Consider the following 231,316-nt stretch of genomic DNA (forward strand, 5'->3'; position numbering starts at 1 on the left):
ATCAACTAGAGGGTGGATGGCGAGCTGTTCAACCTGCAGAAGCCTCAAGCCGTTACCAAGGTCAAAGAGACGGTGCTGAGAGACTTCCTATTCACTGACGACAGCTCTCAATGCAAGCTCTGAGTCCGACATGTAGGACATCATTGATAAACTTTCCACCGCATGCAACAGCTTCAGTCTCACCATCAGCACCAGGAAGATGGAAGTCATGCACCAAGCAGCCCCAGATCAACCCTATGTGGAGCCATCCATCTCAGTGAATGGCCGGCAGCTCCAGGCAGCCGACAAGTTCCCGTATCTTGGCAGCACCCTCACAAGAGCAGCTCACATTGACAGTCATGTCAACTTCAGAATCACCAAGGCTAATGCAAAGTTTGGGCAATTGCATGACACGATCTGGGTCAAAGGGGAATTACTCTGAAGACCAAGCTGAAAATCGAACGTGCTGTCATCCTACCCACCCCGCTCTACGTGTACAAAGCATGTACTGTGTACATGAGACTTGCACATAGACTGAACCACTTACACCTGTCATGCCTACAGAAGATCAGGAAAATGAATTGGCAAGACAGAATTCCTGACACGGAGGTGCTGTCTGCAGCAGACATGCCCACCATCCACACATTGCTGAGGAAACATCAAGTCCGATGGGCAGGCCATGTCGTCAGGATGTCAGACAACCGCATCCCCATGGAGTTGTTCTTCGGGGAACTGCCCACAGGGAAGGACTCTTGTGGTGGTCAGTGAAAACAATTCAAGGCTTCCCTCAGGGCCCTTGAGATTGATCACACTCCTTGGGAACACGCAGGCTTGAATCGCTTATCCTGGTGCAACCTTCTCAATAAAGGTGTAAAGAATCACAACAAGAGGGAACAACAGAGGAAAGAACAAGCAGCAGGCACCTCAGCTACAGAACCTTCACACAATTGCCCCATGTGTGGAAGGTTCTTCCCAGCCCAGACTGGACTCATCAGTCATGCCCAGACACAAATAATAAACACACCCACCCAAGGATGGCAGTGGTCCTCATCACTCACGATGGACACACACGCACACACGATCTAGACCTCAATGCTTGATTTCTATGTAACATGCGCAACACGCTGGAGGAACCCAGCAGGTCGGGCAGCACCCGCGGAAACGAACAGTCAACGTTTCGGGCCAGAACCCTTCGTCAGGACTGTAGAGGGAAGGGGCAGAGGCCCTATAAAGAAGGTGGGGGGAGGGTGGGAAGGAGAAGGCTGGTAGGTTCCAGGTGAAAAACCAGTAAGGGGAAAGATAAAGGGGTGGGGGAGGGGTAGCAGGAAGGGGATAGGCAGGAACGGTGAAGAAGGAATAGGGGAAAACACAATGGGTAGTAGAAGGATGCGGAACCATGAGGAAGGTGACAGGCAGCTGGGGGAAAGGGCAGAGTGAAACAGGAAGGGAGAAGGGAGTGGGAGAGAATTACCGAAAGTTGGAGAATTCAATGTTCATGCCAAGGAGCTGGAAACTACCCAGACGGTATATGACGTGTTGCTCCACCAAATCTATTTCTATGTAAATCCCAATAACTTCAGCTTTCTTTTTGCTATAAACCCATTAAAAAGTCTTAAACCACATCTGAAAAAAGCTATTACCTAGAAACTGCACTGGAGAAAATTCATCACTTGCTTAATAGCATATAAACATATTTCAGGCATGTTTCCACACATTTTTGGTGAAATCCCAATAAATTGAAGAATAACTGAGCACTTCCTGGGGCAGTTCACCCTGACATGATATTATCTCCCTGTTGTACTTTGCACAGTAATGACATCATCAACATACAAGTGCATTTTATTATCAAATGGTAAAAATCAGTAAGAAAATCACTAAAATGTGAAACCTATATGATTTAAAGAGGTATCATGGGATCATAATTTTTGTGTTCAGAAACACTTAAACTGTTATTATAATAAAATTGTCTCCAAATGCATTGATCACAACCCTTGGCTTATCCGGTAGCCCACCAAACCCTATCCAAGCCCTCAGTCCCCAGCCCCACTACGTGGCCAAATATCCCCTCTCCAACCCAGCTCAATAAGCTGCTTCATAGATTTTCCACCCTCTTTGTTTAACATCTCTGATCATTTTCCTGCTATTCCATTCAACTCCACTGCCCCTTGTGCCCAAAATTTCCCTTATATCCATGATATATTAGGTCTACAATGGGTTAAGTTCTCTTTCTCATAAGCAGAGCATGCCTGTCAGTGCTGCTGTCTACCTAACAAGCAGCAGTTTGTGTAAAACACATAGATTAAGTTTTAGTATTTCTTTAAGCATGCAAATCACGCCACTTGTTTTATTAAAGCAAGAATATCTCACGTTTGCGTTTATCTTGGTAAGGTCAAACATGATTGCCAATTTCAGCACACATTTAGCCATCCTATTTTTAAACAAACATCTCCCAATCCATTGTATAAAATTCAATACGTTCAAAGAGTGCATGAAGTTTTACCGAATGTTTCTCTTTCTGTATTAGTCATTTGAGCTGGTCGTTCCATCTATAAGACCTACAGGCACAGAGAGGCTGCCAAGCACATGCAGCGATGCCAAACAGTGCACCACACTCATTTTAACATCACTTGGCACTAACAAAGTTTATGTATTCAAGGCCTGCAAAAGGCACACTGATGCTGGCCATAACCAGCTAGCTAAAGCAAGACTATGAATTGGAATGAGCAATGGGCAACACAACCTCTCCATCTTGCTTTATAATGTATTAAGATCATAACTGATCTGATTGTGACTTCAGCTCTGCATTTCTGTCTTCTTGTGGTAGCCATTTACGTCTTGCTTACCAAGATCCTATCATTCTCAGCCTTAGTAAATTCAAAGTCTGTTTTCACCGTTCTTCATGAAAGAGAGTTCCAAAAGCTCATGACCTTCTGGGAGTAAAAATTTTGCCATATCTCTGTTTTAAATCAGCTCCCTAAGCAGGGCAAACAACATTTTGGATCGAGACCCTGCTTCAGGTCTGAAAGTGGAGAGGAAAGATAGCTGGTATAAAGAGGAAGGGGAAGGGATGTGACAGAAGCTGGTGGGAGGAAGATGGATCGAAGACATGTGAGGAATGTTGGGCAGAAGAAGCCAGTTGGGTTAGAGGAAGGGGTGGGGTTGGGAGACATAAACAAATGGGTGACAGGTGGAGGCAAACAAGTAGGGGTAGGTGCAGGCTAATGGAGACAAATGTTGGGGAGGGAGAGCAGAGGTGTATGAACATGGAGGCTGAGGCGTCAGGGTGATAGGTGAAGGCACAGTGGATAATAGTGCTGGAATCTGATAAGTGAGGAAGGTCATGATGGGAAATATTGAGGGGAGAAAAGGGTAGATGGAATACAATGGGGAGAGATTTCCAGTGAGTGAAATGTGTGAGCAGTAAGTAGTGGTGAATTAAAAATGGGTGATGGGGGTGGCTGGAGGGGGAAAGAGAGGAGAAAGGGAGGAACAATGGGAGGACCAGAGGGAAGGAGGGGCGGAGGGTCGGGGAGGGGGAGAGAGAGAAAAAAAAACAAGAAAAGGATTACATAAAACGGCAAAGTTCAACCTGCATGTCACTGTGTTGTAGACTGCCCAGGTGAAATATAAAGTATTATTCCTCTGGTTTGTATTAAGCCCCACCCTGATAGTGGAGAATGCTGAGGACAGCTGGGTGTGGGAATGGGAATGAGAGTTCAGGATGGTCAGTGTGCAAGGAGTGATGCTGCTCTGCAAACTGGTCGTCAAGTCTGCACTCAGTGTAGGGAATGCTAGGTCAGGAGCACCAACTTCTTCAACCCGAGCTTCCCGCCTGCTTTAAGAAGACCAGTATCATTCCAGTACCGCAGAATAAAAAACAAGGTAAAATGCCTTGATGACTACCTCTCTCTGGCTTTGACATCAATCATCATGAAATGCTTCAAGAGGCTGGTCATGGCCCACATTAATCCCAGCCTACCAAGCAACCTCAATCCACGGCAATTTGACCATCAACAAAACAGGTCTACAGCAGACACCATCTACCTGGTTCTGCACTCAGCTCTGGAGCATCTGGACAGTAAGTATGCCAATTTTTGACTATTGTTTACTGACAATATCTCCGCTTTTAATACTAAAATTTCAAGCAAACTCATCTCAAAGGTCCTAAACCTGGAACTCAACACTTCCCCTTGCAAATGGATCCTGAACCTCCTGACCAATTAACCACAACCAGTAAGGAACACCTCCACCATGACTATTCTCAATTCTGACACCCTACAAGGTTGCATCTTCAGCCCCCTACTCTAGTCTCTATACCCTCATGACTGTATGGCATGATCTTACCCTAATCCCATCTGCAAGCTTGCAGATGATACCACATTGTATCTCAAATAATAATGAGTCAGAGTGCAGGAAGGTGGTAGAAAGCCTAGTCACGTGGTGCTATGATGACAGTAACAACCTTTCCCTCAATCTCAGCAAAACAAAAGAGCTGGCCATTGATTTCAGGAAGACGGGTGGTGGGAACACTCCCATAGACTGTACATTAATGGTACTGAGGTCAAAACAGCTGAGAGTTTCAAGTTTCTGGGAGTGAACATCAACAATAGCCTGAACTGGTTGATACCACAGCCAAGAAAATTCACCAGTTCTTCTACTTCCTCAAGAGGCTGAAGAAATTAAGCATGTCTTCTGTGACCCACATCAACTTTTATCAATGCACCATAGAAAGCATCCTATCTGGATCCATCACAGCTTGGTATGACAACTGCTCTGCCCAAGACCATAATAAATTGCAGAGAGCTGTGAACACAGCTCAGCACATCATCGAAACCAGCCTTCCATCCATGAACTCTGTCTCAATTTCTCACTGTCTCAGGACAGCAACCAGTGCAACCAAAGATCCCACGCACCCTCAATGTTCTCTCCTCGTCTCTCTCCATTGGGCAGCAGATTAAAATAAAACCTGAAAACATGAACCACTAGGCTCAAGACAACTTCTATCCTGCTTTTGTAAGACTATTGCATGGTTTCTTACCACGATAAGATGGACTTTTGACCTCACAATCTACCTTGTTGTGACAGTGTATCTTAAAGTCTACCTTCACTGCACTTTCTCTGTATTGCAACACTTTGTTCTGCGTTCTGTTATTGTTTTACTTTGCACTACCTCAATGCACTGTTGTACTGTATGGTTGGTGTGAATGGCAAGGCTTTCACTGTACCTCAGTGACAATAATAAACCAATTTACCAATTTCCCAAAAGGCTACATTGGAGGAGGTGCAGATGAACTTTTGCTTCAACGCTGCCTAGGTCCCTGGATGGTGTTGAAAGAGTAGGTTTGGGAACCTCCTGTGGTTGCAAATAAAGTGTTAGGGGTCAGAGAAGGATAGGTGGGGAGAGATGAGTGACCTTTGGGACAATTCATCCACACTCGCCCACCAAATTGCCCAGCTAAGCCTTTCCTATCCACGTATCTGTCCAAATATCTTTACAACACTTCTTCTAGCAGTACATTCTATATACAACCCTCGGTGTGAAAAAGCTGCTTCTCAGGTCACTTTTAATTCTTTGCCTTCTCACTTTCAACAATGGCCTCTAGTCACAGAGAGAGTGGGCTCTGAGGAAGGTGAAAAGGGTGGGGAGAGAAAAATGTAACCAGTGTTGGGTTTCCGTTTTAGCTGGCAGACATGAAGAACAATGTGCTGGGTGCGGAGACTAATAGGATGAAAGGTGAAGATGAAGGAAGGACCTTCAGGGTATCATCTCTGGATTACTCCCAGTGCCACGTGCTGGTCAGGGCAGGAAAAGGATGATAGTACAGATAAATGTGTGGCTGAGGATCTGGTGCAGTGGGCAGGGTATCAGATTCCTGAATAAACTGTCTTGAGAGGTCATTAGGATATGGTCAGTGAGGAGTGATATTGGTGCAAGTGAACAAAAAATATGATTTATGTGCAATCAAATAAACAACATAAGTGCTAGCAAAATGGATCAGTTAAGATCAGATCTCCATGAGATTGTGTTCTTCATACAAGCGGTGATTGATAAGCTTGTGGCCTAAGGTAGAAGGAGTCAATTTTAGAAAACCTAGCACATTTATTTTTCATCATAGTCCCCTCCTACACTTACACACTTAGTCCAGCGGTCGTGGAGCATACGGATCCCTTCTTTGTAAAAGTCGACGTCTTGGACCTCCAGAAAGTGGTCCACAGCAGGAGTGATTGATAAGTTTGTGGCCTAAGGTAGAAGGAGATGAGTTATACAGCTCTTGTTACATGCACGTGCAGGTCAACTCTTTGAGTGATTATGCAGAAAGTTTGAAGTTAATAACTCATCTCCTTCTACCTTAGGCCACGAAATTATCAATCACCCCTGCTGCGGACCACTTTCTGGAGGTCCAAGACGCTGACTTCTACAAAGAAGGGATCCGTATGCTCTACGACCGCTGGACTAACCGTGTAAATGTAGGGGGGGACTATGGTGAAAAATAAATGTGCTAGGTTTTCTAAAATTGATTCTTTCTACCTTAAACCACAAACTTATCAATCACCCCTCGTATTCCTCAGCATCTCAAAGCACAGGTTGCCAGACCTTTGCCCCCTAATTCTGTACTGGCAGGGCTAATACTGCCAGTTCCAGGCCCTTGACCTGACTGACAAGGTCAAGAAACTGGAGCCGGAGGTGGATGAAGAGACCTTCCAGGAAGCTGAAAACATCATTCATGAAACTTTTACTGAGGTGGGCTCACCCAGAGTGCAGGGCACCATCAAGAGTGTCCTGATCAGCTGCATCACCATCTGGTATGGAAATTGTAAGGCATATGACTACAAGTCCCTCCAAAGGATTGTAACGACTGATGAGAGGATCGCTGGGGTCTCTCTTCCATCCATCAAAAGATATTTATCACAAACACTGTGTACACAGACCTCTTAGCATTGTCAATGATCCTTCCCATCCATCCAACAATCTCCTTAACCCCCTACCATCAGGCATTAGGTAGCATTAGGACAGGCACAGTTAGGATGGGAAACAGCTTCTTCCCCCAGGCTGTAAGATGGCTGACCAGTGTTAATATTACTTTATGTGTTATGTGCGTGGGTTATATGCCATAGGTTGTGCACCTTGTCTGGAGAACGTTGTTTTGTTTGCAGTATACACGTGTACTGTTGAATGACACTAAACTTGACCTTGAACTTGAACTTGAGATGGGTGCCCACCAGGTGAAATAAGGGGAGTAAGCAGTCAGTGCAGGGTCCCCTTTGGCCCTTCCCCTCAGCAACAAAAGAAAAAGAGACGCCAGGATTTTGTATTCCTTCCCAGGTGCTAAGGTCCAGGATGTCTCAGAGTGGTTGCAGAAGATTCTCAAGAAAGAGGATGAGCAGTCAGAGGTCATGGTGCACATAGGCACCAACGACATACGCAGGCAGAAAGGAAGAAGAGGTCCTGCACAGTGAGTATATGGAGTTAGGAAGAGGCTAAAGAGCAGGATCTTTAGGGTAGTCACCTCTGGATTGCTCCCACTACCACATGCTAGTCAGGGCAGGAAGAGGATGATAGTACAGACGAATGAGTGGATGAGAATCCAATGCAGCAGGCAAGGTTTCCGATTTCTGGATCTTTGGGATCTGCTCTGGGGAAGGTATGACCTGTACAAAAAGGACTGGTTACACCTGAACACAAGATGGACCAATATCTTTGCATGCAGGTTTGCTAGTACTGTTGGGGAGGGTTTAAACTAATTTTTCAAGGGGATGGGAACTGGAGTGATAGGGCTGATAATACAGCAGTTGGTATACAAGTCAATGCGGTCTGTAATGAGACTGTGAGGAAGGACATGCAGATGATAGGGCAAAATTACAGTTGGGTCATCAGTGGCTAGTTGGCTAGGGCTTTGGGTTGAAGGTAGGGGAGAGGTTTGCTGAAAGGACACATCTGTGTTACCTTCACAAAACTGCCTAAAGAATTATTTATTTCACTCACTTTGAAACTTACTCTGAATAATATATATTGTTGCAATTAGATGTTCATTCCAGATAGGTCCTAATTTACAACAATCCCCTACTCTAATTCCAATGTACAAAATAACCAGAAAAGCAAAATGAAATTAGGTGACGAACAAGAGGAAATCTGCAGAAGCTGAAAATCCAAGCAACGCACACAAAATCCTGGAGGAACTCAACAGGCCAGGCAGCATCTATGGAAAAGAGTACAGTCGACATTTCAGGCCAAAACTCTTTGGTGAATTTGATTCAACATGGCCTCCTGCTTAATGTGCTGATAAATGAATTGTCTGATGCATTTAGTAATGGAAATTCAAAGAATCAAAGTGCCAACTATTTTGAATCTCTTGAATTCCTTCACATCTGTCCAGTAGGTGGTGCTCATTGATTGATCTGAAGCTGATGAGCGCAGTACTGTTGGTAGCATTTGGGCCAGGCAGATGTACAAACCAATCACTTCTGAGGACAGCTCACATCTATCATAGTTTAAATCCAGGGATAAGTAGGCAGAGGCATTTTTCCATCACACTAATGGAGATGGAGAAGCAAGAATTTATTACAGTCAAACTTTTGTTTGACCTGCAACAAAAGCAAATAATGAAATTTTTCACATGTAGCTATCACCTCCTGAAATTCCAACTTACACTGCAGTCCACTGGAGCCACCCTGCATTAGAAACAACTCTAACATGTTCCACCAAATGGATCAAAACCTTTCCAACCCATATTAATGATCAAAAGAGCTAGCAATAGAAAAAGTGAATACCTCTCAACATGCAAACACAACAGATTATGCAGATGCTGGAAATCTGGAGCAATGCACATAACATGCTGGAGGACATCTAAGGAAATGAATGACCCAGTCCTGATGAAGGGTCTCGGCCCAAAATGTTGACTCTTCATTCCTTTCCATAGAAGCTGCCCGACCTGCTGAGTTCCTTCAGCATTTTGTGTTTGTACCTCTCAGCATAGTCCACTTTTACCATGCCAGCATCAGTTTAATAAGAACAGGTAGTGCAAATCAGATCAAATTCACCACCATGACTAAATGTTATACTCACGTATATGACAGAGCCAAGCAAGACACTGGGTTATTTTGCTGATCAATGCTAACTACAGATAATCTCAGTCAACTGGTTCTACATTTGGTCTCACCATTCCAAAGCTAAGGAGAGTGTAGAGTGGCCAGTGTTCAACTCCTAGCTGAAGTTCAAGAAGTCCTGCTAGAAAGTTGCTGCACCATTGGATTAGGTGAACAAAGAGCAGAGCTGATCTTGGTTGGATGGTTCCCATGGCTAATTAACTTGATATTCTTGCACAACTGACACATGCACCTAAAGAATGGGAATGGTGGCTGAGAGATCATACATCTGAGAACCTGAACATTAAAATGCCTGTGTCATGTATTGCAGAAGAGAAGGTGATAAAACTGAGAAATTAAACCACTGAATGTTAATGTTACTAGTTACAGTATAACTCTATACCTTGCCTTTATTGCTCCTTGGGTATAAGATGACCATACAATACTCGACTTTTCCCAACATCGTTGGTATTGATTAATGCTTGACTGGACTTTTCTTTTCTTCCCGGGATTTTTATCTGCATCTTAAAAATAAAATACTGTTTTATGATCTTGAAAGTTTTCCATAACTTACTAATAATACATTACTGTGCCTCAATTTTTATCCAGCATGTTTATTAAGCACAATGTTATCTGGGGAACAAAATGGTTAATTGGGCTACCAAATTCACTTTGACGAGGCAAGATTTTTATACAGCCCTTCTAAGACCTTTATTCTCCATCTCAGACTTTTTTTTATCTACAACTATAAACGATCAGATCAATAACCTTGCATCAAAGATATTTTCCTGATTCCAGCAACATGTGCATTTTTAATTGTTTGGTTTGATTATTTTAGATCTACAGACACCAATGTCATTTACAAACACCTATGAAATTTCCATTCCCACTCTTTATTGAGATAGTTGTATTGATAACTCACTTGGGATTATTATGTACTCTTGCACCAAGCTCACTATGAACTAGAAGACACATGAGATGACAATGCTGGAATCTGGAGCAAGAAATAATCTACTGGAAGAATTTACTAGGTCCTGTCCTGACACAGGGTTTTGATCCAAACTACCCATAATTCCTTTCCTCCAGATGTGAGGCTTGACTCAGCAAGTTGTTCCAGCAGATTGTTTGTTGTTCACTATTAAGAATATTGTGACCAACAAAACTGATGACTCAGAATGTGAGGACTCCTTATCTTTTGTTTCAACCTCATATAATTTATATATTTTTTAAAATCCAGATTTGCCCCTCAAATAATGCCTTCTTATTTAAGTTTCATTCCAGAGGTTTCAGTCATCTAGCATAGGACGGCGAGTATGTTCAACTCTGGTAACAGCTGACTTTCCCTTGTAGGTAAATTTTAAAGATTTTATTGCACTTTTCAAAAAGTGTCTGAGTTTCCCTTGGTAGCCTGGCCAATATGCAATCTGGAAGCAATGAAAAACTGTAGCCAAAGAAATCTTCTCAGAACGGATGGTTTTTATACACTTAACTGAGCAGAAGATTGTGAGTCATGAGTCTGGGCTGAGGTCCCACCTTACATTCCAGTTTAGCATCAGCCTCAGAACACCTAGGCTGTTACAGCTGATTTCTTGACTTCCTCAATCTCCTAATTATTCTGCGTTAGATGTACTTGGTTGTTTTTTATTGGCGTATCTGTATGTTTTCACACTTTAATCATTGTAAAAATCCCAAGGTGCTTCATAAGTGTGTTACCTAAGAAAATTTGACACTGAGCCTCATGAGGATATGTTAGGGCAAATTATCATGTCTTAAGGATCATAACTGTGATACCAAAATATTAGATGTTTTCACAAGTGAGTAACCAATGGATCACATAAATTCCATTATACAACTGGAGATACTTCGCTATCATACAGGATAGATTCTGCTTATGTTAATTATGGTACCCCTGAAAGCCAACAATGATAATTTTTGTAGGCCACAGAAATTAATTATTATCTTTGTGTGCCACATTGGTAACAATTTATGACTTCCATCCTACTCCTTCAAATAATTCATGGAATTTAGAGCAAACAAGAAACAATATGCCCTATATACACAAAGGACCCTAGCTTGGGTCCTAATAGAGACCTAACACAATGGCTCTAATCAATACCATTGGCTAATTGATCATTCACGAATGTGCTGTTCATGACAGCTTCCTGGATGTAAGTAGACCCCCATGTTTTATTAATGTACACAATCACCATGCTGCATAGGCATTTAGTTGGCAAAGTGCCCGAGAGCACCAATGAAAAGAAGCAAATTGCATATATGGCTTTGTGAATAATGAACAAAAAGATCTGTTTATTTAGCAAATAGATGAACTTTCTCCAATAGTCAGCACAGTACATGAATTCCTAGAATGAATGAGCTCTGATGCAATATCTACTGTACACTGCAGAAGCAAGTATATGTTCCAACAGCAAGGTTTGCTAACATTGTAATTGCTACATATTACCTTTTAATAAAAATTCACTTAGACAGATACAAGCTCATAAGTAGTTTCACAGATAAAATTCATCTAATTTAAATGCTTAATTTCCTGAAGCAATTTCAATTTAGTAAACAAAATAAAAATTACATAAATTATGTACAAAGTCTAGTGTACAGAGGGTTAATGAACAGAGCTGATATTTGACTACTTAATAATTACCTTTCAAAGTTTCTTTATTGTTCTCATACTCCAAGGAAGAAAAGTTCTGATTTCCAAAGTTTTGTTTCAAAGTAGCACTGTGCAATATATTCTTTGATGTTTCAACATTGCTGTCTTGCTCTAAGTAACTTTTCTCTTGAAAAGTACAATGCAGTATTGAAACTCCTGGTATATTTTCTCCCAAAGGTACAGTTGCTACGTCTGGGTTGGGAATTGGGTTGTCTTCAGAATCCTGCTCATAAACAATGTATTTACTATCTGTTTGCTCACGGAAATGTGTCGACAGTATGAATGAAGTAGTGTTACTATTTTCCTGTTCGTGTTTTCCACAAGAGCTGTTGTTTTCATCTACTGTTTCTGTCTGATTTGTGTTTTCCTTCACTAAAAGAACATCAGTCAGTTGCTGTTCTCTGGTCTGATGTTGGCCTTGTATTTTTTCCAGATGTTCCATGTACAGAAGATATTTTTGATATACACTTAGCTGAGGCTCACACATCTCCAAAGAGAAACAAGTGCTAGTTTCCAGATTGTTCACATCATCTAACTTATATTCTTCAAATTCTGAATTTTCTTTTAATCCACCTACTGCTATTTTCTCCTTATTGGAACTACCTCTGGAATTTGAGAATGCCCTTCCATCAATATTACTGGTAGCATTACAATGTTGTGGTGTTATTGCAATCAGAACACATCCACATTCCGTACACCAGTTAACAGTTGAGCTGTTGTCACTTTTGCACTCAGGGCAACATTTGACCAGATTATTTGCATGGAGGAAAGAGCTTCTATTTTCATTTGGTATTTGGCTTCTAACACTTTCTATAGGCTCCTCCTTTTCTAACCATATACTGGATGATTTTGAATCATTGAAATCATATGATGATAACATAGACAATGGAGACAATTTCAAAGTATTCTGTGCCTTACACTTGGTTGTTTGATATCTTACTTCATTTTCATCATTATTAGAGTTGGTTTTTTTATTTAATATTGCCAGATCTGGCAAATTTTCACTCCATCTGCTGTCCATTATTACGTCATTACAATATTTTGGGGACACTGATGAATGTGAAAGTAATGTTTTATTTGCATTTGTAATATACAAGTTTCTAAACTTTTCAGGGAACTGGTCACTATTTGCTCTTTCCTGGGAAGCTTTATCTACTTCAGCACCTTTGTCTTGTTCGTTCACTGTTATCTTTTCATTTGAACTTTCAATTATACATTTGGGGGCAAACGGTGATTTGAAATTAAAACCAGCATCATCCAGGTTTGCTGAAAGTCCAGGTACATCAGCAATTTTTGAGTGTCCTAGTGAAATTTCATGGTCACCTCCTGAAAAGTATTCCTCAGCTTTTTTGGTTTCCCATGCATAATTACGTTTTCCTTCATCACAAAATCTTGATTTGTAATGTAGTGCACCATTATGCAGATTAACAGGATTTGCAAATATATCTCCGGAACTGTCACTATATGTTACAGGAGATGTTTTAAGTGTTACTGCTCTGTAAGATAATGTAGGCTCCCCATTGTTATTTTGATTGTTACTGCTAATGTGGTGTTGTATCATATAATGCAGATTGACGGGGTTTTCCGATACATCACCTGAATTGTTATATGTTTCTGGGCATTTTCTAAATGTTACTGTTCTGGCTGATAAGGTTGGCTCCCCATTATTGTTATGGTAATTATTGTTACTGCTACACAAAAGTGGAGGGCTATTGCTTTTTACAAAAGGTTCCATGAATACTTCATTCACTTGTCTGTTTTCAGTGATATATTCATCATCTGAACCAGCTTCAAGGGGAATCCAAAAATAATTACCCTTGTTGAGTGCACTCACATTACTAGTCATAGAATGGCAAGTTTCATTTGGTAACTCAGTCACCAGCTCTTTACTTTCCCCTGAATCTTTAAATTTCCATTTGTTATTCGAAGCATTATATGCATGTACTTGCTCAGCATATTTTCTTTCAAAAGTATTCCTGGAATCAAAGTGACAATTGCTTGAAAGGCCAATATTTACTGACGTACGTTGTTCTTGCACATCATTCTGGATGGTCGTAAAGGAAGAAGTTGGAACCAAAGTCTTATGTTGCCTTAATAAGTCAAATGAGTTGAAGCTTTCAGATGAAATATCTGCTGAGCATTTTGCTTCATCAAGTGCACTATTTACAGCAGCTTTGTGGACAAATTTATTTGTATGTGAGGAGCAATTAAAAGTAGTTGTTTGGGAAGCATTAGGATTCAAGTGACTCTCAGCTAATTCTGTCTCATTTATGTTCATCGTGCTTTGATGTGCTTGGGTATGTGAATCGTTCTTATTCTTTTTCAGGATTTCTTGAGCCCAGCACAGGATATGCCTGAGCTTCTGAATTTCTGATACAGAGGGATTCTCCAGGAAATTATAATCTGGCCTTGGCGTGCAAGCATCTTTCCCGTCAATCTCAGAAACGTTCAACAATGTTTCTAGATCTCTAGAGCGCACCTGCCTTGTATTGTCAGCTCTTGCATGTTGAATTAATTCATTGATATGACATTCTTTTTCTACTAAAGGAACATTTTGCTCAGCATTAGGCACATTTTCTCTTTCTGGGTCAGCAACTCTATGATCAGTGTTAACTTGTTTGTCATTAGGTCCCAAACTGCCAACATCTCTGGATAAATCTGTGCAGTTATGGTTACGGTCCACAAAGTAAGCCAAGCGCTTTGCTCGAAGAGTCTTCAGATCACAGGTGCGAGGAGTGTCTGTTTTTAAGATGGTGACAGAATTTAAATCCTTTGACATTCCTGCAGTTGTAAACTTGTTCTGGAAGATATTAGAAATTAATATTATTTTCTGTGAATAATAATGAGTTCACAGTTAGGGAGAAAAGTGCACTCATTTAAATACTTTTATATCATTTGGTTAGGTAAAGACTTCATAATATAATGGTGTTTATCATATAGTTTGCTTCACTACTTGGGGAGTTCATGTCAAATTCAAAATTGAAGGGGCAAGTATCTTCTAATGATACACATGATTGTTATATGTAGTGGTTGTTAAGCAATTGATTTTATCTAAAGCAATGAAATAAGACCAAAACAGGTCTCACCACAGCTTTAGAATTTAATGGCTGAGAACCCTCAGAAGAGCTTGAATATATGACTTTTTTCTGTCGATCTTTCTTTCTGGTTGGATTCACAAGTGCAGCATCGGATTATGAAAATGTTTGATTTATAATATTAATAAACAGAATAAGCAAACAAAGCTTATTATTTCTTAAAAATATGGTATATTAAAAGAACATTACCCCAAGCACTAAAATACAAAACTGGAATCAACTTTTACATATAGATACAGCAAGCCTTACTAAGTGTGAAGTGTTGCAGTCCGCACAATGATTAACACCTAAGAGACTGTCTCATGTATTAACATTTTACTTTTAAAATTATAAAACAGAATTATAAATAGAGAACTATACCAAAGGGTGAAATTCCCATTTAAAATGCTGTGCAATGAGAAACAAAGGCAGAAGAGACCAAAGATGTAGGAATCTGAAGCAAAAAAATACTAACCCCTGGAGGAACACAGTGGATTGAGAAGCACTTGGCCCAAAACATCAACTATCCCTTTACCTCGACAGTACTGCCCAATTTGTTTTTATTTTGCACCATGACAAATAAAAGTGGACTTTTTAAAAATTATTATATGGTGTTACAGCTTGTTAGCTCTCACTCCCTGTCTTTGACCCCCAGCCACGCAATGGATCTGATGGCTTGCTGTACCAGAAACTCTCTCTGCCTTTCTCCAGGCTGCAGTAAACAGATCTACTCCAAGCAGTAAACAAATCCAAGCAGACTTTGGTATAACATGGTATCTACTTATCCTGGTAATAAAGCAACCCTTTTCTGTGGAAATATCCCGGGTTCAATCCATGCCCGTCATATTTCCCTGAAACGTGTATCTTGCTTCTTGTTTGAAGAGTTGTAACTATACCTGAGAAACATGGATGTGGTGGAATTCAAACAGGAATGGTTTATAATAAACACTGAAATCACTGAGTATTTTATATATCTTGTCTGTGTTTCTCCTCGGAAACCGCCCCTTAATTTGCAGGAAGCCTCCAATTTACGTAAAGTGCCTGTGGATCTATGCCATGGCTGCGAACACCATTACTCAGAGCAGACAGGGCTACACAGCACAGGTCTCCACGGCAACTAAACACCACTAAACGCAGACTCACTCGGCTCTTTAAATACTGTATACACCTGTCGCCTGAACGGCCCGGTCTGTGTGAGGGAGATAAATGCAATAAGACTCTCCCTTACTTTTGTGTATTTTTGCAGTACTCGGCCCGTCACAAACGTTGCTTCTAGTCAAAGTTTCTTCAGCCAAGATGCAGCGGATAAATTGAGACGGCGAACCCCTCTGAAGTGAGTGCAAGCGCAAATCGCCGCTCCGCCCCGCCCGGCCTGGCATGCACTGTTGTGTGCTCCCGTTTCCATGGAGACAGCCGAGCAACGCGACCCAGCTTTGTCCCACGCCGGGAAGAATGGCCCGGTGACAATCCTCACCCTCACAAATGCGTGTGAGGTTGTAGGAGATAGAAGCCATGCTCGAAACATGAGGTCAAGAGTTACTATTTCTTTGTTGAAAGGAGTTGGTGGGAAACCGTTTTAGTTTACCTTCCCCTCCCCCCCCTCCCCATAATAAAAGTTAGGAAACCGCGAAGCTTGGAGCGATGAGGTGGAAAGGAGATGGTGTGAAAACCAATAAAAGTCATTAACTGTTCAGTACTCCATAGCAGCATGGAGAGTCAGAGTCAAATGAAGTTAGTTTGAATCCGTAGGGTATATAAAAAACAACGGGGAAAGATGTAAAAATATTACATCTTAAGCGATTTTTTTTTAAGCTTTGCTTTTATTGGTCTTATTTTTACGTCTCGGCTCACGTTTATCACGAGGAAGGTCACGCCCTGGATGGAGATATAAAGTAGCTGATTTATCTAACAAGAGGTATGCGGGATGATAATAAGGGCAAACGTGGAATTCAAGTAAGTAAGTTGGGAAAGGGCGAGGCTGAGGGAAATAAAATTGAGGGTTAATGGCCTGGATGAAGATCAGAAATAGAGCAAGGAAGCGCGGGAGGCGAGTAGTGTGTGTGCAGTGGTTGAGTAATGGAGTGAGACAGCAGTGAAGATAGCAATTGGTGTGAGATAGGGGAGAAACAAATGAGAACGGAGTTAGGTGGCAATAAAGGAGTACTACCGTGGGAGTGGGATGTCAGCCGTAACCCATTTATAAAATGAAGATGAGAAGCTTTAAAGAGTAATATTTGAATCACGTTAGGTGCTGTGATTGAAGGGATGTAGAACTATGCCACCTCCGGTTTAAATTCCCACGCGGAATATTGTGGAGGATCAAATACCCAAAACCCAAACTATGAGTAACGGTTTTAGTTCTGGGACCCTCCCTTACTTGGGCCTATTTTGATGAAGTTTTCAGGGTAATTCTGAGAAGGTACAAGAGAGAGCAGGGGGTACAGATTTCCAGCTTCCTGGCCGTTACAATGGGCTGTAGCACACTGCATTCAAAGGGCCTGTGTCAGCGGCAGTAGTCTGTTGTCCTTGGGCTCACCAGCTGTCACAGCTGCTGCTATCTCTGAACATCTGTGAATGTATCTGACATTCAATAACACTTGGACCTGTTTTACAAAGAATAAAACTATTGTTTAAAAATACACTAAAAGGTGCACTTAGCTGGATAAATACACACGCATACAAAGTACATTAACACCAACATAAATAAAATAAAATTACTGGGAAATCTGTAGAAATTTGTGATGCCTTATTGAGCAGCAGCGGTGGCAAAGGCAGAGAGGTCATAGTGAGCTTAGTACTATACCAGGACTTTCCAACGAAAGATGGCTACTGCCTGGTATCAGTATTGGCATAGTCAGCTTATCTGGGCTGTTACATTCCTAACGTTCAGGTCAAAGGTGGCTCTCTAATGATTAATGCAGGTTTTCCTTATTGAAAACAGGAAATCAAGAGAATATAGTTTTTATAATTCTAGATTGTGGTATAAAGTCATTACTGTTCAAAAATAAATTGCTTATTTTGTTGACTATGACCACCAACAACTGAAAATGATATAATGGGAGCTGGGGGAAAAGCCACAAACCATATGGACCCAATTAATAAATAAATGTATAAACATGAGGCTATAAACAAAAAGAAGCTTTCACCAATGACCCATCTGGATGTTGGAAGGAGGGGATTTCACTCAGGCCCACTGCCCAGGTAGAGAAGCCAGCAGCGGGGTCGCTACAGCGAAAAAGAGCTTTGACCAGTGTCCAAGCAGCATTTGGGATTGATTAGCAAGAGCAAAATAAAGGAAGGCAGGGAGGGGCAAGTGTAGCGGCCATCGTCAGAGCCAGAGTGATGATGTTGAGGCTTCCAGGAAGAGGGGCTTCAGTCAGGGAAAGGAAAACTCCAGATTAATTTTTTTTTTCCTTCTCTTCTTTATATCTGCTCAGCTAGGACAGCAGAGATGTCAGGCAGGATAGTTGAATGCTCCTCTTTGGGATGTAGGAAGGCAGGGTGACCTCCAGTGTCCCTGATGACTACAACTGCGAGGTGCATCCATCTGCACCTTTTAACAATCTGCGTTAAGGAGTTGGAGCTGGAACTGGATGAGCTCCAGATCATTCTGGAGGCTGAGGGTGTGATAGATAGGACATACAGAGAGGTAGTTACACCCAACGTGCAGGACACAGGAGAGCAGGTGCCATTTGACATTTGGAAAGGGTTTAAGGAGACAGTGCAAAGTGCCCCTGTGAACATTGCCCTAACAACAGGTATATCACTTTGGATGCTCTTGGGTGTGTGGGGAGGGGGGTTGCTGCTGGCCTAAGAGAGGGAAGTCACAGTGGCTGGATTTCTGGCACTGAGTCTGCCTCTGTGACTCAGATGGGGAAGGAGGCAAAGAGGCTCGCTGTGGTGATAGGGGATCAGTTAGTTAGGAAAACAGACAGGAGTTTCTGAGGGCAAGAATAAGATTCCTGGATGGTATGTTGCCTCCCAGGTGCCAGGGTCCAAGATATCTCGGATCGAGTCCTCAGCATTCTTAAGTAGAAGGGTGAAAAGCCAGAATTCATAGTCCATGTACAGTAGGTACCAATGACATGGGTAAGATGAGAAATGAGGTTCTGCATAGGGAGTTCAGGGAATTAAATGCTAAGTTAAAGAGCAGGAACTCCAGGGTTGTGATCTCAGGATTGCTACCCATACCCATGTGCTAATGAGGCCAAAACTAGAAAGATTTTACAGTTTAATACGTGGCTAAGGAGTTGGTGTAGGAGGGAGGGCATAAGATTTTTGAATCATTGGGCTCTCTTCCAGGGAAGGTGGGACCTGTGTAGGTGTGTCAGTTTGCACCTGAACTGGGGTGGGGGAGGTTAGATAGAGGTGGGGTTTAAACAAGAGTTGCAGGGGCTGGGAACCAGAATGCCAGAACAGTTAGTAGAGAGGTTGTGGAGGCAGATGATAGTAAGACCTCAGACAATGTTAAGAATCAAAAAGTTGAGCAGGGTGTGTCTGGTGTCCAGAGCTGCATATATTTCAATGCAAGAAGTATTGTAGGAAAGGCAGATAATAGTGCTGAAGATGAGGTAGCTGGTTTACAAACAGAGGCAATGTGTAGTGCGAAGAGGCCACTGAGAACAGGGCAAAATTGCAGTCAACAGGATGAGTTGCAACTTAAAAGGCAGACAAAATCAAAAGGGTGAATACAGGACTGAAGGTATGAAATTAGAGGATTGGGAAGCTTTTAAAAACTAACAGACAGCAACTGGAAAAGCAACACTCACAACACGCTGGAGGAACTCAGCAGGTCGGGCAGCATCCATGGAAAAGATCGGTCGACGTTTCGGGCCGGAACCCTTCATCAGGACAGTTCCGGCCCGAAATGTCGACTGATCTTTTCCACAGATGCTGCCCAACCTGCTGAGTTCCTCCAGCGTGTTGTGGGTGTTGCTTTGACCTCAGCATCTGCAGATTATTTTGTGTTAGCAACTGGAAAAAGTCATTTAGAAGGTAAGGATGGAATATGAAAGTAAGCTAGCCAGCAATACTAGAGGATACTAAAATTTTCCTCAGATACATAAAGTGTAAGAGTGGCAAGTGGATATTGGACTGCTGGAGAATGATGCTGGAGAGGTGATAATGGGAAACAAGGAAATGGTGGACAAACTGAGTAAGTATTTTGCATCAGTCTTCACTGTGGCAGACACTAGCAGTATGGTGGAAGTTCCAGGTGTCAGGGGTCATGAAGTATGTGAAGTTACCATTATTAGAGAGAAGGTTCTTGGGAAACTGAAAGGACTGAAGGTAAATAAGTCACCTGGACCAGATGGTGTACACCCCAGAGTTCTGAAAGACGTGGCTGAAAGAGATTGTGGAGGCATTAGTATCATCTTTCTAGAATCACTAAACCCAGAGGATGGGCAAGGGGTATAGCGGGAGGGACAGAGGGAGAAAAAGGAGAGAGGGAGAAAGATGTGTGCTACACCTGCCATTACACTTCCTCCCTTACCACCATTCAGGGCTCCAGACAGTCCTTCGAGGTGAGGTGACACTTCACCTGTGAGTCGGCTGGGGTGATATACTGCGTCCGGTTCCCGGTGTGGCCTTCTATATATTGGCGAGACCCAACACAGACTGGGAGATCATTTCACTGAACACCTACGCTCTGTCTGCCAGAGAAAGCAGGATCTTCAAATGGCCACACATTTTAATTCCAGATCCTATTCCCATTCTGATATGTCTATCCACGGCCTCCTCTACTGTAAAGATGAAGCCACACTCAGGTTGGAGGAACAACACCTTATATTCTGTCTGGGTAGCCTCCAACCTGATGGCATGAACATTGACTTCTTAAACTTCCGCTAATGCCCCACCTCTCCCTTGTACCCCATCCGTTATTTATTAATATACACACATTCTTTCTCTCTCTCTCTCCTTTTTCTCCCTCTGTCCCTCTCACTATACCCCTTGCCCATTCTCTGGGTTTTCCCTCCCTCCCCCTTTTCTTTCTCCCTGGGCCTCCTGTCCCATGATCCTCTCATATCTCTTTTGCCAATCAACTGTCCAGCTCTTGGCTCCATCCCTCCCCCTCCTGTCTTCTCCTATCATTTTGGATCTCCCCCTCCCCCTCCCACTTTCAAATTGCTTACTAGCTCTTCTTTCAGTTAGTCCTGACGAAGGGTCTGGCCCAAAACGTTGACTGTACCTCTTCCTATAGATGCTGCCTGGTCTGCTGCGTTCACTGGCAACTTTGATGTGTGTTGCATATACTATTACATTTTCTTTGAGAGTTCTGCAGTATTCTGGACCCAGACTTTCCTGTAGAGATTCCAAGGTGCCTCAGAGGACTGATAGTTCCATTTAATATCAGAGAATATATACAATATACAACTTGAAATTCTTGTTCTTGACAGACATCCCCAAAAACAGAAGAATACCCCAGAGAATGAGTGACTGTAAAAATGTTAGAACCCCAAGGCCCCCCCTACTCCCCCTCCCATGCTCAAGCAGCAGCAAAGCAACAACCCTCCTGCCCTGCACTTACTTCAGCAAAAAAGTATCAACACCCTTCACCAAGCTAGCAAGCAATAGCAAAGCCCCCCCAAGAAAGACCATGATCTGCAGTACAACAAAAAACTAAAAATACCCTCAACAATTTGACATACCACAGACTCTCTCTCTCTCTCCCTCCCCCTAATAAAGGAACAGAGAGATGTCACACAGTGAGATGTGAGACTAACAAGATATTTAAAAAAACACTCGCTGATTTACGGTGTTAAAGTCTGCCATGTCGCTTCACCCCCCCTCCCGAGTTCTCCGACTGAAGAATCAGCAGCAAAGTGTCCCCCACCAAATAGAGATCGAGAGAGCCAACCGAGTACAGAGGCCTCTGACAGCTGACCTGCTCCCAATATTACGGGCTACTGGCTTAGAATCAGCTCATCCTCAGTGTCGTAAAGATTCAGAACCCCGAAGGCGCACTTGTCTTCTTTGATTGTCAACAGTACAACTGAGCGAGCCAGAATAGATCTTTGAATAGTATAGAAAATGAGAGATGTGGTGGGACTGACAATGAGCTCTGGATTCAACACCATCATCCCCTCACAACTTATCAATAAGCTCCTAGACCTTCGCCACAAACCTCCTTGTGCAAGTGGATCTTCAATTTCCGCACTTGCAGACCTCAGTCAGTTCAGATTGACAATAACATTTTCTCCACCATCTCCATCAGTACAGGTGCACCACAAGGCTGTGTGCTGAGCCCCCTGCTCTATTCACTTTACACTTATGACTGTGAGGCTAAGCACAGCTCCAATGCCATATTCAAGTTTATTGATGACACCACTGTTGTAGACAGATTCAAAGGTGATGATGAATCAGCATATTGGTCGCTTGAAACTCTGGCAGAATGGTGCCATAATGGCAACCAATGTCAGCAAGACCAAGGAGCAGAGTATTGCCTTCAGGAGAAGGAAACCGGAGGTCCATGAGCCTGCGCTCATCAGAGGATCAGAGGTGGAGAGAGTCAGCAACTTTATATTTCTCAGTGTTAGCATTTCAGAGTATCTGTCCTGGGCTCAGCACTCAAGTGCAATTATGAAGAAAGCACAGCAGCACCTCTACTTCCTTGAGAGTTTACAACGATTCGGCATGACATCTAAAACATTGACAAACTGCGATAGTTATGTGGTGGAGAGTATATTGACTGGCTGCATCACAGCCTGGTATGGAAACACCAATGCCCATATACAGACAATCCCACAAAAAGTAGTGGATATGGCCCTTCCCACCATTGGAGCACATCCACATGAAACACTGTCGCAGGAAAGCATCATCCATCATCAGGGAACTCCACCACCAAGGACATGTTCTCTTCTTGCTGCTGTCACCATTAGGAAGAAGATACAGGAGCCTCAGGACTCACAGCACCAGCTATTATCCCTGAACCATCAGGCTCTTGAACCAAAGGGACAACTTCACTTGCCCCATCATTGAAATGTTCCCACAACCAATGGATTCACTTTCAAGGACTCTTCATCACATGTTCTCAGTATTTATTGCTTATTTATTTATTATTATTTATTTTTGTATTGGTACAGTTTATTGTCTTTTACACTGGCTGAAGTTGGTGCAGTCTTTCTTTGATTTTGTATGGTTATTCTGTGGATTATTCAGCATGCCTGCAAGAAAATTAATCTCAGTATTCTATATGGTGACATATGATCTTTGTTAAATTTAATTTGAACTTTAAATATATTTTTGATTAACTATTTTTTGTTTACATAATTCTTTGCGGGTTATATGTAAAAGAATGTGAACAGCATACATCATCACTCCACCATGTCATATGTGCGCGCCTCATTAAAGTAAAACACTAAGAATAGACAGATTATTCCCAGCTCCGTGTTTTCCTTTTAATTAGTTTTAAGCCTTAGAGTTACAAAATGTAACATCAATCATCAGGGTCTTGAACCAGAGTGGATCACCCCAGCATTGATCCCACAACCTATGGGCTCACTTTCGAGTATTTCATATCTCATGTTCTCAATTTTTATTATTTATTTATTTCCATTTTTAGTATTTGCACAATTTATTCTCTTCTACATTGGCTATTTGTTCGTCTTTGTGTGCAATTTTTCATTGATTCTATTGTGTTTCTTTTTATTACCGTGAATGCCCACAAGAAAATGAACGTTGGGTAGTAAATAGTGACATCTATGTACTTTGATAATAAATTTACTTGAACTTTTAACGCTGAGGAGAGATTTGAATACAAAACTGAGAATCTTAAATCTGTGGCATTGTTTTACTGGGGACCAATGTGACCACAGAAATAATGGATGTCCAGGCTGATGGAAATTAGAATATAGGCAACAGAGTTTAAGACAATCTGTAGTTTACAAAGAATAGAAAATAGCTGACCATTTACAAACTTTATAAAATTCACCGCCATTCTATAGAGGGGAAGTTGAGCATCCTACAATGAAGCTCTGCTTTCCTTGCAGTTGATAACAATCAGTGTAATGTGCTGCTACAATAAAAATGGAACAGAGCAGAAATACTCAGAGTATCAGGACGTATCTGTGAAAAGAGAAATAGAGTTAACATTTCAGTTGAAGACCATCAGAACTGGCATAGAGGGGGGAAAAAAAACAAAAAGGTTTTAAGCTGCAGAGAGGGTGGTGGATGGATAGAGAAACGGACTATCTTTGATAAGGTGCAGCCGGGATTGTTGTTGCTGTCAATTGGCAGCCAACCTGCTATAAACTATTTCTTCATGTTCTTATGGCAGGTAGCTAGATATTTTAAAAAGGATTACTATAAATTGACAGTAATAACAAATTATTTGAAATCGTGGTTCCATTTCCAATGCCATACACTGGAATATTAAAGCAGAAGATAGGACATAATTATTTAAAAGATAAAGTATTAAAGATCAATGAAAATTCTTTTGTTCAAATGCACTTTTATTGTTGATTTGTTATGGTTATAACATATAAAACAATCCAGGCATTATTTAACATTTAAATATGAAATGCCAACCTTTTCAACATTTAATAGCCTAAAGTTACAAGTGATTCCCTGTATGATTGAATTTTTCATGATAATATTCTGATTTTCCCCAAAGTTGTTTACAAAGGTTGGCCAAACAACAATTAGTGAACTATCCTACTTACACAGCATACCACAGCAAGAACACCACAATGTGAATACATACTATATATTCTATCTCTGCTACCCACCTCAATTCTCAACAAAATCATAAAAATTATCCCTATGTATTTCTACATAGTTCATCTAACTTTTATTAATTATGTATGTAAGTCAGTAAATGAAAACAAAGTGAAAATTTGACAAAAGCTTTGATGAAAACAGTTCGTTATGAATACAATAATGCAAAGAGCCTTTTGGGATACTTTATAATTTCATGTTGACAAACGATACAAAGGTAATACAAGGAGCAGAATTCACTGTAAATAACTTTGTTCTGCTCTCTTTAATTGCCCTTCTGCTGTCCAAAAAGATACCATTTTGTTCATTTACAAGCAAGCATCTGATGCTATAGGAAGTATCTTTTGTTAACTCAATTGTTGCAAACAATAATTCACATTTTTATTTATTTGCTTTATTTAACTTAGCCATCTTTTTAATAAAATTTTATTGCAACATTCTGTCAGTAAGAACGAGCATGTTTCAGCAACCTGATTATAAAAAGATCAGTTTAATATTATTAAGAATTCATGTAATACAGTGGAATCTGATAACTGGACCGTATCAGTGGAAAAAGCTTTCTCATTATTTTACTGAATTCAGCACTTATGGTTAACATTTCATTATAATAATTGGCTTCAGTCAGTTCCTACCAGTACATTGGTAAGCAGCCTGACAGTCAAAATAATTAGAATAGTACACAAGGCTTTTTAAGAAAATGATACATACAGTATTTGATCATGCTTTAGTGCTCATTTATTAATTTTAATTTAAATTAACTTTAAGTAATTAATTTCTGATACTTTATTGATAATCATTTAATCATGTTGAATTGTACATTCTTTTAATTTAATTATTTAACTGCTTACTTTCAAAATAGTTTTATAGTTGTGATGTTTATCTATAAAACCAACTTGCCAGTCAATTAAGCAATAGAAAGAATTTTACATTTCAGTACCTCCACTCTCATAATGCACTATACAACTTAGTTCAATATATGTTAGCTCAATTTTGATAATATGATTGAATCCATTTACCAATTAAATGCTGTAATCATGGTTTTGGTCTGTACAGAAAAGTAACTCCTATACTGTGCATCTGAGTACAAAGTACTGTGCTGATTTTGCAGCGGTGCTGAAACACACAATGAAACTACATCGTAAAGGTCTAAAGAACATTTTATAGAAAACTGCTGCATAGAAGCAGAAATTGCCAGAGACTCCAGTGAGTCAGCAGCAAGAGTAGATTTTAAATGATTTGTTTTTACCTACACAGTATAAATTATTTTGATAAAGTTTTCATCCATGACATAAAAGCTTTCATATTTTAACAGTATGACAGAATTATATCAATATGCTTAGTAATTTTATAACCTGATCATGAAGTGAAATAATTATTGAACATATTTAGCATAATGCAAGTTAAATGGATGCAAAATACTATGTTTTACCACTGTAATACAGGTCAGAGATCAATGGAGTTCCTAGAAAATTTGTGGGAATGTTTCATTTTCAATTATTTACTCCCTTTCTCTTGTTTTTCTGGCAGTCTCCTACTGAAGTTATGGCAGTAGATTCAAAGATCATCTATGCAATTTATAGACCATTACCATATAAATTGTTTTCAAAACAAAGGAAGACACTTTGGTTCCATGCACACGACTAATGCAATGAATTAATTCATAGGAAATTGGCATACTTGGAGGTGAAATGCATATGCACAGTATGCAAACTAAGTGGCAATGCATTGATCACCATTTTATTTCAGATGCAACTCCTAATATTCATTTCTGTGAGTTTTCATCAAGCAGAATCAGATGGTGATATAATAGTTGTTAACTGTGCTTCTGCTGGTTTTGTGTCTTGCCCAGGTCCAGTAAGAACCCTATTGTCTAAATACATTGTATAGACAGTGTAATTTTTTCTAAAATTATTAAGTTATTTAAATAAGTTTAAAGAATTTAAATTAAAAAAGTTTATAAACACTGGTTATTGAAGTATATAATGCTTTGTAAGCAACAAATGGAATTTCTATAAAGACCTCTTTAAAAAGGTGGAGTGGTGAAACTTAATGAGATGAATATTGTTTTCTGTTCAACTTGTGAATGATATTCTGGTGGAGCAGATCACCCACTTCATCTGGACAATTTTTAATGAAAGCTTACAAGAGATAGCCGATATCATTTAAAATACAATGTGTTTACTTGCAGACTGAAATGTACCAATATAACAATGATAGCATATTTGAAACAACTTCAGTAATTTGCTACCCCAATCAAAGATTTTTAAATCATTGAAATCCTGGTATCGTAATTAATGACTGATGTAATATAAAATGCTACTTTTTTTGTAAAAAAAAATCAGAAATGTGACTCTATGAAGTATAAACTTTTGATATATGAAAACTAAAAGCCTGAAAACTTGTAGATGGAAATGTATAAGGCACTTAAAAACTTTGAGAAATGAAAATAGAAAAATTGTTGAAATGTGAAGGAATTATCAGTAAGCTGCATCAAGTAAAAGGTTCAGGTAATAATAATTGACCTGGTCATGCAAGGATAAAGCTCTGGCAAGCAAACAAAAGACAAGCAAAACGCGCCACATATAAACAGTTAGGTAAAGGTGAAATTAAGGGTGTTATACTGTAAAAGAGCATCAACAGAGCTAGAATTGTGGTACCATGGTCAATAAAAAAAAATAAGCTTAGCCAGAAAGATTTGAAGAAAAGTAATAAAGATTATTCCAGGAACTCAGTAATTTTAAGGAGGCATGGATTTGGTTCATTAAGAATGAAGAGTTGAAGAAATAGAAAGCTATTTTTTAATGGGAAAAAAATAAGAATGCAGAAGAGCACACTCTCACCTATAACCATAAAGGGAAACTTCATGATATTAATTCCAAAGGCACACCTCAGCAGGAACTGAAAATATTCATAAATTGTTGTAGAGATATGGATCAAAAAGTCAATCAGCTTTTCAAGATATTCTATCCACGATGGTATCTATCAGGATCAGTGCTTGGGCCACAGATATTCATGACTTTTCTCAATGATTTGACCGAGACTAAATGCCACATTTCCAAGTTAACTGATGATGCAAAGCTGGGTGAAGTAGTGTATAATGACAAGAATGTTAAGAGGTTTAATGGAGGATACAGACAAGCTAATTAAACATTAGCAGATATAATATAGACGTGAATTTATACACTTCAGTGCACAACACAGAAATAATGAGAGACTGAGGAATGATGTTTATAGGTATCTGGAAGTCCTTCAACAGAAGTCATGGAAGGCTAACAAGGGCAGCAAGGAGATAGGAAAATAAATAGTAGGTTGTCCTTTAGTACACAAGCTTTTACTCTGTGAACTAAGATGTCTTTCTGTATTATATAGGGCCTTAGTGGAACAACACTTTAATTATTGTCTCATCTTCATCTTAGTCTGTCCCTCAGGGAGCGTATGACTTGTGTGAATTCTGAGGTGACTAAAGAGGCCTATGTAGAAACCTCAGTCTTCTCCATAGATGGGACAGAAAGTGCCTAAAGATGTCTGGCAAGTGGATGGTCTGTGAGGTGGCACGGTCTTTCTCTCATTTACTCTGAGCTTCTCAGTTGTCCAACACATTGAAATCTAGGTTCTCAATATCAAATACTCCTTCTCCACTTAAAGTTGCATAGTTCGGGGATTCTCAAGAGGGTTTCCAGAGAGCTTTGAGCATGCCCTTCAGTTTCTGCTATCTTTCTTCTGAATCCAAAGACTCTAACCATGATGCGAGTACACCTGATTCTGTCCCACAACCATCTACTCAAAACAGTGCTGCTATATCCACACCAACAACAAACTGAAAAGGCCATATTCCAGTTAGAACATAACAAGGCTTCAAGGGCAAATAGTATCCTCACTGAACTAAAACTTTGCAGTAAAGAACAAATTCAGAATCTAATTGTCAATATCTGAGGAGAAGAGGATAGACTGCAGCACCTCAGTGATGCTGTGACCAGATCAACTTCAAGAAGTGAGGCAAGTGCAACCTTGGTAATTACAAAGGCAGACTGCTGCTGACTGCTGTCTAGAAAGGTCATTCCTTGTTCCTCCTCAATCATTGTCTCCTAGTGGCAAAGCTGCACTCTGAGTCACAGTATAATGTTCAGTTCTGGTCTCATTGCCCCCAGGAAAGGATGTACTTCCCAATGAGGGAGTGCAGCAAATCACTTTCATGTATTCATAGTACTGAAATACTAGTGAATACTGAGGTGATTCTATGGATGGCAGGTTTGCTTTATGAAGAAAGATCGAGTAGATGAAGCCTGTATTTTCTAGAGTGTTAGCTTTTAAAATGGAGTCTGAAACCCTTGGAAGGGTCAAAGGAAGCTTAAAATAAGCTTAAAATAAAATAAGGGTGCTCTATCTATTCTTTTACATCAACACCAATTTGCTGATGAGAAAACTTAGTATGATTAGGTTGTATGTGAACTATTTGATTAAAGCAGGCAACCCGAAAATTTGACAGAAAACCTACTCATGCATTTAGAAGAGTAAACCTCACTGAATCTTACAAAATTTTCCTAGGCTCTTCAATCTGGATGAAAGCAGGATGCTTCTCCTGTTGGATCTGGGACTAAGGGAAGATATTTTCATGTAGAGAAGGGGAGTTTTTGAAACTCTCAGACTCAGAGGGCTGAGCAGGGTTGGTCAATTAGCTCATTCCAAGAAAAGATTGATATTAACGGAATCAAGGGATATAGCAACAGAAGTATATAGAGTGGTAAACAAGGCTTGCCTTCGGCAGTAAATGCAAAGGGTAGGAATCAGGAAGTCATCATGCAGAGGTATAAATCTTTGGTTAGGCCACACGTGGGAGTATTTCCCAATCAATCTATGTTTTATTGCATTTTAATATCCTTTTCATTGTTCTGATTGCTGTTTAATGTGGGTACCAAGAGATACTACACATTGATTAAAATAGTCTTGGATTCATTTTCTAAATGCTCTGAATACTATGTAAAACTTTGGAAATATTTCTATTTCTTATTGAATTCCACATTTATGAACCACTTTTATTGGTAGATTAAGATAGGTTTTCATCCAACGCTAAACAGTCTGTATTAAAATATTCAATTACTCAGATTACAGACTAGTCAGGAATAGATTTTGTTTGTCACAATTTTGTCAAACTTAAGCATTTATTTTTGGAATTGACTACTTGCTTTTCACTATTCGTTCTCTCTCAAAAGATGTCAAAATTACACAAGAAAAGTTTTGTCCAACTAACTGCACATCAGTCAAAGGAGCACATGAACTAACGTGTATGTTCTTGAGCTCTGGATTTATCTTTGTATAAATCATCATTTCTCTACATTTCTCCACTTTTAAAAATTGTATTTAAAATTCAGCCGCTATCCTATCATCTCTCATGTAGAGCAATACTGCAGTTTACACAACAATGCTGCAAATGTCATGAGATGATTTTACTGTTTCATAAAATAACTAAGATAAAATTTTCCTTTTTTTGATACTTCAAGCTATTAGGTTAGAATGGAATTAATTATAAGACCATAAGACATAGGAGCAGAAGTAGGCCATTTGGCCCATCGAGTCTGCTCTGCCATTCAATCATGGGCTGATCCAATTCTTCCAATCATCCCCACTCCCCTGCTTTCACCCCATACCCTTTGATACCCTGGCTAATCAAGAACCTATCCATCTCTGCTTTAAATACACCCAGTATCTTGGCCTCCACAGCCGCTCATGGCAACAAATTCCACAGATTTACCACCCTCTAACTAAAGTAATTTCTCCACATCTCAGTTCTAAAAGGATGTCCTTCAATACTGAAGTCGTGCCCTCTGGTCCTAGAATCCCCTACCATGGGAAATAACTTTCCCATATCTAATCTGTTCAGGCCTTTTAACATTCGGAATGCTTCTATGAGATCCCCCCTCATTCTCGTGAACTGCAGGGAATACAGCCCAAGAGCTGTCAGACATTCCTCACATGGTAACCCTTTCATTCCTGGAATCATTCTCGTGAATCTTCTCTGAACCCTTTCCAAGGTCAGTATATCCTTTCTAAAATAAGAAGCATAAAACTGCACACAATACTCCAAGTGTGGTCTCACAAGTGCCTTATAGAGCCTCAACATCACATCCCTGCTCCTATATTCTATACCTCTAGAAATGAATGCCAACATGGTATTCACCTTCTTCACATCCGACTCAACCTGAAGGTTAACCTTCAAGGTATCTTGCACAAGGACTCCTAAGTCCCTTTGCATCTCTGCATTTTGAATTCTCTCCCCATCTAAATAATATTCTGCCCATTTATTTCTTCCACCAAAGTGCATGACCATACACTTTCCAACATTGTATTTCATTTGCCGCCACTTTGCCCATTCCCCTAAACTATCTAAGTCTCTCTGCAGGCTCTCTGTGTCCTCAACACTAACTGCTCCTCCACCTATTTTTATATCATTGGCAAATTTAGCCACAAATCCATTAATACCATAGTCCAAATCATTGACATACATCGTAAAAAGCAGCGGTCCCAACACCGGCCCCTGTGGAACTCCACTGGTAACTGGCAGCCAGCCAGAATAGGATCCCTTCATTCCCACTCTGTTTTCTGCTGACCGGCTCCACCCATGCTAGAAACTTCCCCATAATCCCATGGGCTCTTAATCTTGCTAGGCAGCCTCATGTGCGGCACCTTGTCAAATGCCTTCAGAAAATCCAAGTACACCATGTTTACTACATCTCCTTTGTCTACCCTGCTTGTAATTTCCTCAAAGAATTGCAATAAGTTTGTCAGGCAGGGTTTTCCTTTCAGGAAACCATATTGGCTGCGGCCTATCTTGTCATGTGCCTCTAGGTACTCCATAATCTCATCCCTAACAATTAATTCCAACAACTTCCCAACCATTGATGTCAGGCTAACAGGTCTATAGTTTCCTTTCTGCTGCCTCCCCGTAACTCATCTAGATTAAACCTAAACATTCCAACCGTGTTTGCATTATAAAATTAGATGTCTGCACTGCAATTACTTTATCTGTAGGTAGCTTGTATTTTTTTCTTTACCATATATAATAATTCATGTGCATTAATGTATCATTTCCCAATAAAAGATCTAGTGATAAAAGTGGGAGAGAAGTCATGTATCATATTCTGTGCTGCATGATACAAACTTCATAGAAATGTGCAGTATTTCCAGAGATCAATTATAATGGCCAAAAGAGTCTATTCAAGTGTTTCCTCAATAAATACCTATGAAATTTCTTGTCTGCATTTACTAGCAGCAATATTCAAAGCCAAAGTTAATAGGCAAAGTGACTTTTCTAATCATATTGAAGAACCAGATGTTTGAAAGTCTATGAATAATTTTATGATCCATATTATTTTCACATTATTCTTTTTGACTTTCTAACTTGCAATAGCCATACTGACTGCTGTTTAGTAAATTTTATCATGTATCTGTGCCATTGCAAAAGAAATGTGTATAAAATTTCTTATTTGTGATTGAATTACTGAAACATGATCCTATATATAGAAACAGAATTAATTCTGGCCATATTTCCCATTAAACATTTTCTGCTCTTATGAAGAAAAATGTAGTTTTGTATATTGACCCATCGTTATTGCAAATGTCTGTGGTTGTCTATATATTGTACTTCAGTCTCTTTTATTGATACATTTCAGTTTGCTTAATGAAATGAATAAGTGAATGTATGGAATGAAATGAATGAGTTCAGGCAGTTTCACAATGGTTTTAGATTCCTCATCTCATTTCCTTGGAACACAATAATTTCATGAACTTAGTCCAAAAATGGCAGCATCACCTTGCATTTTCTAAATGCCCCCATCCATCCATTGTACCATATCCCTTTCTACCTGGAAACTTCACAGATTTTGAAGAATATCATTACTTGAGTTAAATTTCAGTGGTTTGAACATAATTTCGCCTCTCAAAGTCCAACCCTGCCTCCCCATCGTGAGAGGTGGAAATGAGTAAGGCTGGCTAACAGGTGAAGCTGTATAGGCCAAGTACAATGTATTGCAGAAACATTGATGAATTCCAACCATACCATCGACTTTGGACGACGGAGACGGGAGGTCATCAACGGTCATCAATGGGAGCTAAGGGCCCAAGAAGAAGAAACAGAATTTCAAATGCCTTTTTGGATTTCTGTCACTCTTCCACCTAAGCTACAGTGGATAAGAAAGAGGATCTCCAAAAACCTTCACTCACAATTTACCTGGTACTTCTTGTTATTACAGTCATAACTGATCATTTCCAGTAAACAGATTATTGACTTCATCACAGCATAATAAAGTACCATTACTAAAGACAATGCCTTTTACAGTGAATACAATTTTGAAGCTGCCTAAACTTAATCAATTTATCAAAACAGTTATTCATCTGCATAGAATCTTTTGAATGTTGTAGTCACCAGTGGGAGAACAGAGACACATAATGTTGTGCACTCACTCAAGAATACAATGATTTTGAACACCAGATAAAACTTGACCATAATTTTAAAAAATTCTTTCATGCCACACCTAATAATGTGGATGTTAAATTCAATCATTTCTTGGAGCAGATTTCACTTAAAAAAACTGAATAAAAGTTCCTGAAATACTTTTAAACCACATTAAAAAGGTACAAAACATAAAAACAGTAAAAACAGCAGGAAGAAGTTTTGCTCAGAGAAGTCGTTGTACCTGCTTGTCCAACTGCACACTGGTGTAGCCTCACGAGCTGCTTAGCTTGTCAAGGATGTAGTGTATTTTATATGTCAGCCACTGTCTAAGCGGACAGTAGTATTCATTGTGAAACTGCTCAAACTCGGGCGTCTGCCGGATTTCTCTCAGGAAAGAAGCATCTATGTCAGATTCCAACAGGACCAAAAGAAGTGGGAAAGCAAACAGCATCAAACCCAGTCCCACCACAAGCAGTTTCACAAAACTCTTTGCCAGTATATTCAGATGTCTGTTGCTTGTCATCAATTCAAAACTCCTAACAAGTACCCAGTTCACTTCCTTCAGCTCCTCCACTTCTGTAATCAAGAGTGTGTTTTCAGGGGCATCTAACTCATTATATGAGCCTCCATCATCCTTCTGGTTCCCCACTGGGTGACTATTAAAAAACAAATCTATCCCACCATCTTCCACAGGAGTAGGCAGGACACTGGCACTTGGATTATATACTAACTCAGATATGGTGAGACAATCTTCGCTCATTTCCTCTTCGTTTTCACATTTGGTTTCTGCCACTTCTCCAGACTCATTATGCGGCTCTTTCAACCCTTCCTCACCCCGCGCTGATTGATCATTTAATTTCAACAGCTCTCCACCTGAAAGACCAGGAAATTCAAAGATATGAATCAGTTCATATTCTTTCCCCTGATAATTGTGTGAGAGGCTGCTGGTAGAAAGCTGCCTCTTGTGTGCTTTTTAAAATTTATGATTTCTTTCTTTTAAAGTGCACTTAAAAACAGTAAGCAACTCCAAGAGTCATTATTAATCAAATTTTTCAATTTGAATTTACAAAAACACATACAACCCATGAAGCATTTGACACTTTCTTTGACAAGCATGGAATCTGTCTGCTCATAGGGTTGTGTATGGGTTTACATTTTTCCTTACAGTGCAGAAAAGTACAGATTGCACATTTGCCAAAGTTTCTAACTAATATTCTGGATATCAGTCCATCTTCTAACTTCTACTTATTAATGCACCTAAACAGCAAGGTGACAAAGTGTGGAATTAGTACTATTCCCCATTTGTAACTAAAATAATTTCTTACTGCAGAAATACACCAGTAACTGTACAATTTTCATTTTTGTTTCTTGTGTCACCACAATGTCACCATTAACTATAAACAACAGCTAGTAATCGCTTTAATAAATTATTCTAACCATTGTACTTGTGCAGATTTTGGCTAATTCTTACATTTCAATCATTTGAAATTTCCATGGGAATTCTCAATGTCTACACCACTGTTTTAAAAATTTTGAGGCTTTCAGCCAAAGTTAAAGCAAGTGAATGGAATAAAAAGCATCAAAATGCAAGACAAATATGTACACAACTACTACATTTTGAGGAAAGCTTAGTCCCCACACATAAATAACTAATATTTGATCACTTTCATAATTTTAAATGCTTGCAATGCACAATATTCATAGAGGAATCAATTGGGGAATTGTGTTTCCTTCTGTGCACCACATTTTAGGGAGGAAGTCGAGACCTGAAAGATGCAGAAGGGATTTAGCAACCATCATAACAAGAAAGTGTGGCTTCACTTATATATAAAGAGTCAGTAACCAAGGGCCCAAACTTTAGGAATTTGACAAAAAAAGTACCATTATTTGAGTAAACCTCTTTTACATAGCAAGTTGTGATTTGGAATGTATTTTTATTCAAGTACATATGACAGGGAAAACATTAGAACATTTGGGGAAAGAGTAAGGAAATAGTATTAACAGGACAATCCTGACAAAGAACCAACACACAGACACAAAACCTTTCTTGATACTACATCATTCTGTGATATTTTACTGGATTCATATATTTTGCAGCATTCTATGGAATATTGGCCGCTATATGTCAGTGCCTACAACTGTAATAAAGAGTTAGAAGCAGCTATAATTGTTTTATAGTAACAGGGGAATTCCACAATGCTTCACTTTCATTCACTTATTCATGAATTTTTGTTAGTGAAAAACTAGATCTGTTAGGTATAACTAACTGTGACCACAACTCATCTATCTTTTCTTGGACAACAGCTCCGGTTGCTATTGTTCATGCCTTTCATGTTCATGTTGATTATGTATTCATTATAATCTTAAGAGGTTTGAAAGGAAAGTCCATCTCTGATACCCAAGACTAAAATTAAACCAAGACAAATTAAAAAATTTTAAATTCAGATCAAAGCACAATTTTACTTCAAATATAGAAATAGGAATCAGCTATTTAAAATATACATCAGCAAATTAACTTAGAATTTTTTCCATCACTTCTACCATTTAACCAAAAGATTGTTCATGCAAGAAGATATTTGTAACAGAAGAAGGATGTTACCAATTCCTCTGACTATAATCTTGGGCCCATGTTTCAATAATCGAATATAGGCATCCTTAGAACAGTGGTTCACCATCTTAAGGTGAATGCTTCTTCTTGTCTGGATCTTCAGCAAGCCTTTCACCATGTTTACTTGTTCTGTTCTACTGAAATAGTAATTTACTCTTCTTGTACTTCTGTGTTTTAACTGTGAACTTCCCAACAGCAGAGCACATCAGACTCTAGGACACCGAGTAAATGTCATTTGTATGAAGGGGTTTAGGAATACAGTCACAAGGGAAATGATGGCTAAAATTACGGTTATTTATAACACTTACCAAACCCTGCTGTAACACTGTACCAAAGAGATTTATGGACTAGAAATACTGCTACGTTTTGCTAAACTGACTACCATGGAATTGTATAACACCCTAATATGCCAGTGAACATAAATCTCACCTTTCCATGCAACATCCCAACGAGTCTTTTCAGCACCACTTTCTAATGCCACCACTTCCTTCCAGATTCCCTAATCAACTTTGTTACGTTTTACAGGAAAATGCTGCCTCTAAATTTTACTATCTCGTTTTTAAACACTCAGCACATCGGATGTTGTTTTCCCTCTAGCAACTGCTTCAAACCTTCTTTCACCATGTCCTGCCTTATGCTATTGCAATCAGCATTCCCCAGTTTAGCAATAGCCTTATCTCCATGATTACATTGAAACTTACTAAAACTATAGTTGTTGTTTCCAAATGTTTCCACCACGTTCCTATATAGCACCTTCTTCAGTAGGGCTCTACGACTGCTTCACGAATTTCACTTGAAATCTTTTTATAAATTCCATCCATCTAAGCCCCTTACACTATGGCCATTCCAATCAATATTTGGGAAATTAAAATCACTTACTACTATGACACTATTGTTTTAACACTTTACTGCGATTTGCCTACATACCCATTCTCCTATTTCATGTTGGAAAGCCTATAATATAACGATCAAAATAAATTCCCCTTTCTTATTTCTAAGCTCTATCCATTGCTTATAGATATCCAGGATATCATACCTGTCTACTGCTGTAATGCCCTCCCCTTTTGGAACACACCTGTCATGCTCAAAATATTTATACCCAGAATTGGGATTTGACATTGGCTTCATGGGAGAAGCCAGAGAGCGGTAGTTGACAGTTACCGCTCTGACTGCAGACCCCTGGCTAGTAGTGTGCCACAGGGTTCGGTGCTGAGGCCATTGTTTTTGGTCATCTATCTCAACGTCCTGATGATGTGCTGAATTGGATCAGCAAATTTGTGTATGACACCAAGTTTGGGGTTGTGGTAGACAGCAAAGAAAGCTTTCAAAGCTTGCAGCAGGTTCTGTACCAGCTTAAGAAATTGGGCTGAAAAATGGCAGATGGAATTTAATGCACCCAAGTGTGAGGTGTTGCATTTTGGGAAGACAAACCAAGGTAGGGTTTACACAGTGAACAGTAGAGCTTTGAGGAGTGCAGCAGAACAGAGGGATCTGGCAACATAGATCCATAATTCCTTGAAAGTGGCATTACAGCTGGAAATGCTCATAAAGAGAACTTTTGGCACATTGGCCATTATACATCAAAGTATTCAGTTCAGGAGTTGGAATGTCACATTGAAGTTGTATAAGGTGTTGGTGAGGCCAGATTTGAAGCATTAAAGTGAATTACATAGGCATGAGAGAGGAGCTGGCCAAAGTTGATTGGAAGGGGACACTACCAGGGACGATGGCAAAACAGTAATGGCTGGAATTTCTGGGGGCATTTTGGAAGGCCCAGGATAGATATATCCTAAATAGATATATGCAACTGTACAGGGTACCGGTGAACCGCACCTGGAATACAACGTGCTGTTCTGGTCTCCTTACTTGAAGGATATACTGGCTTTGGAAACGGTGCAGAGGAGGTTCATCAGGTTGATTCCAGAGATAAGGGGATTAGACTATGAGGAGAGATTGAGTCGCATGGGACTGTACTCACTGGAATTCAGAAGAAAGAGAGGAGATCTTAATAGAAACATATAACATGATGAAAGGGATAGATAAGATAGAGGCAGGAAAGTTGTTTCCACTGGTAGGTAAGACTAGAACTAGGGGACATAGCCTCAAGATTCAGGGGAGTAGATTTAGGACAGTGATGAGGAGGAACTGCTTTTCCCTGGGGGTGGTGAATCTGTGGAATTCTCTGCCCAATGAAGTAGTGGAGGCTACCTCAGTAAATATATTTAAGACAAGGTTGGATTGATTTTTGCATAGTATGGGGATTAAGGGTTACGGGGACAAAGGCAGGAAGGTGGAGATGAGTCCATAGCCATGATCTTACTGAATGGCAAAGCAGGCTCGATCAGCCAGATGGCCTACTCCTGCTCCTGTCTCCTATTTCCCAATTTCAAAGATGAAGAAGTACTCTAAAGACAGGATGAGGCAACTGTAGCTGATAAGGGAAGTCAAATCAGCATAAAGGCAAAAGAGAGGACACATAATTGAGCAAAAATTAGTGGGAAGTTCGGTGATTGAGAAGCTTTTAAAAACCAACAGAAGGCAACTAAAAAGCCAAATGGAGAGAAAATATGAAATATGAATGAAAACTAGCCAATAAAACAAAAGAGGATACCAAAAGTTTTTTTTTCCCCAGATATATACAGAGTAAAAAAGAGGCAAGAGTGGATATTGAACCACCAGAAAATGATGCTGGAGTGATAGTAATGAAGACAAAGAAATGGTGAAGGAGCTTAAAAAGTATTTTTCATCAGTCTTCACTGTAAGACACTAGCATTGTGTCAGAGATTTGTAAGTGTCAGGGGTCAGACATGAGTGTAGTTGATACACTCAACTACACTCAACTAAGGAGAAGGTGCTTGGGAAGCTGAAAGGTATGAAGATATGTAAGTCACCTGGATCAGATGGACTACACCACACGGTTCTGAAAGAGGTAGCTGAAGATATTGTGGGGGCATTAGTAATGAATTTTCAAAAGTCACTAGATTCTGGAATGATTGCAGAGAACTGGAAAATTGCAAATGTCACTCCACTCTTCAAGAAGGGAGGGAGGCAGAAAAAAGGAAATTAAAGGCCAGTTAGCCTGATGTCAGTGGCTAGGAAGATGTTGGAGTCCATTATTAAGTATGAGGTTTTGGGGCATTTGGAAGTGCATGATAAAGTAAGCCAAAGTCAGCATGATTTGTTTTTAAGGGAAAATCTTGCCTGACAAATCTGTTAAAATTCTTCGAGGATAGACAGAGACAGTGGATGTTGGTTACTTGGATTTTCATAAAGCCTTTGACATGGTGACACACATGAGGCTGCCAAACCAGATTAGAGCCCATGCTATACACGGACAGCTGTGGAGGCCAAGTTATTGAGTATATCTAAAGCCGAGTTTGATAGGTTGTTGATTAGCCAGGGCTTCAAACGTTACAGGGAGCAGGCAGGAGAATGGGGTTGAGAGGGATAATAAATCAGCCATGAAGGAGGAATGGTGGAGCAGACACAATGGGCCAAATTCTGCCTTTCTTATGGTGTGCAGTTCTGGTCACCTACCTACAGGACAAATATCAATGAGATTGAATGAGTACAGAGAAAACATTCAAGGATACTGTTGGGACCTGAGGACCTGAGTTCAAGGGAAAGTTCGAGTAGATTAGAATTTTATTCCCTGGAGCAGGAGGGGAGATTTGACAGAGGTATACAGAATTATGAGGGGTATAGATAGGGTAAATGCAAGCAGGCTTTTCACACCGAGTTTGGGTGAGAATAGAAAACGAGGCAATGGGTTAAGGGTGAAAGGTAAAATGTTTAAGGGGAACATGAGGGACAACTTCGTCACTCAGAGAGTGGTGAGAGTGTGGAACAAACTGCCAGTGGTGGATGTGAGTTGGATTTCAATGTTTAAGGGATGTATGGATAAGTACATGGAGGGGAGGGGTGTGGAGGGCTTTGGGATCGATGGGATCAGACAGAATCTTAGTTTAGCACAGGCTAAATGGGCTCCGGATTTCCAGCATCTGCAGATTTTCTCATCTTTGTAATACGAGGAAGCAATATTGTTTCATTCTAATTCCAACTGAGTAATAATAAAAGACAACCTAATTCCAAACACAAGAGGAAATCTTGAGCAACACACACAAAATGCTGGAGGAACTCAACAAGTCAGGCAGCGTCTATGGAAGGGAATAAACAGTTGACGCTTTGACGCGAGACTTTTTATCAGTACTGATCCCACCCAACCTAACATTACTCAGCTAAACAGGAAATTGCCAAGATTGACCCAGCTTTCCAATATATTGGCTTTTTGCCTGATTCAACCCTCCAATTGTATTGGACCCACATGTTCCAGCTGGTTAAATTTTCATCCCATCACTCAAATTGGAAATTATTTCACAAAAACTTTTAAAGTCAAAGCATACAACAGAAAAACATTTGAGGATTATATGTCATTTTAGAATTTATAGAATCTTTCTTTTTAAATCTTTTTATTGAATAAGTATACAAAAAGGTAAGCCATATAAACATTAATACAATGTTAAAGTATAATAAAATTCCAGAAGGTATCAATACCAAAAAAAATACTACAAACAATGTAATTTAAACATAAGAAACCAAGATAACATAATAGTATACTAAATTTTATATATATCAATGGAAAAAAAGAAAAAAAAACCCCCCAAAAAAACCCACCGTGCAACTAACTAAAAGCAAAGCAAAGCAATGGGCTAACTTGAAACCAAACAGAGTTAAACTTAAGATCACGTCCTCAATCCCGACCTCCATTAAAAACAGTGAAAAAAAAACAAGAAGGGTATATATTACATTAAATGAAAATATCGAATAAAAGGTCCCCAAATCTGTTCAAATTTAAATGAAGAATCATAAAGGTTACTTCTAATTTTCTCCAGATTCAAACATAAAATCGTCTGAGAGAACCAAAAAAAGGTAGTTGGAGCATTAAGCTCTTTCCAATGTTGTAAAATACATCTTTTCGCCATTAAAGTAAGAAATGCAATCATTCTATGGGCTGAAGGGGAAAGATTACTAGAAATTTTAGGTAGTCCAAAGATAGCAGTAATAGGGTGAGGAGAGATATCTATATTTAATACCTTAGAAATAATATTAAAAATATCTCTCCAAAAAGTTTCCAAAGTAGGGCAAGACCAAAACATATGAGTTAAAGAGGCTATCTGCCCCGAACATCTATCACAAAAAGGATTAATATGCGAGTAAAAACACGCTAACTTATCTTTGGACATATGTGCTCTATGAACCACTTTAAATTGAATTAGGGAATGTTTAGCACAAATAGAGGAAGTATTAACTAATTGTAAAATCTGCCCCCAATCATCCACAGAAATGGTAAGCCCCAATTCCTGTTCCCAATCTACCCTAATCTTATCAAATGGAGCTTTCCTAAGTTTCATAATAATATTATAAATCATAGCCGATGCACCTTTCTGACATGGATTGAGGTTAATTATCGAATCTAAAATATATGTAGGAGGAAGCATTGGAAAGGAAGAGAGAATAGTACTTAGGAAATTTCTAACTTGTAAATATCTAAAAAAATGTATTCTTGATAAGTTATATTTATTAGATAATTGTTCAAAAGACATAAGGGAACCATCTAAAAATAAATCCAAAAACCGTAAAATACCCTTAGTCTTCCAAGTTTGAAAAGCGCGATCCGTAAAAGAGGGAGGAAAAAATATGTTACCTAAAATAGGAATCGCTAACCCGAATTGATTAAGATCAAAAATCGTTAAATATCGTTTATACTCCCTCACAAAATGTTCCTGAGTGTGTTATTTCTTTAGACGCTGAGAAAGCTTTTGATAGAGTAGAATGGCCTTATTTATTTAAGGTGCTTGAAATGTTTAATTTTAGCTTGAAATTTATATCCTGGATTAAACTGTTATATCATTCCCCTGTAGCCTCAGTCCGTACTAACTCTTTAAGTTCACCTTTTTTTCCTCTCTTTCGAGGTACTCGACAAGGCTGTCCTCTTAGTCCCCTATTATTTGATATTGCATTAGAACCTCTTGCAATTGCCATTCGAGAATCTTCAAATATTACTGGGATAACTCGGGGATTAAAGTCCCATAAATTATCACTCTATGCTGATGATTTACTTTTATATATTTCTAATCCTGAGAAATCCATCCCTGCTGTTTTAGAGTTATTAGCACAATTTGGTTTTTTTTCAGGTTATAAATTAAATCTTAGTAAGAGTGAACTCTTTCCGATTAATAAACATCTTCCCTTATATTATAAATTTCCATTTAAATTGATTGATAATTATTTTTCTTATCTTGGGATTAAAATTACTTGTAAATATAAAGATTTATTTAAGATTAACTTTTTACCATTAATAGACCATATTACTCAACTTTCATCTAAATGGCTTCCCTTATATTTAACTTTGATTGGTCGTATTAATGCAGTTAAGATGTTTTTTTTGCCAAAATTTTTATATGTGTTTCAGGCATTACCAATTTTGGTTCCAAAATCTTTCTTTGATAAAGTTGACTCTAAAATTTCTTCATTTATTTGGCAGAATAAGAATCCGAGACTGGGTAAAATACATTTACAGAAAGCTAAGAGAGATGGAGGTTTAGCATTACCTAACTTTAGATTCTATTATTGGGCTATTAATATTCGACATATGAAATTTTGGTTACTTGATCAGGACATACTATCTATTCCTAAATGGGTAGCATTGGAACTACAATCTGTTCAGGGTTATACACTTGGCTGTATTTTAGGTTCCTCTCTCCCTTTCGATTCGAAACGCCTTAAGCAGGTCTCTAACCCGATAGTTAAATATGCTTTGCGCATTTGGTTTCAATTCAGAAAATTTTTTGAATTTATAGAATCTGTTACAGAAATTCTCATTAATTAACAATTAAAGCATTTAGCCGCAATTACAGGCACGCTGCCGGCCTGTAGTTCTTCTTAGGAGAAGGTGCTACGTGAACATAATTAGATATGTACGAGACAAGGAGTGGCACAGTGGAGCAGCTGGAGGAGCTGCTACCTCACAGCTCAGCCATCTGGATTCAATCCTGACCTCAGCTACCATCTGCACACTCTCTTCCTGTGTCCAAATGGGTTTCCCTCTGGCATTCCAGTTTCCTGGCACATCCAAAAGACATATGGGTTGGTGGACCACCATAAACTGGCCCTAATGGGTAAGTGCAAGTAAAATCTGGGAGGAAGTTGAGGTAAACGAAATGGGATTAATATAGGATTAGTGGGTCGTTTGATAGTTGACACAGACTTGGTGGTCTCAAGGGGCTGCTTCTGGGCGAACTCTGCACTGCAAACCATCACTCTCTCGACTTCAGAGCAAGCTTTGGCTTTCAGTCTATATAGTGTACATTTCCTTCTGAAAAGGTACCTTTTTCAGCGGGTGTGCTGAAAATGACCCTATTTCTGTCCCTACATCTCAGCGTAGCCATTAACTTTTAATCATTTTCTACTGTTTACAGAATGATTTTCCAGTCCACATTCCACAAACTTTTTCCTGCGCATTTCATTATCAGCCACTCACCTGGGCATCAGCGAGTACTTTCCTTTAAAAATCATTCAAAAACAGAAATACAAAGTCGTGAGGTTGTGTTCATGGGTTCAATGTTAGGAATTGGACGGCAGAGCAGAAGAAGCTGTTCCTGAGACACTGAGCGTGTGCCTTCAGAGCATTGCACCTCCTTCCTGACAGTAACAATAAGAAGAGGGCATGCCCTGGGTGATGGGGGTCCTTCATGATGGACCCTACCTTTCTGAGACACTGCTCATTGAAGATGAGTTGTCTTTGGTCTCGGTTGTCTTTTTGTTTCTATGTACAGTACTTCTTTCCGTTTGCCATCCAACTTTTCTAGCCAGGCTTTGGATGGCTGTGCAGTACGTACTTCACTTGCGTTACCTTTGTTTCCCATAATACCTATTCCCTCAGGATGGATCCCTGAATTTCATAAATAATTGAATCGCTTATCTACAAGTCTTTCATATTCGCAGAACTAATTATCTGCTAAAATCATGCTTATATTATGGATGCTAAAAGGGTTCATTCTGCATTTGCTTATGTGGAAAGATATGGCAACAGCCAAATATTCCACTTCTTGGTGGGTTACAAATCTGGCTCATTTCCAGGATCTCCTTTGACAGTGTAGTAAAATGGGAAAGCCCAGAAATGTAAACAACAGGAATACTGCAGATGCTGGAAATTCAAGCAACACACATCAAAGTTGCTGGTGAATGCAGCAGGCCAGGCAGCATCTCTAGGAAGGGTACAGTCAACGTTTCAGGCCGAGACCCTTCGTCAGGACTAAGGTCGACTGCACCTCTTCCTAGAGATGCTGCCTGGCCGTCTGCGTTCACCAGCAACTTTGATGTGTGAAGCCCAGAAATGTGCTGTGCCTGAGGTTCATTTGTTACTTATTTTTACAGCAGCAAATCTACTGTGCACACCATCCTACTAACACACCTGAGCAGTCACTATTGGGAAGCCAGGCATAATTACACTGAAGAAGGTGCAATCTAAGATTCACCGGTAACACCAGAACAGAAAGAATATTCTTTTCAGAAAAAGGTGAATAAGGTGGACTCTTCCTTTCTGTTAAAGAAAACACTGAGGAAAAACTTGAAAGAGTTCCTTAAAATTATTAAGTTTAAAAGAGTATATATTCAGAAAATATTTCCACTGGTAAAGGCATTTGAAATTATAAGTCATAAATGTAGAATAGTGTTTAAATAAATTCATTCTTGTTAGCAGTGATAACTCATTTACCCAAAGAACAGTAAAAACATGGAAGAAGCTGTCAAAGATGTTGATTTAGGTTAACTGCATTAATGTAGTTAATGGAATCCTAAATAAGAAAATAAAGGAGATGGGATAAACAGTATCTGCTCAATTACATGAAAAAGAACAGTAAAATGTTTTCAAGAGACAAACTAGCAACACAGACAAGTGGGGTTAATAGTTTACTTCTCTGCTAAAAACTATGCAACCTTATAACTCACTATATATAACTACTATGTTATAAATGTGGTACCAGTGGACAGCTTCTCAGGGTGAGGCAATTGAATTCATCTGATAGAGATTTGTTACTGTGACCTTTTTGTTTGAATCCCTTAATTGATGAGGCTGAAAACACAGCTGCGTTTCTAAAATTTACTTCCAAATAGCTACAACCCAATTTAAATTAAGGCTGTGCAAGACAAGCAGTCATATGTCTAGGTTTCCATGATGTCATTTACTATCTTAATAATGCTTACAGTACCTTATTACCATTTCCCTGGACAATAATATCATTATGATTGCTATTTAACACATATGGGTCTACTTTGGCAGTATGGGAAAATATCAGCTGTTGGATTTACTTCAAAGAACTCTGACAGTTTCCCTTCACAAACACCTGTTAAGCTGATTTGGAAAATTACACTTGATACACATTTTAAATCTGACACACCTAAAAATTACAATGGTTTTTTAAAAAAATATACTTGTAAATATTTATGTACCATTTGCAGTATGAAATTTCCAAGCAAATTCTAAGAAATTACAACATTTTAGAATCACAGAGATAGTTGCAAGCAGTTAATGAATGTATTTAATCTTATGCTTGTTCAGTAAATTTCATTAATACACTTCAAGAAGACACAGAGATTGCAAATGCTGTATCAACACTCAAAGGTGCTGTAGGGACTCAGCAGTTGGCAGCATCAGTGGAGGGAAAAGGACAGGTGAGGTTTCAGTCAAAATCCTTCACCTAGATTGGAAAGAAAGAGGGAGTCTCCCAGTACTAACAGTGGAGGGAAAGGGTGAGCAAGAACTGGCAGGTGGATCCATCTGGGGGAGTGAGAGAAGTGGGGAGGATGGGATCGATGTCAGAGACTGGGAGTTGGTAGTGGAAGTGACAAAGAGCTGAAGATGATGGAATGGTGGAGCATGGGATAAAAGGAGGGACGTGAGGAGGGGAACTAGTGGGATAAGTGTGCGAGGGATGGGCAGATTGAGGGGTAGGAGGAGGAGAAGGAGATACGGTGATGCGTGTCAGGTGGATTAGGAGGAAAAGGGACAGAAGGGAACAAATACCAGTCCATTTGCAGATTGTTCTAATGACTATTTCACTTTCATTTTACACTTCAATAGTATAAGGAAAGGGATTTTACAGTTAACACTGTCTCCAAGGACCTATGGGCCAGAATCCTAGCGGTTAAGCTTAGATCACACCTATTAGAACCTTTGGAACAGAAACCTCCATTTTTTTTGATTCAGCAAGAAACTGATAAATGGCAATGTCATTACAAATGTATTATAATCAGAGTACTGTCTTCTACAGCTGCTATTGCAAGATCCACTGGCAAATACAGTTTTTACTGTTCTCATTGTCTGACAAGGAATTAAAAAAAACAAAAAAACAATATTGCAAAAAATTGTTTTGTGTATGAAACTTCTTCCACAGATAAACCATAAACTTGGACATATATAAATGCATTTTTACTGCAATGCTGTAGGTAATCCATTTTAGCAGTTCTGTAAGATCGGTCTGTTCTGCTTTCAGCCTGTTTGGGTTTGAGCTGAAATAAGGGGCTATATTGTTCAACTTAAGAATATGGTGGGCGAGACATCCTCATGGGTTTGGCGGGACCAAACTCATTTATGCCCGAGACGTACTGAGCCTGAGAAAGGTGGGTTTCTCGCTGCAGAGTCCAGTGGCTGTTAGCAAGGGGCTAATCAGCCGCATTTCCAGAGATGCCTAGTAACAAGTTTCACTTGTTTGTTACTGCAGGACCTATCCTTACAAATCAATTAAATACAAATCAAGTATTGGATATGTGAGCCAAAACTCCTGCTAGCATGCTCTGTCATCAAATGTGGAATGAAATAAAATTTCATGCATTGCATTGACTCCATATTCCAAGTACTACATCTCTTGCACAAAGTGACCTGATTAAGTATGCTTTTAAAATTCGAGGTTGCATACAAAATCAGGTGGTTTCCAATTTCATCAAAGGCCTGAATGTTGTGGGTGTGCTCTGCCACTGGGGCAAGACATGTTTGTACCGGTGTGTGGCGACACTTGTGATCTGCTCCCGGCTTTTCCTGTTGATTGTAAACACAAAGGACACATTCAGTCTACGCTTCAATGTACACGTGATAAATAAATCTGAATCTTTAATCTTGAATCTTGATTGTGAACCACTGAGGGTGTTGCAATGTGGAAATCAGAAGCTGCAATTGGGCTGGTTCATCTGAGATTCCACTCTGATGCTGATCACAGCACCGGTTCTCAAAGCGCTGTGACACACATTGTCAACCGAGATTGAAAAATTATGTGCAGGTAAGTGTTTTGATCTTCTTCTCTTATTTTAAGTTTGATTAATGCTTTTGAATTATTTTCTAATCAGTATTTTTAAATAAAAAATTATTGTTTTTCACCAGCAAATAATTGCCAAAAAGCCATCAGGACAGTCTAGGGGCTGGGCTTCAGCACCCGCAGTCTGAGGCCTCACCACTACTCACAGATGACTCCATTTCACAGATCAACCATGGCTCAGGACTCCATCAGAGCCACTGAAGGTTATAGCAGGTATAGGAATTAACCAGTGAGTGAATGTGGGGTGCAGCACAGGTCAAGCACAAGTCAAACCAACATACAATCATCATAGATTTGCCCATTAAATCCAATCAATGTGAACAGTGGAAGTCAGAAGAGCCAATAGAATACAGAGGGTTTTAAACTGGTTCCCAACAAAAATGATCGAGGATAACAAAGCTTGATTAGCACAAACCTATTGAACCTTAAATTGGATAATCCTAAATAAATTATTCCAACATTTGTAGATTAAAGCTTTTAAAGGATAAGAATAAAATTAATGCTGGTTTAAAATACATGGTTTAATTAAGGACAGTCAAGTCTAATTGTAAAAAGCAATTCAATTGTCTCTGTTTCTGGAAAGTGAATTTATAGTTGTCTGGTCAGAGATTGCTTAATTAACGATGGTCAATAAGTATTTGTAAAGGACAAGTTCCCTCCAATAAATTTAATTGAATTCTGAGGAAATGTAGGGATATATTAATCAAGGGAATGCAGGGTGTGTTGCATTTATGGATTTTTGAAAGGCATTGATGGATTTTCTCACAGGAAGCTTGTTGGTAAAAGTAAGGCTCATAGTACTTAAACTAATGTAAAATGATGTCATCAAAAGGTTAGAAAACTGCTTAAATGATTCATGAGTGCTCTCCAGGCCAGAGCAGTGATGAAGAGGGGTATTCACCCAGAGTCCACATTAGCACAATGTATGTGCCCACATATTTTTGTACTCTAGTATCATGAAATGTGCTATATGAATGTAATTAACTGTATACATGTGATTAATAGGTTAAACAGGTAGGTGCTGAAAGATGAGACTATTTTTGGAGAAAGAATACAGAGTTAATTTACATCAAGAGTGACAAACAATTTACAGTAATAGTTTGAACGAGTGTTAAAAACAAGTAACCGTGATTTGCATGGGCAAATCCTTAACACACAAAGTTGAAAAAAAGTTGTAAAGCTCGCATCGATTACAAAAAAGGGAAAGGTAAATTGAACATACACAAAATGTTGTTAGTGTGACTTGTGGAGATAATGAAAGAACTAACATGAAGGACAAATTTGACTCCCTCAATCTATCTGTCACAGATGCAACTGATCCTGTAAGTAATGGTAGAAATAAGCACCACAGACTCCTTACAGAAATGAAGTCCCTATTTTACATTTATAAGACTCTGTACCAGATGGGATAGGTTCAGAACAGATCAAGCAGCTCAAAGCTAGGGTTCAATAAGTTGTCGTGGATCATGAGGAGCAACAGAACTACATTCCACCATAAACTGTGAATAAATTTCCCAGCAGGTTCTCACTCTACCATTTTTATTAAGTCAGGGTTCGATAAGGAAAGTAGGGGAGATAGTGTGGAACAGCAGAAGGGTACCCAGGGCAAATTTTGAAGCTCTAATATAGGTCTACATTCATGCAAACAGACAGAACGCAGTGATCCCACAAGCAGAATCAGAATCAGGTTTAACATTGTTGGCATACTTCATGAAATGCGTTATGCACTGCAGTACATTCCAATAATAAAAACTGTAAATTACAGTAAGTATAAAGTGTTACGTACCCCGTAACTGGGTTGCCAAACCAGCAGAAATGGACCACTTAGTTGGAGTCTAGTTTAACAGAACTAATAGAGTTTTATTAAAGAAATAAGTAACACAGTACTCTAACCGTAAGGATATAAATGCACCAGGTTAGCAATGATAAAACACACATGTACACAGAACTAGGGTAATAGGAATCAAACAAGCTCTATCACAGTCTAGGGGTAAAATGATCAGTCTCAAGTGACACAGAGTTCAGTTCAGCTTAGTACAGTTCGCAGTAATTCCTGTTGTGCTGTTGGAGAGAGAGAGAGAGAGAGATAATATGCAAATCTGATTCAGACAGACCTTTAATGTTCTTCGCCGTTAGCTTTTGGGCAAACTCTTTTAACGTCTTCTGTGGTCACTGACTGTGACCCCTCCGTTCTGGATACGACCGTTCTTCCGCGGTGAACCCGGCACCCAGGCAAGGGCGGACACACACACCAGGTTCCTGCCGATCGTACCTTTTCACCCTGTGCATCTATGGTCGGTTCCCGCAACCAGACCTCCAAACTCTCACCAACTTGAGGGGGCACACCGCTCTTCCAGGGTCTCGTTGTCTCGTGATCTCGTGGTGTGTGTCGTGCCTTAGCGAACCTGTTCTTTTTATCCCCCTGCTGGGGTATCGCCTGTCCATCAAATTTCAAACAGTTCAGGTTCAAAGCAACCGGTCTGTCAATATTCTGAAATGTGTTTCTTTCTCGTTAATCTCTCTCTTCTCTCTTATTAGCATTTTGAATGTTTCTCCATTGTCTCTCTTATCTCTCTCATCAGCATCAATCTTCTGATAACTTGGTTTATCATCACAAAAGTATATTAGTAAAGTTAAATTAAGTAAGTAGTGCAAAAAGAGAGAATAAATAGTGAGGTAGTGTTCATGGGTTCTATGTCCATTCAGAAATCTGATAGCAGAGGAAAAGAAGCCATTCCTGAATCATTGATAGTGTGCCTTCAGGCTCCTGTATCTCCCCCCTAATGATAGCAATGAGAAGAGGGCATGTCCTGGTGATAGGGGGTCCTTAATGATGGATGTCACCTTTTTGAGGCATCACTCCGTGAAGATGTCCTGGATCCTGGGGAAGGCCAGTGCCCATGATGGAGCTGACTCAGTTTCCAACTTTCTGTAACTTATTTCAATCCTGTGCAGTGGCAACCTCACACCCCACCCCCCAACCAAACCAGATGGTAATACAGCCAATTAGAATGCTCTCCATGGTACATCTGTATAAATTTGTGAGTGTCTTTGGTGACATACCAAATCTCCTCAATCTCTGAATAAAATAGAGCCACTGTCATGCCTTCTTTGTAACTGCATCACTATGTTGGGCCCAGGATAGATCCTCAGAAATAAAGGCACCCAAGAACTTGAATTTGCTTACCCTTTCCACTTCTGATTCCTCAGTGAGGAATGGTGTGTGTTCCCTCGTCCTACTCTTCTTGATGTCCACAATCAATTCCTTGGTCTTACTGACTTTGAGTGCAAGGTGGTTGCTGGGACACCACTCAACCAGATGAACTACCTCGCTCCTCTACGCTTTCTTGTCACCATCTCAAATTCTGCCAACAATAGTTGTGTCGTTAGCAAATTTATAGATGGCATTTGAGCTGTACCTAGTTATACAGTCGTTTGTTTAGAGAGAGTAGAACTGTGGGCTAAGTACACATCCTTGAGGTGCGCAGTGTCCACCTACAGCAAGGTGGAGATGTTCCTTCCGATCTGCACAGACTATGGACTTCCAGTGAGGAAGTTGAGGATCCAGTTGTAGAGAGAAGTACAAAGACCCAGGTTTTGGAGTATTTTGATTAGAAGTATCGAAATGATTGTGTTAAACACTGAGCTGTAGTCAACAAACAGCAGCCTGATGTAAGTATTAGTATTATCCAGGTGCTCCAAGGCCACATGAAGAGCCAGTGAGATTGCATCCACTATAGACCTACTGTGGCGATAGGAAAATTGGAGTGGGTCCAGATCTTGCTTAGACAGGAGTTAATTCTAGCCGTAACCAATCTCTCAAAGCACTTCATCACCGTAGATGCGAGAGCTACTAGACGATATTCGTTAAGGCAGCTCACTCTGCTCTTCGGCACTGGTATGATTGTTGCCCTTTTGAAGCAGGTGGGAACTTCTAACTGTAGCAATGTGAGATTGAAAAAGTCTTTGAACACACCTGACATCTGGTTGGCACAGGTTTTCGGAGAGTAAACCAGGTACATCATCGGGGCCTGTTGCTTTGCAAGGGTTCACCCCCTTGAAAAACATTATGAGTCAAATCAAATTGAACTTCTGCAAGCTTGCTATATCGAAAAGGAATTCACAGCGGGAAGCCACTACATATCTTCAGTGGTGAGGAAGTTCACAGTATGAATATAAAGCAACCACCTTCAGCCGCATGTGCCAAGTAGATGATTGATTATGCCCTCTCCTAAAGTTTCTATGGAAGAAACCAGCTTTTAGTCAATTCAATGGCCACAGTTCAAATATCAATTACACGGCTAATTTCCAGGAATGTGCTAGAAATGGCTGCCATTGACATTATTGCAGCATTGGACTAAGCGATGTTACAATAAAATTATGTGGGAATCAAGGAAAAATCTTCCAGACGGCACAATGGAATATCATTGGAGAGTACTTACCTTGTGAACTTCACTAGAGACATAACTACACTCAGAGTCCTAAGGTCAGCCATCTTTAATTGCTTTTTCAATGGTGTACCCTTCATCATATTCACAGGTAAGGATGAGGACTGCACACAATTTAGTTCTGTCCATCATTCATCACTCAGCAAAATTTGGATAACATTCATGCTTGTGCTTTTGGGTGGCATTCATACGACACAAGAGCCAAACAATAATTATTTCCAAAAAGCAAAGGTATGTCGCCGCTGCCAATCCCTTTCCATCAAACATCCTGAGATTGTGGTCATGAGTAGCATATTATTATTGAATATTATACAACAAAAAAATCAAATCTTTGCATGGAAATACTTCAATAGTCTCATCCCTCTTTAGAACTGTAATCTTAGTTTTACAGCCCTCCAAGTCAGGCTGTGGGGTGCAAACTATTTTAATCACACCTCCACTGGCTGCCATACCTTCAGCTTCTATTGTCTTTCATTCCAACATTCATCCCTGAACTTTCCTGCATCTTCACCTCAGCTTCACCTTTTAAAGTATTCCTTAAAACCTACTCACAACCTCCTTCAGTAGCAGGGGTGAAAATGTGAATTGTAAATGCTTTTGGGAAGTAACTTTAGATATTTACTTTGTTAAATACATGTTTTTGTAGCTCTTAATGTCCCATGCAAGGAAAGAACATTTTGATTGTTTATTATAGAAAGTGTAAATCAATGATCAGAACCACATTTTTCTCCCTTATGTTCCTGAAGTTCTAATGATGATGAACGGTACACTGATCATCTGCATGGGTAGGTTAGTGTTAGTTCTTCAGTTCTTTTATTCTAGACTAGATTTCCATTAACCGTGCTTCACGAAAATGTTAAATGCTTTGCTCCGTGTATCTTTGCTTTGCTGATATCTTCAACTGAGTTTGAGGAAATGTCACACAAGCTTTGCAGGAAAGAAGCTTTCTCATCTTATTGCTGAGAAAATCATACTAGGAACAAGATGGTAATCAATGAGTAAGCCAAAATGTAGTTCTGGCAATCAATCAGTTAAAGGACACAGAATTAACATCCATATTGGCTCTCAACAGATAAAAAATAATGAAAGGATCAGAATGATTCTTATTCAACTTGGCTTGTAACCTGGAAAGATGCAAAAGCTTTAGAGAGGGTGCAGAAGAGATTTACTGAAATGATTCAAAGGATGAACTAATAGTAACCTAGCCATGCAGATGATCAGTGTACTGTTCATCATCATTGGAACTTCAGGAACATATGGGAGAAAAATGTGGTTCTGATCATTGATTTACACTTTCTATAATAAACAATCAAAATGTTCTTTCCTTGCATGGGACATTAAGAGCCACGAAAAAATGTATTTAACAAAGTAAATATCTAAAGTTACTTCCTAAAAGCATTTACAATTCACATTTTCACCCCTGCCATTAGTTATGTAAATAGATTGGATGTACTCAGTTACCTTGGTCACAAAGGAACTTGCAAAGGGTTATGACAGTGAGTTTTAAAATTTTGAAGGATAGACAAATAGAACCTTGTTTTACTGAGGGATGTAGAACAAAGATGAATGGCAAAATAACTAGAATTAACATGAAGAAACATAGATTACATGGTGAGTTCCCAGAGGTTGGAATGCTTTGCCAGGGGTAATAGTAGAGGCAGATTCAATTGTACCATTCAAAAGAAAGCAGGATAAGTACCTGAAAAGAAAAAAAAATGCAGGGCTACAGGGAAAAGACAGGAGAGGAGGACTAGCTGATTACCCTTATGTAGAGCGGTGCGGAGCTGATGACCTATGGCTTTCTGAATTGCTGTTAGCATTCTATGATTCTGTAATCTGCAGTTCAGCAAATCATTCCATGCTAGTGACATTGCAGAGAGCAGACAAAGCTTTGATAGATGTTACAATTTAAAATGTGGAGTGAAAATCAATCCCCGTAATTTACTGTAGGTTCTCACAGTTGCTCTTTTATGAATTTAGCTTTTCTTCATAATTGGGCTGATTTGTGGCCACTCCAAATGGTATTGAGAATTCATACCAGAAGTAAATTGTGGATGAATGTAATTGTATTCCTCAGCCAGTGTACAGTAAACTAGGTTCCTGTGGATAAATTGTCACACTGATAAAATTTGGTAAGCAGTGCAAGTAAGAGACATCTCAAGGGAATAATTGTTTCATTATTGGGCTGGAGGAATTCTTGTACACCATCCCACAAAAGCGGCTTTGAAAAGGATTAATGAGTGGATGGTTTTCAACTTTTTTTAATGTGATTTTTATCCTCTATTGAATTGAGAAGCAGGTCAAGTGTAAAGTGCAAGTGGATTCTCACCATCCATTGTGGAGTGCTCCTCAGATTCATCAGGGGATGGGAGGCACGATTCCGCCGTTTCCACATTTGTTATCAACTGTTTGGATAGAGAATTGTAACTGCGACTCTGACCAAGTGTGGACCTGGAAAAAGATGGTGGTACTGTTACACAATACAGTTTGGACACCAGTAACATGAATTATGCTGACAATATTTTTCTGCTTCTAATAAAAATCGCCAAATGTTTTAAGTAAGCTCTCATGTTATTTATTTATTCTTCAATGTATATATGCAATTTTATATTTGCAGATTTCTCTATATTTTTTCAGTTTTTTATTTCTGTTTTATTTTCATGAATTCCTATACATTTTAGAGTTTTCAAAATGATTAACCTGAACTTAAGGATGTCAGTGACCATCTCTTGAATCCATTGGAAGTTTGTTTGCCTGAATATTGGATGCAAAGAAATTATATCCGTCTGTACTGTACTATGTTAATAGTCTTTCAATGCTCATTGAATGCTCAAACATAAATGCTAGTCATTTGAACAGAATTCTGTCTTTTGTCCTTCATGAAGAACGATTGAGAAAGAAACTTAAAAAAAGACAAAACCAGCAGTTCAAATTAAAACAGCTTGACAGAAAAGCAAGGATCTCCTTTTGATACCTTTCAATCATTTGTGGTTAAATGCATCACAAAGTATTCACCTACAGAAAATGGTATTAATTAGGTTCTACCCCCTTTCTGGGTAGAGTTATCATATTCCAAGTGGGTTAATAGTTCAAGCACAATTTCCCCTGGGTGGTCGAAAGCAATTATTTCAGCCACAGTTTCTGCTGCCTATGACCACTGCTGGCAAACAAGCATTGCTGAAGTCTAATGTTCACAATATCAGGCTTGGCTGGGAGATCCAACCACTTCAGAATTACTCAGTACATACTGAAGGGTCCCAAGAAATTGGCAATGTGGGCTTGGAAAAGCAAGAGTTACAGATGAACGAAATATTAATCCAGAGAAAAGAAAGAATCCACTTCAGATTTATTACCACTGTCTTACATGATGTGAAATTAGCCTTGCAGCAGCAGTACAAAGACATAAAATACTACAAATTGCAAGATAAATAAATAGTGCAAAAAAAAGGAACAATGGGTTCATGGACCATTCAGAAATCTGATGGAGGGGAGGAAGCTGCTGCTGAACCATAAAGTGTGATGGTTCAGGCTCCTGTACCTACTCTCTTGTGGTAGTAACAAGAAGAGGTCATGGCCTGGACAGTGAGGGTTCTTAATGATTGATGTTGTCTTCTTGAGACACTGCAGAAATCTCATGTTGGAAAACAATGAAAGGCAGAAAAACCTTACACTTGGACATCCCTCTGCATGTGAGCAAGCATTGAGGAACAGTTAAAGAATATTAAATAGTTCTTCAACCAATCCTCTGTGCATGCTGGTACATATATTAAGAATTGGATGATTTGGCAGAATGCCACATGTATTAATAATTCAAATTAATGGATTTGATGATAAAACAGATACTAAAAATTCATCTGCCGACAGCCACACGATATCATAGCAGCTGCACATCCTACTTTTCTTTTGAAATTCAGCTTCAATGAGTTAACAAAGCAGACACCACTATATAGAATGTGTGCAGTTAGTTGTCAGGGATGAATTTGTCATCTGTGACTTCCAGGCTTTCTAATAATACAGCACTAAACAGGAAAGTGAGCTGTCCAGAGGAATCAATAAGTCTACAAAAAACATAGGTCTGCTAAACTAGTGAACAAGACAATGTAATATGGGGAGTGATGTAGAAATGTGTGAGTTTAGTTACTTTGTTCAGAAGTACAGAAATACAATTTTTATATAGGGATTTCAGTGTGAAGATATATGGAAAGCAATAACTGTAAATGTCCACATACAACTCATTAGGAATGTAAATAGTATGTTGGCCTCTATCACAATTGTACAGAGCTTTGGTGTGACCTTCCTTGATGACTAACTGAGATGGAAAAAGTGCTGAACTCTAAGAAAATGAGAAAGAAGACCTTTGGCACAGGATCAGCCATGATCCAAATGAACGGCAGGACAAGTTCACTGGGCTGAATGACTTATTCCTATTTAGATTTCTGGTCTGCTGTCCAATGTTGGGAAATATAAAAGGGATACCTGTGAAATAACTGAGGAACAACAAACCAAATAAAATTCAAGGCAAATCAAACATTTTCTTAGCGATCGTCGAGTGTTTCCTGAGTGACACATTACTCTCTGCACTGGGTTTCTCAGTGATAATAAAGTAAAAGGAATGTTTTGTTTTGGTTACCTGTGAAATTCAGGAGGGGTACACTGGGTTTCTCAGTGATAATAAAGTAAAAGGAATGTTTTGTTCCGGTTACCTGTGAAATTCAGGAGGGGTGCGCTGAATTTTTGTGCTCGCTTCTATTACTTCTTTGGCAACTCTTCCACTAGGATAAAGGTTATATAACATTTAGGTAAATATGTCCAGTGTGTTTTGAAAATGATTATATTTCTGAATAAAACAGTGGATAAGAACTGCCAGCATGGAAAATATATCTAAACAAAGCAGCAAATACTGACCTTCTGCTACTTATTCCAGCATGCCCATAATTTCTTCTTCAGTCATGGTTATTAAAGTAGGTTTATAGATCCCACATACCACCACTTAGTCCATTGCCTTATTCAAATTTTGACTCGAGGCCCTCCATATGCTTTTTTTCTGGTGCCCTTCAAACTGCAGTGGATTCCGGTTAATTTGGCCCTTGGTTAATCAGGGCAGCTGTTTATTTGGGACAACTCTTAAAGCACAAAAACTAATCAAGAAAATTGCTGGGATTTGAAACACTATGCCACTTAATTAGGCGGGAAACTATTGCCGAACAGGTTCTGACTAGTGTCAGTCATGCACACTTGCGTAGGCTTTAGACACTACGCCATGCTTGGAGTGAACAGTTTTTAAATAGCGTCAATTACATGTGTTTGTGCTCAATAAGCAGTGATTTTCGTTAGTGACTGTTGGCAAGAAATAAGCAGTAAGACAATTCAGAACCGTTTTGCTCACTGCAGTTTCAAGCATTAAGGCTAGGAGATGCCAGAAATGGCCAGAAGTGCAAATAAAATGATTTCACTACTTCAAAAAATTAAGAACTACAAAGAATTTGAAGGTCTTGACGACCATCTTGAATATTATGATGAAAATGAAGACCTGGAGGGTGCAAATGTTAATAGCATTGCATGAAGTCAGTCCATTATCCATGCTGACTTTGTTCATTGTGTACACTGCATGAATTCTCCCTTCGACAACTATTAGGAACTAATACACAGTTTTATAGTACTGTAATTCTATTGGTAGTGTTCCAATTTGTTCAGTATTTCATTTAAATACATAATTTGCTACTCAGTTTGTACGTTTTACACCTTTTAAACTATTCCCATCTATTTCCATGAAACTTTGGCTAATTGGGGCAGTCACTTAATTGGGCCAAAATGTAAAGGTCCCGATGTGTCCCGATTAACTGGAATCCACTGTAATTAGCTTCTGTTTCTTATGCTTATTTAAATACTATAGTTTTGGTCTTTTCATTTTTATTTTCTTGCATTAGATAACAATATTTAAAAGCCTACCTGTCTTTCAGGATGACTCGAAATATGGAAAATGTGGTTGGTATGAGGTGGTGATTTTCACCTGTCTGAGAAGTATTTCTGTACCATAGATCATCTCCAGTTCCATTTCCCTCTTGCCCTATATTCTCTGCTTTCACTCTATCTTCATTTTTCTATATTTATTTCTCTACTCATAACATAACTGGAAATTGAAATTGTAAGTATTATATCTACAATTTTTTCATCTCTCTTAACAGGGTCAAACAAGAACTTCCTTCAAAATAAAAACAAGAAGTCCTTACCCTCAATCTGTGATATGAGCCATCCACAATGTGAAGTTATTATAAGTACTCACTATTTTGTACCACTCTCTAGACTCTGTGCCGAAGACTCTGTTGTGTCATATGGACAAAGTAAGAAGATGCGTGGAATGTGTGTCACAGCTGCATCAGCGTATGCTGACGTGTGGAATTATGTGGACCGGCAGACTATAATCAAGAATTAATGACAGATTCTAATCTTGGAGATCTCTGACACATAAACCTACCATCACAGAGATCAAATACCATTGAATGTTGTGATAAAATCGTACGGCACAAGGACAAGGCCCTTCAGCCCACAATGTTGTGCCGAACCAATTAAATTAGTAATCAGATGGCTAATTAACCTCTCCTGCCTACACAATGGACAAATCCCTCCATTTCCCTCACTTTCATGTGCCTATCTAAATGTCTCTTAAACATCCCTAATGTACAATATCTGCCTCTACCTGCACCCCAGTTAGCACGTTCCAGACACTCACCACTCTGTGTGTTTAAAAAAACTTGCCTCTAAAATCTCCTTTAAAATTACCCCTTCTAGCATAAAATGAATACCCTCTGGCATTAGAGATTTCAACCCTGGGAAAATGATACTACCTGTCTACTTTAACTATGTCTCTTATAATCCTAAAAACCTCTATAGTATCTCCCCTCAGACTCTGCCACTCCAGAGAAAACTAAAGTTCGTCCAATCTCTCGTGATAGAACAATCCTTTAATCCCGGCAGCATCTTGGTAAGTCTCTTCTGCACCTTCTCGACATCCTTCCTTTAATCGGGTGATTAGAACTGTATGCAGTACTCCAACAACCTTAGCGCTTAAAAACAAACACTCACCTGAAACGAAATTTTCTGCCTTTGAAAAAGATGTTGCTGCTGGAGACTGTCTTAATTTGACTGGATTTTGCATACCTTTAATATGGTAGAAAGTTATTAGTATTTGGGGTTTCTAGGAAAACCTGTATCTAACAAATTGTTCTGCATTACATCAAAGGCAAGATTCATTGCTAATGCACAGTGGTCCACAATTCTTCAGTTCATTAAAAATTTAGTGAGGAAAATTGTAGACTGATGAGTTCATATATTACCTCAATCTAAAAGCAAAGTGAACTAAATGCTACGCAAATATAAATATTAAAAAAATCTTCTTTCCATTTTCCATACAATTATTACAATTTTTAACACTCAGAAAATATCACCTTTGCAGCAACCTCACAGCGAAACATTCACCAAAATATCTCTAGGTTACAAGCATCGTTGGACTGGATCTAGTGCAGTGCCTCATTCTCAGAGATTTATAGGATTATGTACTGTATACCCTGAGCTCCATGCCAAAGCAGTCAAGTTCCCTGAGACCAATCCAAAGAGTACATATCTCTGTGAGGCTGGAGAATATAGTTTGATCGTTGAGCCTTTAAGTAGCATAGCTTCAGGGGTAACTGAATTTGTAAAACGCTGGTGTTCCAGGAGTCAGTAAACATTCTCCTCTTTTAGCCAGGAAGCCGGAATATCTAATGGCAGACAAAATGTACTAAGTTCATTACTGCTTAAGTCGGTTGGGGAGTTTGATGCCAGAAAAAAATGTTACGAGTGCAAAAAAATAGGATTAAGAGACGAATCTTCTGGCATGCACTAAAACAACTTAGCTGCTGCAAAGTTAACAAATTTCGTGACACATGCCGGTGATACTAAACCTGATTCTGATTCTCATTCTGAACATTAAGGAATTCATTTAAAATTGCTTCACACCTGGCTAAATCAAATTCCAATTGTGTGGCACTATTTCTTGGGAGTAATAAAAATGATCGTCTAATTCAGAATATTAAAGTGAGACCAGGCAATTAAAAACCCAAATCAGGCTTTCTTTACTATCCCCGTGAATATGTGATTTCACAGTCCAAGTGTATCAACCTTTCCTCAAGTCAGAAGCGATGCCAAGCTTTGGCTTCCCTACCCTTCAGAAGGAACACTTTACTGGAATTGCTGTTGATCAAATGAACAAACTGAATCAATTGGCAAACACTACTCGAGGCTGTCAGTACAAATCAAATAAGTTGGACTGCTGTTAAAATCAGCTTACAATCATAACTAGAAATTTATAATGCCTTTGATATAGAAAATTTGTCCAACTATTATTCTAGATTATGGAGTTAGTACTGGGGGAAGAAAGTTTTTGATGAGAGTGAAGATATTTAATTGGAGTAAGTTTTGGCTTGGAATACCAAGTTAACATTTGGGTGCAGAACAGCAGTGGAGAAAAGAGAGGTGTTGAAGAAGTTGTCTGATGTCTTCAAAATAACCACAAGCTGCTGAGCAGTCGCATGAAGATGGAAAAGAGGAGGAACCCACAGGTGAAAGAAAATGTTGAAAGCAAGAACTGCTGGGGGTCCTCAGAGTGACTGCAGCGGAACAGGCTGGGGAAGTTGTTTGAAATTTGGTAAGAGGAGGACATTGGGGATGAATTGTTTGGTCAGCAGCTTCAAAGCTGGGGAAAGGTTAGTGAAGCTGTGAAGGAATAGTGCAGCCAGTTAAATTCACATGAATATTGTCTAAACTCAATCTAGAGTTGTGGAAAGCATAGAAATCTGAACAGAGGAGATGAAACAAAGAATTGTGATACAGATGAATGCTGATCTGCAAAATAGCATAAACACAATACCCTAAAAAAGAACAAGGACATTTAACAGTGCATCATAGCTAGCAAATGCAGAGTACTTTTTGAGAAGAGGGAATATAGCAATGTTCTGGAAAGCTCAGAATGAACCATTTACATTTTCACCCAGAACAATGAAATCCTGTTATTATCATGGAGTAACAGAGGGAAGAAGATACAGCGCCTTTATTGACGTAATCTGTATTTACAGGGATATACGAAGACTGGCATTAAAATTAAACATTGCATAATCATTTACATTACAAAAGTAGAATTTTCAGAAGTTCAGCATAGCTTTAAATTGGGAAACTTGGGTTCAAAGTATCTCACAAGTATCAGTGAGAAAAATTATTGGATTAGTGCAAAAAGTGGATGGATTCATTAATATATTTTTATGGACGACAAATTTTTGCCCTTTATGTAATTCACCATTTTGACTGAACAATAACAACCCTCTGCAGTGATAAAAAAAACTACTTGGTTGTATTAAACCACTACAAAGAAAACAACAAAACTGGATAGGCATAAATAACAATGTTGGTACTGAATCAGGACACAATGAAGAGACATGACCCACTCAGTCCATGAAACAACGACTTACTAATATCTGGATACTAAAAAAGTAGCTCACAGAATCAAACCTATCAGCCAGTGCCCCAGAATTCTATCTCATCATTTCAGGACATGCCACTTATATATTCAAACGGAATCCAAAATATTTAATTTTATACAATGCAATGTTAAAAAGCTTTGATACGTGGTGAATACAGTATATCTCCAGTTCTGTTGATTTACAGAAACATCAATTCTGTTTCTCTTTCTACATTGCTGTCTGACTATTCAAATGCTACTTCCTATTCCTAGTATCAACCTTTTTTTCCTATTTGCATTTGAGATTGATATATCCACAAATTGCAATTCAGTTAAGAACTAAAAATGGTAATAGTTTTCTTTCAGCCAGAAGTATTGGAATGATAGAACATCTGAAACAGGTTTCTGGATGAGTCTGATATCATAGTGCCAGAATTTTTCAACTCGCAAAACAAAGAAAGAAACGTTATACAACAACAAAGGCACTACTGAAATGTCAGTGAACAGTACACAATGCCAGAAAATGATTTAAATCTTTCCCACTGAATGTTAGTGAGTGATATTGGAATTATGTCCTATTGTTATTTCTGTGAGCAGCTCTTGCAGCTAATCTGAAGAGGCTATGAAAATATTCAACTCTAAAGAACACAGCCAATTCCGCACTCTCGCAACTTTCTTACAAAAAGCCCTGCACAAGCCTACTATAGCTACACCTTTCATTCTTCTAATATAGCCCTCAATATTGATCTCAAACTACTAAAATTATCCATAACAATTTTAATGCTAAAAGTAAACACATAAAGTTCTATACATTATTTTAAAAGTATACACAATCATAAAAGAGAGGGGAAAATATGGGATACATCTAAATAGGTTAAGAAAAGTTTCAGTATTGATTAAAACCATTTCACTAATTACAAACTCACTTGTAAAATGCTTGATTCTCCACACCACACTTCCAAAGATGTTTGCAAGCATCTGGTGTTGAGGTATGGTATGTCAGCACAATCTTCTTCTGAACATGTAAAATGAATGATATGATAAATATACATGAAAAAAGTATGATTATAAACGAACAAGATATACACTTGTTTTGAATATGTCTTAGATGAGCAAATCTGTTACCTATCAGTATCATCTTACAATGAGAACACTCATATTAAAAGATGCTGGCACCACCTTCATAAACTGATAATTCTTTTTGTGGATCAGTAGAGATTGAGAGATTATTTTTGTCTGATTATGTAGAGCTACGGGCACCAAAGCCAACATATATCATCCAAACATTTGCACAGCTGCACCCTTCAGAAGGGTCACATGAATAATGACCATACAATGAAGAGGTGGTCACAGCTGGCAGAGGAGAGGCTATGGGATTGCTTCGAGTCAGTGGACTGGGCTGTGTTCAAGGACGCAGAGGATCTGAACGAATACTCCACAGTTGCCACAGACTTTATAAAAGCAGATGGAAATGAGTGTATCCCCCCCAAAATCATTCAGAGTCTTCCCCAACTAGAAACCCTGGATGAACCATGAGATCCGCAATCTGCTGAGGGTCAGATCAGTGGCATTCAGGTCTGGCGACTAAGTAAAATACAAGAAGTCCAGGTACGATCTCCGGGGAGACATATCACATGCAAAGTGGCAATTCCAGACCAAACTTGGATCACTGAAGGACAGTTGTGGAAGGGCCTGAAGGCTATCACCTCCTACAAAATGAAACCAAGCCACATACATTAGGTGACAACAAGGTTTGCTCCCAGATGAGCTCAATGCCATTTATGCTCACTTTGACCATCAAAGTGCTGAAGCACCTACACAAACTCCCACAGACCTAATGACCCTGTGATTTCAGTCTCTGAGGCAATGTGAGAGCATCTTTCAGGAGGGAAACCCACAGAAAGCATCTGGACCAGATGGGGGATCCAGCCAATTGCTAAAGACCTGTAAAGATCAACTGACTGGAGTGTTCACCGATGTGTCAGCAGTCTGGGGTACCCACCTGCCTCAATTATACCAGTGCCTAAGAATAACGTAATGAGCTGCATCAGTGACTATAGTCTGGTAGCACTCACATCCACTGTGATGAAGTGCTTTGAAAGGTTAGTGATGAAACATTAACTCCTGCCTGAGAAGCAGTTTAAATCCACTCTAACTTGCCTGCTGTCATTACAGATCAACAGAAGATGCCATTTTATTGGCTCTTCACTCAACACTGGAACATCTGGACAGTGAAGGTGCATACATCAGGATGCTCCTTATTGGCTATTATTTAGCATTCAATACTATCATCCCCTCAAAACTAATCAATAAGATTCTAGACCTGAGCTTCAATACTTCCATGTGTAACTGATCCTCAATTTCCTCATTTGCAAACTCCAGTCAGTTCAGATTGGCAGCAACATCTCCTCCACAATCTCCATTGGCACAGGTGCACCACAAGGCTGGGTGCTTAGCCCTGATCTACTCGCCTTACACTCATGACTGTATGGCTAAGCACAGCTCCAATACCTTATTTAAGTTTGCTGATGACACCACTGTCATTGGCCGAATCAAAGGGGAAATGAATCAGGAGGGAGATTGAAGATTGGCTGAGTGGTGCCACAAGAACAAACTCTCACAAGACCAAGGAGCTGATTACTGACTTCAGGAGGAGGAAACCGGAGGTCCATGAGCCAGTCCTCATCAGGGGATCAGAGGTGGAGAGGGTCAACAACTTTAAATTCCTCAGTGTTATAATTTCACAGGACCTATCCTGGGTCCAGCACGTAAGTGCCATTATGAAGAAAGCAGTGCAGCACCTCTACTTTCTTATAAGTTTGTGAAGATTCAGCATATCATCAAAAACTTTGACAACTTTCTATAGATGTGCGGTGGAGAGTATATTGACTGGTTACATCATAGCCTGGTATAGAAACACCAATGCCCTTGAATGGAAACTCCCACAAAAAGTAGCAGATATGGCCTAGTCCATCACTGGTAAAGCCCTCCCTACTGCTAGGTACATCTACACAGAGCACTGTCGTAGGAAAGCAGCATCTATCATCAAGAACCCCTACCATCCAGGTCATGCTCCCTTCTCACTGTTGCCATCAAGAACATTGTACAGGAACCTCAGGTCCCACACCACAAGGTTCAGGAACAGCTATTAACCCTCAACCTTGAAGCAGAGGGGATAACTTCACTCAACCCATCACTGAAACATTCCTACAATCTATGGACTCACTTTCAAGGACTCTTCAACTCATGTTCTCAATATTTACTGTTTTTTTTAATTATTATTATTATTATTATTACTTTTTTCTGGTTTTTGTATTTGCACAGTTTGTTGGCTTTTGTATATTGGTTGTTTGTCCTGTTGGGTATGGTCTTTCATTGATTCTATTATATTTCCTGTTTTTACAGTGTATGCCCACAAGAATGAATCTCAGGGTTGTATACGCTGAAATATACACATGTTGTTTGATAATAAATTTACTTTAAACTTTGATCAAATTTGAAATCACTGGTTGTTTTTTACCACTCCTTTTCTGGTCGAAACTGAAGCTAACTCTTTTGTGTACTGTTGTTGCTCAGACCAGCAACTGGATCTAAGACCTTTCCACCCAATATGGCTCTCTGCCAGAAAACACCATTTTCATGAAATGAAATAATGAAGAAACAACACCATGAGACGTTAAGTATTATTTGTTTCCTAACTCACAGTGACTATAACTTCATGCATCTGATTTGTTATTATGTCGTTCATAACATTAAAGTTATTGTATTATTCTGTTTAGATTACAGCAGAATTTTTTCAAAATTAATCAAAAAAACTATTGTGGATCACATAAAACAGAAAATTAAGATCCAATTGAATAACAGGAGATTCTCTTTATTGAACTACCAATCTTCTAGATTCCGAGTTGTATGTAAATTGAGGGTTACCATCTTGCCTCAAAGGTTATTTATTTGTAACTTTAAACCCCAGTTTTGCATGGAGAGTACAGGCTGAAGTCACTATGCTTTACCAATTTAACAAGCCTCCATCTTCTTCCCCATCACAACTTAAATATGTTATGTACTGCCCCGGACAGTACCTGACCCAAATCCTCTGGATATGATCCACTACATAGTTGTGGGAGAAATATTTATTCCTGATCCACTTAAGGCCTCAGCTAGTTCAAATTCATAGCACAACGTAGTATTGTACCTAATTAATGATCCCGTTGTCCTGGTTTAATATAATTCCTTTGAATAATCCAAATGTTTCTTGTCATTAGTTCATTTGCATTTTCTTCCTACATTCAAATCTACTTATTTATGCCACAATGCAGCAAACTAATTTTAAAGCATATTAAAGTTTGAGTACTGTATATCCAAAGAAATATATACCTGCTGTTAGCTGTCGTTGTACTTCAGGTGAAAGATTAAGCTACATTTAACCTAATGAAGGCTGCAGCGGCTGTAGCTCCACTTTTTAGGACTTAATATGTCAACCAGAAAAATAATACATATTTCTAAAATGTTTCAGGATATTTGTGCATCTGGGGTATTACAAGTCATTTACTCTTTCATGCCAGGAACAGCCTGGATGTGAGGCTGATTATAGGACTACTTTTTAGCCAAGTGAAGGTCATTAGGTTTCTGATGTGTTTCATTGAAAAAGGCTGTGTGCAATAATTAAACAGCATCCTGCTTTTCTCATGGCACAGCTGCATCCACAATTCAGTAAGTGCTGATGATTAACCACCACATTAACTTCTTGGAATGTTAAAATGACAATTACTGCATACACACAGCGATAGGTTGCTGCCAATTTCTGCCATTTATATTATCCAAAATATGAGGTAAATAGGACAAAACCCCAATGCACCAACCTGGTTGACAGAAACAGGTGGAGATTTAATAATAATTTGTGGAGGAGGAAAGCATGATCTCATATTTACAGATGTAACCAACAACTCAATATGTTATATTATAAACGGTAAGTGACATGCTAAAGAACTTTACACAGAGGAAGCTGCTCAACCAGTGCTCTATAATGTCTGTTTTTGTCTTTTTCAAATAAAGGTACATGAACAAAAAGTAATGTCTGACTTCTTTCTGAAGGCCATGAACATGGAATGTCTTCCCACTGAACTTCAATTTGCTGACATCAGACCTGGAAAAGGAACAAAAACAAAATAGGAAGAATTGTACTACTAAACCACAAACTCACTACAAAATTCATTAAAATGCATTATTGATTTGCAGATCATAAATATGAAAGACAAAAATATTGAATGCCCATTATCTAAATTAATAGCAGAAGATGCTGAAAGGACTCAAAAGAGCAGGCTGCAAACGTAGAAAGAGAAAGTGAGCTAATCTTTCTGGACAACATCTTTTCATCAAGCTTGTATCAAAAAAAGTAATCGATTGCTTAATTCTATTTTTCTCTAGAGATGCTGTCAAGCCTATTTCCAAAAATTTTAGTATTATTTATCAAGAAAACACTAGTCCTGAAGAAGGGTCTTGGCCTGAAAATGTCGACTGTGTATTCATTTCCATAGATGTTGCCTGAGCTGCTGAATTCTTCCAGCATTTTGTATGCATTGCACTAGACCATATTATGGTTGCCCAGACCACACAATGCATTTGCTTCTCCCTCAATATCCATGGGGATGCAGAGTTCCTAATATCCCAGAGGTCGATCCCGATTCTGGGATCATTCTAAAAGATAGTTTAGTTTGTCAAAAACATTTCCCAGAATCAGATTTAGTATCACGAATGCATACCATGAATTTTGTTGTGTCAGCAATAAAGTGCAAGACATAAAAACTACTAAAAGTTATAAAATAAATATGCAAAGATAAATAATGAGGTTCACAAACTGTTCAGAAACCTGAAGGCTAGTAGATTTTCCTATTTTCCGCTATTTATAAATGTTTCAGAAAATCCATATCATTTAATAACTGAAAGCTAATATATTGAAACACTTTACCTTATGTACATTGCTATTAATGAGTAAGTTAAAAAGTAATCTATAGGTTCACTGAGGGACAAAGCCATATTTGAATGAATAGGGACAAACCAGATCCACTTGCCATGGCTCATGTACAGCCAAGGGGCCAAATGCAAAGTATTCAGCTCTTCATGTTGGAATGAGCAGGAACTGGTGTTTCATTCACTGCTGAGTCAATCAGTGGATAAGGAGCCAAAACGCATCACTATCTGACCTCCAACACTTTCCAGTACAGTATTTCATAATCCACATAAAAGCAGTACAGGCCTTCCCAAGACACTTTCTGCATTTAGTTTGAATACACCTAACTATTATCTTAATTTCATCAGCACTCTTTACATTGTAACAGAACTCTATTGTTGAACAGAAGTTTTGAAATTTGCAATTAATTCAGCATCAACAGCTGTATGGGGAAAGAAATGCAGATTCCCACCAACCTTTTAATAATGGTTTTCTAACTAACCTAGAACAGCTTATTCCTAATGTTACGTACCCCGTAACTGGGTTGCCAAACCAGCAGAAATGGATCACTCAGTTGGAGTCTGGAGTACTAGAACTAAGAAAGTTTTATTAAAGAAACAAGCAACACAGTAATCGAAAGGATAATAAATGCAACAATTCAACAATGATAACCACACATGTGCACAGAATTAAGATAACAGCATCAATCAAGCTCTATCGTTGTCTAGGGGTAAATGACCAATTTCAAAATGACTCAAAGTTCAGTCCAGTTTAGTAGTTCAGTTCGCAGTAATCGTTGTCATGGCGATGGACAAGGTGGGGAAGAGAGACATAGAATAGGAACAACTGATCATTCAGCACAGCTTCACTCACAGACCAGCGAGATGGCTCACAAACAGCATTTGGGCGGGTCCTTGGTGATGTCACCTGAGGTCACCGACTGTGACCCCTCCTCCAGATGCGGTCGATCCTCTGCAGTGAACCCGGCACCCAGGCAAGGGCGGACACACACCGGGTTCCCGCTGATCGTACCTTTCCACCCTTGTCGTTGTCCGGTACTTCTCACCCACTCGTGAGAAGCGCACCGCTTCCAGGGTCTCGTTACCTCGGGTGGCGTGTGTGTCTGTCTTAGCGAACCTGTCCCTTTTTATCCCCCTGCTGGGGTATCGCCTGTCCATCACTTCAAACAGTTCAGGGTTCAAAGGGGGGAGCCACTCCAGACAGCTCTTCCTCCCACATCCCTTCATTACACATCTCCAGACGCTGCTCCATTGTTCCTTATCTCTCCTTCCCCTGAGGGCAGGTGGCAGACCAACTGCTGATGCCACTGATGCTAGCCCAGGCCAGCAAACATCTTAATTTTATGTGTATTCTCGTAACACTTCCCCCCTTTAAGGATTTTTACCGGGAGGTAAAAATTACAAACATGACTACATTATCTGATACATACACAATATACATCTTTAACAGTTATTTAGCTAATACAGAGAATTTGAAGCTGTCAATACCTTGACAGACAGTCATCACATTTTCTGTTCCTTTTACACGTGTTATTAATAATCCCTTAGACCAGGCTCCAACTCAGCAAACTTCATAGTGGCCAAAAACACTGATGAATTGCGACCAATGTAACCTCTCATTTGGTTTTGTCCCGGACCACAACAACAAGGGTCGTCCCATTCCGACTCAATTTTCCCTCGCAAGGGCTTAGTAGGAGGGGGACGGGTATTGACCGCAGAGTTATTGCAAAACTTCCTGCAGTACCCCACCATCTCCAAAAGCCTTCTGAGGGCCCTCTTGTCTGTCGGGGTTGGGAGGTCAGCGATAGCCTGCACTGTAGCTTGCATCACTGCCAGCTGCCCCTGTGTCACCACAATTCCCAGGTAAGTGACATTCGTGTGGCCGAATTCATTTTTTCCAAGGTTCACTATCAAGCTGGCTTCAGACAGCCGTGTTAAATTGCCAATACACACCTCTGTGTTCATCAGCCCTTTAGTCACTGAGTTACTCAAAAAATATGGGTGTTGTTTACTTGGCCGCCCTATTGTAACAGACATAACCCAACGTCCCAGTTCTTTGCATTTCCTCGGGACAATCAAACACATGGGTGCGAGTCGTTTAATTACTCCTTCGGGGATTAAGGGAGAGACCTTATCAGTAGACCTGGCCAAAACAATAGCCTTCTCCCATCTGACCGATCCCATCCTAATCTTTTCAAAATGGTTTTTTCCTCTTAGCAAGGGGCCCCTAGCTTCATTGATTTCCACGCTAACACCGACTAGGTTTGTTAGCATATCAAAAGCCGGTGACCGTCTCAGTTCGCGTCGGTCATGATCAATAACATTTTTCCCCCTGGGCAGCCGGTAACTCTCTTTCATGATTCCACCAACTGTTTCCTCCAGCACCGCAAAATGTCCACCGGGGGGTACCTCGTGGGCCATGTTAAAAACCTCATCCCCATAACTCTTTTGCACCACCCCCCACTCCTCATCTGCGGATGCTGTACTTGATTTCCCTTTCTTCCTTAGCACTTCCTCGTCCGCACAATAGCTTGTCAAGGCTGTGTCAGAGAGAGCGGTCTCGGCCAAAACCATCAGCCCCTCGTCTCGCTCCTGCGTCTGCACAAATTCTTTCCTGGCTACTGCTACGTCCGTCCCAGCTCCCTCACTACCTCTTATCTCACTACACCCTGTCTCATACAAGGTTGGCAGAAATGTTTCAGCCAAGTTCACCATCGCGGGCGGGGCCTCCATGCTGGCAGGCTGACCCGTCAATCTCACGACTGGGAACACGATTCCTCCGGCGATGTCATTACCGAGCAAGACTTCCACGTCTTTCATCGGTAATTCGGACCTCACCCCAATCGTGACTAGTCCAGAGACCAGGTTGCTCTGTAAATGTATCTGGTGCAAAGGGACTGACTCTGTCCCTTCCCCAACACCTTTGACCTCTACCTCCCCAGTCTGGGTCTCTGAGCTAAACTCTAATACACTCTTCAGTATTAGTGACTGACACGCTCCCGTGTCTCTCCAGATCCGCACTGGAACTGGTTTTAACCTTTTTTTCATTGACACCAGTCCGGCCGAGATAAACCTCTCGCGCCCTTCCTGGACTTTTTCAGACCTGTCCTTCCCTAGCGGTTCGCTTAACAGCTCAATACAGCCATTCAAAATTTCCGCTTTTCCTTTCCCCGTCTCCTTCCTTGGGGCAAAGCACCTGGACGCAAAGTGTCCGACTTTCCCACAATTATAACAGACGACCCCAGGAGACTTCCTACCAGGCTGCTCCCGGTCTACCTTATCCTTTTCACTAGTCCCCGGCTTACTTTCTGACTTTTCCGGCGGACTCTCCCCGCCGTCCTGACTACCCTTCTGGTAGCCTTTACTCGGGGCAACCTTCATTTTATGCGTCAACGCATACTCATCCGCTAACTTAGCAGTTGCGGCTAACGTGGCTGCCTCTTTCTCATCGAGGTAGGGTCTCATACCCTCAGGGACACAACCTTTAAACTGCTCAATCAGAATCAGTTGCAGCAGTCTGTCATAATCCCCCTCTACCCCCTTCGAGGCGCACCAACGCTCACAATATGTTTGCATCTCGCGAGCAAACTCCAAATACGTGCGGTCCCACCGCTTCCTCGCATTCCGGAACCTCTGCCGGTATGCCTCCGGGACCAACTCATAAATCCTGAGGATGGCCTCCTTCACCACCTCATACTTCTGGGCATCTTCCGCGGATAAAGCGGAGTAAGCTTGTTGGGCCTTCCCTTTCAGTACACTCTGAAGTAAGACAACCCACTTATCCCTCGGCCAGTCCTGACTTATAGCTACTTTTTCGAAGTGGAGAAAGTACCGATCCACATCGGTATCGTCAAATGGGGGAACCAGCCTAACCTCCTGGGTCGCCCGGAACCCTCCACCTTGGTTCGGCACGAGCCCCTGCTCGGCCCTTATCTTTAACTTCTCCAGCTCAAATTCCCTTTCCCTCTGTTTCTCCTCTCTCTCCAACTGTCTGTCCCTCTCTCTCTCTTCTCTCTCCAACTGTCTGTCCCTCTCCTGCCTTTCTAACTCTCTCTCTTTCTCCTGCCTTTCTAACTCTCTCTCTTTCTCCTGCCTTTCTAACTCTCTCTCTTTCTCCTGCCTTTCTAACTGCTTCTCTTCGTGTTCTAACTGCCGTACCCGGAACTCGTGCTCGAGTCTCAGTTTTTCAAGCTGTACCTGTACCGCGTCTCCAGCAGGTTTTTCAATAGACACCACCCCCAGCTCACCTTGGGGAAACACACCTTTAGATACATAGTGCTCTACAATAGCTCTGTGTATCTCCTCTCTCCTCATTGTCGACTTCACCTTAGCAAGATTCACCCGTTTGGCCACAGCTATCAATTCCGATTTCCTGGCATCCTCTAATGCCTCCAAGGTCGGCGCCTTTATAAATTCCTCAACCTCCATTTCTGCTGTTTGTCTTTTCTTTCTTTCGGGAATTTTAACCCAATCAATTTACTCCGTCCCAAATTTAGCGTTCAAAATCGCGGACGAGAACCCCACTTATGTTACGTACCCCGTAACTGGGTTGCCAAACCAGCAGAAATGGATCACTCAGTTGGAGTCTGGAGTACTAGAACTAAGAAAGTTTTATTAAAGAAACAAGCAACACAGTAATCGAAAGGATAATAAATGCAACAATTCAACAATGATAACCACACATGTGCACAGAATTAAGATAACAGCATCAATCAAGCTCTATCGTTGTCTAGGGGTAAATGACCAATTTCAAAATGACTCAAAGTTCAGTCCAGTTTAGTAGTTCAGTTCGCAGTAATCGTTGTCATGGCGATGGACAAGGTGGGGAAGAGAGACATAGAATAGGAACAACTGATCATTCAGCACAGCTTCACTCACAGACCAGCGAGATGGCTCACAAACAGCATTTGGGCAGGTCCTTGGTGATGTCACCTGAGGTCACCGACTGTGACCCCTCCTCCAGATGCGGTCGATCCTCTGCAGTGAACCCGGCACCCAGGCAAGGGCGGACACACACCGGGTTCCCGCTGATCGTACCTTTCCACCCTTGTCGTTGTCTGGCACTTCTCACCCACTCGTGAGAAGCGCACCGCTTCCAGGGTCTCGTTACCTCGGGTGGCGTGTGTGTCTGTCTTAGCGAACCTGTCCCTTTTTATCCCCCTGCTGGGGTATCGCCTGTCCATCACTTCAAACAGTTCAGGGTTCAAAGGGGGGAGCCGCTCCAGACAGCTCTTCCTCCCACATCCCTTCATTACACATCTCCAGACGCTGCTCCATTGTTCCTTACCTCTCCTTCCCCTGAGGGCAGGTGGCAGACCAACTGCTGATGCCACTGATGCTAGCCCAGGCCAGCAAACATCTTAATTTTATGTGTATTCTCGTAACACTAACTTTAGGATGATGTTCTAAACGTATTCACCAGAGAAAACAGTTGCTTTCTCAGCTGTATCAAACTCTTTATTCACCTTAAACATCTCAATTGTAACTCCACTTATTTCTCATTTTAAAAGAATGATAATCCTTTCACTTGTCCACTCATTGCCAAATGTATTATTTCCTTTGGCAACCACAACGCTGAGATTCAGCTCATTCTTCATCCAACCCAAACGGTACCATAACCTGATCTGAGAGCCTGTGGTTCGATGGTGTCAGGGTAGTCTAATGATGTATCTAAACTGGGAATGCCCTGCAATCAATGACCCTTATGTTTAATATCAATACAAGGAGATATGAAAAAATATTTGCCAATAAAACCACTTATCATGAAGTGGAAAATAAATCCCAGATCCATTTATGTGGGTATAATGCCAACTGAATTCCTTGTACATATAAAAGGTTTTGGCTTCATGACCTGTTACACCACAATTATGCCACAGATAAAACATTTCTTACAATACAAACCCCAGTAGCACAAGGGGATTTTGGTTCACCTTATTGGCAGCAAAATATAAAACAATGTCATACTCAAGTGAAATAGATACAGATATAAATACAGGTATTGCTAATTAAAATGTTCTTCAACCCCCAGATAGAAGCTAGTAATGTTTACCATTTTAGGAGGTGGATCCGTTTATTCCCTTGGAACACGACAAAACCTGTGGCAGTGAACCCTATGAAAGCTGTAGCTCCCGAAGAATCCTTAAAAGGTAAAAGACAAATAGTCACAATCTTTCAAAAGATTATATCCTATAAAGGCTTAAAATTTTCCTCAGTAAGTTATTGTACCCACTGTTTCAAATGTAGGGTTAATCTACATACACCACATAAGTCCGTTCCCCCCTCACTGAACCCAGAGAAGATTGATTGGGTGAATTCAATAATACCCAGTAGCATAAACCTCTGTAGTTATTCTATTGTCAGAAATAGATTCTTGGCAAATTAACAGCGAAATTTTCACAAACTTTCTCTAAATCTGATGTTTTTCCCCACAAACTTTCTCCAAATTTAATTTTTTCACATACTAATAAGTACAAAATTGTTATCAAACTATTCAACTCCAGGACATTTAGATGTTGAATGAATAGAAAATTTCCTGTATTTTTAGTTGGCTTTTTTGACATGAAATCATGAGTCGTCATGAATCAAAATATAATTAGAAACTAGGCAACGTAGTAAAATTCTGATTACCATATTGTCAAACACAGAGAACCTAGAATACTGATATAGAATACTCTTCCCTTCATATGACATCAATATCAAATTCTAAGTTTTGATTAATGTGTAGATTCCATTTGCACTGATTGGCAAATGCAGCTTTTGATTTAAGTCCATTCAACTAAATTAAACTTGCAACATTGATATCAGAACTGAGAAGTAATAATAAATATCATGAATGACTGAATTTGATTCAATACTTTCCTTCTTAAAAAAAACAAGGGTGATATAATGTAAGTTTTTATACAATAAACTAGGTTGAACAGTTACACAGAGAGATGGTGCACTAGACCATGCAGATTTAGCTGGTGGCTCCATAAAAAAAGGTACTTAAGATTTTCCTACATTTCTTGCTCTACTATTTTGAAAGTAGGTTTAATTTATTTATTTTAGCATGTTAACTAGCCATCTTACCACCACTCCCGTGCTCCCCAGAATCAGCTTTAATATCATTGGCATATGTTGCGAAATTTGTTGTTTTCTGGCAGAGTACATTGCACTACATAATAAAAATATAATATAATAAGTATATAAAAAATAAATTACAGAAAAAAGAGGGGGAAAAAAGTTACTGAGGTAGTATTCATGGGTTCCTTGTTCATTCAGAAAACCAATGGGAGAGGGGAAGAAGCTGTTCCTGAAACATCGAGCGTGTGTTATCAGGCTCATGTACCTCCTCCTTGACGGTAGCAATGAGAAGAGGGCATGTTCTGGATGCCACCTTTTTGAGACAAAGCCTTTTGAAGATGTCCTGGATGCTGGAGAGCCTAGTGCCTTTGATACAGCTGGCAGAATTTACAACTTTCTGCAGCTTTTTCTGACCCTGTGCAGTGGCCCCTCCATACCAGACATGTCGCGACAAGTTAGAATGCTCTCCATGGTACATCTGTAGAAATTTGCAAGTGTCTACAGTGACATACCAAATCTCCTCAAACTCCTAGTGAAATACAGCCATTGCTGTGATTTCTCTGTAAATGTATCAATATGTTGGGCCCAGGATAGATCCTCAGAGATGCTATCATTAAGGAATTTGAAATTGCTCACTCTTTCCACTTCCGATCCCTCGATGGGGACTGGTTTCTTCGACTTCTCCTTCCTGAAGTCCACAACCAATTCCTTACTCGTATAACGTTGAGTGCAATGTTGTGCTGCGAATCCACTCAACCAGCTGATGTATCTTGCTCCTGCAGGCCTCCTCATCGCCATCTGAAATTCTGTTAACAATAGTTGTGCCGGCGGCAAATTTACTGTATAGATGGTGATTGAACTGTGCAGAACCGCACAATTGTGGGTGTAGAGAGAGCAGAGCAGTGAGCTAAGCACACTTCCTTGAAGTGTACCACTTCAGTGACTGTCAGTGATGAGGAGATGTTATTCCTGATGCACACTGACTATGGTCTCCCAATGAGGAAGCCAGTTGCAGAGGAAGGTACAAAGGGACAGGCTTTGGAGCTTGTTGATTAGAAATGATTGTGTTAAATGCTAAGCTGTAGTCAATAAACAGCAGCCTGACATAGGTATTGCTGTTGTCCAGGTGACACAAGGCCAAGCGGAAAGCCAGTGAGATTTCATCTGCTGCAGACCTACTGTGGTGATCGGCAAATTGGCGCGGCTCCAGGTCCTTGCTTCAGCAGGAGATGATTCTAGCCATGACTAATCCCTCTAACCACTTCATCACCACAGATGTGAGTGCCACTGAACAATAGTCATAGCTACCAATTAAGCACACCCTGCTCTTCTTGGGCACTGGTATGATTGTCATCCTTTTGAAGCAGGTGGAAACCTCTGACTGTAGCAGTGAGACATTGAAGATGTCCTTGAACACTCCTGTCCTGGACACTACAAAGTCTTGGTTGCAGTGGGAGGGGAATGGGCAAGGTTATTCTATTATATAATAGGCAGTGTGGCCTGACATACTTCATGTCAGGTTCAGCTGCTTCACACTAGTCAAAGCACGTCTAATGTAGCCCTTTTCAACCGGTACATTTAATGTCAGAGAAATGTATACAGTATACATCCTGAAATTCTTTTTCAAGTGAATGGGGTCTCAAAACTTCACAAAATGCAAATTAAGTTTATTTAGTATATTTTAATTAATACCATTGTTTTAATTAATTTGCATAATTTTAATGTGGTTTCAAATTATATTTTTTGTTTCTTTATATTGCTTAATTTTGTAAAAGCTCTATATCGGTCTGGAAATGTCTCTGATCACTAGAGACTTTTAGAAACAATAGAAAAGGCAGAAAGTACAAAAATCGTATCTAAAATAGTCCGAAACAGTTTTATGAGTGAGAGGAATTTAGTGTTACTAAACAAAATGTACATTTGTACAAGGGAAATTACTGAGAATAAAAGCTGATTAAACCCTTGGAGTAGAAGGCTGGCCCGTAATTTTAAAAGAGGGTGCTATGGAGATGATAAATGTTTTAACTGTTGCATTTCCCCATATTTTACGATGGTTCACTGTGGATTGTAAAATTTGAAATGTGAAAGAAATGTTCAAGAAAGGAGAGAGAGAAAAAACAGGCAAAATTCTTGAACTTGTTATTAGGATTCTTGCATCAGGACACAAAATAATAACAATTTGGTTAAAGAAAAAATTTGACAAACTATTACAAATATCTTTAACTAGCCATATAGATAACGATACAGTGCATTTCCTCTTTCAGAAAACACTTAATAATGTGACACATCAGAGATTGTTATGCAAGATTAAAGTATTTTGGATAGGAGATAATATACTAGCATATTCTAAGGATAGGTTAACAAAACAAATAAATTTAGGAATAAATAGTTCACTTTTGTGTTAGCAAAACTGCTGTAAATAACAATACATAAACTTTAGCTGATTACATTCTGTGTCATACAAACTGAAGGTCTTCTCACTGATACATAAGCAATTCGTAGGTTTGGAAGGGCAAATAGTCTGAAGCCAATTTCCCTAGTTCTAAGCTCTGGAACTGGGTTGTTGAGTTTCAAAATTAACAAAATATTTATTTATTTCCAAAAAGAAATGAATTCTACTGTCTTATCATTGTCTGGAGTTATTCAAACCTAGGGCAATAAGCTTAATGTCGTGAGGTTCATGTTTCATGAATAAAAAAGTATTCAGGGATTGAGTAGGCAGGAAGGTCACATTTGATCCATGTTTTATAAAGAGATGAACTGATGTGCCTGTTAGCCTATTTTTGAAAATGCAGAAAAGTCATTGGAAATAATTATCAGAATCAGCATGTACTGCATTTGATAAAATGTGAAACCTAAATTTTAAAGAGTAACTTACGGAATGCTGGAAACACTGGCTGGGGATTTCCTCGGAGCTGGTCCCTCTCCGCCGTACTTCTGGAGAAGTTACGGCGGCCTGTTTGCACGAAAACACTGGCTGGGTTTAGGAGTAAAGGGAAAATGAGTTATGGATGGGAGACTTAAATTTGGTTTTAGGTTGTAATGTATTTAATGATTCTAGGTGAACAGGTTAGTTACTAATTAAGCATCTTCAGTTACTTTTACTGGAATTTATCTAACATTTAAACATTAGGGTGAATAGATTTAGAGATGTAAATGTATTCTAAAGTCTCATGACAATGATTTTAGTTATTTAGTTTAGTAATCCTTAGGACTCACTTGAAAGTATTTTATACAAATGGAACAAGAATAGAAAAAAAACAAGTGATATAATGAAAACAAGGTCAAGACAAACAAAATGGAATGAAGTCTAAAATGTTCAAAATAGTAAACTGTTCAATGTCTGCTAAGGTGTTCAGAAGGTTTCAAAAGGTTCTGCAAAAATCATATGATAGAGCTCCATCTTTGTCACAAAAATAAAAAGTCACTTGAGTCTCTTTTATGGAGCAGTCATTTATGAAAGTTTTATTTCACCATATACCTGCGGATAACATGGAGTTCACGTCCTACAATGACCTCCAGTTTTTTAGATGTCCACTTACAGGCCTATCCAAAAGCATCAAAGAGGCTTCTGACATTCCCCTTCCCAAGTTTTCTTTTCCTATCTTAAAGTGCCCCGGTCCTGCACAGCCCATTCTATCTTTGCCCAAAATCCACAGGCAGAACTGCTTTGGTAGATCCATTGTTCCAGCCTGCTCTTGCCCCACCAGACTTATGTCTTCCTACCTTGACACTGGTGCTCTTTTGTCCAGTCCTTTCACATTAATATCCATAACTCTTTTGATGGTCTCTGTCTCTTTGAACATTTGCATTTGCTTGATCCCAGCAGAATTATCTCTACCATGACTGTACAAACCCTTTACGTATCCATCCTAAATCTTGATGGTTTGAGGGTTCCTCACATCTCACTTTAAACACAGGAACACAGAAAAACTACAGCACAATACAGGCCCTTCGGCCCACAAAGCTGTGCCAAACATGTACTTATTTTAGAAATTACCTCAGGTTACCCATAGTGCTCCATTTTTCTAAGCTCCATGTACCTGTCCAGGAGTCTCTTAAAAGATCCTATTGTATCCATTTCCACCACAGTCGCCAGCATCCCATTTCACGCACTCACCAATCTGCATAAAAAACTTAACCCTGACATCCCCTCTGTACCTACTTCCAAGCACCTTAAAACCATGCCCTCTTGTGTTAGCCATTTCAGCCCTGAGAAAAAGTCTCTGACTATCCACACAATCAATGCCTCTCATCATCTTATACACCTCTATCTGGTCACCTCTCATCCTCCGTCGCTCCAAGGAGAAAAGGCCAAGATCACTCAACCTATTCTCATAAGGCATGATTTAGCAGAGATCCAACCAGTTCCATTCTATCAGCACATCCATTTGCCTGGCTGGATATGTTCTCCTATTGAATAATCTCTCTTACAACTCCACTCACTTTCTCCAGGCCATAGGTGTAGTAGCAATGGGCACTCGTATGGGACCAGGCCATACCAATAATTTTGTGGAGTATGTGAAATGGTCTTTGTTTCAATTCTACCCAGGCCCACTCCTTCAACTGTTTTTCTTGTACATACATGTCTATACTGATGCTGCAACTGAACATGTAGAACTCGACAATTTTATTACTTTAGATATTAGCTTCATCCCTACTCTTGCCTTCACATGATCTATCTCTGATTCTTCTCTACATTCTCTAGATGTCTCTGTTTCCATCTCAGGAGCGAGGCTAGCTACAAGTATCCATTACATAAGACCATACGGTATAGGAGCAGACTTAGGCCATTTTGACCCATCAAGCCTGCTCCGCCATTTCATCATGGCTGATCCATTTTACCTCTCAGCCCCAATCTCTTGCTTTTTCCCCATATCCCTTCATGCTCTGACTAATCAAGAGTCTACCAACCTCTGCCTTAAATGTACATAAAGACTGAGCCTCCACAGTTGCCTGTGGCAAAGAATTCCACAGATTCACCACGCTATGGCTAAGGAAATTCTTCCTCATCTCAGTTCTAAAAGGATACCCCGCTTTTCTGAGGCTGCGTCCTCAGGTCTTAGACTCTACTACCACAGGAAACATTCTCTCCATATCTACTCTATCAAAACCTTTCACCATTCTATAGGTTTCAATGAGGTCAGCCCTCATCCTTCTGAATTCTAGTAAATACAGACCCAGAGCCATCATACGCTCTTCATATGACAAGCCATTCAATCCTAGAATCATTTTCGTGAACCTCCTTTGTACCCTCTCCAGTTTCAGCACATCCTTTCTAAGACAAGGGGCCCAAACCTGCTCACAATACACAAGTAAGGCCTCACCAGTGCCTTATAAAGTTTCAGCATTACCTCCTTGCTTTTTTAATTCTAGTCATCTTGAAATGAATGCTAATATCACATTTGCCTTCCTCATCACAGACTCAATTTGCAAATTAATCTTTAGAGAGTCCTGCACAAGGACTCCCAAGTTTGTATCTCCTCTCCATTTGGAAAATCAGCCCTTTCATTTCTTCTACCAAAGTGCAAGACTATACACTTCCTGTCACTGTATTCCATCTGCCATTTCTTTGCCCTTTCTCCTACGCTGTCTAAGTCCTTCTGTAGTCTCTCTATTTCTTCAAAACTGCCTGCCCCCACTTATCTTCATATCATCTGCAAACTTTGCAACAAAGCCACCAATTCCATCATCCAAATCACTGACAGACAGAATCATTCCCAACACAGACCCCTGTGGAACACCACTAGTCACAGACAGCCAGCCAGAAAGGCTCACTTTATTCCCACTCTTTGCCTCCTGTCAATCAGCCACTGCTTTTTACATGCTAGAATTCTTTCCTGTAATACCATGGGCTCATAGTTTGTTAAGTAGTCTCATATGTGATACCTTGTCAAAGGCCTTCTGAAAATCCAGGTGTACAACATCAACCAATTCTCCTTTGTCTATCTTGCTTGTAATTTCTTCAAAGAATTCCAACAGATTTGTCAGGCAAGCTTTTCCCTTAAGGAAACCATGCTGATTACAGCCTATTTTATCATGTGCCTCCAAGTGCCCTGGCACCTCATCCTTAATAATCGACTTCAATCCTACTAAGTCCCAAAGCTATTATTTTTCTTTCCACCCAGCCTCCTGTAAGGACTCTATTCTTTTCTTCCAATTTCTCTGTCTCCATTTGTATTTGTTTCAAAGATTAAAATTTCCATACATCTGCCTCTGAAATGTGTTCCTTCTCCCTGACCATTGCTTTCCCTCTACCATTGTGAACAAAGCTCCTGTGGGTATCTCATCCATCTCCTGCAACTCTTCTGTCAGCCTGACTCCATTGGTTAAGAATAAGGATATATTTTCTTGGTCCTCACCCTCACCAGCCTCTGCATTCAATAGAATGCTCTCCTCAATTCCTGCCACCTTCAGAGAATTACAGTTATATTACTGAGTGATTTTTGTGTGATTTTCTCACTTATGGACCAAATCGACTGATGTGTGAAAATGGAAGGCCTGTATTGCTTTCCGTGCTCACAGAGTGGTTTCTTCTACGCTGGAGATTTGGTGACCACTTTGCAGTATACCTGTGTTCAATCCACAGGGACGACTTTTCAGAGTTCAAAGTAAAATTTATTATCAGAGTACATACACGTCACCACACACAACCCTGAGATTCTTTTTCAGCGGGCGTACTCAGCAAAAGCTATAGAACAGTAATTATAAACAGAATCACATTTCCTGTTTACTCTCATCCCACTTCCACCCTGAAATATCAGTCTGTGGCCTCCTGTAGCACAACAGCGAAACTCAACACAAGCTCGAGGCACAGCAGCTCATCTTCTGTCTGAGCACTTTGCAATCAACATTGAATTTTACAATTTCAGGTAACCTGTCGTAAATTGTCCATCTGACATTGGCAAGGCAATATCTGTCTCTGAAAGTGGAGGACACAGTGGCCTGACATTAACCAGCTCTACATTTTGCAGGTTCTACATTTTTCACTAGGTTCCTTTGCCTATGCCCTCACTCCCTAACCACTCCCATTCGTGCTGATTTGATAACCTTGTTTACAGTTAATCCCCATGCTTACCATGACTTTACCCCATCAGAGACACCCCCGCCCCAACTGCAGTACCCTCCCTCCAGCCTTGCAAGCTTCTCTTTGCTCCTTCCCAGTTCTGACAAAACTTTAACGCTGTTTTATTTCCCACATATACAGCCTGACCTGCTGAGTATTTCCAGTGTTTTCTACTTTTACTTTGGATTTCCATCATCTGCAGTTTTGTTTTGTTTCCCACTTTCTCCTCTGTTCAACAGTTGCTTATCTAGGAAAGGAAGTGACCAATCTGAATCCATTTTCACTGGATTTATGTTCAAGGTAAGATCAGCATTTACTGCCCATCTCTAACTGCACTTGAGAAGGTGAGTCCACTTACTGAACCACCGCAGTCCTTCTGATGAAAGTACACCCCCTTCCCCTCCCTGTGGAGTACGGATTCTAGAATTTAGACCCAACAATCATGAAGGAACAGCAATCTTACTTCTTTGTCAACATGCAACACGGAGGGAAACCTGCAAGTATTAGCATCATCGTACACTCACTGCCCTTGCTGTTCCTCGTGGTGGAGATACTGAGCTTGGGATATTCCTCTGGAGTAGCCTAGGTAACTACAGTGCAGTTTGCTACAGTTACACTCTAAACACTGAGCGCCAGTAGTGAAGGAAATTAATATTTAGAGCAGTGGGTGGTAATTAGACTTATGGGTTAATAATGGTAGTCCACAATGGTGGCAAGTAAGTGTTATTAACAGAGAAAGCTAAACTGAGGTAAAACATCTATTGCACAACTGAGAAATGCCTACAAAGCAAAATGAAGTTAAGATAAGGTTACTTAAGGCTGACTGCTTTCCCCATGCAGCTCTGCGTAGTGTGAGTAGAAACAAATCAATTGATTCCAAAAATAAGTGATAGTAGAACAAGATGGTATTAAATGCCCAATCAATCATGTAATATAAAATGGGACATTGTAATAAAAATCTCACATATCTTTACAAGGTTCATCAATGAGCACCTTATCATTAGAAACTGTGTGAGCTGCTTTTCTGCAGTACTCTAAAATGCCAAACTGTTCAATCAAAATTACCCAACAAACTGAGCATTTAAATCAACTTAGAAAGATTTAGGCTCAAATACAAATGAACTAAAGATCATCTGCAGACCATAGGAAACATAATCATTTGTTTATAAATTTCTTCACTACAAAACATATTTGCAGTTCCATTTCAAAGAACATTTCAATGGATTTATGATTCAATTTTATATTGTACTTATCCATCGTTTTCTCATCATTTCTAATAAAGATGTTAACCACATACTTCATAGTGGGTGTAAGAGCTCTCAGGCATCACAACAAGCCTGCACTCTAATTTATTTGTAATACAGTGTATTCCAGTTAATTGAGCCATAGATTAATAAGGGCAGCTGCTTATTTTGGACAACTCTTAAAGCACAAAAGCTAATCAAGAAAATTGCCAGGATTCCATTCATTTATTTTGGACACTATGACGCTTAATTGGGGCAGGAGACTTGCTGAACAAGTTCTAGCTTGTGTCAGTTGCGTGCACTCCTGTGGCAGTTAGAGGATACACCGTGCTTAGAGTGAACAGAATTTAGATAGCATAATTTGCATGTGTTTGTGTTCAAACTTGAGTTATCTTTTTTACTGATAGTTGGTGAGAAATAAGTAGAAGGGCAATTCAGAACTGTCTTGCTCACTGTGTTTTCAAGCACTGAGGCATGGAGATGCCAGAAATGGCCAGGAGTGAAAACGAACCAATTTCACTACTTCAACAAGTTAGGAACTACGAAGACTTTCAAGGTATTGACAATCATCTTGAATGTTACCTTTTGTCCCCACTGGACACTTAGCTCTTACCTGTCGCTCCAAGTAGCTGTTTGCATATGATGGTGGCCACACCGCGGTTCGCTGCATCGACAGGCAGGCTAAAACCAGGAGAGGGTTGCTAGGGGTCTCATACCTCAGTAGGATAGGGACATGCCTGTCGCAGCACGCAAAGTCGGCTCCAGCAGACTGCGTGGGTGAGATCTACAGTGAGATCCAACAGCCAGGAAGTCAGTTCTGCAATGTTCCATGGAGAACAAAGTGCATGACGAGGTACAGAAGCAGCCAGGGTCATCCACTGTAACCAGGGAAGACCCCAGTTGTGAATCTACTCATACCAGTGGACCCGAACATCTGAGGTTAAGAGTGGAACTGCCCCAGTGCAATGACTTTAAAAACTCTCCTGCACAGGTTTCCTGTCATCGTCAACCAGCGGTAGTATTCGAAGTGTTCTAATTTGTTCTGTATTTCATTCAAATGCATAATTTGTTACCCAATTAAACAGTAGATTGTCTTCTTATATCTTTCTAACTATTTCTATGAGATTTTGGATAATTGGGGCAGCCGCTTAATTGGGCCAAAATGTAGACGTTTCTATGTGTCCCAGTTAACCGGAATTCACTGTAATTGTATTTACATGCTATATAAATTAAAGTTTACTCCAGCCTAACCTTTAGCTACTAACTTGGTTCCGCCATGAGAACCAAAGTTAGCCAAGTCCTTTGGAGTGCGAGGAACACCATGAACCATATCGATAATGGAGTCAGTGCATGCAACAATGACATCTACTGAAGTATGCAGAGCAAGCATATCGAGACATCAGTTCATCTGGAACACTCTGAATGAGTGTAAAACCAGAATTTAGTGCTCCTTCTCTTAACCCGCACACAACTGAGCATTTACTCAACAACAGGAAGGTCCCTTGCTGGAGCTATTTCACAGGATCAGCAACTACCTTCATGTTACTTGCGGGTTACTTTCTATTGGCTCCTACTGCAAGGGTTTTGTAATTTCTGGGCTAAGTTAAAATTCCTACAGCCCACTGGGGCAGCCTGGTGATACAACAATTGGTCCTGCTGTCTCATAGCTCCAAGGACCAGGCTCGATCTTGATGTTAGGTGCAATAATCCCGTGACTATGAGGATTTTTATCAAGTGCCCAGCTCCACGGTCCCAAAGATATGCTGGTAGTTTAAGTAGCTTCTATAAATTCCATCTTAGTACAGGTAAGTGATAGTAAAATCAAAGGGTAATTGTTGGGGATGTTAGAGAGAACTTAATGCGATGGAATGGGATGTCAGAGATTGCATTGTTCAGAGCTACGATCGCTCCACTGGGCTGAATAGTTTCCTTCTATGTGGACAAAACCCATGAAAATTATCGTGAACCTCATTTGAGGTAAAAATAGCTCCAGGATTGAATGGCTTATCAAGACCATTTGATGGCTCTGGGCCCCTATTCACCAGAATTCAGAAGAATGAGGGGTGACCTAATTGAATCCTATCGAATGCTGAAAAGCCTTGATAGAATGGATGTGGAGAGGACGTTTCCTACGGTGGGAGAGTCTAGGGCCAGAGGACACAACCTCAGAATACAGGGGCATCCTTTTAGAATGGAGATGAGGAGGAATCAAATCACAAATAAGAGAAAATCTACAGATGCTGAAATCCAAGCAACACACACAAAACGCTGGAGGAACTCAGCAGGCCAGGCAGCATCTGTGGAAAAGAGTACAGTCGACGTTTTGGGCCAAAACCCTTCGGCAGGACTGAAGGAGATGAGGAGGAATTTCTTTAGCTACAGAGTGGTGAATCTGTGGAATGCTTTGCTACAGACAACCGTGGAGGCCAAGTCTTTATGTATATTTAAGGCAGAGTTTGCTAGATTCTTGATTAGTCAGGGCATGAAGGGATACAGAGAGGAGGCAGGAGACTGGGGCTGAGAGGGAAATTGGATCAGTCATGACGAAGTAGCAAAGCAGACTTAACAGGCCAAATGGCCTAATCCTGCTCCTATATCTTACGGTCTTATGGTCTAAAATGTGGACTACTTCCTATATCTTGGAAGTATAACTTTCCCAATGAAAGCCAACGTCAATGATGGAAGTTCACCACGGTTTTTAATGCAGCCTTTGGTCATCTGGAGAAAAAATGTTTTAAGTATAGTATCTCAAAACTGTTATAAAATTTATTATCTGATTGTAAGCTCTGAGTTACAGGGAACCTACAGCAGTCACTCAAGGAACTGAGATGGTCCTCAACACTAGTTTTGCAAAATCCTCCAACAGACAGGGCAAATCTGAAATGCTGCCTGCTTCAGGTCAAACTACGGGAAGTTAACGACACCCTGCAATTCCTACAGCCAATTATACTACCCGATCAACCTTTTACAATAATTTAACTACGCTGTTTTCATCAGACTATGCTTTCACAGCAGCTACTTATTAAAGAAAGAGGTCAAGTAGGTTTTAAGGATCCACAAACCTGTTCCCTTTTCTCAATAAGATCATAGCTAACTTGTTCAGGTGTGATATCAAAAGCATTATAACAATGTACAATATGATCTTGGGCTATGAATTTGTCTTACTAGAAATAAAGCTGTAAAATTAAAATCCCCTTGGATTTGAGAATTTTAGTTGTGGGGTTGGAGAATGAATAGATCAGGCTTGTTTCCCCTGGAGCAAAGGAGCCTGAGAGGTGACTAAATAGAAGTAACTAGGGTTACGAGAGAGATAGATATGTTAGGTAGTCAAAATCTCTTCCCATGGTATAGAGTACCAAAAAGAATAGAGACAGGCTCAAGGTGAGAAGAAAAAAAAATCTTTCAAGGGGATGGCACAGAGAGTGGTTGATAGGGTGAAACTTGCTGCTAACGGAGGTGGTGGAATCATATATAATTCCACTAGTCCACTAGCAGCAGATTTAACAGGCATTTAGACAGACACCTATATAGGCAAGACATCGATACAGTCCTAATACAGGCATATGGGGAAGTGCAGACAAGCAAAAATGTTGGCATAGACAAGGTGAGCTTAAGGCCCTTTTTCTGTGCTGTATGACTACACTGATATAAGCATATAGACCCTCTATTGATTCAAAAATAAAAGGTCTGCCAGTTCACTGTCAAATAATACAGTAGAGTTATACAATAGGGCAGATACATATGAACAGACAATAGAAATTTTATGTACAACACTTCATAATAAGTAAAGTTAATCTTTCTCCTCTGATCAGCTCTGTCTTTTTAGCATTTTTTAATTTCAGATTTTCAGCACTTGTCTCTATTCTCTTACTAAAATAAGTATCCGGATTATAGCAGAAGAGCGGTAAACATCTACAATGGTTTATTTGCATACAAACAGCAAATCTGTGTAGTTACCTTGCAAGGATGTGGATCAACACCATAGGTTTCTAATGTGTGAGCTTTTTTCAGTAGGTTCATTTCAGCCACAGCTGCACTCTGCCCTCTAAAATCATAATTAAATTGCAGTTTTATTTTAAAATAACAGATTTATAAACTATGTGGAAAAAAATAACAATTACGTAGCACAGAATAACGAATCTAAAAACTGATGCAGGAGATGAGAGATGAGATGATAAGGTGAGTTGAGAATGGCAACTGAAATCACAAGGCCAATTTGTTGCCGCATTAAGGAACCGGGCTGTGTACCTTTAGAGCAATACAGAAGCAGTGAGGTCTTACTTCAATAGCACCAAATGTTAAATAGTGTCTTCATTTACCAGAAGCAATTATATAAGATATTGGGAGCACACAGCACACCAGGTAGCACCCATGGTGAAAGGCAGAAGTTAAGGCAAGGCCAAGTAGGTTGCCTGTGTAGAATACAGACATGAAGAATGTGTGTGAGGCCGGTTTTCTGTGCTTGGTGTCAGATGTGGGAAGTCTGGGAGACTCCCAGCCTCCTGGACGGCCACATCTGTACCAGATGTGTCGAGCTGCAGCTCCTGAGGGATTGCGTTAGGAAACTGGAGATGCAGCTTGATGACTTTTGTCTGGTCAGGGAAAGTGAGGAGGTGATAGAGAGGAGCTATAGGCAGGTAGTCACACCAGGGCCTCGGGAGACAGTTAAGTGAGAAACAGTCAGGAAAAGGAAGGGCAAGAGTCAGAGGCTACAGAGCACCCCTGTCATTGTACCCCTTGACAATAAGTACTCCTGTTTGAGTACTGTTGTGGGGGACGGCCTACCTGGTGGAAGCAACAGTGGCCCCACCTCTGGCACAGAGTCTGGCTCTGTGGTTCAGAAGGGTCGGGAAAGGAAGAGGATGGCAGCAGTGATGGGGGACTCTATAGTTAGGGGGTCAGACAGGCGATTCTGTGGATGCAGGAAAGCACGGATGGTAGTTTGCCTCCCAGGTGCCAGGGTCTAGGATGTTTCTGATCGCATCCACGATATCCTGAAGTGGGAAGGAGAACAGCCAGAGGTTGTGGTACATATTGGTAGGAGGTCCTGAAAGCAGATTACAGGGAGTTAGGAAGGAATTTGAGAAGCAGGACCACAAAGGTAGTCATCTCGGGATTACTGCCTGTGCCACGTGACAGTGAGTATTGGAATAGAGTGAGGTGGAGGATAAATACGTGGCTGAGGTATTGGAGCAGGGGGCGGGGATTCAGATTTCTGGATCATTGGGACCTCTTTTGGGGCAGGAGTGACCTGTACAAAAAGGACGGGTTGCACTTGAATCCCAAGGGCACCAATATCCTGGCGGGGAGGTTTGCTAAGGCTACTGGGCAGAGTTTAAACTAGGATGGCTGGGGGGTGGGAACCAAACTGAAGAGACAGAGGAAGGGGCAGTTGGCTCACAAATAGAGAAAGCTTGGAGACAATGTGAGAGGATGGATAGGCAGAATGGTCTATTTTAATGCCAGAAGCATCATGAACAAAGCGGATGAGCTTAGAGCATGGATGAGTACTTGGAGCTATGATATTGTGGCCATTACAGAGACTTGGATGGCTCAGGGGCAGAAATGGTTACTTTGAGTGAGAGGCTTTAGATGTTTCAGAAAGGACAGGGAGGGAGGCAAAAGAGGAGGGGGAGTGGCACTGTTGATCAGAGATAGTGTCACGGCTGCAGAAAAGGAGGAAGACATGGAGGGATTGTCTACGGAATCTCCGTGGGTGGAAATTAGGAACAGGAAGGGGTCAATAAGTCTACTGGGTGTTTTTTATAGACCACCCAATCGTAACAGGGACATCGAGGAGCAGATAGGGAGACAGATTCTGGAAAGCTGTAATAACAACATGGTTGTCATGGTGGGAGATTTTAATTTCCCAAATATCAATTGGCATGTCCCTAGAGCAAGGGGTTTAGATGGAGGGGAGTTTGTTTGGTGTGTTCAAGAAGGTCTCTTGACATAATATGTAGATAAGCCTACTAGAGGAGAGCCTGTACTTGATCTGGTATTGGGAAATGAACCTGGTCAGGTGTCAGGTTTCTCAGTGGGACAGCATTTTGGAGATAGTGATCACAATTCTCTCTCCTTTACCAATGGAGAGGGATAGGAACAGACAAGTTAGGAAAGTGTCTAATTGGAGTAAGGGGAAATATGAGGCTATCAGGTAAGAACTTGGAAGCATAAATTGGGAACAGATGTTCTCAGGGAAATGCATGGAAGAAATGTGGCAAATGTTCAGGGGATATTTGTGTGGAGTTCTGCACAGGTACATTCCAATGAGACAGGGAAAGGATGGTAAGGGACCGTGGTGTACAAAGACTGTTGTAAATCTAGTCAAGAAGTAGAGCTTACGAAAGGTTCAAAAAACTAGGTAGTGATAAATATCTAGAAGATTATAAGGCTAGCAGGGAGGAGCTTAAGAAAGAAATTAGGAGAGCCAGAAGGGGCCATGAGGAGGCCTGGCGGACAGGATTAAGGAAAACCCCAAGGCATCCTACAAGTATGTGAAGAGCAAGATGATAATAATTGAGAGAAGAGGACCAATCAAGAGTGACAGTGGAAAAGTGTGTATGGAACTGGAGGAGATAGCAGAGGTACTCAATGAGTACTTTGCTTCAGCATTCACTATGGAAAAGGATCTTGGCGATTGTAAGGATGACTTACACTGGATTGAAAAGCTTGAGCATGTAGATATTAAGAAAGAGGATGTGCTGGCGCTTTTGGAAAGCATCAAGTTGCATAAGTCACTGGGACTGGACGAGAGGTACCCCAGGTTACTGTGGGAGGTGAGGGAGGAGATTGCTGAGCCTCTGGCGATGATCCTTGCATTATCAATGGGGACAGGAGAGGTTCCAGAGGACTGGAGGGTAGCGGATGTTGTTCCAATATTCAAGAAAGGGAGAAAAGATAACCCAGGAAATTATAGACCAGTGAGTCTTACTTCAGTGGTTGGTAAGCTGATGGAGAAGATCCTGAGAGGCAGGATTTATGAACATTTGGAGAGGCATAACATGACTAGGAATAGTCAGCATGGCTTTGTTAAAGGCAGGTCATGCCTTACGAGCTTGATTAAATTTCTTGAGGATGTGACTAAACACAGTGATGAAGGTAGAGCTGTAGAAGTAGTGCATATGGATTTCAGCAAGGCATTTGACAAGGTACCCCATGCAAGGCTTATTGAGAAAGTAAGGAGGCGTGGGATCCAAGGGGACATTGCTTTGTGGATCCAGAACTGGCTTGCCCACAGAAGACAAAGAGTGGTTGTAGACGGGTCATATTCTGCATGGAGGTTGGTCACCAGTGGTGTGCCTCAGGGATCTGTTCTGGGACCCCTACTCTTTGTGATTTTCATAAATGACCTGGATGAGGACATGGAGGCATGGGTTAGTAAATTCACTGATGACACAAAGGTTGGAGGTGTTGTGGATAGTGTGGAAGGCTGTCAGATGTTACAGTGGGACATTGATAGGATGCAAAACTTGGCTGAGAAGTGACAGATGGAGTTCAATCCAGATAAGTGTGAGGTGGTTCATTTTGGTAGGTCAAATATGATGACAGAATGTAGTATTAATGGTAAGACTCTTGGCAGTGTGGAGGATCAGAGGGATCTTGGGGTCCGAGTCCATTGGACACTCAAAGCTGCTGCACAGGTTTACTCTGTGGTTAAGAAAGCATACAGTGCATTGGCCTTCAATCATGGGATTGAGTTTAGGAGCCAAGAGGTAATGTTGTAGCTATACAGGATCCTGGTCAGACCACACTTGGAGTTCTGTGCTCAGTTCTGGTTGCCTCACTACAGGATGGATGTGGAAACCATAGAAAGGATGCAGAGGAGATTTACAAGAATGTTGCCTGGATTGGGGAGCATGCTTTATGAGAATAGGTTGAGTGAACTCGGCCTTTCTCCCCTAGAGCAACGGAGGATGAGAGGTGATCTGATAGAGGTGTATAAACTGATGAGAGGCATTGATCATGTAGATAGTCAGAGGCTTTATCCCAGGGCTGAAATGGCTAGCACGAGAGGGCACAGTTTTAAGGTGCTTGGAAGTAGGTACAGACGAGATGTCAAGGGTAAGTTTTTTTACGCAGAGTGGTGAGTGTGGGGAATGGGCTGCCGGTGACGGTGGTGGAGGTGGATACGATAGGGTCTTTTAAGAGACTCCTGGGCAGGTACATGGACCTCAGAAAAATAGAGGGCTATGGTTAACCCTCAGTAAATTCTAAGGTAAAGACATGTTCAGCACAGTTTTGTGGGCCGAACAGCCTGTATTGTGCAGTAGGTTTTCTATGTTCATATGTTAACATTTCAGGAAAACTGAGGAAACAAGTGTGTTTTAAAAAGTTTGTGGACGTTTGTGAGTGCGTGTGTGTGTGTGTGTGTGTGTGTCCGTGTTGGGGAGGTGACAGGGCAGAAGGGGAAGGAGATGGAAAGAGGTGGGGTTGATTCTGATAGGAAGCAGATCAAAATTATTACTTTTAATTCAATGATTTTAGATAAAGAGATCTTTTTTGCCTGTTTGGTTCAATCTCAGTTTGTCCCTTTCCTTAAACAACAGGAATTCTGCAGATGCTGGAAATTCAAGCAACATACATCAAAGTTGCTGGTGAACGCAGCAGGCCAAGCAGCATCTGTAGGAAGAGGCGCAGTCGACGTTTCAGGCCGAGACCCTTCGTCAGGACCTGAAACGTCGACTGCACCTCTTCCTACAGATGCTGCTTGGTCTGCTGGGTTCACCAGCAACTTTGATGTATGTTGTCCCTTTCCTTCCTTGCTTAACTTCCTGCATTAAAGTAATGGTTACCTTGAAAACTTTGGTGTGCATTCCCTCTAACATTATCACTCCCAAGCCTCTTCCACTAGGCCCCCACCAACCCCCTGAATAAACACAGTAGAGTTGCAGAAACTGTGTAGTTACAAGCCTGCTGATAGAGTCAACCACTGAAATGACTGTGGCACAATGAATTTTGGCTTCTCCTTACTAGTTCTGAAAACAAGTGAACCTTTGATTGCATAATGCTTATAATTACTGTGATGCTGATTGGACACACAAGAACTGCTCAGCATAGTTTCTGTAAATTTTTCTGAAGGTATTAATAAAATTTCATAGCTATTGTATGTACACATATTGTGATAAATGCCATTCATACACTCATCTTTGTGTAATACATTCACTGGACTATTAAACGTTTGAAAGAAGACCTGATGATGTACTCTCCCGTCACTTTTGAAACATGATTAAGAATCAGTATCTGGACATGAGAGAACCATTGAAAGGTTTACTTAACATGCAGCCAGAGACGGCCTCAAGTACAAACAGTACGAGAAGTTAGACTACTGAATTAGTCTAAACTCAGCTACTGAGATATAGGGGATGTATTAAAGAAACAAAGAAATACAGTATGTTGGCTGCATGTCGTCCTACTGAACATCGTGGGCATGCTATGTTGGCGGCACTATAGGTGGTGACGGTTACAGGCTGCCCACAACACATCCTTAGATTGTATTAACTATCAGGGCAAATAATGCATTTCACTCAAGGTTTCAATGTACATGTGATGAATAAGTGAATCCAATCTAAGTTTTAAAAAATACCTTAGTTCATTTTTATGAATCTCTGCCATCTTTCTTTCCAGCTTCTGTGTTTGTTTAGGAAACAGTTTGATTTCACTAACGTAACCATCTGGGTGCTCATCTGGCTCATAATCACCAAGCTCAGCTGTAAAGGCAGAAACATGCGTAACAACAAAGTGAGTATACAGCCACTGAAGTAAACTGGATTTCAATTACTAATGATACTGATTTTTTGAATGTATTTTGCTTTTCAATAAAACTATGCTCATTTCATAATTTCAAATTAACAAAGCATTTGATCCCTAAGGATCATTGGACAGCTTTTATTAATTAGTTATTTTGAAGTATCAGAATCAGAATTAATATCACACCGACACATTGTGAAATTTTTTTGTTTTGCAGCAGCTGTCCATTGAAATACATAGTAATAAAAAAATTAAATTACAGTAAGAAATACTGTATATATAAACAATAAGTAAGTAATGCAAAAAACAAAACACTAGCAAAAACCAGTGAGGTAGCGTTCATGGGTTCATTGTCCATTCAGAAATCTATTGGCGGAGGGGAATGTTGTGTGTGTGTCTTCAGGCTCCTGTACTTTCTCCTTGATGGTGGAAATGCGAAGAGGACATGCCCGGGTGATGGGGGTCCTTAACGATGAATGCTGCCTTCTTCTGGCATCTCCTTTTGAAGGCTTCCTATATGCTGGGGAGGCTCGTGCCCATGATGGAGCTGGCTGAAACTTACAACTTTCTGATCCGGTGCAGTGACCACTCCATATCAGATGGTGATGCAACCAGTTAGAAAGCCTTCACCTGTCTTTGGTGACACACCAATTCTCCTCAAACTCCTTATGAAAAATATAGGTGCTGTCGTGCCTTCTTTGCAATTGCACCAACGTGTTGGACCCAGGATAGATATTCAAAGATGCTGAAACCCAGGAACTTGAAGCTGATCCCTCAATGAGGACTGGTGTGTGATCCCTCGACTTCCCCTTCCCGAAGTCCACAGCTAGTTCCTTGGTCTGACTGAAGTTGAGTGCAAGGTTGTTGCTTTGATACCACTCAACTACCTGATTTATCTCCTCCTGTATGCCTCCTCGTCACTCTGCCAACAATAGTTGTGTGATCAGCAAATTTATAGATGCCATTTGAGCGGTGGGCTCAGCACATATACTTGAGGTGTATTAGTGCTGATTGTCAGTGAGGAAGAGAATTTATTTCCAATCTGCACTGACTGTGGTCTCCTGATGAAGCAGGCAAGGTCCCAGTTGCAGGGGAATGCACAGAGGCTTTGGAGCTTGTTGATTGGAATTGAGGGTACAGTTGTGTTGAAGGCTGAGCTGTAATCAATAACCAGCAGCCTGATGTAGCTATTACTATTGTGCAGGTGATCTAAGGTTGAGTGGAGAGCCAGTGAGATTGTACCTACTGCAGACCTATTGTTGTGATAAGCAAATTGCAGCAGGACTAGTTCCTTGCTTAGGCAGGAGTTGATCCTGGCCATGACCAATCTCTCAAAGTACTGCATCACAGTAGATGTGAGTGCAACTGGACGATAGTCATTGTGGCAGCTCACTCTGCTCTTCTTGGGCACTGGTACGATTGTCACTCTTTTGAAGCAGGTGGGAAATTCTGATTATGGCAGTGAGAGATTGAAGGTGTCCATGAACACTCCGACCAGTTGGTTAGCACAAGTTTTCAATGCCCTACCAGGGACAGCATCAGGGCCTGACCCCTTGTGAGTGTACACCCTCTTGAAAGATGTTCTGACGACGGCCTCCGATACAGAGATCACAGGGTCACCGGGTGCTGCATGGATTCGCACAGGTCTAGTTTTATTCTCCCTTTCAAAGTGTGCATAAAAGGCGATGAGCTCACCTGGGAATGAAGCACCACTGCCACTTATGACGTTAGCTTTCGCCTTGTAGGAAGTAATGGCCTGCAAGCCCTGCCAGAGCTGATGTGCATCTGATTCTGTCTCTAACCTCAATCAGAATCGCTTTTAAAATAGGCTTCCGCAAGTTGTACCTGGACATCTTGTAGAGTTCTGGATCACCACTCTTGAATGCCAAAGATCTAGCCCTCAACAGACTACAAATCTCCTGGTTCATCCATGGCTTTTGGGTTGCATGTGCACTCTATCATTTACCATCATACTATACGCTCTTAAACTATTCCTACAGACCAGTCATTAAGATTATATTGTAATCAATACAATGACTAGTGAGGTTAATGGAAATGTAAATGGGTCAGGTAGCATTTTGATTAGATGACTCATCATCATCCAAAATTTTAGTTACCATCTCCCATGTGAAGAGCATCTAATCTCCATCTTTTATCCTTTCCAGAATTTCCATTGTTCTGAAATCTCCAGGAAACCAAACTTCACTTTGTTCACTCGCCACCATCCCTCACTGCATATCCTGCACTCCATAGGCTCACATAAACCAAAGCAGTATCATTAAGATGAAGTGCCATAGGACAAGTGAGTACCGAATGTTGTTCCATTATTCAAAAAGAGAAGTATGGATAATCCTGGAAACAACAGGTCGGTGGGTTATGTCAGTAGTAAAAAAAAAGCTACTGGAGAGAAGCCATGGAGACAGCATTTGAAAAATGATGGCCTAATTGGGGACAGTCATGTCTCACTAACTTAATTGAGGCTTTTCAAGGAGGTGACAAAAGTAAATGATGAAAATAAATCTGTGGACATCAACCACATGGATTTTAGTACAGTGTTCGACAAGGCGCCTCATGGAAGGCTCATCTGCAAGATTAAGATACATGGGATCCATGGTGAAATGGGCATTTAGATTCAGAATTAGTTTGCCAATAAAAGACAAGGGCAGTGGTTAATGGGACCTTGATGAAAATGTAGATGGATGGATTGCTTAATAAATTCACAAACAATACAAAGATTGGTAGTGCTGTGGATAGTGTAGAGGAAGGCAAAAGAATACAGTGAGATATAGGTCAATTACAGATCTGGGCAGAGAAATAGCAAATGTCATTTAACTCACACAAATATGAGGTGTTGCATTTTGAGAGATTAAATGTCAAAGGATAGTATACGGTTGATGGCAAGACCCATCACAGTGTTGAAGTACAGAGAGATCTTGGAATGCAAGTTCACAGCTCCCTGCAAGTGGCTACACAGGTTGATATGGTGGTAAAGAAGGCATATAGCAAGCTCGCCTTTATTAGTCAAGGAACTGAGTTCAAGAGCAGGCAGTTACAGTATGTTGCAGCTTTATAAAATTATAGTTAGGCTGCATCTGGAATATTGCATTCAATTCTAGTCACACCAGTACTGGATGAATGAACAAAAATGTTGTTATTGTGAAAAAAATAATCAATTAACTGATCAATTTTATTTTGGAATAACTGATCAGTTTTAATACAAATGTGATGCTTTGTTTGTAAATAGTTTCTTACCATTGAAATTTAATCCCAATTTTGAGTTAAACTGGGTACTACCGTTACACCTACCTTGTAGAGTATATGCACCCAAAGACGCAGCATCTGATAAAGAGCAAAGCAGGCGTCCATGAAATATATCCCTTTTAATTTGAAGATACAGTAAGTACCTGTAAAGGAGCAAAATTAAATGGTCAATTGTTTGAAAAAAAGGAATTAAATATACAAAAGGCAAGAATTTAGTGGTTCCATACCTCCTGAACTCATCCCAGATGCTGGTAAAATGGGAGTTGCACTCAAATCATTAGTTTTATTCAGGAAATTGTTCAAATTTAAGAATGGGTGGGCTAAACCAGTACAGACTTGTAGTATAGGACCAAGACTAAGTTGTGTTGGTAATATTGTACTATTGAGAAGAGATTCTCCTAATCAAACTTTCTGCTCATCATATCTAATCCGAGTCTCCCCATCCCCCTAGCATTGTCCGACCATATGATCCACACCAGCACCCACCAGTTCTCCACTACTACATTTCCATTTGTCCTTTTGTAAAACTGACATTATCAACATCACCTTGAAAAAACAGAAACCATCTTTGCCTAACATCAAGTGCAAAAGTATTTACTTCCTAAAATTGAACTGAAAACCCCCTGACACAAACCTTTTGGCCTTGAAATACCTCCACAGAAGAAACAGTGTTATGCAAATGAAAATCAGGTTAATTGGGTTAACTACTAGTTTAACAAAATTGTGAACATTCCTGGGTGTCTTGAAAGCTATCAGCAAATTTGACTCCTGACATTATTAGGATTTTCACTTGCGCTGAAGCCTTTTCTCTGGCATCAGAACTCCCCATGTGAAATCAACAATACAGCAACACCCAAAATGCATCACAATACTAATTTTCAACCTCACTCTTATCAAATTTGACAGTATTTATTTAGTCATTAACAAGGAAGGTTTTACTAACTCTTTGTCCCCTAGGAAAATGCTATCTAAAGAGCCAACACTTTTGTGGGGGGCTGTTGTGCCTCAGGAGCCTGAGTGAGTTTTCTGAGGGTTTAACAAAACAAGTTGATGAAGACAGAGCGGTGGATGTGGTGTGTATGGATTTTAGTAAATGGGGTTCAATCCAGAAAAGTGTGAATTGATACACTTTGGAAGATTGAACTTGAAGATGGAGTACAAGGTTAAAGGCAGGACACTTGGCACTGTGTAGGAACAAGGGCATCTTAGGGTCCAAGTCCATGGATCCCTCAATGTTACCATGCAGATTGATAGGGTGGCTGAGAAGGATTAATGTGTGTTGGCCTTCATTAGTCAGGGGATTGAGTTCAAGAGTCTGTCGATTAAGTTGCAGCTCTATAAAACTCGAGTCACACCACACTTCTGTGATCAGTTCAGGTCACATCATTACAGGAAGAATGTAGGAGCTCTAGACAGGCTATGAGGATGCTGTGAAGATTAGAGAAAATATCTTGTGAGGAAAGCTTGAGCAAGCTAGGACTTTTCTCCTTGGATTGAAACAGGCTGAGTGAGGACTTGCGAGAGATGTATGTATAAGATTATGAAATGCACATACAGAACGGACAGACAGTACCTTTTTGCCAGGGTGGCAATGGTCACTACTGAAGGACGTCAGTTTAGGATGAGTAGGGAAAGGTTTAGGGGAGATGTCAGCGGTAGGGTTATTACATAGAGAGTGGTATGTGTCTGCAACGCACTGCCAGCGATGGTGGTAGAGGCTGATGCAATAGGGACATTTAAGAGACTCTTGGATAGGCACGTATATAAGAAAGATGGAGAGTTATGGAATTTGTAGGAGGGAAGGGCCATGGAGTAGGTTTATATAGGTTGGCATAACATCATTGGCCAAAGGTTTCGTGTTGTCCTATACTGCTCTATGTCCCATGTTCTAGCACTCAAACCACATTGTATTCTTTACCTCCACCATTTTGTGTGTGTTGCTTTGCGTTCTTTATCCTGATGTTTCTTGGATTACTTTGCCCTTGCAAGCCAAGGCCACAGTCACTCACAGATTCCTCGACTTGGTAACCTTCCAGTCTGCTATTGTTGATTTCTGTCACATCTCAGTGTTCAATAAGATCACACAAACTATATAGTTATGGAGATCAGAGTTCATCTGCTCTTCCTTTATCCCGCAGAAACAGGCGCAGTGGGTGCTGGGATCTGTCTGCACTGCAGGCTTCCGTGAAGTGCAAGCACTCACTGACTGAACTCACACACGCAGTGTTACTGCCTGCAGAGACTTCCCGGCGATCTCTTTGTCAGGAGAGCCTTCCTGCAGCCCTGCAGGTTTTCTCTGCACCCCTCCTTCGCAGCAAGAACATGTCTACTACCAGAGCTTGTTATGCACCCAACTATGCACGTCCTCCTGACCGCACACCCAGGAGTACACTCTCACCCAATGAAATTAGTTCAAGTTCACATGCAGGTTCAAATGTATTATTATTAATAGTACACATATACAGCCAAATGAAACAACATACCTCCGGACCGCGGCACACCCACAAAACATACATCACACGCAGCACGTAAACCAATATATTACCATAAATAAGTTAATAAAATATAATTTAAAATGCCCACATCATGCACAGCACAGGGAAGCAGTAAACAGTGATCGTTGCAGTATCCATTTGTTAAGTTGCAATACTCACAACAGTGCTGTTTCAGCTATAGTAGGTCCCTTTTCAGCTGAGGTCACAGCTATCAAACCAAGTGTCAGCAACAACAAAAACTTGCAATTGCTCAATAGCATTGTGTCCACTGAAACTAACCCACTAGGAAACCCAACTATACTGTCTGATGAACATAACGAGAAATTACAAGTTTTAGGAGATGAAAAGAACAGGGATGGAGGTAAAAGATTAGGGAAGTAGCATTGCTAACCAGGCATGGTACACAGCTGCAGAAAGGAGGGACATCATAGAGGGATTGTCTTCTGATTCAGTCGATGTGGGTCGAAGTCAGAAAAGCAGAAGGGAGCAATCTCGCTATGGGGAGTATTCTATAGACCACCCCCCCCCAGCTATGGGGAGAATTCTATAGACCACCCTCCCCCCATAGCAACAGAGACACTGAGGAACAGGTAAGGGGCAAAATAACAGAGTTGTTGTCATGGAGGTCTACAATTTCCCTGATATCAAGGTGGAATTATGCTGCTATTGGGCAGGAACAGGGGAGCATAAATTGGGGACAAATTTACTTGGGGAAATGCACAACAGAAATATGGAGTTTGTTTTGGGAGGACTTGCTGGGGGTTCTAGATAGGCAGAGAAAGGACGGTAAAGTGAAGGAACTAAGGTTGACAAGAGATGTGAGACATCTGGTTAAGAGGAAGGCATGATCTCACTTAAGATTTAGGAAGCAAGGATCAGGCAGGGCTCTAGAAGGTTACAATGAAACTAGGAAGGAGCAAAGAATGGATTTAGGAGAGCAAGAAGGACTATGAGAATGCCTTGGGCAAGTAGGATTGAGGAACATGCCAATACGTTCTACACATATGTGAAGAACAGGAGCCTGGCCAGAGTAAGGGTTGGACCAATCAGAGATAGTAGAGGAAACATCTGCCTGGAGTCAGAGGTCCCTAACGAATACGTACCTTCAGTATTCACCAGTGAGAGGGATGTTAACAATTGTGAGGACAGTGTCAAACAGGCTGATATGCTTGAACATGTTCATGTTAAGAAAGGAGATGCACTGGAACTTTTGAAAAACATTAGGATAGGTAAGTCCCCAGAGCCAGATGAGATATATCACAGGTTACTACAGAAAAGAAATTGCTGCAACCTTGGCAATGATCTTTGTATCCTCACTGGTCACCGGAGTAGTACCAGATAATCGTAGAATGGCAAATGTTATTTCTTTGTTCAAAAAAGGGATTAGGGATAACCCTGGGAAGTGAAGAACAGTGAGCTTCAGTGGTGGGCAAGTTATTGGAGAGGTATTTTAGGATTTTCAAGTATTTGGAGAAGCATGGTCTGATAGGGATACTCAGCATGGCTTTGTGAGGGACGCGTCATGCCTCACGAAACTGATTGAATTCCTTAAGGAAGTGACAAATCAGACAGATGAAGGTAGAACAGTAATGTGGTGTATATGGATTTTAGTAAAGCTTTTGATAAGGTTCCCCATGATAGGCTCATTCACAAAGACAGGAGGCATGGAATCCAAGGAAACTTGGCTGTGTGGGTACAGAATTAGCTTGCCCATAGAAGGCAAGAGGCTGATAGTATATGGAGAGCATTCTGCCTGGAGGTCAGTGACCAGTGGTGTTCTGCAGAGATCTTGTGGGGATGGAACTGGACTCTCTCACGGTGGTGTCTGAAAAGAGGATGCTGTCTAAGTTGCATGCCATCTTGGTCAATGTCTCCCATCCACTACATAATGTACTGGGTGGGCACAGGAGTACGTTCAGCCAGAAACTCATTCCTCCGAGATGCAGCACAGAGCATCATAGGAAGTCATTTCTGCCTGGGGCCATCAAACTTTACAACTCCTCCCTTGGAGGGTCAGACGCCCTGAGCCGATAGGCTGGTCCTGGACTTACTTCGTAATTTACTGGCATCATTTACATATTACTATTTAACTATTTATTACTATTTTTCTATTACTATTCTATTACTATTTATTATTTCCATGACTATTACTATTTACTATTTACTAATAGTCGTATTACTATTACTATTTCTATTACTATTTATTATTTATGGTGCAATTGTAACGAAAACCAATTTCCCCCGGGATCAATAAAGTATGACTATGACCATGACTATCTGTTCTGGGACCCTCTTCTTTATGATTTTATAAATGCCTTGGATAGGAAGTGGAAAGGTGGTTCATAAGTTTGAAGATGACACAAATGTTGGTGGAGTTGTGGATAGTGTGAAGGGTTGTTGTAGGTTGCAACAGGACATTGACAGGGCTGAGAAGTGGCAGGTGGGGTTCAATCGAGAGAAGTGTGAAGTGAACAGGGTTAACAGCAGGATTCTTGGCATTGTGCAAGAACAGAAGGATTTTGGGGTCCATGTCAAAAGATCCTGTGAAGTTGCAGCACTAGTTGATAGGGTTGTTAAGAAAGTATATGGTGAGTTAGGCTTCATTAGTCGGGGGGATTGAGTTCAAGAACTGCGGAGGTTATGCTGCAGCTCTATAAAACCCTGGTTAGAACACACTTGGAATATTGTGTTCAGTCCTGGTCTCATTTTAGGAAGGATATGGAAGCTTTATAGAGGGTGCAGAGGAGATTTATCAGGATGCTGCCTGGACTGGAGGACATGGTTGACGAGGCATTTTTTCCTTTGGAGACGAGGAGGATGAGAAGTAACTTGATAGAGGTGTATAAGATGATAAGAGGCATAGAGGCATAGATTGAGTGGACAGCCTGAGATTTTTCTCCAGGGTGGAAATGGCTAACATAAAGGGGCATAATTTTAGGGTGTTTGGAGTGAAGTATGGGGGGTGGGGGAATGCGTCAGAGGTTAGTTCTTTATATAGAACACACATGGAAACCCCTGCCAGGCATTGGTGGCAGAGGCAGAGACATTAAGGTCTTTTAGGAAACTCTTAAATAGGTACAGTGCATAGATGATAGAAAAATAGAGGGCTATGTAGGAGGGAAGGGTTAGATTGACCTTTGAGTAGGTTAAAATGTCGGCATATCGAAGATCCTGTACTCTGCTATGTTCTTTACATCAGCATTAGGATGACCAACAATGTTGTTATTACAGTAAAGCAATTTCTTGACTTTGGTTTCTTGGCTTCTACTGTATCATTCTACTGTAAATGAGAATACTTCATACTGTGCTCTGGGAAAAAGGAAGATCTGCTAAAATTGGTGAGATTTCCTGGTATAATATTACACATGGCTCCAGTATTCTAATAGACAAACTTCTGGCTAAAAGATGAGAACGTTAAATAAGTGTCAGCTGAGATTTACAGTGAAGTGAGCATGCAGCCAATTAAGAGATGACAAATATTTCACTTTGAAGTGAAAATGTGAATTTTGGCTGAAATGCTGCCAATTGACATTGTGCCCTCAATTTTTAAAAACATGGAAACATTTTCCATCTACTGCAGGTATAAAATCCATGGGGCAGATCTTCTCTGTTAAGAACTACCCATGCATAACATGGAAATCCTGGAATGTGGTGTCATCCACCGTGCTGCCTGTGGTATTGACTGCAATGCTCACTGTAGAAATGGAGCGCACCTTGCCACCATCAGTGTTATTCACTCTGCAATATCTAGACTTGTTAGACATCTGTTTAAACAAATGACAAGCAGTGTTTCACCATTTAAAATTATTTTCTATTGGTCGATGACTTCAATAAAAGTTGTAAAATTAGAATCCAATCTGACAATCAAAACTAAGAAACCACAGATGTTCCTGGGTAAGAACTAATGTAAATTTGTTTATTTTCTACTCAAAGCTATTTATGGAAAATTAATTTATGTTAACTTAATTACATTCTTTGACTTTCCTTTCTATCATTGTCCTACAATAGAAAGGTACCAAGTTATGGGTGTTTTATTAAAAGCCCTACTTGAACTGATGTGACCTCTATTTGTCATCACTGTCTGCAAAAAAAAAGTGATGCCTGCATTTTGATTAATTAGCTGACCTAGCCACTAGCCTCTTTACTTAATGAAACAGAAGATATTCATTGCTTAATTTATTCTTCTGACAAATGAGGATATCTCTTTCCTGCTGGGAGAAAAGAAATTAATCCAGAAATAGGAGGAGGTAGTACATTTTAGATAAATAGGACAAGACATTAAAATCAACAATATCTGGCTATTAAGAGAACTAAGTATCATCCACACCACATGCGTATATATCAGGAACCTGGAGTACTGGTTGCCAGCATGGTATGACGCCCTACTGCCCTCAGCACAACTGTTTAGTAAAATCATTACCACTTACTGATTATTTAATCAAAAATTTCTTTTGATTGTTGCAGTGTTTTCCCATTGTTGTTTTACATATATACAGGGAGTGGTAGAACAGTTACTGAAACAACACTGAGTTTTAAAGAAACATAGGTCAAATGCAGGCAAATGGGAATAGTTCAGCTCGGCCACCTGGTCGGCACGGATCTGTTGATTCTTAAGTTGCATGTCGACAGTCCTCAGGAGCTCCAAGAGTTCTGCTGGTATTGACGTGTGCTCTTCTAAGCATCATTTTCTTAGGTCAAGATTATGAAGATACATGCAAGAAATTCAACTTTCTATTCTTGACCTGGGCAGTGTTACACAAAGGAATCTGACAGTGTTATTTTAAAAACACAAACACTAGGAATTCTGCAGATGCTGGAAATTCAAGCAACACACATCAAAGTTGCTGGTGAACGCAGCAGGCCAGGCAGCATCTCTAGGAAGAGGTACAGTCGACGTTTCAGGCTGAGACCCTTCGTCAGGACTAACTGAAGAAAGAGCTAGTAAGAGATTTGAAAGTGGGAGGGGGAGGGGGAGATCCAAAATGATAGGAGAAGACAGGAGGGGGAGGGATGGAGCCAAGAGCTGGACAGGTGATTGACAAAACGGGTATGAGAGGATCATGGGACAGGAGGCCCAGGGAGAAGGAAGGGGGGGGGAAGCCCAGAGGATGGGCAAGGGGTATAGTCAGAGGGACAGAGGGAGCAAAAGGAGAGTGAGAGAAAGAATGTGTGTATATAAATAACGGATGGGGTACGAGGGGGAGGTGGGGCATTAGCGTAAGTTAGAGAAGTCAATGTTCATGCCATCAGGTTGGAGGCTACAGTACAAAACGATCTCCCAGTCTGCGTTGGGTCTCGCCAATATATAGAAGGCCACATCGGGAGCACCAGACGCTGTATATCACCCCAGCCGACTCACAGGTGAAGTGTCGCCTCACCTGGAAGGACTGTTTGGGGCCCTGAATGGTGGTAGGGGAGGAAGTGTAAGGGCATGTGTAGCACTTGTTCCGCTTACAAGGATAAGTTTGCCAGGAGGGAGATCAGTGGAGACGGATGTGGGGGGACGAATGGACAAGGGAGTCGCGTAGGGAGCGATCCCTGTGAAAAGCAGAGAGGGGGGGGAGGGAAAGATGTGCTTAGTGGTGGGATCCCGTTGGAGGTGGCGGAAATTACGGAGAATAATATGTTGGACCCAGAGGCTGGTGGGGTGGTAGGTGAGGACCAGGGGAACCTTATTCCTAGTGGGGTGGCGGGAGGATGGATAGCAGATGTACGTGAAATGGGGGAGATGCGGTTGAGAGCAGAGTTGATGGTGGAGGAAGGGAAGCCTCTTTCTTTAAAAAAGGAGGACATCTCCCTCGTCCTGGAATGAAAAGCCTCATCCTGAGAGCAGATGCGGCGGAGAGACGGAGGAATTGCAAAAAGGGGGTGGCATTTTTGCAAGAGACAGGGTGAGAAGAGGAATAGTCCAGATAGCTGTGAGAGTCAGTAGGCTTATAGTAGACATTAGTAGATAAGCTGTCTCCAGAGATAGAGACAGAAAGATCTAGAAAGGGGAGGGAGGTGTCGGAAATGGACCAGGTAAACTTGAGGGCAGGGTGAAAGTTGGAGGCAAAGTTAATAAAGTCAACGAGTTCAGCATGCGTGCAGGAAGCAGTGCCAATGCAGTCGTCGATGTAGCGAAGGAAAAGTGGGGGATAGATACCAGAACAGGTACGGAACATAGATTGTTCCACAAAGCCAACAAAAAGGCAGGCATAGCTCGGACCCATGCGGGTGCCCATAGCTATACCTTTAGTTTGGAGGAAGTGGGACGAGCCAAAGGAGAAATTATTAAGAGTAAGGACTAATTCTGCTAGACGGATCAGAGTGGTGGTAGAGGGGAACTGATTAGGTCTGAAATCCAAAAAGAAGCGTAGAGCTTTGAGACCTTCCTGATGGGAGATGGAAGTATATAGGGACTGGACATCCATGGTGAAAATAAAGCGGTGGGGGCCAGGGAACTTAAAATCATCGAAAAGTTTAAGAGCGTGAGAAGTGTCACGAACATAGGTAGGAAGGGATTGAACAAGGGGGGATAAAACCGTGTCGAGGTATGCAGAAATGAGTTCGGTAGGGCAGGAGCAAGCTGAGACAATAGGTCGGCCAGGACAGGCAGGTTTGTGGATCTTGGGTAGGAGGTAGAAACGGGAAGTACGAGGTGTGGGAACTATAAGGTTGGTAGCAGTAGATGGGAGATCCCCTGAGCGGATAAAGTCGGTGATAGTGTGGGAACAATTGCCTGGTGCTCCTTAGTGGGGTCACGATCGAGGGGTAAATAAGAGGAGGTATCCGCGAGTTGTCTCGATCGTACACTTCCTCCCTTATCACCATTCAGGGCCCCAGACAGTCCTTCCAGGTGAGGCAACACTTCACCTGTGAGTCGGCTGGGGTGATATACTGTGTCCGGTGCTCCCGGTGTGGCCTTCTATACATTGGCGAGACCCAACGCAAACTGGGAGATCGTTCTGCTGAACACCTACGCTCTGTCCGCCAGAGAAAGCAGGATCTCCCAGTGGCCACACATTTTAATTCCACATCCCATTCCCATTCTGACTTGTCTATCCACGGCCTCCTCTACTGTCAAGATGAAGCCACACTCAGGTTGGAGGAACAACACCTTATATTTCGTCTGGGTAGCCTCCAACCCTTTGGCATGAACATTGACTTCTCTAACTTACGCTAATGCCCCACCTCCCCCTCGTACCCCATCCGTTATTTATATACACACATTCTTTCTCTCACTCTCTTTTTTCTCCTTCTGTCCCTCTGACTATACCCCTTGCCCATCGTCTGGGCTTCCCTCCCCCCTTTTCCTTCTCCCTAGGCCTCCTGTCCCATGATCCTCTCATATCCCTTTTGCCAATCAACTGTCCAGCTCTTGGCTCCATCCCTCCCCCTCCTGTCTTCTCCTATCATTTTGGATCTCCCCCTTCCCCTCCCACTTTTAAATTTCTTACTAGCTCTTTCTTCAGTTAGTCCTGATGAAGGGTCTTGGCCTGAAACGTCGACTGTACCTCTTCCTAGAGATGCTGCCTGGCCTGCTGCGTTCACCAGCAACTTTGATGTGTGACAGTGTTATTCTTAGTTTTGCTATGTTTTTAAAACTTTGCAAAATAGTGCAAGGCAAGATACTAATAACTATTTTAACCCCAGCACAAATTTCTTGGCACAAATATTTTCTAAGAGATAAATCTTAAAATTATTTTCAAGTATTGCTGCAAATGATATGTTCTGTTTCTGAAGTAAAAATAACATGGATTCTTTTGTAAACAAAATCCAGATTTTTTCCTTCATATTCACAAGTTTAATATCGAGTATTATTTGATATTAAAATAGGAAGTAGAACTAACCTGTCAATCTTTATCAGCAGAACGTACTAAAATGCAGAAAACTACAGTTAATGTACAAACTCCTTACAGGCATTGGCGGGAATCGAACCCCAATCTAAAAGCTGATGCTGTAAAACATTATGATATGTGCTGCGCTACCATGCCACTCCAGGTATAGTCTAAATTAGAGTCTAAAATAAACATGCAGAGAACTAGACATGGGTTTCATATGGTCTCTTTGTTGGTTTACAACAATAAAATGCAGTAAGAGCTCAATGTTCAACTCAATATTCATTGACATAATGTACATAAATTAACTTACTAAACTTGGGTTACTGCTTCAGCAAAGTCATCTGGTGGGGATCAAATTGATTTTGCTTAGAGATTGCAAGTGGTCTGCACTAAATTAAAGAATCATTCTGAGATATTTAATTTAAGGCACAGAATTGTTCTATTTTGAGAAGCCAACAGAAAATAGAAATTTGAAGGAAACATCTTGCTGTGTCAGGCATGTATATCACAGTCCACCTGCAGTGTAAAGTTTCCTCCGACTCACCCCAGTTACACACCTTCAAAAATGAACCAGGAAGTTACTTCCTCCCTGTGAGGATACATCAAGTAAAGTCAACTTGCACTGAATTTCATTGGTTTGCATTTCCTATCCAGAGATTAATAATAAAAATACTTGTGCTGTACTTAAAATTCACATGCCAACCTTATATTGCATCACAGAACAATACAGTAATACAGCACAAAATGTTTGTGCCACCTCTAGGAAAGAGCTTCCCAGGGATTCCCAATCCTCCACTCAAATAGCAGGCTTACATCTTATTTAAATTTTAACTATTTGTTCAATTCCCTTTTCAAAGTTACTATTGAATATATTTCTACCTTGCTATGGGCAATACATATCAAAGTTCAAAGTAAGTTTATTATCAAAGTACATATATGAGACCATATACAACCCTGAGATTCATTTTCTTGTGGGCATACTCAGTAAATCCAAAAATCGTAAGCGAATCAATGAAAGACCGCACCCGATAGAGCCAACAAACAACCAGTGTGTAAAAGACAACATATTGTGCAAATACAAAAGAAAAAGAAAGAAAGAATAATAATAAATAAATAAGCAACAAGTTTCAAGAACAGGTGATGAAGAATCCTTTAAAGTGAGTCAATAGGTTGCGGGAACAGTTCAGTGATGAGGCAAGTGAAGTTATCCCCTCTGGTTCAGGAGCCTGATGGTTGAGGGGTAATAACTGCTCCTGAACCTCCTGTACTTCCTTCCCAATGGCAGCAGTGAGAAGAGGGCATAATCTGGGTGGTAGGAGTCCCTGATGATGGATGCTGCTTTCCTGTGACAGCGCTTTGTGTAGATATGCTCAATGGTGGTGAGGGCTTTAACCAAGATGAACTGGGTCATATCCACAGCTCTTTGTAGGATTTCCATCCAACGACATTAGTGTATCCACACCAGGCTATGATGCAACCAGATTAGAGCAACTTGCTTCATGAAAGTTCCCTATGTAATCACTGGTTCTTTTTCCAATTGAGATAAATCTCTAACCTCTAGTTATTGAGCCAACAGTTTCTCTGACTTATTTTGTCAAAACAATTTAAAATTATGGAGAGAATGAAGAACAATCTCCATCTTTTCTATTTAATCTCTTGTACATCCTCTTGAAATCTTGATACATTTCTTAAGGAAGACTGCCCAAAATTGAATGCAGTATACATGATTAACAAAAATCTATTTAAAAAGATTTAAAATGCTTTTATTTCTTTTGTGTTACATACTTTATTTAAAGGCAATGATCCTGAGAATTTTTAGCAACTTTATTAAGATACTTTCCTATCTTTGAAGATCTAAATAAACTCTGATCCATCCAGCCTTGAGTGTTTTAAGATTCAAAGTATATTTAGCCTCAAAGAATGTGCAAATTATACAACCTTGATATTTCAAAGTTGCTGGTGAATGCAGCAGGCCAGGCAGCATCTCTTGGAAGAGGTACAGTCGATGTTTCGGGCCGAGACCCTTCGTCAGGACGAAGGGTCTCAGCCCGAAACGTCGACTGTACCACTTCCTAGAGATGCTGCCTGGCCTGCTGCGTTCACCAGCAACTTTGATGTGTGTTGCTTGAATTTCCAGCATCTGCAGAATTCCTCGTGTTTGTAACCTTGATATTTGCCTTCTTTCAGGCAGCTACATAGCAAGAAACCTGAAAGAACTCAATTAGATTAGATTATGAGGACACGCAGTCCTTTTTTATTGTCATTTAGTAATGCATGCATTAAGAAATGATACAATTTGTTCCTCCAGAATGATATCACAGAAACACAAGACAAACCAAGACTAAAAAAACTGACAAAAACCACATAATTATAACATATACTGTAGTTACAACAGTGCAAGCAATACCGTAATTTGATAGAAGAACAGACCATGGGCATGGTAAAGAAAGTCTCAAAGTCTCTCGAAAGTCCCATCATCTCACGCAGATGGTTGAAGGAAGAAAACTCTCCCTGCCAAGAGCTTCCAGCGCCGCAAACTTGCTGATGCAGCATCCTGGAAGCACCCGACCACAGTCCGACTCCAAGTCCGTCTGAAAACTTCAAGCCTCCGACCAGCTCTCCGACACCGAGCACAATCTCTACCAAGCGCTTCGACCCCGGCCCTGGCAAAAAGCAATAGACAAAGCCGAGGATTTGGGGCCTTCCCCGCTGGAGATTCTCGATCGCACAGTAGCAGCAGTAAAGCAAGCATTTCAGAAATTTCTCCAGATGTTCCTCCGTGCTTCTCACGTCTGTCTCCATCAAATCAGGATTATGCACGGCATCCTACTTCACAAATACGATATCAATTCAGAGCGGCTGCCCGCGCTGCGTCATGCCGCAATCTTCTCCTCCCTTCCCCAATTAATAAAAAAAGACCACTCCCCCAATGCATGGAGAAAGAGGGAAAAAAACAAATCACGCAAACAATCGAAGCGAGCAATAGCATTCCGAACCAGACTGAGTCCTTAGATCCAAACATCCAGAGCAGTCTGGAGTAGGCCCAAAGCCTCAGTATCAGCTCATCATATTAGCGGGGCACGAAGCACAGCAGCCAGGGGCAGTCCCGCAGCCTCAGCTCCATGAAGAGAGAAGTGAACATCGCCTCCGATCCTGACACCCTGCCTTTCCAATCTATCTGGACCAGCGTTTAAATTGTCCAATTTCCGGATCATACCTCACATTAGGACCTGGGCCCCGGCCCAGCAAAATGCACTGAGCCTAGACCGCGTGACTCAGTGATTCATCCTGGGTCTAGATTTCACCGGCCAGGCTGAAGCTGTTCTCGACCTCACCAAATCAGCTCGGCACTTAGAGCAGTCCTAACTCGCACCCGGGTTAGCTAGATAGACATCTTGATATTTTGACAATAATAACTACAACAATTTGTATTTACATAATACTTTTAAAGGCAGCAAAAGTGTCCAAGGTGTTATTCCTCCAAGCTCAACTTAGCCTGAATGTGACAGTAAAGGAGGCCATAGACAGACATGTCAGAATGGAAGCGGGAAGTCAAATTGAAATAGTTGGCCACAGGGAGATCCTACCTTTTGGAGAGTGAAGGTGCTCAATAAGGCAGTCACTGAATCGTGTTGGGTCTCACGAATGTAGAGGCGGCCACACCAGGAGCACCAGATACAATAGATGACCCTGACAAACGTAGATGATTTCTCTAATTTCTGGTCTTTCCACCCCCCCCCCACCCTGCCTTTTTCCATTCCCTGTTCTGGTTACCTTCTCACCCCTTTTCTTCTCCTTACCTGTCCATTATCGGGGAGAGGGCTGCAGAGTGGGGCTGAGGAGGGGATAAAAGGATCAACCCTGACTGAATGGTGGAGCAGACTCGATGGGCCAGATGGCATTGCTCAAGATTTTCAGCATCTGCAGAATCGCCTGTGTTTATATTTGGTCCTAATAATCAACCCTAGACCCCCAGGCATATACAGTACTGTGCAAAATTCTCAGGCAGAAAACTCTTAGCTAGGGTGCCTAAGATTTTCGCACAGTATCTGTCAACGTGGAGCAGGTAGCGAGTTTGTAAATCTGGTGGGAGGAAAGGATGTTGTGAATGACAAGGGGGGAGCGCTGCAGGAGGAATGTGGGGCAGGTGGCATAGAAGGAGCGCCAGTGGGTGGGGGGAAGTGTTGGCGCGGATGCAGAGACACCCAGCCCTGAGACCAGAAAACATTCGGTTTCTTGATCATTACAGAGTATCCCTCTGGTGCGTCCTGCTCCCTCTTCCTGCCCGCTTTGCACTCTCAGTCCACAATACAGACCCATAACATAATCAGGTTTATCATCATTCACATATATCATGAAATTTGTTTTTTTTTGCAGCATCAGCCACAGTACAGGGCAATATAAAAAACTATTACAGTACTGTGCAAAAGTCTCAGGCACCCTAAGACTTTTGCACAGTATTGTAGCTGTATACTTTCCTCTGAACAATAACCATTCACCACTACTCTCTGCTTTTTGTTTCTCAGTTCATGTTATAACATATCTGTTTCTACTTCGCTATTCCCACAAGCTTTCATTTAGTTAACATGTCTGTTATTTCTATTTTTTCAAACATGTGTAAAGTAGCAATCCTCTCCATTGTTTCACCAACATCAAAGCTTCAGTTAATTTAAAAATCAAAGTTTTAAACTCGCAGTATAGTTTTCACTAGAAAATTAAAAGTACCTGGTGAGTTCTTCCTTGACCTTCATTGGTTCTGCAGGATAAAATTTCACTCTGAAGCACATGGTATACGGAGGCTGAGCTGAAATATTATGGAAAAAAAAGTAAGAGCGATACAAAGTGAACACAAAATGCTGGAGGAACTCAGCAGGTCAGGCAGCATCCATGAAAATGAATACTGTAAACAGCTGACGTTTCTGGCCAAGACCCTTCTTCAACACTGGAAACAAAGAAGGAGGATGCCAGAAAAAAAAGGTACGGGGAGGTGCTGGAGGGCTACCTAGAAGATGACAGGTGGGTGGGAAAGGTAAAGGGCAGGAGCTCCTCCAGCATTTGCTCTGGATTTCCAGCATCTGCAGAATTTTTTTGCTGCTTACAAAATAAATATTTGTGTATGTCTGGGTAGTGGGTAGTGGCTCCATATGTCACTACTACAGGGCGTGACGACCCTGCCTTACACAGTCCTGGGCTCAGCTAGCTCTGGCTGACTGTACCCGGTATGGGCCCCTATCCAGGGTTACGGATCCCACTGCCTTGTGGGTATCTGCGGGAGAAGAGAAGGCTAAGGAGTAAACCCTACACAAATCCAGAATGGAGCCCCTAAGGCGGTTGGATGACATATCACGTCACCTCCCGGCAGCTCCTGCAGCCAAGCTGATGTCAAATGTACTGCTTCGCATTCCTTTGGACCACATCCGCGAGGCCGAGAGGGGGATCTTGATGTCTGGGCAGCCCAGGATATCCATATTTATCGCCCAGGTCTGCGCCCCGGAACAGGCGCATCCATTGTCTACTTAGACAGACAGAGCCATGATGATGTCTGGGAAACTTGTATTTATTCAAGAAATGCTCTGGGCCACAGAATAAATCATGCAAAACAAGCCTTGTATTTTCAGGCATGGCTCTGGGCAAAAAGCTCAGAGCACATCAGGAAAGAAACTGCACAAAATAATATTTCACTTCTCACAATATTCAGCAGCTGCTTTGTGTACCACTTGTGATTATTTCATTTTGCAACACAGATTTTAATATTTGTATTAGTACTTTTGTTGCAAGCATGTGTTCACTTCTGTTAATCTGCTGTAAATAAGTGATTCTAAAATTATATTTGCATATGAAATTGCCTATTCACCAGTGAACCTTCTACATCAACCCACATGACAGAAGTTCTCATCATCACTCCACAGACTTAAAAAGAGTAGAGAGCTGGGCATTTGAAAACAGCCAGGAGATCGGAAGCCCGAAGGGAGTCGGGAACCAAATGAAAGGCAATTTGAGAGGAAAATCATAGTTTCCCCTTCACTGCTATTGATGGAATTTTCACCTCTAGTTCCTCCACTTCTGTACTTCTACTCTTACCATATCCACCCTCCATCCCTCACCCCCCCCCACCCCAGACAGAACAGGGATGAAGTTCTCCTGGTCCTCATTCATCAAGCCCATCAGCCTTCCCATTCAGCATATCAATCTTCACAGCTTCCAACAGCTACAACGTGACCCCACCACTTCCTGCTTTCTGCAGGGATCTGGTCTACCTAATTAAATAAAGATGTACTTGTGATTGAGAGAATGTAGTCAATAGTCATCGTATTGATTACTGAGATGACAGGCTTATGGTGTGTAGTCAGATCAACCAGAGTGAGCCTGTACTCACTTGAGTTCAGATGGTTGAGAGGTGATCTCCTTGAAGCACAGAAAATTCTTAGGGGGCTTGACAGGATAGATGGTAATAAATCCCCTGCAGAGGACACATAAACATTGTAAAGAATCTGCAAACAACAATCTGCTGGAAGGACTCAACAGGTCAAGCAGGATTTCAAACCACTGAGTTCTTCCAGCACACTGTCCGTAGCTGCAGATTCCAGCATCTGAAACCTCTCGTGTTTCTAAAGTATAGGCAGCTACCGAAGTAGAACTAAAGGGATGTTCCTCCCTATATCAAAACTACTTGATCCCTGAATTTACACAGAAAATCTGCTACTTCTTATAAATAACTAATTAAGGAAACTCTAGAAGAATAGATTGAGGGGAAGAAATAGAATTATGTTTCTGGATATGGGAAACCATTATTTTTTCACACAATATTTTGCATCTGAATACTTCCAAAAGCATGCCATCTGCCAAATTTGCTGTAAACAAATTAAGTTTAGAGTTTTAATCTGTATTCCATTTGTCTTTCCACTAGAGGCCTCTGAAGAGCAAGTGTATTTTTACTTCTGTCAATAATAATGTGGGGCATTACACCCCTCCCCTGTTTGTTCACTCCTTCCCTGTCCTCCAATATTTAACTGCATTGAGCAAGGGCTGTGCCCAGCATCAGAACGTCCCATGTGAGCCAAGGCCGATTTTTAACATCCTCTGATCCTCATTCCTACATGTGATATATCTGAGTTATCATCTTGGAAACTAGCTTAAAATATCTCAGAACAAAAAAAAAATTTCTGGCTCAGTGCAGGTTCTCTTAAAACATTCCTGTGATGAATATAAAAAGGACAAACAATTATGGATGCAATTTAAGGATCCTTGGTTGTCTATTATTGATTTTAAAACATTTCGAGATGCTCCACTCTTGGCAGAAAATCAATAACTAACCATATAGGATGTTACTGCAGCAGTAAACTAGCTCAGGAGAAGAGACGATGGTTTCCAAATGGTCTATTATAACCAAGCAGTAGCATAAAAGAATTGCCTGATATAAAACTGTCTGAAATTGGCAGCATTTTTCTCAGTCAGCTGTTAATGCCAGGGTAGAGTGAGGCCTTATTTACATAGAACTGTTGATATTTTTCATCTCCATTTACAGAGGGAGAGTAAAAAAAAGTCAAACTTACATTTCATTTGTTTCACAACTGACTTGTTGGATTCCAGCCAATGCTATGAAATAAAAATAGGAGATTGATCATTAGAAAACAGTGTATCTCTCTTTCTCATTTTTTTATACTAACACAAAGATTACTTTGTGTTGCGTGATGTATTTGCCAATGAATCTCAAAGGTTCACTTGCATTTACTTAAGAATGTGAGCCTACAGGACAAAGAATTATTTGGTCAGCATTTACTGTGCAAATACCAAACAAATGAAAAGCTTCAGTAGCAATTAAGAAATAAATCAAATGTCATATTTCTGGAAGAAGTAAAAGGGTCATTAACTAATCATAGCAGACATCTAAACACAAGTACAGCATGCAAAACATAAAAATTATTTTAATTCTAACTTCATAGTCAAACTAGTGTAGAGCTTGATCAGCATTCAGCTACATGATTGACCAGGATGCCTTTTGGCAAACCTGGGACATGACATTGGATGGCTAAAGCAGAGTGCAGTGGTGGTGAGGAGAGAATGCTTAAATAAAATGAGTGAACATACTTCAAACAGAATCGACGGTCTGATCTTACAATCAGCCTGCAGGGGAAAAAAGGTCAAAGATAACAGCAAAATAAAGAAAAATACCGTCAGATCAGTACCTCCTTCGATGTAATTCAGGAAAAAAAAATCATGAAACATTAAAGAGCAAGGTTTTTATATTTTCAGCAGCAAATCATTACACATTATTGACTTTTGGTTATATTGTACTTTAGAAATTAGAAGGATCAGGTGTTTACTGGAAGGCATTTGTTTCAGAAAACCATCTGCATTGACTTGGAATGGGAACAAGTGAGAAGGTAGAAATGTGACCTGACATTAAAAAGGGTAAGTCTTGCACACAGAGAGTGGTGGGTGTGTGGAATGCATTGCCAACAACGGTGGTGGAGGCGGATACAATAGGGACTTTTGAGACTCTTAGATAGGTACACGGAACTTAGTAAAATAGAGGGCTATGCAGTACGGTAATCCTAGGCAGATTCTAGAGTAGGTTACATGGTCGGCACAACATTGTGGGCCGAAGGGCCTGTAATGTGCTGTAGATTTCTGTGTTCTATGAAACAATTCCAAAAGGGCATTAAGGGGCTAGAATATGCATGAAGAATTTTATACAGTCAGCAGAAGCATTTCACAATCATTCTCTTTAGGAAAATTCCTATAGACCAAAGTATGCAGAATCTAATGTAATATGCTCTTAAATAAGAAAGGGCACATTTGCTTCTGTGTGAGATAAAGGGAGTAATCTTGAACTGCTGGCGTTACTGTAGCTTAATGAACCTATATGGCCCAGTAAATTCCACCAGGTGTGTCACATTATTTTGCTGCTGTGCAGTTCCTGGGGAGTGCAGGAGTCATCCCAGGCACAATGGCAAGTCACTAGTAGCTTAGTCTTATCAGAATGTCAATAAGGAGGGACTTTGAGAAGGGCACCAACACCAATCCATCCCATTATCATCTCAACCACACAGGGGCATAGTTATACTTTGCAAAGTACAAGGCTGAAGGCCAGTTCCCCTGTAAGAATATTCTATCTCTTTAAGAATGGAGAAAGATACTCAAAGAAGTGTTGAAGAAACCTAGGGCTGGGAAATGGCTGCAACTGAAATCCAACAAAATTTCTTCTTGAAACCTTTCCAAGGGACAGACAGTCAAACGGCAAGGTAGAATGGCAGATAACAAAATGCTATTACAGCCCCGGGTTTAATTCCTCTGTTGTCTGTAAGGAGTTGTACATTCTCCAGATGGCCATGTGGGTTTACGCTGGCTCAGGTTTCCTCCCATATTCCAAAGACATACAAGTTAGAGTTAGTAAGTTGTGGGCTTGCTATGTTGGTGCCAGGAGCAAGGCGACACTTGCAGGCTGTTCCCAGTACATCCTCGGACCGTGTTCGTCATTGAAGCAAACAACACATTTCACTGTATGTTTCGATGTACACGTGATAATAAGGCTAATCTCACTCATTCCATTAGCCCGCATGTAGCTTATATTGCTGCATATTCATGAGGCTATGTAAGAGTCTCTTAAATCGCTCTGTCATATCTGCTTCTACTACTGCCCCTGACAGCACATTCCAGGCTCCCACTGCTCTCTGTCTAAACAAAATCCTGCTTCACACATCTTCTTTGATGTTCACCCCCTCTCACTTTAAAGGCACGTTCTTTAGTATTGAATATCTCTACCCTAGGAGAAAGATTTTGGCTGTCTACTCTCGCTATGCCCTCTCATAATTTTATAAACTTTTAACTGGTCTCCCTTCAGCCTTGTCCACTCCAGTGAAAGCAACCTTGGTACCTCAAACCTCTCCTTATAGCACATGTCCTCTCATCCAGACAGCGTCTTGGTAAACATCTTGTGTACCCTCTCCAAAGCCTTGACATCCTTCCTGTAATGGGGTGACCAGAACAGAATGCTGTGTTGGTGCGTGGCCAAGTAGTTAAGGCATCGGTCTAGTGATCTGAAGATTGCTAGTTCGAGTCTCAGCTGAGGTAGCGTGTTGTGTCCTTGCTCTGCAACGACACTGGTGCCAAGCTGTATTGGCCCTAATGCCCTTCCCTTGGACAACATCAGTGGTGTGGAGAGGGGAGACTTGTAGCATGGGCCACTGCCGGTCTTCCATACAACCTTGCCCAGGCCTACGCCCTGGAAACCTTCCAAGGGGCAAATCCATGGTCTCACGAGACTAACAGATGCCTATTATTAAGAATAGAATGCTACACGCCAGATCATCCTAACCAGAATTTTATGAAGCTGTACTTTTCTGATTCTTAAACTCAATGCCCTGACTAATAAAGCAGAGCAAGCCATATGTTTTCTTTAACACCCTATCAACTTGTACAGCTAGAATTTCTTTGCCCATATCTGTAACCGATCTATACCTCACTGCATGCTTTGGTACGGTCTTCTACACCACGGATTTTTGAGTCACCTGCTAACCCACCCATCCACATTTTCATCCAGGTCATTTATATATGTATCACATACAGCAGAGGTTCCAGTGTGGATCCCTCTAGAACGCCACTATTCACAGGCCTCCAGCCACTACACTCAAGTCTTCTATGGGCAAGCCAGTTCTGAAATCAAACAGTAAAGTTACCACGGACCCCATGCATCTTAATCTTCTCGATTAACCAACCACGTGGGACCTTGACGAAAGCCTTACTAAAATCCATGTAGACAACATCCTCTGCTCTACCAGTAGTGGAAAAATTTCACTTTGGCTGGTGGTCAGATCCCTTAATGCTGTACTGAAGATCAAAACAGTTGGTAAATCAGACTTCCCTGACCAAATTCTCCCCAAGCCACCCACCAGCTCTGAACGATCAACTGGAAAAAGTTAGAACTAGTATGCCCAGATGATGCCTTTCCAGAGTTATAAGGTGGGAGGTGAAACTCAAGGAGAGTCAGGTTATCATTAGCCATGCAGAAAAGTGAACCCCACTGTCCAGCAGCTTACTGGAGATGGCAGAGTGCAGTGGGTCGTTGGGATGAAGGGGAAAGTCAAATTAATATGAGGCCTCAAACTAAGCATATCAAATCTTAAGCCTGAAATAAATTAGCCAGTACCAGGAGAAAGGCTTTACGTTAAATAACATGCAGATCTTCCACCAAATGAGGTGGCCAGCATTTCCTGTAGGCAATGAAGGATTTTGAATAGAAGTCAAATGGCATGACTAGTTCTTTGGAAAGCTTTTATGTTTGTCCTCTCAATGTTGTTTCCTCATATCACTACAAATCCATCTGCAAAGGCTCAGATGTTTCTTCTTCTGCTTCTTATAAGCTATAGAGGATGTCTTGCTTCCACTCTAACTCTATAATTTTCAGGGAGACTGATGAGGCTTAGCGGGAACTGCAGACTCTTGCACTGATAGGGTAGCAAGTATCAACTGCGGTGGGTTTTTGAGTGGTTGGGGAAGTAGCGTGCTCCTTCTCCTTCTACCACGATGGGCTTGTCCTGGGGTTCTCTCAACCTGAGCCAACAAGGTGTCATTAGGGACTCAACAGTAGGGATATCAGCCTGAGAAAGGATACTGATGGTCACTTATTGCCCAAAAAAATTTTGAAGCTTGTCCCTGCACACTTCTCACATTCACCTGTAACTTTAAAGCACATCTCCATTCAACCCAAAACAGTTCTAAATTTAAGATACTGTCGTAATTTCTACTTTGAAAAAGGCACACTCGACAACTTCATGCCCAAAGAAACAACTTTATCTCCAACTTCAAAACCGTTATGTATATACAGAGGCTTTCACAACCCATACGGCATGGCAGGAACCCTATATACAAAGCATACTGGAAGTAAAAAGAACGGAAGTAAACCCCCCCCCCATTATCCTAATTAGTATTAACTTATTTTTAATAATGCTCACATAACAACACTTCTCCCCCTTTAAAATCCAACATTCCCCAAATGTAAAAACTAGGAAATAAAAACAGTGGTGTTATTAACTTGCATACCCCTGAAAACTTATACGGGTATCTCAGCAACAGTTTATCAATAGCAAACATCTGGAAAACATGAGAGATTCAACATTCAATCTAACAACAACAAGAAGAAAACTGTCTCATCAAAGATTCAGTCTGTCAGGAGGTTTACAAGTGCACTGTGATCTGCGCACTACCCCTGGTGACCCAGCAGGTACCACTGGTGATGATGTTTTGGGTGGGTCTGGCATTGGGGGCATGAGAGGGGTCTGTGTGTCTGCGTGAGAATGTCCATCCACTTCAGGGAACCCCGACCCCTCTGCCAGCACCTCACCCTCTGGCAAAGTCACTGGTGGACATGCTTTTGCAGTAGTCTGTCACACTTTTGCCTTCATGTCCGGGCGCAGCAGGTCCAATTTTGATTTGGGCCTACGCCCCATCAGCATCTCTGCTAGAGTGCGGGCAGTCGTAGTCTGTGGCGTGAGGCGGTATTTAAACAGGAAACGTGAAAGCCGAATGCAAAGGGAGTCCCCTGTCATCCGCTTCAGGCCTGCCTTCACTGTCTGAACAGCCGGCTCAGCCAAACCATTGGAGGCTGGGTGGAAAGGGGCCGTCCGAATGTGACGAATGCCATTCTGCTGCATGAACTCACTGAACAGCTCACTGGTGAATGTCGGGCCACTATCAGTGGCCAGAGTGTCAGGCAACCCGTGGACTGCAAACACTTGCCTGAGTGCGTCTGTGGTTGAAGGTGCTGTGATGTTGCTCATGATGTGAGCTTCGATTCATTTAGAATGCGCATCTACCATGACAAGAAACATCTGCCCATAAAAGGGCCAGCAAAGTCCAAATGTAGCCTAGACCCAGGTGGTCTAGCCACTCCTATGGGTGCAAAGGAGCTGGTGGTGGCATATTCTGATTAGTCTGACATTGTGTGCATGATTTTACCTTGCTCTCCAGATCCTGATCCATTCTTGGCCACCAAATGTAGGATCTTGCAAGACTTTTCATTCGAGACACCCCTGGATGAGTCTCATGAATTTCCTCCACAATCTGTGAACAGCCAGGGGGAGACATGCTGACCCTTGACCCCCAGAAAATGCAGCCATCCTGCAGACTGAGTTCTGTCTTGCGTTTGGTATAAAGCCTCAGTTCCTCTCCTTCCACGACTCTGGGCCAGCCTTGTAAAAGAAAAGTCTCGATTTGGGACAGGACTGGGTCCCTCTCTGTCTCTGACAGCCTCTGGAGGTGTCTCTGGAGGCACATATGTAGCAACAGGTGTCTCAGGTAAAGGTAGTCAACTCAGTGCATCGGCATTTGCATTATCCCCACCCGCTCTGCACACTATAGTGTACTGGTAGGCTGACAATGTAAGACCCCAACGCTGTATCCTGGCTGAGGCTAGCAGTGGGATTCATCTAGTCTCACTTAACAGGCTTATCAGTGGTTTATGGTCCGTATAAATTGTAAATACACGTCCATAAAGGTACTGATGAAAGTGTTTGACTGCAAAAACAATGGCCAGACCTTCTTTGTCTGGCTGTGAATATCCCTTCTCAGCAGCTGTCAGGGTACATGAAGCAAAACCAATAGGCCTCTCTGAGCGGTCTTCCATTACGTGTGAGAGAACTGCCCCGACTCCACAGGGCGAGGCATCGCATGCAAGGGTGATCTCCTTGTCTGGGTCATAGTGAACAAGCAGCTTTGCTGAGTGGAGGAGTTCTTTCACTTCCCTGAAAGCTTTCTCCTGCTCTTCACCCCACTGCCATTTAGTGTCATTGTGAAGCAGCTTATACAGTGGGGTCAAAACCCTTGAGAGGTCAGGAAGAAACTTGCCACAAAAATTCACCATGCCTAAAAATGATCTGAGTTCCGTGGTGGTCTTCAGGCTTGGGGCTTCCTTAATAGCTCTCACTTTGTCCTCCACAGGTTAGAGCCCCTCAGCTGTGATCTTGTGTCCCAGGTGAGTCATACTCGATGCCAGGAACACACATTTTCCTCATTTCAACCGCAGCCCTGCGTCTGAGAGCCTCTTCAGCACCCGTTCTAAATTAGCCAAATGCTCCACCTCCGTAGCCCCCGGATCAAAATATCATCAAGGTCACTGCTACGTGCAGAATCCCCTGCAGCAAAGTGTCCATTGTCCTTTGGAAAATGGCAGGGCTGGACGCCACTCCAAACACCAGGCGATTGTACTTGAATAATCCCTTGTGCATATTAATTGTGACGTACTCCTTTGAATCCTCGTCGAGCAGCAGCTGTTGGTAGGTGTGGCTCATGTCCAGCTTTGTGAACAGCTTACCCCCTGACAGGGTCGCAAACAGGTCATCCACCCGTGGCAATGGGTACTCCTCCAGCCTAGAGACCTGATTCACTGTAAGTTTATAATCCCCACATATCCTCACCATTTTGTCTGCCTTCAAAACTGGAACAATGGGAGCTGCCCAAGTTGAAAATTGGACGGGCTCAATAATGCCCAGCCTCTGTAGACATTCCAGCTCCTCCTCGACTTTGCCTTTCATGGCATAGGGCACCGACCTGGGCTTAAAAAAACGTGGTGTAGCCTCAGGGTCGACATTGAGTTCCACTGTCACACCCTTCAGTGTTCCTAGCTTGTCCCTGAAAACGTCACTGTACCATTGCAGAATGTCCTCCGTCATGTGTGCATACTTAATTTCATGCCAGTTTCGCCGGATTTTGCGAAGCCAATCGCGACCCAAAAGACTGGGCCCCCTGCGCTTATCACTAGCCTGGCTTCAGCCTTCTGACCCCCGGCTGAAATGTCCACATATAACACCTCTAAATGAGGTATGGGCTGCCCCGTCTAGGTCCTGAGTTTGAGCTTTGACGGTTTAATGGGAGGCAGGTTGGACCCCCATATCCTCCTGTAGGTCTCCTCACTAACGACCGATGCAGTGGCCCCTGAATCAATCTGAAACTTAATGTCCCTTCCCCTGACAGTGACTATGGCATAATATGGTTCAGGTGGTTCCTGATCTGTTTCCACTGCAAACATGTTGTAGGCAAACGCTGCCTCTTCATCTGCATCTTCTAGATGGTGTGTGGCTGCCTGAGCCCGTTGAGCGTTCCCCTGCCCAGGCTTAATCTTACCCTTTGAACTTCTGCACTTATTAGCTAAATATCCCTTTTTGCTACAAGCATGGCAGGCAGTGTCCTTGAATTTGCAATCATTTGCATCGTGCGTCCCTCCACACCGGAAACATTCCACCCGCTTTGCCTGTTTACCAGTCTCCCTCCTGACTTGGTGTACTGCTGCCGACTGCGACCCCCCCATGTCCTTTCTGGATATCCTTGACATTATTAGCAGCCATTTCCATGCCTTGGGCAATCTCTAAGGCTTTCTTGAAAGTCAACAGTGGGGTTTCCCCTAACAGGCAGCATTGTATGCTGTCATTATTAATGCTGCATACCAATCTATCACAGAGCACGTCTTCCAACACCGTTCCGAAATCACAATGCTCCAACAGCTGCCAAAGCTCAGCCACGAAATTGGCCACAGACTGACCTGGCTTCCTGAAACGGCTGTGAGACTTACACTGTTGGACTATCACAGAAGGTTTCAGATTGTAGTGGTTCCTCCCGAGCTTGACCAGTTCGCCATATGGAATGTCCCCCGGTTTCCGCAGTGTGGCTAAATTCCTTATTAGCTTTGTAAGTCTTTGCCCCACGTGCACTCAGGAGAATAGAGCGCTTCTTAGCCTCCTCATTATTCCATAGCACAGAAAAAGTGTCCTAAGTTTCCTCATACTCCGGCCAGTCCTCTGTCAACTCCACAAATTCACCAATAGTCCCAAACGTATCTGAACGTGAGGCCCCTTAACGACGCTGCTACTCCCGTTCGAAATGTGCCAACACGTCCACAAAACCAATTCACCTCATCACCAAAAATATGTGGTAACTTCTACTTTGAAAAAGGCACACTCGACAACTTCATGCCCAAAGAAACAACTTTTATCTCGAACGTCAAAACCGTTACGTATATACAGAGGCTTCCACAACCCGTACGGTATGGCAGGAACACTATAAACAAAGCACACCGGAAGTAAACCCCTCTCCATTATCATAATTAGAATTAACTTACTTTTAATAATGCTTACATTACAACAGATACCACTACAGGCTGACATCAGTTCACTGCAGAAAAAAAACGGTCTATCTGAAATCAGCTGACCCCTGTTATAGGAACGATGTCCAGAGAATATCCCCCGGACAGATATTCATATGTTCATTGGAGTCACTGGCCAATCATCGGGATTTGGTGGATATTTCTGTTAGGTGTGGATTGAATTGGAGTAAGTCAGAATGGTTTTATGATCCATTAGCATGCCGGTAGTCATGGTCTCCACTGATTAAGTGGAGGCATCCAAATATGGCGTCAGATGATCATCATGCATGGGGCACAGCATCTTTGTAGCAATTTATCTCCGAAGATCCAAATGGAAAAAATTTTTAAAAAATAAATAACATTTTTTCTGCCTGATTAAAAAGAACCTTTAATACATACCCTTTGCTTCTCTGGATCAACATATCTAATGCCAAAGTAATCCTTCTCCAATAAGCTGAAGTGGTTGCAGACAAAATCAATGAGGAATTGACCTTTGGCGTCCCTCTGGAAAAGCAAAGAGAATATTATCCCTCTCAAACACACATCAGAGCTGTGTTACCATCATCAATGTTTTATAAACATGAAGATATTTACTTAATTACTGCTAGCTCATTAAATCATAGGTCAGAAATTCTGTTCAAAATTATTCTTCTCTCACTCCATGTTTGAATAAGTAATTTCAGGCCATGTCCACCAAGTTAAAATTAAGTATTTTGAATATTAACTAGGAATGAGAACTACAGAAAGAATGATTATTTGACTTAAATATTAGAAACATAGAAAACCTACAGCACAATACAGGCCCCTCGGCCCACAATGCTGTGCCGAACATGCACTTACTTTAGAAATTACCTAGGGTTACCCATAGCCCCTTTATTTTTCTAAGCTCCACATACCTATCCAGGAGCCTCTTAAAAGACCCTATCGTATCCACTTCCACCACCGTCGCCGGCAGCCCATTCCACGCACACACCACTCTCTGTAAAAAACTTACCCCTGACATCTCCTCTGGACCTACTTCCAAGCACCTTAAAGCTGTGCCCTCTTAAATATTAATTAAATAACAACTTATATTTTTAAATCCACGTTCAGTACCATTTATATAATATCTCTTTAGTGAACAAGGGATGTGCCTCCGTTAGTGGCATTTAGTTTGACATTGTTACAAAAATTAGTATCAGTAGAAAGGAAAATGAACAATTATGGCACATTATATCTACCACAGACAGTGCAAAAAGTCCAATGATATCAAGGGAAAGATTTTGCAATTCCTGTAAAATATTATACTCCAATCAAGCCAAAACTCTGTCCTTAATAATGCACTTTAATCACATGTTAATATAATCAATCCTCAACTCTTTACAGTCCGAAGGCCATGGAAGAAAGAAAAGGGGGGAAGAGCACCAGAGGGAGGCGATGGGCAGGCCAGGAGATAAAACGGGAGGGGGAAAAAGGGATGGGAAATGGTGATGGGGGGTGGACATTACTGGAAGCTCAAGAAATTGATGTTCATGCCATCAGTTTAGAGGCTACCCAAACAGAATATAAGGTGTTGTTCCTCCAACCTAAGTGTGGCTTCATCACGACAGTGGAGGAGGCCATAGATAGATATATCGGATTCGGAAACAGAATGGGTGGCCACTAGGAGATCACACTTTTTCTGGCCTTCCATGGCCTTCTGTCCCTTTCACCAATCAACTTCCCAGCTCTTTACTTCATCCCTCCCCCTTCAAGTTTCACCTATCACCTGGTGGTTCTCTCTCCTCTCCGCCCCTCCCCAAACTTTAAAATCTACTCCTTAGCTTTTCATCTTCCATCCTGCCAAAGGATTTTGGCCCGAAACGTCAACTGTACTTTTTTCTATAGATGCTACCTGGCCTGTTGAGTTCCTTCAATATTTTGAGTGTTGCTTGGATTTCCAGCATCTGCAGATTTTCTCATGTTTGTGATTGGAGGTTACATGTTTGCAATTTACCTCTCAATCTACCCCTGGACTCAGTCTTCCATAACTCATTTCGCTGAGCAGAAATGATACCTTTCATATATGGCTTCTCAACTACAAACTAGCCCTAGTTTGCACATTTAGTGTGTCCCATTCATTAGACAGGGTTGTTGACTATTGTTATTTTTTCTCTTTCTCCTCAATATGGTTCTTATCCAACGATTAGATTGGATTAGATTAGATTATGAGGACACTCAGTCCTCATTTATTGTCATTTAGAAATGCATGCATTAAAAAATGATACAACATTCCTCCAAAATGATATCACAAGAAAACACAGGACAAACCAAGACTAAAACTTACAAAATCACATAATTATAACATATGCAACACACATCAAAGTTGCTAGTGAACGCAGCAGGCCAGGCAGCATCTAAAGGAAGGGGTACAGTCGACGTTACGGGTTGAGACCCTTCGTCAGGACTAACCGAAAGAAGAGCTAGTAAGAGATTTGAAAGTGGGAGGAGGGGGAGATCCGAAATGATAGGAGAAGACAGGAGGGGGATGGATGGAGCCAAGAGCTGGACAGTTGATTGGCAAAAGGAATATGAGAGGATCATGGGACAGGAGGCCCAGGGAGAGAGAAAAGGGGGAGGGGGGAAAACCCAGAGGATGGGCAAGGGGTATAGTGAGAGGGACAGAGGGAGAAAAAGTATGTGAGTATATAAATAAATAACAGATGGGGTACGAGGGGGAGGTGGGGCATTAGCAGAAGCTTGAGGTCAATGTTCATGCCATCAGGTTGGAGGTTACCCACATGGAATATAAGGTGTTGTTCCTCCAACCTGAGTGTGGCTTCATCTTTACAGTAGAGGAGGCCGTGGATAGACATATCAGAATGGGAATGGGACATGGAATTAAAATGTGTGGCCACTGGGAGATCCTGCTTTCTCCGGCGGACAGAGCGTAGGTGTTCAACGAAATGATCTCTCAGTCTGCGTCGGGTCTTGCCAATATATAGAAAGCCACATCAGGAGCACCGGACGCTGTATATCACCCCAGCCAACTCACAAGTAAAGTGTCGCCTCATCTGGAAGGACTGTCTGGGGCCCTGAATGGTGGTAAGGGAGGAAGTGTAAGGGCATGTGTAGCACTTGTTCCGCTTACAACGATAAGTGCCAGGAGGGAGATCGGTGAGGAGGGATGGGGGGGATGAATGGACAAGGGAGTCGCGTAGGGAGAGATCCCTGCGGAAAGCAGAGAGAGAGGGGAGGGAAAGATGTGATTAGTGGTGGGCTCCCATTGGAAGTGGCGGAAGTTACGGAGAATTATATGTTGGACCCGGAGGCTGGTGGGGTGGTAGGTGAGGACAAGGGGAACCCTAATCCTAGTGGGGTGGCGGGAGGATGGAGTGAGAGCAGATGTGCGTGAAATGGGGGAGATGCATTTGAGAGCAGAGTTAATGGTGGAGGAAGGGAAGCCCCTTTCTTTAAAAAAGGACATCTCCCTCGTCCTGGAATGACAAGCCTCATCCTGAGAGCAGATGCGGCAGAGACGGAGGAATTGCGAGAAGGGGATGGCATTTTTGCAAGAGACAGGGTGCGAAGAGGAATAGTCCAGATAACTGTGAGAGTCAGTAGGCTTAAATTAGACATCAGTAGATAAGCTGTCTCCAGAGATAGAAACAGAAAGATCTAGAAAGGGGAGGGAGGGGTTGGAAATGGACCAGGTAAACTTGAGGGCAGGGTGAAAGCTGGAGGCAAAGTTAATGAAGTCAGCGAGCTCAGCATGCGTGCAGGAAGCAGCGCCAATGCAGTCGTCAATGTAGCGAAGGGAAAGTGGGGGACAGATACCTGAATAAGTTTGGAACATAGATTGTTCCACAAAGCCAACAAAAAGGCAGGCATAGCTAGGACCCATACGGGTGCCCAGGAGCCAGAGGGGAAATTATTAAGAGTAAGGACTAATTCCGCTAGACGGAGCAGAGTGGTGGTAGAGGGGAACTGGTTAGGTCTGGAATCCAAAAAGAAGCGGAGAGCTTTGAGACCTTCCCGATGGGGGATGGAAGTATATTGGGACTGGACATCCATGGTGAAAATAAAGCAGTGGGGGCCAGGGAATTTAAAATCATCGAAAAGTTTAAGAGCGTGAGAAGTGTCACGAACATAGGTTGGAAAGGATTGAACAAGGGGGGATAAAACCGTGTCAAGGTATGCAGAAATGAGTTCGGTGGGTCAGGAGCAGGAGTATTTATTTATATACTCACATTCTTTTTCTCTCTATCCTTTTTCTCCCTCTGTCCCTCTGACTATACCCCTTGCCCATCCTCTGGGTTTTCCCCCCCTCCCCCTTTTCTTTCTCCCTGGGCCTCCTATCCCATGATCCTCTCATATCCCTTTTGCCAATCAACTGTCCACCTCTTAGCTCCATCCCTCCCTCTCCTGTCTTCTCCTATCATTTTGGATCTCCCCCTCCCCCTTCCACTTTCAAATCTCTTACTAGCTCTTCTTTCAGTTAGTCCTGACGAGAGGTCTAGGCCTGAAACGTCGACTGTACCTCTTCCTAGAGATGCTGCCTGGCCTGTTGTGTTCACCAGCAACTTTGATGTGTGTTGCTTGAATTTCCAGCATCTGCAGAATTCCTCGTGTTTGCGTAATTATAGCATATAGTTACAACAGTGCAAAGCAATACCATAATTTGATAAAGAGCAGACCATGGGCACGGTAAAAAAAGAAGTCTCAAAGTCCTGATAGCCTCATCATCTCACACAGACGGTAGAAGGGAGAAACTCTCCCTGCCATTAACCTCCAAGCGCCGCAAAATTGCCAATGCAGCACCATGGGAAGCACCCGACCGCAGCGGACTCTGAGTCCGTCTGAAAACTTCGAGCCTCCGACCAGCCCTCCGACACAGCCTTTCCGAGCACCATCCTCTGCCGAGCACTTTGAACCCGTCCCGGCTGCCGAGCAACAAGCAAAGCCGAGGACTCGGGGCCTTCCCCTCCGGAGATTCCGGACCACACAGTAGCAGCAGCAGCGAAGCAGGCATTTCAGAAGTTTCACCAGATGTTCCTCCGTGCTCTCACGTCCGTTTCCAGCAAATCAGGATTGTGCACGACACCCCACTTGACAAATAACAGACATCACCACCGGAGTGGCCGCTGTGAGCTGCATCGTGCCGCCATCTTCTCCTCCCTTTATAATGTTGCTTTTAATGTTTTTATACTTCTAAAATATTTTTATCTTTTTAGTTATTTAAATTACCTTCACCTGCTTTCATCCCTGATATCTCTGATCATTTTGAGCTGACATAGGCCTTCAGGCCATTGCTGAAAGAAGGTGTTAAAACACTTTGTTTAGGGACCTAGTCAGTCTTGCCTGTGGAATCAAAGCCTGCAGATTGTTAGGAACCACATAACTGTATATTGTAAGTGCATCTGTAGAGTAACCATAGGTAATTGTTCAGATCACATATGACCTGACTCACTTATGTCCAAGTCTAGAAAATAATGAATCTCCACAACATGCCAATTTTTTTGTGGCAAAGGTCACAAGGAAACAAATAATCTTGTCTGTTTTCTGTAGCATTATCTTGCACCTCACAGGTCTGGCATCAAAAGTGTGGTGTTGGTGGGGAAGGGTGGACACTTAATTCAGAAACACTTCTCTCTCCCAGTCAATCTTGAGTTTCTTGACAGGTCGTTGACGTGGCATCCATCCAAACCATAGTCACGATAGCAGTGCACTCCAGGCTGCAATCTTGAAGGTGGTGGAATATGGTTTTCTTCTCTCATTTTAATTCAGCAATCAAGATTGGAAAAATTGTATTCTATACAGTTGAGTATTATTTTAAAAACGGCACATTCCTTCCAAGCACTCACTGGATAGTCTTTGCTTAACAGTTTAAACAAAACAGTATTAAAATTCCACAGACAGAATTATTTCAAGTTGCATCAAAAACATGCCAAGGACATCCGCAAATATATTTGTTTTATTTGACAAAGGATAATCCATCTTTTTGAGTGATACAATCTTCAAACAGTAAACATTAAATAAAAGTAAATGTTATTTTACGCTACACTTGTTTGGTCCCTACTGCTTGAATATACAGAGGATTCTGGTTCATTGGGACTCATTGGGACCAGCACATTTTGGTCCAATTAAACGGCTTCCTCAATTAGCCGAAGTTTTATGGAAATCAAAAAAAAAGATAAACTACTGTATAACTGAGTAACAAATTATGCATTTAAATAAAATAAAGAACAAATTGGACACTGCCAATACTACCGGTGGTTGTCCATTGTATCCAACGATGACAGGAAACCTGTGCAGGACAGTTTTTAAAAGTGAAAAAGCCGTGCTGGAGCAGTTCCATTCCCTTGACCTCGGAAGTTCGGGTCCACTGGCACGAGTAGATGTCATAGCTGGGGTCTTCCCTGGTTACAGTGGATGACCATGACATCTTCTGTGCCTCGCCATGCCCTTTACTCTCCATAAAGCATTGCTTCCTGTTCATTGGATCTCACTGTAAATCTCTTCCACTCAGTCCACCAGAGCTGACTTCACATCCTAGGACAGGCATGTCCCTATCTCACCAGGGTACGTGACAACCTGCAACCCTCACCTGGTTTAGCCCACCTGTTGAAGCAGTCTTCCACCAACTATCAAAAACAAAGTTCACTAGTTCTGAACACAAGCATGCAACTGACGCAGTTTAAAAACCGTTTAATCTAAGCATGGTGTAGCATTTAACAGGCACACGAGTGTGTGCAATTGACGCTAGTTATAAACTGTTTGGCAAGTCTCCTGCCCCAATTAAGCAGCATAGTGTCCCAAATAAACAAAGGGAATCCCAGCAATTTTCTTGATTTATTTTTGTTCTTTTTGTCCCACCTAAGCTGCTGCCCCAGTTAACTGAAGGCCCAATTAACTGGAATCCATGGTACATCTTGTTCGCAGATCCAAAGATTAGAATCTACCGGTGGCAAAACTGCGGCATTGGCCAATATTCTGTTCAGACTGATATTCTCTGCAGAATGTGGTATTTCTGGATTTGCAGCTTCTTCCTACAACTAAACTATGTGCTTGATGATTTACTTGTCTGAACAAAGAACCTGATTTCAAAAAGAACAAAATACACTACCAGTCAAAGATACTTCAAAGAGGTGCAATCACGTCTCTGTAAAGAAACCAGTGTTTTATATAGACTGTGGTGAGGGTTAGGCTTAGGGAATTCTTGGATATAATCGCTACAATGTTGAGACCAATTGCATGGCAGGCAAACAGATTTATACCTTTCAAAGTCAGATGAAAAGATAGTTCGAGAAAAACAAATTAACCGATTAGAGATAAGACTTTCCCTTTCCTATATCACTACTTTGAAACAGTTTGTATATGAGGATGAGAATTTAATGTAGGAGGCACTGGGTCTGGGGGCCAGTGCATATCAGTGAGTATTATTGTCTGGACTTAGTCCGGTGTAAAATAATGGCAGTAGAGCCTGAGCAGCCTAACAGTTACAGGGATTTATTGAGGACAGTTGCTAAATGAAAATGCTCTTACATTCAAGTCTGAAAAACAATCAACTTATCTTAAAATATTTGTCTTAGATTTGGATACAAGATAATGCAGAAATAAATAGATCTAATACTATCCTAGTTCCTTAAAGTTATCATAGCCAGGGAAGGTAGTGGGGATAAGTTCCCCCTACCTACTAAATGCTTTCAAAGGCATGCATATCAAAGAGCCTCTGGCAACTAAGTCTAACTCCTGGCCTTCAAGCAACACACACAAAATGCTGGTGGGACGCAGCAGGCCAGGCAGCATCTCTAGGAAGAGGTACAGTCGACGTTTCGGGTCGAGACCCTTTGTCAGGACTAACGGAAAAAAGAGATTTAAAAGTTGGGGGGGGGAGGGGGAGACCCAAAATGATAGGAGAAGACAGGAGGGGGAGGGATGAAGCTAAGAGCTGGGAAGTTGATTGGCAAAAGGGATACAAGGCTGGAGAAGGGAGAGGATCATGGGATGGAAGGCCTTGGAAGAAAGAAAAGGGGAAGGGAGCACCAGAGTAAGATGGAAAACAGGCAAGGAGTTATAGTGAGAGGGAGAGAGAGAGAATGAATGAAAGAATGAAAGAATGAATGAATGAATGAATGAATGAATAAATGAATAAATAAATAAATAAATAAATAAGGGATGGGGTTAGAAGGGTAGTCTGTGTAGCCTCCAACCAGATGGCATGAACATTGATTTCTCTAACTTCCGTTAATGCCCCTCCTCCCCTTCTTACCCCATCCCTATTTATTTATTTATTTATTTTCTCTCTTTCCCTCTCACTATAATTCCTTGCCTGTTCTCCATCTTCCTCTGATGCTCCACTCCCCCTTTCTCTCTTCCAAGGCCTTCCGTCTCATGGTACTCCCCCTTCTCCAGCCTTATCCCTTTTGCCAATCAACTTCCCAGCTCTTGGCTCCATCCCTCCCCCTCCTGTCTTCTATCATTTCAGGTCTCCCCCTCCCACTCCCACTTTCAAATCTCTTACTATCTCTTTTCTCCGTTAGTCCTGATGAAGGGTCTCGACCTGAAATGTCAACTGTACTTCTTCCTATAGATGCTGCCTGGCCTGCTGCGTTCCACCAGCATTCTGTGTGTGTTGCTTGAATTTCCAGTGTCTGCAGATTTTCTCATGTTTGCGTCCTGGCCTTCAAGTGTGGCTTAGCTACTAAACCCGGAGGAACAGTTCCTACTAACTTGACGAAGAACAAAAGGTGGGTTGCTGCTGCTTTAAAATCAGTCGCTTTGGGCAGATGTGCCCGTCAGCTGTGATTGGCAGCTCATCTAGGAGAAGAAAAACTCTGACCTCACACTTGCACTGCCTTCCGGCTATACCCACTCACAGAGAAGGTTTCGGGAGTAAACCCCAAGGAAAAATCCAGAGCTGGAGTCCCTAAGGCAGTCTTATGTTGAGTTCAACTCCATATGGCAATTCCTGCAACACCTCTGGCGCCAAACAGTATCGGTCTCTGCCGTTCCTTTGGATTCATCAGCTGGTGGAGAGAGGGAGCCTGCTGCACGGGCAACAGCTTGCTCTCCATATAGTATTGTCCTGGCTTCTCTACTGGCCTGTGTATTACAAAGACAGCTAGGACATAATATCCATTGATTGACCTTGACCAACGCAGGGCCTCAATACTATCCAACGCAACTCTATTCAATCTGATACTTCCAGTTGTGCCTTCACATTGATCTGAATATGATTTGCAATGATGATTTCATATCCCTGTTTAAAATATACTAATTTGATTTCATTTTTAAGTGCTGAAAACTCAGTGCATGGTAAAAATACCACTGTTACTTTATGATAGCTAACAGTTGGCAATGTGTTCTCTTGATGGAGAATTTTTTGCACCTCCTCAAAATGTTAATCTTTACACGGCAAACTCTGCATTTGGGAATTTGAGAGTGTGAACACTACAGAATCCTAGCTATTCTCAATCATGAAATGCTGGCATTGTTCTACAACACATCCACAGAATATAACTAAACATCAAACCATAAAAGCATAGTAAAACCTCAGGTCAGAGAATAAGCCTATTCTTTGTCAGTCCATGGGAGAAGAACTGACATTGCATTGTGTACACTATTAATTAACCATGTGGGGTGCCAGAAATCAGACAAACCTTGCCAAGCATTCAACAAGCTATTACATTAGTACCACAGGCTTTGAACTATGAGCAGCATGGCAGCAGATTAATATTGCACATCTCTCTGTAAAAATACTTTTTGGCACTGGCCTCGGTAATATGGAGGGCTGAACACAGTTCAGATTAACTCAATCAACAAAGCAAATTGTGTATTTTATTTCACAACTCTTCCGCTGCTTAATGCAGAAGCATGATTTTCATTTAGATTATTTTGCATCACTTATCTACAACAGAATTTCCACTAAAATCAGAATTACCTAACCCATGCTTGAAATACAAATCCTGAAAATGAATAATGGATGTTCATTCATTCCCAGCCATGGCATGAATTATTGAGTAACCAACAGAAGACAAGAAATAAAAAAAAAGAATTCTGGAGGGGTTCGAAGAATAGAACAAGAAATTTCTCAAGAGATAACAGCAATAGGATTAAAGTAAATGTAACAGTGAATAATGACTGACAGATGCAGATGCATGAAACTGGCTCTTTCTGTAGTGAGTGAAAAGCAAAATTAAAATTTAACGTAGCTGGTAGCATCCATGCAGCAATGGATTATGTTAGGATTGATTTACTTCATATGAACACTTTCCCATTTAAAATCTTCACGGTTAATGTATTGCTGTGTTGAAAAAGGTTTTGAAGTTAGCTTCAGTGAGATTTTAATACACCTGTTTATAGCTCAAATATCAACCTCTATTCTTAATAAATTGTACTTGAGTCACTTAGCCTATTTCCATCAGTGTATGTGTAAGCAAAATGAAACAATTCATTGTGCGTTATAATTTAAACTGCACACTTAAGGGTGTTATTGCAATGAAGTTATTACAAAAGAGAATTATACTGAGAAACAAGCACTTCAAAATTTAATCAGTCCAAATTGAAGAAAATTTTGCAAGTAGTGGTGGTTGGGGAACAGGGCAATGATTCTCTCTGTATCTGGCTTGTGCACCACTGTAAATTCAGAGGAATTACTTTTAATTCCTCTACCCAAATTAGAACGGCAGCAGAGGAGAAGATATATGGAAAGCCATGTATTTATTACGAACATTTTTCATACCACGTGCTGTTCAGCCCATCCCATTCGTGCCAACTCTCAGAGTAATCCAATCAATCCCACTTCTACTCGGCAACCTACAATATGCACATTAACGTCTCACTGATTCTCCTATCATCCGCTGCAGAAGTAATTCAAATTTGCCAATTGATCCAAAAACCGACATGGTCACAGGATATGCACATACTCGATGTAAATACCAAATACAAATGTGCCAAAGGTCAGAATTAAAAACAGGCTGATGGAGTTGTGAGACACCTGCAGTACAGCTGTGGCAACTTTCAACAGGTTTCTGCAGTTTTAATAATGTTACCATTAAGTTCTTCATCCTGTGAAATTAGCAATAAAAGTAATGAAACACAAGAAATAAGATATTACCTTTTGACTGAATCTTCAGCAAATTTTGGATAAAGATAACGTTAATGCTAAATTACACACATTGTTAAAATTTTGATTCTCCACCAATTATTCCATGATTCAAAATACATGGGTTCCCCAATTGATTAATAATCAGTAATCACCATGCCAATTCCATGTGTCTTTCCATGTTGGGAGATGTTGCATTTGTCTAAAAATGCCCCATCTGCCACAGAGAACTCTGCTGACATTTAAATCCTTATACTGTATGTAGTAAGTTAAGAAAATAATTATTGGTCCAGTTATTCAGCAAAGTTTTAAATGCCCTAACATCTTTAGTGAACTTTTATCTACTTGAATTTAACTAACTTCATCGGTGCAAGTAAATTCAAATACCCAAGCCCTGGATTCTTTGTTTGAAATGCAGATCATCTGAAGTGATTCATATGTTTATATATATATATATATATGTTCATATGTTCCCATTCAAAACAATAGTAGCTGATCTGCCCTAGGCCTTGTTCCACATCATACCAGCTCTAATTCCCTGATCATTTAAAAATTGATCTACCTCCTTGTCAAATACATGATCTCACATTTACAAACCTCCAGCAATTTCTTCCGGAGGAAATTCCTAAGCACGTCATCCTGTCCGCTCATTCAAGACTTTCCCACTTCTGGAAACATTTCAATAGTTACCCAATCCTGTTTCCTTTGGACCGTAGTTGTTTAAGATGACTCCTCAATCCTCTAACCTATCAATAATGTCTGCGTGAGATGATGGGACTTTCGAGAGACTTTGAGACTTTTTTTTTACGTGCCCATAGTCTCTTCTTTATCAAATTACGGTATTGCTTTGCACTGTTGTAACTATATGTTATAATTATGTGGGTTTTGTCTTTTTTTTTCGTCTTGGTTTGTCTTGTGTTTCTGTGATATCATTCTGGAGGAACATTGTATCATTTCTTAATGCATGCATTACTAAATGACAATAAAAGAGGACTGTGTGTCCTCATAATCTAATCTAATCTAATCTAATGCCAATATAACTTTGACTACTATCTCAAACCAGTAAGTTTTTTTTAAATCTATCTGTAATGCTAATATATATTTTCTTGACAGGACCAAAACTGTACATTGTACCCTGAACACCATCTACAATTGTAACAATACTTCTCTACTTCTGAACTACAAAATCTTTAGAATAAAGGCAACATGCCCTTTCACTTTCTTACCATCTGCTGAACATTGAACATGCAGGCTAACTTCTTGTGTTGCATGCACAAAAACACCTAGATCTCTCTGCACTCCATTCACTTATAATCATCTCCCTTTCAATAATACTTTTGCTTTCTCTTATTCACACTTTCCTAAATTAAACATTTGGGAATAAGTATCAGAGCACTCAAATCACAAGTTGTATTGAGTGACTGAAGCAGACTCTAAAAATAAAAGTACTTCTATTCAGTTCTCCGCTTACTTTTGATTGAATTTTGCTTTTTTTTATTTTAAAAAGAGATAACAGGTTGTTGGTAGATAGGACATAAAACAGCATAGCTACATAATGGTTCTCACCATAACAATGAGATCAGATGCTATTTATACTTCACAATGCTACTGCACAGGAACGAAAGAAGCTACAGAAAGTTTGAAAATTAGTCAGCTCCATCTTGGGTACTACCCTCCATAGTATCCAAGACATCTTCAAACAAACAGCAATGCCTCAGAAAGGCAGCGTCCATCATTAAGGACCCTCATCACCCAGGACATGCCATCTTCTCATTGTTACCGTCAGGAAGGAGGTACTGAAGCCTAAATGCACACTATCAGTGATTTAGGAACAGCTTCTTCACCTCTGCTATAAGATTCCTAAATGGACATTGAACCCTCAAACATTACCTTACTTTCTTTATACATTATCAGAATGATAAGAACAGAAGAGCAGCATCCCGCTCCCTCCGGATGAACCAGATCTGGTGGCATCGAGCTAGCCGGAGTGTTTGCTGACATCTTCAACTGCTCCTCGCTTCAGTCTAAGATCCCCTTGTGTTTTAAGAAGGCAACGATAATCCCAGTGCTGAAGAAGAGCAAGGTGGCATGCCTGAATGACTATCGACCTGTGGCTCTGACATCAATTGCTATGAAGTGCTTCGAGCGATTGGTTATGGCACACATCAACCACAGCCTACCAGTCAACCTCGACGCTTTGCAATTCACCTACCGGAGCAACAGGTCAATGGCAGATGCCATCTCTCTGGCCCTACATTCCTCCTTAGAACACCTGGAGAATAAAGACGCATATGTAAGACTCCTTTTCATTGACTACAGCTCTGCCTTTAATACCATCATTCCAAATAAACTGATTCCTAAGCTCCGGAACCTGGGCCTTAACACTCAGATCTGCTGCTGGATCTTCAACTTCCTCACAGACAGGACTCAGGCTGTAAAAGTAGGGGACAAGCTCTCCTCTACAATCACTCTGAGCACCAGTGCCCCACAAGGCTGTGTACTCAGCCCCGTGCTGTACTCACTGTACACCCATGATTAATTATGTAGCCAAGTTTCCATCGAACTCAATACACCAGTTTGCTGATGACACAACAATTGTAGGCTGAATCTCGGGTAATGATGAGTTTGAGTACCGAGAGGAAATTAAGAACCTGGTGGCATGGTGCGAAGACAATAACCTATCCCTCAACGTCAGCAAGACGAAGGAATTGATTGTTGACTTCAGAAGGAGTAGCGGACCGCACAACCCAATTTACATCGGTGGTGCGTAAGTGGAACAGGTCAAAAGCTTTAAGTTCCTCGGGGTCAATATCACAAATGACCTGACTTGGGACCAACCAAGCAGAATCCACGGCCAAGAAGGCCCACCAGAGCCTGAGAAAACTAAAGAAATTTGGCCTGTCCCCTAAAACCCTCACTAATTTTCATAGATGCACCGTAGAAAGCATCACAACCTGGTATGAAAGTTGTCCTGTCCAAGATCGGAAGACGCTGCAGAAGATTGTGAGCACAGCCCAGCACATCACACAAACCAATCTTTCGTCCTTGGACTCACTTTACACCGCACGCTGTCAGAGCAGTGCTGCCAGGATAATCAAGGACACGACCCACCCAGCCAACACACTTTTCATCCCTCTTCCCTCCAGGAGAAGGCTCAGGAGCTTGAGGACTCGTACGGCCAGATTTGGGAACAGCTTCTTTCCAACTGTGATAAGACTGCTGAACAGATCCTGACCCAGATCTGGGCTGTACCCTCCAAATATCCGGATCTGCCTCTCGTTTTTTTTGGACTACCTTACTTTCCATTTTCTATTTTCTATTTATGATTTATAATTTAAATTTTTAATATTTACTATAGATTTGTACTCTAGGGAGCGGGAAGCACAGAATCAAATATTGCTGTGATGATTGTACATTCTAGAATCAATTGTTTGGCAACAATAAAGTATAAAGTAAAAGTATAAAAGTATCTCCATTTTGCACTATTTTTAACCTATTTAATATACATATATATTCTTACCGTAAATCATTTACTTTTTTCTTTCTATATTAGCATGTGATGACACCCCCCCCCACCGTTTGACTGTTTATGTAACATTTTTTTCTTTCTACTTCTCTTCTAATATTTATATATCTGTGCATTTGTAATGTGCTGTGACACTGTAATTTCCTTTGGGATCCATAAAGTATCTATCTATCTATCCGCATTGTACTGCTGCTGCTAAGTTAACAAACTTCACAACACGTGCCGGTGATAAATAAACCTAACAAATACGGACAGAGTTATACAATTATCCATTCTTAGGAAACAGAAAAAGATTGCCGGAAGACAGGAAGGACAGGTATCCTACAAAACACAGTGACAAAGGAAACAAGAAGTATTGTGCTCTACAGTGAGTATTAAATGTATTTAGTCACATCTGAGGCTGAAAGCAAAAACCTACATGGAAATAACAAACTAGCAAACATGGGCAGTGAAGAAATTAGAGCAAATTATGGTACACCAACCTATCCCCATCACCAGTGGGGACATGAACACAAGACAGTGAAACATATGTGCAAAATTGGCTATCAGAGGAAGAAAAACACTATTCGGACTGAATTGTCTACTGCTGTTTAGCCACAGTAGCACTTTTTAATTTTAAAACAACATGTCTTTGTTAAAGTGGATCATGTGATCTGCTGATCCATATCAGGCTCTCCCACCTCAACAACAGAATGTTTATTGAGACTTTGGGGAAAACAGACAAATGAATTCATAAAAGCCCATTCTGCACAACTACAGACATAACATTGAAGCATCAAACTGAATCAAATTCAGGCATTCAGCATCACCATAATATACTTCACAGTTTTTCATGTTAAACCAAATATAGCTGATCTTAGAGTTAAAACAAATTAAAGTAATATATTAAGAAATCGGTTCACTGAGGGAGATCCAATTATAGAGAGAATACTGAAATCTCAAAGTACATAAAGATCGAACATAATGATGCAGGAATTGCGTAACTGCATTTTGGCTGAACTGGGATGTTTCCTCTGGTTTTCACTGTTACTGAGAGCAAAAAAAATGGTTAACAGATATTGAAAGTAATGTGAAGTTGGGAAGTGATATGATTTGCCACTGGGGGCAATTCGGGCAGAGACTAGAAAGGGAAATGAACTAACTATTTCAATAATAAAAGGGAAGTTAAGATAGGAGAAGGACTATTAAGAAACCGATTAATTCCACAGGTAACTACAGGAAAATAGCAGAAATATTAAATAATTATTTACTTTTGGTAGTTCTCATTGGATGCTGGCATGAGTAGTGTGAAATAAGTACACTTAAAATAGAAAAAAAAAGATAAATTAATCAGAAGATAAACCCCACCCCTGCCTCCACTCCAGATGGATTGCATCCAGGCATTTTAAAAGAATCCTCTGAAGAGATAATAAAGACAATGCTATACGTATTTAATAATAGGTTGGGATCATGGACAATTCATAACATAATGCCTATATTTAGGAACGGGATTTGAATGTGTCGAGGGAATTACAGAGCAACAGTTTAACAAATATGGTAGAATGAGAATACTAGACATGCTAACAACAATATATGTCAGGATTAAACCAGGACTGCTGGAACTGTGAAACAGCAGCATTGCCTCTTGCAACGCAGTGCTTTCACAAAGAGGCCATGATGGGTCTGTCACACGAGGAAAAATCAAATAGGTTTGGCTTCTATTTTTAGCATTTTAGAAGACTTCCATTGCAATGTACAAATTATTAAAAGGGTTCAACACAATAGGTCTGAGGATAATGTCTCCCTGGAAGAGTGTCCAAAGCCAGGAGTTCATTGTGGCAAAATAAGGGGCTGGTCAATCAGGAGTGAAATGAGGCAAAATTTCTTCACTTGGAGAATCTTTGGAATTCTCTGCTCAGGAGGGTTGTGGAGTCCAAGTAGTTGGTCCAAGTAGTCTTTTCTTACCAGTAGTTGATAGTCATCACTGTCTTCAACAACTTTTTCCCCGTCTGATGCCTTTTGAGGGTGATTCAGAATATTTGCTGGTTCTTTCAGCTAGAGCCACACAGATTCTTAAGCGGGATACTTGACAGCTTATTTGCCTGGAGTTGCTTTAAATTTGCCAAATGCCGAAATGAGCACATGCTATGGGGCTATGGGGTGCTGCCCTGGCTGGCAATTACTGCACAACTATGGCAATTAAGGCTCTCCATTAATGTACAACTGATATAGAATAGCTGAAAGATATTTTTCACAAAAACATTTACCAATTTATCAAGGGCAAGTGGGATTGGATAATAAATGCCGGTATTCCTAGATCTTCAAGAATAAGGATGATTCTTGGACAGCTGCTGTGATGTTTGCGGTGTGCAGTTGTTTCTCTTCTCCTTGACAAATGTCTTTACATCTGGATGATGTCTCTTTAAAACACTACATATGCGGCTGATGACATCCCTTAGGAAGCTGCAGATCGCCACTTAGGACAATGCCAGTAAATGCTAAATGATCAACAAACATACTTCAATTGTTATTGGCATTCTGAAGATTCACTTCAGATCTTTGATCAGGTCTGAATGAGGAGAGGAGAGGAAGAGGAAAGGTAAAATGACTTTTGGAACTTCACCATACCCATGGGTTCAGCAGAGGTAAATACCGTAAGACCATAAAGACACAGGAGCAGAACTAGGCTACTGGCCCATCGAATCTACTCCGCCATTCAATCATGGCTGATCCATTTTTCCCCTCCTCAACTACCATACAATACAGGGGAAATGGGGGAAAAGTGGAGCCACTTTGAAATTAATTGCCCTTTGTACCAGTCCTTTAACCAATTGGATAAAAATATCCAGACATTGCTGAAAAAGAGAACTGGAGAGATTTATGAGGCTTCCTAGCTGTCATAACAAATACCAGACTAAATGAAATATTTTCTGAACTGAAATTCTTCAATTTTTTTTACCCTTATTTTGCATCTCGTAGGAATGCAAGGCCTTTAATCTATATATCTTAAGTTTGTATGGAAACAAGAAAAAAAACATTTATTTCCTTTGAAGCTGATTGTGAATTTGACAGTGTCTCAAGAATGCCAGCTACATGTGGCAATCAAGTAGATGAACAGGCACCACAAATGTAAAGCACTATTGCAAGGCAAGCAATGGTGCGGGTAAATGCTCATCACCATCTCCACATCTCGATATTCAATAGTTAGCCAATTTTGGCCCTGTGTCATTCTGGCCAAAGCTTTTGTATAAAATGGTATATGGATAAAAAAAACAAAGGCATGTTTTTTGTTATTAATCACAATCATATTTATTATGATGTAATGTTACAATATTTTTCTTCCAGCTCTCTGCTCAGCTTTTTTTTAAAAAGTTGATCTGAATATAATCCACTGCAATCAAGACACACCCCTAAAAAGTGGTCTCATGACTTCAAATTATTATTTACAGGATGCTCACCAAGTTACATATCAATATAACTTCATTAACTATTTCAATTGATTGTTGAAGTGACAAATAGATGAGGCCGTGCAATTAATGTCATCATTACATGGACTGCAGTAAGGCATATGGAAAGTCCCACACAGAAAGCTCGTTCAAACAGTTTCAGCTCTTGCAATGACTGGAAGTAAGAAGGATGACCTAAAGGTGGTATTGCAGGTCAATGAGATATGAAAAAGGCACATGGAATGATGTCATGGAATACAAGAACATAGAGGTTATGGTACAACTTTATAGCATATTGATTAGGTCAGGGGTAAGCAACCTACGGCCCGCGGGCCGGAAGGTATTTTGACTGGCCCATGAGCAAGTATTGTGATACTATGCTTATCCGGCCTACGAGTGATTTTTCCTTATTCTGAGTGTTTCACGCGACCACACTGACAGACATGTATGGCATCCTATTACACTGGCCCCAGGTTCCGTTTTGCTCCAAACCAAACACTGGTATATATGAATGACAGGAAGGCAGACTACCTTATTAATATGTATTAGATACTCTGCGTGCACGCACGGGTCTTCAGATGGGATCGTTCAAATTTGTAAACAGAAACAGCATCACTGTGTTTTAACAAGAAATCCAAGCTAAATATCCAGATATTTGCATGTGATACAATACTTGTCGAATAACTCGCGTTTCAAAATAAAATCAAAGGAAAAAATTCCAATGGCAATGAATGCAAAACGCAGGAAGGCAGACGCTGAGTGCTGAAAAAGCAGTGAGAATGAAGGAAATACCCGTGCCAGCTACGAAGTCTCAAAACGGATTGCAGAAAAGATGAAGCCTTTTACAAATGGAAAGTTTGTCATAGAACGTTTACTGGCAGTGGTGGATATTGTTTGTCCTGGAAAGAAATCTTTATTTGTATCTATCAGCCTGTCAGCAAAAACGATCACACGGCGAGTTGAAGAAATGTCAGATGTTAAAAGTTGTTTAAGGGATGCCTACAACAAATTGCAATTTTGTTCAATTGCGCTTGATGAGAGTACAGACTTGAGAGACACTGCTCAACTTGCAGTGTTTGTGCGAGGAGTGACCTCAACGTTTCAAATTTTTGAAGAGTTTATTCAATTAATTCCCATGAAGAACACGGTTACTGGAGCAGACATTTTTGAAGCTTTGCTGAAAATGATGTCAGAAATGAAACTTAATATGTCGAAGCTAATTGGCATCACATCTGATGGGGCACCAGCAATGGTGGGACAGAAAAACTAAACTGAGATCTTTGATTACTAATTGGCATCCTTGGTTAAGCACAAATGATTTTCTAGCATGTGTTATTCATTAATTTGAGGCAAAACATAACTAGATGTATTTAAATGGATAATTCCCATATTTCAAGTTTTTTATGGCATTTATCTGGTCCATTGTCCGCTCATTAATACGCGATCTGGCCCACAGAGGAAAAAGGGTTGCCGACCCCTGGATTAGGTCATGACCAGAATGCAGTTTCCAGGGCATTCATGCTTTGGGAAGGATATGAAGGCACCAATAAAGGTACAGAGGAGAATCACCAGGGTTTTGTCTGGGTTGGAATTTTTCACTTATGAAAAGTAATTGTTTAGTCTGCACTTGATTTGGAGGACACTGAAGCGGAGAGGCAGTGCACATTATGAGCAACGAAAGAGGATAGGTAGTGAGAAACATTGCCCCCTCAAACCAGAGGGCATAGATTTAATATGAGTAGTAGAGTTAATGGAAATCTGAGGGAGGATTTTCTTACACCTGCAATCTGTAGCACACTGTCTGAGAATATGGCAGTGTCAGCTACTCTCTTAACATTTAAAATATATCTGGATGAGCACACGAATTACTAAGACATAGAGGCTATTGATCAACTGCCGGTAAATGGGATTAATACACATGGTTCCTTGATGGTTGGCATGGATATAGTGGGCCAATAGGCCTGTTTCTGTGTTGTTTGAATATGACTAGGTGACTCTGATTCTGAATATTTAGCAAAGAAAAAGCTCTTAGAAAATAAATCCCTCTTGTCTTTTACTGAGTTGAAAAGACAAGTAAATAAAAACTCAGCTAGAATCAGAATTATATAAAATTATAGTTGTTGATATTCACTATGCAATACATATGACTGAGTGACTGGGATAGCTAAATACATTACTCATCAAAATATGCTAAATTTGCTTAACATTTTCAACATCCACAATTCGTGATCATTGCAAAACATTACCTAATAAATTCATAAACAGAAAATAATTCATGACACTCTTAAATATGCAAAGAATTTGTCTATTTTAAACATTTGTACTGAATTTACATGAAGATTTTTTTTAATATTTACTATATGATAAAGCAATGTTTACAGTAACATTTTTTGCAATAGGAGAATCTCCTAATGACTTGAGTACACACATCATAAGAGCCTTTACAGTGATTAGACTCCAGCTGTTAGTAAATGATAAAGTACTTACAAAAAAATGAATAACATCCTAGAAATATATAAGATAACAAAAAAACTGACAGCATTATTAACCTAGAGCAATATCTATGTTGTTAATATATTTCTGTAAAGCACAAAATTGAATGAAAACGTGTTAAAAGTAAGGGTATAATGTGAGAATAGAACAATATAAAAAAAGACACATGAATGATTGATCACTGAGGTTCCAAACCAAGAACCATCTGGAGAGGAAAGGAGATGCCAGTGTGAATATTATCACTAAATTCACTCAAGTAACACCTGTTATTGTCACTCAATGAGAGGAAAGATAAAGGCTGCTGTAAGATCCCAAATTGCAATGATGCAAGTAAATAAGGGGCTTAAGGTCAAAAGACATTATCATTTCCAACCCTCTTTTCTTTGAGAATTCTTAGATATTTTTGGACATGTATTGGGCATTAGCAAGTCATTCATCATATCACAGAATGTGGCCACCAATTCTGTGTCCACCACTCAAAACATGAAGGTTTGGTGGCCAACAACTTTCTGTCTGTCAATCAACGTTACCAAGTTAGTGGTGGAGCTCCGTGCACTTGCCAACAAATGAATTGATTTTTGCCCATAGCCCCCAGACAACATCAATTTATATAGCACCAAGATATAGAAGATACACAAGTTATCTTTTGAAATAAAAATCCTCATGAGCCAAAAGAAACCAAATGCATAAAGACATAAAGCTTCATCAGGTGGATTTAAGGAGAGTTTTAGACCAAGGACAGTAGCCGCGATACACAAGTAGGGAATTGAAGAGCTTGCTGGATGACTGAAAACATGGCGGCCAATGATGACTCTGTAGGATTTCAGAATGCACAAAGACCAAAGACAGGATGAGTTTACAGGGATAACATATTATAATTTTGAATTTGAAACATGAATAGGGCATGATGCCACATATATCAGTAAACACAGACATGATGAGTGGGTAGGACTTTCTACCATACACCATTAAAATGTGGCTGAGCTGAAGTTAGTGGAGAGTTGTGGATTGGAAGCTGTAAGACACCAGCATGACATATTCTGATTGATAGTCAACAAACCCAGCAATATAATTTAATTATTCTATTTCCTTTGTTTTTCACTCCCCCATATGTTAAGTGCCACTTCCACATCTCTATCCCTTTCTAACTCACCTTCAACAAGCTCCTCTCCAACAAGCTTTACTTGCAACTTCAACTTTCCCTTGATAAAGCAGCACTTGGTATCTATCTACACTGAACTTAATTCACTTCAGGTCTGGCCTTCTACAGACATTACTTCGTTCACTGTTACTTTCTTAGCTGCTCCATCCAACTGACTGTCCCCTCTCTAGTTTCAAACTATCTAACAATTAACTGGTTGAAGTCTTTTAATCCAAAATATAAGTGTGGACATGGAGCCCATTGTTTGTATGTGTTATGGCGATGACAGCAGAATGAAATGCTCAGTCTTTCCCCCATCCCAACATCAATTACCTTCACATTGTGTTACCTATACACAGTCCCTTGTTGTGGTTATCTGAAACCCGTGAACTCCCTGATGAAGTTACTGCCTTACAATCATTCTCTATCTCCATTATTCCCCATCAATCAACATATATGTAAAATATCAACCAACAAGCTTCACACTGTCAAGCCAATTTTAAATATAATTTCATATACAATGCCACAATTAATTTTGGGATTTTTAAGCATCAGTAGCATTAAATCTTTCTCAAATAAAATCCTCATATATCCAGCTGCTCTTCACTCAAATAAAATGCAAGGCACATCCTTAACATAACCCGGCACTTTAAAAATATTTTAGGATAGTTAAAGGGTCTCCTCAAATATCAAAAATGTTGGTAAATATTATCTGCAGTGGTTTTGCAAATAAGCCTTTTGGCATATATATACCACCACACTTTGTATTAATCACCAAACCCATGAAGTCAACATGATAACTTGAGGAAGGGAAAATGAACGACATCTCATGGTAGAGATTCACTCTTGTTCAGTGCAGGAGTCCATAAAGTCTATGGTCTCTCACAATGAACGAGAGTGAATCTTTGCTACAAGATGTTTCATTTTCTCTCTCTCTTCTGCCCTTCACATTGCACCAAATGCACTCAGTCTGCACTTCACATTGCACCAAATGCACTCAGTCTGCACTTCACATTGCACCAAATGCACTCAGTCTGTACTTCCTTTGTGGCATTGGTTCAAGAGCTATAATAGCTTCAGATGACATAATTCCTGTAGTGGATGATGCATGTAAGAAGTGAGAATGCGACTAGAAATGCCCACTTTATAAAGAAAATGGCAATCAATAAGTCAATGAAAACTTCCATTACCATGCCACTTAACTGAAATGAATGGCAGAAATGACTTGCTGGAAAAAAAAACCGATTGAAGGGAAGATTATTCTGAATGGAACCCATGTAATTAGTCTGATGTGTAAATTAAACTAACATTGTGTGTATAATCCAATCTAGTACACTTTGGCTTATTGGCACTAACCTAAGCAGAAAATCAGCACACGACATGGATTCAACAGGCAGACCCATGCGAGACACACAAGACATAAAGCTAAATAAATTGCCACAAATGGCATCTGCTTGTTGTTCAATAGATACAACATCTAGAAAGCTTCCAATCATTGTTTTATATATTAGAGTATCAGAAAATAATTAGTGCGTTCCGGCTAAGTGAGACTCATCAGGACCGGTCCATTTTGGCCCAATTAATCGGCCACCCCAATTAGCTGAACTTTCATAGAAGTAGTTAAAAATGTATAAGAAAGACAAACTACAGTTTAACTGACTAACAAAATATGCATTTAAATGAAATACAGAACAAATTAGAATACAACTAATACTACTGCTGGCTGTCCGTTGTATCCGATGATGACGCGAAACCCGGGTGGGGGAGAGTTTTTAAAAGGAGGAAAAGCCATTGCACTGGGGCAGTTCCACTCTCTCAACTTCAAATGTTCAGGTCCAGTGGCATGAGTAGACCTCACAGCTGGGGTCTTCCCTGGTAGCAGTGAATGACCATGACTTATTCTGTGCCTCATCATGCCCTTCACTCTCCAGGGCGTGTTGCAGAACCTCCTTCCTGGCCGTTGATCTCACTGTAGGTCTCATTCACCCAGTCTGCCAGAGCCAACGTCACCTGCTAGGACAGGATGTCCCTATCGACTGGGGCATGAGACCTGCTGGCTACCTTCACCTGCTTTAGTCCGCCTTTTGAAGTAGTGTACCGAGGTGTCTCAGTTGTCGCATGTAAACGGGTGAGAGCTGAGAGTCCGACAGGGACCAAAGGTAACAATCTAGATGATTGTTGATACCTTCAAATTCTTTGTAGTTCCTAACTTGAAGTAGTGAAATGATTTCATTTTCATTCCTGGCCATTTCTGGCATCTCCGGCATCTCCAGGCCTGAGTGCTTGAAACCACAGCGAGCAAAACTGTTCTGAGTTGTCTTACTGCTTATTTCTCACCAACTGTCAGTGAGAAAAGTCACTGAGCACAAACACACACAATTAGTGCTATTTCAAAACAGTTCACTCTAAGCATGGTGTAGCGTCTAACGGCCACGCAAGTGCGCGTGACTGACACTAGTCAGAATCTGTTCGGCAAGTCTCCTGTAGTGTCCCAAATAAACAAAGGGAATCCCGGCAATTTTCTATTTGTTTTTGTTCTTTAAGAGTTGTCCCAAATAAGTGACTGATTGCCCAATTAATCGGAACCCACTGTTTTATATATTTGTACCTCCCAGAGGAGTGACATGAAGATGTGCATAGCAACATCAACGAGATGTCGAACATTGACTGCCCATTGGGGTTTAATTCACAGCAGTGTTGAGCTGGTGAAGGTATGACGTTAGAACGCAAGCCCAGTATACACAGAGAGGAAATGTGCATCATAAATATTCTCACACGCACAATAGTGCAGCATTCTGACTTACTTAGAACCAAGCCTTGTTGAAAGAGGACAGCACTCTTAATCAAAGCAGCATAGGACAAGACTCAAATACTGCTGAATGAGGTCTTGCTATTTATTATTTCAAAGCCGCTTTTAATAGATTTCCCCTAAGAGACAACGAGGCTATCCAGCTCATTGAATCCAGTGCTTCATTCAGAGCTGATCCAAAGTTCCCAAAGTTCTACCCTTTCCACAAACCCTTGATTCCCTTATTGTTTCAAATCAGCTTTAAATATACCCTGGATTCTGTCCCCACAGTTCTCTGTGGCAATAGACTCACAACCCTCAGAGAAGAAATTCTTTCTAATATTACTCATAAATAGACACCTACTTTATTCCAAGACCGTATCTGATGGCCCAAAGTTGATAGATGAGTGCATAAGATTATATTCTTTTAGGCAGGATTCAAAGAAAATAGACCTCCCCTAGGACAGCGAAGGTTATGATTTGTGATCATCAGGGCTGGTGAGGTGTATAACTGAAGTGTGAAAGTGTTGAAATATTCCTAGCAGAACTAGATGCTCACAAAGCAACTTCAAAACAATACAAATGAACATAACACAATCTCTCTTGTGGCTCATTATGTTTGATGCCAGCAAAAGTACTAAGCAGAATGTACACATTTCATTGGTAAATACCTGTCAGCGGCTGGATCAATACGCTGATATACAGTAAATACCTATGGTACACCTGTTAGCTGATAAGTGTTAATGGCACAAGGCTTGAATGCCACACAGAGCACCAAAGGATAAGTGAATCAATGACATTGTCCTCTCCCAGGCCAAAAACATCAACAAAACAATGCATTAAAATTGTCCCCCCACACAATTCAATGGCAACAAATTAATAATATAGTATGGAACTTCATTTTTATTAAGGATCTATAAACACAAGAGATTCTGCAGATGCTGGAAATCCTGAACAATACATACAAAATGCTGAAGGTACTCAGTATGTCAGGCAGTATCTATGGAAATGAATAAACAGTTGATGTTTTGGGCCAAGACCCTTCTTCAGGACTGGAAAGGAAGGGTGGGAGGGAAAAGACCAGAATAAAAGGTTGAAGGGAAGGGATGAAAGCTAGCTAGAAAGTGATAGGTGAAGCCAGGTGGATGGAAAGGTAAAGGGCTGGAGAAGAGGAATCTGATAGGAGAGTGGACCATGGGATGAAGGGAAGGAGGGAGAGCATCAGGGGCAGTGATAGGCAGGCGAGGAGAAGAGGAAAAAGACTATTGTGGAGAATAGCACAGGAGGAGAAAGAAAAAGAAAGAAAAAAAGGTGGAAAGAGAAATTGATGCTCATGTGATCAGGTTGGAAGCTACCTAGACGGAATATGAGGTATTACTCCTCCACCCTGAGAGTGGCCTCATCATGGCAGAAGGGGAGGCCATGGATGACATGTCAGAACAGGAAGGGGGATAAGAATTAAAATGGTTGGCCATTGGGAAATTCTGCTTTTGGCAGATGGAGTAGGAGGTGCTCAACAAAGCGATCCCCCAATTTACATCCAATCTCACCAATGAAGAGGTGGTTGTATCAGGAACGTTAGAAACTTTAGATGACCCCAACCGATTTGGAAGTGAAGTGTTGCCTCATCTGGAATAATTGATTGGGGCCCTGAATGGAGGTGAGGGAGGAAATGAATTGGAAGGTGTTTCTAATGGATCAATTCTGTTGCTTACGTGGATATGTGCCAGGAAGGAGATTGGGGGGAAGGACAAATGTACAAACAATCACAGAGGGAGTGAATCCTGCAGAAAGTGGAGAGTTCAGGGGGCGGGAGAGGTGATAAAGATGTGTTTGGTGGTAGGATCCTTCCCATACTCTCAATCTCATCAACAACTTTCAATTCGCTAGCCCTGACCACTTCATTTTCACCATGGATGTCCAGTCCTTATACACTTCTATCCACTCCCCACCATCAAGAAGGCCTTAAAGCTCTCCACTACTCTCTCTACAAAAAGCCCAACCAGTTCCTTCCACCACCACTACCCTCCTCTGTCTGGCAGAACTGGACTTCACCCTTAACAATTTCTCTTTCGGCTCCACCCACTTTCTCCAAATTCAAAGAATAACTGTGGTCATCCACATGGGTCCTAGCTATGCCTGCCTTTTCATTGGCCACATGGAACAATCCATGATCCAAGCCTTTCCTGGTAATGCTCCTCAACTCTTTGTGCTATGTTGCCAACTGCATTGGTGCTGTTTCATGCACCCATGCTGAGCTTATCTATTTCATCAACTTTGCCGCCAAATTCTATACTGCTCTTCAATTCATTTGGTCCATTTCTGACGCTATTCTCCCCATTCTCGATCTCTCTGCCTCCATCCCTAGAGACGAACTATCTAGCAACATCTTTTATAAACCTACCAATTCCCACCCTGTATTCTGTAAAAATACTATTCCCTTTTCTCAGTTCTTTCACCTCCAAGCCGCATCTTTTCCCAGGATGAGAATTCCCTTTCCAGAACTTCAGAGGTATCCTCCTTCTTCAAAGAACAGAGTTTCTCTTCCTGCACCATTGATGCTGCCCTCACCCATATCTTCTCCATCGCCTGGATATCTGTGCTCATCCCATCGTCCCGCTGCTTTAACAGTGATAGAATTCCTCTTGTCCTCACCTACCACTCCATGTGCCTCTGCATTCAACACATGACTCTCTGCAACTTCCACCACCTTCAATGGGATCGTAAGACCAAACACATCTTTACCTCCACACCCCCCCCCAACTCTTCCATTTTCTGCAGGGATCACCCATGATTCTCTTATACGTTTGTCCCTCCCCACTAATTTCCCTCATAGCTCGTATCCGTGCAAGCTGCAGAACTGCTACACATACCCATTCACTTCCTCCTTCACCTCCATTCTCAACACCAAACAATCTTTCCAGGTGATGTAACAGCTCACCTGCGGATCTGTTGGGGTTGTCCATTGTATCTGGTGCCCCCAATGTGACCTTCTCTACAGTGATGAGACCCTACGTAAATTTGGGGACCGGTTGGTTGAGCACCTCCACTCCATCTGCCAAAATGGAATTTCCCAGTGGCCAAATATTTTAATTCCTAACTCCATTCCCATTCCAACATGTCGGTCCATGGCCTCCCCTTTTACCATGATGAGGCCACTCTCAGGGTTGAGGAGCAACATTTCATATTTCATCTAGGTAGCCTCCAACCTGATGGCAGGAACATTGATTTCTACTCTTGGAATTTTTTTTTCTTATTCCCCTCCCCTTTCTTCTATTCCCCAGTCTGGCCTCTCACCCATCCTCACCTGCCTATCACTTCCCCCTAGTGCTCAGTAATATGGTATAATGACAATGTTAGCAAAGCAAAGGAGCTGGTGGTTGACTTAAGGAAGGGAAGCAGTGCACATGCCCCTTCTTCTTCAATAGTGCAGAGGTCTAGAGGCTTGAGTGCTTCCAGTCCCTGGGATTGAACACCATCGTCTGCCCTAGTCCAACCACACAGACACAACAACCAACAAAATTCACCAACAACTCTCCTTCCTCAGGAGACTAAAGGAGATTTGGCACGTCCGCATTGACCCTAACCAATTTTTATCGATGCAAAAGATCGGATGCTTTCTGTGGCACATCATGGCTTAGTTTGGCAACTGCTCTGTCCATAATTTAAAAAAAAGAACTTCATAGAATTGTAGATACAGCTCATCACATCACTGAAACTAACCCCCCCCCCCCAACACACACACAGACCTTGGCTGTACTTCACACTGTCTCAGTAAAGCAACCAACATAATCAAAAGCCCAACCACCTTGGACATTCTCTCTTCTCCTCACCCCCAGTGGGCAAAAGATACAAAAACCTGAGAGCACATTTCACCAGACTCAAGGATAGCTTCTATACTGCTGTTATAAGATCATTAAATGGTTCCCTAGTACAAAAAGGTGGTTCTTGACTTCACAATCTACTCTATTATAATCTTACACCTTATTGTCTACACGCACTGCACTTTCTCTGTGGCTGTTACACTTTATTCCCCATTCTGTCATTGATTTACCTTGTACTACCTCAATACAATGAATTGATCTGTATGGAAAGTATGCCAGACCAGCTTTCCACCGTACCTTGTTACATGTGACAATAATAAACCAATTCTAATTTGTGAGAAACTAGTGCAGCTTCCTTTACATTGGAGAGACCCATCGTAAATTGGGGGACCATTTTGTCGAGCACCTTCACAACATCCACCACAAGCGGGACTTCCAGACGGCCTAACATCTTAATTCCCATTCCTATACTGATGTGTCAGTCCTTGTGCCAAGTTGAGGCCACCCTCAGGGTGGAAGAACAGCACCTTATATTCCATCTGGGTACCCCGCAACCTGATGGCATGAATATTGATTTCTCCTTCCAGGGTGAACAAAATTTCCCCTCCCTTCCCCCACCCATCTATTCCCCACTCTGACCTTTTACTCTTTTCACCTGCCTATTACTTCCCCCTGGGTCCCCTCCACCTTCCCTTTCTCTTATGGTCCACTCTCCTCTTCTATCAGGTTCTTTCTTCTCCAGCCCTTGACCTTTTCCACCCACCTGGCTTCACCTATCTCCTTCCAGCCGGCCTCTTTCCCCTCCCCCCCATCTTTTAATTCAAGCATCTCACCCCTTCCTTCTCAGTCCTGCTGAAGGGTTCAGCCCAAAACGTTGACTGTACTCTTTTCCATAGATGCTGCCTGACCTGCTGAGTTCCTCCAGCATTCTGTGTGTGTTGCTTTGGATACTCAGCACCTGCAGATTTTCTCATGTTTATGAGAAAATGGGCAACTTGCCAACCGTCAAAATTAATCTTCAGGTCACCTGCTGAAAACTTCAAATATTACATACGATTCCATTAATTGCTCAGCAACTGCATGGATCATGTTTCATTTATAAATCAGTAACTTTCCTGGTTCTACTCACACCCAGTCCTGAGGTAGCTGGAGTTACTAATGGCCTCAACACCCTTGGACAAAGAACAAAGAAAAAAATTAGCTGCAATTGTCTCCTACCTCTCAATAGATATGAGATTTAAGGGAAGTTCTCACTATACATAATGGATTCAAAATTACACTTCAACTTTGGCAGGAGTTGTATTTGAGAACTCCATTATTACAGCAGGGTCCCTGCAATGTTTACAGATCTTCAGTGGAATTCTTGACTGTGACAAGATCGTCACTGGGGGAAATCCAGACTGCGTTAGTTGAAGAAAAACAGTAATTTTCAATCTGAAAGACTGTAATCAATCATATTTTCTAAAAGAAGATATATTTATATCATAAGTATTCCTCTGCTGCCCAGCACAATATCACATGCAGGTTGCAATGTAAACAACATTACAATACCATCAACAGCAGGATCAATATTGAATTATATTCTATCACCTTTAAAGCAATATTTGAATTTTGTGGGCACTGCAAGGCCAACTCCAATATTGTTTTCACTGAAATATCTTGGAAATGTAGTGGGCCAAATGGGAGTGAATTTTAATATGAAAGAGAACACAGGATTAGCTGCATGTGATGGACTACACCCTTAGGGAGGGTCGTTGATTGATGGTGTATCGGATAGCCATTCCAACTCACAAGCTTGGAAATTTAACAGAAACCCAATAACACAATCACAATCAAACAAGTGGACAAGGGCCTTGACAAAGGCTTCCAACGTCCAGCGAGCTGCCTGAACTTGCTGGCTCCATACTAGTGAAAATACACTGTATTTGCACCGCGTCCTGGGTACAATCTCCCAGTAGGAGGTAGGTGCTACACAGTACTGGGATTTTCCTCTCCTGAATGGCCTTGGCACTCATCAAGTTTCGTCCTTGGTTCATCAACTGTTCAGGAATCCATTGACCAGCTGTACTACAGATTTTCTTCAACCATCTAGGTTTTACTTTTTATTTGTCAGATCAAATTCTTAGTCCCAGTATCTCTGACTTGCTTTTTGCTTGTTCTTGAAATACTTTCCTCTTTATTTTTGTAAGTGAAATATCATGGAAATATTCAATGGTAGAACCTAAATAATCACGACTTGTTTAATTAAATTTTGATGGCAATTCCACAAGTCTGCCATGCTTAACTTGCCATGGTTAAACTATTAACAGTTTTGGTCTCCTTATCCAAAAAAGAGTTGGAGACAATCCAAAGAAGATTCACTGCACGAAATATTGAGATAAAACAATTGTGCTATCAAGAGAAGCGAAACAGATGGAGACTGTATTTTTTTGGAATTTAGAAGGAGAGGTGATTTTTTTTTAAATATACAAGATCCTAAGGGTGAATGACAGAATAGTCAAGATGCTTTTAGCTCGTGGGAGACTCTCAAACAAAGGAACATAGTCATTTAAAGTTGAAACATGTACAAACTTCTCACAAAAGGGCAATGAATATTAGGAATTCTTTATCACAGAGCATTATGGAGGCTGAGTCATTAGAAGTACAAAAAACAATTGAAGCAGATAGATATTTGAAAATTGAGAAATTAAGGGCCTTAGAGCTGATGCGACCTGAATTACAATCAACCAACCAGTTCAGATGAAGGGTCATGACCCAAAATGTCAACTGCCAATTTCCATTTAGTTACTTTAAAACCAGCCATGATCATATTGAGAGCCACGTCAGACCCTGGGAGACAGGCGGCCTACTCCAGCTCTATTTTCATATGTTAACTACATTACCTAATCTGGGGCCATTAGGTAAAGTTTTAGGTAGTGTTAACCAAAATTCAGCCAAAACAAAATGGCCATCAGGAATCAAATTATCAGGATGGCAATACATCTCACTGAATTTCATGGGAGTGAGTTCCTCAGCCTGGCTGTTTTGCCAAGAAACAGATTCTCCAGACGTGCACTAAGTTTAATGAACTCATTTATAGAATTCACATTCCGCAACAAAGAGCAATGCTCCTTCAGAAAATAAATAAATAAAGTATTGCCATACAAACAAGTGCAGTAGGGAAGCCCAGATCACTTAAGATTAAGCCCGGATTGTTCCGGATCTGAGACCACCCACCCTAGACTGTACCTTGGCTGGATAGCCAACAGGCAGACATTTGCTGACTCTCATTCAGCCATCCAAATATGTGGATCGCCTATGATAACAATGCAAGGGTTGAACTTCTGTTGAGGTGCAAGCTCAATGGAGAGTTTATTGTTGAAATATCACTTTTGCTAACCCGACACTTCCCCCGCAGTTACACAGCTCAGAGTTTGCACAATGGTCCCTCACAGACTCCAGTATGCATTTCCAGCAAACCCTCTGTTAGGTTCTCTTAATTTAGCTAATATTTTTCCATTCTGCAGTAGAGTGCACAAGGTGAGTAATTTTCCCTCAGGCACCCGTACTGCACTTAGCAGCATTCATAATTAACATAACCTCAGATCAGTAATTTGCTTGTTATAAATTACAGGCATTAATGCATACTGCAGTATAATGGGCCATCACAGAATACACCATGCTGGCACATGAACCAATGTGATGCACCAATAGGTTGACAATATAATTAACAGTTTCATGAAGTAGATAAATAAAAGACAAATCTTGAAATGTTAACTCTCTCTCTCTCTCTCCACAAGTCCTGCTGTGCTTTCCAGCATTTTTTTTAAATTACAGTTTTCCTGCATTTAGTATTTTGTTCTTGTTTTAAAAATTCTGGAGAATTGGTCTAAATGGCATTGGTATCTCATTTATTTCAAAGCTCACATTAATATCGTTTACTACACTCAATCCGATTTAAATACAAAAACCAATCCAAAGACAACTTTCGCATACAGTACATCATGTTCACGACCAGAGAATGATACAGAATGGAACAGCCAATTCTGACCACTGTCCCTATCACAGCTCTATGAATGAACAACACAATCCATGTTATTCCCTGGCCCTTCCCTCACTACCCTGTATTTTTCTTTCCCTTTCATACTCATCCAATTCTCTTTTGAAAGTCAGGGTCAGACAGACACACAGAACTGTTCATTCACCTCACCACATCCATGCCAACTATCAAGTACTATGTAAACTAATGTGAAGCAAATATAACTGCACATAACACTCCATCCATGGTCTAACCAAAGTTTTCAAGTGTTGTGGCAAGATCTCCTGATCTTAATACTTCATCTCCCTGCCGAAGAAGAATGCCTTCTTCAGCACTATCTAACTGAGCTGTTACCTTCAGAAATCTTTGGCGTTTACATCAAGGTCTATTTTTTTCCTTAATACTCCCCAAGCTCCCACCATGCACAGTATATGCCCTATCCTTCTTATAGCTCCAAAAAATCATCACCTCATACTTGCAAGTTCTCACTGAATCCAATGTACTATGCTTTCTCAAAGCGCATTCCAGGTCAAACAACTCAGTGTGAGGATTATCTTTGTTTCTCATGACATCCCTGGTCTATTTACTAAGCACTATGAATCTATGGTCTCTGGTTACAGACTCCTCTGCCACAAGAAACAAATTCCTTATTTATGAATGGGACTTATGAACATAAACCCTTTTATCAGATCTGACCTTAAGTTTCTCCGTTCTCAGAGTAACCTGAATTTCTTCAATCACTCCACATATCTGAAGCCACCTCACTGCTTGTACGTTTCTAGTTTGTTTTATTTGAGTCTTTCTTAGCCACGGTAGCATAGTGATTAATGCAACACCATTAAAGCTCAATGACCACCCATTTCAACTCCACTTCCTATTACCATTCCTACATATCAGCCTATGGCTTCCTCTACTGCCACGATGAGGCCAAACTCAGGTTAGAGAAGCAACACCTTATATTCCGCCTGGGTGGCCTCCAACCTGCTGGCATGAACATCAATTTCTCGAACTTCCAATAATTGCCCCCCCCTTCACCATTCCCCATTCCTCTAAGACCTCTCTCACTTTATCTCCACACCTCCCCCTTCCCTTTCTTCCATGGTCTTCTACTTCTATTGGATTCCTCCTTCTCCAGCCCTTTATTTCTTTTACCAATCAACTTCCCAGCTCATTACTTCACCCTTCCCCCTCTCCTGGTTTAACCTATCACCTACTACCTTGTACTTCCTCCCCCCCCCACCACCTCTTACTCTGACTACTAATCTTTTTTTTTCTAGTCCTGATGAAGGGTCTCAGCTTGAAACGTTGACTGTTTATGCCTTTCCATAGATGCTGCCTGGCCTGCTGAATTTCTCCAGCATTTTGCGTGTGTTGTTAGTCAGAATGAGAGCTAGTCCTGGAGCGAGACACTGACAGAGAAAAGGAATGAGGGATAATTCTGCAGCGAGAGAGTGACTGGGAAGAAAATTTGATTCTGATGCACCTAAATGTAAGTGTTGAGCTTTTATTGATAAACCTATATTGAAGTCTAAAGAATAGAAATGCTTCTTCATTCACCAAAGCAATATATAGAATCAGAAGTAAAAAGTCTAACTGCTTTTTTAACATTGGCACTGTTTTGCTTTCTGTCACTTGGGTGACCTCACACATGTGATATTTTTTCAGATACTATTTTACACAGATAGTATGAAGCTTCTGGAAACAGTTCCCAGATATCCACAATGAATGCTGTGAAGCTGACTCTTTGGGTACATAAACCTTCCAACAATTAACAGATCAGCTATTTGATATGCTACATGATAGTAGAATTCTGGTCTGCAAGTTTCCTTGCACTAAATAACCAAGCCAGCATTGTCTAATCTGAAACAAGCCCAATTAAATAACCCTGTTGTCTTACACTACACCTCTTGAGCAGTTAGCGCTGGTGCTGTGGGCCAACAAGTCTGCTCTCTAGATAGTGTTTGTTTGCAAAGCTGTCCTTTCAACTTTAAACTGATTATTGCTTGCAATTTACTTTAAGAATGGAAAACTGGCTCCCGTTTACAACAAGAAGCTAAACAAGGAATACTTGCTGGAATTTTAACTTACTCAAAAACAACCCTTTGATGTCTGGAAGTGTCAGCAGCTGTGTTTAGAAAGCTGAGCTTGGTTTTAAAAAAAAGGGGAAACCTGGTGGCCTTGCAAAATGAATATCCATCAGATTAATAGGGATAAAATCCACTGGTCATATGATGAATCAGCAAATATGACTCCCTGTGCAGACAAAATATTGCACTCCATCCACTTTTTCCTTTCCCTGTTTCCTGTGGCTTATAGCTTGCTAGCTATAAGCAAAATAATTATCATAATGGATAACACATCGTTGGACATATTTTCAAAATTCGTGCTGTTTGAAAGTAGGTTACAAAATAGGGTGTGCCAGGCACAAGCATTGACCATTTTCTTTCTTCAATGGCATGGTGCCTGGGTATTTTCCACACAACTGGAAATTATGCAAACCAGACAATTATCAAGGCACAGTTTTTCCTTTAAATCCACTGATACATGGAGTACAGTGATTCTCATTATCTCTGTATGCAGCTAGTCCAGAAAGTAAATAGTGTACTCATTTATATAGGATATAGGCCAATGACATCAATGTGACCTCAATCAATCCTTTGTAATGTGACCCAACCAAACGATTTATTTTCCCCTGACCTCTTTGTAGCATTAGGACTATTCTTCTCCCACTGTCTCTTCTCTCTGCTATAGTTAACCGAGACCAATAATGATAAACATCCAGCATTTATCTCATTACCAGGTACAGCACAGTTACCTTCTAAATTTCACCAATATCTATCATTGGTCCATCCTCCCCTTTATTTATAAGCTGCTTCTCAGTGACGTTACATGTAGACATGACTCAAACAAACCTTTGAGTCACACATTTCAGTCCACTCTCCTGAATAGCACCCACAGTCCTCAATATAATTTGAGTTAGCCTCTGAATTCTTATTAATGATCTTGTGGCACAGAATTAAATATTCTGTTCACCTAGTGTTTTGACGTTGTTATCATCTAATTATGATGTTACCTCACATGGCAGGGATCTCTGGAGATCAAAGATCCTTTGCTCCATTCATAATGATATATATCAACTCCTTACTCCTACTTTCAAAGTACTGTATGTTATATTATTTTCCAATACTGAATACTGTTCCCATGTTTCTGTCCATCTTTCGTGAAGCATCTTGAAGCAGATTTACACATTAAATCTTACAGTTTTTCTCCCACTAATAAAAATTAAGATGCAGTAGAATTCTACATACACTTAACTCCAAATGAAGCATATTGCTGAATTACAGATGAATCTGATAAATTAGACAGGAAGGCAATATTTATACAAATATGTTCTGCCACTTCTAAGCATTTTACCACCTGATCTTTAAATAGCAAAAGAAACGCAGCTGTTGGAATTAACAGAACTGCTGCAGTGCAAATTAAACACAAAAAAACCCAAGTAGAGGCAGCTCCTCAAGTAATGCTCAGAATAAAATTACTATTAAAAATTAGTTCAGTTATATGTATCTTAATATATGGAACACGAAGCATTTAACATTTCTTCCTAAAGAGGAAATAACTTCACTTTCCATATTGTAATGTCAGAAGAAAAACTGGATTTACCATGCTATGTTCATATTAAATGTATTTATTTCAGAAGTATAAAGTACTTCAGAAGAAGACACTTATATCTTTAAAGTAAAATTAACAAATATTACAGATCAACTTTTAGAGTGCACATTGCACTCATCATAACACATTCATTCTTGGATACACAGTATCTTCAAGATATTTACATGATGACCCAGAAAAGATCCCAAATTCTCACAGGATTTTTAACCACACAAATCTTTATGTGTTTGTAAATATGCCCATAATTATACAAAACATTTCTGATTCCATCATGAAAAGAAACAAGCTACTATTCAAAACGGGACACATTTATCTTTATTGATATTTATAACTGGAAATAAATGCTTGAATGTACTTGACAGTACTTGAATAAACTAAAAATAGTCAAAGGAAATGTGGCTGCCAATCAGGGATACAGGTGCGTTTAAGAAAATGGGGTTTTTGACTCACAGTACCGACAATCTTGCTGGCAAACGTACAGTCTCTAATAAATAAAATCGAAGATCTTGGAGCTAGGGCACTGTATCGGTGGGACACTGGGACCGTTTGCATCCTTTGTTTCATGGAATCCTGGTTAACCCCTTCCATATTGGACGCAGTGACTCGGATTGACGGGTTCACTATACACTGTCAGGAAAGGACTGTCGAGTCTCTCAAAAGCAGATATGGAGGTGTAGGCCTCATGATCAACTCCTCTTGGTGCACAAATGTATCAATGGTGTTCCAATTCTGCTCACCAGACCTGGAATACCTTGTAATGAAGTGCCATCCATTTTACCTGACACAGGAGATTTCAGTAATCATTGTGGTAGCAGTATACGTTTCACTGCAGGCCAATGTCAAACAGGCTACAGCTACAGCTGTGAAGATCCCTGTTGTACACAATGACCCTGTGATCTCTGTCTCACAGGCCAATGTCAGACTGTCTTTCAGGAGGGTGAACTCTCACAAGGCAGCAGGCCCCGAAGGAGTACCCAGTAAGGCTCTAAAAACTTGTGCCAACCAACTGGAGGGAGTATTCAAAGATATTTTCAACCTTTCATGCTATGGGCATTCGTTCCCACCTGCTTCAAAAAGACAACAATTATACCAGTGCCTAAGAAGAGCAGTGTGAGACGCCTTAATGAATATCATCTAGTAGCACTCAAATCTATGGTGATGAAACGCTTTGAGAGGTTGGTTGTGGCTAGAATCAACACCTGCCTCAGCGAGGATCTGGACCCACTGCAATTTGCCTATCCCCACAATAGGTCTATAACAGATATAATCTAAATGGCTCTTCACATGGCCTTAGATCACCTGGATAATACAAACACCTATGTCAGGATGCTGCTTGTTGACTAGCTCAGTGTTTAACACCATCATTCTCACAGTCCTGATCGATAAGCTCCTGAACCTGGGCCTCTGTACCTCCTCCTGCAATTGGATCCTCGACTTCCTAAGCAGAAGACCACAATCTGTGGAGATTGGTGGTAATATCTCCTCCTCACTGATGATCAACACTAGCACACTTTGGAGTGTGTGGTAGCCCATTGCTCTACTCCCTCTATATCCATGACTGTGTGGCCAGGTATAACTCAAGGGGGTACAGAAAGACAGAAGCTTGAAGGCACACACTCAGCGATTCATATCATTCAATTCATAAATGGACATTGAACCCACGAACACTACCTCACTATATATGTATATACACACACATACATACACATATATACATACATACATATATATATATATAAACAAACCAGTACCTTACACCCAACTTGTTCAAGGTCCCTTATTGTTTTCAGCTGACAAAAACCTACCAATTACAGATTACAGAATAATAATCTGGCATCAATTGTCATTGTTTTAAGACAATTCCAAATATTAACAACTCTTTTCCTGTGGACATCTTCCTAACTTCACTCCTAAAGGTCCAGCTTTACTTTTTATGTTGTGTCCTCTAAAACTGGACTCTCCAACCCACAGATATACTTCCTGTTTAGTTATCCTATAGGGTCCTCATAATATCTTGGAAACCTCATTTAAATTACCTCTTAACTTCATACGTAATTCCCAGAAGCACAGCCCTACTTCGTGTCAGAGAAAATGCAGGGGTGTAATGCTGAGGCTTTATAAGGCATTGATCACATCGCAAACTTGTAGAATTCTGTTCATTCCTGCTTGCCTCCTTATAGGAAGGATGTGGATGCTTTAAAGAGGGTTCAGAGGAGATTTATCAGGATTCTGCTTGGATTAGAGAGCGTGTAGTATGAGGAAACATTCAGTGAGCTAGGGATGACAGGCAACTTGAGATAGGTGTGCAAGATAAGAGGCATTGATAGAGTGGACAACTGGTGCCTTTCTCCCAGGGCAGCAATGGCATTTAAGGAAGTATGGTGGGGGGAGGGGGTTGTTGCTAAAGGTAGTCCTTTTTTTATACACAGAGTGATGAGTGCACTGTTGGCGTGGTTGAGCAGATAGATTAGAAAAATTTAAGAGAATCTTAGATAGGCACATGAATGAAAGAAGCATGGAGGGTTTTGTGGGAGGGAAGAGTTAGACTGCTTTAGGAGTAGTAAGTTTGATACAATATCATGGGCTGAAATGCCTACACTGTTTTGTGCTTAAGGCAGATAAAATTATCGATAGGGTTAACAGCAGAACATCTTTCACCTATATCAGAGGACATAGATTTAGGGTAAGTGGTAAGAGACTTGCAGAGGATCTGAAAGGAACTTTTCTCACCCACAGAGTGGTGAATACCTGTCCAAGCGATAGGAGGAAGCAGAGCCAGTGAATTTAAAAAGTATCTAGATAAGCGCTTGAATTGCCTAAGTACAGAAAGTCATGGGACAAGTGCAGAAAAATTAGATTAAATGCAGAAAAAGTCCATTTCTCAGTCAGTGCTCCTCATTGATTTTTCTGAAATTATTTAATTTAGTTTCCATAATGGTTCAAGGTTTTTCTGTACTTACTTGAATTTTATATAAAAATACAAAAAAAAAATTGCATGTCAAGGATAATTCATCTGATTAAAAAAAGTAAACATTCAAAATTTGAACAGAATTCTTTTGTGAATTTGTGTGACACTTCTGTCAGTGTCTAAGAGAATCCAACTGCATCTTAATGTTCTACATACATTTAAAGAATTAAAAAGGTCCATATGATATTAGACACTGTTCAGTCACTGAGCATCCTAATGAAATTATGACAATACTACTAGATAAGAACAATGAATACTTTATGTCTTAAACCTTTTTATTCATATATAAAGCCCACCTGGAAGCTTCATTCAGCAGCAAATGTGGAATGAGCTTCCTTTATATATTTTTTTCCTTTGATCACTTTCCCTCTTTGTTGTGCTTTTCATGTCCAAATTCCATTAGCTAGATTTCCTCCTGAGTTTAAACCATCGATTTGAATAATTTAGAGATGCATTTTAACTGAGGCAGTTCAGAACCTTAGTCAGATTACACAGTAGCTAACAACAATTGACACAGACTGCACTTCTCTTCCCATCTGCCCTCCGTTATTACAGTTAGTCTTAAACACAATGGGTCGTCAACTCTACCTAATGTGCTACAATGAACAAATGAATGAAATACTGTATCATAGCATTGTACTGCCTTTATTAGAAGTGCAGAGTCTGTGAACTAGTGCTCTCTATCAATTACATCATAACTAAAACAAAGGTTATAACAAATTATTTAAATAAATAACATTCATTGGAATAAAACAAGCATGCCCCAAATGTTGAAAAAAAACTTTTACAGTACAGTACTGTTCAGACAAAAAGTAACAGAAAATTTTCAAATAAGGAGGGTGAGAAAATTGTAACTGCAGTCCAGTCAGACAGACAACAGATGCTGCGAAAATATAGTCACCCACTACTTAGGATGTGGTAATGAGGCACTTTGAAAATCATAAACTGATTAGACAGAGCCAACGTAGTTAAATGACGATTCTAATATGATTTTGTGACTAGCAGGGCAGATAATAGATGTCAATGACTTGTTTATTCAAAATGTATTTGATAGGTACTAATTGAAAAGCAGTTTGATCAAAAGGTTGGTGGAAATAAATTGGAAAGAAGAGGGAAATAGTTAAAGAACACAAAATAATCAAAAGATCGCAACTAAAAGGCCACTTCCAAGTTGACAAGCTATTACTAAGGGAGCACCGTAGGAATCTGTAAATTGCCTCAGCCATTTACAATCAATATCTCAGATAAAAAGAACTGAGGGAAATAGCTCATAAAATTGGGGGAGAAACAATGATAAGATGTTGAGTGAATATTTTTATCAAGGAGAATATTTTACAGCAAAATCTGTGGAGCATATGCAGTATGTACAATTAAGCCAGGAAATTAAGAAGCTGCTCTCACATAGAATGCATGATTACAGCCTCCCTAGTGCAATTTATAGAAATTATTATACTGATAAGCAGCTACAAACTACTATTTTTACCCCAAAAAAATACATGTTTACATTTATCCTTCTTAGTTTGACCCTCCCCAATTTTTACTGATGCACCATAGATAGCATCTTGTCCAGATGCATCAGTACTTGGTACAGCAACTGCTCTGACAAAGACCACAAAGAATTGCAGGAAGTGCAGACTCACCTCACCAAAGCCATGGACTATACTCCACACTGCCTTGGTAAAGCAGCCAACACCGGGCCGCGGACCAGTACCAGGCCGCAAAGCATGTGCTACCGGGCCGCGAGGAAACGATATGATTTGGCAATATGAGTCAGCTGCACCTTTCCTCATTCCCTGTCATGCACTGTTGAACTTGAACGCACATGTCATCCATGTCAGCGCGGGAAGAAGATCAAGTCCTCGAGCTTGCAACTGACGGCGGGCTGAAAAGTATGTTTGACATAACATCTCTGCCGGCATTCCGGATCAAAGTCAAGGCTAAATATCCTGAGATAGCCACGAAAGCACTGAAAACGTTGCTTCTATTTCCAATATATCTGCGAAGCGGGCTTTTCTGCAATGAATGCAACGAAAACTAAATTGCGGAATAGACTGGACATAAGAAACTCCCTTCGAGTATCGCTGTCTCCCATCACCCCTCAATGGCACCGTCTTGTTGCAGGAAAACAAGCCCAGGGCTCCCACTGATTCAGCAATATTGGTGTGTTGCAATGATTTTATATGTTCACACAAGGAAAATATGTGCTGTGTGTTTAATATCCAAACGTTACTTAAAATGTTATGATGCTATTGACCTATAAGTGACTTATAAATGACTTATCACTATATTAATGCGCTATGTTACATAAAACCTAAAATAACACTAACATATAGTAAAAGCAGGAATGATATGATAAATACACAGCCTATATAAAGTAGAAATAATGTAGGTAGAGTGTAGTTTCACTGAACAGAATCGCCAAAAACGATTTGTAGAAAAAAATCGGCATGTACATGCATGCGCACATAGGTGCCCACGCAAGGCTTCATGGTCATCGTAGTCTTTCTCGGGGTAAACACAACGTATTTGACTGCTACTCTTCTCCGTTGGCAACCCTCCCCTCCCTCCCCCACCCACCTCCGGTCAGCCGGTCCGCAAGAATATTGTCAATATTAAACCGGTCCGCGGTGCAAAAAAGGTTGGGGACCCCTGTTCTAGTACAATAACCTCTTAACCGCACAATGTACCTCATTAAAGCTTGGCATCATAGTGTCTGCCTGCACTGACTTTCTCTGCAATTGTAACATTTTATTCTGCCTTCTGTTACTCTTTTCCCTCTACTACCTCAATGCATGGATGGAATGCAAAGCCCAGTTTCCTACTGTACCTTGGTACATGTGTCAACAATAAACCAATTTACACTTAGTTGTACAAGTGTAGGTACACTTTAATTTCCATGCCAAGTTATTACTTATAATAATTACTTATCAACCTCTCTGGCCCCAAAATCTTCATTTTGCACCTGTATATTCTCATTTTTCGACAAGTCTACACCAGTTTAGAATAATAAAAAATCGTTTTTATTTAATTCTTTAACAAGTGCTGATCAACTGGCTGGAGTGTTCACTGAAACCTTTAACCATTCAATTCAGTAGTCTGAAGTACCCCCCACCCCGCTTCAAGCAGGGTTCAATAATACTGGTGTCTAAGAGGAACTTGGTGACCTGCCTCAATGACTATTGCCCAGTAGCACTTACATCCACAGTGAAGAAGTGCTTGGAGAGATTGGTGATAAAACATATCAACTCCTGGCCTGAAAAGTGACTTGGATCCACTCCCATTTGCCTACTGGAGCAACAGGTCCACAGCAGATACCATTCCATTGGCTCTTCACTCAGCCATGGAACATCTGGACAGCAAAGATGCATACATCAGGATGCTCTTTATCAACTATAGCTCAACTTCAATACCATCATCCCCTGAAAACTAATCAATAAGCTTCAAGATCTTGGTCTCAATACATCATTATGCAATTGCTTCCTTGATTTCATCACTTGCAGACCCCAGTCAGTTCAGATTGGTCACAAATTCCATCAGCACAGGTGCACCACAATGTTCCTGCTCTACTCCCTTTATTCTTATGACTATGTGGCTAAACACAGCTCAATGTCATACTCAGTTTGCTGATGACACCAGTCATTAGCCAAATCAAAGCTGTTGACCAATCAGCTTATAGGAGGGAGATTGAAAATCTGGCTGAGTGATGCCATAACAAAACCCTCCTACTCAATGTCAGCAAGACCAAGGGGCAGATCATTGACTTCAAGAGGAAACCAGAGGTCCATGAGCCAGGTCTCATCTGAGGATCAGAAGTGGAATGGATCAACAACTTTAACTTGTTTGGTGTTTTTATTTCAGAGGACCTGTCCTGGGCCCAGCACACAAGTGCAATTACAAAGACAGCATAGTAGCCTCTCTACTTCCTTAGGAGTTTGCAAAGGTTTATCATGACATCTAAAACTTTGACAAACTTCTTTAGATGTGTAGTGGAGAGTATATTGACTGGCTGTATCACAGCTTGGTATTGAAACAGAAATTTCCACAAAAAATAGTGGATACAGTCCAATCTATCATGGATAACACCCTCCCCACCACTGAGAACATCTACATGAAGCACTGTTGCAGGAAAGCAGCATTCAGAATCAGGGAACTGCATCCCCCCCCGCCCCCCCCCCCCACACACACACACACACACAATGCAGGTCATGGTCTCTTCTCGCTGCTGTCAACAGGAAAAAGGTACAGGAGCCTCTGGACTCACACCACCAGGTTCAGGAAAAGTTATTATGCCCCAAGCATCAGGCTCTTGAACCAGAGGGTAAATTCACTGAAATGTTCCCACAACCTGTGCACTTACTTTCAAAGACCCTTCTTGTCACGCCCTTTATATTTATTGCTTATTTATTTATTATTATTTCTTTCTTTGTGTATTTGCTCAGTTTGTTGTCTTTTGCATACTGATTGAACACCCAAGTTTGTGTGGTCTTTCATTGATTCTATTATGGTTATTATTCTATTATGGATTTATTAAGTATGCCCACAAGAAAATTAATCTCAGTGTTGTATATGGTGACATATATGTACTTTGATAATAAATTTACTTCAAACTTTGAAGCACAGTATTTTAGATCACTTAACCTTATGTAGGTTAGAATAACATTTTGTTTTTCTTCCTGTTTATTATACATGGAAATTCTTCAAAGTGATTTTCTCTTCAACCTGTTGATATTGCTAGATGTTACTAGAAGTCCAAGGGTAGAATCTGAAAGCATGTGATTTTAAGAGAATTGAAATACACACTATAGAAAACACAAGAAGTTTTTCTTTTAAAGATGAAAGCTGTTGTTCACCCTTGATTGAGAGGTCGACACTTAGAAGTAACATTCTCTGGATGCAAAGTCCAAAATGTTGCAGGAGGTGGGGTACGTCAGGACTGTAACTGATTATCTCATACGAGAGTTATGGAAGGGCAGTGGATGCTCTGCCAATGTTTCCGATTTACTCGGGGTTGCAAGGCCAAGGAGAAAATTGAGGAGGATGAAAAGACAGGTTAAATTAGGTTAAATCCTGCAATGGGATACCAGACTGAATATGAACTTGAAATGTTTGTACTTCAAAAGCAAAATAACTTTTAAGTGGTTTTCAGGCTAAATATTCTTGATCGGGGGATCAAGAATTCTTGATTTTTTAGTCTTGTAAAAATAATCAGAAAGTAAACATGCAAGCAATTAGGAGAGTAAATGTTGCATTGACCTTCAATAATTTGAATACCAGCATAAGGAAGTCTTGCCACTATTGTACAGAAATTTAGTGAGATTTCACAAAAAAGTGCCAGTTTTTCACTGTGTATCTAAAGAAACAGCAAGAACATAGATTCACATAATTGTATTAACACAATAAAATATGCCTATGCAGATTACATGAGTATTATCAAATTAATTTTGACACCAAGCCGAATAAAGTGTTGGAAACCAAAAACATAATCATAGATAAAATTAAAGGGGCATCATAATGAAGGGGACAGGGAGCAGACAAATAAAAGGCAGCAAACCCAGGAATTTAGAAAAATAACTGAAAATTAATTATGAACCATAGATAGTAGAGTGACCAAATTTGGGGCTAAGAATGAAGATAAGACCAGAGAACAGTAGGGACCTTTGACAGCTCCAGAGATAGACTTATTGAAATAGTCTACAAAGTTAGTTATGGAAAGGTTTGAAACCTAGATTATTTGCTTTGTTTCTCCATGTGTTATCCTTCATATCATGTTTCTAGGAATTAGGTTTTATCAATGAACCACAGAACTGTTCCAATCTGGATGTATCACAGCTTGGTGTGGCAATTGCTTTGCACATGACCACAAGAAACCAACATTTCACTGCAATATTTCAGTAATATTTGAGTAGTATTTAAACATACTGTTTAATTAAGCATTTTTCATTGTTTACATAATTCACTACAGATAATATGTAAAACTACACGAATAGCAGAGGCCATTGTCCCACCATGTCAGATGTGAGTGCCTTGCTAAAGTGAAACTAAACATACCCAAGACATCCCTGGCTCTCGTATTTTTCTTTCAAATTGTTTTATGTTTCAGAGTTACAACACATAACAGTGGTTCGAGGAAGTTTTAAAATGAACCCAAGAAGATTACCTACTGTACCTGTTGAAGTGCAGCAAGACGTTCAAGTTTTTTAACAAAATCGCAGCATGATTTCTTCTTTGGAAGGGAAGAAAATCATCTGAGTTAAAAATAAAGTCAGAAAATGAACGAAATTCATGGGTTCATAAACAGTGAGTACTGAGTGATGATAATAAGTAATAAAAAAGCAAGAAATGGCTGGCTACATCAGAGAGATAGATGTGTTCGATTGCACAACATAAACTAGATTGTAAATTTTGCAGTATTTTAAAGCAAATACAATAGCCAGCAAGAAATGAGTGCCATTTTTGCTGAGTGCAATTGGTGGAAAAGCATACAGTTTGTTTAGAAGCATAACTGCTCCAACCAAAGCAGCCTAAATAAGCATTGCTAATATCGTGAAAGTAATGCAGGAACATTTAGAACCAAAACATTCTGTTCATTGCAGAATGCTTCATAAGTGGAATCAAAAGGCAGGGGCGTCCCTTTCAGTTTACATGGCTGAATTGAAGAAATTACCTGAGCGTTGTCAGTTCAGTAATGGGCTTAATAATGTACTGAGAGATCATTTGGTTCAGGGTTCCCAACATTTTTTATGCCATGGACTACTACCATTAACCAAGCGGTCCATAGACACCAGGTTGGGAATGCCTGGTTTAGTTTGTGGAATCTTACAAGGGGAGGGGAGGGAGGGAGGGAGGGAACGTCAACTAAGACCATGAGAGGCCTGCGTCGGGCATTTTCATGCCTTACAAGGTGCAGATCGGAAGTCTATGTGGGGCGTCACTCCTCACACAGACTAGAGCAATGTGTGATTAAGTGCCTTGCTCAAGGGCACAAACACACTGCCACAGCTGAGGCTCGAACTAGCGACCTTGAGATAACTAGATAAACGCCTTAACCACTTGGCCACGTGCCCAACACAATAGCATTCTTACAAGAAAGCATTCACAAATGGCTTCTAACTGAAGCACAACCCAGCATTTAAAAGGGCAGTTGAATGCTGTATCAATGGAAACAGCAGACAGAGACGCAATTGAGTTGCAATCAGGAATGGAAGTGAGCATAAATAAAATTGCAATGTCTAAACAGAAACCAGCCTGCCTGAACAAATTGTGTTACTGTTGTGGCACAGGCTCACATACATCAGACCAATGCAAGTTTAAAGAGGAAATGCAGAAAATTTAACAAAGTAGGACACACACAAAGAGCACATCAGGTAGACAAAAATAAGTGGATCGCACAGGGAAGAGAAAAAAGACAAAATATCAGGCTGCAATTTCAAAAAGAGCATGCTGTTGATAAAAGATTGCTGAGCCTCTGGTGATGATCTATGCATCATCAATGAGAGGTTCCGGAGGATTGGAGGGTTGCGGATGTTGTTCCTTTATTCAAGAAAGGGAGTAGAGATAGCCCAGGAAATTATAGACCAGTGAGTCTTACCTCAGTAGTTGGTAAGTTGATGGAGAAGATCCTGAGAGGCAGGATTTATGATCATTTGGAGAGGCATAATATGATTAGGAATAGTCAGCATGGCTTTGTCAAGGGCAGGTCGTGCCTTACCAGCCTGATTGAATTTTTTGAGGATGTGACCAAACACATTGATAAACGAAGAGCAGCAGATGTAATGTATATGGATTTCAGCAAGGCATTTGATAAGGTACCCCCATGCAAGGCTCATTGAGAAAGTAAGGAGGCATGGGATCCAAGGGGATATTGCTCTGTGGATCCAGAACTGGCTTGCCAACGGAAGGCAAAGATTGGTTGTAGATGGGTCATACTCTGCATGGAGGTCAGCCACCAGTGGAGTGCCTCAGGGATCTGTTCTGGGACCCTTACTCTTCATGATTTTCATAAATGACCTGGATGAGGAAGTGGAGGGATGGGTTAGTAAGTTTGCTGATGACCCAAAGTTTGGAGGTGTTGTGGATTGTGTGGAGGGCTGTCAGAGGTTACAGCGGGACATTGATAAGATGCAAAACTGGGCTGAAAAGTGGCAGATGAAGTTCAACCCAGATAAGTGTGAAGTGGTTCATTTTAGTAGATCAAATATGATGGCAGAATATATTATTAATGGTAAGGCTCTTGGCAGCGTGGAGAATCAGAGGGATCTTGGGGTCCGAGTCCATAGGACACTCAAAGCTGCTGTACAGGTTGACTGTGTGGTTAAGAGGGCATACGGTGTATTGGCCTTCATCAATCATGGAATTGAATTGAGGAGCCGAGAGGTAATGTTGCAGCTACATAGGACCCTGGTCAGACCCCACTTGGAGTACTGTGCTCAGTTCTGGTCGCTTCATTACAGGAAGGATGTGGAAGCCATAGAAAGGGTGCACAGGAGATTTACAAGGATGTTGCCTGGATTGGGGAGCATGCCTTATGAGAACAGGTTGAATGAACTTGGCCTTTTCTCCTTGGAGTGACGGAGGATGAGAGGTGACCTGATAGAGGTGTATAAGATGATCAGAGACATTGATCGTGTGGATAGTCAGAGGCCTTTTCCCAGGGCTGAAATGGTTGCCACAAGAGGACACAGGTTTAAGGTGCTGGGGAGTAGGTACAGAGGAAATGTCAGGGGTAGGTTTTTGACTCAGAGAGTAGTAAGTGCATGGAATGGGCTGCCGCCAATGGTCGTGGAAGCGGAAGTGATAGGGTCTTTTAAGAGACTTTTGGATAGGCACATGGAGCTTAGAAAAATAGAGGGCTATAGGTAAGCCTAGTAATTTCTAAGGTAGGGACATGTTTGGCACAACTTTCTGGGCCGAAGGGCCTGTATTGTGCTGTAGGTTTTCTATGTTTCTATGTTTATAAAAATCTGATAATGATGAGAATGACACAGGACTGAGTATCCTTGAGATTTACTATGTCAAAACTAACAACAGACAAGCAATATGGCAGAAGTGAATGGCAAATTAATTAAAATTGAATTGGACACTGGGTTGGCTGTTTTAGTCTTTCCACAAAATGACCCTGAATGTCATTTCAAAGATACTGAAATGAAGCCTGCAGATATTCAACTAAGAACTTAGACTGGAGGAAAGGTAATTCCTGTGAGAATGACATTTGTAACAGTAAAATACGACAACCAAAAAGACACTTTGAGCTTGTAAGTGGTAAAACTGGGAGGACAAGCATTGAGACCATGATTGGCTGGACAACTCCAACTTGATTGAAGATTCGTCCACTGTTTGCTTAACACATCCCCAGCAATTGAGTCAACTGAAAGTGAATTAAGAAATATTCTGGATGATGCTGCAGCAGTGTTCAAGGATGGTATTGGAAAACACAAAACATGTCAAGGATAAAAGAATGTTAAATGAAAATGCCACACCCAAGTTTTACAAGGCATATACCATCCATGATAAAGTAGCCAGTGAGCTAGATCGCATGGAGGCTGAAGGAACTCTTTCCAAGGTTGAACCGAATGGTGGGCAATGCCAGTGGTCACAGTAGCCAAGAATAACAGGTCTGACAGGATCTGTGGTGATCTTAAGGTCACCATCAACCTAGTACTATAAGTTGATCAATACCCTCACAGAGGATATTGAGGAGAGAATAGAGGATATTTTTGCAAATCTTATTGGAGGGAAACTCTTCAGCAGAATGAAGCTTATCTACAGATAGGGATGGAAGAAGAGTCTGAACTGTTTTTTTACCATAAACTCTCACAAAAGGCTTTATCACTATAATAGGCTTATTTTTGGAGAAGCATTTGCACCTGCACTCTGGCAGAAAGCTGTGGACCAGGTGCTGCAAAGCTGCTCAGGCTCTCAGTGGCACCTGGATGACATCATTGTTACTGGAACTTCTCTGAAATTTCAAAACAGTATTAAAAGGATTAGCAGATTACGAGCCCAGAGCACGGATACAAGAAGAGTGAATTCTTTAAACCAAGCACCACTTATAGTGATCACATTATTCCTGCACATGATTTACTGTCACAGTCCCGACCATTAATTCCCCATTTTCTCCTAATTTCCTTTGGTGGCGGCACACCTGCTTTTCATCAAGACCTGCAGCATAAGAACCCCGGCTTTGCACCCACTAGTTGCCAGATCATTGGCTTTGCCAGTGTGGTAATTAACATTTCCCGGCCGCTTAGGATTGTGTGTTCTAAGTTTTGCTTCAGTACTGAGATTTACCTGTGAAACTCCGTCTCTCCATGTCAAGATAAGTACTCTAAGTTTTACTTCAGCACTGAGGTTTATCTGTGAAACTCCGTCTCTCCGTGCTAAGAAAAGTTTTGTCTGCCACTTTCCTTTCTACACTCCATGTCAAGATAAGTTCTGCCTGCCTCCTGCTTTCCTGCAGTCCCTCCTGTTTGCCATTCAACGCTCATGCCCGCGCCTGCATCCTAACTCAACCTCCGTGCTTGTGTCCTGCGTTTCGGTTCGCCTCGTTCATTGCAACACTTACACAGGTATGCTGAGAAAATTCAAACAGTAGTGGATGCCCCAAGTTCAAGGGACGTGTCACAGTTCCGGTCCTTTGTAGGATTTGTCAATTACTATGAGAAGCTCCTGCCAAACCTGGCTACTGTGCTCCACCCCTTGAACTCATAACTACAGATCGGGAAGAGAAGGCAATGGACAAAGCAGCGTGAGATGGCTTTCCAAAAGGTAAAGGAAATGGTGATTTCAGACACTGTACTCACACATTATGATCCACATCATCCAGTGAAGCTTGCCTGTGACACCTCGCCTTATGGAATAGGTGCAGTCATGTCACATGTTATGAGTGATGGAAGTGAATGTCCCACAGCCTTTGCATCATGTTGCCTTACCGCTACAGAGAAAAATTATGCACAGATTGACAGAGACCTCAACTCTGGTTTGGGGTGTAAAGTGTTTCAACCAGTAATGAGAGTTTATCCTCATTACTAATCATCAACCACTGGCGTCTACCTTCAATCCACAGAAGGGTGTTCCATTAATAGCATCAGTACAAATGCAGAGTTGGGCTGTTTCTTGGAAGACACATTTACAAGATTGAACTCACGAGGACAACTTATCATGAAAATGCTGAGGGATTGTGCCATTTACCCTTGGAAAAGGAAATACCTGAGAAATGTACAAAAGAGGACTCTCCTCTTGACGTATTCTCTCTAATGCAAATCAAAACTCTCTCTACTATGGCAGAGGTGATCAAAAGGGAAACAAGAAAAGACTTGCACTGTCTCAGGTCTACATGGCCACCCAGAAGATGACAAGTGAAGCACCTCTCCATCCCTGGGAATCACTTGTATTACTCTGACAGAGGACATGTGTGGATTTTTCCGGACCATTCATGGGCACAAATTTCTTGATAGTAGTGGATGCAGCTACAACGTGGCCAGAAGTGTTCCCAATAGCCTCCACTACAGCCTCGAACTCAGTTGATGTGTTTAGTAGCCTCTTCTCAAGAACTGTGTCCCAGAATACTTAGTGACAATGGACCACAGTTTGTTGCGGAACAGCTTCAGATTTCCCTGAAAATGATTGGGATACGACATAATACATGTGCGCCGTTACACCCAGCTACAAATGGCTTGATGGTAAGGTTTGTCCAGAGTCTAGAGGACTCGCTGTGAGCAATGTCAGCTGCATTGACACTGAATCAGAAGCTCGCCAATTTCCTCCTTGCATTTCGCTTTGCAGCACGCGCCACAACCGACAACTCACTATCTACGCTGCTCCTGGATTGTCAATTGCACTCATGCCTGGATCTCCTCAAACCCAATCTCAGAAGGAGTATGCAGGACAAACAACTGAGACAAATTGAGGGCTCCTCAAACAAGGAGGTTCAATGTTTCACTCCCGGACAAGCTTCCTGGCGAGGGACTAAAGAGGCGATCAAAGGTAGGTAGTTGGAAAGACTAAGAACAGAACTGGTCCACTCTCCTACACAGTGGAGGTTGCATGTGATGTCATCTGGAGACAACACATTGATCTGTCGAGGAGAGCAGAGTCAATCATTAGAGAAGAAAGGTGCCCAGAGCTGTCAGAACCACTTCCTGCAGTCACAAATTCAACTCCTAACCATCATGGAGGAGGCCTCAGAACCTGAGATTGTTTCACGGCCACAAACTTCACTAACCACGCAAACTGAAACCCCTTGTCAGGAAAGACGTTATCCCATAGGCGAAAGAAATCCTTCACAGCAATTAAATTTTTAGGCCTGAATGGGACAATTTAAAATTTACTATGCTGTGCATGTCTATATAGTAGTAGTATTGTTTATTTGTTATTTCCCTCACCCCATATAGGTGGTGTGAATGTGTATTTTTCCCTCAAGCTTGGGTCCTGTACCAGAGGTCTGGGAGTTTGAGTGTTCAGCGCAGTATCCTTGCTGATCCTAGCAGCACGCTCTTCTAGATGAGATCTCAGATGTTGTTCCCGGGATTTGATGGAGCCATTCTCTCAGTCCAGGTGTCACAGCTCCAAGTGCTCCTATCACCACGGGATTACTCTAGCTTCAACCTTCCTCATCCTTTCTATCTGCCCTTTCAAGCCCTGGTAAATCTCCAGCTTCTCATACTCTTTCTTCCTGATGTTACTGTCATTTGGGATTGCCCCATCTATTACTATTGCTTTCTTCTGTTGTTTGTCCAGTATTACTATGTCTGGTTGGTTGGCCGTAGGATCATCGAGGAAGTCAAGAACAACCACCTACCAGCTGTGCTTACTTACATCGATTTTTGCAAAGCTTTTGACTCCATTCACCGAGGTAAAATGCTGAAGATCCTGAAAGCTCACGGAGTGCCAGACCTTCTACTGAGAGCAATAGAGTCCAGCTATACCAAAACCATGGCCAAAGTTGTATCACCAGACGGAGAAACAGCAGTGTTCGAGCTCCTAGCTGGTGTGCTGCAAGCAGACACTCTGGCACCCTACATCTTTATAATCGTCCTTGATTACGCTCTGCGTCAAGCTACCAAAGATCATGACAAGCTTGGTTTTACCATAAAACCAGGGCGAACCAAAAGGGTCAGACCAGTTACGCTCACAGATCTCGATTTTGCAGTGACATAGTCCTGCTCTCTGACCAGATGGAGGAAGCACAGCAGCTACTGACAAAAGTGGAAATAGAACGCAATAAAGTTGGACTTCACCTAAACGCTAAAAAGACAGAGTACATGGCATTTAACTGCGACGAAGGTACTCTCAAGACAATAGAGAATGATACCATTAAGAAAGATCTTGACTACAAGTACCTCAGGTCAAGAATGATGAGTTCGGAGAAGGACATAAAGATACGGAAGGCGCTGGCGTGGAGGACTATGAACGGCATGAATGAAATCTGGAAGTCGAACCTGACCAGAGGGCTTAAAAGTAGGATTTTCATAGCAGTCATAGAGTCCATTCTCACATACGAATACAAGACATAGACACTCACCAAGACGATGCGGAAGTCTCTAGATGGTTGCTATACACGAATGCTCCAGATGGCTCTTGATGTGAGTTGGCAGCAGCACATGACGAACATTGAGCTCTATAACAACCTACTGATGCTCTCCACTAAAATCGAGGCGAGAAGACTGCAACTAGCGGAGCACTGTCTATGCCACCCCGAGCTACCTGCCAGCCTAGTCATCACATGGGAGCCCAAGCACGGGAGGATGAACCCTGGGTGCCCTCCCAAGACTATGGTCAACACACTCCTAGAAGACAGCAGTGCGGCTAATGTAGATGAACTGAACACACTGATGAAGGAGAGGGAGAAGTGGAGAGTCCGTCATTGTGCCCGATGCCGGCCCCCTAGGCCTGAGTCGACGTAGTAGTAGTAGTAGTTGGTTGGCCAGTACCTGCTTATTAGTCTGTACTTGGAAGTCCCTCAGGATCTTAGCTCTGTCATTCCCCACTACCATCTCGGGTGTTTCCCATTTGGACTTGGGAAAGTCCAATCCATACTCAGCGCAGATGTTCCTTTATACAATTCCTGCAATTCAGTGCCATTCAGTGTGTGCTGTCCCTGCCTGCATCTTGCACCCTGCTGCTATGTGCTGGATAGTTTCAGCAGATTCCTTGCACAGTCTGCATCTTGGGTCTTGTTTGGTGGGGTAGACCCCTGCTTCTATTGCTTTTGTGCTGAGCGCCTGCCCTTGTGCAACCGTGAGCAGTGCCTCTGTGCTGTCCCTCAATCCTGCCATTTGCAGCCATTGGTAGCGCTTGCTTATGTCAGCCACCTCTGATATCTGGAGATAGTACATCCCATGCAGTGGCTTGTCCCGATTTGGCCTCTGGTCCTCTGGCTCTGCTTCACCCACTTCCATTTCCATGTCCTCTGCCTGCTATCTGAGGCATCTGCTACCAGGTTGTCCTTAGGGTCATCTTCCTGACATGCTCATGGATGTTTTGCATTTCTTCCAGGACTGTGGCCTTGACACTTCCAAGTCCCCATCCTCCTTTATTCCGGCGGGTGTACAGTCACTCAACATTGGACTTTGGGTGGGATCCTCCATGTATCATTAGTAGTTTCCAGGTCTTGATGCCAGTGTGTATGTATACACAGGCACACACTGTATATGTGTATGTACACACACATTGTATGTATGTATATAAGCTGAGATGCATGCTGTATTGTGTTGAAGGAGCATTGTATATTTAATATTTCAAAGTTCGAACTAAATTTATTATTGAAGTACATATATGTCATCATATAGAAAGCTGAGATTCAATTTCTTCTGGGCATACTCAATAAATCTCTGGTCAGGTCACTTGTCTGAATGTTACTGGTACCATGTAAACCAGTACTACCTGTCACATGGTCGGGTGGTCGGCGACTAAACCAGCTCCTCCACCAGGCTTGCCTGGTGAGGAGGGTAGTTAGTCACCCTGCAGGACGAAAAACAAGACCTGTCAAAGCGGCGGATGAACCCTCTTGTAGGGTCAACAGCCATCTAGCAAACACGTGCCGTGAAGCGCGGAAAGGGCATCCCTTGCATCGAAGCTTGGTCTGGCCATTCACTGCAACAGAACTTCCCCCAGCCTTGGACCCCACCATGCCGCTGGATCCGGGAGGGGATGTCGAGAGGATGGGTCTGGACCTGTGCAACCCCCTACTCACCTAAAATCCACTCACAGGAGTGGGGTACCACCCCACTAACTGACTGAAAGGAACCATCATCATCCTTTGGGATGGATAGCCAGAGAGAGAGCGAGAGACTCAATAAATCTATAGAATAATAACCATAACAGAAGCACTGAAAGACCACCCAACTAGGGTGTTCAACCAGTGTGCAGAAGACAACAAACTGTGCAAATACAAAAAGAAGAAACAATAATAATAAATAAATAAGCAATAAATATCAAAAACATAAGATGAAGGGTCCTTGAAAGTGTGTCCATTGGTTGTGGGAACATTTCAATGATGTGCAAGTGGAGTGAAGTCATCAGCTTCGGTTCAAGAGCCTGATGGTTGAGGGGTAATAACTGTTGCTGAACATGGTGGTGTGAGTCCTGAGGGTCCTGTACCTTCTTCCTGATGACAGCAGTGAGAAGAGAGCATGATCTGGGTGGTGGAGGTCCCTGATGATGGATGCTGCTTTCCTGCGACAACACTCTGTGTAAATGCGCTCAATGGTGGGGAGGGCTTTATTCGCAATGGACTGGGTCATATCCACTACTTTTCTTAGGATTTTCCATTCGAGGGCATTGGTGTTTCCATACCAGGCTGTGAGGCAGCCAGTCATTATACTCTCCACCACACATCTATAGAAGTTTGTCAAAGTTTCAGATGTCATGCTGAATCTTCACAAACTCCTCAGGAAACTGAGGCATGTCGTTCTTTCGTTGTAATCGCACTTATGTGATGGGCCCAGGACAGGTCCTCTGAAATATCTCAGAATTTAAAGTTGCTAACCCTCTCCACCTCTGATCCTCCAATAAGGACCACCTCATGGACCTCTGGTTTCCTCCTCTTGAAGTCAATAATCATCTCCTTGATATTGAGTAAGAGGTTGTTGTGGCAGCACTCACCCAAATTATCAATCTCCCTCTTACATGCTGCTTCATCACCACCTTTGATTTGGCCTGTGACAGTGATGCCAGCAAACTTGAATTTCAGTAATATTTGAGTAATATTGTAAGACTATTGTTTGATTAAGCATTCTTTGTTGTTTAAATAATTCTCTGTTTGTAAAAGTGCGTGAATGCATAGGTCACTACTCGCCACATCATATGTCAGCACCTTGCTAAAGTAAAACTAAACATACCTGAGATTTCCAGGCTAATGCAATTTTCTTTCAATTAGTTTTATGTTTTGGCGTTACAAATCATAACAGAAACTATAGTGTGTCCCAGACACCGCTCGGCACAGCATGGAAACCTGCCTTTCCTGCAAAGGGCTCACTGTACACATCTTGCTGCTCAATAAAGCAGCCAACATAATGAAAGATCCCTCAAGTATTCTTCCTTCCTTCCCTCAAAAGCCTGAAAGCACGTGCTCCCAGGCTGAAGAAAAGCTCCTATCCTGCTGCCGTCCCACTGTTATAAAACTACTGAGTGGTACACTGGTACAATAAGATGGACTTTTGACCTCACAATCTACCTTGTTCTTGACCTTACTGTTCACCTACACTTTCTCTTCACATTGTGTACCCTTGTACTTCCTCGGTGCAGCATTGTTATCAGTTGATCTGCCTGGACTGTATGCACTGTTTTCCACTGTACCCTAATACATGTGACAATAATGAACAAATTTCCCAATTTACAAACGCCCAGGCCAACTGATGACGAAAGATCACATGCAGGGACAGGCTTGCACTTTCAAACTACCCACCTTCTTCCTCGTTATGAGATAAAAATGTTACTAGATGAAGCTTCACAGCAGACTGCAGTTCAGAGAAAAATAGCAACAATGAAATTGTTGATAGAAACCAGGCGGAAAAGATAAAGCACTGGTTCCACAAAAGAAATGCAGAAAGCAGAGAATTAAATAGATCAGCACTGATGTGCCACAAAGATGAAGTCTGAAAAATAAAAAAATGCAAGGTTTTAAATACATAGGCAATGCTGAAAAGGCTGCAAATAATTAGAGAGATTAGCACGCAACACAACTCAGAGAACTAAGGAGTTCTAATCTTTTCCTTAGTTTAAACAAATTGCGGGTTATCACAATGAATGTAATCTTGAACTGACAATTTAATCAATTTGTCCAATACGAACATTTATTTCATTCTGCAGATGGAACAGCTAACTGCATGTAGCTGGATTAGATTCATGAATTAAATATGAAATTTTTCATACTTTTTTAATAATGAAATGATGTTTAGTCATATTTTCACTAGATAATTAATACAAAAGAGTGTGTTTGCTGTCAGTCCAGTACTGCATTGATCTGCAAGACATCTAGCTCGAAGCCAGATGATCATGTCTAATGCCCTGGGTAAGATTTCTACTGCTATGCTGTTAAGTATTTTTATTATTCCCCCCTTCTCCAGTGCTTTATCTTTCTCACCAATCTACTTCCCAGCTCTTTACTTCACCCCACAACCCCCCCCCAACGACCTTCTTACTCCGATTTCTCATCTTTTTTCTCCAGTCCTGATGAAAGGTCTCAGCCCAAACCATCGACTGTTTACTCCTTTCCACAGATGATGCCTGGCCTGCTGAGGTCCTCCAGCATTTTGTGTGTGTTGCTTGGATTTCCAGCATCTGCAGATTTTCTCTTGTTTGTATTTTTATTGTAGCAGTTTTCTGCAAAAGCAGTGTGTCCTGCCAGTAAGAGTGTTTTGGCTTTGGATAAAGATAGGGAGCCATGTTCCCCAACTTAAGAACGTTGCATCAGCCAGTCAGGACTGTCTAGGTACGTGGTGTAACTTTCTGCGAAGTGGGATGTGAGAGACGATTCTAGAGAGCTGTGCGAGTTCAGATCTGTAAAGGACAGTAGTCTGGCTTGGGGTCTTCTGGCGGGAGGTGCGGGAGATGAGTACCAGGGATCCATTCCGAAGGGGAGACCCGATTGCAAGGAGCACTTTGTGAGACGGATTCCAAGAAGGGAAGTTCTACCTGTGATTGGTGATGGGAATTCAGTGCCGTGAGTACATCAATATACCCAACTACTACAGAAACGAGCTCCAATGCCTATGTGCAATTTTAGACTGGTTTAACTGTAATGGGCCTTTTATCTTTCTTTTCTTTTCCTGTCAACTGTTTGATAAAGTTGATAATTTTATGCTCATGTAAGATCTGTCATTTTTTTAAAAAACGATAATTGTGTGTGATCAATATTTACACAGCTTTCGCTACAATCCCAACTTTCCTGTTTGGTTGAACCCCAAAATCATACTGACCCTAGACGTACATTGCTTATGAAAGGTGGCATTCTCACCGCTGAGTCGTGTGGCTGTTCGCAGAGTTAGCTGTCGAGCCAAGTTTGTAGATATGCCTGGTGAGAGGGTTGCAGATCTTAAAAATAAGCTACCGCATTTTGGAAATATCTATTATTAAAAAATACATTTAATGGTAAATACTTCTGGCTGGATCTATGTGGCCCAGCCTTAATAGAAGTTCCCCAGGGCTTCCAAGAAAAAGGGAAATACCAATGTTTTAAATTACTTCATTTGCAGTGATGCTATCAAGCAATATTCTCAGAACTTAAGAAAGTGCTTGTTCAATCAATGTAAACAATGGGCAGTAAAGTTTAGTCAAACTTTTAACATAAGAAGAAATAGAGAGTGAAAGAAATTTAGCAAGGGCAGTCTAGGAGCATACGGCTTTGGCAACTGAAGGCATGGTTACAATGTTGGACTTACTTTTGTTATGTTTTATGCTTGTCGCACTGAGAAGCCAGGTGGCTGTGAATAATACACATGAGAGACGGAGAGGTGCTGTTGTTTATTTTACTTTAAGTCATCTACCTAGAGTGCCCTCTCACATAACTTTCAGTACGTAGCACACAGGGAAGCTAGACAGCAACCTGTGAAGGTCAAAACCTCCCCTCCCCCCTTTATTTTAAAGGTTTCTCCCCCTTCCCATCTGCTGAAATATTTACATTCAATGGAGTAATCATCAAATTCAACCAACACAAAACATTTTTTTAAACTAAAGGAAGAGGGCAGACTGCCTCTATTCCCAGACATGACCCTGGGGGATTATTCTGCCCCATGCACTGAGAGTTAGTCACCAAACTAGAGATTCAATCTGTCTGGCGTCCGCCTGTTCCTGTGAGGGTACTGACGACTTGGGGATGACAGCAAAGTCATTTTATCTCCTGGTGGTTTGTGTATAGACCTTGGCTTGGGTACTGCATTGTCAGTTGGAATGCACAGGTAATGGGGAGCACTGGCTCTCTCATTTAACCTTAACAGAGGTTTTGCAGTCGTTGTTTCAGAATCCTGACCTATTTCTAGAACTGGATCTGGATGGGTCAGCTTGTGTCAGTTTTCAGGAGCCTCAGAAGTGGACAACAGCTGATCAACATGTCTTTTCCAGATGTTGTGGTTACTAGTTTCCACTGTGTATGACACAGGACGAGTTTGTGCCACCACTGTCACAGTAGCCACTTTGTTCCAGAGATGTAGTTCTGGGCAAGTACTCTCTCTCCTGCTGTGAAACTTCTGTACTTTGCTTTGGCACATCTCTCTGCTTGGATTTTCTGTTCATTTAGCATAATCAGTTTTCTGTTTGGTAGTTTAAGCAGGTCAAGTCAGGTGCAAAGCTGTCTTTTCATCAGTACAGTGGCTGGAGCCATTTAGTGGTGGCGTAAGGTGTGTTGCAGTATGTCAGCAAGAAACTGTTAAGACGTTGTTTGAGGAATCCACTTCCCACTGAAGTCTTGAGGGCTTGTTTCGTTGCTTGTACAAATCTTTCAGCAAGGGCATTAGTGGCTGGCTGATATGGTGCTGACTTGATGTGCTTGAGTACCATTTGTTCCCATAAATGCCTTAAACACTTCATACAGGAGTTGTGGGCCATTGTCACTTACAAGCTGCTGAGGAAGCTAAAGATGGAACGTAGCTCCTCAATGCATTTTTCAGATGTAGTACTCTTCATGATGGCAATCTCAGGCCATATGTAGTTTGTGTCCACCATAATCAAAAACACATGGACTTCTACAGATCCTGCAAAATCTATGTGAATCCTCTGCCATGGTTCTTCAGGCCATTACCAACGATGCAAAGGAGCAAACTGAGGAACATTTCTCACTCACTGACAACATGGGAATGCTTTGGCCTGCTTTTCACTGGTTACATCCAGTCCTGGCCACCAGAAGTAGATGCATGCAACGCACCCAAAGTGCTGGTGGAAGGCAGCAGGCCAGGCAGTTGGTCCTGACGAAGGTTCTTGGCCCAAAACGTCGACTGTACCTCTTCCAATAGATGCTGCCTGGCCTGCTGCGCTCCACCAGCATTTTGGGAGTGTTGCTTGAATTTCCAGCGTCTGCAGATTTCCTCGTGTTTGAGAAGTAGATGCATTGTATTTTTTTTTGTGTGTACTGCACTGCAATGTCTTACATGTAGCTCATAAAGCACTTAATTTCTTAATGGTGGAGGCTTATTTCCCTGTTCATTCATCTCCACTCTAACATGTACTACTCCCCTCACTGGAACAACCTCACCAGTGTAAGTTGTTAAAGTCAACCTTGCCCCTCCTGGGGTAAAATGCTGCCATTTCTCCTTGTAAACTGTCTTTGACACCAGTGTACTGCAGTGCCCATGTCCAACGGTATCCTCACCGTGGCCCATCCAACCTTCAGGTCACCCAACAGCTGTTCACCCACAGAGTGAGAATCACTCAGTCTGTCCTCAGTATGCTCCATCTTGTTCACATTTCTTTTTGTCTTTCCTAAAGTCATTTTTCTTTATTACAGTGCTTTTCGTTGACAGTCACTTTTTACTTCTACAGGCGCATTTTTGTCATAGCTTCGGCAATCTAAATCCTATACCAGCATTCTTTTGCTGACTGCCCAGTTTTACCACAATGGCGACACTGATGGCCAATAGATCTCCTATTCAAAGTCAGTAGAAACTCTATGAATGTGGAAAGATGCACTTAACAGTTGTGCTTCTAGAGCTGCCATCTTCATCGGTGTACTAATCTGAATCGCCTTCTGTAATGTTAGTCTGTCTTCAGTAACCAAATATTTCTGAATTGCCTCACTACACAAACCAGGTCTATCATGTAACATGTCATTTAGCAGCTGCCCAAAATTGCAGTTTAGACAATTGCTTCAACACCGCCGCAAACTATGAAATAGACTTGACTTCCTCTTGATTCCTTTTATGAAACCTCTCAGCAATAATCAAAGGTTTAAGTGAATAGTGGGCCTTTGGGACTTCAACTATATCCTCAAAACTTATTGACAGGTTTGGCAAGTTGCATTAGACTGCGTAATAGATTAGACCTGGTCAGAAAATTCAGAACACAAATATTACCTGAAATTTGATTTGCCAGTGCAACTACTTAAATCTTTCAGTATATGAACTCCATTGCTCTGTCGTTTTGTCATGTGGCACCATACTTACAAACATCGTCGTCATTTTGAAACACAATCACTTTCCAGAAAAGTTATTTTTTTCTCTCTCTCAGCCAGTGTCACCTCGTCACCAGTTGTTATGTTTGTGGTACTGGGAAACCAGGTGGTCGTCAATAACACACACGAGAGAGGGAGAGGCAAGGATCAAACGTGCAGCTGTTTATCTTACTTGCAAGTTAACTACCTAGAATGCCCTCTAACATTACGCTCAGAACATAACACACAGGCAAGCTCGAAAGCAGCCTGTAAGAGTTAAAATATAGATACATACAATGATGATCAAATGGCCAGAACTAGTTCTGAAGGGTTTTGAATTGCTGATGAGCAAAATGAGAGGGGTCATCCAAAAATGCATTGGAAAAATCAAGTTGAGCATTACCAAAGGCTTGGATGAGATTTTTCAACAACAGATGTACACAGAGGAACCTTGAGGTTCAAATCCATAGCTCACTGAAAGCAGCCACGTGTAGATAGGGTGGTAAAGAAGGTATATGGCATGCCTTGCCTTCGCTAGTCAGGGCATAGAGTAAAAGAGTCAGGAAGTTAAGATGCAGCTGTATAAAACTTTGACCAGGCCACACTTGGAGTGTTGTGTGCTACTCTGGTCACCTTATTACCGGAAGGACATGGAGGTTTTGGAAAGGATGCAGAAAAGGTTTACTAGGATGCTGCCTGGATTAGAGGATATGTGCTATAAGGAGAAATTGGATAAACTTGGATTGTTTTCTCTGGAATATCAGATGACCATGAAACACAGGAGCAGAATTAGGCCATTTGACTCAGAGTCTGCTCCACCATTCCATCATGGCTGATTTATTATCCCTTTCAAACCCATTCTCCTGCCTTCTCCCATAACCTTCGATGCCCTGAATATTCAAGAACCTACAACCTCCATTTTAAATACACTCAATGACTTGGCCTCCGCAGCTGTCTGTGGCAATAAATTCCACAGATTCAGAGAAACATAGAAACATAGAAAACCCACAGCACAATAAAGGCCCACCAGCCAACAAAGCTGTGCTGAACATGTCCTTACCTTAGAGATTACCTAGGCTTATCCACAGCCCTCTATTTTTCTAAGCTCCATGTAGTTATCCAGGAGTCTCTTAAAAGCCCCTATCGTTTCCGCCTCCACCGCCGCCACCGGCAGCCCATTCCACACACTCACCATTCTCTGCATAAAAAACTTACCCCTGCCATCTCCTCCGTACCTACTTCCAAGCACCTTGAAACTATGCCCTCTCGTGCTAGTCATTTCAGCCCTGGGAAAAAACCTCTGACTATCCACATGATCAATGCCTCTCATTATCTTGTACCCTTCTGTCAGGTCACCTCTCATCCTTCGTCGCTCCAAGGAGAAAAGGCCAAGTTCACTCAACCTATTCTCATAAGGCATGCTCCCCAATCCAGGCAACCTCCTTGTAAATCTCCTCTGCACCCTTTCTATGGTTTCTATGTCCTTCCTGTAGTGAAGCGACCAGAATTGAGCACAGTACTCCAAGTGGGGTCTGACCAGGGTCCTATATAGCTGCAACATTACCTCTCGGCTCTTAAACTCAGTCCCACGATTGATGAAGGCCAATGCACCATATGCCTTCTTAACCACAGAGTCAACCTGCGTAGCAGCTTTGAGTGTCCTATGGACTCAGACCCCAAGATCCCTCTGATCCTCCATACTACCAAGAGACTCGCCATTAATGGTTTTATTACTATTTAATTATTTATGGTGCAACTGTAACGAAAACCAATTTCCCCCGGTATCAATAAAGTATGACTATGACTATGACTATTAATACTATTTTCTGCTATCATACTTGACCTACCAAAATGAACCTCCTCACACTTATCTGGGTTGAACGCCATCTGCCACTTCTCAGATCAGTTTTGCATCCTATCAATGTCCCACTGTAACATCTGACAGCCCTCCACACTATCCACAACACCCCCAACCTTTGTGTCATCAGCAAATTTACTAACCCCTCCCTCCACTTCCTCATCCAGTTAATTTATAAAAATCAGTAAGAGTAAGGGTCCCAGAACAGATCCCTGAGGCACACCACTGGTCACAGACTCCATGCAGAATATGATCCATCTACAATCACTCTTTGCCTTTTGTGGGCAAGCCAGTTCTGGATCCACAGAGCAATGTCCCCTTGGATCCCATGCCTCCTTACTTTCTCAATAAGCCTTGCACGGGGTACCTTATCAAATGCCTTCCTAAAGTCCATCTACGCTCTACCCTCATCAATGTGTTTAGTCATATCCGCAAAAAATTCAATCAGGCTCATAAGGCACAACCTGCCTTTCACGAAGCCATGTTGACTATTCCTAATCATATTATGCCTCTCCAAATGTTCATAAATCCTGCCTCTCAGGAACTTTTCCATCAACTTACCAACCACTGAAGTAAGACTCACTGGTCTATAATTTCTTGGGTTATCCCTATTCCCTTTCTTGAGTAAGGGAACAACATCCACAACCCTCCAATCCTCCAGAATCTCTCCCGTCCTCATTGATGATGCAAAAGTCATCACCAGAGGCTCAGCAATCTCCTCCCTCGCTTTCAACAGTAGCCTGGGGTACATCCCGTCCGGTCCCGGTGAGTTATCCAACTCAATGCTTTTGAAAAGCTCCAGCACATCCTCTTCCTTAATATCTCCTTGTTCAAGCTTTTCAGTCCACTGCAAGTCATCCCTACAATCACCAAGATCCTTTTCCATAGTGAACACTAAAGCAAAGTACTCATTATGTACCTCTGCCAGCCATCTCCTCTTGTTCCATACACACTTTTCCACTGTCACACTTGATTGGTCCTATTCTCTCACGTATTATCCTCTTGCTCTTCACATAATTATAGAATGCTTTGGGGTTTTCCTTAATCCTGTCCGCCAAGGTCTTCTCATGGCCCCTTCTGGCTCTTTCATTCTTAAGCTCCTTCCTGCTAGCCTTATAATCTTCTAGATCTCTATCATTACCTAGTTTTTTGATCTTTTCGTAAGCTCTTCTTTTCTTCTTGACTAGATTTACAATAGCCTTTGTACACCACAGTTCCTGTACCCTACCATCCTTTCCCTGTCTCATTGGAAAGTATCTATGCAGAACCGCATGCAAATATTCCCTGAACATTTGCCACATTTCTTCCATTCGTTTCCCTGAGAACATCTGTTTCCACTTTATGCTTCCAAGTTCTTGCTTGATAGCCTCGTATTTCCCCTTACTCCTATTAAATGTTTCCCTAACTTGTCTGTTCCTATCCCACTCCAATGCTATAGTAAAGGAGATAGAATTGTGATCACTATCTCCAAAATGCTCTCCCATTGAGAGATCTGACACCTGACCAGGTTCATTTCCCAACACCAGAACAAGTACAGCCTCTCCTCTTGTAGGCTTATCTACATATTGTGTCAAGAAACCTTCCTGAACACACCTGACAAACTCCACCCCACCCCATCTAAAACCCTCACTCTAGGGAGATGCCAATCAATATTTAGGAAATTAAAATCTCCCACCCACAACAACCCTGTTAGTATTACACCTTTCCAGAATCTGTCTCCCTATCTGCTCCTCGATGTCCCTGTTACTATTGGGTGGTCTATAAAAAACACCCAGTAGAGTTATTGACCCCTTCCTATTCCTAACTTCCACCCACAGAGACTCCGTAGACAATCCCTCCTTTTCTGCAGCCATGACACTATCTCTGATCAACAATGCCATGCCCCCACTTCTTTTGCCTCCCTCCCTGTCCTTTCTGAAACATCTACAGCCTGGCACCTGAAGTAGCCATTCCTGCCCCTGAGCCATTCAAGTCTCTGTAATGGCCACCATATCATAGCTCCAAGTACTGATCCACACTCTAAGCTCATCCGTTTTATTCATAATACACCTCGCATTAAAATAGACACATCTCAAACCATCGGTCCAAGTGTGTCCCTTCTCTATCACCTACCTATCTTCCCTTTCGCACTGTCTCCAAACTTGCTCTATTTGTGAGCCAACCTCCCTTTCCTCTGTCACTTCAGTTCGTTTCCCACCCCCCAGCAATTCTAGTTTAAACTCTCCCCAATAGCCTTTGCTAACCTCTCCACCAGGATATTGGTCCCCCTCAGATTCAAGTGCAATCTGTCCTTTTTGTACAGGTCACACCTGCCCTGGAAGAGGTCGTAATGATCCAGAAATCTGAATCCCTGCCTCCTGCTCCAAATATCTCAGCCGTGCATTTATCCTCCACCTCATTCTATTCCTATACTCACTGTCGCGTGGCACAGGCAGTAATCCCGAGATTACTACCTTTGAGGTCCTGCTTCTCAACTTCCTTCCTAACTCCCTGTAGTCTGTTTTCAGGACCTCCTCCCTTTTCCTATCCATGTCGTTGGTACCAATATGTACCACGACCTCTGGCTGTTCTCCTTCCCACTTCAAGATATCATGGATGCGATTAGAAACATCCCAGACCTGGGAGGCAAACTACCATCCACGTTTCTTTCCTGCGTCCACAGAATCGCCTGTCTGACCCCCTAACTATAGAGTCCCCTATCACTGCTGCCATCCTCTTCCTTTCCCTACCCTTCTGAGTCACAGGGTCAGACTCTGGCTGAAGAAATTCCCCATCTCTGTTCTAAATAGAAACCTCTCTGGTCTGAGGCTGCTGTGATGAGACCTGATAAAATTTTATGAGATTATGAAAGCCATAGATACAGTACACAGTCAGAACCATGTTCCAGGCTAAAAATATCAACTACGAGAGAACATACATTTAAGGTAAGACAGGGAAATTTAAAGCAGACGTGCAGGGCAATTTTCTTTTTTTAAGCAGACTGCCTGAAACTGACTGCCAGGCAAGTGGTGGAAGCAGATATAATAGTGGAGTTCAAGAAGGTGTTAGACACATGAATATGGAGAGATATGGATCATGTACAAGAAAAAGAGAATTAATTTAATTCAGCATTGCGTTCAGCTGAAGGGCCTGTTCCTGGCTGTACTATCCTATGCTTGCTGCTAAATAAGCTGAGACATTTCAGTATAATACAGCGTTTACACTTTATATATGAAATTTCCAAAGAAAATCTAGATATTTATCAAGTATTCATAAAGTGATTGACTAGTCGTTACATTGTATCACAATATCTCCTAAGATGCAAAGTGGATAGAAAAACCCACTTTGTGTCTCCAGCATCCATCATGATGACCAAAGTTTGAGTTGGCACTCCTCCAGCTGCACTGTCACCCTCTCAAATGCATCCTTGGTTCATACTCTGCCTCCAGAAGAGTCATAATGGCTTTAGCATAGCCTACCCACACAAGCCACCATGTGAATACAGGAAACAGCCAGTCTATGGAGAATGGAACTGGCTATTAAGTAGCAGAAACAATCCAAAGTGTCTGGGCTAACACCTTAAAAAAATTGTTCCTGCAACATCACTCAGTATTGAACTGTATCCTTAAAAATGCAACACTGTTTGCAGTCTTAATACAAATAAATTCTAAACAGCATTTCTTATTGAGTGGATAACTTCATTTGGATTATTATTCTCAAACAGGAAATGCATTAAATAATATCAACTGGGGTGCTCCTGGTTACTTTCAAACACATTGGCAGATACTAATCATGGCCTCATTCTTCTAAACTTTCAAAACTGCAACTTAAATCGACTTATTGTGTCCTTGTATAGCAGTCCAGCTACCCCAGGAATCGGTCCAATGAACTTTTGCTTGTACTCCTTCTATGGCAAGTGTATTCTTTCTGAATAGATCAAAACTGCTCACCACTTCAGATGTTGTCTCACAAAAAAACAAACTATATACAGCAAACGAAACAAGACTTGCTATGAAGGCCAGTGTACCACTTGCTTTCTTAACTGCTTGTTGTATGTTTTCGTTCAGTGACTGGTGAACATCAATATTTCTCATTCTAATACCATTTAAATAAACTGCTGCCCTTCTGCTTTATCTACTAAAGTAAATAACTTCATATTTGTCCATATTACATCAAGGATTAACTTAATTCACCATTACATGTATCAAGTATTTGCTGTAGTGTGTTGGTCAGGGTGCAATGTGCAACAAAAGAAAACAACATTCAACAATTGTACAGAATGAAGAATTACAAAATATAAATAAATATAGATAAACAAAAAAAGCTAATAAAGTTAGAAGTGAAAGAATAAATGTGAAATAAAGTGTGCATAAATAAATACCAGCATGTATTTACAACGTAAATTTCACTGCATCTGCCAAGTTTATGCCCCTCATTCAAACTGCCCTGAAGCCTTTTTGCAGCCTCCTCACAACTCACAATTCAATTTGGTTTAGGGTCGTCAGCAAATGTTAAGACATTACACTTTTCCCCTTAGATATTACATTATGAACAACAGAGACCCAAACACTAATCCTTATGCAACCCCATTAGTTAACACCTCCATGCCAAAAATACCCATTTATTCCTACTTTCTGTTTCTTGTCATCTAATTTTCAATCCACGCTAATGCATTATCTCCGATACCATGAACTTTAATTTTCCACACAAACCTTAATGAGAGGCTTTTCAAGGGCTTCTTGAAAATCTAACCACATCGTATCTACTAGTTTTCTTTTATCTTTTCTCCCATTCCCAGTAGATTTGTCAAATCCAGAAATCCATGTTGAGCTTGACAATTTGGTAAATATTGTCACATGTACCAAGTTACAGTGAACATCTTTGTTTGGCATGTCATCCATACAGATGACTTCATGACATCAGTGCATTGAGGAGGTTAAGGAAAAGCAGTAACAGAATATAGAATCAGGTGTTACAGTTACAGAAAAAGTGCAATGCAGGCAGACAAGAAGGTGCAAGGCCATACCGAGGAATATAGTGTAATCTAGAATCCATCATATCATACTAGGAGGCCATTCAATAACAGTAGGCTAAAAGCTGCCATTGCTGGTATGTGCTCTCACTCTGCCTCATGAGAATGGGAGACAAAGGAGAATCTTGTTAATATTTTCCAAGTGACCTGTCATCCTGTTGCTTAAATTTGAATTTTCCTCCCTCCTTGGGGAAACTAACCAGTCTGCAGCTTCCTTTCTTTGTCTCTCCAATCATTTTTTAAAAATTATGTTATATTTCCTACCCTGTAATCCATATGATCTGCTGAATAATCAATAGATTTCTGCAAAAACAATGGCCAACAATAGGATTACAGAACACTTGGAAAGTATTAATAGGATTCTCCCATCTCCCGCTCTCCTCACACAGAAGATACAAAAATCTGAATGCACGTACCACCTACCTCAAGGGCATAGTCTATTTCCAAGACTACTCCATTTGTCCTCTGCAATGCAAATTATCAGGGCAGGAGATTATTGGCTTTTAAAGCCAATAATTTCTCTACCAAAATTTTCTTACTACTATTAATTTATTTCACTAAATTCATGGTTCCAAAATATTTCTGGAAAGTAACTTTTGTCCCTTTCTGTGCAAACAGAAGCAACGTATTTGCTTTTTTCCCCATTTTGTCTCAAATTTCACTCATCTTTATCTTTTCACATATTTGTAGGAGCTGTTCACTGCCGACTTTTATATTAAGTGTGTTGCCATACTCTGCTTTTGCTCTCTTAATCAATTTCTTTGTCCCTTCTTGCTGAAATGTAAACTATTCCCATTCCTCAGATTTGCTACTGTTTCTGGCAATATCATGTGACTCCTGTTTGGATCTAAGATACAGTAATCCTTAATTTTATTTGTTTGCTTTGTAAGTCACCTTTCCTCTTGCATTTTTTTCACCAGGCAGGAATGTATACCTTGTGCAGTTTCTGCATATGTTCCATATCTGTTAGTCATGCCTATCTACTTTTTAATGCTTAAAGTTGGCTGTGAATTAAATTAATGCTTTTTAATAAAGGTGCCCAATTTATCCCAGCCAACTTAGTCCTCATACCTTTGTACTGTTAATTTAAGACCCTCATTTTGGAATGAACTTCCCTTTCCCTGTTAATCAAGAATTCCATTTATGACCTCTGTTCCCAAGGGAAGCCCACATTACAAGAACATTGGCTAAATATGTGTCATTGGCTAGTTTGAATATCTTTAGCAATCTGATGCAGGGGGCAAAAAATGCTCCTTAGATCTCTGATTTGTTTGAACACAACCAGAATTCTTTTGGCTGAAACAGTAGTTACTGTGAAGCACAATGGACTGAAGCGAACTGTTTTAAACAGAAACATCAACTATTTCATTGGAAGGGATATCTCAACATTTTCACAGTGGCAGAATACAGTACTAAAACAACAAGCCTATCAATTTAACATGACAAATCTTGGCAAATAACAAATTCTAAGCCCCGATTCCAAAGCACAAAACCAAACTCAATTTCTTAGTTTTGCTTGTAACGTTGAACAAATGTGTCTATTTGTTGATTCAGAAATGCCATTGAACACAGGATCATTCAGAACACAGCCTTCTTGATGCCCAGTGTAACAAAAGACCTTCGCTCAGATGTGAATTATGCCCAGCTCCTTATTCAAAACACAAATGAAATAAATAATCAAGTGTTGAAACCAGTACCAATTTGCGGTAGGAACTCTCATTGCAACAAAAAGTTACTAATTTTTTAAAATCAGACAGTGCGATATTTATTCATGAACTGTATGTTTCAGCCTAACTGATTATTTTCATGCATTTTAATGTAGTATAGTACACATCTTCCAAAGGGATTTCTTTAATTGCTCCAGGCCTTCAGTTTACCAATATGCATTTTCCATTATCATTTGATAATACTAACATACAAAATAATGACGAAGAATAATTGTCAAATAGCTCTCAAGACATTTGTAGTTTTTGAGATTGAACCATTCCTTTAGCAACTACTGCCCAGAATGAACGGATACACATTGCTCATTTCGAATGAATGCCTTTGTTTGTTACACCAATTTCCAGGACAGTCAAAATGAGAAAAAAGACTAAATAGAGGTTACAAATTGCAGTATTGTCCTTCAAAGGTACATGCTCTACTTTTCCACTGACATAACACATTTGAAAAATGAGAAAGATATGCTGACCAAAAAAAAAAGGTCAATGCTGAGTTAGGTGGCATTAGCTAGGGCATTAAATTTGGTCTCACTGGTTCTGGGGAGGGAAAGAAAACACTGTCCAGGATTTGTGCTCCTGCTGCTGATCTACAGCATCTGTTGAATGAATGAACCACCTATTCAAATCAAGGTAATGGAGAGGAGGGAAAAAAAGGCTCAGCTCCACTTCTTCATACTCCTGAAACGAGCATTTACTTGGGGCTTTAAATTTCCAAGAAGATGAGTTGTATGACTGTATAAAATGGCACAAATAGCCATCACCAGAAATACAATTCAGCAAAACAATCTGAGTCCTCAAGCAGCAGAAGAAGGAGATCAAGGTCCATCATTTTCCATAGATATAAGGGAACCAGCTATGGAAATCTCAAACCTGAACTCTGATGAAATGAAAACCCTCTAACTTACTGTTAATATCATTCCACAAAAGCCTTTGCCCTGCGGGATTCAGTGGGGTCTGTAAATCAGACCCATGGCAGGAATAATCCTAGCAACACACCTAAAAGGTGCTGGTGAACGCAGCAGGCCAGGCAGCATCTATCGGAAGAGGTACAGTCGACGTTTTGGGCCGAGACCCTTCGTCAGGACTAACTGAAAGAAGAGATAGTAAGAGATTTGAAAGTGGGAGGGGGAGGGGGAGATCCGAAATAATAGGAGAAGACAGGAGGGGGAGGGATGGAGCTAAGAGCTGGAAAATTGATTGGCAAAAGGGATACGAGGCTGGAGAAGGGAGAGGATCATGGGACGGGAGGCCTAGGGAGAAAGAAAAGTGGGGGGAGAAGCCCAGAGGATAAGCAAGAAGTTATAGTGAAAGGGACAGAGGGAGAAAAAAAGAGAGAAAAAAAGGAAAAAGAAAAAAGATAATAATAATAATAAATAAATAAATAAGGGATGGGGTACGAAGGGGAGGTGGGGCACTAGCGGAAGTTTGAGAAGTCAATGTTCATGCCATCAGGTTGGAGGTTACCCAGACGGAATATAAGGTGTTGTTCCTCCAACCTGAGAGTGGCTTTATCTTGACAGTAGAGGAGACCATGGATGGACATATCAGAATGGGAATGGGACGTGGAATTAAAATGTGTGGCCACTGGGAGATCCTGCTTTCTCTGGCGGACAGAGCGTAGGTATTCAGTGAAATGGTCTCCCAGCCTGCGTGGGGTCTCACCAATATATAGAAGGCCACATCAGGAGCACTGGACGCAGTATGTCACCCCAGCCGACTCACAGGTGAAGTGTCGCCTCACCTGGAAGGACTGTCTGGGGCCCTGAATGGTGGTGAGGGAGGAAGTGTAAGGGCATGCGTCGCACTTGTTCCACTTACAAGGATAAGTGCCAGGAAGGAGATCGGTAGGAAGGGATAGGGGGATAGGGAGGACGAATGGACAAGGGAATCGTGTAGGGAGTGATCCCTGCAGAAAGCGGGGGGGGAGGGGATGCGAAAGATGTGCTTAGTGGTGGGATCCCATTGGAGGTGGCGGAAGTTACGGAGAATAATATGTTGGACCCGGAGGCTGGTGGGGTGGTAGGTGAGGACAAGGGGTACCCTATCCCTAGTGGGGTGGCGGGAGGATGGGGTGAGAGCAGATGTGCATGAAATGGGAGAGATGCGTTTGAGTTCAGAGTTGATGGTGGAGGAAGGGAAGCCCCTTTCTTTAAAAAAGGAGGACATCTCCTTCGTCCTGGAATGAAAAGCCTCATCCTGAGAGCAGATGCAGCGGAGACAGAGGAATTGTGAGAAGGGGATGGCATTTTTGCAAGAGACAGGGTGGGAAGAGGAATAGCCCAAGTAGCTGTGAGAGTCAGTAGGGTTATAGTAGACATCAGTAGATAAGCTGTCTCCAGCGATAGAGATAAAAAGATCAAGAAAGGGGAGGGAGGTGTCGGAGGTGTCGGAAATGTCCTCATGTTTGCAGGAATAATCCTGGTATGATTGCTGTAAATGTGCTCTTACATGCATTCAAGACTATCGTTCTTTCTGTTTTCTTCAATTTAACCATACTTTGGCACATTTATTAATGAAGCATGTTGTGTATTTAATATTTCAGTAGGTCTTAGAAATGTAGTTTATAGTGATTCACTCACTATTTAGTGAATGATCAAACATTAACTTGGTATTTTACAATGTTCCCAAACTTTTAGTAGAATACCACTCAACAAGAATGACTGTACAATATGCAAAAATATCAGTCAGCCTGCTAATACCTTTTGCATTGATGTAACTGTTTAGCTCACAACAAATAAAAATTGTTTTTATATATGTTATTAGAAGTGTTACTTCAAAATAAATGATCACAAAATGTTCTTCCCTTGACTTAAAAAGGATATAATTGATTAAACTTTACCTTTGAATTGAACTAACTGCAGTATGAACAGAATTATTTGTATCTGCAAACGTATGAGCTTGTTTACTAAGAACGGGAAAAGCTAGTCAGACCCTCGAACATATTCCGCCATTTAATAGAACCATGGCTGAGCTGACTGTGAGGAGAGCCCAACTTTGCATTTCCACCTACTATCGATAACATTTCATGTTCTTGATTTTGAAATATCCAGTATATCTTCTGCTGCCTTAAGAACATTCAAAGGCTCTGTTTCAATCAAATCCCTTTTCACTTATACCTCAGTAACCCATTGGCCCCATTCCCTCTTTCCTTATTTCACTATGTTATTCTCTCTCATAACATATGTGCATATTTGATTCATGTTTCCATGCAGCTACATCAAGGGATAATTCACAGAAATCAATTACCTTCCAGTACATTTTTGGGATATGGGAGAAAATCATACCACCCAGAGTAAATCCAAACAGACTCAGAGAGAACAAGTAAAATCTACAAAATCAGGTTCAAACCCTAGGCCTTGGAGCTGTGAGAGAATAGCACTGTGACACACCACCATAACGCTATTTTAAATACTGGACAATACAGCCAAGTCTGTCCAACCTATCCTCATTAATTAATCCATTCATTCCAGGTATTAGTCTAATAAACTTTCTCTGAACTGCTTCCAACACAATAACATTCTGTCTTTAATGAACAATCCAGAAGTGATCTCACCAATCATATACATGCACACAGTATCACACAGCACAAGTGTAATCTCGTTACTTTTGCATTCAACTCCCCTAGCAATGAAAACTAAAATTCTTTTGGTTTTCTTAGTTAGTTTTGCAGCAGCACATTAAAAGTACAACATCAGACATTAATGCATCTTTACTATTACTCTGTGCTGGCCAGGATGTGTGGACACAGGGATCCAATGGGCTTCAATCATGTGAGCTGGAGTTACCTTATATATTAAAATAATTACATAAAATTTCAATTATGTTTTACTTATTTGATAATCCGGATGCAAAATGTATTCGATGTAAGATATTAACATCTATATACATTTGTGTCATCTTCTGATCTGCATATAAACTAGATTATGCATATTTATAATGAATGAGTAATTTTAAAGCGCTGAAGTTCTGAGTGAGGTTCCAGGAAATGTACATTCAGTGGCCACTTTATTAGGTACCTCCTACATCCAGCTTTACCAACTTGGCACCTTGTTTTAATGCATGCCTGTTTCTACATTTTTCAGTGACCAGAATTAAACCCGTAGCCTGACTGTAGAGTGAGGTGTAATAATTACAATGAAGGAGGAGGCTTTCTGGTTAATCAGATCCACACCAACTCCCAGCACATTAATCCCAGCAGTGGAGAAGAACATCTATAAAGCAGGGCTACTTTAGGGATTAATGAATGCAGACTCCTAGACTGCCCTGGACCTCAACAGTCAGATCAGTCATGGCTTTGTTGACATAATTCACAGATGGTAGATGGCAGAAACTGTGCATTGCAAATCTGTTCTAGTAAATTCTGAGCCATTATATCCTCTAGGGAGGATACACAAGATTAAGCTTCAACTTCTCAACTGGAAGTTTGAGTTTAATTGTTATTAACCATACATACACACGTATACAGCTAATAGGTCAAGGGGCAAAACACAGTAAATAGAGTCACACAAAGTTCATAGCAGATACAGTCACAAAAATAATATTAGCACAAGTTCCTGAGTGGCATGGCATGAGGATTGGTAGTGTATTGTCCTGCAACCATTTGAAGGATATTTTAAATAGAAATAGAACTTTGTGCTGGAAACTTCTATCAAGGTCAAGCACAGAACTGCATGCTCAATCATGAATACTTGCATTTCGCTCAAAAACAAAATCAGTTCTCTTCCTTTGAGACTGGACTATGTAGCAAGCATCCCATTGCTAGTACCTCAGTACTTAATAAATTGCCATATTTGGCTCATTGCTGTTAAGCCGTATTTGTTTAGTCAGGCATTTCACTGGTATTTATTTATCTGCTTAACTTTGCCATTAAATCACAGGATAACCCAGACCAGCATGAATTTATTAAAAGATATTGAATTTATAAAAATGTACAGCAAGATGTTTTGAAGGAAGAAAACACATAACTTAATTTCTAACTTGCAAAATATTTACGAAAACTTGAGGCAAGGTTGGAAAAAGGAAATATCAATATGTTGTCAAAGACTCTGAAGATCATTTTTTAGTTAAACTATATGCTATTCACAAAATATTTCTTTGAAATATTGCATCATCTATTTGTCTTTAAGCAGAGTTGATTGACTATCATGTTTTGTATATTCAAAAAATATTATCAAGATATAAACATTCAAATATATAGGCAAAAACTCAGTACGAACTGACTCTTCATTAGGAATGAAATTTCTAGTATTCTCCATCATATCTGTGCAAAATTGCCTTCAACATCGGGATTTCCATGTTTGCATGTTGCAACCCAAATAAAATCACAAAATGACTGTCAATAACTCAATCCAACTCTACAGGTGGTGCTCCAATGTTGAAATAAACATTTATTGCTACGTGCCCATCATTTAAAGAGGTAATTCACATACATTCAAAAAGATCAGTGTTTGATTTGAGAAGGCAAGAAATGTATTTCCCTGCCAGGTAAAAATTTTAATGAAAGGAGAAAGCTGCAAAAGACCTACTAAATCATTTTAAACGGGCTTTCCAATAGATTTGTTAATTGCAAAGTGCAATTTAAAAATTTTCCCACACTTTTAAAAAATTCAATGGTTTATTAATTTAGATATTTTAAGTTTTAAAAATGGTTACAAATTTGTTTTTGAGCTTTTGCAAGTTTTCTAAAGTTTCTGATTGCTTTTCAAAGTTTGAATTCTAAGTAGTTGAACTAATGATTAGTGATTTTTCTAAAGCATTACGTCCCTTTTACCCTGATTCTGTGGAGAGAGTTGAGGAAGAGCAACTAATCCTGAACAACTGATGTGACATCACTTCTATGTCTATGCAATACAACAACATCAATGGGAGAATCTTCCAGCACGTTGTCCAGATTCATGCTGTGGGACTCAATTGATGTGTGCAATTTTTAATTAAGACCTCAGGTAAACAGCTCCCAGTTGATCACAAACTCCAAACTTTAGCAAGCTTATTCAGATACAATACAGATCACTGCACCAACCTATTTAATTTTCCACTTTCTTCCCAACATTATACAATTTTTTTTTAAAAAATCAAGTCAGTTTAAGGAACATAATTCTGGAAATTCCTCTCTAACTGTAAAGGCAACCAATTATTTCTTGGAAACATATACTAATCATTGTTAGTCCCACAGGGTGTAACATCTAGCAATTCAAAGAGAACCAGAATTAACATTTCAGTTTGAACTGACAAAAGATCCTCAACCTGAAACAATAGCACTATTTCTCTTCCATAGATGCATGGTACCTGGCATTGTCTCTTTCCAGCATTTTCCATTTTTATTCTCTACCTCAAGATGCTATAATTCTCAGAAACTTGTAAGTTCTGTTGTAAAACTAACTTTTTGCATATTGTTAGTGTTTTCCAAAGGTCGATCAATTTTTAGATCAAGTTTTATGACAAATACATAGTTTCTGTTCTGCAAGTCTCAACAAATCAAATTTACCTCTCCTTTAATGCACACTAGAATGATAGCAATAAACTCTGGTAGTTTCCTGAACTTCAATCACAAACAGTGCCGCTGGTAACGCACAACTGGTTGTTGCTGGATGAACATCAGTCACTGTGTAACACATGCAAATACTGGAGCTCTCCAGGCTACCAATGACCAGACTTAGGAAATCCTACTTAATGCAAATTCTCACGTAGATTTTTAGAGCCTTATCAAGATTATTATAACAATACGTTTCATGTTATTCATTAATGGCTGGCACAGTACATACTTCAATGAAATAAAAGGATTATAGCATTGTGTATGAAGAGCGATACAACACAGGTTAGAATTAGAATTGGAAATCAGGTTTATTATCATTGACGTATGTCATGAAATTTGTTCTTTTATGGCAGCAGTACAAGACAAAATTTACTATAAGCCACAAATAAATAAATAGTGCAAAATATGAATAAGAAGTAGTGTTCATTGGTCCATGGACCATTCAGAAATCTTTTGGTGGAAGTAACTGTTCTTAAAATGTTGAGTAAGGGTCTTCAGGCTCCTGTGCCTCCTCCCTGATGGTAGTAACATGATGAGGATATGTCCTGGATTGTGAGAGTCTTTAATGATGGAAATCATCTTCTTGAGGCACTGTCTGTTGAAAATGTCCTTGATGGCAGGCAGAGTTATGCCACGATGGAGCTGGCCAAGTCTACAACCCTTTTAAACCAGTGCATTAGAGGCTCCACATCAGATTGTGATGCAACAGTCTGAAAGCTCTCTACCGGGCATCTGTAGAAACTTGCATCTCTTTGGTGACTTACCAAATCTCCTCAAACTCCTAATCAAGTAGAGCCTCAGGCATGCCTCCTTCGTGATCACATCAATGTTTTAGGTTCAGGATAGATCCTCTAAGATGATGACACATGGGAGCTTGAAGTTGCTCACTCGTACCATTGCTGACCCCTCATTGAGGACCATTTCCATTTCTGAAGTCCACAATCAGCTCCATGGTCTTTTTGACATTGGATGTGGTGCTGTTGTTGTGAGACCACCCAACCAACTGATCTATCTCACTCTTAAGTGCCTCCTCATTGTCATCTAAGATTCTGCCAGCCATAGTAGTGTCACTTGGCAAACTTACAGAGGACATCTGAGCTGTGCCTAGCCAGAGTCATGAACGTAGAGAGAGTAGAGCAGTTGACCAAGCTCACATCCTTTAAGTACACCTGTGTCGGTTGTCAATGAGAAGTTTTTATTGATCCACACTGACTGTGGTATCCCAATAAGAAAGTTGAGGATCCAGCTGCAGAGGGTGGTACCGAGGCCCAGGTTTTGATGCTTATTGATTAGTAGTAAGAGAATGATGGTATTGAACACTGAGCTGCAATCGATAAGTACTTCCTCTCCTTAATAAATTGGTCACTGAGTGTATCTTCATGATCCTCTGTCCATCCACTTCAAGGTTCAACGTGCTGTGCATTCAGAGATGCCTTTCTGCACACCACTGTTGTAGCACATGGTTGAGTTACTGCCGTCTTTCTGTCAGCTGTAACCAATCTAGCAGTTCTTCTCTGACCTCTCTCTCATTAACAAGGCATTTTTCCCACTGAACTGCCACTCCCAGGATTTGTTTTTGTTGTTTTGCACCATTTTCTATAAAGTCTAGAGAGCATTGTACATAAAACTCCCAGAGGATCAGCAGTTTCTGAGATACTCAAACCACCCTATGTGGCACCAACAATCATTCCATGGTCTAAGTCACTTAGATCACATTTCTTCCCCATTCTGATTTTGGTCTGAATAAGAGCTGAACTGTTTGATGGTGTTGCAAGGTTTACTGGCTGACTGGATATTTGCATTAATGAGCAGGTGTGCCTAATAAAATAAAATACTGAGTGTATGTTTTGCTGCCATCTATGTGCTCTTAAGCCGAGAGGAGAGCCAGTGAGATTGGGTCTGCTGTAGACCTGCACAAATGTACCAGTGTACCATTGGAAATGGACATCCCCAACTTATAGTGCAAGGGTCTTATGGACAGAAACAGAATCCTTACGTAACCTGGAGGCACCCTGTACTCAGAACATGAGCAGTGTGGATCCCAAATTGGGGCCTTCACCTACAGACTTATTCCTGCATTACATGTAAGGTGCAAACCTCCACAGAGTCAGCAGTGAACATTCTAGAAGCTGAGTGATATTTTCCTTCAGGAAAATCACATCAGCACTCAAACACTGGGTGATATTTGCTGGTGCTGCAGTATAAACTAAAGTGGCGTCTTCAGATGATGCACAGTTTAGCATTTAAGCATATTAAGGAATTCCCCGATTATTTCCATGCTGGAACAGATGAGCTCAAAGATTTGCACAAAGCTCTCTTCAAATCGCTAAAGAACTTCATCATGCTTTGTGAAACAGCACACAAGGTTTCTTGCTGGCATGAAAATACACCAAGCATTTCACTGTGCACATCTATTTACTCTCTTCCAAATGTTGCACCATCCAACCAACTGCCTGCAAAACAACTGTTCCTTTATCCTTTACATCAAAGTCTATATGTGTCAGCTGTGCCTCTGACGATCCAGAAATGGACTGTATGTCCTAGGTTGGATAAGCATGATCAGAATCAGAGTATTACAAGTTAAACCAGATTCTTTTTGCATTTAATCACTTGCATTGAGATTTAGGTATTATACAAGGCTGTACTATGATTACAAGAATATTGTATACAAGAACTGAGTTATTCACTAATATATTCATCCGCTCTCGATTTTCTCCCATCATGGGGAATAAACTGAGCCTCAAGGACAAACAAGCACACAAATAACAGTGCTTGGCTTCAGTTACAAAATCCTATATAACACCAGTCACTATGATCACTTTTCCTTCTCTAGAAAACAGGCTTCTGTAACACAGTGCTTAATAAATTCTGCATCAGCAATGCTTTCAGATTGCATTCAGCATCCCAATGGGAGATATATGTGACAAATATTAAAAGCCCTTTCTTTTGACATTGAGTTTGACTTTAACAATGAGTTCATCCAAAACTGTCTTGTACAGATGCTAATTCAGCCCAAAATCCATTTCTGCATTACTCTTGTTTCCAAATACATACACAGGATCACAAGAGGCTACAGAGGGTTTCAGACCAGCCAGCTTTGTCATGGGCACAATCTTCCCCACCATTGAAGATATCTTCAAGAGGCAGTGCCTCAAGGAGGCAGCATCCATCTTTAAAGACTCTCACCATCTAAAACATGCCCTCTTCTCATTACTACCATCAAGGAGGAGGTACAGGAGCCTGAAGACCCACACTCCACAATTTAGGAACAGATTCTTCCCCTCTGCCATCAGATTCTGAACTGCCCATGAATGCCACCTCATTATTCCTTTATTTCTTGCTCAGTTTATTTATTTTTACAGTTTATAGATTGTTTGCAGAATACAACAGAAATGAAGGTTATTGGTTGAATTTACCAACACAACGAGAAGATTAGGGATGCAACATGTAGTAAGCATTTATAAAGAAAGGGCTTATCAGGATAAGGAGAAAGTTGAAAATCTAGGCTTTCATTCACTAGGGCAGGAAGAACAATAAATGGAGAAAATTATGAAAGGATGTGAAAAGGAACATGAAACTTAAAATTTATATCTGTCTAACTAGAAGCACAAATTGAAGGATTATTTAGATTTGGCACATGTTATCATATCAAAGTCTTTGTGTCCTTCCCTGTCAACTAAAACAAGAGGCAAATCAACACTTAAAAAGTCCATCATCACAAAGGCAAAATCAGTTCAAGAAATTGCCCATCACTTTAACGGGATAGAATGAGATCTGGCTTAACAAGTTTCTATCTGACCTTGCCTTAACAGTGTTCAAACAACTGCTTCTCCCACCCTTTGAGGAAGGGAAATGCCATATATTCAAACCTCTGTATGAACAATTATTTTACCTCATCCTTCCTAAATGGGAAACCCCTTAATTTTAAAACAGTGACTGCAGATCTAGATTCCTCCACAAAAGAAAAATCCTCTCCACATCCACTCTGCCAAAGCTCCAAAGGACTTCTGTTTTAATTAATTTCCATCTCACTCATCTAACTCTAGCGAATGCAAATCAAACCTTGACTAAGAGAATCTAACCATTCCAGGTATTGGAAGCACTGAACTGCTTTTCCTGAATTATCATTCCTTAAATAAGGAAATCAATACAGTACACTTGAAATTAAATTAATTGCTCCACTAATTACTTACAGTATCTATATATTATCCTTTTATAAAGTAGGTGTATGAGGACACAGCCTTGGAATAGAGGAGCATCCTTTCAGAATGAAGATGAGGAGGAATTTCCTTAGCCAGAGAGTGGTGAATCGGTGGAATTCTTTGCCACAGACAGCTGTGGAGGCCAGGTCTGGACGTATAGTTAAGGTAGAGGTTGATAGATTCTTGATTGGTCATGGCATGAAGGGATACAGAGGGAAGGCAAGAGATTAGGGCTGAGAGGAGAAATGGATCAGCCATGATGAAATGGTGGAGCAGACTCAATGAGCCAAGTGGCCTAATTCTGCTACTATGTCTTATGGTCTTACTTAGATCTTTCAGAATTCACCATTCAGAAAAATGGACAATTTCTCATCTCTTATCCTCATACTCTCATTTTAAAACTCTATTCATTTGTAGCCCCCTTAAGTCCTCTTCACAAATTACTTCCCTACTTATCAATGTCATCAGCAAATTTAGCCACCACACTTTCAATTCCTTCATTTAGTCATTAATGTACAGTAAATTAACAAAGCTTGAAGTTCTACCACAAACTCTGTGGTGCACCACTCTGCTTGCCAACCAGTAAATGGACTTCCTCCCCATTTCATGTTAATTGACCCACACCAACCCTCTTCCCACACTATGAACTTTCATTTTCCACAATGGTATCCTTTTATCCACACACTTGCTATTTCTCAAAGAACTCTAAGTTAGTCAAACGTGATTTCCCTTTCACAAAACCATGAACATTTTAAGTTGCCTGCTTTCATGCCCTTAACAGTAACGAATATTGTTCAGCTTTGTCTGCCTCCCTCCCTTTCTGAATAAAAATGTTGCAAGTTTAGGAGCTGTCCCACATTCCAGTCAAGCAAAATCTTGGCACTGCTGCATTCATGAATTATGTTTTTGGTTTGAAGTCCCAGATTGCCCAACAAATATTTTGTATATGCTCATTCTAGCAGAAGGAAATGTACACTAAAAATTATGTCAGAGCAGTATGCAAACCTGAGAAAGAGGTACTGAGAGTTAACAACAGACTCCAAAACCCAAAAATCTCATTAAAAAAGAACAAGCGAACCTCCTGCTAATTAGTGTTCACCATCCTCCTTCAACCAGTGAATCAGAATTCCTACGTGTTCTTGGTACTCTTCTTCGACAGTCTTCATGACCTACGATCACTTGCTTCCACTACAGTTTTACAGATGAAGTCAATGCGGGAATCATGCACTCTTCCACAGAAAGTAGGTGGCCAAAGGGGGCAGCCACGCAAACAGTTTGCAAGGCGATGAGTACCTTCCATTGTTTATACAAAGCTCTTTCTTCGCTTTGAGCGGTCACGCCAGAGATTCCTACTGATGGCAGCAAAGGTAAAAAACACATTCTAAATAAATTGCTTGGATTGTCAATTCACATGTCCACATTGAGGACACCCTCTGACAATGCTGACACCATATAAACTGTGTAAGACATAATACAGATTAGCAGAACAAAACTGGGAATTACTGAAGGGCCGGAGGACAATAACAGCAGCAAAGACATCATCAGTCTCAGTCTGTAACTAGCCTGGCTTAATTCTCTCTCTACCATTAAGATAGAATACCAATCCCACTCTTCTAACCTTAAGGGTAGAGAGAGGAAAAGATCAAGTGAAGAACAATAATCATATCTAAAATTAGGTACTTCCTGGTGAAACTATAATGCCCTAATGCCAAACAGCAAAAATAGAATGCAATACACTGAACCAAGCACAATCAACTGACTGATTCCAGTCATGAATTTTTCTGCTAACTAGACTAAGAGAAGATGTCTACATGAACATCCCCAACTTCCATAACTACAGAGCCCTGCACACAAACATAAGAGACAAAACTGATACATTTACAACCAGCCTTTGCCATAATCGTCAAGTGGATGATCATCTTGCCTTTCAAAAGGTATCAGTCCTTTTAAAGTTCAATTCACTCCACAAGATATCAAAAACAATATGAGCAGAGTGCATAGCTTTCAACTTGTCTGCAACTCTTCTGGACCTCCAATTTCTGTATGAGTCTATGAAAATTTATTATACTAGATCAAGTTTCCCAATTATACATTGCTAAGATGGAAACCCAAATTTTAAAACAGGCTCAAATCCTTCAACAATTGCATGCATTCCTCTTGTGAACTGGTCGATGTGTGGGTTTGGTGGGTGGTGCCCATTGCACACAGTGGTCTTGTGGCACTTTTGATTATACTGCATTTGGCTCTTGTCAGGAATTCTATCACTTATCACAGTAGTAATCAAAGTTAATTTCACAAGCACTACGAGGGGATGATTGATAAGTTCGTGGCCTATGGTAGAAGAAGTCAGTTTTAGAAAACCTAGCACATTTATTTTTCCTACATTTACACACTTAGTCCAGCAGTTGTGGAGCATACGGACCCCTTCTTTGTAGAAGCCAGCACCTTGGACCTCCAGAAGTGGTCCACAGCAGGGGTGATTGATAAGTTCGTGGCCTAAGGTAGAAGGAGATGAGTTATTAACTTCAAACTATCTGCATTTTCACTTAAAGAGCTGAGCTGTATGTGCATGTAACGAGAGTCGTATAACTCATCTCCTTCTCCCTTTGGCCACGAACTTATCAATCGCTCCTGCTATGGACCACCTGGAGGTCCAAGATGCTCTCATTACATGCATGTGCAGTTCAACTCTTTGAGTGATAATGCAGAAAGTTTGAAGTTAATATCTCATCTCCTTTCACCTTCGGCCACGAACTTATCAATCACCCCTGCTGTGGACCACTTCTACAAAGAAGGGATCCATATGCTCCACGACTGCTGAACTAGGTGTGTAAGTGTAGGAGGGGGCTATGTTGAAAAATAAATGTGCGAGGTTTTCTAAAATTGACTCCTTCTACCTTAGGCCACGAACTTATCAATCATCCCCTCGTAGTGCTTGTGAAATTAACTTTGATTACTACTGTGATAAGTGATAGAATTCCTGACAAGAGCCAAATGCAGTACTGAAAATGTGTACTAGTGAGCCAGCTGAAGTAGATTCACCACACATTAAGAACCATTCCTTCCACTACTGGTATTCTGGGCTTCAGCCTGCCCCATTATACAATACATTGCAATTACACACAGTGACTACATTAACAACCAGAAAATTCTATTGGTGAGGATGTTCACAACAAAGATGCTACCCACAAGTTATTTCCAAGTTCCACACCATTCTTATTTGGAAATACACTGGCATCTCATTATTCTATAATACTGAATCAATGGCATTTTAGCAGTTCCTTCACCTGGGGGACTACAGTGCTTCAAGTAGCAAGAGACATCTCAAAGCATGAATAGAAATAAATGCCAATTAGTACGGATGCAACACTGACAAACAGAAAAGTGTCCAAGTATGTCCTGTCCACAGAAGGACAAAACTACTTGGCAAATCTTTGCTTTATTTGTCCACTCTCAATCATCAGTTTAGAGAAGGAAGATATTGCACAGAGTACCATGGATCATCACTAATATTCTGCTTAGTGCTATCCGCTTTGAGTCCTAACAAGATCATTCCAGGCCTCATTCATCCCTCCTCCAAACACTGTCAAATGACCTGAACACCAGCAGTGGGAGAGGTGTGATTACCCTTGACATCAAGGCACAATTAGACTAAGTATAGCATCAAGGAGACCCAGCAAAATAGAATTCAAAGCAAATCTGGGACAAATTGCTTCATTATCAAAAATCATGCCCAGAAAAAAGGAAGATGGCTGAGGTCACTGGAAATGAACACTAGCACTGGACTGCATTTAGGAAGGTCATGGTATTCTTGGGCCAGTAAGTAGTAACAATCACTTCACACATGTAATCTTTCACTGTCAATTATTCCACAATGGCAAACTTTCATTCCTTTTACCACGGATGCTCCACAGCTACAAGGCTTCTTTGCTTGGTCCTCCCAAACTCCTGACATCCACTATTCAGAACTGACAGAGAAAGGAGCTTCATTAAATCAGCTTGTTCCACTCCAAGTCACACATTATCCTGACTTGAAAATAAATCATTGCACTTCTGTAATAAAACTGATAAACCTTCAAAGCATAGACGGCAATGATTTTGTAGGTGGAAACACGAATACCATTCTAAGAGCCAGGATGTCTACGTAATAAATACTCAGCTGTGGCACCAAAATGTCACGGAAAGCTACAATGTAAATTAACTAGGTAACTTGAGGATCTGAATTCAGGTTTAAAATTTTGAGCTTTGAAAGATGATAACCATTAAAGTGAGGAAAGCAGTCAACTTCCATTCACTCTGTTCTATATGTGACTGCAGTCTCACACCAATGAGGCCAATTGTTCCCTGCTCACTGTTTTCAACTACTTCAGAAAAAAAAAGTCTCCTATGGTTCAAGGAAATAGGCGATCACCACCTTCTTATAACAAGGATAGGCTATAAATTCATTGCAAACAGCACCCTTTCCTGCTGAGTGAACTAAAACCATAGTTTTCTGTATATTTCAGCTCCACTCATTCAATATATCATTAAATGCCACATTTGATCTAAATATATAAAATATGAAAAGATGCTAGTTAAAATAATTTTCACTTTGCATTGTCCAAAACTCCTTCCCTCCACCAAGGAAATACTACCCAATAATATCATGGGAGTGCATTCACTCAAGAAAGGTTGCAGCAGTTTGAGAAGATGACTCTCTAGCAACTTCTTCAGGGTGGTTAAAGGCTAGCCTTCCCAGCAAGGTGAATAAATTAAAAGGTTGTACTTGGCTATGCACTGGAAAAATATTGGCTTTGCAATGAATTCAGGATTACTAAATGCTTTTAGTTGTATTTGAATTGTGAAAGCAAGTTAAGAAAATAGTTTTCCTTTTTATTTATTCAATGATACAATGAAAGAATTTCAGAGAAATTTTGATGGAGACATCCCTGAGTCAGAAAGTTAATGAAAAGTACAGTTCCAGACCATCTTTGGGCAGTCACTGTAGAATTTATAAAACTAAAACAGCTAGATTCACAGAGAGGGAATAAAAGGGAAAAATATTAGAATGCAGGATAATTTGTACAACGACAAAGATAGAAACAATTCAATAAATCAATTATTCCTAACTTAAAAGCAAAATACGGCAGATGCTGGGAACTAGAAATAAAATGCTAAGTAGATCAAGCAGCACCTGTGCAGAGAAAAACATCATTAATGATTCAGGTCAATGAACTTTCATCAGAATTTGGGGAAAACAGAGGAAAACAACTTCTTTTAAATTTCAAACAAAAGGGTATTTGATGGGGTTTGAGGATGTTTGGTAAAGAGAACAAGTAAGAAGTTCTGAGATACTGTAACGAAGAGAGATCTGAAGTAGGGATGGCACCACTGAAAGAGGCCACAATAAAAAAACATGGGATAATTAAAGTTATGTCAGAGAAGGTGTAGATAAAAGGGAAAAAAATGAAATCTGAACAGGTGAACATACTGATTAGGAACAGTGTACTCCTCAGTACCATGAGCTGTCGCCACCATTGAATAAAATCATGGCCAATTGTACTGTAAGCTTGGCTCCATATTTCCACTAACCCTGCATTCTTTCATCGTTTTGCTTATCCAAAATCAGAATGTCATGAGAGAAGTGGAGACAGAAGAGTGAAGCAGTGCATCCCAGAGGGAACCATTCCTTGAGAATGCCAGAAGCAAGAGGAAGATGAATCTGAGGTGACACTACCAATAAAATCAACAATTTCAGATATCATCAGCTATTCCACTTTTCTGTCTCACATTTGCAGCATCAGGGTGTTTCTTTTCCTCTGTTCTCTTAGAATCATAGAAAAGTTATGATACAGCAGGAGACCTTTTGGCTCATCTTGTCTGGCTCACTAGTTGGATGAAGGTACCACCTAGACAGTATGCTTGCTAAATCTGCTCATGACTAAGAGCTAGGTGGAAATTAAGTTCTGAACAGGATATAAGGAAACCACAGAGGGTTTACCAATCAGCTGTGAATTGGCGACAGTCCATCGAAGGGGAATACAATATGGCAAGATGTGAAATTGTCCATTCTGACAATTTTGAATTTTTTTGAAAATGCATATTCATAAATAGTGAGAGGTGAGAGATGGCAGAGCTCTGAGATTCACAGGGGCCTGGATACCCTAATATATGATTGGCAAAAGGCTAGTATGCAGATACAACTAGTAATACAGTAATAGGGAGGTTGTTTTTCAGTTATATAGGGTACTGGTGAGATCATGTCTTGTGTTCTGTGTAGGATTTTGGTCTCCTTAGTTAAGATGTGCAAGTTTTATTAGATCAGTAGTTTACCAACTCATAACTAGACTTAGAAGGCATCTTATGAGGAAGGGTTTGATATGTTAGAAGAATGACAGTACCTAGATTGAAACATATAAAATTCTCAGGGATTTTGATGGTGTGAATGTGGTGAGCTGTTTCCTCCTACAGGAAAATCTAGAACTGGGGTTACACACACAAAATGCGGGAGGAACTCAGCAGATCAGGCAGCATCTATGGGAAGGATTAAAGAGTCGACCTTTTGGCCATTTTCTGTGTGTTCCTTTGGATTTCCAGCATCTGCAGAATCTCTTGCATCTAGAACTGGGGTTACGGTGTAAGGAGTCACCTCTTTAAGACAGAAATGAGGTGGGATTTTTCTCTCTTTGGAACCTTCTTGCTCAGAGTGCAGCTGAAACGGTTTTTAAGTATTTTTAAAACAGAGGAGAAGATATTCTTGAGAAGCAAAAGGGAGGCCAGGCTGGAGGGAGGGGGGTGGAGGGGAGAAGAAGGCGGAATGCAGAGATGAGGTTCCAGTCAGGTCAAGCATTAGTTTATTAGGTTATTCAATATCAGGGCAGATTCAAGGATCTAGGTAGCCTACTCTTGTTCCCAATTGTTCAGCTGTTCAGGTTTCACTTCTCAAGACATCTTTTTATTGTCCACCATCCTTACACCCATGTTATTCAGTCTCCCTAAATCTCAGATCTTCATGTTTCTTGGCTCGGCCTTTCCCATAACCTTATAACTAGTTTTATTTCCAACTTTACTGAACTCTGATGAAAAGTCACCAAGATGAAATGCTAACTTTTTCTCTTTTCACATATGTCACCTGACCTGTTGAATATTTAAAACATTTTTATTTACTAATTTAATCAAAAGCATAATTTAAAATAAATGAGCCAAGGAAGTTCCACCTAATTTCAGTTTTTTAGCATGGGTTTAGAAAGTACGCCCAAACAAAAGCCATAGATCAGTATTTACAGATACCCATGGAACTTAAATGATTTTTGCCAAAATACACTCGTTGTACAAACAGTAAAATAAACCTTGGTATGTGAAAGATTGCTTTACATTACGTGATGAAATTGAAATAAACATCAAACAAGATATTTTCCTCTGTATTTAATACCAGCCATAGTCTAAATGAAAACAATCTCCAATTTCCACAAAATAAAATTTTGGAAAGAAAGCATGTTTAAAATAAATGCATTTTTTTTAAACTTATAAATGCATCACCAGATCAGAAGGCATTGGTGGATGTCTGGTAGATAGCTCACATGTTGTATATAAAGAACAGGAAGCAAATATAATACAAATCTTACGCACACAACCATTCCAAGTAACATACAGGGATCGACAGATTTAAAATATGAATTATGTATTCCTCGCGGTAAATACACGGAAAACTATAAATGTACTCACATCAACAAAATAATTTTATCATTTTAAAAAAAGAAACGAATGATTTCATCAAGACGCAAGCCGGAATCAGAAAACGCATTCTAATTAAATAGCATGCCATCAATTAGAAATAGTAATAATGAACCTTTATCGTTTCATTGGCAACAATCATGTAGACATTGCCGTTCTATAGTAAAGGGGAGTGTCCGAAGCTTCAATTTCTTTAACATGGCAATGAATAAAGATCAGTTGTGCATGTTCAACTCACAGCATAGCGAAGATATTTATAGGGTAAAAAATATATATATACACGTTCTAAAAACCAAAAAGAAACTTTAAATAGCATAGTGCCAAAAAATACAATTTCCATGGTCCTTCAAAAGGAAAATCTCTCCCATATTTCGAGTAGCTTTGAATGAGTTTATTTGAAGCAGGATTTCTAAATCCATTATCCTTGCTACTGTACCTGGATAATGCAAGGTAGCTCAGTGTCATCCAGGAGTCTGATTGTACATTTGATCTCTTGACTTAACGACTTGATGCTTGAACTGCGAAAGCGGAGCATTTTCATTCTTCCCCCTCTCTTCTTTAAGTAATCATAAGGAAGCACCGGTCTCGAAAGCGAACATGTCTCGGCTAAACTGGGGGGGGGGGGGGGGAATCTTGGGTGTGTATCGTATTAGAAAGAAAACACTAGCACATGGAGAAGAACACCGACTGCGTCAAACAGTGTCCCTATCTCAGTCCTTCATTGAAGAAATCGCTGACAGTTACAGAGGAACATGGAAATAAACAGCAACCATGGAAACTCCAACGATTCGATGCTTGCTAAACAATGCTAGCCCTACACTGTTCACTCTACGTGCAGGCTGCTAGTGTGTGTGCCGCCTGTAAAGATGCTCTGTATTGTACTGATATGCTCGCTCCCCCTCGCTCGCGGCATGCGCGCACACGAGAAACGACGCGCGCGGCTCCAGACTCCGGCGCCCTTGGCGGGGTGGGGGGGGGGCGCAACTCAGCCAATCACAACAGCCTGCACGCGCCTGGCAAGTACGCGCGCTCCAGCAGCTGGTGAGCAAGGGCGCGCGCGTCGTGGGGACAACAAAGGGGAGCGAAGTGCCAACCCAACGCTTGCAAATCGTCGGTGCCCTTTCCTTGTCTTTTGCTTGTCGATGGTATCGGTGTTTTATCCCTTGCAGTTGCCTGTTTGACGGCTTTACAATGCCTCTATTTACCATTTATTTTGCATAGAAATTGTGCCTTAACTGGCCAGTGTGTAAGATTCCGTTCATAGTGATCCCCCTAATATACGAGATGCAAATTGGAAACATGTCCGTATAAATATTTCCCAAGTAAATTATTACAGAAACGGGCCCGGGGACAACAGGAATCTACTGTGACCAATAATGCTATGTGCACTAGATTACTCGCTCATAAGGTCTCAACTTTTCTTCTGTTCCTTTCTCCCACTGGTATTGTTTCAGCTACAAGAGATTCTTAGTTTGCAGGAGTGGATAAAGTTAATTTTGTTATCCTTCGTCTTTAATTTTATTCAAGCAACATGACAGAATTAAGAGCCTGGGAGACATAGACACTTCCACTGAAGGCTGTGAGATACAAAGATTGGAAAAGCTGCCTAAGCCTATCAGCTTCATCGTTTCCTTGGTGTCTGGGTCCACCTCAGTCATCTCCTGATCCAGAGCAGAGATCTCCAGGAGACAGCCATCCCTCCTCTCTTGAACTACAGATTATACAAAAATATGTGGGGCATAGACAGGATAAGTGGTCAGAGAATTGACCTGTGAGCATTGGTTTACAGATAAGAGAGTTAAGTGAGTGTTTGAAATCTGAAATGCACTGCTTGCTGCTGGGGGTCTGGGGGGGGCGGGGGGGCAGACAGGTACTCTCACTACATTTCAGAAGTATTTACGAGCACTGGAAATCCAGTGACATTGAAGTCTACAGGCTGAATACTGGAAAGAGATGTTTGTGACAGACACAGACACTGGGCCAAAGGGGTTTGATTCCTTCTGTATGACTCAGACTCTGTATGTCTCCCTTGCTCCTTATTGTCCAGAATAATCAGACATCTTTTCCAGATGAGGAAGCAGCAGTTCTGACCCTCTTGGATTTTCTATGTTTGGATTTCCACCATCACCGTATAGTCTGATCCTTTTAGATTGTATTTCTCCAGTGATTCTTCAGAAGCTTCTGCTGGTCACAAAAATCATTTGCATCAAATCCGCAGCATAGCACTATGCCTTCGGCTGGTAACAGGAGATGTCCAAGCATCTTAGCATCAAGTAGAGATGTTATGTTTGTATTACTTTACCAATTCAGGCACAAACATTGCAACATAGCAATAGATGTATCTGACACAGCTTCACCACTCATGTTAATATGCAATAAATCAAGTTATTGTTTAGCTTTGCCAGCACCAGAGAATTTGATGCTGATCTGTGTAGTCACTCTCATAATTTGACTCAAGGAATCAAGATGTCTTTTTTTTCTGGTACAGCTGTGCTGTGCTTCTGTCAAAATACAGGTATATCCTTTTTAAGCAACACAAACAAAATGCCGAAGGAGCTCATCAGGCCAGGACCATAGATGCTGCCCGGCCAGCTGAGTGCCTTCAGCATTTTGTGTGTGTTGCTTGGATTTCCAGCATCTGCAGATGTTCTCTTGTTTGTATATCCTTTTTAAAATGTGATGGTAGTATTACTCATAGTATGGACACTGACCAGTGCTTTTTATGACTGTGGCAGAACTTCTACTCTTTTACATTATAAATATGAAAGCCAACATTCTTCTTGCCTTGTTAATTATGCTCTGCATTTGTCTACAACATTTAAAAAATCAATGTAGATGCTCACCAAATCCCCTTGAACTGCCATTGCTTCTACCTTTTACAACATCTAGAAAATCAGATAAATATTATGTGGAGATTTGTGACAAATATGATTATATGATATATATGTACAGTATCTGAAATACATCTTAGGGTAATGTTTGTTTGCTGATAAAATTCAATAAAAAATAAATTACAAAAAAAAAGGAAATCCCCAAATAGGATAGTCAAAACTGTGGCAAACAGATTTTATTGAGCAAAATATGTGCTCCTGAAAAAGGCATAGAATTGTATTGGTAGAGTTTAAAAACTGCAAGGGTAAAAAGACCCTGATAGAAGTTACAGTATGTACAAGCCCCTGAATAATAGTTAGGATATGGTGTACAAATTACAACAGCAGATAAAAGCATTTAAGATGGACATGGCATGATGGTCCTTGAGGACTTCGATATGCAGGTAGACTGGGTAATTTCAAAACATTTAGAATGCAAAAGTGAATGTAGTCATTATTGCTGAGAAGGTGCTTGGGAAGTTGAAAGATCTGAAGGTGGATCAATCACCTGGACTGGATATAATATACCTTGGGGTTCTAGAGGAGGTAGCTGAAGAGAGTGTAAGAGCATAAGTAGTAATCTTTCAAGAATCACTAAGTCAAGAATGTTTTCAGAGTATTGGAGAATCACAAATGTCACTCCACTGGTTAAGAAGGAAGGACCAATGGTGTTCCTCAGGGGTCAGTGTTGGGTCTTCTACTTTTCACATTATATGTTAATAACCTTAATGACAGAATTGAGGGCTTTGTGTCCAAGTTTATGGATGGTACAAAGATCCAGGTAGTGTTGAAGCAGGGAGCCTGCAGAAGGACTAGAACAGGTTGGGAGAATGGGCAAATAAGTGGCAGGTGGAATACAGCATAGAGAAGATTATAGTCATAGACATTGTTAAGAGTGTAAACTATTTTCTAACAGGGAGAGTATTCAGAAATTGGAGGGGAAAGGGGATTTGGGAGTCCTCATGCAGGAGTCTCTAAATATTAATTTACAGATTGAATCAGTAATAAGGAAGGCAAATGCAATGTCATTTTGAAAGGAGTAGAGTATAAAAGCATGGAAGTAATGCAAAGGCTTTATAACGCATTTGGGGTATTGTGAGCAGTTTTGGGCACTGTACATAAAAAAGGACATGCTGGCATTGGAGAGGGTATAGGGGAGGTTTATCAGAATGATTCTGGGGATGATAGTGTAAACATATGAGGAGTCCTTCTGGACCTATACTCACTGTAGTTTAGAATGCCAATGGGGGTGATGGAGTTCTCATTGAAGCCTACTGAATATTTAAAGAGCTGGATAGAGTGGACATGGAGAGAATGTTTACAATAGTGGGAGAATCTAGGACCAGAGGGCACAACCTCAGAGAAAAAATTTCTGTTCTGATAGAACAAAAATGAGAAGAAACTTTCTGAGCCAGAGGATGGTGAATCTGTGGAATTCATTGCCACAGACAGCTGTGGAAAACAAATCATTGGGTATATTTAAATTGGAGATTGATAGGTCTTTGATTAGTATGGGTATCAAAGATTAGGGAGAGAAGGCAAGAGAATGGGATTGGAAGGGAAAATAAATCAGCCATGAATGAATGGCAGAGCAGGCTCAATGGGCTGAACAGCCTAATTTACTCCTATGTGTCATGGCGCGTGGCCAAATGGTCAAGGTGTTGGTCTAGTGATCTGAAGGTTACTAGTTCGAGCCTCAGCTGAGGTTCTTGAGCAAGACACTTAACCACACATTGTTGTGTCCTTGAGCAAGGCACTTAACCACACATTGCTCTGCGACGACACCGGTGCCAAGCTGTATCGGCCCTAGTGCCCTTCCCTTGGACAGCATTGGTGGCGTGGAGAGGGGAGACTTGCAGCATGGGCAACTGCCGGTCTTCCATACAACCTTGCCCAGGCCTGCGCTCTAGAAACCTTCCAAGGCGCAAATCCATGGTCTCACGAGACTAACGGATGCCTATGTCATGAAATTATGGGTCCTGAGACAGGGTTTTGACTCGAAGTGTCTACAATTCCTCATCCTCCCTCCCAGCCCCATATCCTGCTCCAGATGTTGCTCAGCCCTGTGAATTCCTTCAGTAGATTGCTTGTTATGTTTCCTCTTTGAAAGACTGTTGACTTTGCCCTGATTATCTTGAATCCTTATCAGTGCCTGCTATAATGGCTTTAATGATAGCTTCTAACGTTTTCCCACTGACAGATATTGGGTTAACTAGTCTATAATTTCCTGCTTTCTGGCTCCATTCCCTTTTGAAGAAAGGATTTGCGTTTGCATTTTTCAATCCAATAGAATATTCCCCAGATAGTTTGTAAAGTTAAAACCATTTACATCCAACCAGCTTATTAATAACTTCTTTGACATCGTGAGATGGACTCCATTAGTAATTTGTCAGCTGTCGAGCTCTCACAATTCCTAGTGAATGTAATTTAACACAGTTCCTCTCTCCCTACCAATTTTAATTCCCTCCGACTACTGGAAAGTTACCTGTATCCTCTATAGTGAAGAGTAAGAAAAAATGCTAATCTTACATTGTTAATCTTCCAGTTTTTTGTAGTGACAATGTTTACATTATTATGAAGGATAAAATGCTTTAATACATTTTGATGCTCTGTCAGAGATAGTCCTTTGTTCTTTTGCCCAGAAGTCTTCACCTGAGACTGTTCAAGCAAGAGAAAGCCTCCATAGTCTGAGATGAAGATTTCTGACCAAGAAAATGGCATTGAAGTGCAATCGGTGGAAAAATTTATCATTATCTCAAACTCAGAATTTATTAATAATGGGAATATAAGAGGATAAAGATGAGGCCTTTGCTGTGGTCTGATAATTTGGGATCAGATAGGGGAAGATCAGAAGAGAGAGTGGGGAAGAAACAGAAGTATGTTAAACCAGAGAAAGACATCAGGGTCAAAGGAAAGTGATAGCAGAAAAAAACCTGGAGGAGCATTGGAATTCGGGGGCAGTTGAAGTTTGACAAGGGAGGCGGAATATTTCTGTTACAGCAATGAATGCAGTGGAGGATAAAGCAGAACTCTGACTCAGGACACTTTTGAGAAAGTTTTGAGTCAATGCTGTAGCAAAATCAAGCACATGCAAATCCGACCTCGGGATTTGATGAGAGCATGTCTCATGAAACACTGTATAGATTGAATATAACATTCATCTACACTTTATTCCCATCCCAGGATGTTCTGAGAGTACTCCATCTTCTACAGAAGCCCAACTAGTTTCCCTCGCCAACAAATACATACACCTGCCTGAATTCATCCTCACATTGAACAACTTTTTCAACTCAACCTGCTTTTCTGAGACCAAAGGTGAGCACAGGCCCAAACTACATTTGTCTTTTTTCTGAGATGTGTGTAATAGTCCTGGCTTCAGACCTACTTGGATCCTCTCTCTCGGTTCTTTTACAACAGTATTGGCATTGCTTCCTGCACAAGGGTCTTCAATATTTTATTACTTTTGCTGTCAAGTTCTACCCTGGTCTCACCCATCCATGGTACATCTCTACTCTTCCCTTCCCTTTCATCTTATCTCATCTCCTTTCTTGTCCCAGTTGATCTACATGGCCCATTTCTCTGCTTGATTGCTCAGCAGTGTTACTGATTCCCACTGCAAAGGAGTCATTTTTAGAGCTGCTTGAATCGCTTGCATTTCCCTAGAATGCTCACATCATGAATATCAGAGGTAGAAATACTGGTGAGTACCTCTAAATGTCATCGTGGTTTTATCAGCCACAATTTAGTTTTATGAATTAACTTTAAATTCATGTATGCCACCATTAAGCCTTTCAAAAAATTAGTTGCTTTAAATGCTCCTTCCCACCATGACTAACTTTTTAAATCATAGGCATAGTTGGATGTTCTTAAAATAAATCTCAGCATTTTGTTACTTAGGATAGCAAAAGCAGAGCATATTCGACCATGACCATAAGACATAGGAGCTGCTTTAGACCATTCAGCCCATCAAGTTTGTTCCATCATTTATGGCCGATTTCTTTCACACCCTTACTAACCAAGAATCTATCAATCTCTGTTTTAAATACACCCAAAGTCTTAGCCTCCACAGCTATCAGTGGCAATCAATTCCAGAGATTCACCACCCTCTGACCAAAGAAATTCCTCCTTATCTCTGTTCTAAAAGGATGTCCTTCTATTCTGAGGCTGTGCCCTCTGGTCCTAGACTCTCCCATTGGTGGAAACATCCTCTGCATGTCCACTCCAACTGGGCCGTTCAATATTTGGTAGGTTTCCATGAGATTCCCCCCTCATTCTCCTAAACTCCACTGAGTACAGCCCAGAGCCATCTAAAGTTCCCCATATAGTACGTTAATCTTTTCATTCCCAGGATCATTCTTGTAAACTTCCTCAAAGTACAAACAAAATTTATTATTAAAGTATGTATATCACATACAACCTTGAGATTCTTTTTCTTGCAGGTACTCACATAAAACAAAGAAATACAATAGAATCCATGAAAAAATGCCACATAACAAAGACTGGCAAGTATGCAATCTGCAAAAGAGAATAAATAGCACAAAAAATAAAAGTCAGCAAACAGATCGTACTGCGACATGCGCTGCAGAGTCGGCGAGGGTGAATCCGAAGGCAGGGGAGTGAGCTCAGTGCTGAGGCGAGCGAAGCTGGTCCAGGAGCTCGATGGCTGCAGGCAACAACTACTCCTAAACCTGGTCACAAACACGAGGAAATCTGCAGATGCTGGAAATTCAAGCAACACACATAAAAAATGCTGGTGAACGCAGCAGGCCAGGCAGCATCTATAGGAAGAGGTACAGTCGACGTTTCGGGCGAAACCCTCAGGTCACCAGCATTTTTTATGTGTGTTGCTCCTAAACCTGGTGGTGTGGGATCCAGGACTCCTGTACCTCCCTCCCAATGGTAGTAGTGAGAAGCGAGAGAGAGGAGGGTCAAACTCAAGCAGACAGGACAGGCTCACATGGGGGACCTTGGCTGGCAAGGAGTAGCGGGACTGAACTCTGAATAGTTTTCCACTCTCAGGCCTTGACACTTTAATCGGGCTTGAAGTCCACGACAGCCGTCTCTTCTGTCTTCTCCTCCGGTGAAGACTAACCTGCATTCCTGAGCGTCAGTTCGCCAAGTCCTTCAGGAGATCGTAAAATCGCCAGTTCGCTTAGATGGTTCAAAAGTACGTTCTTTGAAGGGAAATTACAGGCTGCAGATTGTAGTTATTGTATTTCAAAATAAGTATATCCAGTAGTTTTGTGAGCCACCCTCAAAACATCATCATATATCACCAGTGCCATCTTGGTCCTCTGGGCCCTCTTCAATGCCAGCACATCCTTTCTCAGATATGGGACCTAAACATTGAGAAGCTCCATGAGCCTGTAGTCCCACTGGCACAGTTACAGGTAAGGAGGAGAAGAGTTACAAATCTGAGCAGGACAACAATGCCCTCCAGCATGGATTTTTTTTTTATATTGTGGGTACTTATAAAACATCACCAGATTTAACATTCTCATCAACATACTGGAAAAAAAGGCCACAAATGTGCTAACCTTCTTCGTTAACATTAACAATTTTATATTGGCTAGACTTTCTGTTAATGGAGTGAAGGTGGGGCGGGGTATATGTTTGAGTGCACAAGAGACAATCCATCATACTGCAAGCATAATTAATTGGGTTATTAATTAGTTTATCTGGAGAGTAGAAGGTAGAAATGGACCCGCTGCAATTTGCCTATCACCACAATAGGTCTCTAGCGGTTGCAAGCTCACTGGCTCACCAATCAGCCTTGGATCCCCTGGACAATGGTAATACCTGCATCAGGCTGCTGTTTGCTGACGATGGGAGTATGAACAGAATCACACCATCAGTCCTCATCAAAAAGCTCCAAAACCTGGGCCTCTGTACCTCCCTCTGCAACTGGATCCTTGACTTCTTCACCGAGAGTCCATAGTCTGTGCAGATCAGAAATCACATCTCCCCCTTGCTGACAACCTGCTCAGTCCACTGCTCGACTCTCTCTGTACCCACCACTGTGTGGCTAGGCACAACTCAAACACCATCAATAAATTTGCCGATGACACAACTATTGCTGGCAGAATTTCAGATGGTGACGAGAAGGCTTACAGGAGCTAGACTGATTGAGTGGAGTTACAGCAACAAGCTTACACTCAATGTCAGTAAGACCAAGGAATTGATTGTGGACTTCAGGAAAGGGAAGGCAGGGAAACACACATCAGTCCACCTTGAGGGATCGGAAGTGGAAAGGGTGAGCATTTTCAAGTTCATGGATGTCATCACCTCTGAGGATCTATCCTGGGCCCAACATATTGATGCGATAACAAATTAGCTCTATTTCATTAAGAGTTTGAGGAGAATTGGTATGTCAACAAGACACTCACAAATTTCTACAGATGTACCACGGAGAGCATTCTAACTCTTTTCATCACCGTCTGGTACAGAGGGTACAGAGGGAAAAAGCTGAAGAAAGTTGCAAACCCAGCCAGAGCCATCGTGGGCACTGCCCCCACCCCCCGCCAGCATATAGGGCACCTTCAGAGGGTGATGTCTGAAAAAGGTGGCTTCCATCATTAAGAACCCTCATCACATGCTATCTTCTCAGTGCTACCATCTCTCAAAATGTTCAGATACAGCCCAAGTGGGGTGGGAGAGAGAAAAACATCGAAGCAGGTCAACAGTTTACTGACCTAAATGAGAACTGTTGCAGAATTTAAAGGAAAAGAATAACAATAGGACCTTTAAATAAGTACCTCTCCTTTACAGCATCAATTGAAATGGTAATCTTCTTTCCCAGACAAGGATAAGCAGGAAGTGTAAAAAATTGATGTGCATTTGGTCAAATTTCGACATGACTAGAATAGAAAGATGTGAGTTAAGTCCCACCATAATGAAATATTACCGGGAACGTGCACACTCACGTGCGTGATTGTCAAACCTGTTGCAGCTTGCCTGCAGGGGTGCACAGATCCCGCACCAGGTTCCAGGGTTGGGATAGGGTCCCCCTCCCTAGGCACAGCAACCGGGGTGCCACGGACCTGTGCCTGCTGGAAGTCCTGGATGAGAGATTTGTCCAGGATATCATCAACCGGGATCCAACAATGTTCCTTGGGACCATCCCCATCCTATTCCAGAGGTACCGGACCTTGCCTGCGCCCAACAAGACGCCAGGAGGTGCCGCACAGTGTAGACCAGGGAACCATCCACCAAGCAGGGAAAGGAGGGGGAGGTGGGGTGACTGGAGCCAGGGGGGAGGTAGTAACTGGCTTGAGCTGGGAAACATGGAACACTGGGTGAATCTTCATTAATGCTGGTAGGTGCAATCTATATAATACCCTATCGATAGCATTTTCCACTATGAAGGGTCCCACTTAGCATTGGGCTAACTTGAGGAAGATACTGTGATGCCAGTCAGACTTTCTCTCCTGGCCTGAGAGGCTTCACCTCTCTGTGAAGATGATCAACCTGCCGGGCACCCGACAGTCACGCTCGTGAGTATGCACATTGCAGCTAATCAGTGTTTCATTATGGTTGTATTTAACTCCCTTCTTTTTGTTCTAGTCTCTTGGAGACTTGACCAAAAGCAGAGCAATGTTTACACTCCCTGCATACCCTCATCCTTGTCCGGGAAAGAAGATTATCATTTCAAATAATGCTGTAAGACTGCGGAGTTCATTCGGTGCTTAGTTATTGCTTCCAGTGACAGTGTTGGCATGTAACGTTTGGTTCAAGAGTTTTAGTTAATGACCCTGTTGGTCTAGCATTTATTTTTTTCTTTTCCTTTAAATTCTGCAACAGTTCTCACTAAAGACAGCAGATCGTTGACCCGCTTCAGTGTCTCTCTCTGCGCTTGGGACATATCCGAACATTTTGACAGCAAGGCTCTACCATGAAAATGGACCCAACAGAGAGAGTGCAGCAGACCTTTGCCTTGAGATTCATTGGCCAGATAGTGGAGAAGTTAAAGGCGATCGAATCTGTGCTGGGGGAAGTGACCGAAGCAATGTGATAGATAATCTCAGTTCAACAAGCTCAGTCAAAAGCTTTAAGTTCCTTGGGGTCAATATCACAAATGACCTGACTTGGTCCAACCAGGCAGAGTCCACTGCCAAGAAGGACCACCAGCGCCTTTACTTCCTGAGAAAACTAAAGAAATTTGGCCTAACCCCTAAAACCCTCACTAATTTTTATAGATGTACCGTAGAAAGCATTCTTCTAGGGTGCATCACAACCTGGTATGGAAGTTGTCCTGTCCAAGACCGGAAGAAGCTGCAGAAGATCATGAACACGGCGCAGTACATCACACAAACCAATCTTCCATCCGTGGACTCACTTTACACCGCACGGTGTCGGAGCAGTGTTGCCAGGATAATCAAAGACATGACCCATCCAGCCAATATACTTTTCATCCCTCTTCCCTCCGGGAGAAGGCTCAGGAGCTTGAAGACTCGTACGGCCAGATTTGGAAACAGCTTCTTTCCAACTGTTATAAGACTGCTGAACGGATCCTGACCCGGATCTGGGCCGTACCCTCCAAATATCCGGACCTGCCTCTCGTTTTTTTTTTCACTACCTTACTTTCCATTTTCCTATTTTCTATTTATGATTTATAATTTAAATTTTTAATATTTACTATCAATTTGTAATCCAGGGAGCAGGAAGCGCAGAATCAAATATCGCTGTGACAATTGTACGTTATAATGTCAATTGTTTGGTGACAAAAATTATAAAGTCTCAGCTGGGGCAACAGGTGTCGTCCCTCACAGCAGCAGTTCAGCAGCTCACTGAAGACAATTGGGATCAGGTGGCAGTGATCTCTGCTCTCCCAGCCGTAGTCCATGAGCTTACAGCCACCAGCCAGCGTCAGCAGTCAGCCATTAGGGTTCTTGCAAATGCAATCCAGCAACTTTTGTCCATTTCAATCCCACTCCCAGCATCTTGCAGATCCTCCTTTTCTAATTCCCCAGCAACCTTGGCCACTAGTGTCCCAACCCTCGCGTCCGTACCAGGAGTATTTGTCCACCAGGTAGATACTCTGGTGACTCTGATGGCTACAGGAGTTTCATTACCCAGTGTGAGCTGACTTTCCAGGCCCAGCCTGGTCAGTTTGGTGGTGATGCGCGTAAACCAGCGTACATGGTAAATCTGCTGGATGGACCTTCACTCAGCCTATACAATGCTCTATGGGAGCAAGGCTCCCCCTTAGACCAGTCATTCCAACATTTTGTTGAAGGGTTTTCGACCTTCCATTATGGGGTCAGGAGGCTACCCATTGACTCCTCGACCTGCGAGAAGGTAGAAGAACAGTGAGGGACTATGAAATTAAATTCCACCATCGTACGGGTGGAGACAGGATGGAACGAGAGATCCCTCCTCACTGCCTTCCAGCGTGAACTGAACACGGGTCGGGCACGAGATCACTATCTGTGACAAGGACAGTACGGATAACCTGATTAATCTGAAAAGAAGGCCACCTTCCTACCTCCACACCGGCCATACAACTGCGCCATTGATCTCTTACTTGGTATTAGGCCTCCCTAGGGCTGACCCTTTTCTCTCTATCATTCAGAAATGATGCCTATGGAAGAGTACACCAAGGAGGCATTGGCCTTAGGTTAATCCATCCATCAACCTCGCCGGTGGGCAGGCTTCATCTTTGTGAGCAAGAAGAACGGCAAGCTCCACCCCTGCATTGATTATCGGCACCTAAACAACATCACCGTGAAGAACTGCTTGCCTTTTCCCTGCTTGACTCTGCATTCAAACATCTCCAGGAGGCAATCATATTTTCCAAGTAGATCTGTGCAATGCTTATAATCTTTGTATCAGAGAAGGGGACAAGTGAAAGACAGCTTTCAACACCTCAATTGGCCACTTTGAATACATTGCGATGTCCTTTGGTCCAGCCACTGTTTTTCAGGCCCTAGTCAACGATGTGCTCAGGGCACGTTGAATCAGTTTGCTTTTGTATGTTTGGACAACATTCTGATCTATTCCTGCTCTCACCAGGAACACATCCCATATGCCTGAGTGGCTGTCAGGCAGCTCCTTGAGAATAAACTGTACGCCAAGCCAGAGAAGTGTGAGTTTCTTAAAGGCCAAACATCCTTGGAACTAAAGCAATGCCTCACCACTGTCCCAGTGCTGTAATATCCAGACCCGACCGGCCGTTCATTGTTCAGGTGGACACATCAGGAATCAGAATTGGAGCTGCACTCTCTCAGTGCTCTTCTGCAGATAGCCAGCTGCACCCTTGTGCCTTTCTTTCCCATTGCTTGACTCCGGCCAAGAGTAACTACAATGTCAGTAACCAGGAATTTCTGGCACCAAAAAGGCCCTGGAAGAAAAGTGACACTGGCCAGAGGCAGCAGAGCATCCCAGTTTGGCTTGAACCTCTCCTCCATTCAGGATGCAGAGAGACTCAAATCCTTTCAAGCCCGTTGGGCTCTCTTCACCACCAGGTTTAATTTCATCTTCAGCTGTTTTTCCAGCAGCCAGAATACCAAGGCCAATGCTCTCTCACAGAAGTTCATGCCTGAGGACAACGCCCATCCAGAGCACATCGTTCCTCGCTTGTACATTGCTGCTCTGGTAATTTGGGGAATAGAGGTGGAGCTGAGGGTTGTCCAACAGTCGGACCCAGGCCCGGGTGGGGTCCTCTCAATCGGCTGTTTGTCTCTGTAACGGTGTGCTCCAAAGTGTTGGAATGAGGTTGCCCCTCTCACCAGGTTGTTCATCCGGGAATTCAGTGGTCCTGAGAGTTTATCAAAACATGGTTCTGGTGGCCATCTATATCCCAGGGTGTTCACGACTTCATCTCTGCCTGTCCCACTTGTGCTCAGAACATCACGCCAGCACCCTGTGCGCCTGCTCTGTCGCCTGTCTGTGCACCCCACCCCCCCACCTCTGTTCCCACCTCTCAGTGGATTTCATAACGGGGCTGCCCCCATCTAATGGAAACACTACCATTCTGGTCATTGCGGATTGCTTCTTCAAGGCTGTTCAATTCATTGTTCTCCCTAAGCTCCCATCGGCTTGTGAGACTGTCACCGTCATGGTTCAACACGTGTTCAGGCTGCACAGCTTCCCTCAGGGCATACTGTCTGATCGAGGACTATTGTTCACATTCCATTCTTGGAAGGCTTTCTGTTCTCTTGTGTGGGCCATGGCCAGCCACTCGTCTGGTTTCTACCTCAATTTAATGGTCAGACTGAGAGAGTGATTCAGAATTTGAAGACAACTCTGCATTGCCTTGCCTCTTCCAACCACATGCCCTGGAGCTCCCAGCTGGTTTGGGTGGAGATTGCCCACAATAACCTCCAGTCGTCTGCCACTGGCATGTCCCCATTTGAATACCAGAAGGGGCTGCAGTCACCGCTCTTCCCTGACCAGGAGAATGACGTGGGTGTTTCTGCTGCTCAATAGCCGATCAAACACTACAGACACACGTGGAGATAGGCCAGGTCTCTGCTGCACACCCAGAAGCAACCGAACCTGTTTTGCAGCCTGCCTGAGCAGACGCATAGACCTCACAGCAGATTCCATGGTTGTGATACCATCAAGGAGGAGGTACAGGAGCCTGAAGACACACACTCAACTTTTCAGAAAGTTTCTTCCTCTCTGCTTTGAGATATCTGAACAGACAATGAACCCATCTACACTACCTCAGTATTTTCTTTTCCCTCTCTTTTTGCACAGCTTATTCATTTTTAATAAATATTTACTTTTGTAACGTAGCTTTTATTACTATGTATTGCAACGTACTGCTGCCGCAAGGTTGCTGGAGATACTGTATGCAGGTAATATTAATTACAATTCTGATTCTGTCCTATTGTAGTGATAGGCAAATTGCAGCAGGTCCAGCTCCAGGTCCAGGTCCTGGCTTAGGCAGGAGTTGACTCTGGCTATGACCAACCTCTCAAAGCACTGATATATTCCATGGCTCTACAAAAGGGGAATTCTGGACACTTGCTTTGAAACGTAATGCAATGTTTAATTCTGAATAACTGAAATCCAATCAGTTTTAAGGCAACGCTCATTACAGGTTGATGTCCTTTCACCGAAATAATTGAATTCATTATTGAATCCTTGAGGTTGTAAAGATGAGATACCATTGAGATTTTATTGGTCTTCACTGGAACAGCAAAGGAGGTCAGAGTGGGAGAGGGATAAAAAATTAAAGTGTCAGGCAATAGACAGTTCAAGGACACCCATGTGGAATGATCAGTGGTGTTTGCAAAGTCATCTAATCCACATTTGTTCCTTGTTCCATTGAGAGTACTGAATACAGAATGCTAAATTGGAAATAGTACAAACAAACTGCTGCTTCATCTGCAAGAAGTGTTAGGGTCAGTGAATAGTGGAAAGGGAAGAGCTAAAACACCAGTGTTGTAGGTCTTGTGGTTGCGTGGATAGTGCTGTGAGAACTGTAGTGCATGTGCCATCAGCTAATGGCCCTGTTGGTGTTGATAGACATGGAAGAGTGAACCAGATGCCTGCAGAGGAAACAGTCCCTTCAGATTATTGAAAAGGGAGAGAAGGTATGTCTGGTGCCAGCATTATGTTGAGGAAGGCAGGGATTATACAGGATAAGCTGGCTCCATCTGCCAATCATCCAACTCCTTCTTCCACTTATCACCTTCCAGCCCCTGCCCAACCCCTCCCCTTTATTCTTTATTACACTGGCAAACTCACAGTCATGATACAGGGTTTCGAATGAAATGGGGACTATTCCTCTGCCTCGACAGATGCTGAATTTGTCCAGTAGTTTGCGTATTCCTTCAAATTCCAGCATCTGCAGAGGAGGACCTGTTATGTGTGGAGGATGCTGGAGAGAAGGATGAAGCAAGAAAATCCCTGTTCTTGCTCCCATGAACTGACATGCCTCAAAGTCTTATTACATAGGGTGGAGGAACAATTACACTTAGGGGAGAAGGATGGGAAGTTCAAGGGGGATATTAGAGGAAGGTTTTTTACTCAGAGAGAGGTTGGTGCGTGGAATGCACTGCCTGAGTCAGTGGTGGAGGCAGATACACTAGTGAAGTTTAAGAGACTACTAGACAGGTATATGGAGGAATTTAAGTTGGGGGCTTATATGGGAGGCAGGGTTTGAGGGTCGGCACAACATTGTGGGCCGAAGGGCCTGTACTGTGCTGTACTATGCTATGTCTATGTCTATGAAACAGAAGGGTTGTCAGTAGAATGGGCCCAGAATGTAGGAACAGCACTTACCTAGGAGAAAGCTTGATTGGGACTTAAAATGAACATGCCTTACCCACGTCATTGTGAGTATAGATATAAGATCCTCTTCCTTCATCAAAAGGCAAAACAAAACTGGAGAGACTGGATGTGTCTCTAAAATAAAAACAGAAGATACTGAAACATTAGCTCTGCTTCTCTTTTAATAGACACTGAGTATTTCTAGAATTTGTTTTTATTTCTATGATATTTTGGTCCTGATTTGACATGTCAGGCACTGTTCAGCGTTAGAGCTGTAGAGGTTATAAGATTGTATCTCTGATAGCTCAGCACAATCTTTCAACATGGCCACGTGCTAATTTTCAGTGGAAGATGGAAGGAAAAATTACCTAGACAATGTGATCTCCTCAGCCTACATTATTCAGTCTGACAGACTGACTACTAGTTATTATCTCTTTGTAGTTTTTGTGTGGTAGAAATTGACTGACTTGTTTCTTGCAGTACTAGTGACCATACCAGTGTTTGATCAGCTGTAAAGACATTGAGATGTCTTGTCCATAGCACCAAAGGAACCTTCTGTATTTCCTCTCTTGTTTCAACATCTATGGTTTTTTTTTTAGTGAGTCTGCCTCAGCATTTAATCCCTGAGTTGTGATCATTAAACAAATACATGGAGGATTTGGTGGATCAGGCAGAATTGTGGAAGTATGGGGATAATTGATATTTCATGTTGAGACCCTGCTCAGGCCTGAGGGTAGCTGAGAAATAATATACAGAGGTGAGAAGGAGGATGAGACAGGGACTGGCAAGGGTTGGGTGAAATCGGGTGAAGTCAGGGATAATTGGCACATTGAGTCATGATTACTGTCTTTCAGTGCTTGACAAGATCTTGTTCCTGGAGACACAAGCAAAGGCTGCAACCTGAGGCAAAACAAAATAAACAGCTGGAGGAGACACAAGGGATTTTGCAGATGGTGGAAATTTTGAACAACACACGCACAATGCCGGAAGAACTTAGCAGGTCAGGCTGCATCTATGGAGGGAAATGAACAGCCGGCGTTTTGGACTGAGACTCATCATCATGACTGGCAGAAGTCAGATCAGCTGGAGGAGCTCAGTGAGTCAAACAAGATCTGTGAAGGTAGAGGAATGGTTGCAACGCCACTGCCCAACTTACATGAGGTAAAGTGCATAATAATGCTGGTCTCTCCATTATATATTTCCCAAGGCTATATTTCATTAGAAGCTTGAGGAGCCTTGGTCTGTCACCAAGGGCTCTACAGATGTACCATGGAGAGGATTCTAAATGGTTGCATCACTGTCTGGAATGGAAGGACTCCTAGAGAATTGGAAAAAGCTGCAGAAAGTTGCAAACTCAGCCAGCTCCATCATGGGTCCTCGTCTCCCCAGCATCATAGAGTCATGGGAAAGTACAGCACAGAAGTAGGCCCTTTGGCCCATCTAGTCCATGCTGAATCATTTAAACTGCCTACTCCCATCGACCTGCACCCAAACCATAGCTCTCAGGAAACAGAGAGCCTGCAGAGAGACTTAGATAGTTTAGGGGAATGGGCAAAGAAGTGGCAAATGAAATACAATGTTGGAAAGTGTATGGTCATGCACTTTGGTGGAAGAAATAAATGGGCAGAATATTATTTAGATGGGGAGAGAATTCGAGATGCAGAGATGCAAAGGACTTGGCAGTCCTTGTGCAGGATACCCTAAAGGTTAACCTCCAGGTTGAGTCGGTTGTGAAGAAGACAAATGCAATGTTGGCATTCATTTCTAGAGGCATAGAATATGAGAGCAGGGATGTGATGTTGAAGCTCTATAGGGCACTCATGAGACCACACTTGAAGTATTATGTGCAGTTTTGGGTTCCTTATTTTGGAAAGGATATACTGACGTCGGAAAAGGTTCAGAGAAGACTCACAAGAACGATGCCAGGAACGAAAGGGTTACCGTATTAGGAACATCTGGCAGCCCTTGGGCTGTATTCCCTGGAGTTCAGGAGAATGAGGGGAGATCTCATAGAAAATTGCTGAATGTTAAAAGGCGTGGACGGATTAGATACGGCAATGTTATTTCCCATGGTAGGGGACTCTAGGACAAGATTCTAGGACTTCAGGATTGAAGGATGTCCATTTAGAACTGAGATGCAGAGAAGTTACTGTATTCAGATGGTGGTAAATCTGTGGAATTTGTTGCCATGAGCAGCTGTGGAAGCCAAGTCATTGGGTGTACTTAAGGCAGAGATAGATCGATAGGTTCTTGATTAGCCAGGGCATCAAAGGGTATGGGGTGAAGGCAGGGGAGTGGGGATAACTGGAAGAATTGGATCAGCCCATGATTGAATGGCGGAACATGATCGATGGGCCGAATGGCCGGCCTACTCCTGCTTCTATATATTATGGTCCCTCCATACCCCTACCATCCATGTACCTACCCAAACTTCTCTTAAACGTTGAAATCAAATGCGCATGCACCACTTGCACTGGCAGCTCGTTCCACACTCTCTTGACCCTTTAAGTGAAGAAGTTTCCCCTCATGTTCCCCTTAAACTTTTCTCCTTTCATCCTTGATCCATGATGTCTAGTTGTAGTCTCACCCAACCTTGGTGGAAAAAGCCTGCTTGCATTTACGCTGTCTAAACCCCGCATAATTTTGCATTCCTCTATCAAATCTCCCCTCAATCTTCTATGTTCCAAAGAATAAAGCCCTAACTTATTCAATCTTTCCTTATAACTCAGGTCCTCCAGTCATATAACCATATAACAATTACAGCACGGAAATAGGCCATCTCGGCCCTTCTAATCCATGCCGAACTCTTACTCTCACAACGTCCCGGCAACGTCCTTGCAATTTTTTTTCTGCACTCTCTCAATCTTACTCTTTCCTGTGTGCAAGTGACCAAAACTGCACATGGTACTCCAAATTAGGCCTCATCTATGTCTTATACAACTTCAACATAGCACCCCATCTCCTGTACTCAATACTTTGATTTATGAAGGCCAATGAGCCAAAAGCTTTCTTAATGACCCTATCACCACCACTTTTACTTTCACAGGTAAAGTCCTCCCAACCATTGAGTGCATCTACATGAAATGTTGCCATAGAAAAGCAGCATCCACCATGAAAGATTGTCACCAGCCAGGCCATGCTCTTTTCTTTCTTGCTGCTGCCATCGGGAAGATACAATGCATCAGGACTCGCACCACCTGGTTCAAGAATAGTTACTACCCCTCAAACATCAGTTTCTTGAACAAAAGGGGTTAACTACACTCATTCTGTTTATGGTGTTCCCATAACCAATGGTCTCAATTTAAGGACTGTTTATCTTGTTATTTCATGTTTGTTATTTATTGCTATTTAATTATATCTGCATTTGCACAGTTTGTTGTTCATTGATCCTGTTTACAGTTACTGTTCTATAGATTTGCTAAGTACAGTGCCATGCAAAAGTTTGGGCACCCCTGGTCAAAATTTCTGTTACTGTGAATAGCTAAGCGAGTGAAAGATGAACTGATTTCCAAAAGGGGGTGTTACGAAGTACCGCCATGCAGAGTGCCCAAACTTTTGCTTTGGGCCCTTTTCCTTTTTTGTTATTTTGAAACCGTAAAAGATGGAAATAACAAAGATTTCTTGCTTAAAATATTAAATAAATGTGTCATCTTTAACTTTATGCCTTTTGGAAGTTAGTTCATCTTTTACTCACTTAGCTATTCACAGTAACAAAAATTTTGACCAGGGTGCCCAAACTTTTGCATACCACTGTACATCTGCAGGAAACAGAATCTGAGGATTGTATGTGGTGACACATATGTACTCTGATAATAAATTTTATTTTAAAATTTGAATTATGGGTCTGTATTCCTAGATCCCTTTGTTCTACCGCAAGATTCAGTGCCCTACCCTGATTGGTCCTACCAAAGTGCAACACCTCGCACTTGTTTGCATCAAATTCCATCTGCCATTTTTCAGCCCATTCTTCCAGCTGGTCCAGAACCCGCTGCAAGTCTTCCTCGCTGTCCACTACACCACCAATCTTGGTGTCATCCACAAATTTGCTGATCCAGTTAACCACATTATCAACCAGAACATTGATATAGATGACAAACAATAATGGACCCAGCATCGATCCCTGTGGCACACCACTAGTCACTGGCTTCCAGTCAGAGAGGCAGCCATCTGCTACCACTCTCTGGCTTCTCCCACAAAGCCAATGACTAATCCAATTTACCATCTCCTCTTGAACTCCGAGCGATTGAACCTTCCTGACCAACCTCCCATGCCGGATCTTGTCAAATCCCTTGTTAAAGTCCACGTGGACAACATCCACTGCCTTGTCTTCATCAACTTTTCTGGTAACTTCCTTGAAAAACTCAGTAAGACTGGTTAGACACAACCTACCAGACACAAAGCCACGTCGACTATCCCTAATCAGTCCACGTCCATCAAAATACTCATATATCTGGTCACTTAGAATATCTTCCAATAACTTTCCCACTACTGATGTCAGGCGCACCAGCCTATAATTTCCTGGTTTATGTTCAGGCTCTTTCTTAAACAGTGGAACAACACTAGCTATCCTTGAATCCTCTGGCACCTCAACTGTTGCTAAGGATGATTTAAGTATCTCTGTTAGGGCCCTGCAATTTCTGCCTTGGCGACCCACAGGGTCCAAGGGAGCACCTTGTCAGGCCCTGGGATCTTATCCACCTTAATTTGCCTCTATACAGCAAACAGTTCCTCCTCTGTAATCTGCTGTACAGGTCCATAACCTCACTGTGGCTTTGCCTCACTTTTATAGACTCTATGGCTGTTTCCTGAGTAAATACAGGTGCAAAAACTCCATTTGAGATCTCTCCCATATCTTTTGGCTCCATGCATAGATTATCATTCTAATCTACCAGAGGACCTTTCAATCACTTTGCTCTTAACATATCTGTAGAACCCCTTAGGATTCTCCTTCACCTTGTCTGCTAGGGCAACCTCGTGCCTTCTTTCAGCCCTCCTGATTTCTTTTTTAAGTGTTCTCTTGCATTCCTTACACTCCATAAGCACCTCATTTGTTCCTACCTGCCTATACCTACAAAGTACCTCCTATTTCTTTCTTAACTAGGGCCTCAATATCTCTTGAAAGCCAAGGCTCCCTACACCTGTTATCTTTTCCTTTTACTCTGACAGGCACAGACAAGCTTTGTACTCTCAGAATTTCACTTCTGAAGATCTCCCACTTACCAAATACACCTTTGACAGAAAACACAATGCACACTTGCCAGATCATTTCTGATATCACAATTGGCCTTTCTCCAATTTTTAATCTCTTTGCATATTTACTTTGAAACTAATCACATTGTGATCACTAAATGCAAAGTGATACCCTACACAAACTTTTGTCACCTGCCCTGTCTCATTCCCTAATCACAGATCATTGGGATGTCTATGTACTGATTAAGAAAACTTTCCTAAACACCCTTAACAAACTCTATCCCATCTAGTCATTTCACAGTATGGGATTCCCAGTCTATATATGGAAATGTTTCTTACAACAGTCTGCAATCTCTTTACAAATTTGTTTCTCTAAATCCCACGGATTATAAATATCCCCATTAACGAGGCCATACCCCTTTTATTCCTCAATTCCACTCATAAAGCTTCACTAGAGGAACTAGTGTGTCCTGAACGAGCAGTGCCATGACATTTTCCATGACTAGTAACACCGCCACCCCGCCGTCTTTAATTCCCCCCGCTCTGTCGCGTCTAATACAATGGAACCCCGGAATACTGAGCAGCCAGTCCTGTCCCTCCTGCAACCAAGTCTCACTAATGGCTACAATATCTTTTTTTCCATGCCCTGAGCTCATCTGCCTTTCGTAAAATGCTTCTTGTATTGAAATGTACGCAGATCAGAACATTAGTCACACCCTGCTCAACCTTTTCATTTCCGTCTCCACAACCTGTTCTGGCTGTCTGGTTCCCATTTCCCTGCAACCCCAGTTTAGACCCCACTGTGCAGCATTAAC

The 231,316-nt window shown here is 41.1% G+C and overlaps 1 protein-coding gene across 4 annotated transcripts; it reads right to left on the reverse strand.

Annotated features, from left to right (window-relative positions):
• Positions 1–24,275: 24,275 nt before the first annotated feature.
• frmd3 (FERM domain containing 3) lies at positions 24,276–210,105 on the reverse strand. Of its 4 annotated transcripts, XM_063068800.1 has the most exons (17): positions 209,657–210,105; positions 122,086–122,190; positions 113,105–113,147; positions 110,277–110,355; positions 95,279–95,376; positions 91,809–91,932; positions 86,180–86,267; positions 82,836–83,006; positions 76,791–76,889; positions 72,900–72,988; positions 65,963–66,026; positions 61,810–61,898; positions 58,477–58,551; positions 56,097–56,165; positions 53,723–53,844; positions 33,700–33,841; positions 24,276–32,624 (listed from the first exon to the last, which is right to left on the reverse strand). In XM_063068800.1, the coding sequence occupies exons 1-17, from the start codon at positions 209,759–209,761 to the stop codon at positions 32,615–32,617; spliced, it is 1,572 nt and encodes a 523-aa protein (XP_062924870.1). In that variant the 5' UTR covers positions 209,762–210,105; the 3' UTR covers positions 24,276–32,614. The 4 variants fall into 4 exon arrangements, with proteins under 4 accessions (XP_062924870.1, XP_062924866.1, XP_062924868.1 ...); XM_063068796.1 differs by having other exon boundaries at positions 24,276–33,841; XM_063068798.1 differs by lacking the exon at positions 82,836–83,006 and having other exon boundaries at positions 24,276–33,841.
• Between the last annotated feature and the right edge of the window lie 21,211 nt (positions 210,106–231,316).

Source organism: Mobula hypostoma, chromosome 16 (assembly GCF_963921235.1).
Source record: "Mobula hypostoma chromosome 16, sMobHyp1.1, whole genome shotgun sequence".
Classification (NCBI taxonomy): Eukaryota; Metazoa; Chordata; class Chondrichthyes; order Myliobatiformes; family Myliobatidae; genus Mobula; species Mobula hypostoma.

Excerpts from the sequence above, each read along its gene's own strand:
- frmd3 (XM_063068796.1), bottom strand. The coding sequence starts at position 209,761 with ATGAAAATGCTCCGCTTTCGCAGTTCAAGCATCAAGTCGTTAAGTCAA. Across the intron at positions 58,552-61,809 it reads GAGAATCAAGCATTTTACAA|GTATGCAAAATCCAGTCAAA; the intron begins GTGAGTTTGTAA and ends ACCATATTAAAG. Across the intron at positions 56,166-58,476 it reads GGCAGAAAATTTCGTTTCAG|TGGAAGAGTTGCCAAAGAAG; the intron begins GTGAGTGTTTGT and ends CCTTTATCCTAG.